Below are 214,317 nucleotides of genomic sequence, written 5' to 3' on the forward strand. Positions count from 1 at the left end.
GGCTATTTAGTTTGGAAAAACGAAGGCTATGGGGTGATCTTATGTTAATGTATAAATATATGAGGGGACAGTAAAAAGACCTTTCTGATTATCTTTTTACTCATAGACCTGAGACAGGGACAAGGGGGCATCCTCTATGTCTGGAGGAAAGAAGGTTTAAGACGCGGATTCTTTACTGTAAGAGCAGTGAGACTATGGAACTCTCTGCCGTATGATGTTGTAATGAGGGATTCATTACTTAATTTTAAGAGGGGACTGGATGCCTTTCTTGAAAAGTACCATATATACTCGAGTATAAGCTGAGATTTTCAGCCCATTTTTGGGGGCTGAAAGTCCCCCTCTCGGCTTATACTGCAGATCCCTGGCTCCCTGGCGCCCCAGCTTCTTCCTGTACTGAGCGGTCACATGGTACCGCTCATTACAGTATTATTATTATTATTTATTATTATAGCGCCATTTATTCCATGGCGCTTTACATGGGAGAAGGGGTAGACATAATAAAAACAGGTACAACAATCTTGAACAATACAAGTCACAACTGGTACAGGAGGAGAGAGGACCCTGCCCGCAAGGGCTCACAATCAACAAGGGATGGGTGAGGATACACTAGGTGAGGATAGAGCTAGTCATGCAGTGGTTTGGTCGATCAGTGGTTACTGCAGGTTGTAGGCTTGCAGGAAGAGGTGGGTCTTCAGGTTCTTTTTGAAGGTTTCGATGGTAGGTGAGAGTCTGATATGTTGTGGTAGAGAGTTCCAGAGTAGGGGTGATACGTGAGAGAAATCTTGTATGCGATTGTGGGAAGAGGAGATAAGAGGGGAGTAGAGAAGGAGATCTTGTGAGGTGGAGCCGCATATTCATTACTGTAATGAGCGGTAACGGTGACCGCTCAGTACAGGAAGAAGCAGCAGCGTTGGGGAAGCAGGGACTGCACCACGCCAGAAGAAGGTGAGTATAATGGGGAGGGGGAGCGCTGCACGGTATTCACCTGCTCCTCTTTCCGGCGCCGCTCCATCTTCAGCGTCTTCTACAGTGACGCTCAGGTCAGAGGGCGCAATGATGTGGATAGTGCACACCCTTTGCCTGAACGTCAGTGCAGAAGATGCTGAAGATGGAGCGGCGCTGGAACGAAGTCAGGTGAATATTGAAAGTACCGGGGGCCTGAGTGACGGAGAGGTGAGTATGTGTTAGGAGTCGAGTCTCCTCTGCTGCACAGGGGGAATCTCGATCCGTGTCTGCTGCGGTCTCCCATTCTCCATCGGCCGCAGTGGAGCCTGCTCAGCGGAGACGTCGGTCCCAGCGTCTCACTGAGCCTGATTCTGTGCAAAAGGTTACCGCTGCCTCTCCAGGCTCTGCTATTGTATCCTGAACTGATCTGCGGCGAGCAGGCTTTTCTGGGACTAAGTCCTGCTTTGCTCACACTGAGCATGCCCAGGGTAAGATCTCTCAGCGGAGATCAAGGGTCACATGCTCAGGTACTGCAGCCAAATCTATTGGTCCTTCTACGAAGGTCCTGTAGGTACGCAGGCTCTGTAGCAGTCTCTCATTGGTCCTTTTTAGGAAGGTCCTGTACGTGCTGCAGCTATTTAAGGCTCACATGGCCGCACGGCCATGCGCTAGTATCTTCCAAAGTTACGTGTTTTGCGCCACTGTGGTCATGTGCTTGAATGTGTTCAGGGACCTGGCTGAAATAAGCCCCTAGAATGCTGGCACCTCCGGCGAGGAGATTGTGTATGAGTGTATTCGGGGACCTGGCTGAAATAAGCCCCTAGAATGCTGGCACCTCCAGCGAGGAGTGTTGTGTGCATGCATGACCACTGACTGCTCTCATCTGGGTAGTTAGCCTGTGCCTCTGTGAGAGTCTAACAGGGCACAGAGCTTTGCTTTCTCGGCCGCTCTGTGAAGTTAACAGCTGGTTCATACCGCCATATTGTGAAAAAAGTTTTTTAAGAAGTGGGCACCATCCACAAATAATACTATTATATATTCTGGGTTCACTACCAAGCATGTAATATATATGCAATTTATGAAGTAAGAAAAAAGATACATGCAAAAAATGTTTGGAACTCCACAAATAAATTCTTTCAAAATTTATCAAATTTTATTTATGCACACAAGAAATACAACACACAGTTAAAAACATCTAAAAGGTTACTCTAAAAAGTAGAGAACTCCAATCTTCCATACTATAATATGTATAATCTGGCCGTAGATTATTATTTGCACCAAGTAGTGGAATACAAATGCTGCACATACATTTAACAAAGAAAATTTCACAAATAAATAGAACCCTTTATGGAGGCTCTGTTTGGATCTGAAAGTGAACCGCTCTATATATATATATATATGTAAGGTAAAGAAAGCCTGAAAAAATAGAAATAGAGAGAGAGCCTTCTTCATGTACTAGCACCCTTTCAATAATGAATGTAATCAGGATACATGGTAATCTAGATACAATAATCAGATTAACCTCCTAGTTTACCCAGAGGGATGCTCACACATAGATCAAATGACATGATAGACCAAGCATGTAGTTGACAAAAAGAGGCAATCAGCAACGGCTGAGTACTTTACCCTGACCGGTCCACTACAGTCACCCCCTGGTCCTTTAAAGCAGCGGTGCAGCCAGTGTATGGAAGAGCGCGAGACCCACGCGTTCCGACACGCACACGGTGTCTTTCTCAAGGTGAGTGCATTTCATGTGTGCGATAGCGGCTATTTAAACTATGTAAATTGGATTTACCTTAGCGGCAGGTGTGAGAGACATTTCGTTATTGTGGCGTCCATACTGCCGACAGAGGCCCGGAAATACGTCATGGGGGTCATGTTGTATCATGGCGCCTGCGCAATAGTCCCTTTCTCTATGCGCTTGCGCATTCTGAGGCCAACGACCCATATTTACATGCGCTTGCGCGTTGGTAAGCCGTATCATGTCATACAGAGATCAGCGCCTGCGCGCTGGAGGCACCCATTGTTTGCCGTCTTGCGCTTGCGCGGGGTCTACAAATGGCCATAATATTTAGGCATTGATTCCTTTATGCGCTTGCGCCCCACACAGCAGATTCCCCATATTTAGATGCGTTTACATTCTAGTAAGCTATGTCAATTAGTACAAATTTCAGTACCTGCGTATCAGGGGTACAGTTTCATATTGTCTTTTTACACCTGTGCAGAATGTATTCTGATCTAAATACATGGTCTAAATGGTAAAATCTCAATCCCTTGTGTCTACACCCTCAAAGGTGCTCAATTAACATTATCATATGTTCGTACATTGGAAATCCTGGACTCCATCTATTACCATAAGAAACTGAACCTCAGGATTAATACAGAACCATAACCACATCGTATCACCAAGGCTTAGGGGCATATAGAGGGAATGTAGTCTCCAGGGAATAGGCTACCCTTCATCAAAAGAATTACAACCTCCCCACGCCTATAGAAAAAAACATATTATAAAGATGTGTAAATCTCCTTCACACACAAAAAAGCCTTGTGTGTTGTATGGTCACCTGTTACATAAGGAGGTTTCTTGATGGCTGTAGCTATCCCCCAAATTGTAAACATATGATATAAGAGAGAAAAAAAAAAAAAAAAAAGAAAAACCTATTTTTAACGTCCGCTGTAAAGTATGTAGAAGGCTTGTATTGGTGACTCCCGACCTTCCAAAGGTCTTGTCTTCACATTTCATAGACATCGCTTCCTTAGTCGCCCCTAGAATGGTAAAACACATGAAAAAATTGGTGGAGAAAACACACACGCACACAAGGTGATGTAAAACATGTACTCAAATGGTGTGCGTCCAAGAGAAAAGGGGGCGAAAAGAAATTGATCGACGAATAAGGTTTGTTTATCATGGTTAACTAGGAGGTGACACTCAGGTTATTTCTTTTTATAGAAGCCTGAGTATAACAGCTCCTCGTTAAGACCATCTGGGGCAAGGCTGCCCAACTCATATATCCATCTTGCTTCTCGGCGCATAAGTTCCTCTACAACACTACCCCCCCTTATGTTGGTACTTACTCCCTCCAGGCCCATGACCCTGAGGGAGGCTCCCAGGCCTGCATGGGCCTCTAAAAAGTGTGATGCCACTGATGTGATCTGCTTCCCTTTTGATTTATCCGATTTGGCTGTAGCTATATTAGACAAATGTTGTTGGGTTCTACGTCTTATCTCCTGCGTTGTTTGTCCGACGTAGATTTTGTCACACCCACAGATCAACGCGTAAACCACATTGCGTGAACGGCAATTAAAGTACGCTTTAGATTGTATCTGTGTTGACAAATGTTTTACCATAATGCCCCTATCAGCAATCATTTTTGGGCAAATGGAGCAACCCCCACAGGGATAAGATCCTTTATTTGCGTGACCTGTCCTTAATTTTGTAGTGGGGCGTCTATAGTGGCTGTTCGACAAATGATCTTTTAGGTTTTTAGCCCTTCTTGCTATCACTTTGGGTCGTTCTCCAATCAGGGGTCTTAGTTTGGGTTCACTCCTCAGGATGTTCCAATTTGCGTTTAAAATGCGATATATATCACCCCACTGATTGTTAAACTTGGTGATTAAATTAATAGTGTTAGATTCTGATCTTACCCGGGGTTGTAGGGCTTCTTCCCTCGTTTTCTCTCTGGAAAGTTCAAACGCTCCCGAGATAACTCTCCCAGGGTATCCCCGTTCACGAAATCTGTTGGTCAGGTCACGAGACTCTTTGTAGAAATCCTCTGTGCGAGTACAGTTTCTTCTGAGTCTGAGGAATTGTCCTCTTGGAATACCTCTTTTTAGATGCTTTGGGTGAAAACTTTCAAAATGTAGAAGGTTATTAGTAGCTGTCCGTTTTCGGAACAGGGTGGTCATAATCCGGTTATGGTCAATCATCAATTTCAGATCTAAAAATTCAACCGAGATAGTAGAAAAATGAGATGTTAGCCTGATGTTCCAGTCATTGTTATTAAGCCCCTCAATGAAAGTCCGTAACCTTTCAGAAGTCCCTGACCATACTATGACAATGTCGTCAATGTATCTTAGCCATTTGACCACATGGGTGTAGAAGTCCTCCAGTTTTTGTACATGGGTCTCCTCCCACCACCCCATAAAGAGGTTAGCATATGAGGGCGCACATTTTGCCCCCATAGCTGTGCCTGAAATTTGTTTGTAGAAACTCCTATCGAACACGAAATAGTTCTTTTCCAATACAAATTTGAGTAGTTCCAAAACAAATGCATCATGGGCCCTGTCCCCTGTAGATTGTTTGTTTAGGAAATAAGATGTTGTTACCATACCCAAATCGTGTCCAATATTCGTATATAGGGCTTCCACATCTAAGGTTGCTAGAATTGCGTTGTTCGGGATTTCCAGGGTCTCACAAATTTCTATAAGGTGTGAGGAATCTCGCACATAGGAGTCCAGGGATTTCACCAGCGGCTGTAAAAAATAATCGACATATGAGCATGGTTTCTCGTAGAGCCCCCCCATCCCCGAGATTATAGGTCTACCTGGTGGCCTAACAATAGATTTGTGGACTTTTGGCACCAGGTAGAACGTCGGAACAATTGGATAAGCTGTTGTTAGGTAATCTCATTCCCTTTTATTTATAATACCCAGGGTGAAGGCCCTTGTAACCAATTTATCTAGCTGATTTTTAAAGATTGATGTTGGGTCTGTTGGCAATTTTTGATAATGTGAAATATTGTCCAATTGACGTTTTGCTTCCTGATGGTACATATCTTTGGGCCATAATACGATATTTCCTCCCTTGTCCGATTCTTTGATTTCTATTGAGTCATTATTTCTCAAAATCGATAGTGCCCTTCTTTCTTCCCTTGTAAGGTTGTTCTGGCCATGTTTATCTATATGGAGTTTTTTAATATCATTCCATGTCATTTCAAAGAAGATCTGTATAGCTGGAAACATGGAGAATTTGGGAGTTGCTTGGGACGGCAATCTGCCACTAAACCGTCTTCTACCCTGGTCACCATCATTTTCAATTAGTAGATCCAGTAAATCCCTAAAGGTCTGTCTATCTTGGTCTGGTAGATCATCTATTAGCGATGGTTGATGGTATAACATTTTAAACGTCAATTGTCGACAAAATAAATAGAGGTCTTTGGTCAATTCGAATTTGTCCAACCCACTCATAGGTGAGAAGGACAAACCCTTTGTAAGTAATTTGGTTTCCATTGGTGATAGCTGATATGTTGAAAGGTTAATGATACGAAATTCATTTGTATCATTACCCATATTGGCACTGGGGTGGTAGGTATTTAGAACCGTTTCCTGTTGTTGAAGCGCGTGATTCGCTTCGAGCTCGGGGACCAATGTCTCAGATTGCGGTTTCTTTTTGTGCGAGTATTTTGGTTTTCTTCGCCCCCTTCTATGCTGCTTTCTCGATCGCTCGTGTCTGTTGATAAAAAATCACTACTAAGGCTAGGTCCTGTTCCATTTTTGCTTAGTCCCACCCCTTTATCCGTTGGTTTGGTAAAGGTTCTCCCATTGCCTTGGTGTGTCCATCTGTACATCCTCTGTTTCTCTTTATCAAGTTTATCCCGCTGAAACTTAATTTTTTTCCCTCTGATAATGTCTTTTTCATATTTGTCAATTGTTTCTTTTAGTCGAACCTTAAAGGGATCTATTTGAGTTTTACTGTCAAAAACCTCGAGTTCTATTTCTCTCTTTTTTATATCCTCCTTTATTTTTGTCAATACCAATTTATCCTGGTCTATCAACATGTCTATGATGATGTATGAGCATCTCTGTAGACCACCCTCCCAGGTGGCCCTAAACTCCTGATCCACCTCCCAAGCCGGGAATATTTGAACCCTGAGGCCCCGTGGTACTAGTTCTAGTTTTTTATATTCAATCAGACTTGTCATATTCCACCATGTTTTGGTCAATTTTTTATGCAGATTGGTTAATTCTAAAGTTAAATTTTGAAATTCCTCATCCCCCGTGCCACTACTTGCGGCTGCCGCGCCATCCTCTGGCCCAAAAATATCTCTCATTTGATCCTGCCAGGCTGCTTCTCTGGCTTTTAAATCCATTATATATAATTATCCAATGTGCCTCCACTAAGAGAAATGACCCTTAAAAAAGGAATCAAAGCAACATATACAGAAAAAAGTTTTTTAAGAAGTGGGCACCATCCACAAATAATACTATTATATATTCTGGGTTCACTACCAAGCATGTAATATATATGCTATTTATGAAGTAAGAAAAAAGATACATGCAAAAAATGGTTGGAACTCCACAAATAAATTCTTTCAAAATTTATCAAATTTTATTTATGCACACAAGAAATACAACACACAGTTAAAAACATCTAAAAGGTTACTCTAAAAAGTAGAGAACTCCAATCTTCCATACTATAATATGTATAATCTGGCCGTAGATTATTATTTGCACCAAGTAGTGGAATACAAATGCTGCACATACATTTAACAAAGAAAATTTCACAAATAAATAGAACCCTTTATGGAGGCTCTGTTTGGATCTGAAAGTGTCGACAATTGACGTTTAAAATGTTATACCATCAACCATCGCTAATAGATGATCTACCAGACCAAGATAGACAGACCTTTAGGGATTTACTGGATCTACTAATTGAAAATGATGGTGACCAGGGTAGAAGACGGTTTAGTGGCAGATTGCCGTCCCAAGCAACTCCCAAATTCTCCATGTTTCCAGCTATACAGATCTTCTTTGAAATGACATGTAATGATATTAAAAAACTCCATATAGATAAACATGGCCAGAACAACCTTACAAGGGAAGAAAGAAGGGCACTATCGATTTTGAGAAATAATGACTCAATAGAAATCAAAGAATCGGACAAGGGAGGAAATATCGTATTATGGCCCAAAGATATGTACCATCAGGAAGCAAAACGTCAATTGGACAATATTTCACATTATCAAAAATTGCCAACAGACCCAACATCAATCTTTAAAAATCAGCTAGATAAATTGGTTACAAGGGCCTTCACCCTGGGTATTATAAATAAAAGGGAACGAGATTACCTAACAACAGCTTATCTAATTGTTCCGACGTTCTACCTGGTGCCAAAAGTCCACAAATCTATTGTTAGGCCACCAGGTAGACCTATAATCTCGGGGATGGGGGGGCTCTACGAGAAACCATGCTCATATGTCGATTATTTTTTACAGCCGCTGGTGAAATCCCTGGACTCCTATGTGCGAGATTCCTCACACCTTATAGAAATTTGTGAGACCCTGGAAATCCCGAACAACGCAATTCTAGCAACCTTAGATGTGGAAGCCCTATATACGAATATTGGACACGATTTGGGTATGGTAACAACATCTTATTTCCTAAACAAACAATCTACAGGGGACAGGGCCCATGATGCATTTGTTTTGGAACTACTCAAATTTGTATTGGAAAAGAACTATTTCGTGTTCGATAGGAGTTTCTACAAACAAATTTCAGGCACAGCTATGGGGGCAAAATGTGCGCCCTCATATGCTAACCTCTTTATGGGGTGGTGGGAGGAGACCCATGTACAAAAACTGGAGGACTTCTCCACCCATGTGGTCAAATGGCTAAGATACATTGACGACATTGTCATAGTATGGTCAGGGACTTCTGAAAGGTTACGGACTTTCATTGAGGGGCTTAATAACAATGACTGGAACATCAGGCTAACATCTCATTTTTCTACTATCTCGGTTGAATTTTTAGATCTGAAATTGATGATTGACCATAACCGGATTATGACCACCCTGTTCCGAAAACGGACAGCTACTAATAACCTTCTACATTTTGAAAGTTTCCACCCAAAGCATCTAAAAAGAGGTATTCCAAGAGGACAATTCCTCAGACTCAGAAGAAACTGTACTCGCACAGAGGATTTCTACAAAGAGTCTCGTGACCTGACCAACAGATTTCGTGAACGGGGATACCCTGGGAGAGTTATCTCGGGAGCGTTTGAACTTTCCAGAGAGAAAACAAGGGAAGAAGCCCTACAACCCCGGGTAAGATCAGAATCTAACACTATTAATTTAATCACCAAGTTTAACAATCAGTGGGGTGATATATATCACATTTTAAACGCAAATTGGAACATCCTGAGGAGTGAACCCAAACTAAGACCCCTGATTGGAGAACGACCCAAAGTGATAGCAAGAAGGGCTAAAAACCTAAAAGATCATTTGTCGAACAGCCACTATAGACGCCCCACTACAAAATTAAGGACAGGTCACGCAAATAAAGGATCTTATCCCTGTGGGGGTTGCTCCATTTGCCCAAAAATGATTGCTGATAGGGGCATTATGGTAAAACATTTGTCAACACAGATACAATCTAAAGCGTACTTTAATTGCCGTTCACGCAATGTGGTTTACGCGTTGATCTGTGGGTGTGACAAAATCTACGTCGGACAAACAACGCAGGAGATAAGACGTAGAACCCAACAACATTTGTCTAATATAGCTACAGCCAAATCGGATAAATCAAAAGGGAAGCAGATCACATCAGTGGCATCACACTTTTTAGAGGCCCATGCAGGCCTGGGAGCCTCCCTCAGGGTCATGGGCCTGGAGGGAGTAAGTACCAACATAAGGGGGGGTAGTGTTGTAGAGGAACTTATGCGCCGAGAAGCAAGATGGATATATGAGTTGGGCAGCCTTGCCCCAGATGGTCTTAACGAGGAGCTGTTATACTCAGGCTTCTATAAAAAGAAATAACCTGAGTGTCACCTCCTAGTTAACCATGATAAACAAACCTTATTCGTCGATCAATTTCTTTTCGCCCCCTTTTCTCTTGGACGCACACCATTTGAGTACATGTTTTACATCACCTTGTGTGCGTGTGTGTTTTCTCCACCAATTTTTTCATGTGTTTTACCATTCTAAGGGCGACTAAGGAAGCGATGTCTATGAAATGTGAAGACAAGACCTTTGGAAGGTCGGGAGTCACCAATACAAGCCTTCTACATACTTTACAGCGGACGTTAAAAATAGGTTTTTCTTTTTTTTTTTTTTTTTTTTTCTCTCTCTTATATCATATGTTTACAATTTGGGGGATAGCTACAGCCATCAAGAAACCTCCTTATGTAACAGGTGACCATACAACACACAAGGCTTTTTTGTGTGTGAAGGAGATTTACACATCTTTATAATATGTTTTTTTCTATAGGCGTGGGGAGGTTGTAATTCTTTTGATGAAGGGTAGCCTATTCCCTGGAGACTACATTCCCTCTATATGCCCCTAAGCCTTGGTGATACAATGTGGTTATGGTTCTGTATTAATCCTGAGGTTCAGTTTCTTATGGTAATAGATGGAGTCCAGGATTTCCAATGTACGAACATATGATAATGTTAATTGAGCACCTTTGAGGGTGTAGACACAAGGGATTGAGATTTTACCATTTAGACCATGTATTTAGATCAGAATACATTCTGCACAGGTGTAAAAAGACAATATGAAACTGTACCCCTGATACGCAGGTACTGAAATTTGTACTAATTGACATAGCTTACTAGAATGTAAACGCATCTAAATACGGGGAATCTGCTGTGTGGGGCGCAAGCGCATAAAGGAATCAATGCCTAAATATTATGGCCATTTGTAGACCCCGCGCAAGCGCAAGACGGCAAACAATGGGTGCCTTCAGCGCGCAGGCGCTGATCTCTGTATGACATGATACAGCTTACCAACGCGCAAGCGCATGTAAATATGGGTCGTTGGCCTCAGAATGCGCAAGCGCATAGAGAAAGGGACTATTGCGCAGGCACCATGATACAACATGACCCCCATGACGTATTTCCGGGCCTCTGTCGGCAGTATGGACGCCACAATAACGAAATGTCTCTCACACCTGCCGCTAAGGTAAATCCAATTTACATAGTTTAAATAGCCGCTATCGCACACATGAAATGCACTCACCTTGAGAAAGACACCGTGTGCGTGTCGGAACGCGTGGGTCTCGCGCTCTTCCATACACTGGCTGCACCGCTGCTTTAAAGGACCAGGGGGTGACTGTAGTGGACCGGTCAGGGTAAAGTACTCAGCCGTTGCTGATTGCCTCTTTTTGTCAACTACATGCTTGGTCTATCATGTCATTTGATCTATGTGTGAGCATCCCTCTGGGTAAACTAGGAGGTTAATCTGATTATTGTATCTAGATTACCATGTATCCTGATTACATTCATTATTGAAAGGGTGCTAGTACATGAAGAAGGCTCTCTCTCTATTTCTATTTTTTCAGGCTTTCTTTACCTTACATATATATATATATAGAGCGGTTCACTTTCAGATCCAAACAGAGCCTCCATAAAGGGTTCTATTTATTTGTGAAATTTTCTTTGTTAAATGTATGTGCAGCATTTGTATTCCACTACTTGGTGCAAATAATAATCTACGGCCAGATTATACATATTATAGTATGGAAGATTGGAGTTCTCTACTTTTTAGAGTAACCTTTTAGATGTTTTTAACTGTGTGTTGTATTTCTTGTGTGCATAAATAAAATTTGATAAATTTTGAAAGAATTTATTTGTGGAGTTCCAACCATTTTTTGCATGTATCTTTTTTCTTACTTCATAAATACCGCCATATTGTGCCGCCATTCACTTAGCAGCAGGATCTTTCCTGCACGGTGGATCCCGGGTTGCGAACACACCAATCCAATCAATAAATATATTCGGTGCGTTCCGCAAACCCTAACAGTATGTGATTTTTTTTTTTTTTATCGTAGCAACAGCAAATGGGGCAAGTGTCTGTATGGAGCATCTTATGGGGCAATAACATTTGTGCAGGATAATATGGGGCAAGTGTCTGTATGGGGCCATAATCAACATTTGTGCAGCACTATATGGGGCAAATGTCTGTATGGAGCATCTTATGGGGCAATAACGTCTTTGCAGCACTGTATGGGGCAAGTGTCTGTATGGAGCATCTATGGGGCCATAACATTTGTGCAGCATTATATGGGGCAAGTGTCAGTATGGGGCCATAATCAACGTTTGTGCAGCACTATATTGGGCAAGTGTCTGTATGGGGCATCTATGGGGCCATAACATTTGTGCAGTACTATATTGGGCAAGTGTCTGTATGGAGCATCTTATGGGGCCATAATCAAGGTTTGTGCAGCACTATATGGGGCAAATATCTTTATGGAGCATCTTATGGGGCCATAATCAACATTTGTGCCGAATTATATTGGGCAAATGTGTCTATGGAGCATCTTATGGAGCCATTATTAACCTTTATGCAGGATTATATGAGGCATATTTTAACATGGAGCATCTTATGGGGCCATCATAAACTTTATGGAGCATTATGTGGGGCTCCTGATTCAATATGGATATTCAAAAACACTTAACCTACTGATGTCTCAATTAATTTTACCTTTATTGGTATCTATTTTTACTTTTGACAATTACCGGTAGCTGCTGCATTCCCCACCCTAGGCTCATACTCGGGTCATTAAGTTTTCCCATTTTTTTGTGGCAAAATTAGGGGGGTCGGCTTATAATCTGGTCGGCTTATACTCGAGTATATACGGTATAATGTTACAGGGTATATATACTAGATTCCTTGATAGGGCGTTGATCCAGGGAACTAGTCTGATTGCCGTATGTGGAGTCGGGAAGGAATTTTTTTACCCAATGTGGAGCTTACTCTTTGCCACATGGGTTTTTTTTCCCTTCCTCTGGATCAATATGTTAGGGCATGTTAGTTTAGGCTATGGGTTGAACTAGATGGACTTAAAGTCTTCCTTCAACCTTAATAACTATGCTACTATGCTACTATGTGTCTGTGGATAGGTTCTTTGAGGCTTTATGACTGATTTTTGATGAACCAGACCGGATCAGGGTGGCAGAGGACAAGATCATGGGTCTCTCCCAGGGTGAACTAACTGCCAAATGGTATTGTTCAGAGTTTAGACGGTGGTCCACCAAAGTGTCCTGGAATGACTCTGCGCTAAGATGACAGTTCAGGAGCGGACTCTCAGATCAGCTTAAGGACGCTCTGAGTGACCATGTGCCACCAAGCTCCTTGGTGGAGGCCATGTCTCAGGCCATTCGTATGGATCAGAGGTTGCAGGAGAGAGGTGTAATTCAGCGAGAGGTTCCTTTATATCCTGCTAATTCTGATGTGATGCCATATGCAGAGCCTATGGAGGTTGGGGCCACTAACCTCAAGGAGAATGAGAGAAAGTGACAACGTGAAGGGAGATTATGTTTTTATTGTGGAAGTCCTGGACATTGGAAAAAGGGCTGCCCCTCTTGCCCACCATCTAACAAATTGCCGGGAATCGCTTAAGTCTGGGTAATTGCCAAGGAGGTGACCCAGACTCTCAATTACCTTTGTCCTCATTTCAAAAGATTTTGTTGGAGGTGGAACTTTGTTGTGGGGATGATTACACACCCACTTCAGCTTTCATGGAATGTGGGTCATCCATGAACTTCATTGTCTCAAGGTTGGTGTCCAAGAGTAAGATAGGAACAGTTAGGCTTGAAACCCCAATTCATATCATTGCCATTGATAAGACACCACTGGTTAAGAATATTGTAAAGCTTGTTTCAGAGGAGTTTCTCCTCAAGGAGGGTTCCTTGCATCTGGAGCGCATTTCATGCTATGTTCTGGATAATCTTTCAAAGGGACTGGTGTTGGGGTTCCTGTTGTGAATTCTGCTCTTGGGTTCCCTCCGGTGGTTGTTGGTAGTAATGCAGTTGTCCCTGGGTTGCAATCTTGGTCAGGTGTCTCTGCTGATTGCAGCTCTGACTGGGTTATTTAGGTGTGCAGGATTCATTAGTCCTTGCCAGTTGTCCATTGTTCTTGGAGGTTTTGCATCTCTGTCTGGTTCCTCCTGCCCTGCTGCCAAGTCAGCAAAGATAAGTGTCTGGTTTTTGTTTCTGCAGCACACATGCTGTGTGCTTTACTATTCCGTGCTATTCATTGTTTTTTCTTGTCCAGCTTAGACTGTGTTAGGATTTTTTCAGTCAAGTTGGATTCTCAGGAGATGCAGATATACATTCCATGTCTTTAGTTAGATGGTGGAATTTTTGTATTATCTGCTGTGGATATTTTTAGGGTTTTAATACTGACCGCTTAGTATTCTGTTCTATCCTTTCCTATTTAGCTAGAGTGGCCTCTTTTGCTAAATTCTGTTTTCTGCCTGCGTGTGTCTATCCTCTCCTACTCACAGTCAATATTTGTGGGGGGCTGCCTATCCTTTGGGGTTCTGCTCTGAGGCAAGATAGAATTCCCATTTCCATCTATAGGGGTATTTAGTCCTCCAGCTGTGTCGAGGTGTCTAGGATGTGTTAGGTACACCCCACGGCTACTTCTAGTTGCGGTGTCAGTTTAGGGGTTGCGGTCAGTACAGGTTCCACTTACTCCAGAGAATGTCTCATGCTGCTCCAAGGTCACCGGATCATAACAGGTTCCCCTGGTTACAATTGCATAATCCTGTTATTGACTGGGAATCTCGGGATATTGTGAAATGGGGTCCTAATTATTCAACTGGTTGTCTTTCTGCTGTTCTGGTGTCGTCTGTTAATCTGGAGGGTATTCCAGAGTACTTGAAAGATTTTAAGGATGTGTTTTCCGAAAAAGAGGCTGAGGTCTTGCCACCAAATCGCCCCTATGATTGTACTATTAATCTCATTCCGGGTGCTAAATTGCCCAAGGCCCGTTTGTACAATCATTCCGGCCTGCAATGTACCGCTATGAAAGATTATATCTCAGAAAGTTTACGTAAAGGTCACATCTGTCCCTCTGTCTCTCCTGTGGCTGCAGGCTTCTTTTTTGTAAAAAAAAAAAGATGGAGGTTTACACCCTTGCCTCGATTTTCGGGAGCTAAATTAACTTCTTGCTTATTCCTGATCTTTACAACCAATTATCTGGGGCTAAGTGGTTTTCCAAGTTGGACCACAGGGGAGCATATAATCTTATCCGTATTCGGGAGGGGGATGAGTGGAAAATGGCATTTCTCGCCTGTGAGGGTTTGTTTGAAAATTTGTTCATGCCCTTTGGTCTCTTGAAAGTGCCAGCGTTTTTTCAAAACTTAATAAATTATGTATTTTCTAACTTCATTGGGTGCTTTATGGTGGTATATCTTGATGACATTCTTGTAATTTCATCTGACAAAGAATCTCACATGGGTCATTTACGTGCAGTTCTTCAGAGGTTACGGGAGACCTCTCTGTTCGCTAAACCTGAGAAGTGTTCATTTTGTATCCAAGAGCTGTCCTTTCTGGGGTTCATCCTTTCTACCAAGGGGTTTCGTATGGACCCTGGAAAGATACAGGCCATTGTTGCAACCCAGAGACCTCAAGGGGCTTCAGTGTTTTTTGTGTTTTGCCAATTACTATCACAAATGTATTAAGGGTATTTCACAGGTGGTCAAGCCTCTCACTAATCTCACGCGTAAGGGGGCTGATCTTAGAAACTTGCTTGACTATTCTGCTGCCACCTAGGGGTAGCTTCAATGCAGTTATGCTGGTCTGCTCTAAACAGGATTTCACCCCTCTCTCCATCCTGCTGTCATCTAGTGGAGTTTGCATTTACCTGCAGAGCTGCAGCGTGACACCTGTGTCTGGCTTCCTTCCATGCGAGCTATAGAATCTTTATTCTGTTCTTGGCTGCAGTGGAGATGGCGTTTCTGGAGTCTCGCACTTGTCATCTTGAGATTGTTTCATGTGGTTTGTTGTGAATACCTCTTCCTTCCCCCTGTTAATGTTCCTTTGTGTTGCTTTTTTCTGCCCTGCTAGTGTGCATCCATCTTTCCTATGTATTTTATCCGCTGTGCGTGTCGTTTCATTGTTCCGCTGTCTGTCCTGCTGGTGTCACCCCTTATACACCTGCCCCTTCCCTCACTTCCCTCATAGCAGCACAGAGAGGTACAAAAACCAGGCATCTCCACCTTCAGGAGTAACCCCAGGGTTAGGGATAGACTAGGGCAGTGCTCCTCAACCTTTCTGATCTTGAGAGATACATTCAGTTCAGTGAGAAGGTGGCAAGCCACATACAGCTCCGAGAGTGGGTTGCGAACTACATCCAGCTCCTGCCCTCCTCACAGTAATGCAACCAAAGCCCTCATTATGGGAATAATGAATATAACCAAAGTTTGTCAACAGAAATCACCCCAAAGTAGTATACCAAGATCCAGGGGTTCACACAATACCCATGATCAGCACCCTCCCATCAAGCACTCCCAGCACGATGTCACATCCAGCTTCAAGCATCTCCTCTGACCGATAGGATCATCCTGTCTCCAGCATACTATATCTAAATTTTCTCTAAACCCTCAAGACCAGTATATGTGCATCCAGGTCTGCTCTTCTGTGCAGGGATACTCACAAAGCTCATCATTTTGAGATGTGCTCTTCATACCTGTGCTAGACCTGGAGCTAATGCACCAAGCTGGCAGACAGCCGTGAGCCACAATTGATGGCTACAGGTTGTCTAGGACTTCCCTAGATTAGGGACAGTGTAGGCTCCCTCTTACCCGACATTCCTACGGTCACAGTGACACTGGGACCTGCAGTCCTGTCCAGTCTGACAGTATGGGTGTGCATGCTCTCCAGCTGGAGTTATCATCTCCCTGCTCCAGCCAATTGGAGAGCACCACAGCCTTCTTAAGCTTCCAGTTTACTTTTGAAAACTGCTATAGTCTTGTGCTTCTCTGGTTTAGTCCTGTCTGTTTAGCTCCTTGTAGTACTATTGTTCCTTGTTCTGACCTATGCTAGTTCCTCTTGATTGACTGTTCAATACCATGTGATGTGATAGCTGTACATAGGGAGCTATGTGAGACTCATACTGTATATAAGAAGGTATTTGGGGCTCATACTGTATATAAGAGGCTATATGGTGCACATGCCATCTTTAAGAGGCTATGTGGGGCACATGATGTATGTAAGAGGCTATGTGGGGCACATGATGTATATAAGAGGCAATGTGGTGCACATGATGTATATAGGAAGCTATGTGGTGCACATAATGTCTTTAGGAGGCTATGTGGGGCACATGATGTATATAAGAGGCTATGTGGGGCACATGCAGTATATAAGAGGCTATGTGGTGCACATGCTGTATATAAGAGGCTATGTGGGGCACATGATGTATATAAGAGGCTATGTGGGGCACATGCTGTATACAGGAGGCTATGTGGGGCAGATAACCTATATCAAAGGCTATGTGGGGCACATGCTGTATATAAGAGGCTATGTGGGGCACATGCTGTATATAAGAGGCTATGTGGGGCACATGCTGTATATAAGAGGCTATGTGGGGCACATGCTGTATATAAGAGGCTATGTGGGGCACATGCTGTATATAGGAGGCTATGTGGGGCTCATGATCTATATCAAAGGCTATGTGGAGCTTATATTGTATGTAGGATGGCTATGATGTAGGGGTTCCTATATATAGGAGGCTGTGTGTGGGCTCTTACGGTATATAGGGGACTGTTTGCAAGATCATGCTGTATTTAGGGGATGTCAGTATACTTAATTCTGCTCAGTATTAAGTCATACAAGTAATATTAAGAACATAATTTTAATTAATATTTTAATATTAATATTGAGCCTAATGTAAGCCCGCAAGGACAGGGTCCTCGCCCCTCTGTATCAGTCTATAATTGTTAGTTTGCTTACTGTAAGTGATATCTGTAATTTGTATGTAACCCCTTCTCAAGTACAGCACCATGGAATCAATGGTGCTATATAAATAAGTAATAATAATAATAATTAATTTTATCTTATTGTTTCGGCACTCAACAACACTCACTGCCTCTCATGTGTCCCCACGGGAAAATTCATTGCCCGCCCCTGCCCTTAGAGGGTCACAAATGGTAAGCGGCCCACACCCATGTTACTCTAATCCACCCCAGACCCAATGTAATTCCAAATTTAGCGCCTTGTACTACATGTATAGCGCAGTACATCACTGCATCGCCTCCTAGTGGTGGAAGTAATTACTGCACACAACACAGCTGAGATGGATGATTTATTATTGTATAAGCAGATTATAATATTTGCTGCATCCGTCACCGTACATTATAATAATTCATTACTGTTAGTATTATCCTGGAAATGATAATCTCACTTCCAGATCTAATCAGATGTTTGCGTTAATCAATTTCACCCAATGAGTCATTATTGCAGATTTATAAAGAAAGAAAAGATGATTTATTATAAGATTCTTTTAAAGCAAATTTCTGTAAGTGACTATAGAAGACCCTCGGATTTCTGTGCGCGCTGTTTATTTCAGGTGACAACTTTCCTCCATTATCTTGGTCTCTTCCAGGAATCACAGTATCTCAGAATATTAGATGTAATTTATCGGCACAGAACCTGCGGGACAGAGAAGGGGTTAATGATATATAAGATATGCACAGACACAACTCATACATGTGCACAGTGACTTATTGTGATGCATTTGTTTAAACAACTAGACTTTATTTTTTTCTTCATCTATTCTTAGTTGTAACAACCATAACTTTTCCATGGAAGCCTCACTACTAAATTAAGTCTTATTCTTCTTTTTTCTGCCAGACAAGCTGCCATGTTCTAGGGGCCATTTTGTATATAACTAGCTAGTACATTTATAATTATTTTTAATTCACTTAATAAAAAGTGAAAAAAACATATAAACTGTTTACTGTATTACACACTTTGCCATAGTTTCCAACATACTAAATATGTCTGTTTTATTTATGGATTTGTGATGTTTATTTTTCAAAAGTATTTAAAAAAATGTGATTATTATATTTGATCTTCATTATTTGTGGGAAATATTTATTTTACTACTTGTACAATTAAATAGAGATTTACCATTATATGGAGATGAATCTTTATGTACCAGTACAACATGCCTGTTAAGACAAAGACTACTGCTTCGATCCTTAGGCTGCCGTCACACTATCAGTATTTGGTCAGTATTTTACTTCAGTATTTGTAAGCCAAAACCAGGAGTGGAACAATCAGAGGAAACGTATAATAGAAACATATGCACCACTTCTGCATTTATCACCCATTCCTGGTTTTGGCTGAGAAATACTGATGTAAAATACTGACCAAATACTGCTAGTGTGACAGCAGCCTTAGGCAGAGAAAAACCTTCTATCATTAGTTAAGCAGCCTGTGGATCACTATTAAAGTTTCTGCCTGCCGTGCTGCAGTAAATGTGTCTTAAGATAAAACTACAAACACGAGTTGATTGATTTATCATTGGTCATATCCTTCATGATGACTTTAAAATCAATAGATGGCAGCAGATCTCTACATGTGAAAGGGTATGAGCAGCCAGTAAAAAGGTCAGATGTGTGGGGAAGGAAGTGACAGAAAAAGCTAATTGTTACATGATAGTAAACCAGAGACAATCAACTTGTTGTATCTGAGCGAGCTATGGACGCTGTAGTTGATGATAATGTACAAGTATGTTATTTTTGGTTCCTTTAAATATTTTTCCATTACTTTGGGTTCTTAGAAAGCGCGGTTTACAGAGCAAGAGGAACAGAGTTATTACATTTTATATTTAATCTAGAAAGATAGGCAGTGTTTATAAAAACATGCAAACGATTTTACAAAAGGGACAAAACAATACAACATATACAATTATATAAATTAAAAAAGATTAACAAAAGAAACTTGCTAAATGCTGGTCACAAACATGGCTCAGATCTTAGCGAAGGGAAGCACTTCTATTGAGAAATGTCCAGTGAAATGTGGGTCAAGCCTACACAGCAATGTATCTTCCGGCATTGAACACAGTTAATAATTTTCCTTGGCTTTTTATCAGCACAAGTGACATTCACACTCTGGCCGATATCCTGTTGTTCATGAAACAACACTTTGCACTCTCCATTTCAGCACGTTTCTGACAATATGATGTTACGCCATCCCATACTTACCGTTCCGGCCGGTGCGCTCCCGACGCTCCTCCTCGCTCCTCTGTCCCTGCTTTCCTGGGTGCTCGTCCTTTTGCCGGTCCGCGCATGCGCAGACGGGCTTCTCTCACCGCACGGGCTTCTGGGAGTTCGTGACCCGATGGCTCCACCCCCAATATGGCGGCGCCCATCAGGTATTTCATTCCTGCATTTGCCCGGGTTAGACGCCTTTGCGTCTATCGTGTTTGCCGGTTCCTTGCCGGTATCCCCTTAGTTTCTTAGGCCCCACCAGTGTTAACTCTGTGTCGTACTCTGTCTCATTGTCTCCTTCCTCCATGCCAGTCCCGTGTTCCAGCCTCCGTGTTAGTCCTGTGTTCCAGCCTCCATGCCAGTCCTGTGTTCCTGCTTCCGTGCCAGTCCTGTGTTCCTGCTTCCGTGCCAGTCTTGTGTTCCTGCTTCCGTGTCAGTCCTGTGTTCCAGCCTCCTTGCCAGTCCCGTGATCCAGCCTCCGTGCCTGTCCTGTGTTCCAGCCTCCGTACCTGTCCTGTATTCCAGCCTCCGTGCCAGTCCTGTGCTTCCATCGCTCCCTATCTATCGTGGGTCTCCTTCATACTGGTTAGTACCTAACATTCTGGGCTAGGTCTCTTATCTGTGCGCCTCGGTGACACCACCTCTCCTGTATTCTCTGTCCCACCTCTGGCTCCCATATTAGTCGTCCCTTTGGTTCCGGCAGTCGTGGCCTCACCCCCCTTGGGCCTGTCCCAAACACTCCCTGTATAGGGGGTAGTTCCATCTGGTCCACTCGCCCTCGGGGGCTCTGTAGCCGTGACCCAGAGGGTCCACTTCTCGAGCCGTGATATATGACTTTCCAATCTATTATATCGATGAAGTTCATTAAAACCTCACTTCATAATTTCTATAAAGTACACAGAGAGATTTTATGCTTTATCTTTAGCTCTTATCTACCAGTCGTAAATCTGCCCTTCTCTACATTCTTGTGCATTGAAGCTGATTGGTCTGACATCTGTTAGCCATTAGGATTTTCCTTACTTAGGCTACGTTCACATTTGCGTTGTGCGCCGCAGCGTCGGCGCCGCAGCGCACAACGCAAACAAAAACGCGGCAAAACGCACGCTAAAACGCTGCGTTTTGCGCCGCATGCGTCGTTTTTGGCCGCAAGTTGGACGCAAAAAAAATGCAACTTGATGCGTTTCTTGCGTCCAACGCTTGCGGCCATGCGGCGCTAAACGCAGCACAACGCATGTCCATGCGCCCCCATGTTAAATATAGGGGCGCATGACGCATGCGGCGCCCGACGCTGCGGCGCTGACCGCAAATGTGAACGTAGCCTTAGGCTGGTTTCACACTTGCGTTTTTGTCTGCAGCGTTTTTTGCACAAAAAACGCATGCGTTTTTTTCCCCCTATATTTAACATTGAAAACGCATGCGTTTTTTTGCACATGCGTTTGGTCGCGTTTTCAAACGCATGCGTTTTTTGTCTGCATGCGTTCATTTTCAAAAATGCTACCTGCAGTATTTTCTTGCGCGTTTTTTTGCCGCGAAAAAACGCATGCGTTTTTTCGCGGCAAAAAAATGCATTGCTGTCTATGTAAACGCATGCGTTTTTAAGCACATGCGTTTGTTTGCGCTAAAAACGCATGCGTTTTTATAGAAAAAAACCAGAAAACACACTGAAAAGCCACCCACCACCATCAAGGTGATAAAGGGATCCAAACCCTAACCCTAACTCTACCCCTAACCTCACCCCTAACCGTTTAATGAACATTTTCTGACAGTCATATTGCCACGTATTTAAGTGCCACGTATCACGTATTTCAGTGCCACGTATGCCACGTGCCACGTATTTAAGTGCCACGTGCCACATATTTAAGTGCCACGTGCCACGTATTAAAGTGCCACGTGCCACATATTTAAGTGCCACGTATTTAAGTACCACATATTTAAGTGCCACGTGCCACGTATTTAAGTGCCACGTGCCACGTATTTAAGTGCCACGTATTTAAGTGCCACGTATTTAAGTGCCACGTGCCACGTATTTAAGTGCCACATGCCACGTATTCACGTGCCACGTATTTAAGTGCCACGTATTTAAGTACCACGTATTTCAGTTGCACGTATTTCAGTGCCACGTATTTCAGTCACGTTTAGGGTTAGGGTTAGGGGTAGGGTTAGGGTTAGGGTTTTCTTGTTTTTTCTTGTGTTTTCTTGTGTTTTCTTGTGTTTTTCTATAAAAACGCATGCGTCTAAAAAACGCATGCGTTTTACCGCGTTTACATGCGTTTTTCACACATGCGTTTTTTTTTAAAAACGCATGCAGATAAAAACGCAAGTGTGAAACCAGCCTTACCTGTTTCCAAAGGAGGAGATCAGCTACATAGAGGGGGTTATGTGAAGGTGACTGGTTAGAGTGTAAGCTCTTTTTCTCCCTTCTGTGAAGATGTCTAAGTATTTTAATTATTTCTTTATGACAAAGTCGAAAAAGCATAGATGTAAAATACTGAAGAATATGACATGCACACCTTTTGTACCCCAGTACCACTGACCCATAGACCACATACATTGAGTAACCATAAGTCAAGAGGCCAAAAGGTCTTCTACAGAGATGACCCAATAAATTTCAGTGGAATTGAATTTTACTTAATTTTTACAAAAATCCAATTTTGCTAAAATGCTGTCTGCTTGCCGACTTGTTTCAAAATCTTCACCATTCACCTCTCTCTGCTCGAGCCCCTCCACTCTTCTCCGTGATCTGTCATGTCCTTGTCACATATTCCAATCACCACTGCTTGCATTGAAGTACCTGGGCCTTTCACACTGGGCTGAGGCTTCCGGATTTGAGTGGGACAAGGAGATTTCTGAACATGTGCGTGCAAGGTCGTGGCACACACCTTGGGATTTGGATGCCATGATCTTTCACATGCTTGTGCAGAACCCTCCCAGGTGTAATTAAACCCAGTTGTCCTTGACTAGTGTAAAGGGACTGGGGATTTCATTTCAAGCAGTGGCAACCTGAAGATGAAGCAAGAACTAGAAGGGTGACAGTGAGGAGCAAAGAGGTGAGTGGTGAGGTGAGAATAAGAATTTTCATTAATTTTTACATATCATATTTATTATGCTCTCGGATCTGTAAAAAGACCTCAGAACATAACAATGGACATTCAATTCGAACTTCCTGAGAAATTCTGTGCGAACAAATTTTGCCAGATCCACTCATCTCTAGTTTTGTGGCATGTTGCATGGTGCTGGAGCTGAAGCCATCACCATAACTATATTTTTAACAGGAATATTCAGATTCCAGTTTCTGACTAAGTTCTGAAAACATAGACGTCAGTAATCCAAATTGGTCATAGCTTAGAGGGATTGTCCACCCTAAACACGATTTTGCCTTCAGAGCCCTTTTCTGACCAGTGTGAGAGTATGGAAGCGGCTCAAAGCCTAGTCCCCTCGGTACAGCAGAGGCTGGCTGTGTTATATTATGTGTTATAATATTATGTATTATATTATATATTATGTTATATATTATATTATATATTATGTTAACATTACAATATTATACTTTTGTAGACTTACTTGTTTACACTTCTCCTGGGATTCATTGTATGATCGCCTGTAGACAAATTCCTAAGAAAAAAAATTGTTCGATCCCTGTTATAAATAAGGATTATTACCAAATTTATAAAGCTTCTGCTGACAAGAATAATTTCATTATGTTAGTACAACCAATATTACAAGTGGTTTCAATATTTTGATTTTTCTATTTCCTGCATTTATTCTAGGGGTAGTTAATTTAAAGGGAACCTGTCACCATAAATAACGCTGCTAACCTGCAGATAGGCTGTCAATCTGCAGGTTAACAGCGTTATTATTCTGTCTGGCACCTGCATGCAGGCGAATGCAGCGGGGGAGGGGGAAATGTGACCGCTATCCAAATCATCCAAATTATCGTGGAACATTCTGGATTATCTTCACTTTGGACAGGTGAAAGATAAGGTTATTATTTTTCTTCTTTTACAGGGAACATGGGCATCAGTGAATTAGATGTAAGGTGTATCTTGGTTATTTATTATTTTCTAGATTTTGAGCCCTCGCAGGCAGGGTGTTCTTTCCTACTGTACCAGTCATGACTGGTATTGATTAAGATTATTGTACTTGTTTTTATTATGTATACCCCTCCTCACATGTAAAGCAACATGGAATAAATGGAGCTATAACAATAAATAATAATAATAATTTTCTTTTTCATTTACAGGTAACAAGGGCTTCAGTGGAGATGAGCATAACATTGTTTGTTATTTTTAAATTCATTTGTAAAAAAGGGTGTGTATTTTTATTTCAAATACAGGACTTTATTCTAAGTGTTTTTTACTTAAAATATGACTATGGGGTTAATAATAGATAGGTGACTTATTGAAGCCTCTCCATTACTAAACCCTGGACTTGATGTGATTAGACAATACAAAGGTGACTTCAACCCCAAAAATATGAACCGCACTTGCCACCACAAGTGGGAAGAGCCGGTCACAGCACCAGAATTGACGCATCTAATGGATGCACTTTTTCTGGGTGTCGGCAGTGGGGTGTTATTTTTAAGCTTGGGAGGGCCAATATATTTGGCCCTTTACCAACCTGAGAATACCAGCCCCCAGCTGCCTGCTTTAGCTTGGCTGGTTGTCAAAAATGAGGACAACCGCATGCCGATTTTTAAAATTATTTCTTTAAATAATGCTTAAAAATGGCGTGGGAACCCCTCTATTCTTGATAACCAGCCAGCATAAAGCTGACAACTGAGGGTTGCATCCCACAGCTGTCAGTTTTGTTTGAGCTGGGTATCAAAATAGAAAAGACTCAATGTCATTTTTTAATTTACTTATTTATAGCGCAGGTGCCAGCTGATGAATACTCCCATCAGCAGAGCCTGCTTACACTGTTATCAGTGACAGCAGGCATAGGCTAATGGGGGTAGTACTCTCTCATCAGCTGACACCTCTGTGACCAGCGGTAAACTTTCTATCGCCGGTCACAGCTGCTGGCTAACACTGTCATCTTACCACCGATCAGAGGCAGGGTTTCCAGTGCTGTCATGCAGATTTCAGCCTGGCAAACAATGGATGTTCGGGCACTCAATTCATCGGCATAAGGTCTGGATTTAGATTCGGGTACTGATCTGGTACACAAATCAAACTTTTTAAAATATTAAGTGGAACCCGAACATCAAGGGGTTTGCCCATCACTACTCATTGGCACCCTGCATCTTTGGCCTCTAGGTTCCAAAATAAGACATCACTGGTATAGATGAGCAAATGGAGTAGAATTAAATTCCACAAAAATCTGTTTTTGCCAAAATGCTATTTTTATAATTTATTTCTGCACAGATTTACCAAAGTGGCAGCAGCTGGCCACCATTTTGCTGAACCTTAGTGGGCCATCAAAAGCTTAAACATTGATCCTTATACTTACCAATCACCTCTCCGGACCCTCTGCTCCTCACCATCTACTCTCTGGTCTTCATCACATATTCTTATCATCGTTACTAGCACTATAATCCCGGGCTAGTCTGAGACTTCCCGCTGTGATAGATCCAAGGAGCAGAAGGGCCGGACAGGTGAGCAGTCAGGTGAGCATAAATAATTTTTTTCACTTTTGCGTATTTTGTTAATTACAGGTCCTTCTCAAAAAATTAGCATATAGTGTTAAATTTCATTATTTACCATAATGTAATGATTACAATTAAACTTTCATATATTATAGATTCATTATCCACCAACTGAAATTTGTCAGGTCTTTTATTGTTTTAATACTGATGATTTTGGCCTACAACTCCTGATAACACAAAAAACCTGTCTCAATAAATTAGCATATTTCACCCGTCCAATCAAATAAAAGTGTTTTTTAATAACAAACAAAAAAACCATCAAATAATAATGTTCAGTTATGCACTCAATACTTGGTCGGGAATCCTTTGGCAGAAATGACTGCTTCAATGCGGCGTGGCATGGAGGCAATCAGCCTGTGACACTGCTGAGATGTTATGGAGGCCCAGGATGCTTCAATAGCGGCCTTAAGCTCATCCAGAGTGTTGGGTCTTGCGTCTCTCAACTTTCTCTTCACAATATACCACAGATTCTCTATGGGGTTCAGGTCAGGAGAGTTGGCAGGCCAATTGAGCACAGTAATACCATGGTCAGTAAACCATTTACCAGTGGTTTTGGCACTGTGAGCAGATGCCAGGTCGTGCTGAAAAATGAAATCTTCATCTCCATAAAGCATTTCAGCCGATGGAAGCATGAAGTGCTCCAAAATCTCCTGATAGCTAGCTGCATTGACCCTGCCCTTGATGAAACACAGTGGACCAACACCAGCAGCTGACATGGCACCCCACACCATCACTGACTGTGGGTACTTGACACTGGACTTCAGGCATTTTGGCATTTCCTTCTCCCCAGTCTTCCTCCAGACTCTGGCACCTTGATTTCCGAATGACATGCAAAATTTGCTTTCATCAGAAAAAAGTACTTGGGACCACTTAGCAACAGTCCAGTGCTGCTTCTCTGTAGCCCAGGTCAGGCGCTTCTGCCGCTGTTTATGGTTCAAAAGTGGCTTTACCTGGGGAATGCGGCACCTGTAGCCCATTTCCTGCACACGCCTGTGCACGGTGGCTCTGGATGTTTCCACACCAGACTCAGTCCACTGCTTCCTCAGGTTCCCCAAGGTCTGGAATCGGTCCTTCTCCACAATCTTCCTCAGGGTCCGGTCACCTCTTCTCGTTGTACAGCGTTTTCTGCCACATTGTTTCCTTCCAACAGACTTACCATTGAGGTGCCTTGATACAGCACTCTGGGAACAGCCTATTTGTTGAGAAATTTCTTTCTGGGTCTTACCCTCTTGCTTGAGGGTGTCAATGATGGCCTTCTTGACATCTGTCAGGTCGCTAGTCTTACCCATGATGGGGGTTTTGAGTAATGAACCAGGCAGGGAGTTTTTAAAAGCCTCAGGTATCTTTTGCATGTGTTTAGAGTTAATTAGTTGATTCAGAAGATTAGGGTAATAGGTAGTTTAGAGAACCTTTTCTTGATATGCTAATTTATTGAGACAGGTTTTTTGGGTTATCAGGAGTTGTAGGCCAAAATCATCAGTATTAAAACAATAAAAGACCTGACAAATTTCAGTTGGTGGATAATGAATCTATAATATATGAAAGTTTAATTGTAATCATTACATTATGGTAAATAATGAAATTTAACACTATATGCTAATTTTTTGAGAAGGACCTGTATTTTCTGCAGTCTCTAAAGACCCCATATCATAATAATGGGTATTGAATTCACAGAGAATAACTTTCCACAAATCAAATTTCCTGGGAAAATCCACACAATCTGGTGAATTTAAATTTGACCAAATCCACTCATCGCTAATCTTTAATATTGTGTCATGCAAATGTTTCTCTCAGATATTGACATTGGCATTTTGAAAGTGCAGCAAATGGAGCAAGTTCACAAAGACATAAAAAGTCTGAGAAAAACAAATTAAACGCTAAAAATCTTATATAAGATAATCAAAACATCGTCCAAAAAAATATTAATTGGAAATGGCACTTCAAAGTACTTATCACCACAAAATGCCCCGCTGTGATTAGACAGTGGACATTAATGAAGAGAACCATAGAATACAATAAAAAGATAAACTTTTATTACTATTCATTAAAATACCAATACAGAGACATAACTTTGACACAAAAATACCCAAGGGGGTATCCGAACCTCATTTAAGACCCCCGGAAGAAGCTACGGGCAAGGCACCCCCCCGGAAGAAGCTACGGGCAAAACGCACATTGGGGCGCAGGGAAGCTATCAGACCTTTCTCCCTTCACTGATGACCTTCTGAAATCAGGTAGATATTGTTACTCAGCGATGCACATTGGGCTATACCTCTTATGCAGGGCCATTTATAATAAGGATTTTAGGTCTCTTGATTCTTTCAGATATTGTTTAGACCTTATATTTATACTGTTACCTATATTGATGGGATGCTGGTTCATGCATGAGAAAAACGCCACAATATAGGCATATGCATAACTATTAAATGTGTGATTAACTCCGGCAAGTTGGTCTTAAATACGGTTCGGATAATCCCTTGGGTATTTTTGTGTCAAAGTTATGTCTGTATTGGTATTTCAATAAATAGTAATAAAAGTTTATCTTTTTATTGTACTCTATGGTTCTCTTCGCTAATGTCCACTGTCTAGTCACAGCGGGGCATTTTGTGGTGCTAAAAATCTCATGTATGCAAAAGGCAAAATAAGTTTGTCCATGCACATGGAAAAATGCCTCAGTGTTAAACTGGTTAGGGACCTTTTACATGGGGTGGATGATCCTCTGTACAGAGGTTCCGTCTTAACCATTATCCAATATTCAATATTCATATTTGCAGCGATACAACGACAAACAAGAGCTGATTGGTTGTTATTGATTGTATCTCATGATGCCTTTAAAATCACCAGATCTCTATATGTAAGGAAGGGACGAGCTGCCGACAACAGTCAGATATGTGGGGGAGGGGAACAAAGAGGAAGATAATGGTTTCATGATAGAAACCAGAGACAATCAACTTGTTGTATCGGAGCTCGCTATGGACCAATTAGTTGGTGATAATTCATAAGTATTTTTCTTTTCACTTGTTACAAATATTTCTTGTTGTGTAGATGTGGAATTACCATTTGATCCGAGTAGTGAACACACAGGAGCTGGAAAGAAAAAGTCAAAAATAGTCAAAACAAGTCCAAAAGCCAGACACAATAGATGAGCTATACTGAAGAATATGGCATACACACCTTGTATTCCCGCTGCCACTGTCCCATACGCCATGTCCCCTGAGTACCCAATAGTTATGAGTCCGAAAGGTGCTATGAGATTTTGCATTGTGTTGGAACTGAAGCCTCCACCATAATTAATTTCTGATGAGACGTACTCAGAGTTAGGGATAGCCTTCCATTCTGCATTTTGTAGAGGTTTCCCATTAAAAAAGAATCCAGATACACTTGAGGCCTTCGCTGTAATAATGGCCAAATTATTGTCAAATCCCTTCTGCCCAATGAGTTTGTAATTATGGAAGAATGATTCAGTATCTGGGATTTTGGTCAGGAAAGATCCAAAGGGTTTGCCTTCAAAATTTCCACTAAAGCCATAAAGAAAAGCCTGAATATTCTCTGTGCTGTGGATGGATAAGGGTTTGGACGCAGAAACATTAAACTTCATCGGTTTTCTTGCTTCTAAGTTGGTCTTCTGCTTTTCTTCACCTGACTGGTACTCCAGATAAGTGGGTTTAGATGCCAAGACATAAACTTGGCTGTCACTAGATAAGAAGGACGGGACTGAGACATAGTAGGACTTTCCCCAAGTTTTTTCTGGCAGGAGCTGTTCATAAACAAGGCTGCAACCTCCAACACCAGGAACACATGAATGGCCAGATAGGACGGCCGCAGGATGTTGAGAGGTCACCGTGGTTCCGGAGAGGTCATCTGTACTCTGCATCTGCAGGAACTGGAATGGCTCCAGATCCACAGTCATGGTGTCACCCTTATTATAATTCTTCCCATTGTAATATACAGTTCCACTGAGGACCATGGTAATTGTAGTTAAAATGTCTGACTCCTGAGCAACAACAGAAAATTGTGCACGGTGTTTTGAAGGTCCATCAGTCGGGGTGAATATGGTGTATTTAGTTCCCCACTGGTCAACCGGGTAATGCAAAGCAACGTCTCCACTGGTTCCTCCAAAGTTACGGGACATCACGGTAATGTTAGCATTGGCTTTAATGATCATGCTACCGGAAGATATCCCTGATCCTATAATCTGCTGGGGATTTGGGTACTCGAATGTTGCTGGTTCTCCTTTCCAAACTGTGGCCGCCCTATTGTTATCAAAATGTATCGTGGATGTAGGAAACGAGTCGAAAAATGTACAAGGCCCCTCAGTATTGATTTCCCATACAGGAATATCTATTGCATTTGACTGAAACACCAGAACAAATTTTGTTCCTGCTGGATTGCATTCGTCTGCTCCTAAAATGAAACATTCAGTTAGATTTACAGTTGGGGTTCTTTTTTTAATAAAATAATATTGTCTTGAATTTAAATTGGTCAATAAAGCAAAGGTCTCACTCCATAGACTTCACTAATCCTCAAGGCCATACCTTAGAGGGAATGTCCACCCTGAACACCTTTATCTTTTCGACTCCTCCCCAACATGTGACATATAGCCAACATCTGACTACAAGTGGCGGGATCAAAGATGATGAATCTGAGCAAGACAGTCTGACCCTTTACAAACCATGGTGAAAGCTAAGCATGCAGTAGATTGAGGTCACCTATCTGCATGTTTCCCGCTCATGGCTAGTGATGGCCACAGACAGGGCTTTATAGGACAATGCAGACATTACAGAAGCATCGCAGTGTATTGTATGATTACAAGGCCCCTTATAGGATTTATCGATTAATAACTGGCCAACTATTTTTTTTTACTAGTGTTGAGCATTCCGATACTGCAAATATCGAGTATCGGCCGATATTCGCTGTATCAGAATTCTGATACCGAGTTCCGATATTTTTGTGATATCGGAAATCGGAATCGGAAGTTCCCAGTGTAAGGTTCCCAGGCTCTGGAGGAGAGGAAACTCTCCTTCAGGCCCTGGGATCCATATTCATGTAAAAAATAAAGAATAAAAATAAAAAATATGGATATACTCACCCCTCCGGCGGACCCTGGACCTTAGCGGTGTAACCGGCAGCCTCCGTTCCTAAGAATGCAGTGAGTGTACAGGACCTGCGATGACGTCGCGGTCTTGTGATTGGTCGCGTGACCGCTCATGTGACCGCTCACGTGACCGTGACGTCATCGAAGGTCCTTCACTCACTGCATTCTTAGGAGCGGAGGCTGCCGGTTGCACCGCTAAGGTCCAGGGTCCGCCGGAGGTGTGAGTATATCCATATTTTTTATTTTTATTCTTTATTTTTTTACATGAATATGGATCCCAGGGCCTGAAGGAGAGTTTCCTCTCCTTCAGACCCTGGGAACCATCCAGGATACCTTCCGATATTTGTGTCCTATTGACTTGTATTGGTATCGGGTATCGGGATCGGCGATATCCGATATTTTTTGGATATCGGCCGATCCAATCCGATACCGATACTTTTGAATATCGGAAGGTATCGCTCAACCCTATTTTTTACTTTTCTTTCTTCAGCTGAAGTAATTTTTTTTTCATTGACGGGGCTGCAAGTAGGACATTAACATCACGAAACTAAACTTGTGTCCACTTACCAATTGGTATCTGTCCTGCCGTTCCTTTGAATCCCACCAGTAGACCCGATCCTGGAGAATAAATATTACAAATTACTTCATCAAAATACAAATTTCACACACGATTATACAGGGTGGGCCATGTATATGGATACACCTAAATAAAATGGGAATGGTTGATGATACCAACTTCATTTTTGTGGCACATTAGTATATGGGAGGGGGAAAACTTTTCAAAATGGGTGGTGACCATGGCGGCCATTTTGAAGTCGGCCATTTTGGATCCAACTTTATTTTTTCCAATGGGAAGAGGGTCACACACACACATCAAACTTATTGACAATTTCACAAGAAAAACAATGGTGTGCTTGTTTTTATCATAACTTTATTCTTTCATGAGTTATTTACAAGTTTATGACCACTTATAAAATGTGTTCAAAGTGCTTCCCATTGTGTTGGATTGTCAATGCAACCCTTTTCTCGCACTCTTGACACACTGATAGCAACACCGCAGAAGAATTGCTAGCACAGGCTTCCAGTATCCGTTGTTTCAGATGCTGCACATCTCGTATCTTCACAGCATAGACAATAGCCTTCAGATGACCCCAAAGATAAAAGTCCAAGGAGGTCAGATCAGGAGACCTTGGTGGCCATTCAACTGGCCCACGACAAGCATCATGATGATGTGTTGCCCTCTTTATGCACTGAAGATGGCACTTTCCCTGAGTTTTTCCAGCAAGATGGTGCACCACCACATTATGGGTGTCAGGTCAGAGCATTCCTACATGAACAGTTTCCTGGAAAGTGGATTGGTCGTCATGGGCCATTTGAATGACCACCAAGGTCTCCCAATCTGATACCCTTAGACTTTTATCTTTGGGGTCCTCTGAAGGCAATTGTCTATGCTGTGCAGATACGAGATGTGCAGCATCTGAAACAACAGATACTGGAAGTCTGTGCTAGCATTCATTCTGTGGTGTTGCTATCAGAGTGTCAAGAGTGGGAGAAGAGGGTTGCATTGACAATCCAACACAATGGGCAGCACTTTGAGCACATTTTATAAGTGGTCATAAACTTGTAAATAACTCATGAAAAAATAAAGTTATGTTAAAACCAAGCACACCATTGTTTTTCTTGTGAAATTCTCAATAAGTTTGATGTGTTACATGACCCTCTATCCATTGGAAAAAATAAAGTTGGATCCAAATGGCCAACTTCAAAATGGCCACCATGGTCACAACCCATCTTGAAAAGCTTTCCCCCTCCCATATACTAATGTGCCACAAACAGGAAGTTGAATTATCCATATACTTGGCCCACCCTGTAGAATAAAAGATTTCTTTTAAGCAGGTTTAATATCTTGGACTCCGAAACAGATGGATGGAAAATAGATAGACATGAAAATATAGGTGAAAAATAGATGGAAAAATAACACAAATATTAATTACATTTTCTTTTCTTCTCTATATTTCGAACTCACAATGAAATACATTGAATGTTAGTTACCTGTATTTATGGTCACTCCAACATTACCTCCATCCAGCCACGGACAATTTTTGAGCTTTTATTTTCTTCTCCCCTAACATTTTTTATTTATCCGTCTCCATATCTGTGTGAGAACTTGTACATGACATTTCATAGTCTGGCAAAACCTTCGTATGAATGAGAGCAAATGCTTCTTAAGTTTTTTTTTTTGGCATTCGGCTCTGCTCCCACAGCTAACTTTCCATGTCAAGTATTCGTTTTTTTTCTGGTGCATACTTGTGTGTGTAAAAAATGCAGCATCTTACAGTTTTAGCAAAGTGTATGGCATTCTCTGAATCTCTCGCCCTCTGTTCTTTTTGTGCTGCGTAAGCTGTTCTGTGATGTGACTTTTGAGACCTAAAATATGTCAATTTCTCTTGCGGTATATATACACATTTTATTTGCAGATTTCCCAAACACATTTAAATAGGATGAGGAAAATTCACAGATAGAAAACACATCTGCAATTTTAGTGCATTTCAATAGCGGGGCATGCAGGAGGACTATTCACCAACTCAAAGGGCTGTTGGTTTTTTAATGCGATAAAGTGGTATTTCATCTGCTTGGATGATGGTTGTATACATGGCTGGGTAATGGATGTACACATGGGTGAATGATGTCTGGAGACATGGGTGGATGATGGCTGGAGACATGGGTGGATGATGGCTGGAGACACGGCTCGGTGATGGCTGTGGACATGTCTGGTTGATGGCTGTAGACAAGGCTGGGTGATGGCTGTAGACATGGTTCGGTGATGGCTATAGACATGGCTGGGTAATGACTGTAGACATGTCTGGGTGATGGCTGTAGACATGGCTGGGTGATGGCTATAGACATGGTTAAGTAATGGCTGTAGACATGGCTTGGCAATGGCTGTAAACATGGCTGGGTAATGGCTGTAGACAAAGGTGGATAATGACCGGAGACATGGCTGGTTGATGGCTGTAGACATGGCTGGGTAATAGCTGTAGGCATGGCTCGGTGATGGCTGTAGACATGTCTGGTTGATGGCTGTAGACAAGGCTGGGTGATAGCTGTAGACATGGTTGGGTGATGGCTATAAACATGGCTGGGTAATGACTGTAGACATTTCTGGGTGACGGCTGTAGACATGGCTGGGTGATGGCTGTAGACGTGCCTTGGTAATGGCTGTAAACATGGCTGGGTAATGGCTGTAGACATGGCTTGGTAATGGCTGTAAACATGGCTGGGTAATGGCTGTAGACATGGCTGGGTGATGGCTGTAGACATGGCTGGGTGATGGCTGTAGACATGTCTGGGTGATGGCTTTAGACATGACTGGGTAATGGCTGTAGACATGGCTGGGTGATGGCTGTAGACATGGCTGGGTGATGGCTGTAGACATGTCTGGGCGATAGCTTTAGACATGATTGGGTAATGGCTATACACATGGCTGGGTAATGGCTCTATACATGGCTGACTGATGGCTGTAGACATGGCTGGGTAATGGCTCTATACATCACTGAGTGATGGCTGTAGATATGGGTGGAAGATTGGACCTGGCTATAGGTAATGTTGTATTTCTCTCCTAATATGGGACAATTGACATCCACTTCATAGGAGATTTGATGTCCTTTTCATGAACAGTGTAGGGTGATATGTTGGATTTTAAGGACCTGTGTCTACACAGTAGAATTTTACAAGTTTCCAAATAGTGTCATGTAATACCCCTCCACACCACATGGTGCGCTGTTAATAAGAATATGACCAGTACACTGCACAGATCAGATGAAATTAGAATGTAAATTTAGTTAATAGAAAGTATTATCTATAATATCCTGGATAACTAGAGAGTTTGCTCAGTTTCATGTTAGGAATACAGCTGTGTAATTTATAGATAATTTATTAAATGCCATTTTAGGTCTTACCACAAAGTAATAGAGCCCACAGGTGAAATTTCATAAATGATAGAGACTCCATATCTAAAAAAGAAGAGAAAAAAGAAACAATATACAGATATTTCCTTCCTTTCGTTTGCTCTTGGCTCTATCACAACATGCGGTGCCTATATGTCCAGATGTCACCAATCAGTGGTCATGATCTGCACCTCAGGTTATCAGCGCCATTGCCCTGAACCCCAGGATTCTTAGCAAGCATCCTTACTGTGAACTGGGTACAAAAAAGAGTCATGACTTTAAGTGGATACAAAGGAGGTTCCACTACTGTGAACGGGCACTAAAGAGGCATCACTACTGTAGGAGGACAGTAAGAAGGCATTACTACTGTACGGGAGCACTGAGGAGGCTTCACTACTGTAATGGAGCACTAAGGAGGCATCACTACTGTAAAGGAGCACTGAGGAGGCATCACTACTGTATGGGAACACTAAGGAGGCATCACTATTGTACAGGAGCACTGAGGAGACATCACTACTGTACGGAAGCACTAAGGAGGCATCACTACTGTATGGGAGCACAAAGGAGACATCACTACTGTACGGAAGCACTAAGGAGGCATCACTACTGTACGGGAGCACTAAGGAGACATCACTACTGTACGGAAGCACTAAGGAGGCATCACTACTGTTCGGGAGCACTGAGACATCAGTATTGTAGAGAAGCACTAAGGAGGCAGGCATCACTACTGTACAGGAGCACTAAGGAGACATCACTACTGTTCGGGAGCACTAAGGAGGCATCACTACTGTACAGAACCACTAAGGAGGCATCACTACTGTACGGGAGCACTAAGGAGATATCACTACTGTTCGGGAGCACTAAGGAGACATCACTATTGTACGGAAGCACTAAGGAGGCATCACTACTGTACAGAAGCACTAAGGAGGCATCACTACTGTACGGGAGCACTAAGGAGACATCACTACTGTACGGGAGCACTAAGGACTCGGAGACATCACTATTGTACGGAAGCACTAAGGAGACATCACTACTGTACGGGAGCACTAAGGAGACATCACTACTGTTCGGGAGCACTAAGGAGACATCACTATTGTACGGAAGCACTAAGGCGACATCACTACTGTACGGGAGCACTAAGGAGACATCACTATTGTACGGAAGCACTAAGGAGACATCACTACTGTACGGGAGCACTAAGGCGACATCACTACTGTACGGGAGCACTAAGGCGACATCACTATTGTACGGAAGCACTAAAGAGGCATCACTACTGTACAGAAGCACTAAGGAGGCATCACTACTGTACGGGAGCACTAAGGCGACATCACTACTGTACGGGAGCACTAAGGAGACATCACTATTGTACGGAAGCACTAAGGAGACATCACTACTGTACGGGAGCACAAAGGAGACATCACTACTGTATGGGAGCACTAAGGCGACATCACTATTGTACGGAAGCACTAAAGAGGCATCACTACTGTACAGAAGCACTAAGGAGACATCACTACTGTACGGGAGCACTAAGGAGACATCACTACTGTACGGGAGCACTAAGGAAACATCACTATTGTACGGGAGCACTAAGGAGACATCACTACTGTACGGGAGCACTAAGGCGACATCACTATTGTATGGAAGCACTAAGGAGGCATCACTACTGTACAGAAGCACTAAGGAAACGTCACTACTGTACGGAAGCACTAAGGAGGAATCACTACTGTACAGTAGCACTAAGGAGACATCACTATTGTACGGAAGCACTAAGGAGGAATCACTACTGTACAGAAGCACTAAGGAGATATTACTACTGTATGGAAGCACTAAGGAGGAATCACTACTGTACGGGAGCGCTAAGGAGACATCATTACTATATGGAAGCACTAAGGAGGCATCACTATTGTATGGAAGCACTAAGGAGACATCACTACTGTATGGGAGCACAAAAGAGACATCACTATTGTACGGGAGCACTAAGGAGGCTTCACTACTATATGGGAGCACTAAGGAGGCATCATTATTGTACGGGAGCACTAAGGAGGCTTCACTACTATATGGGAGCACTAAGGAGGCATCACTACTGTACGGGAGCACTAAGGAGGCATCACTACTGAACAGAAGCACTAAGGAGACATCACTACTGTACGGAAGCACTAAGGAGACATCACTACTGTACGGGAGCACTAAGGAGACATCACTACTGTATGGGAGCACTAAGGAGACATCACTATTGTATGGGAGCACTAAGGAGATATCACTACTGTACGGAAGCACTAAGGAGACATCACTACTGTATGCGAGAACTAAGGAAACATCACTACTGTACGGAAGCACTAAGGAGACATCACTACTGTACGGGAGCACTAAGGAGACATCACTACTGTATGGAAGCACTAAGGAGACATCACTATTGTATGGGAGCACTAAGGAGATATCACTACTGTACGGAAGCACTAAGGAGACATCACTACTGTATGCGAGAACTAAGGAGGCATCACTACTGTACGGGAGCACTAAGGAGACATCACTACTGGATGGGAGCACTAAGGAGACATCACTACTGCACGGGAGCACTAAGGAGACATCACTACTGTATGGGAGCACTAAGGAGACATCACTACTGTATGGGAGCACTAAGGAGACATCACTGCTGTACGGGAGCACTAAGGAGACATCACTACTGTACGGGAGCACTAAGGAGACATCACTACTGTGCGGGAGCACTAAGGAGGCATCACTACTGTACGGGAGCACTAAGGAGACATCACTACTGTACGAGAGCACTAAGGAGATATCACTACTGTTCGAGAGCACTAAGGAGACTTCACTATTGTACAAGAGCACTAAGGAGGCATTTCCACTGTAAGGGAGCACTAATGAGGCATTACTACTGTACGGGAGAACAAAGGAGGCAATACTACTGTAAGGGAGCACTAAGGAGGCATCACTACTCTAGGAGGGTAGTAAGAAGCTATCACTACTGTAGCAGGGAAGAAATGAGGCATCACTACTGTAGGAGGGCAATTATGAAACATGGTTATGACTGCTCCTTCACTTATATTCTTACTTGCCCTCTGCTGTATATTTGAATATTATTGAGGATGAGTGGACCCGTGGATGTTTGGGTACTCGAAAGGTACCCGAACCCTGACCCCATGTCATCTGCGTGACAGCACAAGAAACGCAGGTTTTGATCAGTGATAACCACGTTACCACGGTCAGAGAGCTGGGATTCCCATACTTTCACTCAAATGCAGCTTTGACTGGTGGTAGAAAGGTTACTGCCAGTCAGGCATCAGCTGATGAGTACTACTCTCATCAAGTATGCGAGCTCTCATTGAAAGCAGAGAGAGCAGGTGACACTGATGAAAGTATTCACCAGCCAGCGCCTGTGTCTTATAATAATGATTTCAGTGAGATACAGAATCAATGTTTTGCATGTGTATTTTACTGTACAAATAATGAATGAATAATTTTTTTTTTTAAATGGAGTATGGTCCCCCTTATTTTTATTATTCATCTGGGGGAAAGCTGGCAACTGGGGGCTGGTGTTATTATTCTGGGAAGGGGATATTACCCATGGAGTTTCCTAGGCTATTATTATGAGCCCACAGCTGTTTGCATAGCATTTATAGGTTATTAAAATGGGGAGACCACAAAAAAAAATGACATGAAGTCCCCCATATATTTAACCCATTACTTGCCAAATTAAAATTTTTACAAGTACGGATTTTTCAGAAAAGGGCATCCCAATATTCAATTAAAAATGACAATGACATGATTTCCTATTTTGAAAACATTCATTTTACAAACACAACACAAAAGTTGGACCTAATTATAAAAATTATAAAATCTTAGTTGCTAGAAGCTAAAGATTAGGCATCCCCAAAAAAGGTAGATAATGGGTTAAAAAACAGCAAAGGCTAAACAGACTGCCTGGGAAGGGGGCCATGGATATTGTCCCACTCCCAAACTAAAACCCCCAGCCCTCATTCTCTCTAGAATTGGCGCATCCATTAGATGCACCATTTCTGGTGCTTAACCTCGTTCTTCCTACTTGCCCTGGTGCAGCGGCAAATGGGGTAATAATTTGGGGTTGATGTCAGCTTTGTAATGTCAGCTGACATTAAGCCCAGGGGTTAGTGATAGAGAGATGTCAATCAGACGCCCCCATTACTAACCCTGTAATCAAAAGTAATAAAGACACACACAGAAAAAAGTAATTTACTTGAAAACATCCCTCCACAACCCTCTTTAACCTTTCTATTAATGTAAAAATTAAAAAAATGGAAGGTATACTCACCTGTCCGCCAATAATCCATAATGCTCTCAACTCTGCTACATTTGATTGCATTGATGAGCGGTTACAAATGTTACCGCTCAGCCTGGCAACCAGATCAGATAAGCTGAGTGTGAGAACACGGCTGTGTGTTACCGGAGGTAATCTTAATGACGTCACCACCGGTCACACACAGCCACATTCTCATGCTCAGCTCAGTGTGATCTGGTTGCCAAGCTGAGTGGTAACATTTGTTACGGCTCATTAAATGCAATCAGATGTAGCAGTGTTTGGGCATTATGGATTCAGCGGGCAAGTGAGTATAACGTTGATTTTTTTATTTTTAATTTTATATTAATACATTTGTGAAAGAGGGTCGGGGTAGTGTTTTTTTCAACTCAAGCACTGTTTTCTGTCTTTATTACTTTTAATTGCGAGGTTAGTAGTGGGGTCATCTCATAGACGCCTCTCCATTTTTAACCCCTGGGCATGATGGCAGCTGACATTACAAAGCTGACATCAACCTCAATTTATTACCCTACTTGCCACTGCACAAGTCCCCAGTCCATTTTTTTTTAAATTATTTAAATATTGGACCCATCTATTCTTGATAACCAGCCAAGATAAAGCTGATAGCTGAGGGCTGCATGTCTTTTTTTTTTTTAATTTATTAATTTTAAACAGTGAATCGCCAGCCAATCGCAGCCATTCTGATACTTGACATGGCTGTGATGGGGTCGGAAGTGCTCACACTGTAAAAGCTTGTCGATTGTCTACGCTGCAGCCTTCTAACAAGCTTTGTTTGGGTGGCCAAACCCAAACATTAACACAGACTTACCAGGAAAAGTCTGTTTTCAGGGTCTATGTACAGACTCTAGGCATCGGGTAATGACCCCATACTTTAGTATTCAGGTTCGTCCACCTCGAAATATTACACAATATATCTCTTCCAGCTTCAAGTATCACTTTTTCCTTGTGCGACTCACCATTTAACCCTTTTTAACTTTTGTTATTGCTCTCAATTAAGAACATTTTGCAATTTTTTAGCTCTTAATGGTCCAAAACGGAACGTTCTCCAGCAACAAAGGAAAGTAGATAAAACGTAGCCTTTAATTATATAGGATATAAGAAATTGTCAGAATGTGCACATATTAAAAAAACATAGTGCTTATGCTTTGAAAGTAGAAAAACCCCTAAATCGTACATCCGATTAAAGGTTTGTCAATCGAAATGCGTTAGCACTATGCTTTTTTAAATATTTGCACATTCTGCCAATTTTTTAATCCTATAAAATTAAAATCTATGTTTTAATCTGTTTTCTTTGGTGCTGGAGAACATCCCCTTTGGACAATTTAAAGCAATTAGACCTTGAGGCCCGACCAGAGCACAATCCGTGCACCGCACCCAGACCGCAGACGGTCCACCTGGGAAGTTTCCGAGGATACTTTTCTCTAACACAGGGGTGATGAGCTGATTTGACTTTTTTTCTATTTTTTTTTTATTTTGCAACTTCATGTATAAGAGCGGGTCCCCCATTCTGGGCTTGTACATATTAAAGGAGTTTTCCCTTTTTAGAAAACTTTCTTCTATAATCTGTGGTAATCATAAGAAATCAATCGAGTATTATTCACCAACGTTACACAGGTCTTTGTTGATTGTTCGGAGTGCTGATATCACATGGACAATGCTGTAGGCAATCATCGATTTCATTGACCTTTGCCGTCTACATCGGAAGAGCCACTGAGCTCAGTGATTGGCTGCAGATCTGTCAACATGATATCAGCTCTAAACCCGAACAAAAAAGACCGGGGCAGCGGTGGTGACTCAGGGAAAGTGAGTAAGAAAATAATCCCTTTCATTAAGAACGTATTCACACCCTGAGTATCTAATTTAATATATTTTTATGGACATTAAATATAATTCTAATGTTATAATATTTTAAAAGATTTCCGTTATTGGAAAATTAAAAAATACAAGTATTTTTTTAGATCTAAATCTGTGTAGTGAGTGTGATGGGTAATGTGAAAGCTTACCTGCTCCTCTAGTGCTCCGGTCTGTGACTACCCTGGATGGGGCAATATTTATACCAGGTCCTGGACTCACTAATAACATGAATTTACATATATTACAAAAGCTACCTTGTCCAGCGAGCCTCCCTTCACAATTGTGCAAGACGCACATGTATTCAGCTCATTGTGGTGACCCTGGAGGAAAACCAAAATGTCAAATTGTAGCATCTTTGTAGGATTGTACACAGTGTCGGACTGGAGCACCTTGGGCCCACCAGAGAAAATCATTCTTGGGGCCCACTATGTAGCTACATAGAAATAGATACAAGACCACCAATTGTGCGGTAAAAAGCGCTAATATCAGGGTATAATATAAGGTAGTTCACGTCTTAATTATGTAGCAAGGGTTGGGGTAGCCCCCTCACAGAATATAATGTAGCCCCCTCATAAAATATAATGCCGTCCCCTCTCATAGAATATAATGCAGCACCCCACAAAATATAATGCAACCCCCTCAGGTATGATGCAGTCCCCACCATAGAATATAATGTAGCACCCCCATAGGGAATAATGCAGCCCCCCTCATATAGTATAGCAACCCACCACAGAATATAATGTAGTCCCGAGAGAATGCAGTTCCACCACAGAATATAATGCAGCCCCCCATAGAGTATACTGTAACCCCCTCATATAGTATGATGTAGCCCCCCATAATATAATGTAGTACCCTGAGTATAATGCAGTCCCCCCACAGAATATAATTTAGCCCCCCCAGGGCCGTATTTAGAGTTTCTGCTGCCCTAGGCACTTTTAGTGCTGCCTCCCCCTTTGGTGAGTATGACACTATTGGCGGTGACTTTGGCAAGAATCGCTGATGTGAAAGTCGCCTTTTGCAGCAGATCCGGCAGTTTTTCTGCATGTGCCGCGTAACGGATCACTTACAGCAACACTGCGTTCGGCCTCATTCATTCCCTATGGGATTTGCGGCACTTGCCATGATCTGGCAAATGTGGTACCATACCTCCCAACTTTTGAAGAAGGGAAGGAGGTATAAAGTTTGCAAATTTTAGGCCACGCCTCTGACCACACCCATTTCACAACTAGTCACACCCATATCCACGTCCCAACCACAGCCATTTAGCACTGCTGATCACACTGTTTTATAAACAAAAAAAATATGGCCACACAGTGCTCCATACTGTATAATGGCCACACATGATACTCAATACTGTATAACGGCCACCACACATGATGCTCCATACTGTATAATGGCCACACACAGTTCTCCATACTGTATAATGGCCACACATGATGCTCAATACTGTATAATGGCCACACATGATGCTCCATAGTGTATAATGGCCACACATGATGCTCCATACTATATAATGGCCACACAGTGCTCCATACTGTATAATGGCCACACATAGTGCTCCATACTGTATAACGGCCACACACAGCTCTCCATACTGTATAATGATCCCACATGATGCTCAATACTGTATAATGGCCACAAATGATGCTCCATACTGTATACCGGCCACACACAGTTCTCCATACTGTATAATGATCCCACATGATGCTCAATATTGTATAATGGCCACACATGATGCTCCATACTGTATAACGGCCACACATGATGCTCCATACTGTATAATGTCCATTGGCCACACATGATGCTCCATACTGTATAGTGGCCACACACAGTTCTCCATACTGTATAATGGCCACACACAGTACACCATACTGTATAATGATCCCACATGATGCTCAATACTGTATAATGGCCACAAATGATGCTCCATATTGTATACTGGCCACACACAGTTCTCCATACTGTATAATGATCCCACATGATGCTCAATACTGTATAATGGCCACACATGATGCTCCATACTGTATAACGGCCACACATGATGCTCCATACTGTATAATGTCCATTGGCCACACATGATGCTCCATACTGTATAGTGGCCACACACAGTTCTCCATACTGTATAATGGCCACACACAGTACACCATACTGTATAATGATCCCACATGATGCTCAATACTGTATAATGGCCACAAATGATGCTCCATATTGTATACCGGCCACACACAGTTCTCCATACTGTATAATGATCCCACATGATGCTCAATACTGTATAATGGCCACACATGATGCTCAATACTGTATAATGGCCACACAGTTCTCCATACTGTATAATGGCAACACACAGTTCTCCATACTGTATAATGATCCCACATGATGTTCAATACTGTATAATGGCCCCCTCCTGTATGCATTGCTCATCTCCCTCCTATCCCATATGCATGGCTTATATTCCCCCCTGTATGCATGGCTCATATTCCCCCCCTGTATGCATGGCTCATATTCCCCCCTGTATGCATGGCTCATATCCACCCCTGTATGCATGGCTCATATCCCCCCCTGTATGCATGGCTCATATTCCCTCCTGTATGCATGGCTCATATTCCCCCCCCCCATATGCACAGCTCATATCCCCCTCTGTATGCATGGTTCATATTCCCCCCCCCGTATGCATGGCTCATATTCCCTCCCCCCGTATGCATGGCTCATATTCCCCCCTGTATGCATGGCTCATATTCCCCTCCTCCTATATGCATGGCTCATATTCCCCCTGTATGCATGGCTCATATTCCCCCCCTGTATGCATGGCTCATATCCCCCCCCCGTATGCATGGCTCATATTCCCCCCTGTATGCATGGCTCACATCCCCCCCTGTATGCATGGCTCATATTCCCTCCTGTATACATGGCTCATATTCCCCCCTGTATGCATGGCTCATATTCCCCCCCCCCCATATGCATGGCTCATATTCTCCCCCTGTATGCATGGCTCATATTCCCTCCTGTATACATGGCTCATATTCCCCCCCTGTATGCATGGCTCATATCCCCCCTGTATGCATGGCTCATATTCCCTCCTGTATACATGGCTCATATCCCCCATGTATGCATGGCTCATATCACCCCCTGTATGCATGGCTCATATTCCCTCCTGTATACATGGCTCATATTCCCCCCCTGTATGCATTGCTCATATTCCCCCCCCCCTGTATGCATGGCTTATCTCTCCACCCCCCCCCCGCTCCCGCTCCTGCTCCCATCTTGCATGGCGTGCCGGCTTAAGTTCTCCTTCATCCCCCCGTCCCTCATACTCACCTGTCCCACACTGCATGGCCGTGCCGACATCCCTCTCGCTCTGTCGGACTCCCGGTGCACACCTTTTTCCTGCCTGAGAGGTCATGTGATACCGCTCATTAAGGTCATGAATATGCGCATATTCATGACCTTAATGAGCATTACCACATGACTGCTCATTCAGGACGAGCTGCAGTGCAGACGCCGAGACCAGGCATTGCTGGAGCAGGGTGAGTATCGTCTTCAAGGAGGGTGGGTGGGAGGCGGGCGGCTGGGGGGGGCCCTGGAGCAGTGGGGGCCCTAGGCAGCTGCTGGCCAGTATGTCAGCAGGTGTCAGTGCCAGGGCCCACCGGAGAATCCTCCGGTTCTCCGGTGGGCCAGTCCGAGCCTGATTGTACATCCGTTATCTACAATGGATATAAAAATATAAAACTAAAATAATGAAGTTGCATAAATCTGGTTAATACTTTGGTGAAGTCCCCTTTGAATTTCTGGCAGCATTCAGTCTTTCTGGATTGAAGACTTTCAGCGCCACACATCTAGAATTCTCGATCTTTTCCTGCTCTTAATTGCAGTAGCTCCACATGAAGATCATTGTCGCACTAAAAAGTGAAATTCCTCTTCATCTTCAGCTTTTTAGCCAAGGCTTGAAGGTTTTGATGCAAAATTGACTGATATTTCGAATATTGCATAATTCTTTCAAGCTTGACTAAAGTTCCAATTCTAGCTGCCGAAAAACATCTTCAAAGGACAATTCTGCTTCTAGTACCAAAGGAAAGTAGTTAAAACTTAGCCTTTAATTATATAGGATACAAAAATGTAGAATATGCATAAATTAAAAAATTAAACTCATAATGCTGATGCATTTCGGTTTAAAAAAACCTTATGGATTCAATCTGAAATGTGTGAGCATTATAGGTTTTCTTTTTTAATGAAGAAAAATATACCTGTTCCAGCTCCTTAAAAATTGAATAAGTCTCTATTAATCCATAAATTTAAAATTGGGCAGAAAAGTCCTTGCAAGCACTGGATGCCAACATGTGGAAACAGCAGATTAGAGTGATGCGTTTCGATCTATAATGATCTTACTCCTGGCCATGAGTAAGATCGTTATAGATCGAAACGCGTCGCTCTAATCTGTTTCCACATGTTGGCATCCAGTGCTTGCAAGGATTTTTCTGCCCAATTTTAAATTTATGGATTAATAAAGACTTATTCAATTTTTAAGGAGCTGGAACACGTATATTTGTTTCTTCATCTTCTGCTGGTGCACTTCTGGGTCAGGGCGAAGTTCCGTGCTCTGTTGGTCTGTCAGTGAGCTGCCTGCGGCTCGTGTAGCCATTCTATTTCTTCTTTATATTATGCTGTTTCTTTTTTAATGTCTGCACATTCTGCTAATTTTTTTAAAGTTTTGAACATCTTTCCTTTGATGTTGGAGAACATCCCCTTTTGGACCACTAACAGCTATTTGACCAGAAACCAGACTAGTACATACTCTGTGCACCCCACCCTGACCACAGACTCTCTACTTTTTTATTTTTGTATATATATCAGTTTCCACCATGCTTCACTGTGGGTATTGTGTTTTCTTAGGGGTAGTTTCCCCCAAGACAGTAGTGAGGCATGCAGTGTGCATCCCAGTTCTGGACGTCCAACCCCAAGGAACATCAAGGTGTCATCGCAAAAACATTAGCAGCAGTGTAAGTGGCATAAGCAATTTCTGTGAGTCGTTTTTTAGACCAGCCCATGTACGAGCAGAACAAAGTACAATTCTGACACATTGTGAACGACTGGAGAGGATGGTGCAGGAGGATCTAGAACTGAATATCAATGCCATTGGGGGGGTTGGTCCCTTTTACATTTTGGTCTTCAAAAATGGAAGAGTGGCCTGAGCTCGCCTGTCACGCCTTGGAGGTTTTGTCATGCCTGGAAGCCAGCGTTCTCTCAGAACGTGTCTTCAGTGCTGCTAGTGGTGTCCTGACGGATAAGCGCATCCAGCTGTAGCCTGAAAATGTAGACCACCTAACTTTCATTAAAATGAACAAGTCATGGATCTCTGATGACTTCTGCACCCCAGTTCCAGACTGGGCGATGGTGTTGTTTTTAACGTCATGTATTGATCTTGCCTTATTGCTGTCTACAACCTCTTTGTGGTGTTTTATGTGCCTGCTGTTGCTACTGCTGCTGATGTTACAAACAATTTTTTTAAATGTGGAAACTCCAAGTTGTGTCTCCATCTGGTGGGTTGCCTGTAGTGGAAGGTGTGTCTGAGGCCTATTATACTGTTTCTACTCTGTGGAAATTGATGCCACTTTTGTGCTGTGTGACAATTATTTTTTGAAATGTAGAGATTCCAAGTTGGGTCTCCATCTCATGGGTTTCCCGTGTAAGTAGGGCTCTCAGACAGACAGGGCTGCACTTACTTTCACTCAACTACCTGCGTTACTTTCCTTACATTTTTCTACCAATATTACTGTGTGAAACTGATGTTTGCCATTTGAGTGTGACTGAAATAAAAAAAAAAAAAAAAAATTGGAGATGTTGCATGAGGTATCAGGTCTCCCAGATAAAAAGGTTTAGATCAGGTTCTCATTGAAACTTCACTTCCAAGCTGTAAATGCTGGCACTGACACTGATACCTCATGCATGGCCCGTGGCTAACTGCTCCTGTGCCATTTGCAAATTTCTACTGTGGGTCAATTGATGCCACTTTTCATGGTGTCTGCCTCTAATTTTAGCTGCTTGAAAAGAATTTTATTACCCCTTAAGGTGTTGTCTATGCGTTTGGTTTGGCCTCCCATTAAATCTAATGGGATTCGGGTACGTTTATTGAACCGTTCGGTGAACATGTTTGGCGAACGTTTAAACATTCGGCAAATCGAACCAAACCTTGAAAGGTTCGCTCATCTCTAATAATTATCAGAGTGTGTTGATATTGTGTTGTATGACCTCTCTGGATTGTGTGTGTCACTTCTCTTCCCATAATCTTCCATGCTGTAATAATAAAAATATTGTTTATGTCACATGTAAAACAGTTCATTCTCGAGCAATATCTGAACTCTGCTTATTCTGCTGAAAGCCGAAATCTGGAACAGTTTATTGCACCTGAGTTTGTATTACACCAATCCTCAAATTAAGTAATTATGCAAATAGAGTAAAAATGCTTCTATGAGAACTCTAGAAAATGTGCTGGTAATATGAAGAGTATTATTTGCAGGCTACGCATTAAAGTTGATATGTGAGAATGTCTGGTGGTCTTTACGAATTTCCTACATGGTGATAATAATGTGATAGACAAGTATAATATCATTTGTTGTATTTCCTTTTGCCAGGATGGAATATAATGGATCTTTAGATGTATAAATGGCATATAAATTCCTAGTTAGACTAGAGACCTGCACAATACAAAGCCGATACTCAAGGACTTGGCTTCTACCCCAAATGTCATATTAAACTCAGTCATATTTCAGAACTAAATTAAAATGTCAGAACAGAGGCAATTATCAAAGTGGAGTCAATTCTGATCACATTGGGGGATTGTTTCTTCTATGTTAGGATTTCATTGTATAGGGACGGATTCACTCTTCTATTTACCAAGTAACAGATATAATTAAGCACAGAAGATAATGGAGGGTGTAGTCCACATCCATCTGGAATAATTGTTCATTTTTTAGGGAGTTTAGTGAACAATGGAATGGTGCTCATCCACGATTTTACTGTGGGCTTCACCATTGTCTGGTCTACAGAATTGGACCTACCTTGAATAAAGTGAGGCCAAAGGCTACATAAGGTAGAGAGGTTGGCATCGTAATATATTGAAAACATACTGACACTAGAGTTATTAAACTCTCATAGTCATGAAGCGTTTTGAATTATAACAAAAACCTTTATTAATACATAAAATACATAAAGTTAAAAAATGCCTCACAATCACAGATAGTATAAATATAGAGACCAGCGATTTCTTTTGCTTTATGCCAATCCAGGTACATCAAACATTTCCTTGCATAATATGCATAGTTGGTAAAAGTATGCGGCAAACAATTGTAAACAGCACAACAGAATTTTAAAGTGACAGTGCAAACTAAGTAGTTAATAAAGTACCATGGAAATGCATTGACACCTTGCTATGGTCAAGAACCTATAGCAGATAATAACCCTCCTTATGTATAATACATCAAGAACTCAGTATAATCTGGGTTGGCATCTACCGTGTTACTGGGTCTTATTGCCTACCATGGCACTAAATAATCACCTGCGCTTTTACTAAAACTTCATAAGAACAGGCAACCTTACCCAACCAAAAAATGAGGGATACAATCAAGCCGCACTTTCAGCCCAAACTCTTACCATACATACATACATAATAATATATACATCATACATATATATATATATATACCATACATCGTAATATATTGATCTGGAACCAAGGTGAAATTAGGAAACTCATGGCCACCGATACAGCTGGTACAAGACCACCATAAGGTAAAGCAAAGCTGATTATGTAAAATCTTCAAAATCTAATGACCTAAATTTTGAATGTTATCTTTATCACATAGCATACAACAAGGCTTTATTTCCTTAGCAAGATTCATCTGGTTCCAAAAGGTTTTCCAATTTGGTCAGTTTTGGGTCCCCAATAATGTGATCTTTTCAAGGGACCAGGAAGTATTATCAGAAACAGTCACTTTACATGAATTTTTGGGTCTTCCATTTGTTGCACAGTTGGGTTTTGTTCAGTCTTCTGACGACTCTCTTGAGACTCTTTGTAGTATCTCTTCCCGTTGGCTGATAAGATGGAGTAGTTGATGTATCAAGGAGGTAGTTCCTGCCTCCAAATGTTATGGTACCCACAGAAAGAGAGAAGAGGCAAAACCTTGGTTGTCTCATCTCCTTTCTTGTTGGTTGATGAGAACAGCTTAATGGGTCATGAAAATGTTGAAGGGCTCGATACAAAGTTCCATGTGCCTCTCTTCGGACAATGTAGATGATCCTGGGGATACAGATGAAGAATTTGCAGCTGACTGTCACTTACAGTTTCTCACACTCAGGATTCTTGACCCTTTGGCCAAATAAAAGTAAATCATAATTAGTGAAACAGATTGAGCTGTGCATCAAACTTTACTAAAAATTGCGCATAAGTCTATGAAATAAAGTAGAGAACTCCCAGGGGCCAATACTGACTTCCAGAGAAAACAAAAATAACTTATTAAAAGTTAATTAAATGTATAATTACAAAGGATATTGCACAGCCCAAAAACAGAAATGGAAAAAACCTAAAGAGGCTGCCCAAAAATGACGAGCATGCCAATATATTCTACTGCAGATTTGCTAAACACAAAGTGGTCCAATGTTACCTAGTCGCCTGTTAATGGCAGATTTAAAGTAGATGATTGTCCTCTCACGTATGTGTGGATATGACCATCAGGTAAAGGAAATTCTTATGAAGACTCCACCACACCAACACTTTTCTGTGTTTTTGTTGGTAGTGTAGCTTTTTATGTTATTATTTATTTTGCTTGCATTCATTCACTATTATCATCATCTCTGTCCCCATTAGGTCTCACAATCTAAATTCCTTGAAAATAAGTCTTTGGAGTGTCAAAGAAACCCGGAGAACCCAGAGGAAACCCACACAAACATGGGTAGAACATGCAAACTCCTTGAGAATAATATGTCGGCGTGGACCCTGATTTTTACAGCACGTGCATGGGCCCTCTTGGGCGCAGTCTCGGACTGGCCCACAGGAGAGGAGGAGGGCTTCCATGCAGGTATGGGCTCTCCACCTATATGAGAAGTAGTTGGCACCGCTCCTGGCACTTTAACCTCCTAAATGCTGCCATCGAACTTGCATTTTGGGACAGGTAGAGGGAAGACGTCCCCTCTGCCAGGGTCACCAGAGCTAAGAAAATAGCTTGATCATGCTCAGAGCATGATGTAGCAAGTTTGCGTGTCAGTGCAGCGCTAAAAGTTTGCATCCCCATGCTATACAAGCGATCAGCCTGCAAAAAAATGAAAGTCCCATAGTGGGACATAAAAAAGTTTAAAAAAAGTTTTTAAAAAGTTGCAAAAATATTAAACAAAAAATACAAAAATAATAATTGTTAGGGTTGGCAGATTGCGCTAAATAAAATAAATAATAAAGCGCAATCGCCACCCGGGGTCTACCGTGCAGAGATGGAAAACTGCTGCTAGTGAATAATGACAGAATACACTGCGAGAGATTACCCGTACACACTGGGTTGAATGCCACTGAGTGTGAATAGCACATGAACTGAACTTGCACACAGAAACAAAAGAGATGCTCTGCAACTGAGCTGTGTCACTTGCACACAGAAAGGAAAGAGCTGCTTTGCAACTGAGCAGTGTCACTCGCACACAGAAATGAAAGAGATGCTCTGCAACTGAGCTGTGTCACTCGCACACAAATAAAAGAGATGCTCAGCAACTAAACTGTGTCACTCGCACACAGAAACAAAATGGATACTCTGCAACTGAGCTGTGTCACTCGCACACCGAAACGAAACAGATGTTCTGCAGCTGAGCTGTGTCACTCCTACACAGAAATGAAACAGATGCTGAGCATAATACCCTGACTAGGGTTGAGCTTGCTCTGCAACTCTACTGTGCTAAACGCACACATATAGGTAACAGATGCTAAGCCAACGGCTAATTGCCTCCACTGACACTAGCTGCCTGCCTACATGTACAGTCCCAAAGCTAGACAGACACACAACACATGCAGAGTGGTAGAGTATCCACTCGCATAGCCACACATAAATGATACTAGCGTGCCCTCGGGCGCCGTTGGGGTTCTTTTATACAAAAGGCTCCACCCCAAACACTCACGCCCAGTCAGCCAAGACATCGCCCGCGGGCCAATCCGGAGCTGCCACATCACCAGAGCAGCTGACGTCCGTCCACCAATAGGAAGACGCCACATCACGGGCATGCTCAGTAAGGTGATCTCTGGACCTAGACTCCAGAGCGTCAGGTCGCCGTCACCTATCACTGGTTACCATAGACTTGGCTGGAGAGCCAGCAGTAACCAAGCAAACACCATGAGCCTGAGCAAGAAGCTGGGGCCCATGTCTATGCTGATCAGCACCCGCAGCAGCCGAACCTGGATGGGAGACCGCAGAGGCAGATAAGGCTTGGGATCTATTCCGTGCAGCGGGAGAATCCCGACACCTATCAATTGCATCGATAAATAAATATTTTTATGAAAAATAAATATATAAATAATAAAAATAGACATATTTCATATTGCCGCGTCTGGAAAGACCCAACCTCTAAAACTACCCTATTTGTTAACCCTTATAATGAAAACCATAAAAACATAAAACACAAGGCAAAAAAACAATGTTTTGTCATCATACCTCTGAACAAAAAGTGGAATAAAACGCAATAAAAAACATGAATATAAATAAACATAGTACCGCTGAAAATGTCATCTTGTCCGCAAAACACAAATCACCATACAGCTCCATCAGCGGGAAAATAAAAAATTATAGCTCTAAAAATAAAGCAATGCAAAAATAATTATTTTTTTCTATAAAATAGTTTTTATTGTATAAAAGTGCCAAAACATAAAAAATATAAATGAGGTTTCACTGTTATCGCACTGACCTGAAGAATAAAACTGTGGAACGACATGAAAAAAAAGTACTGAATTGTTGTTCTTTGTTTATTTTTAGTGATGAGCGAATACATTCGGCATTATTCGTTACTTATACGAATAGTATGGTATATGGGTTATTCGGTATTTGGCGAGTAATTAGGTATTCACCTCGGTATAATTGAGTGACCCGTCCAGCATGTTTGGCCCTTTATTTGCAGCCAATGAACATGCTGGGCTGGCTTGCCAATCACAGTAAGGCCGGCGCCACCTTTGGTTTGGCAATACTGTAATTGGCCGGCCTTCCAGCATCATAGGGACTATTTAAAGGCTACTGGCACTATCTTGCTCACATTGCAGCCGGAAACAGCGCAGGGAGAATGAAAGTAGTAGGGAGAGTGATAGGAGGTTATAGTGAGCATTATTTATTCCAAAAAGCTCTTTTAAGAGCTTAAGATTGTCAAGATTAGCTGTTTGTTAGGTGAGGATTTAAGTTGAGGGAGATTTAATAGGAGGGAGGGTGAAAGACAGGCGCCTGGGTGTTCTCATCATTGTAAGTACTGTACATGCTGCAGATCTCTGCTATTTTCTACTTAAAATACCTAATATTTGTCTAGCAGTTGTGCTTGAGGTGCAATCTGGGTACAGATAATCTTATGTGACAATTTAGCAGGGGCAATAATCTTCATTACTCCACTGTTGGAGTGTGTCAGTAAGGGAATCGATAGGGAGCACAAGTTTCACCATTGCATAATGTGCCAAGTTTTCACAAAATACAAAACATTAGCCACGCTGGGCATACATACATGACCACTAAGTACTTGCTGCTGGGTTTGGATGGTAAGGAATGTATGCAAATAGTCTCTTCAGAGAGGAAGAGGACTAGAACTCTAGTGCAATCCTAACAGTCAATGTCGGCACTTTAACGAGCCTTGTCACATAACTTAGGATAAAAGCCAAACCATAATCTCAATTTACAGACACTGTGTTTCGGGGTACTGCCCCTCATCAGTGCAAAGTTTGAGATCTGGTTTGGCTGTGTGAGAGGCGTCTGACCGTGATCCAAGTAGTAACGTTTCTCCTTGTGGAGAGTGACATGGTAACTTCCCAAACAAAACATTTGGGCTGCATTTATGGACAGCATTTATATTACGTTGCTAACATCTGTAGAGTTTACAAAGTTGCCGGAAATGCTGCCCTTGTTCAATTTTAGAAGTGTCAGCTTGTCTACATTTTCCATTGACAGCTGTGTGCGCTTATCCATTATGATTGCACCAGCCAAATTAAAAACTTGCTCAGACAACACACTCGCGGCAGGGCATGGCAGCACCTCCAAGGTGTAGAAGGAGAGGTCAGGTCAAATGTGGAGCTTGGACAACCAGTAGTTAAAGGGCACTGAAGAATAAGGAAAGACGCTGGTATGGTCACTTAAGTAGTCCTTCACCATCTTGGTCAACTTCTCCCTCCTCGTCATAGTTATACCCACAGATATCCCTTGCTGATGTGATGGTCTCATTAAAATGTGCCAGTTGGTGGACATTTCCCTCCCCCGAAGTTGCACCTGGTGTGCATGGACCTCCTCTGTAATCCTTGTGGGTGAAAAGAGGCAGTACCGCTGCCAGCAGCGTTGTCTGAGGGTAATCTTTTTAGCAAGTCTTCCACAACGGCCCTCTGGCATGCATGCACTGAAAATGGCACGTCTGCCTCTGACATGAGAGAAGCAAATTTCTCCTTGTACCAGTTTTTCTTGGGGAACAAAAGTCTTTCATGCAAGGGTCTTGGGGACAGGCATCTGGACTTGAACTCTGCCATGTGTGGCACACAACAAAGAGTCAAACATTCAGTGTTCTCCTCAAGAAGGAGAACACTAACCATCCTTTCCTCCTCACAATGCATAGCCTCTTCCTCCTCCTCTTCAGGCCACCCAGGCTGGACAGGCATTAAACTGGGATTGGGAGTCCCCTCTGTAGCGCAGAACAAAAACTCCTGTTCCTCCTCATCCTTCCCCTGTTCCTTGTCATCACCCAATGTGGCTTGAGAATATTATGTGAGACTGGGTTGTGTGGTATCAGCCACTGTAAAATCTTGCTCCATAGCCATTCAAACTTTCCTCTTTGAGATTCTGCAATGAACATTTTAACAGGCAGAACAGCGGGATGGTTATGCTGACAATAGTGTCATCAGCGCTCACTATCTTGGTGTAGTACTCAAAGTTTTGAAGATCTTCAGATGTCTTGAATAGAAATAAAATTATTATGATTTATTATTATTATAGTGCTTTGGAACAAAGCACTATACTGTTATTCCACCGTGGTAAACTTCTTCTTATTCTTATTATTCAGTCCGCACGTAATGCGGCCCGAACCGCTAAACTCACAGACTCCAGTGAGGTGTCATTTCGAAGCCAGCGTTCCTGAGAGGTGTGCTAAGTATTTTTCGTGTCGATCGGATTTGTAGTTTTTGCGCAATTTGTGTTTGAAAAAAGTCTTTCAATGCGTTTCAATGGAGAAATTTTCCTATACGTTTATAATGGGCTGGTTTCTGAGGCAATTTCTAAAAATAACTGCCACCTGGCTGATTAGCTCATTGATATGCGCAGTCAGACACAGTTACTATGCCAACTCCTATGAAATCTACATCAGCTCACCAGGTCACAAGTTTTGTCAGATAATATCAGCTCTTAAAGTGACAGTACAGCACAATTCCAAACCACTATCCGTAGTCTTATGATTATTAGACTGTGGCCCGATTCTAACTCATCGGGTATTCTAGAATATGCATGTCCACGTAGTATATTGCACAGCCACGCAGTATACAGTGCAGAGCCGTGCAGTACACAGCGCAGAGCCGCGCAGTACACAGCGCAGAGCCGCGCAGTACACAGCGCAGAGCCGCGCAGTATAAAGCGCAGAGCCGCGCAGTACACAGCGCAGAGCCGCGCAGTACACAGCGCAGAGCCGTGCAGTACACAGCGCAGAGCCGAGCAGTTTAAAGCGCAGAGCCGTGCAGTACACAGCGCAGAGCCGCGCAGTACACAGCGCAGAGCCGTGCAGTACACAGCGCAGAGCCGCGCAGTATAAAGCGCAGAGCCGTGCAGTACACAGCGCAGAGCCGCGCAGTACACAGCGCAGAGCCGCGCAGTACACAGCGCAGAGCCGCGCAGTATAAAGCGCAGAGCCGCGCAGTATAAAGCGCAGAGCCGCGCAGTACACAGCGCAGAGCCGCGCAGTACACAGCGCAGAGCCGTGCAGTACACAGCGCAGAGCCGCGCAGTATAAAGCGCAGAGCCGTGCAGTACACAGCGCAGAGCCGCGCAGTACACAGCGCAGAGCCGTGCAGTACACAGCGCAGAGCCGCACAGTATAAAGCGCAGAGCCGTGCAGTACACAGCGCAGAGCCGTGCAGTACACAGCGCAGAGCCGCGCAGTACACAGCGCAGAGCCATGCAGTACACAGCGCAAAGCCGCGCAGTATAAAGCGCAGAGCCGTGCAGTATAAAGCGGAGAGCCGCGCAGTACACAGCGCAGAGCCGAGCAGTACACAGCGCAGAGCCGCGCAGTAGACAGCGCAGAGCCGTGCAGTACAGAGCGCAGAGCCGCACAGTATAAAGCGCAGAGCCGCGCAGTATACCGCGCAGAGCCGTGCAGTACACAGCGCAGAGCCGTGCAGTACACAGCGCAGAGCCGCGCAGTACACAGCGCAGAGCCGCGCAGTACACAGCGCAGAGCCGAGCAGTACACAGCGCAGAGCCGCGCAGTACACAGCGCAGAGCCGAGCAGTACACAGCGCAGAGCCGCGCAGTACACAGCGCAGAGCCGCGCAGTACACAGCGCAGAGCCGCGCAGTACACAGCGCAGAGCCGCGCAGTATACAGCGCAGAGCTGCGCAGTACACAGCGCAGAGCCGCGCAGTACAGAGCCGCACAGTATAAAGCGCAGAGCCGCGCAGTACACAGCGCAGAGCCACGCAGTACACAGCGCAGAGCCGCGCAGTACACAGTGCAGAGCCGCACAGTACACAGCACAGAGCCGCGCAGTACACAGCGCAGAGCCACCCAGTATACAGCGCAGAGCCGCGCAGTACGCAGCGTAGAGCCACGCAGTATGCAGCGCAGAGCCGCGCAGTATACAGAGCTGAGCCGCGTAGTATACAGCGCAGAGCCCCGCAGTATACAGTGCAGAGCCCCGCAGTATACAGCGCAGACACGCGCAGTACACAGCACGGACACGCGCAGTACACAGCGCAGAGCCGCGCAGTACACAGCGCAGAGCCGCGTAGTATACAGCGAAGAGCCACGCAGTATATAGCGCAGAGCCGCGCAGTACAAAGCGCAGAGCTGCGCAGAGCTGCGCAGAGCTGCGCAGTATACAGCGCAGAACGCGCAGTACACAGTGCAGAGCCGCGCAGTACACAGCGCAGAGCCGTGCAGTACACAGCGCAGAGCCGTGCAGTACACAGCGCAGAGCCACGCAGTATACAGCGCAGAGCCGCGTAGTATACAGCGCAGAGCCGCGTAGTATACAGCGCAGAGCCACGCAGTATACAGCACAGAGCCACACAGTATACAGCGCAGAGCCACGTAGTTATACTGCCCAGTCACGTAGTATATTGTCCAGTCACATAGTATACTGCATATCCCTGTTAAAAAAAAAAAGAATTAAAATAAAAAAGTTACATACTCACCTCCTGGAGCGGCCGGTATCTGATGGTTGTTGCACCTCCTAAAGCGGCCGGTACACGATGCTTGTTGCACCTGGAGTGGCCGGTACCCGATGCTTGTTGCGCGCTCCGGTCCCAAGAGTGCATTGCGGTCTCACGAGATGATGACGTAGCGGTGTTGTGAGACAGAAAGACGGAAGTGCCCTTAGATAATTAGATAGTAGATTACCACGCTCACCAATTCGGAACCCGAGAGGCCCGGCCCACCAAATCGGACCCCGAGGGGCCCGGCCCACCAAATCGGACCCAGAGTGACCCCGCCCCCTAAATCAGACCCAGAGTGACCCCGCCCACCAAATCGGACCCAGAGTGGCTCCGCCCACCAAATCGGACCCAGAGTGACCCCTTCCACCAAATCAGACCCAGAGTGACCCCTTCCACCAAATCGGACCCAGAGTGACCCCTTCCACCAAATCGGGCCCAGAGTGACCCCGCCCACCAAATCGGACCCAGAGTGACCCCACCCACCAAATCGGACCCTGAGGTGCCCAGCCCACCAAATCAGACCCTGAGGTGCCCAGCCCACCAAATCGGACCGAGTGACCCCACCCACCAAATTGGTCCCTAAGGTGCCCCGCCCACCAAATCGGACCCAGAGTGGCTCCGCCCACCGAATCGGACCCAGAGTGGCCGCGCCCACAGAATCGGACCAAAAGTGACCCCGCCCACCGAATCGGACCTAGATTTACCCCGCCCACAAAATCAGACCCAGATTGACCCAACCCACCAAATCGGACCGCCTGAGGGGCACCCAAGTGTGAAAGTCTTGCAGGGGCAGCCCGGGCACCATTCCAAAGCACTATCTGTAGTTCCTTCAGGAAATACCCATCTAGTTCTTATTATTATTCAGTCCGCACGTAATGCGGCCCGAACCGCTTCACTCACAGACTCCAGTGAGGTGTCATTTCGAAGCCAGCGTCCCCAAGAGGTGTGCTAAGTATTTTTCGTGTCGATCGGATTTGTAGTTTTGGCGCAATTTGCGTTTGAAAATGTTTTTTCCCCTCATTGTAATGCTTTTCAATAGGGAAATTTTCACATAGGTTATAATGGCCGGGTTTCTGAGGCAATTTGAAATGTACCTGCCACCTGGCTGATTAGCTCATTGATATGCTCAGTCAGGCCCAGTTACTATGCCAACGCCTGCGAACTGTACATGACCCTAGCAGGACAGTTTTGGCAGATAATATCAGCTCTTAAAGTGATAGCACAGCACAATTTCAAAGCACTATCTATAGTCTTATTATAATTATTGCCCCGCTCACCAAATCGGACCCAGCCCACCAAATCGGACCCAGAGTGGCGCCGCCCGCCAAATCGAACCCAGAGTGGCGCCGCCCGCCAAATCGGACCCAGAGTGGCACCGCCCGCCAAATCGGACCCAGAGTGGCGCCGCCCGCCAAATCGGACCCAGGGTGGCGCCGCCCGCCAACTCGGACCCAGGGTGGCGCCGCCCGCCAACTCGGACCCAGAGTGGCGCCGCCCGCCAAGTCAGACCCAGAGTGGCGCCGCCCGCCAAGTCGGACCCAGAGTGGTGCCGCCCGCCAAGTCGGACCCAGAGTGGCGCCGCCCGCCAAGTCGGACCCAGAGTGGCGCCGCCCGCCAAGTCGGACCCAGAGTGGCGCCGCCCGCCAAGTCGGACCCAGAGTGGCGCCGCCCGCCAAGTCGGACCCAGAGTGGCGCCGCCCGCCAAGTCGGACCCAGAGTGGCGCCGCCCGCCAAGTCGGACCCAGAGTGGCGCCGCCCGCCAAGTCGGACCCAGAGTGTCGCCGCCCGCCAAATCGGACCCAGAGTGGCGCCGCCCGCCAAATCGGACCCAGAGTGGCGCCGCCCGCCAAATCGGACCCAGAGTGGCGCCGCCCGCCAAATCGGACCCAGAGTGGCGCCGCCCGCCAACTCGGACCCAGGGTGGCGCCGCCCGCCAAATCGGACCCAGGGTGGCGCCGCCCGCCAACTCGGACCCAGGGTGGCGCCGCCCGCCAACTCGGACCCAGAGTGGCGCCGCCCGCCAAGTCGGACCCAGAGTGGCGCCGCCCGCCAAGTCGGACCCAGAGTGGCGCCGCCCGCCAAGTCGGACCCAGAGTGGCGCCGCCCGCCAAGTCGGACCCAGAGTGGCGCCGCCCGCCAAGTCGGACCCAGAGTGGCGCCGCCCGCCAAGTCGGACCCAGAGTGGCGCCGCCCGCCAAATCGGACCCAGAGTGGCGCCGCCCGCCAAATCGGACCCAGAGTGGCGCCGCCCGCCAAATCGGACCCAGAGTGGCGCCGCCCGCCAAATCGGACCCAGAGTGGCGCCGCCCGCCAAATCGGACCCAGAGTGGCGCCGCCCGCCAAATCGGACCCAGAGTGGCGCCGCCCGCCAAATCGGACATAGAGTGGCGCCGCCCGCCAAATCGGACATAGAGTGGCGCCGCCCGCCAAATCGGACATAGAGTGGCGCCGCCAGCCAAATTGGACCCAGAGTGGCGCCGCCCGCCAAATTGGACCCAGAGTGGCGCCGCCCGCCAAAATCGGACCCAGAGTGGCGCCGCCCACCAAAATCGGACCCAGAGTGGCGCCGCCCGCCAAAATCGGACCCAGAGTGGCGCCGCCCGCCAAAATCAGACCCAGAGTGGCGCCGCCCGCCAAATCGGACCCAGAGTGGCGCCGCCCGCCAAATCGGACCCAGAGTGGCGCCGCTCGCCAAAATCGGACCCAGAGTGGCGCCGCCCGCCAACTCGGACCCAAAGTTTCTGAGGCAATTTGAAATGTACCCGCCACCTGGCTGATTAGCTCATTGATATGCTCAGTCAGGCCCAGTTACTATGCCAACGCCTGCGAACTGTACATGACCCTAGCAGGACAGTTTTGGCAGATAATATCAGCTCTTAAAGTGATAGCACAGCACAATTTCAAAGCACTATCTATAGTCTTATTATAATTATTGCCCCGCTCACCAAATCGGACCCAGCTCACCAAATCGAACCCAGAGTGGCGCCGCCCGCCAAATCGGACCCAGAGTGGCGCCGCCCGCCAAATCGGATCCAGAGTGGCGCCGCCCGCCAAATCGGACCCAGGGTGGCGCCGCCCGCCAACTCGGACCCAGGGTGGCGCCGCCCGCCAACTCGGACCCAGAGTGGCGCCGCCCGCCAAGTCGGACCCAGAGTGGCGCCGCCCGCCAAGTCGGACCCAGAGTGGCGCCGCCCGCCAAGTCGGACCCAGAGTGGCGCCGCCCGCCAAGTCGGACCCAGAGTGGCGCCGCCCGCCAAGTCGGACCCAGAGTGGCGCCGCCCGCCAAGTCGGACCCAGAGTGGCGCCGCCCGCCAAGTCGGACCCAGAGTGGCGCCGCCCGCCAAGTCGGACCCAGAGTGGCGCCGCCCGCCAAATCGGACCCAGAGTGGCGCCGCCCGCCAAATCGGACCCAGAGTGGCGCCGCCCGCCAAATCGGACCCAGAGTGGCGCCGCCCGCCAAATCGGACCCAGAGTGGCGCCGCCCGCCAAATCGGACCCAGAGTGGCGCCGCCCGCCAAATCGGACCCAGAGTGGCACCGCCCGCCAAATCGGACCCAGAGTGGCGCCGCCCGCCAAATCGGACATAGAGTGGCGCCGCCCGCCAAATCGGACATAGAGTGGCGCCGCCAGCCAAATTGGACCCAGAGTGGCGCCGCCCGCCAAATTGGACCCAGAGTGGCGCCGCCCGCCAAAATCGGACCCAGAGTGGCGCCGCCCACCAAAATCGGACCCAGAGTGGCGCCGCCCGCCAAAATCGGACCCAGAGTGGCGCCGCCCGCCAAAATCGGACCCAGAGTGGCGCCGCCCGCCAAATCGGACCCAGAGTGGCGCCGCCCGCCAAATCGGACCCAGAGTGGCGCCGCCCGCCAAAATCGGACCCAGAGTGGCGCCGCCCGCCAAAATCGGACCCAGAGTGGCGCCGCCCGCCAAAATCGGACCCAGAGTGGCGCCGCCCGCCAAAATCGGACCCAGAGTGGCGCCGCCCGCCAAAATCGGACCCAGAGTGGCGCCGCCCTCCAAAATCGGACCCAGAGTGGCGCCGCCCGCCAAATCGGACCCAGAGTGGCGCCGCCCGCCAAATCGGACCCAGAGTGGCGCCGCCCACCAAAATCGGACCCAGAGTGGCGCCGCCCGCCAAATCGGACCCAGAGTGGCGCCGCCCGCCAAAATCGGACCCAGAGTGGTGCCGCCCGCCAAAATCGGACCCAGAGTGGCGCCGCCCGCCAAATCTGACCCAGAGTGGCGCCGCCCGCCAAATCGGACCCAGAGTGGCCTCAACCCTGAGGGGCTACAACTACCAAACCAGCGCCTGAGGGGCACCCACGTGTGAAAGTCTTGCAGGGGCAGCCCGGGCACCATTCCAAAGCACTATCTGTAGTTCCTTCAGGAAATACCCATCTAGTTATTATTATTATTACTAAAGGTTGAATTATATCATGAGGGCAGGTCACAAATCAATTGATGAGGCAAATTAAAGTGCTGCTGCAGCAAAACTAGCCCGCCTAAAGCCTGAGATGACTTTCGCAAATGTGTGCTGACACGCTGTACCTTGGCAAGTAGGTTCGGCAAGTCAGTGTGTTTTTAAAAAATGCTGTACAACCAAGTTCAGCACGTGGGCCATGCATGGAGTGTGTTTACAAGTTTGCTGAGCTTTAAAGCCGCCACTAAGTTACACCCATTATTGCACACAACCGGACCTGGTTGGAGGTTCAGCTGATTGGTCTGTTCTTTTATCACATTTGACAGCTCAGCTGCGTTATGAGCTTTTTTACCTAAGATGAGCTTCAGCAGAGCTGCAGACCTTCCAGCTGGAGAGTGATGGGTAGGCTACTTTCGGTGAGGAGGAGAAGAGACAGGAACGGTAATATAAGTTGACTGAAACCCTGATGGAAGTTGGGACCGCTATTCTTGGTGTGGGTAAGATGCGTGATGTCCCAACCTCTGAATCCGTCCCAAACTCCACCAGGTTCAACCAGTGTGCCATAAGGGAAATAACACAAAAATTAAGCTTGGTTTAAGTTGGTATACATGCAGCACATAAATGCATGTTCACATTGGCCATAAAGCATACAAAACCTACAAGAAACAAAAAGAGCAAACCCCTGCTGTAACTAAACAAGTAAAAAGCAAAAGTGCATTTAAATAACACAGGGTTCTTAGTAATACTGTTTTTGAACAAAAATAACATAAAAGCCATCCCACCGCCATAAGGGAAATGTAGTGTCCCAGTTCACAAGAACTTGTCCACATGTCTGTGGTAAAGTAGACCTACCCTGTGACTGCATTGTCCACAGCGCGGTTGATATTGTGTAACACGTGCTTGCTTATGTAATGCGTTGATGGCACACTGTGAAAAATAGTGTTGGATGGAAATTGACTACCATGGTGCTGCCACCACCAAGAGGTCGCGAAAATACTCAATTCCCACAAGTCGAAAATGCAACATTTCTAGGGCTACCAATGTGGGTGTTTATAGTTTTTGCCTGTGGGTGGGTATTTCTCCTTTATGTTAAACGTCTGAGGCATTGACAAGTGAACGCTGCGCTGGGACAACAAACTGGAAGTGGTTGCTTACTGTTGTGTCTGTACAACTGCAGGTTATAGGCATCAGGGTATGCTTCATAGACAGCAGATTTGAAAGGCCGTAACACAAGGGAAAGGGACTAGTGGTTTCAGCATCAGACAAATATTTTGTACCCAGGTCCACCTACTCGGGTGCTTGGCTGCCATGTGATTTTGCATCCTGGTGCTGCTCAGGTTGCCTGTTCTTAGCTTTGTTTGGCAGATGATGAAAATTACAGTTGTTTTGTCTGAAGGAATTTCAGAAAAAAAAACTGCCATACAGGGGAACAACACACCCTTGGCCTGTTATCTAGCCGAGTGCGGGAAGCTCTGTGGAACAGTTGACAGAGTTCTCCCTCTGGTCAAACCACTAGCTCTGCTTGCCTGTTTTTGTGCTACGGATCCATCCCTGTCTGAAATGCCATGCTTGCTAGGCGTGCCACTGTGCCAGGTTGGATCAGTGGCATCATCGACCACGTCATCTTCCAATTCCTCAATCTGATCCTCCTTCTGAGTTGCAATGAATTTGAGGCTGACTTAATGGCAACTGAGCGTCATGATTGTCCCCCACCTCTTCAGACACCAATTGACCTTCCCCAATGTGGCTTTCTCCTGGTCGTGGGTGCTCAAATGTTTGGGCATCACTCCACTCCACCTCCTCATGACCCTCTTAATGGTGCACGTTGAGAGACCTGACAAATTGCTAGTGAACGTAAACAGTTCCGCAGAGTGGCCATTGTTAGGTTTATATGTCTTCTGGGACTCTTGATGGTCTCTTGATGGTGGGAGGAATGAGGACCAGGTTGAGGATTCAGAAGCCCAGCCTCTTGGCTACTGAGACTGGACCATGTGGAAGACTTTGTGGTGCTGCTTGTCAACACACTGGAACCTTTGTCTGCCATCCAACCCACAACATCCTGGCAATTGTCTGGGTTTGTCAGTGGTGTATCCCGCTGACCACATTTTGACAGGAAGCTAGAATGAGATCCAGTCACCTTCTGATCTGTAACACAGCCTTAGCTTCACCCGTTCTCATATTGAATGCTTTATGCTTATGAAAAAAACTATTTCCTGGCTTTATTTTTTACAAGTACCCTCACAGAGGTGTTATGTACAAATTCAATATGTCTAGCAATGTGTGGCAATTTTTTTTTTAAGATATCAGCTTTATTACACACGGCAATAGCAGACTCACGAAAATTAGAGCTAAATAGTCACATTTGCATATCTCTGCAGGCTTTGCACCAGTCACACAATTGCTAGATAAAAGATATGCTATTTATCAAACCAATAGAAAATGCGTAAGCTTGTGCAGACTGGTCAATGGCACTCCTGCCTCTTTCCCTTGAGGAGGCTGATTCCAAGTAAAATGAGACTTGTACATGTTCCTGACATGGGTTTCCGGCCTGACAGACTGACCACAATACAGGCCCTAGTTGGTTACACTGTTTTCAGAATTTAATTATAATGCTTTTGGTGTCTGATAGAATCCAATTTACTGACATTGATTATACAGCTCCCCCATATTCACCTTACAGCAGATTCACCCACCATGACAGTGGCTCCATTGGCATCCGGTGGCAAAAATGAATAATAATAATCACATAATCACATGGCGGTGGACATGGTGGTGGTGGCGGGCAAAGCCCAAAATTCAAATGGACATGTTTGAGCTGGCATTGTAAAGGGATGGGGAATATGTATTCCACTATCTAACTATTTTGCATGAGGGAGGGACCTCCAAAATGTAGGAGTGAGAGCCCTCAGAATCGTTAAAAGGAAAAATCAAGCCAAAACGCTCCATGTGAACAGATGCTAAAGGGGAGGTATAGTTATTTTTTTCTTGTTATTTTTATTTTGCATTATATACATGTAATTATGAAGGAGTAACTCTGATGTCTCATAACAGTGAATGGATCCCTCGGGGTTTCATATGAATCGCATCTCTCAGAGATTCAGATGGAAGCCCTGATGTAAGTGCTCAGCGTAGATCACCGGAGTATAAATGTGATCATAAATTCTATATAAATTGATCCCAATGAAAGCTTCAATTCAATCCACAAAAAAAGCAAGTCCCCACTCAGGTCTGTCATCTGTTAACGGATATATAGGGGCTTCCACATTACTGGTAGCACAAATGCTCTGGAAAGGCAAAATGGATCCTCACCCCCCAAAAGAAATTCAGCAAATTCTGCGCTCCCAAATCCAAGTGCCCCCTCCCTTCTGATCCCCAGTGTGCCTAAACCACATATAGCGTTCACATGTTTGGCATTTCTGAAGTGATGAGAGCTTGCCTAATTTACGTGTGCATGTTTAGGGCTAGCGGAACGCACCAAATAATTAGGAAGGTGGTATCAGGTGCGTACTGTGCAGAGATGGAACCTGCTGCTGAGTAATTACGGACTATATGGTGGTATAATGCGGCTACACACACGGGTTAGCTTCACCCGGTTTGAAGGAAGCAAACCCTGTTGCGTCACAGGGCCGCAGTACCGCACAAAGAGCGCAAGCAAGGAGTCACAGAACTCTATCTCACGACACAGGGAAAGAGTTCCTCTAGACCTCTTGCGCTCGACACCGCTACTGGGGTGTCAGAGTTTAACAGAAATAATTTAATGCACAAGAGTGCGTGCAGTGCTGCTCTGGCAGATGCCACTAACCACTCAGACTTGGGATAGGAAAGCACTCTAATAGCGCACGGCGCCGCACTGGCGGTCACAGCAATAAGACGCTGTATCGTGTGTTAAGTGCAGATTGCACTGTCGGGTGCTAGATAGCAAACATCCACCTTACACGAGCAGTCAACAACACTAGGAAGGTGATGATTAATGATCAACTTTCACACATCTGCACACACACGTTTTCTAGTATACACTAGCACAGTGTTCCCCAAGTTTGGTCCTCAAGAGCCACCAACAGGTCGTTTTCAGGATTTCCTTAGTAATGCTCAGGTGAGAACTCCATAATCTAGAAAGGCAACAATTCCATCACCTGGGCCATACTAAGGAAATCCTAAAAACACGACCTGTTGGTGGCTCTTGAGGACTGTAGTTGGGGAACACTGCACTAGCGCATGGCCGAGCGGCCGTGTGAACCTTTTATAGCAGCAGTGCTATGGGACCTTCCAGATGGTCCAATAGGAGCTGCAACAGGACCTGAGCATGTGACCCCCGAGCTCCAATGGGAGGTCGTGCCGTGGGTATGCTCAGTATGGGAAAAGCAGGACTTAGTCCCAGAAAGACCTGCTTGCTGCTGATCAGTGCTAGCAAGGGACTGACATCTATGCTAAGCAGCTCCTGCAGCAGCCGCACCTGAATGGGAGACCGCAAAGACAGATAACGCTTGGGATATACCCCAAACAGTGGGAGAATTCCCGCTGCCTAACAGTAGACATGTGGGAAATGTTACTTATTAACTATTTTGTCTGACATATTTCTCTGATTTAAGGGCATAAGAATTCAAAGTTAGAAAATTAGAAAATTTCCATTTTTTTCACAAATAAATGCAAGTTACATCGAAGAAATTTTACCACTATCATTAAGTACAATATGTGATGAAAAAACAATGTCAGAATCACCGGGATCCGTTGAAGCGTTCCAGAGCTATAACCTCATAAAGGGACAGTGGTCACAATTGTAAAAATTGGCCCAGTCATTAACGTGCAAACCACCCTTGGGGGTAAAGGGGTTAAAGTCTCCACTCACTATTAGGCTGTGTGTTGCTTCAGTGTGAGGGAGTGGGAGGGGAGCTGGGATGAGCGGTGAAGTCACTGCCGAGTGCTGATAGGCGGGTGTGCGTGTCTATATGCTCACCGCTGTGTGATGGTATTCATCGGCTTACCGCCGCCTGAGATTGCAGGGCGGCATCAGAGCAGTCTGTTAACCCGGAAATGGATTTACCGGCTGGGGTCAAAATGCCTCTATTGCCTGAGATGCAACTGGAGACATGTGCAGCACTGTTAATGAGGACACACAATAGACACAGTAGTATGGTATGTGTGGCTCTACCATTTGTTGTAAGATGGTCTCACTGGCTATATAAGGAGACCAGACCGACATGGACCCACTCCTGCAACCAGGCGTCATCTTATATCTATGATGTTCTGTGTGAACACTACAATACCATATGCCTCCTGAAGAACTCGTATCATGGGAGGGAAACGCGTTGAGGCTGATGCTCATTGACCAGTGACAGGAGCTATCTGAGCATGTTTGAGCTAAGTGCATTTTATAGCCATCTGATTGAGCATTTTTTGTGATTATGGTATAATGAAGTGGTGTTTTATATGGGCTATAAACTGGGGTATCAAGACCTCATTATTCATAGACTATGTTTTAAAGCCCTGAAATTCTTCTCACCACTGTCTTTGCTCTATTTAACATGCAATAATGTTGCTTTGGCTGACGTTATGCCAATCTAGCATTTTCTTAATAAGTGGTATCTTGAATTCCTTTATTTAATATCGTAGTGCTGATTTGTGTTGGGCACAGTGCAATAAAGCTATAATCTACCTAGACTGCTTTTTTTTTTTCCTTTACATAAGCTACATATTGCTATATATTGTCATTAATGATCATTCTAAATGCCTGTTGGCATGAGATTTTGGTGTCATAACTCATGCTCACAACTGTTATACAGGACATTTGGTGGCTCTAGGGGTTGGCCTACTAAGACCATTTTCTATAGACTTGTCTTTTTTCCCCCATTTTTTGTCTCTTTTTGTTTGCTATTTTTTAGGAGGCATATTATAGGGAAACTGAGGGTTAGCCTTCGTTGAGCCGGGGCACCATTTGCGTCTTGTGGTAGGATGCCAATCTCTGCAGTTAGGGAGGGACGTGGTAAATAGGGATTGTATAAGGTTTTTATAACCCCCTCTTGCTTTTCCACTATAATGCTTATTATTGTGTTTGGTATTTCTTTTTGTCAGATAACGTTGGTTTTGCTCTAGAAACTTGAGGTATTCTTCAGTTGTTTATTTATGGACCTTCCTGGCATGCTTTAATTGATTTTACAACGGTGGTTCTGGTCCCAAAAATATTGTTTGATGTTTCCCCCCATTCTAATTATCAGTGTATCTATTTGGCATATTTGAATACACCACCTGTAGATTTATTGGTGTGCATTATTCTAGGGGATTCCAAGGATATTAGGGTGAGCCGCCGTTGAGTGGGGGCGCCATTTGCGTTCAAGAGGGTGCCAACCTCCGCTGTCAGGAAGGGTTCAGTGAGGGTTTACTAGGGCTATATAGGCTGTAGATAAGCCCATGTTGTTATAAGTGACACAGATCAGCAACATTTTCTCTATGTTTCTTTTTTTTCACATGGTGTATTGTTGGGGTTTACTTTATCCCCTTTCTTTTAGATTTGATAAATAAAAGATACTTCTAGAGGTATTAGTCTTTTTCTGTTTATGAGCCGTAATTATAACTAATCCTATTCACATCAATTACAATATAATTTACGGTCATTAATGTGCAAACCACCCTGGGGGTAAAGGGGTTAATATTATTAAATGAAATCTCAAAACATAATCGCCAGGTATAATGAGAATATTAAATTTATTATTTCCATAGAAGCAGTGATTGCAGGCTTACAAAGAAAAATAAAGAACAAGTATACATTATTAATTGCAATAAGTAGATTTCAGTAAGTGAATATTTGTGAGACCCCTGAAATCACGCTGCCCATTTCAGGTGACAATATTCTTTCTGTATCCACATTTATATCAAGGATTTCAGTGAGCTGATGAATAGCCATTGTAGATAAAGGCACAGAACCTGCGGGACACAGAATGGGTAATATTACATTTATTAATTTATTTTTAAAAACTAAGTGATCGCGCTCTAAGACGAGTAAGATAAAAACTTTCCCGCATCCGCACATTCCTTAATCCAGAATCTGCAAAACAGCTAGTCCATGCCTCATCATTTCTTGCCTTGACTACTGCAACCTCCTGCTCTGTGGCCTCCCCTCGAACACTCTCGCACTCCTCCAACCTAATCTAAACTCTGCTGCCCGACTAATCCACCTGTCCCCCCGCTATTCCCCGGCCTCTCCCCTCTGTCAATCCCTTCACTGGCTCCCCATTGCCCAGAGACTCCAGTACAAAAGCCTAACCATGACATACAAAGCCATCCACAACCTGTCTCCTCCATACATCTGTGACCTCGTCTCCTGGTACTTTCCTGCACGCAACCTCCGATCCTCACAAGATCTCCTTCTCTACTATCCTCTTATCTCCTCTTCCCACAATCGTATACAAGATTTCTCTCGCGCATCCCCCCCCCTCTGGAACTCTCTACCACAACATATCAGACTCTCACTTACCATCGAAACCTTCAAAAAGAACCTGAAGACCCACCTCTTCCGACAAGCCTACAACCTGCAGTAACCACCGATCGACCAAACTGCTGCACGACCAGCTCTATCCTCACCTATTGTATTCTCACCCATCCCTTGTAGATTGTGAGCCCTCGCGGGCAGGGTCCTCTCTCCTCCTGTACCAGTTATGACTTGTATTGTTCAAGATTATTGTACCTGTTTTTATTATGTATACCCCTCCTCACATGTAAAGCGCCGTGGAATAAATGGCGCTATAACAATAAATAATAATAACTTGAATGAAGCTGCACTTTAGTGAGATTCAATAGATGATAGATCATGAATAAAAAGTTACATAGATTCAGACATGGAAATGATATGCATAAATACATAGATACTAAATAGATAGATAGATAGATAGATAGATAGATAGATAGATAGATAGATAGATAGATAGATAGATGATACATAATAGATAATGGACTATAGATAGATAATAGATAAATAGATAGATAATAGATAATGGATGATAGATAGATAGATAGATAGATAGATAGATAGATAGATAGATAGATAGATAGATAGATAGATAGATAGATACAGTAGTTATTACTATACTCACATTTTGTTCATCACCACTGTTGCTAATTCCTACTAATATTCTTCACCTCTTCCTAGAATAAAAAAAAGTGTGTTGATCTCATGGAACAATTTTTTCAAACTTTTCCTCTACTTTTTATTTGATGAACTTATGACTTAGGCAGACCATAAATGAATAATGTCCGAAACCAAAGCTACTGCCGCTTCTCCCAGATCATTGACAAATACCATAGAAAACAGAGTACACGTCCAAACCTTTGTTGTAAAAAGGATATAAAAATACTTTTTATTGAACACAATTCATATGTATGTAACAACAGAGTAACGAAAAAATAAATAACGATTCAATACAGGAAAAATTGGAAGCACTGAGAACGCAGTGATAGCCCAGAGGTACAGCTGCAATTATTTCATATGTAAAGTGCAAAGTAGTGCATCACAGACCCAAGGTAAGAGAGGAACAGCGGGTGCCTATCATAAACCCTGTAGTAGGGCCAACGTCAAGATAGCAAGCATGTATCGTGCACTAGATACCACCACCCACATCCTCCGATCTTACCCATCGTCAGGGCCCCCCTGACGAAGCCTAACGCGAAACGCGCGTTGGGGCGTGGACAGTGATCCCGGGTACTCTGCACGATGGGTAAGATCGGAGGATGTGGGTGGTGGTATCTAGTGCACGATACATGCTTACTATCTTGACGTTGGCCCTACTATAGGGTTTATGATAGGCACCCGCTGTTCCTCTCTTACCTTGGGTCTGTGATGCACTACTTTGCACTTTACATATGAAATAATTGCAGCTGTACCTCTGGGCTATCACTGCCTTCTCAGTGCTTCCAATTTTTCCTGTATTGAATCGTTATTTATTTTTTCGTTACTCTGTTGTTACATACATATGAATTGTGTTCAATAAAAAGTATTTTTATATCCTTTTTACAACAAAGGTTTAGACGTGTACTCTGTTTTCTATGGTATTTATCTATGTTTGCAGGAGTGTCCTTGTTATAGGTTGGTGATACGATCTCTGTTGTCTTTTATACGCTTTACACATTGCTATGAGCGTGTGGAGGAGATCGTATCCTTTTTTGTCCATACTGGGCTGTATATATTATATTCTCCCAGATCATTGCATGCCACGTTAAAGACACTGTAGGGTATAGCTGCAGCTGCATACCCCTCCTGCTCTGTCCTCTACTCCATTTCTTGTATTTATGGCTTTTGTGGTGACTGAGTATGTGTGGTCTAGGGGTTAACGTTTCTCTTCGGGAGAGTGACATACCGGCTCAGGCATACCAATGTAAGGAGGCTTATTGCTGTGCAATGCTCCTCTGGGAAATTTAGCATGCAAATTAGGTGCCTCTTCAGATCTTTGGCCAAATTAACCTTTTCTCATCTCTAAGTTTCGACTTTAAGAGAACCCTGAGATAGTTAACTGCCCACACAATGATAAGTCAGGACTCCCGCAATCTTACATGGTTTTACTTACTTGAATTTTTTTTGTTTCTTCCTCTATTCCAGTGATCTGAAATTGAAATTTGACATTTTGAGATAGTTAGAGTAACCAAATGTATGACATATAGAACATATCTATCATCACAGTGTCCCAAATAATAAACCCAGTCCTACTTCATGAAACAAACTTTGTCACATCAGGAACAAACTTTGATAAGTTCCATCCATGGCCACATTGGCTTTTTTCTCATCGTCGAAGTTTCGACTTGAGAGAATCCGGAACTATGTAACTGCCGACACAATGTACAGTCTATAGAAAACTCAAGAGCCCCGCCATAGTAGCTGCTTTATACTTACGATTTTTGCTTTTGTGTTTTTCTTCAGAACTGCTACTTCCTGAAACGGAAATTTTAGATTGTCTAAGTTTAGTATATCAGAATATAGGGAGTGAGAGGAGATGTTGGGTAGGACTTAAGGATGAGTTCATCAGTTCTAAACTAAATAATATTGGGCACCATTTTTGCTCTGGATGGGCTTAAAAAAATGAAAAATATCAAGTCCACCTAATCTGTCACCTGTCCCTGAGCTTGAAGCTCCCTGTAGGTTCTCCTCTGTCTTTCTTGACCAATCTCCTCCTCACTCTTTGCCAGTAAAGCCTCAAAGCATGGTCTGATGTCATGGCGGCTGCTGCCCCAGGTCATTGAGTAGGGCAACACACGTTCTGCTATCATGTAGTTCAAAGCAACAAAGAAGAGTAAAGACAAGACCAGCACCAAAGTGGAAGCCAATGGTGGACCGTTGGGAGCTGCGATGGTAGGGACAGGTCATGTGCTGAGTGAGAATGATTCTCTATTGGTTTCTAACCTCTTCCAAAAGTTGGGAGACCTCGGACCATAACAAACAATTTTTTTTTTACAGAAAAATTGAGGCTCATATCATGCGGATCAAATTTTCAAACTGAACTTGAACAGATCTCCCAAATTTGAATATTTTTCACCTGTCGTTTCTGCACCTCATATCTAAACATTGGAAGTCAGATGAACAAGCTGTTACTCAGCAAAGTATCCACGTGAGGGAACATTTCAACCTAATTCTAGACTCTTTGAATATACAATTTGCAAAATACTGTCTATTGCGAATTTAGACACAATCTCTACAGTTTTATATTATGTGCACAAAAAGAACGAAAAAAGAGACATCATTCAGGATTAATTAATTTCTCTATTTTTTACTATTTTCCAATTTGTTTTTACCCAAGCGTTAAAAGAGTTTTTCACTCTTTTGACAAGTGGACCCCAAACAATTCCAAAAATGTAAAATAACAAATACAGATAGTATTTACCCTAACTCTTAATTTTTGGAGATTCACGTAAAGCAAATCTCAAAGTGTTTAAATTTGATGGGACAACCAAATTTCTAAAAATTACCATATTTTTCGGACTATAAGATGCACTTTTTTCCTCCCAAAATATGGAGGAAAATGGGGGGTGCGTCTTATAGTCCGGATGTATGGGGTCTGGCTGTGGTGGGGGAGCGATATCAGAGGAGCAGCGGGTCACAGAGGCAGGAGCCGGCGGCTCTGGCTAACTCCTGTGCTAGAGAGAAATGAATATGCACTGCATTCCACGCCCATAGGCGTGGAGGATAATGAATATTCATTTTATCCTGGCATCCTGGTATGATTGATTGGCCCCATCCTGTTGCTGGTATGATTGGCCTGCATCCAGTTCCAAGTATAGATGGCCCCATCAGAAAAGATTTTAAAAAAAACAAAAAAACATTGCGCTCACCTACACGCGATGCTCCCTCGCAGCTTCCTGCTCCGGTGCCAGCAGCTGCTTAATGCTTGAAAGCAGCGCATGGCAGGGACGTCATTCAGCGCAGAGAGCGGTGAGTATCCATTCTTCTTCTTCAGTAGCGCGCACTGTCAGCCGCCTGCTTCCTGCTGCTGCGGCGGCCATGTGTGCCGATACTTAAGAGAAATTAATATTCTGAATATTCATTTCTCTTAAGTATCGGCACATGTGACTGCCGGCCCCAGCAGGAAGCAGGCGGCTGACAGTGCGCGCTACTGAAGAGGAATGGATACTCACCACTCTGCACTGAACGGTCCCGGTGAGTATTCCGACAGCTGGGCTTTGTTTGTGAGCAGCGCATGATGTCCCTGCCATGCGCTGCTTTCAAGCATTAAGCAGCTGCTGGCACCAGAGCAGGACGCTGCGAGGGAGCGGATGAAGGTAAGAGTAATGTTTTTTTTTTATCTTTTCTGATGGGGCCATGTATACCAGGAACTGGATGGGGGCCAATCATACCAGCAACGAAATGGGGGCCAATCAATCAATCATACCAGGAACTAGATGGGGGCCAATCAATTAATCATACCAGGAACTGGATGGGGGCCAATCAATTAATCATACCAGGAACTGGATGGGGGCCAATCAATCAATCATACCAGGAACTGGATGGGGCCAATCAATCAATCATACCAGGAACTGGATGGGGCCAATCAATCATACCAGGAACTGGATGGGGGCCAATCAATCAATCATACCAGGAACTGGATGGGGCCAATCAATCATACCAGGAACTGGATGGGGGCCAAACAATCAATCATACCAGGAACTGGATGGGGGCCAATTAATCATACCAGGAACTGGATGGGGGCCAATCAATCAATCATACCAGGAACTGGATGGGGGCCAATCATACATGAACTGGATGGGGGCCAATCAATCAATCATATCAGGAACTGGATGGGGCCAATCAATCAATCAATCATACCAGGAACTGGATGGGGGACAATCAATCAATCAATCATACCAGGAATTGGATGGGGGCCAATCAATCAATCATACCAGGAACTGGATGGGGGCCAATCAATCAATCATACCAGGAACTGGATGGGGGCCAATCAATCAATCATACCAGGAACTGGATGGGGGCCAATCAATCAATCATACCAGGAACTGGATGGGGGCCAATCAATCAATCAATCAATCAATCATACCAGGAACTGGATGGGGCCAATCAATCAATTATACCAGGAACTGGATGGGGCCAATCAATCATATCAGGAACTGGATGGGGGCCAAACAATCAATCATACCAGGAACTGGATGGGGGCCAAACAATCAATCATACCAGGAACTGGATGGGGGCCAATCAATCAATCATACCAGGAATTGGATGGGGGCCAATCAATCATACCAGGAACTGGATGGGGGCCAATCAATCAATCATATCAGGAACTGGATGGGGCCAATCAATCAATCATACCAGGAACTGGATGGGGGCCAATCAATCATACCAGGAATTGGATGGGGGCCAATCAATCAATCATACCAGGAACTGGATGGGGGCCAATCAATCAATCATACCAGGAACTGGATGGGGGCCAATCAATCAATCATACCAGGAACTGGATGGGGGCCAATCAATCAATCATACCAGGAACTGGATGGGGTCAATCAATCATACCAGGAACTGGATGGGGCCAATCAATCAATCATACCAGGAACTGGATGGGGTCAATCAATCATACCAGGAACTGGATGGGGGCCAAACAATCAATCATACCAGGAACTGGATGGGGGCCAATTAATCATACCAGGAACTGGATGGGGGCCAACCAATCAATCATACCAGGAACTGGATGGGGGCCAATCAATCATACCAGGAACTGGATGGGGGCCAATCAATCAATCATATCAGGAACTGGATGGGGCCAATCAATCAATCATACCAGAAATTGGATGGGGGCCAATCAATCAATCATACCAGGAACTGGATGGGGGCCAATCAATCAATCAATCAATCATACCAGGAACTGGATGGGGGCCAATCAATCATACCAGAAACTGGATGGGGTCCAATCAATCATACCAGAAACTGGATGGGGGCCAATCAATCAAACATACCAGGAACTGGATGGGAGCCAATCAATCAATCATACAAGGAATTGGATGGGGCCAATCAATCAATCATACCAGGAACTGGATGGGGGCCAATCAATCAATCATACCAGGAACTGGATGGGGGCCAATCAATCAATCAATCAATCAATCAATCAATCATACCAGGAACTGGATGGGGCCAATCAATCAATTATACCAGGAACTGGATGGGGCCAATCAATCATATCAGGAACTGGATGGGGGCCAAACAATCAATCATACCAGGAACTGGATGGGGGCCAAACAATCAATCATACCAGGAACTGGATGGGGGCCAATCAATCAATCATACCAGGAATTGGATGGGGGCCAATCAATCATACCAGGAACTGGATGGGGGCCAATCAATCAATCATATCAGGAACTGGATGGGGCCAATCAATCAATCATACCAGGAACTGGATGGGGGCCAATCAATCATACCAGGAATTGGATGGGGGCCAATCAATCAATCATACCAGGAACTGGATGGGGGCCAATCAATCAATCATACCAGGAACTGGATGGGGGCCAATCAATCAATCATACCAGGAACTGGATGGGGGCCAATCAATCAATCATACCAGGAACTGGATGGGGTCAATCAATCATACCAGGAACTGGATGGGGCCAATCAATCAATCATACCAGGAACTGGATGGGGTCAATCAATCATACCAGGAACTGGATGGGGGCCAAACAATCAATCATACCAGGAACTGGATGGGGGCCAATTAATCATACCAGGAACTGGATGGGGGCCAACCAATCAATCATACCAGGAACTGGATGGGGGCCAATCAATCATACCAGGAACTGGATGGGGGCCAATCAATCAATCATATCAGGAACTGGATGGGGCCAATCAATCAATCATACCAGAAATTGGATGGGGGCCAATCAATCAATCATACCAGGAACTGGATGGGGGCCAATCAATCAATCAATCAATCAATCATACCAGGAACTGGATGGGGGCCAATCAATCATACCAGAAACTGGATGGGGTCCAATCAATCATACCAGAAACTGGATGGGGGCCAATCAATCAAACATACCAGGAACTGGATGGGAGCCAATCAATCAATCATACAAGGAATTGGATGGGGCCAATCAATCATACCAGGAACTGGATGGGGGCCAATCAATCCATCATACCAGGAACATGATGGGACCAATCAATCATATCAGAATAAGAATGGGACCATGCATACCAGGACTGGGATGGGGCCATGCATACCAGAATAAGGATGGGGCCATGCATACCAGGATAGGGATGAAGGGACCATTGACCACATTTTTTGCTTCAGTTTTTTTCCCTACTTTCCTCCTCTAAAACCTAGATGCGTCTTATGGTCCGGTTCATCTTATAGTCCAAAAATACGGTAACTCCTTCTGTGGTAATGATACATCTACTACTACTGCCACCAGATACTCACTGGCCGAACCTCCTGATGTTTTTCTGCCACCTTTCAATATTCCACCTTAAAAAAAGGAGAAATAATCATATCTTCTATATGTGAATTATTATACTTAAATAATGTCTACAAACTCTCCTGCCCTTAATACTATGGAATATCAGTACCAGTTGTCGCTCTACACAACTGCAAGTTTTCAGCTACAAAAGAGTTTTCTGAAATATGACCACATGAAGCTCACACAAAACCTCAGCATTAATGTAGCACCGCACTGAGAAGCTATCATATCCGTAGTCTATCAGGACCAATGTCTTACAGATCAGTACTGGAGAGAGCTGGTCAGGAGCAGTAATACAGTCGTAGACATGAGACATCTCCCGCATGGGCCCAGAAGAGAACGGCAAAGAGGATGCCACATGCCAGAATGGAGGATATATACCAGAAAGGGGCCCAGGATGGAGGACATATATAACAGGATGGGAGACATATATACCAGGATGGGAGTCATATATACCAGGATGGAGGACATATATACCAGGATGGAGGACATATATACCAGGATGGGGGACATATATACCAGGATGGGGGACATATATATCAGGATGGGGGATATATATACCAGGATGGGGAACATATATAACATGATGGGAGATATATACTAGGATGGGGGACATATATACCAGGATGGGAGACATATATATCAGGATGGGGGAAATATATACCAGGATGGGGGACATATATAACAGGATGGGAGACATATATACCAGGATGGGGGACATATATACCAGGATGGGAGACATATATACCAGGATGGGAGACATATATACCAGGATGGGAGACATATATACCAGGATGGGAGACATATATAACAGGATGGGAGACATATATACTAGGATGGGAGACATATATACCAGGATGGGGGATATATATATCAGGATGGGGGACTTATATACCCGGATGGAGGACATATATACCAGGATGGGAGACATATATGCCAGGATGGGAGACATATATAAAAGAATGGGAGTCATATATACCAGGATGGGAGACATATATAACAGGATGGGAGACATATATACCAGGATGGGAGACATATATACCAGGATGGGGGATATATATATATATCAGGATGGGGACATATATACCCGGATGAAGGACATATATACCCGGATGGAGGACATATATACCAGGATTTGCGACATATATACCAGGATGGGGACATATATACAAGGATGGGAGACATATATGGATGGGGGATATATATACTAGGATGGGGGACATTAGTACAGGATGGGGGACATTACTACATAAAGAAAGAGTGGGTAAACAGGTTTGTTTTTATATGATTTAGAACACTACAAGGGCCCATACCTCTGACCAACAGGCACTAGGGGATATGTTCAAATTTTGCATCAGGGAACATTGGACTCTAGTTACGCCACTGGCTAATACTATACCAACCCCCATAACTACCAGGCTCTACTACAGCAGTCATTACTCCACTTTCATTACAACTACTACTGTGGTGATGTGATATTTATACTACTACTACTCACCAACCAGCCCTTCTGCCGTGTCTCCAACATCTTTCACTATTCCGCATTGAAAAAAAAAAAAGATAAATATAATCAAATCCTCTATCTGTGAATTATTACGTTTTTTAAAAATGTCTTCCAACTCTCCTGCACTTGATACTATGGAATATCAGTACCAGTTAGCTTCCTATGCAACTGCAAGCTTTCAGCTGCCAAAGATTTCTCTCAACTTCAACCACAGTATTAATGTAACACCGTACTGAGGACCAGACTTATCTGTAGTCAAACACGACCATTATCTGACTGATCAGTATCGGACAGAGCTAGTAAGGAGCAGTAATATGGTCATACACATGGGATATCATAAAGCGCTCAGTAAGTAAGCTTACCTGCAGAAGATAAGAGTTTTCCTCCAGCGTCTGAAAAATACAATTACATTTTCCTTAGAAACATTTTAAATATTCTTTATCAGGTGCTAAAAAATTACAATTTGGTGAATCATTGACTTTCGATCTACTGTAGATCCGGATGTTCTGGTTCTTAGTCGTTGGCACAGTTATTACTCTACATTTATGTCACACATTGTATCCTCTTATTCTGAGATTCTGTCTTCTCCATGATTACTCACTGAGGATTCCCGACAATAATCCTGGTTTTTTATGGGTCCTCCCACCTATTTAGAGAGAAGAATGCTATCATTAGTAAATGGCGCTTGTGGCAACCCAGTGACACATTGCTCCACATTATGCAACTCCCAAGTAGAGGAGCAAAAACCTGTGCAAACAAATTTAAAGACTATCCTTGTTTCTTCACATAAAACGTTAATTATTGTCATTTTATTTATATTTATTTTTAGACATATTATTTATAGGACAAATTTAAGAATAATATTTTTTGGGGACCATTTCTGGAATCTTAAAAATTGAAATATAAGATTAAAAAAATAAAATGTACTAAGTTCTTTAGTTAGATCACATCTATTATTACCAGCTACAATTACATATGTTGGACTATTGTTACTGGTCAACACTAACACTTTAACTAACCGTCTCACTATTGCTATTGCTATAATACCACCACCACAACTACCAGCCAAAACTATGGCAGCCACTACTCAAGGCCGACTTTGAGTAAAAATGCTCGGAAAACCGAATGTGCTACGTGCGTGCTGTATTTGAGATTGACTAAAGTTTTCTGAACAAATTTGCTCATCTCTACACGTGACCACCTTGTTTTTTTGGAGGGTGAAAACATTGACTATATTGTCATTCTTAGAGTTTAACATGGTTCGTGTTACATTAAAGTGGTATATAAAACGCTAAAAAAAAAAAAAAAAATTTGTTCCGAATTCAATTAGTCATCCATAGAGTTTAACATGCTTATTCTTACATTACGGTGGAATATAAAACTCATGAAAAATATTCAACATATTTTTCTGGTTTCAATTAGTCATCCATACAGTTTAACGTGGCTAGTGTTACATTACGGTGGTATATAAAACAAAAAAAAAACTTCACAAATTTTTCTGGATTCAATTAGTCATCCATACAGATTAATGTGTTAGTGTTATATCACGGTGGTATATAAAACTCCAAAGAAAGTAAAAAAAAAAATTTCTGGATTGAATTAGTCATCCATAGATATAAACACGGATAGTGCTACATTACGGTGGTATATAACACAAAAAAAAATCTTCAAAAAAATTTCTGGATTCAATTAGTCATCCATACTGTTTAACGTGGTTAGTGTTACATTATGGTGGTATATAAAACTAAAAAAAATGGTTAAAAAAATGTTTCTGGATTGAATTAGTCATCCATAGAGATTAACGTTGTGTTACATTACGGTGCGCTCATTACTACTGCTGTGGTGATGATACTTCTGCTACTACTGCCGCCAAACAGACACTCACCAGCCATATGTTCTGATGATGATGCTCCAGCAACTTTCAGTACTCCACCTTTAGAAAAAAAGAGATAAAAGTGATAATAACCTCTATGTGTGAATTACGACACATATCATATCTTCAAACTATGTTGTGGAATATCGGTACCAGTTGTCACTCTACTTCAAGTTTTCAGCTGCAAATGATTTTTCTGAACTATCAGCACATGAAGCTTGTACAAAACCACAGTATTAATATAACAGCATACTTAGGAATATACTTATCCATACTTTAACAAGACCAATGTCTGACAGACCAATACTAGATGGAGCAAGTAAGGACAGCAGTAATACGGTCATACACATGAGACCTCATTTACCGCTCATGATACAAGTTTACTTGCATTTCGGAAGATATTAACTCCAGCGTCTGAGAAAAATAATCTTAATGATCTTAAGTTAGCAATGTCTTTTCATAATATTACTAATAAAGGCTGAAAAATATGAAAAAACATACATAATAAACAGTGATGAGCGAACATGCTCGGTAATACTAGGGTGTCACTCAAGTATCTGGGTACTCAGATGTGCTCGGAACTCGACGATCATTGGCTAGTGCTCGGATTTGGAGATCGAATCGCCTCCCCGCATGTTTGACACCTGTTACACAGCCAATAAGCATGCGGGGATTGCCTGCTAGGCTGTGATTGGCTGGCCACATTACCTCATTAGAGGTTATAAAAGGACCTGAACAATGGAAACCCCCCAATTCTAACTCCAACCGTAACACAGTCCTAACCCTAATGCTAGCACGCCCCTAACCCTAATCCAAACCATACCATACCAAAACCCTAACCCCAACACCACAACCCTAACCCCAACACAACCCTAACCCCAAGAAAACCCTAACCCAAACACAACCGTAACCTCAACTCTAGCCCCAACCCTAACCCTAGCCCCAACCCTAACCCTAGCTCTAACCCTAGCCCCAACCCTAACTATAGCACAACCCTAACCCTAGCTCTAACCCTAGCCCTTACCCTAAACCTAGCCCCAACCATATTTCTAGCCCCAACCCTAACCCTACCCCTAGCCCCAACCCTAACCCTATCCCAACCCTTACCCTAGCTATAACCCCAAATATTACCCCAACCATAACCCTAACCTTAGTCCCAACTCTAACTCTAGCTATAACCCCAACTATAACCCCCCAAAATAACCCTAACCCCAGCCCTAATTCACAATTTTTTTCTGAATTCAATTAGTCATTGTCATGATCCATTCCAGGGTTTAGTTCTGTCTGCTCTTTTTCCAGGTGGATCATGTCAAGGGTTAACTTTGCTCTGCCTCATTCTGGGCTCAGGTTTGTTATATAGCTCCCATTCATCCTGCTGGTGGTGGCAGCTATAGTTCTGTCTTCAGCGTGTGAACTTGACTCTGGTAACTCTTGATTTGTCCTGCTGTGATCCCTGACTTGTCCCGTGTCTGTTTACTCCCTCTGCCCTTTTCCCATCGTTTCTCTGTTTATCTGCTTGATTCTCTGGTTCCTGACTTAGCTCGTATTTGGAATCGCTTCTGTTTTCTGACTTTGTCTTATCCGCTCCTGACCACTGCTGAACCTCCTGGCTTGTTTTCTGACCACGTTTACTGTTTATCCTTTTTGAGTACTCCTGCCTCTGATTGTATTTTGACTCGGCCTGTCGGACCACTCTCTCGCCACTTGGTGGCACTTGTGCTGCTGCTCTGTGGTGCTTCTGTGTACGCAGTCTCCCTTCCCTCTCAAGCTCCCTCTGGTGGAGGTTGCATTATACTGCACTGCAGCAGCATGACAGTCATCCATAGTGTGCTTATTGTTATACTAAGGTGGAATATAAAACAAAAAAAACTTCAAAAATGTTTCTGGACTCAATTAGTCATCCATACAGTTTAATGCAGTTAGTGTTACATTACAGTGGTAAATAAAACTCAAAAAAAGTTAAAAAAGCAAATTTCTGGATTGAATTAGTCATCCTCAGAGATTAAAATTGTTAGTGTTACAATACAGTACTCTCATTACAACTATTACTATGGTGACAATTTGCACTAGCAAATTGGGCCTCCTGGCTGAACCCCTATATTAGACCTAATTATTTTTAAGTAGAAATGTGGCACTACTAACACTGCCACCAAATAGAAACTCACCGGCCTGCCCTCCTGCCGCTTTTCCAACATCTTTCAGTACTCCACCTTTGAAAAAAAAAAAAAAAGATGGATCAATCATATCTTTTATATATGAATTATTACACATAAAATATGTCTTCAAACTCTCCTGCACTTAGTTCTGTGGAGTATCGGTACCAGTTGTCACTCTACTGCAAGTTCTCAGATGCAAAACATTTTTCTCAACCATCATCACATGGAGCTCTTACAAAAACACACTTAAAGGAGCTTCAAACTGAGAAACTGAACTATCTGTGGTCGAACACGACCAATGTCTGACAGATCAGTATCGGATACAGGGTGTAAGGTGCAGTAATACAGTCATATACATGAGACATCATATACCGCTCAGGATACAACTGCCAAGTAAATTTACCTGCATTTGATAAGAGATTTCCTCCAACATCTGAAAAAACACAATTTTAAATTAGTAACTTTTTAAAATTATTTATATCACAACCTAAAAAAATAGACATAACGTATGTTATTTACAACAAATTAAATCCTCATATCAATTGCATTTGAGCCTATATGTGGAAGCGTTGGTTCTTAGTCAATGACATAGTTACTATGTACTGTATTTAAAAAAGCACTCCCATCAAAGCTTTTATACTCTAAATAAAATGTAGTCATAATATTATACAGCATTGTATACTTACGATTCCTCATTTTTCCTTTTCACCCAGTTAATTTTTATCTTTTCCACTAGGTCTATGACATCACATGATTAATAACTGACCAGCAAAATCCTTCAAGGCTCTATGTAGAAACAGGAAGTCTCTTTTCCCTGCATGAGTCATCATTAGAATTACAATTCTATTTTAATGCAAACATCCTGGCAAGGCTGAAGAGGGAGCAGCTGGGACAAGAGGTGAAGAGGGGAGAAAAGAGAAGATTCGGCTGGGTAGAAGGGTAAAATGAGTAATTGTAAGTACACAGTGCTATATAATATGACAACCGCAATATATTAAGATTAAAGAAACTGGGAGTTCTTCTTTAACTCACACATTACATTCACCTATCATATGGAAGAGTCTTCCCCAAGACTACTCACTGAGTACTCCTGACACTAATCCTTGCACTGGCCCAGTAGCTGATGTGCTGACATCTGTTCCGAGAGAAAAATATCATTAGTAAATTGTCCAACTTTTCTGGATGGAAATCAGACTGATTTTTTTATACTGTCGTGTGACCCCGGCCTTAACTTTATTCTTCTTGTGATTGAAACAAAAGTATTAATAACCACTCACTTAATCCAATACTCGTCCCTCCTGCTGTTCCACCAACGCCAGACAGTATGTCACCTTCAAACACAAATAAAATGCAGAACATGATCCATTGTCTCTACCATGGTGGAAAGAGAACTTTTATGTGTAATTTTTACAGCCCTAAGAAAATTGACTTCATTGATTTTAAGGAAACTTTAATGTTTTGCAAAAGTTTATAAACTTTTGTGTAGGCGCAGAAAACTGATGAAAAAATGAAGGTGTATTGTCCTGCAGCTGATTCTTCTACCATGTAACATCATATTTACTGCTGAAGTCAATTTACCTGTATCTGATAAAAGTTTTCCTCCTGTATCTGTAAAAAATACAATTTTATGTTAGTAACTTTTTAAAATTATTTATAACATAAGCTAAAAAAATCAATATTTACAACGGAGTAAATCTTTATATTTGTTACATTTGGACCCAGACCTGGAAGCTTCAATTCTTAGTTGTTGGCATAGTTACTATGTATATAAGTCAAGCTTTACATCCTCTTATCATATGGAAGAGTCTTCCCCATGATTACTCACTGAGCACTCCCGACACTAATCCTTGTACTGGCCCAGTAGCTGATGTGCTGCCACCTATTCCGAGAGAAGAATATCATTAGTATATTGTTTCACTTTTCTGGATAGAAATCAGACTGATTTTTTTATACTGTCGTGTGACCCCGGCCTTAATTTCATTCTTTGATTCTAATTGTAACAAGATCTTTTTTATTTCTTGACTCCTTTACATTAACATTATGGACTGCGCTGTTCAGCACAGTTCAGACAAAGGCTCCACAGCATCTTAAAGAACGTCCGTATTTTTTCATAAAAAATGTTGAACGTTACTAGACATTGCTTGGGTGCAATTACCTGTTACTGATACTCCGCCACCACCGTCTGAAACAAAGGATAAAATATTTTAGTATACATAGCGGTCAAAGAAACCGTGGGACTTTCTAGGACTTCACTGCCCCTTCAATATTCTTTTAGAATAATGAGAAGCTTCCACTTGACTGTGCCGGTCAGCCCCATTCAAGGAAAAGTTGTGGAACTTGGGTTGATTAGCAAATCTCATGCAGACTGTGGTATAAATTGGACGAGTACAATCAGATAAAAAAATTGTACTCGGACCGATGTAATTCAGTGAGGCAGTGAGACCTAATCCGCCTTAGAAAAACAACCCAGCATGCTCGATTTTGCTTCGAATATTGGATGCCACAGTATAGCATCCGATTTTTAAGGATACATTACAATTCTGTAAAATAGGAACTTGTAAATGGTCCTGGAAATTATTAATAACTGCTGATGTAAAAAAAAGTGTTGCATACAGATGACAAGTGAGAATAAAATTGTCCCATTTTTCTAGATGGAAATCAGACCGATTTTTTTATACTGTCGTGTGACCCTGGCCTTAACTTTATTCTTGTTGTGTTTGTAACAAAAGTAGTAATGACCACTCACTTAATCCAATACTCGTCCCTCCTGCTGTTCCACCAATGCCAGACAGTAGACCACCTTCAAACACAAATAAAATGCAGGACATGATCCATTGTTCTCTACCATGGTGGAAAGAGAACTTTTATGTGGACTTTTTACAGCCCTAAGAAAATTAACTTTAAGGAAACTTTAACGTTTTGCAAAAGTTTATAAACTGTTTTCTAGGCAAACAAAACTGATGAAAAGATGAAGGTGTATTGTCCTGCAGCTGATTCTTCTACCATGTAACATCATATTCACTGCTGAAGTTAATTTACCTGTATCTGATAAAAGTTTTCCTCCTGCATCTGTAAAAAATACAATTTTGTGTTAGTAACTTTTTAAAATTATTTATAACATAAGCTAAAAAAATCAATATTTACAACGGAGTAAATCTTTATATTTGTTACATTTCGACCCAGATCTGGAAGCTTCGATTCTTAGTTGTTGGCATAGTTACTATGTATATAAGTCAAGCTTTAAGGTACCGTCACACTCAGCGACGCTGCAGCAATATAGACAACGAGCCGATCGCTGCAGCGTCGCTGTTTAGGTCGCTGGGGAGCTGTCACACAGACAGCTCTCTCCAGCGACCAACGATCAGGGGAACGACTTCGGCATCATTGAAACTGTCTTCCCTCATCATTGAAGTCCCCCTGCAGCACCCGGGTAACCAGGGTAAATATCGGGTTACTAAGCGCAAGGCCGCGCTTAGTAACCCGATATTTACCCTGGTTACCATTGTAAAAGTAAAAAAAAAAAAAACACTACATACTCACCTTCTGATGTCTGTCACGTCCCCCGGCGTCCACAGGGTTACTCGCTGCTGCTCAGAGCTTCCTGCACTGACTGTGTCAGCGCCGGCAGTAAAGTAGAGCACAGCAGTGACGTCACCACTGTGCTCTACTTTATGGCTGGCGCTGACACAGTCAGTGCAGGAAGCTCTGAGCAGCAGCGCGTAACCCTGTGGACGCCGGGGGACGTGACAGGCATCAGAATGTGGGTATGTACTGGTTTTTTTTTTTACTTTTACAATGGTAACCAGGGTAAATATCAGGTTACTAAGCGCGGCCCTGCACTTAGTAACCCGATGTTTACCCTGGTTACAAGTGAACACATCGCTGTATCGGCATCACACACGCCGATACAGCGATGACAGCGGGTGATCAAGCGACAAAATAAAGTTCTGGACTTCTTGCTCCGACCAGCGATATCACAGCGGGATCCAGATCGCTGCTGCGTGTCAAACACAAAGAGATCGCTATCCAGGACGCTGCAACGTCACAGATCGTTGTCGTTCTCGTTGCAAAGTCGCTTAGTGTGAAGGTACCTTTACATCCTCTTATCATATGGAAGAGTCTTCCCCATGATTACTCACTGAGCACTCCCGACACTAATCCTTGTACTGGCCCAGTAGCTGATGTGCTGCCACCTGTTCCGAGAGAAGAATATCATTAGTAAATAGTTTCACTTTGCTGGATAGAAATCAGACTGATTTTTTTATACTGTCGTGTGACCCCGGCCTTAACTTTATTCTTTGATTCTAATTGTAACAAGATCTTTTTTATTTCTTGACTCCTTTGCATTAACCCCCTCATGATGCAATATTTTGACCTTAATGACCTGGCCATTTTTCGTGACATATTGGGCTTCATGCTAGTAGTAAATTTAGGTCGATAATTTTTGCGTTTACTTGTAAAAAAAATAGAAATTTGGCAAAAATGTTAAAAATCTCACAATTTTCAAATTTAGAATTTTATTCTGTTAAACCAGAAAGTTATGTGACACAAAATAGTTAATAAATAACATTTCCCACATGTCTACTTTACATCAGCACAATTTTGGAAACAAAATTTTTTTTTGCTAGGAAGTTATAAGGGTTAAAATTTGACCAGCGATTTCTCAATTTTTCAACAAAATGTACAAAACCATATTTTTTAGGGACCACCTCACATTTGAAGTCAGTTTGATGGGTCTATATGGCTGAAAATACCCAAAAGTGACACCATTCTGAAAACTGCACCCCTCAAGGTGCTCAAAACTACATTCAAGAAGTTTATTAACCCTTTAGGTGTTTCACAGCAGCAGAAGCAACATGGAAGTAAAAAATGAACATTTAACTTTTTAGTCACAAAAAATGATCTTTTAGCAACCTTTCTTTTATTTTACCAAGGGTAAAAGGAGAAACTGGACCACGAAAGTTGTTATCCAATTTGTCCTGAGTACGCAGATACCCCATATGTGGGGGGGAACCACTGTTTGGGCGCACGACAGGGCTCGGAAGGGAAGGAGCGCCATTTGACTTTTTGAATGAAAAATTGGCTCCAATCTTTAGCGGATACCATGTCGCGTTTGGAGAGCCCCTGTGTGCCTAAAGATTGGAGCTCCCCCACAAATTACCCCATTTTGGAAACTAGACCCACTAAGGAATTTGTGTAGCTGCATAGTGGGCACTTTGAACCCCCAAGTGCTTCACAAATTGATCTGTAAAAATGAAAAAGTACTTTTTTTCACACAAAATTTCTTTTAGCCTCAATTTTTTCATTTTCACATGGGCTACAGGATAAAGTGGATCATAAAATTTGTTGGGCAATTTCTCCTGAATACACCTATACCTTATATGTGGGGGTAAACCACTGTTTGGGTGCATGGCAGGGCTCGGAAGGGAAGGAGAGCCATTTGTATTTTGAATTAAAAATTAGCTCCAATCATTAGCGGTCACCATGTCGCATTTGCAGAGCCCCTGTGTGCCTAAACATTGGAGTTCCCCCACATGTGACTCCATTTTGGAAACTAGACCCCTCAAGGAACTTATCTAGATGCATAGTGAGCACTTTGAACCCCCAGGTGCTTCACAAATTGATCCGTAAAAATGAAAAAGTACTTTTTTTCACAAAAAATTTCTTTTAGCCTCAATTTTTTTCATTTTCACATGGGCTACAGGATAAAATGGATCATAAAATGTGTTGGGAAATTTCTCCTGAGTACACTGATACCTCATATGTGGGGGTAAACCACTGTTTGGGCACACGGCAGGGCTCGGAAGGGAAGGAGCGCCATTTGACTTTTTGAATGAATAATTAGCTCCAATCATTAGCAGACACCATGTCGCATTTGGAGAGCCCCTGTTTGCCTAAACATTGGAGCTCCCACACAAGTGACCCCATTTTGGAAACTAGACCTCCCAATGAACTAAACTAGATGTGCGATGAGCACTTTGAACCCCCAAGTGCTTCACAGAAGTTTATAACGCAGAGCCTTGAAAATAAAAAAATCATTTTTCTTTCCTCAAAAATTATATTTAAGCCCGCAATTTTTTATTTTCACAAGGGTAACAGGAGAAATTGGACCCCAAAAGTTGTTGTCCAGTTTGTCCTGACTACGTTGATACCCCATATGTGGGGGTAAACCACTGTTTGGGCACACGTCGGGGCTCGGAAAGGAAGTAGCGATGTTTTGAAATGCAGACTTTGATGGAATGGTCTGCAGGCATCACGTTGCATTTGCAGAGCCCCTGATGTGCCTAAATAGAAGAAACCCCTCACAAGTGACCCCATTTTGGAAACTAGACCCCCCAAGGACCTTATCTAGATGTGTAATAAGTACTTTGAACTCCCAAGTTCTTCACCGAAGTTTATAACGCAGAACCGTGAAAATAAAAAATCATTTTTCTTTCTTCAAAAAAATTATTTTTAGCCCTCAATTTTTTATTTTTACAAGGGTAAAAGGACAAATTGGACCCCAATTGTTGTTTTCTAGTTTGTCCTGCGTATGCTGATACCTCATATGAGGGGGTAAACCACTGTTTGGGCACACGTCGGGGCTCAGAAGGGAAGTAGTGACATTTTGAAATGCAGACTTTGGTTGAATGGTCTTCGGGCGTCACGTTGCGTTTGCAGAGCCCCTGATGTGCCTAAACAGTAGAAACCCACCAGAAGTGACCCCATTTTGGAAACTAGACCCCCAAGGAACTTATCTAGATGTGTGGTGAGCACTTTGAATCCCTAAGTGCTTCACAGAAGTTTATAACAAAGAGCCGTGAAAATAAAAATCTTTTTTTTCCTCAAAAATGATTTTTTAGTCCACTATTTTTTATTTTCACAAGGGTAACAGGAGAAATTGGACCCCAAAATTTGTTGTCCAGTTTGTCCTGCGTATGCTGATACCCCATATGTGGGGGTAAACCACTTTTTGGGACACTTCGGGGCTCGGAAGGGAAGTAGTGATGTTTTGAAATGCAGACTTTGATGGAATGGTCTGCAGGCGTCACATTGCGGTTGCAGAGCCCCTGATGTGCCTAAACAGAAGAAAGCCCCCACGAGTGACCCTATTTTGGAAACTAGACCCCCAAGGAACTTATCTAGATGTGTGGTGAGCACTTTGAACCCCCAAGTGTTTCACAGAAGTTTATAATGTAGAGCCGTAAAAATAAAAAATATTTTGTTTTCCTCAAAAATTATTTTTTATTTTCACAAGGGTAACAGGAGAAATTAGACCCCAATTGCTGTTGTCCAGTTTGTCATGAGTACGCTGATACAACAATATGTGGGGGTAAACCACTGTTTAGGCGCACATCGGGGCTCAGAAGGGAGGGAGCACCATTTGACTTTTTGAACGCAAGATTGGCTGGAATCAGTGGTGGCGCCATGTCGCGTTTGGGACCCCCTGATGTGCCTAAACAGTGGAAACCCCTCAATTCTAACTCAACACTAACCCCAACACACCCCTAACCCTAATCCCAACCCTAACCATAACCCTAACCACAAGCCTAACCCTAACCCCAACACACCGCTAACCCTAATCTTATCCCTAATTCCAACTCCAACCCTAATCCCAACCATAACTCTAATTCCAACCCTAACCCTAAGGCTATGTGCTCACGTTGCGGATTCGTGTGCAGATTTTTCCGCACCATTTTAGAAAAATCCGCAGGTAAAACGCACTGCATCACTGCCTCCCCAAAATACATAAGGGGACAACTCCCCTTAAAGGAAGGCCCATAGTCTCAGGCAATAATAGTCTTACAGGGAGACTGGGTTTATATGTAGACAAAATACTCAAACCCTTTGTGAACGCCCTAAACTCTTATGTACGGGACACCACCGACCTCTTGGGCAAACTAGATGGTGTCTATCTTGAAAAGGACATGATACTAGCCAGCATTGACGTGGAAGCGTTATACTCTTCCATCCCACATGACAAAGGTCTGATGGCTGTGAACCATTACCTCAGCACTAGAGGCAGACAATATGACAGACACAATAAATTTGTGTTGGAGGCCTTGGAATTTTGCCTCACCAAAAACATGTTTCTATTCGATCAGAAATACTTCCACCAGCTCAGGGGTACTGCATTGGGCAGCCCTTGTGCGCCTTCGTATGCAAATTTGCCCCTGGGCTGGTGGGAGGAAACAGTCGTTTTTGGGGATACTACCCCGGGCTCAGATGAAAGGATAGTACTGTGGCTACGGTATATTGATGATGTGCTGGTCATCTGGAGAGGGAACACCGATGAATTTGGCAATTTTATAGATGGATTGAATATGAACAACATAGGCCTCCAGTTTACATATGAGGCCAGCCCAACAAAATTAGCATTCTTGGACATATGTATAGAAAGGGATGGAAATGGGACAATATCTACCAAGACCCATAGGAAAGTCACGGCCACTAACTCCCTTCTTCGATGGGAAAGTAATCATCCGGCCCCATTGAAAAGAGGGATTCCCAAGGGCCAATACTTGAGAATTCAGAGGAATTGCTCAAGTCAGAGTGCCTTTCAGGAGCAAGCAAATGATCTTCGGGGCAGGTTTCTGGAAAGAGGTTACCCCGAGGGAATATTGAAGAAGGCCTACAAAGAGACTGTAAGGAGAGAAAGAAAGGACTTACTAACACCAAAATTTAAACCAGAGAGTGATATGACCATTCGATTTATCACTAGATACTGTAATGGAGCAAATTACATCAGAAATATCTTTAAAAAACACTGGTCTGTCCTTTTGATGGACAAGGACATCAAGGGACATATCTCCCCTTCCCCACAGATCACTTACAGGAAGGGCAGATCCTTGGGTGACAGGTTGGTTCACAGCCATTACGATCCAAAGAGTAATTTCTGCCCAAACACTGGTCAAACGAAAGGTTGCTTTAAATGTGGTAACTGTAAAGCCTGTGCCTCTATTGTGACCACGAAGAAATTCTCAAGTAATGTGACTGGCACCTCCTATTCCATCCGACACTTCATCAATTGTCGCACAAAGGGCGTTATTTATAAGGCCAATTTTGAGTGTGGTTTGGAGTATGTGGGAAAAACCAAGAGGGAATTTCGTAAAAGGGTGGGCGAGCACCTCCGAGACATTGTGAATAAGAGGGAAACCCCAGTGGCAACCCACATTAATTCTTTCCACCAAGGTAATCCTAAAAAAATTTATTTTGTGGGGATAGACAGAATTTTGCCACATGTGAGAGGAGGTGATTGGGACAAACAAATTCTCCAAAAAGAAAGCAGATGGATATTTAATTTGAAAACGGTTCAACCACAGGGACTAAATGAATTACAGCCTTTCAGCTGCTTCTTGTAGTCCCATTTTGACTCATATAATTTTAATATCCTTTGTGCCATATCTCCCTCATCTCCCTCAATTCCCCCCCCCCTTTTTACATTTGCCTCAATTAAGGTAGTAGGGACAACTAGGGAGGGACAGTCTTCGAGGAGTGGGGGCGCCACTGGCGTAGGACTATAGGGTGCCAAACCCCGCGTCAGGCAGGGTTTCAGTTGTACAGATTGTACCTGTACCTAACATCTGTCTAGGAACATATACCCCCCTCATTATTTAATGATAATAATCAATGAAACCTCATTTATACTTCTCTCATTGGCTCCACATTGATTTTTTAGTATCTCTTCCCTATTCTTTCTATCCTAATATAGGGATAATAGGGACAGTCAGATAGGGACAGTCCTCGTTGAGTGGGGGCACCATATGAGCAGGTTATTTTAGAGTGCCAACCTCCACGTTAGGCTGGGACCAGGAGTGTAGCTGGTTCTGAGTAGGGCACAATAGGGCGCCTCTCTCTTTTTTCATTCATTTTTTTCAATGATTGAGGCCTTGGTGGTGTGCCGTACTCCCTTTATTATTAACATACACTCACCGGCCACTTTATTAGGTACACCTGTCCAACTTCTTGTTAACACTTAATTTCTAATCAGCCAATCACATGGCGGCAACTCAGTGCATTTAGGCATGTAGACATGGTCAAGACAATCTCCTGCAGTTCAAACCGAGCATCAGTATGGGGAAGAAAGGTGATTTGAGTGCCTTTGAACGTGGCATGGTTGTTGGTGCCAGAAGGGCTGGTCTGAGTATTTCAGAAACTGCTGATCTACTGGGATTTTCACGCACAACCATCTCTAGGGTTTACAGAGAATGGTCCGAAAAAGAAAAAAAATCCAGTGAGCGGCAGTTCTGTGGGCGGAAATGCCTTGTTGATGCCAGAGGTCAGAGGAGAATGGGCAGACTGGTTCGAGCTGATAGAAAGGCAACAGTGACTCAAATCGCCACCCGTTACAACCAAGGTAGGCCTAAGAGCATCTCTGAACGCACAGTGCGTCGAACTTTGAGGCAGATGGGCTACAGCAGCAGAAGACCACACCGGGTACCACTCCTTTCAGCTAAGAACAGGAAACTGAGGCTACAATTTGTACAAGCTCATCGAAATTGGACAGTAGAAGATTGGAAAAACGTTGCTTGGTCTGATGAGTCTCGATTTCTGCTGCGACATTCGGATGGTAGGGTCAGAATTTGGCGTAAACAACATGAAAGCATGGATCCATCCTGCCTTGTATGGAGCATCTTTGGGATGTGCAGCCGACAAATCTGCGGCAACTGTGTGATGCCATCATGTCAATATGGACCAAAATCTCTGAGGAATGCTTCCAGCACCTTGTTGAATCTATGCCACGAAGAATTGAGGCAGTTCTGAAGGCAAAAGGGGGTCCAACCCGTTACTAGCATGGTGTACCTAATAAAGTGGCCGGTGAGTGTATATACAGTTATCAACAAGGTATCCTTTAAAATACAAATTATAGTTTATCTCACTTATTTTTGTCCCCTCCTCCTTCTCAGCCAGTTTGCACTCCCTTAAAAGAATGGTCTCAGTCAGTTAATGAATTTATACTCTGATCTCGCATCTATGCCTCGGGGGACCATTTTTTGGTGTTCTTAAGAATGGTTTGAAAAACACTGAACCGTATCGCTGGGTGGACGTGACAGGGTTAAAAAATTATCTGTCTGTCCTTTGAAGTGCCGTGTCCAACAGTCATGTTTATTAGAAGCACTTATATATGTTCCAATTGAACGTAGCACCACATATGTTAGACTCCGAAGGGGTCTCATGTTTAGCAGGTAATAAGTTACCCTGAATCATCGGTATGGAGCTTGCATAGCTAGTGTTGCCGGGGCGGCGCTTGGTTGTGGGGTGGAGCGCTTGCGTTTCATCTCCATGGCACCCAGCGCTTCATGGTCTAGACAAGCGCTCCGTAATACCGGAAGTATGTTGTAAAGCACAGGAAGTGCGTCACACGCTAGGGGCGGAGCCTCGCGGGCGCGCCTCCGGGCCCAGCGTTCTTAAACCACAGAAGTTGGGAGACCTGTAAAGCGGCTACTAAAGGTTGTTATACTCCCCTGATGAGTCCTAGCGGATGAAACGCGTCGGGAGACGCCATATCTAATGGAGGCGCCATATCTAATGGAGGCTTTCATACCCTCGGGGGAATTAAGATGATTCTCTTCAACCTTGGGTGAGATCAACCCATAATTATGGGCTTCATATAAAATGCATATTTGCACTTGCTGACGCCTGATACAAATAGAGCTGGAAGCAAAATATAATGACCGCACTATAGTGATGAAAAGGGGATGCTCATGACAAAGGTTTATGGGGCAGCATGATCCCAGCTTCTCTATGTATAGATGTGCATTTATAGTCATGATTTGATTGAAAAGCCTCCTTTTTGCTGCTATTAATTATTGACAGTGGCAAATTAATAAAACATGCTGACTTAGTAATTTCTAAAGGGTTGTAATTATATGGTTTTGACATATTAACCAAGGAATATATCAATAGCCATTACAAGTGATCACGGTTACGTATGTGGAATAGATAAACCACGGCACAAAGTATCGGTTCAAATGGATCAATAACCATTACCAATGACCATTGTCACATATGTGGGATAGATGATCCACGGACCATGGGACAAAAAGACGATATACTGGGATATAGGTATAAATCACGTAAGAGTATTACACCAATCCCATATGGCTAATTGATGGTTATAGGCTTCTCTACATATTACAAAATTACCGGCTGCTACACCGATTACCTACATTGAAAATTTGGCATGTTTTGGGCATCTAGTATGGCATTTGCCACTAAAATGAGCCACTAGCTAAGCATATATGGTCATATTAACAGTGACCAACTAGCACTGTCAGTAACTTTTTGTATTCCTTCCTTCCCCTGTTTCTGTGTGGTTAAGGTTCACAATTGCACAAGGGTCCTCCCTTTCTTTCCCTTGTTTTTTTATGTGTTGTACGTGAGTTTATTTTTAGACATACCTAGTAAAGGTTAAGTTTTATATTTATATCCAATTGCTAACAGCACTTTACTCCTCTTGGATTAATTTACCCAGCTCTTTGCACAGTTCAGACAAAGGCTCCACAGCATCTTAAAGAATGTCCGTATTTTTTCATAAAAAATGTTGAACGTTACTAGACATTGCTTGGGTGCAATTACCTGTTACTGATACTCCGCCACCACCGTCTGAAACAAAGGATAAAATATTTTAGTATACATAGCGGTCAAAGAAACCGTGGGACTTTCTAGGACTTCACTGCCCCTTCAATGTTCTTTTAGAATAATGAGAAGCTTCCACTTGACTGTGCCGGTCAGCCCCATTCAAGGAAAAGTTGCGGAACTTGGGTTGATTACCAAATCTCATGCAGACTATGGTATAAATTGGACGAGTACAATCAGATAAAAAAATTGTACTCGGACCAGTGTAATTCAGTGAGGCAGTGAGACCTAACGCGCCTTAGAAAAACAACCCAGCATGCTCGATTTTGCTTCGAATATTGGATGCCACAGTATAGCATCCGATTTTTAAGGATACATTACAATTCTGTAAAATAGGAACTTGTAAATGGTCCTAGAAATTATTAATAACTGCTGATGTAAAAAAAAGTGTTGCATACAGATGACAAGTGAGAATAAAATTGTCCCATTTTTCTAGATGGAAATCAGACCGATTTTTTTATACTGTCGTGTGACCCTGGCCTTAACTTTATTCTTGTTGTGTTTGTAACAAAAGTATTAATGACCACTCACTTAATCCAATACTCGTCCCTCCTGCTGTTCCACCAATGCCAGACAGTAGATCACCTTGAAACACAAATAAAATGCAGGACATGATCCAATTGTTCTCTACCATGGTGGAAAGAGAACTTTTATGTGGAGTTTTTACAGCCCTAAGAAAATTAACTTTAAGGAAACTTTAACGTTTTGCAAAAGTTTTTAACTGTTTTCTAGGCCAACAAAACTGATGAAAAGATGAAGGTGTATTGTCCTGCAGCTGATTCTTCTACCATGTAACATCATATTCACTGCTGAAGTCAATTTACCTGCACCTGATAAAATATCTCCTCCTGTATCTGTAAAAAAAATTTTTTAAATTAGTAACTTTAGAAATGTATTTATACGACTAGCTAAAAAAGACATAACACAATTATATCAATTGGACTTGGTCCTATATCTGAAAGCTTTGGTTCTTAGTCATTGACATAGTTACTATGAATTTAAAGAAGCACTCCCATCCAAGTTTTTTTACTCTAAATATATTGCAGTCATCATATTATACAGCACTGTGTACTTACATTTGCTCATTTTACCCTTATACTGAGATAATTATTCTCTTTTCCATGTGGTCTATGAAATCATGTGATTAAAACTGACTAGCTGAATCCTTTGAAGCTCTATGTAAAAACAGGAAGTTTCTTTTCCCTGCATGTGTCATCATTAGAACTACAATTCTATATCACTGCTAGGTTCTTGGAAGGGGGGGGAGAGAGAGCAGGTGGATAAGAAGGTGAAGAGGGGAGAATAGAGAAGAATTATCTGGCCAGGAAAGTGAAATGAGCAATTGTAAGTACACAATGCTTTATCATATGACAACTGCAATATATTAAGATTATAAAAACTTTGATGGGAGTTCTTCTTTAACTCATGCATTACATCCCCCTATCGTATGGAAGAGTCTTCCCCATGATTACTCACTGAGTACTCCTGACACTAATCCTTGCACTGGCCCAGTAGCTGATGTGCTGCCGCCTGTTCCGAGAGAAGAATATCATTAGTAAATAGTTCTACTTTTCTACATGGAAATCAGACCGATTTTTTCATACTGTCGTGTGACCCCGGCCTTAACTTTATTCTTGTTGTGTTTGTAACAAAAGTAGTAATGACCACTCACTTAATCCAATACTCGTCCCTCCTGCTGTTCCACCAATGCCAGACAGTAGATCACCTTCAAACACAAATAAAATGCAGGACATGATCCATTGTTCTCTACCATGGTGGAAAGAGAACTTTTATGTGGACTTTTTACAGCCCTAAGAAAATTAACTTTAAGGAAACTTTAACGTTTTGCAAAAGTTTATACACTGTTTTCTAGGCAAACAAAACTGATAAAAAAATGAAGGTGTATTGTCCTGCAGCTGATTCTTCTACCATCTAACATTATATTCACTGCTGAAGTCAATTTACCTGTATTTGCTACAAGATTTCCTCCTGTATCTGTAAAAAAAATACAATTTTATGTTAGTAACTTTTTAAAATTATTTATAACATAAGCTAAAAACATTCAATATTTACAACTGAGTAAATCTTTATATTTGTTACATTTGGACCCAGATCTGGGAGCTTCAGTTCTTAGTTGTTGGCATAGTTACTATGTATATAAGCTAAGCATTGCATCCTCTTATCATATGGAAGAGTCTTCCCCATGATTACTCACTGAGTACTCCTGACACTAATGTTTTTACCGGCCCGGTAGATGATGACGTGCCACCTGTTCAGAGAGAAGAACGTAAATGGTGCTGGTAGACGCTTCGTTGTTTTAGCTCCACTTGTAAGAAACATTTCCAGATAAAACAGTTTAGAGTAACACAGAACTCTTTATTTTTCTTAAAGTTTTTCATATTTTTTTCCTGTTTAATAATTCTAATGTCTTCATTTTTCAATCTAATGGTCGGTTGAGATCATATAGTTATGCAAGCATACTTGTGATTTATTTTTGTAGCATGCCAGACACACAGAACGTCATGTCTACATGTGCTATCCATACTACTTGAGCAAGGAAGGGGTTAATGTGTTCATGGTTGCCAATCTTCACAATTAGGCTGAGGTTACAGGTTTTCACTCATCCAAGAATTACGTTAATCACACTCGGATCAGGCTTCGATCAGAGTGTAATAAAGGTGTGATCATAGTATGGTCCGATTTTCTTCGAATGTTGAGAAGATAGAAAAAGAAAATTTCCCCATCTTTAACTGTCATCTGAGTTGGGTCAGTTTTTTCTGACGGATCCAGTGACTCACCTGGCTGAGTGTGATCCGATAATTGGAGGCAAATCATACATGTTGCAATTTTTTACTCGGTAAAAAAAATCCAGCATGTGCTCCATGGAATAACGTCAGTTCCAGTGCAATCCAATGTTTTCTCAGATTACACTGGACCCACAAATATGGTCATCTGCCCCTGCCCTTAGGTGTAGTAGTCTTCAGGAGAATAAAGAACTGATGAATGGGGTAAGCTGGGTGGATACAAGGAGGGTCATTTACTTATTATGAAGTTTTGAATTCTCCAATTTGCTATCGGATAAGAAACACCTACATTTATTTATTGAGCATGTTTATTCATGATGGGTATAAATATACGAACACTCTGGTAAAGCCTAAGAGATTAATGAAAACACAAGCTTGAGTATTTTTCTGATATTCTGATCTCGCCGGCTGTTAACTTCTAAGTTGGAATGAGGACGACCATCATGCTATAACTACTTCTAAATTGTTTCTGCCAATGATTGACTCCCATTGTGACCAGACTTTTTATGTCTTTCGCTTCTTTACATTAGTCATTGTGAACTGCGCTTGTCATCTTCACTTCAGACAGGTGAAGGATATGGTTGTTTTTCATTTTTGTTTTTTTACAGGTGACCAGAGCTTCAATGGAATCGTCAGAAACAATTTAGAAGTAGTTATAGCGTGATGGTCGTCCTCATTCCAACTTAGAAGTTAACAGCCGGTGAGATCAGAAGATTATTCGTTAGGTGAGTATTATTGTTTTTTATTATGTTCTATTTTTGTAGAGGGGATAAGGGCTTCAATAAAATGGGTATAAGGAGAGTATAACTTAGTTTTTTATTTTTAAAGAAAAAGTAAAATGGTGTGCATTTTTATTTCACATAAAGGACTTTATTCTGGCTTTACTTACAATCGTACTATGGGGTTAGTAATGGGGGCATCTTATAGGCTCCTCTCCAATACTAACCTCTGGGTTTTATGTCAGCGGCCATAAAACAGCTGACATCAACCCCAAAACTATTACCCCACTTGCTACCGCACCAAGGCAAGTGAGAAGAGACAGGAAAAGTGCTAGAATCTGGGGTGACTGTGGGCTGCTATTTTTAGGCTCAGGGGGCAATATCCATGGCCCCTTATCAGGCTGAGAATACCAGCCACCAGCTGTCTGCTTTAGCTTGACTGGTTGCCTAAAATGGGGGGACCCCACACCATTTTTTAAATGATTTTTTTAATCAGACACTCACCAACCACCCTTCCTGTCGTTTCTCCAACATCTTTCAGTACTCCACCTTTAAAAAACAGAAGAGATTTCACTAATGATATCCTGTATATGTGGATTATTACACTTAAACCATTTCTCCAAACTCTGCTGCATTTAATTCTGTGGCCTATTGGTACCAGTTGTCTCTTCACTTCCAGTTTTCAGCTGCAAAAATGTTTCTAAACTATCACCACATGGAGCTCGTACAAAACCACAGTATTAACATTGCACTGTACTTGACTTATCTGTGGTCGAACACGACCAATGTCTGACAGATCAGTACTGGATAGAGCTTGTAAGGAGCAGTAATATGGTCATACACATCAGTCCTCATATATACCGCTCAGGATACAACAAGTTTACCTGCATTTCCTAAAAGATTTCCTCCAACATCTGAAAAAAATACAATCTTAAGTTAACATTAAGGGCTGAAAAAAGTTATACATAATAAGTTTACAATTAAGTAAATTCTTAACTTTCGATCTGTTGCCTTTGCATCTACCATATATCCGGATGTTTCGGTTCTTAGTCGTTGGCACAGTTATTACTCTACATTAATGTCGCACATTGTATCCTCTTATATGGAAAGGTCTACCACATGATTACTCACTGAGGATTCCTGACAATATTCCTGGTCTTTTCCCAGTCCCTGACACTGTGCCACCTATTCAGAGAGAAGATCATTATTAGTATATGGTGCGCGTAGATTTTCCGTGGTTGTATCTACACTTGTACAAAACATTAACAGATAAAAAAATTCTGTATAATGCAAATTTTTATAGATTTTTTTCATGTTGTTTTCCAAACTTGATACTTTTGATAGTCCTATTTTCCAGTCTAAGGGTCTCTTGATGTGATATTGCTGCGGAAGAATATTTGTGATACACATTTGAAGCACGTCAGCCATGTACAGCATCGTGCGCACGTGCTATTTGTAATTTATAAAGTTTTTGTAAAGTTTTATACATTTCTTAAAGTTGTTATTTCTGTTACATTAATCGACATTTCGAAATACTCTTTTCATTTTGGTTCAGGCAAAATTCTTCCAAAATAACTTGTCCCAATGTATTTTAACCCCTTACCGACGTCCGACGAACATGTATTGGTAGGAAGTGTAAGGAGTAGGCTCAAATTCAAAAATGCCCAAATTATGTTTTTTTGAGTCGTTAAAACACCACAAATAATGCTGTAATAAGAGATCTAAACTTCAAATCGATCCACGAGTGTCCTTATGTCCTCACATAAAATTATACTTTTTGTAATTTTTTTTTCATTTATTCTTAGACATATTATCTGTATAACAATTTTAATAATAATATTTACTTAATTTTTGAATCTTAATGAGTATTAAAATATAAGATTAAAAAGAACTTATAAAACAAAAAAAAGAAATGTGCTAAATTCTTTTAGTTGTATAACTGCTTTTATTACCAGCTACAACTTCCACATCTACTACTCTACTACTATTATTACTAGTTAACGCTAACGCTAATACTTTTACTAATCCCTTTGCTACAGCGGTTACTATGATACATAACTACCAGCCTTTACTACAGCAGTCACTACTCTGCTTTCAGTACAACTACGACTGTGGTGATGATACGACTACTACTGCTGCCACCAAACAGACACTCACCGGCCAACCCTCCTGTCACATCTCCGACACCTTTCAATATTCCACCTATAAAAACAAAGAGATAGAAATAATCAGATCCTCTGTATGTGAATTATTACAATTAGGGCTCGCTCATATTCGCATATAAAAAAAATAGGTTGATGTTGCTCCTGAAAAATAGGCACTTTTGATAACCAGCCAAGGTAAAGCAGGCAGCTGCAGGCTTATATTATCAGGCTGGGAAGCAACTTGGTTATTGGGTCCTTACCAGCCCTAAAATACCTAACTGCAGCCACCGCACAAGTGACACATCACAATAGATGCAACAATTCTGGCGCTGGTGCTATGGCAATCTGGGTAATGGTAGTTGGAGTTAATGACAGCTGTAATTTATCAAAAATCAACCCTTGGTGTTAATAATGGATAGGTGTCTGTCAAGCACCCCTATTACTAACCCAGTCAACAAAAATAAAAACACACAGAAATTTTTTTTTTATTTGAATAAAGACTTAGGGCTCACATTTGAGTATAAAAAATAGCTCACCTCTCCATTACTAACCCCAGGGCCTGATGGCAGCTGAGATTTTTGACAATTCACAGCTGTCATCAACCCCAACTACCATTAACCAAATTGCCACTGCACAAGGGCAATTGGAAGAGTCGGGCAAAGCACTAGAATTGGACCATCTATTGTGATGCTCTTCTTCTGGGGTGGCTGTGGGCTGGTATTTTTCGGATGGGAGGGCCAAATGACCGAAACGTGTCGGTTTATGGTCCTTATTGCAATCCGTACATACACTCCAGTCACGCAGGTCACCACGTGATTCACTACATCACGCAGGTCCTCCAGACGAGCCGCGTTCACTGTTCTCACACCACGTGGCGTCTGGTTACTATGACACAGGATCCCGCTGTTCACTGGACTCTACAGATGGAGGAGCTGCTACCATCCAGGGCAGCTCTCCGGTACTACTCTACAGACTCCTTCTGCTCTACTTATCCCGTCTAGGAGAATTTGGAAATCGCCGATCCGAATGTTTATCCTCCTGGTGGTAAGAAATCTATTGATCTTAAAGCAACTGAGACTGTTTGACTTTCACTGCATGTGTATAATATTGGATGTTGGAGATACCTGTGGGTCATACTCATTTTATATAACGGATCTCACAGGCTGACTATACCTATATATATAGTCGGGTGCTTTTTGTGGTCATATTTACCCTTCATTCTACTTGCTTTTTTCAGCGCGAATATATATTTTTCTATATTTGATAATATCAGCACCCAGCTGTCAGCTTTACCTTGGCTGGTTATCAAAAATAGGGAGGAACCCACATCATTTTTTAATTATTTATTTAACCGGTTAAATAAAGTTAAACAATCTTTAGTGCCTCATGAAAGGCAATAAAGAGTGCAAGTTTATTATATGTAAAGATTTTTTTTGAACCATCATCACATGATGCTCATACAAAAAAACAATATTAATGTTGCACCGTGCTGAGAGACAGAAATATCTGTGGTCGAACACGACCAATGTCTGACAGATCAGTATCAGATGGAGGTTGTAAGGAGCAGCAAAATGATCATACACTTGAGACATCATATACCGCTCGGGATACAATCACTAAGTACCTTTACCTGCATTTTCTAAGAGTTTTCCTCCAACATCTGAAAAATATAATTACATTTGCTTTAGGAACATTTTAAATATTTTTACTATTGGCTAACACAAGAAGGGAAATTCTAGCATAATAAATTATACAATTGCGTAAATCATTGACTTTCGATATGCTGTATCAACTGTCGATCTGGATGTTTTGATTCTTAGTTGTTGGCACTCTACATTTATGTCACTCATTATATCCTCGTATACTGAAGTGTCTTCCCCATGATTACTCACTGAGAATTCCCGACAGTAATCCAGGTCTTTCCTTGGTTGATGATGGTGAGATACCTATTCCAAGAGAAGATTATCGTTAGTAAATGGCGCTCGTAGGTTCTCAGCCATTGTGCCTACACTTGTAGAATACAGATCTCTACTATTTTCTTTGATAGATTAGGTTTCCTGTTAATATTTTTTGCGTCTTTATTTTGTAATTTTTGGCTGGGAAGGGAGAAATAAGCATGGACCTTCCCAGCCTGATAATATAAGCTCCCAGCTGTCTGCTTTACCTTGGCTGGTTATCAAAAATAGGGAGGAACCCACACATTATTTTTTTTTAATTATTCATTTATTTAGTAGGTTACATAACGTTAAACACCCTTTAGTGCCTCATGAAAGGCAGTAAAGAGTGCAATTTTGTTATATGTAGGCAGCGTGATATTAAATATCTACAGGATATCTATCTATCTCTCTATTCTGAGGGTTCTGGCTGTGAATTTACTCTACTTGGCTGATGAAATTTTGGGTTTCTATTGAGATTTGTGTGTAAAAATCAGGCATTTGTTTCCGTTTGCAGAAGATTTCTGCATATTGATATTTTCTTACGCAGATTTCCGTTACATGAAAAAAGCGACGTTAGAACAAAACTATTGATTAACATTGATCTGGTTTTTTTTTTCACGGACAATATTCTGACAGAAAATACAGCCATGTGAATGTAGTCTTAGTGTAATTTATTGTGCATAGATGTTTATATCATGTGGGTTATAAAGTATGAAATGTTATGTCTTTCCCTTCTAGATGTACCCTTATTTCCGTTTTAGCAAGTCGTTTTTTTTTTCTAGGACCCCTTTCCTCGATAATCATTATTTATTACACTTTTTAGTACATTTTAGGGCAAAGATATAGTATCCGGGCTAAATTTGTTTTAGAGTGCCCTTATCTCCTCACTTAAAATGTTTAACATTACTCGATATTATTGATAGTTCGCCACCAATGTGGAACCCTGACAGTCAGGAAATTTGTGCAGCTCCTGTCAACGAGCAGAAAGTACTGACCTGGACCGTGGACTAAGGTTGCACCAGACGATCCGCTAATCTCTAGTGCAGACTTTGTCTATTGTTGAGTTCATAATATTTTATACTTACTCCATTTAATTTCTGTGGGTTTAGTGTTCTTTTGAAATTGCCATGATCCTAAATATAAATAAAACATGAATATTCCTTAGTTAATAAAAACATTTTTAAAGAAGTACTCCTCCTCTTCCTCCTCCTCTTCCTCTTTGGTGGGAGGAGACGTGCTTCTTTAATGACCAAGTTACGGAAATTGTTAAGAATAATCATGTTACCTTTTATCCACTGAATTGTTAATCCTATAAATAAGAAATAAGTAGATTTATTAGGACTGTATACTTTGAAGGAAGTTTTCTGTGGCACCTCATGCAGGACCACAAGGAGAGCAGCATGACATGGGTCATCTTTATTTAGTAGCTTTTTAGACCTCTTTGTTATGCTTTACTTCTCGCATCCTGGACTAGGCACCTATCTAAGTCTACTAGACTTTCACTACAAAGAATATAATGGGTTAATACGTGATTTACCTTTAAAACATGGAGCCAAAGATCCATAGGCCATATTCAGGGTATATCCAATGCTTAAGAGTCCAAAGGGAATTTTAGGATGTTGAACCGTATGAGTGCTAAAGCCACTGCCATAGCTATATTCCACCCAGGAATATTCAGATCCTGGGAATTTATTCCAAACAAAATTATTGGAAGATTTGCCGTCAAACTGAATTTCAAGAGAATTTGAGGTCTTGGCTATGATAATGCCCAAATTTGTGTCAAAATCCTTTTCTCCAATTAGACTATAACCAAGGCCGAAAGAATCAGTGTCTCGAATGCGTGAAAGGAATGAGCCGAATGGTTTGTCTTTATATGTTCCTCCAAGACCAAGAAGCAGAACCTGGATGCCCTGGACACATTGGATGGAGAGTGGAGAAGATACAGTTAGGTTGACCTGAATGAGATCCCCGGCGGCCACATTTTTGGATTCATTGACTGTTCCAGACTGGTATGTAATAATAGTGCTTTGGGAAGCCATTATAAGCACAAGATCATATTTACTTTGGAAAGACAAGCCTGGAACTAAATATGAGGCTCCCCAGCTCCCAACGGGCTTGAGTTGTTCATAGACATGGCTACAGCCATTGTTATTCTCAGCACATGTGTGACCGGCCATGACGGCAATCGGATTGTCGGCAACCACTCTAGTACCAGAGAGGTCCTCCTTACTCTGAATCTGGAAAGCCTCGTAAGGTCTCAGTTTCAAGGTGAGCTTGTCTCCTTTGCCATAATTCTTGCCATTTACGGTGACAGATCCTTTTAAGTAGACTTCAACATTGGTTACAGTTTTATAGGCAAGTACAAAGAACTCTTTGAATTGATTTTCAGGTCCATTTGGAGGGGTGATGATGTAATATTCTAACCCTAATTGCCCTGCTGGGTAGATCAGAGCCATGTCACCACTGTTGCCTTTGTAATTTCTGGACATGACAGTGACATCTGCATCCGCCTCAACTATCACGGATTGGGTGCAGTTTTTTGTCCCTCTCAATTCAGTTTTGATGTCTATAGGAATGACTACAGTTTGTCCTTTCCTAACCGTCACGACCTTCTTAAAGTTAAAGTTGTTTAGAGAAACCGAAACTTTAGCAGATCCTGAAGCCGCTGTCACCAGGATCTGTCTGTCAGGCAGCCCTTCAGAGATGTTGTTCTGCATAAATGTGGTGATAAAGCTTTTTCCTGAGGATGTCACTTCTGTAATGCCTGTAGATAAATGAGTAGAATATTACACCTTATATATGTCATATAGTAGCATCAAAAACACAAATAAAGTTGCAACCGGGGTGGAAGGAAGGGAAAGGTAATCTCTGAACTTCCCCCTCCTATTGTACTGAATGCTCAGAGCTAATCAGATGTCTCTGTAGCTACATCTTTATCCTTTACCCCTCGTATCTAACAGAAAAAAATAGGTATTCACCTGCAGCTGCATCCCCCTACTCTCCATCCAAGAAGATTTATAAACATTTATAGAGAAACCACAAAGTTTTTTGTTTTGTTTTTAATTCAGAAAGATATTCTCTTATTTGCGACATTCATGAATTCCATTGTGCTGTAATAATGTTTAAGCGAGTATTTAAAAATTATAAAAACGTCATTATTGTCTTCTTCTTTCTGGTCACCAGTGCTGTCTTTATTGGGCCACCTTCAGTACCTTTTGACATCTTCGGAATAGGCCATGACATTATTTAGCAACATGACACATGTTATGATCTCAAGCCATGTCTTGATTGTGTGGCTTAGTCAGCACAGGAGATGCCAAAAGTCACCAGTGCCATGATGTACCGAAGATGAAGTAATTGGAGAGAAGAAGATAGGTAAGTGAAGGTATCAACTTTAATTTTTTGTAACCCCTTCCTGGCTCTTTTGAGTCCAGAAAAATAGTTTTATTTTTAGGAAGGGCTCATTCAGACGTCCGGTTTTCCTGTACGGTGGATTTTCACAGATAGGTCTCATACTTATGATAGTTTATGGGACCATTCATAAGTCCATGATTTTTCACAGAACGAATGGTTCGTGGAAAATCGAGGAGACATGCCCAATTGGATTGATGGTCAAAGTCAATGGGTCCGCTAAAAAATCTGACCGCATTTGGATAACATCCAAGTGTGGTCCAATTATCATGGACTATGAGAAAGGAGAAGGTGATGACATTTAAAAAAAAAATCCACATATGACATAATCGGAAAGGAGAAGGTGCAGAAATGTTTTTGCTTTTTTTTCGTGTATGAGAAAATCAGGTGACTCTCGAACCGCACTCAGATCAAACTTTGATCAAAGTTTGATCAGAATAATTGATCTATTTTTTTGGATGTCTGAATCAGCCATAAGGACGAGTGAATCAATTCTAAATAATTCAAATTTGCTTAGAATTTCCCAAAATTTACTATCTGGTCACCATTTCACTCAATTTGTTCAAATTGAATACAAAAATTTAAAGTCTTCACAATTTGATCAAATTTTAGGGGAAAATTCAGGACAACTTTGGTCTTGAAACAATTTGCTCATCTTTAGTGCACAGAAAAAAATTCAGCAACAGCCTATGGCTAAAACTAGAGCGGTTTCTGAAAAACACGGATAATCCTAGAGGGAAATAAATTCTAAAAAAAAGTTAAAAGTTATTTAAAAATATTCTTAAAGACGGTATATTTTTTTCTAAGAAATACATAGTATCCTTAAATATCGTCCTTATGTGACACTGCAACCATTTTAATTCGATCACAGGTTCTATTTTCAAAAAATTGGTTCAAGAACAAAAATGTTTAAAAAACATTTTTATCCCTTCCCAGTGAGTTTTTTAAATATAGAATTGTTACCATGATTGTAAAGTATTAAATCCGCAGTGTTTTTTTTTTATTTTCCAACATGCTGATTGCATGTTCATTGAAGTTTCATCCATATTTCAGGATGAGCACTGCACTTTGGTGCCATGTCCTACCTGTCTGCTGTTTATTCTGATTTAATCCCCCAGTTCCAGGCGTTCCAGGTTCCAATTCTGTAAGAAAGAGAACATTTTTTTATTATTATTATTTATTATTATGATTATTATTATTCATATTATTATTATTATTTTTTTATTATTATTTTAATGTGCCACTTTTTATTTCCAATATAGTGTCAGGTTTTGCTTTTTTTTGCAAGACTTCAAATGTCACAAATTATATATTAAATGTTCTCCGTGTTAAATTTACCAATTTTTAACTTTTTATCGAAAGTTACTTTTTATGCTAAAAACATTCCTCGCTTTGTTTTCCAGGTAAGACGACACGTCTCCTCTGATTTCTATCAATTGTCGTTCATTCTATTGTTTTTAGATCATGGACGTCCCCACGTTTTTCAACATTTGTTCCCAACTTTTAGAAAATAAATAACTTATGAATAAAGGAATGTAGTTTTTGTTTTGCTTTGCTTCAAAAAATTGTTTATAAATACTTGAAAGACTCATTTTATTCGTTTCTATTGTCAAACCTCTTTGCTGTTCAAATCTTCAGTCTTTTGAGTTGTTTTTTTCTTCCATTTTTGAAGAACACCTAGTGGAACTAAGGAAAGTGTGTGTGGCTTTGGGTAAGAGGCAGCAAAAAAACACTAGCAAAAAAATCTGTTCAAAAACTGCTTCCGAAAATGAAAGTCCTCCAAAAACGCTCCCAAAAAAGAAGCTGCTTCTGCTAAAAGAAAATTGTCGTTTTTGACTTTTGGCGTACATACCCGAATGTGCAAATATCCTCTTCAGGGAGGAAGCGGGCTTGAACGCTAACGCCAACTATGGAATGTAGCAATCCTAAGAGACAATATCGACCCTTTAACGAGCCTTAGGATAGAAGCCAAACCAGACGTTCCATTTGCAGACACATGTTTGGGGCATGTTTACCTCTCATCAGGGCAAAGCAAGAGATCTGATTTGGCTTTATGAGATCTTACAGGGAATCTAACAAGGATCGTTTCTCCTTGTAGAGATTTTCAAGCCAGCGTAAGGACACTTTAAGGCAAATCAGTTTTCTCCGATGAATTTCAGGAAGATGGAAGAAGATATAAGTCACTCTGTTTCTATCTTGGGTGCCCGGTTGGGACACCACTCCTTTCATCAATATAGAAAAGAATGTGGAACTCCCCAAAATAATGGAACTTAATTTGTGCTGCAATCCAAGCGTAACCTCTCAGTCTTAAAAATAAGACCTTCATCAGAATTTATTTAATGTATGAATTTCAACAAATTAGCTGAATTTGAATTTTGGTAAATTCACTCACTTTGTAATATTTAGAGATAAATATTTAGCATATATTTAGGGATGAAAATTTATATTAAGCAAATAAATTAATTATGTATAATATATAAAAATATGTAAAATATAAAAAAATATAAAGATACAGTGTGTATATATATATATATATATTTTTTAATATATCAGACTTTCTTGACTTTATATATAAAATATAAAAAACTAAAGCATATATATTGTATAAAGATGCAGTGTATATATATATATATATATATATATATATATATATATATATATATATATATATATATATATATAATTTATTTTTTACTTTGGTTACTTTGGCTAGCCATCTAATATGAATAGGAACTTATTCCCTACAGATGATGTTGGGGTGAGATGTATTGTGCATGTTGAATTTTGACTCTTGATCCTCTTGTTTCCAGGAGAGATAAATGAAAGCATTAAGTGCCAGACATATGGACGTTTAGTTGGGCTGAGCATGCAGGTGTATGTAGGGGTGTCAGGAAAGTTCCTTTAGGGCCAAACAGATACTGCATTTGCCATTTATTGGTAGGTTTAATTTTTTTTATATTCAATGGAAATGGATATTGCATAAATAATTAGATAAATCCATCAGGTCTCCAGTTCTTTTCACATATAAAAAAAACTTTACAAGTATAAAAAAGTTCCTCCGGCATGAACCAACCACTTTTTCAGTTGAATCATTTGCTGACAATCCAGTTTTGAGATGTAAAGATTGAAATGTATTTTACATCTATTATTTTGCAATCCTATTCCTACTTAAATCAAATTTAATTTTTGTTTTTAATGTATCAACTTAAAAGAAAATTGTTAGCCGTTGTTTCCATTTTTTTTTCTTACTAAGGTACTTACGCGTTACTTTCCATTGTGCACCAGATATTCCGGGTGATACATCTATATTTAGGAACAAAGGAATATTAATGTTTCACTTTCAAATTGGCATCCTGGATGATGTTATCAGTAGAGGCTGCTTTTTTCCTTGCTGCAGCTCGGTAGCGACGAGCCTGGCCGGATCTAGCAATCCTGCCAACTTCAGAGCAGCACTTGCAAGTTCTATAGCAAGCAACTTGTAAGCGCTGCGCTCTATGCCTAGGAAACGAGCCACCACTCATAGTCTGCAGAGGTGGCCGGTAACCTAAGCAAAGAATAGTTCATGTATTTCCACAATTTAGTATTGAAAATATTTTCTACAATTAATTTTCAATTTATTTTTTCTCTAGCTTCCTTTTTTAGTTTTTAGCTTTTTCCACTTTTAAAGTTTAACCCCTTACCAACATCAGCCGAATATGTACTGCGCAATTCATTAGCTGGTGTGCGGAGCAGGCTCACGGGTGAGCTTGCCCTATACCCAGCAGGGGATGGCGGTGTGCTACAGACAGGACCTGCCGAAACAATCAAGAGTAGCGCGAAGCACTGCCTTCGATTGTTAACTTGTTAAATGCCATTGTCTAACTATGACAGCAGCTTTTGACACCCGCCGGTATGGGTCATTCCATGCACCAATCAACGCGCCCGTGATGTGATCGCGGGTCGTCAATGGGTTGCTGATCAGAGGTGGTCAGACAGCGCATTGTTGCTGTGCACTAAGAAGAACAACAGTGACAGGAATCTAATGAGCATCCATTGGAATTGACAACTGGCGCATGCTCAGTAGAGTAGGGACTAGCCCAGCCCCTGAAACAAAGGTCAATGATGACACTTTGTTTCAGGGAGGGGAAGAGATTGGGCAAGTGACCACAGCCAGCCTCTGTGCCCTGATGACGCGTCATTTCAGTATCCCAGCATGTGCTGAGAAGAACAGTGACAGTAATTGACAACTGGTGTATGCTCAGTAAAGTAGGGACTAGCCCAGCCCCTGAAACAAAGGTCAATTATGACACTTTGTTTCAGGGAGGGGAAAGAGATTGGGCAAGTGACCACAGCTTCTGTGCCCTGATGATGCTTCATTTCAGTATCCCAGCATGCACTGAGAAGCGTCATCAAAGAGGAAGTAGTAAAAAAAATAATGTTACATAGCGTAGTGGGGGAAGATTGGGGAACTTTTAATTAAAGTATATCAGAAAAAAAGATTAGATTATAGCATTAATAGCATAGGCATTAAATGGTGTTTTTATGATGGAAATGTAATTTTGTTTCGCCAGGACCTGTTGAAGCGTGAAACAACCGACGTCCACAAAGAGTCACATTCTGAGTCGGCTGCTATGTTTTAACCTTTTCTAATAAAGGAAGATGTTAAAGGGACGGTGAGTGCCAGCTCTTTTTCTCACATTCCACAAACTGTCTTCTTTTTTTGATTGGCGCCCAAGATCCCTGTTATATGGTTTAATCTGGGATATGTCACGTGATACATCGGGTTCAAGGAAGCCCCACACTCTCTAAACTGGCTACTCTAATCCACCTCTGCACCTAAGATTTTTATACTCACTCATTCCTTTTAGATTCATTTCAAGTGAACCAGGAAGTCTGGGAAATTGAGGAAATCCACCTAGAATATTCAAAGACAGAAATATTGATATTCTTTTATAAATAGATTATTTTACACTCAAATTGTTACCTAAAGAGTAACTGTCATTTTATTCTGCTTTATATCATAAATCAACAGTACATGTAAAAATAAGAACCTTTGTAATGTATATTATTAGAAAAATCGGATTATTTCTCCTCCTGGACTGATCTTTCATTCTCGTAATTTGAAATTCACGACTAAAATTTGGATTTACTGTAGACAGATTTTCCCATTACTGAGATAGGATGTGACAGTTGGTGCTTATTAAATTCTATGGAGACAGATTTTCCCATTATTGAGACAGGAGATGATAGTTGATGCCTATTAAATTATATGGAGAATATGCAGATTTCTCTTATAAGATAAATTATAAAGTTGCCTGTTTTCATTTGTTCTATTGATTTAAATTCCTTTTACTCTTTAAATACAATTTTTATTTTTTGCTTGTTTTTCTCAAACAGGACATTGCCTTCATCCAAAAAAACTCTCACTTTATGGATTAAAAAATAACATTACCTTTATTTTATTATTTATTTATTTATTTTCAGAAAAAATGCAATTCCTACATTTTTTTTTTTGGGGGGGGGGGGTTGTTTTATGGCATTCATTGAAAGGAAAAAATGACTTGAAAATTTGATGCTTCAGATCAGTATTATTAACAAATTTGCATAGATTTAAAAAAAAAATTAAGTGATGTTTTGGAAGTAAACAAAATGTATTTGGTTTGTTATTATACAAGAGCCATAATGTTTTTATTTTTTTCCATTGCTGGTATCTGTATTGAACAGCAGAGGACAGAGCTAAGCTCTGATTGCTGCTGTTGACTAAATGCTCTGATTGCTGATGTTAATGCTATGCTCAGATTTCTGCTGTTAACCATAAACTCTGATTGCTGCTGTTAACTAAAAGCTCTGATTGCTGCTGTTAACCCTAAGCTCTGATTCCTGCTGTTGACTAAAAACTCTGATTGCTGCTGTTAACCATAAACTCTGATTGCTGCTGTTAACCATAAACTCTGATTGCTGCTGTTAACTAAAAGCTCTGATTGCTGTTAACCCTAAGCTCTGATTGCTGATGTTAACCTTAAGCTCTGATTGCTGCTGTTAACTAAAAGCTCTGATTGCTGGTGCTAATGCTAAGCTCTGATTGCTGATGTTAACGCTATGCTCTGATTGCTGATGTTAACGCTAAGCTCTGATTGCTGATGTTAACGCTAAGCTCTGATTACTGCTGTTAACTATAAGCTCTGATTGCTGCTGTTAACTATAAGCTCTGATTGCTGCTATCAACCATAAGCTCTGATTGCTGCTGTTAATGCTAATCTTTGATTGCTGCTGTCAACCGTAAGCTTTTATTGTTGCTGTTAACCCAAGCTCTGATTGCTGCTGTTAACGCTAATCTTTAATTGCTGCTGTCAACCTTAAGCTTTTATTGTTGCTGTTAACCCAAGCTCTGATTGCTGCTGTCAACCATAAACTCTGATTGCTGCTGTTAACCCTAAGCATTTATTGTTGCTGATAACCATAAACTCTGATTGCTGCTGTTAACGCTAAGTTCTGATTGCTGCTGTTAACCATAAGCCCTGATTGCTGCTGTTAACCACAAGCCCTGATTGCTGCTGTTAACCATAAGCCCTGATTGCTGCTGTTAACCATAAGTCCTGATTGCTGCTGTTAGCCATAAACTCTGATTGCTGCTGTTATCACTAAGCTCTGATTACTGCTGTTAACCATAAGCCCTGATTGCTGCTGTTAACCATAAGCCCTGATTGCTGCTGTTAACCATAAGCCCTGATTGCTGCTGTTAACCATAAGCCCTGATTGCTGCTGTTAACCATATACTCTGATTGCTGCTGTTATCACTAAGCTCTGATTGCTGCTGTTAACCATAAGCCCTGATTGCTGCTGTTAACCATAAGCCCTGATTGCTGCTGTTAACCATAAGCCCTGATTGCTGCTGGTAACCATAAGCCCTGATTGCTGCTGTTAACCATAAGCTCTGATTGCTGCTGTTAACCATAAGCCCTGATTGCTGCTGTTAACCTTAGAAATCCGAGAACGTTCGCTCATCATTACTCTGCTCTTTAGTCTTCTTCACACACGGGCACTCCTACAATGATGTACAGCTACTTGATATTGCGTTAAGTGGTTAAATAAAAAAAATTAAAGAATAAATAAATAAAAGGCACGATAAAACATTGTTTAAAATGTGATAAAAACATTATTTACCTTGAATTCCAGTAGCAGTGATATCTACAACAAAAGGGGAAAAAAATCACGGGTTATATACAGAGGATATCTGTTGCTAAAGAATGTATTTGTTCTGATCCCGTTTCCATTTAAAACGGAACCATAACTTTAACATCAAGGCAAAGCAAAAGGAATACAAAGAGTGCAGTTCCATCATGACAGATAATGGAAGCTCCAGAGAAGATCTTGGCACAATCGCACTGATACGTTTTGGTAACTTTTGGAAAAACGGAGTCAACGCTATCATAAACAGTTTGTATTTGCTATTTTGAAAATGTTCCTTTCACAGCCAAGATCTGCCACACCGGTCCTATTTCCCTATGCTTACAATGGCATGGTTTGGTATGTCCTTAACCCTTCACGCCGCGGCCAATTTCCGTTTTGTTTTTTCCTCCCCTTCTTCCAGAGCTCTAACTTTTTTTTATTTTTCCCTCCATATAGTCGTATGAGGTCTTGTTTTTTATACAGCACAATTTATACTTTTGAATGACATAATTTATTTTATCATGTGATGCCCTGGGAAGCAGGAAAAAAATCCAAGTGCGTTGAAATTGCAAAAAAAAGTGGAATTCCATAGTAGTTTTTTTAGTTTTTATTTGCCGTGTTCACCCTACAGTAAAAGTGACCTGGCAATATAATTACCAAGCATGAATAGATTTTTTTTTTTATCTAAGTGGTGAAAAAAAATTCTCAAATTTGTAAAAAAAAAAAAAAATTTTTCGAGACCCATAACGTTTTCAATTGTTAGTCGATGGAGCTGGGTGATGACTTATTTTTTGCGCACTAAGCTAATATTTTTATTCATACCATTTTGGGTTAGATATGATGTTTTGATTGTTTTCTTATTGCATTTTATTGCATTGTTGCACCTGCTGAAAAATCGTAATTCTGGCAGTACAATTTTTGTCTCTCAGCGCTTTACAATCAGATTAATTTATTTTAAATGTTGTTAGTTTGGGCTTTACCAAATATGTGTATTTTTAATTTTTTTTTATTTCTTTATTTTCAATGGGGGATAAAGGAGGTGATTTGAATTTGTGTGTTTTTTAAAAAAATTTCATATTTATAAAAAAAAAATCACTTTCCACTGTTCTTGTTAGTTTCCTTTGGGGACTTGGAGCTGAGTTTCACAGTAGTACCATCATAACAAGCACTAAGGTCTTCAACAGACCCCCGGCTGTCAAGACAACCCATCGGCATGCCGGTGGATGTATAGCATGGCGTGTCCCCCCTCCTGCCAGCATGCAGTGATTGACAGCAGCATTTAACAAGTTAACAGTCACGGGAAGAGCTCAGTTGTTAGTAGCAGATGATGCTTGAATAACTCAGCCATCATCTGCTGGAAATATGCAGGCTCAGCTTGCGAGCCTGCATCAAAGTCAGGGACCCAGCAAATGACATAACTGTATGTCATATGTCCGGAAAGGAGTAAAAAGCAAAATCTTTCAGTACAAGCATTTTCTAAATAAATTTGAAATATTCTTTCTTTTTTCATTCAGATTCTTGCACAGATTCTTGTAGAAATCTCCTTTAAATCAGTTTTTAGTTTTTATATTAGATCAATATGTCTTATCCATATTTCCTCTATTGTCGAGTTTCATGAAATGATATACTTACTCCATTGGATGCTAATAGGTAGAGTTTTAAAACGAATTCTCCAATATCCTAAATGTAACATGGATGAAAGATATGCCAATTAATAGAGAAGATGTACATTAAAAAAATATATAAATCGTGGCACTGATTTTAAGAGAAAAATCTACGTAAATGCTTTTATGCCCAGAAAAAGACAACAGCGTTCTAGAACTGATACATTTACTCACTAAGCAGAAAACTATATTCCCAAACTTTTGGATCACAGAATCAAGTTTCCAAAACAAGGGCTGAGACAAGAGCTCAACAGTAGAGTTGAGCGAATTTGTTCGGATTCGGTTCCGAATACGATCGGCATCGAATATTGCTTTGCCGTATTTGTCAAACACAGCCGAACGTCAACAGAGTCAACGGGAGTAGAAATGACCAAATATGTTCGGAACCGTTCATCAAACATTCAGCACGAATAGGGTTCGAATATGGCCCGAATATGGCAAATTCAGATTCGGCGACCAAATTCGAACAAATTCACTCAACTCTACTCAACAGTTAGTCGATGTTCCAACAAGACATTTGTTGAGTTAGGTGACGCACATAAAGATAAACCAAAACAATGAAAATTTTTTGTTAATACATGACTTAAGGGATCTGGAGTCAGTCTGGCTCCAAAATCCAAGTGTTAGACTTAGTCCTTTCGTCAAATATTGGAACATCCTTAAATTCCCAGATTTTATTTCTCTCTGGGGTTCTTAAATTGATTTATTGATCAAATGATTGATCACTTTAAGTCCCGGTCGATAAAATTGTTTTCCCAGGTGTGTCCACTTTATGTCTGTGTAGATTCATAATCATCTGTAGTTTTTTGTTTATTGTTTCACCAAATGCAGGCTCCTTCAGGGCATCTTGTGGATTTTATCATGTACACCACATTGGAGGTAGATGTCAGTGATTTTACAGTCCTGTTGTTTTTTGGGATAATCCGACTGTGTTTGTTGGTTTGTTGGTTATCAACACAAGTTGATAACATTTCTTCTCCAGTTTAGCCACGTACTGTAAATTGTTCATTTTGACATTGTTCATTTGGCTCTGTGGATCTGTTTGTCTATAACCATTGGAAGGTACACTATCCTTTATATAGGAATATATTCCTCAGTAGCAGCAGGGATAGAGGTACAGTCAAATAATCTTGTCTTTTTTGGCATAAAAGTATTTATATTAATTAATAAGAACATTATATAAAAGTAGATTTAATAACATTATGAAGAAAAATCTTATTACCTTTTATCAATTGAGTTAATGATCCTTAAAAAGAGGAAAAAAATAGATATGTTATTTATTTATATTATAAAATACTGTACTACATCTAGTGCAGGACGTAAAGGTGCCGAATATGACACCAAAATTCCCTGTTTGGTGGTTCTTTGCATCCCTGGGTTATACTTTACGCATTAGATCCGGTCCTGCATATAACACAATGTATCAGTTTTGTATCAGTATAAACTAGACTTTTCCTATGAAAAATATAATGGGATAATACGTGATTTACCTGTAAAACATGGAGCCAAAGATCCATAGGCCATATTCAGGGCATATCCAATGCTTAAGAGTCCAAAGGGAATTGTAGGATGTTGAACCGTATGAGTGCTAAAGCCACTTCCATAGCTATATTCCACCCAGGAATATTCGGATCCTGGGAATTTATTCCAAACAAAATTATTGGGAGATTTGCCGTCAAACTGAATTTCCAGAGAATTTGAGGTCTTGGCTATGATAATGCCCAAATTTGTGTCAAAATCCTTTTCTCCAATTAGACTATAACCAAGGCCGAATGAATCAGTGTCTCGAATGCGTGAAAGGAATGAGCTGAATGGTTTGTCTTTATATGTTCCTCCAAGACCAAGAAGCAGAACCTGGATGCCCTGGACACATTGGATGGAGAGTGGAGAAGATACAGTTAGGTTGACCTGAATGAGATCCCCGGCGGCCACATTTTTGGATTCATTGACTGTTCCAGACTGGTATGTAATAATAGTGCTTTGGGAAGCCATTATAAGCACCAGATCATATTTACTTTGGAAGGACAAGCCTGGAACTAAATATGAGGCTCCCCAGCTCCCAACGGGCTTGAGCTGTTCATAAACATGGCTACAGCCATTGTTATTCTCAGCACATGTGTGTCCGGCCATGACGGCAATCGGATTGTCGGCAACCACTCTGGTACCAGAGAGGTCCTCCTTACTCTGAATCTGGAAAGCCTCGTAAGGTGTCAGTTTCCAGGTGAGCTTGTCTCCTTTGGCATAATTCTTGCCATTTACGGTGACAGATCCTTTTAAGCAGATTTCAACATTTGTTGCGGTTTTATAGGCAAGTACGAAAAACTCTTTGAATTGATTTTCAGGTCCATTTGGAGGGGTGATGATGTAATATTCTAACCCTAATTGCCCTTCTGGGTAGATCAGAGCCATGTCACCACTGTTGCCTTTGTAATTTCTGGACATGACAGTGACGTCTGCATCCGCCTCAACTATCACGGATTTGGTGCAGTTTCTTGTCCCTCTCAATTCAGTTTTGATGTCTATAGGAATTACTACAGTTTGTCCTTTCCCAACCGTCACATCCTTCTTAAAGTTACATTTGTTTATAGAAACTGAAACTTTAGCAGATCCTGATGCCGCGGTCACCATGATCTGTCTGTCAGGGAGCCCTTCAGAGATGTCGTTCTGCATAAATGTTGTGATGAACTTTCTTCCTGTGGATGTCACTTCTATAATGCCTGTAAATAAGTAGAATATTAACACTTTATGTACATAGAAATGTATTTTTATCTCATTGTTATATTCCTTTGTTTCTGATATTGGGAAAAATGTGAATAAAAATAGAAAATAATTGTCTATTTTTCACTTTTGGATTTTTTATACTTTGTCAGGCAGATCCTATTTAAGTGATTTCTTGATTGAGATCAGACATGGCACTAATCAGGTCTAGATATGGATAGGGAATATGATCTCAGCATTCTAATAATGTGAACCATTGTTAATTTATGTTTAAGGTGGGGGCAATCACTTTTTCACACAGGGTTCTGTAGGTTTGGATTTCTTTTTTTCTTAACCAGTTTCTGACCTCGGATGGGATAGTACGTCCGAGGTCAGAAGCCCCGCTTTGATGCGGGCTCCGGCGGTGAACCCGCATCAAAGCCGGGACATGTCAGCTGTTTTGAACAGCTGACATGTACCCGCAATAGGCGCGGGCAGGATCGCGATCTGCCCATGCCTATTAACTAGTTAAATGCCGCTGTCAAACGCAGACAGCGGCATTTAACCGGCACTTACGGCTATTGAAGCATGGCAAAAGTTAAAAAAAAAGTAAAAAAAAAGTGAAAAAAATTAAAAAAAATAAAAGTTTAAATCACCCCCCTTTCGCCCCAATCAAAATAAATCAATTAAAAAAAAATCAAACCTACACATATTTGGTATCGTCGCGTTCAGAATCGCCCGATCTATCAATTAAAAAAAAGCATTAACCTGATCGCTAAACGGCGTAGCGAGAAAAAAATTTGAAACGCCAGAATTAAGTTTTTTTGGTCACCGCGACATTGCATTAAAATGCAATAACAGGCGATCAAAAGAACGTATCTGCATCGAAATGGTATCATTAAAAATGCCAGCTCGGCATGCAAAAAATAAGCCCTCAACCGACCCCAGATCATGAAAAATGGAGACGCTACGAGTATCGGAAAATGGTGCAATTTTTTTTTTTTTTAAAGCAAAATTTGGAATTTTTTTTCACCACTTAGATAAAAAATAACTTAGTCATGTTAGATGTCTATGAACTCGTACTGACCTTGAGAATCATAATGGCAGGTCAGTTTTAGCATTTAGTGAACCTCGCAAAAAAGCCAAACAGAAAACAAGTGTGGGACTGCACTTTTTTTGCAATTTCACCGCACTTGGAATTTTTTCCCGTTTTCTAGTACACGACATGGTAAAACCAATGATGTGGTTCAAAAGTACATCTCGTCCCGCAAAAAATAAGCCCTCACATGGCCAAATTGAAGGAAAAATTAAAAAAAAATATGGCTATGGGAAGGAGGGGAGTGAAAAACGAACACGGAAAAACGGAAAATCCCAAGGTCATGAAGGGGTTAATAAAAAAGGCCTTCATTTATAAACTGCATTTTGTGATTACTTTTGTTATCTTTGTCTAATATTTACATTTGTTTGGTGATCTGTAACATTTAAGTGTGACAAACATGCAAAAGAGTAGGAAATCAGGAAGGGGGCCAACACTTTTTCACACCATTGTATATAAGTATGAAATTCAGCGTCCTGTCTGCATAACAGAACTGACTGAGTTCATCTAATATCCAGCAGCTCCTGCTCTCTCTACAACCAATGATTAAATGATCATTGGGTCCATAAGAGAAAGTGCAGTCGGTGTTTCCTATTCTTTGTACTAAAGCGCTGATTCAGCACTATTTGTACAGCAATCGAGAAAGAAAACAGCAAAAAAAACCAGGTTTATCCTCTCTTGAGGGAGTCTGGCTGTGTCTGAAAGTCTGCTCCCTGCTTCTATAAATACACAATGTCATTCAAACTCTTTACTCTGCACTGACATTTTAGAATGTCAGTCTAGAGTAAAAAAGTGGACTGCATTTACATGCTGCTCCCAGTAATCTAGCTGTATGAATTAAAACATTGAAATTGTTGCTAAAGCCCCTTATACTTGGCATAACATTTTTTGTGACCTATATGTTATTGCCAAAGGCAGTCGTTCAATTCTCATCCTTGGTATTTTGGGTATTGTGTGAATTAATACATGAAAATTGTGTCCTTTACTCATCATGCATGAGACTGCATTACACTATTGTGTAACATATATTAATGTGTAAGATACTCAATTAATTATGCCTTAATTTTTCCTACTGTTCTCGGGATAGGAGGTATTCATCCATTATGAATTATAATAGTAATAATTTGGTTTTTTTTTCTATCATACATTGTATTAATTTTCTGTGTAACCTATATTTTGTTGTGCAAGATTCTCACTTAGTTGTTCCTTAATAATCTCCAGTGTTCCTGGTATGTCAAGGAAATCCAGGTGGAATCCATATTTGGTAAAAAAAAATAAAAAATGTAAAACAACACTCACTCAATTCTTCCTTAATCACATCACGGTATACCTGGTATCCCTGGCACTCCTGGTGTTCCTGGTATCCCTGGCACTCCTGGTATCCCTGGTATTCCTGGTATTCCTGGTATTCCTTGTGTTCCTGGTATTCCTGGTACTCCTGGTATCCCTGGTATTCCTGGTACTCCTGGTATTCCTGGTATTCCTGGTATTCCTGGTGTTCCTGGTATTCCTGGAATTCCTGGTACTCCTGGTATTCCTGGTATTCCTGGTACTCCTGGTATTCCTGGTATTCCTGGCACTCCTGGTATTCCTGGCACTCCTGGTACTCCTGGTACTCCTGGTATCCCTGGCACTCCTGGTATTCCTGGTATTTCTGGTATTCCTGGTACTCCTGGTATCCCTGGCACTCCTTGTATTCCTGGTACTTCTGGTATTCCTGGTATTCCTGGTGTTTCTGGTACTCCTGGCACTCCTGGTATCCCTGGTATTCCTGGTATTCCTGGTACTTCTGGCATTCCTGGTATTCCTGGTACTCCTGGTATTCCTGGTATTCCTGGTACTCCTGGTATTCCTGGTACTCCTGGTATTCCTGGTATTCCTGGTATCCCTGGTATCCCTGGTACTCCTGGTATTCCTGGTATTCCTGGTATTCCTGGTACCTCTGGTATCCCTGGTATTCCTGGTATTCCTGGTGTCTCTGGTACTCCTGGTATTCCTGGTATTTCTGGCAATTTATATAAACGGATTAAAACAAGAACATTAGCAATGTTATCAATATCCTTTCATTTAAATTTATACTCATTAATTCCAGTAAATGTTTTTCTTTTTATGTGTAACAGAAACTTTTGCTGACAGAACACTCACTCAGTTCTTCCATAATTGTCCCAGATATTCCTGGTGTCTCTGGTATTCCTGGTATCCCTGGTATTCCTGGTATCCCTGGTATCTCTGGTATTCCTGGTATCCCTGGTGTCTCTGGTATTCCTGGTATCCCTGGTATTCCAGGAACTCCTGGTAATCCTGGTACTCCTGGTATTCCTGGTACTCCTGGTATCCCTTCTACTCCTGGTATTCCTGGTATCCCTGGTGTCTCTGGTATTCCTGGTATCCCTGGTATTCCTGGTATTCCTGGAACTCCTGGTATTCCTGGTACTCCTGGTATCCCTTCTACTCCTGGTATTCCTGGTACTCCTGGTATTCCAGGTACTCCTGGTATCCCTTCTACTCCTGGTATTCCTGGAACTCCTGGTATTCCTGGTAGTCCTGGTATCCCTTCTACTCCTGGTATTCCTGGCACTCCTGGTATCCCTTCTACTCCTGGTATTCCTGGTATCCCTGGTATCTCTGGTATTCCTGGTATTCCTGGTGTCTCTGGTATTCCTGGTATCCCTGGTATTTCTGGTATTCCTGGCACCTCTGGTATTCCTGGTATTCCTGGTATCCCTGGTATTCCTGGTATCCCTGGTATCCCTGGTATTCCTGGTATCCCTGGTATCCCCGGTATTCCTGGAATTCCTGGTATCTCTGGTATTCCTGGTATCCCTGGTATTCCTGGTATTCCTGGTATCCCTGGTATTCCTGGTATTCCTGGTATCCCTGGTATTCCTGGTATCCCTGGTATTCCTGGTATCTCTGGTATTCCTGGTGTCTCTGGTATTCCTGTTATCCCTGGTATTCCTGGTTTTCCTGGTAATCCACCTTGCAAGGGTTAAAACAAGAAAAAAGGCAAATGTTTCAATGTCCGTCTATTTCAACTTATAGTCATTATTTCAAGTTAATTTTTTTTAATGTACAATATATTTTGTTTTTTGATTACTCACTCAGTTCTTCCTTAAACCCCTTAGTGACCACCAATACGTTTTTTTACTGACCTCACATATCAGACAATGGCATCCCCTGCTGGGTGAAAATGCATCAGCTGTTGACTGTACACTATGGCTTACACCTTGCTGTATCAGCCAACCATGGCTTTTTAGCCCCATAGATGCTGCTGTTAACAGTGACTACAGCATCTAAATGGTTAACAGAGTGTGGAGGCTCCCTCTTTAACCCTTTTACACTCTGAGATAATGATTGTGTGGTCCTGATGTTTGCCATGCCAATTCCCGGACAAATAATGGCCTTGCAGACTGCTGGCTATAGTGACTTGTTCAGAATTTAGCGACATTTAGGTGATAAAATTAACATTTTTCCTTCCTGTCATGCCATTTTGTATTCATTCCTGAAAAGCAGCCGAATGGTTAATGAACTACCTGACAGCGGTTTTGAATACGCTGAAGGGTGCTGTTTTTAAAATGGTCTCACATTTGGGGAATTTACCACATATAGGTCCACCAAAGTCACTTCAGAACTTAATAGGTCCCTAAAAAAGTAAGTTTTATACAGTAAATTACCTTGAAAAAATGAAAAATTACCACTACAGTTTTAAACCTCCTAAAATCTTATCAAAATAAAAGGATATTTCAAACATGGTGCTGATGTAAAGCAGACAAGAGGGAAATGTTATTTAATGACTATTTTATGTGGTATGACTGTCTGGATTAAAGGAGTAATCAATAAAAGTTTGAAAATTGCTAATTTGCGGATTTTTTTGACAAATCTCTGATATTTTATTAAATAAACACAGAAAATATCAATATAAATTTACTATTAACATAAACTACAATGTGTCACGGAAAAACTATCTCATAATCAATTAGATCTGTTGAAGCATTGCAGAGTTATTACCACATAAAGTGACAGTGGTCAGATTTGAAAAATGGGGTCCAGTCACTAAGGGATTAATTGACTTAGTTATCCCGGTGCTTCAGATATTTCTAGTAATTTATCTATATGGATTAATACAAGAACATTAGCAATTTTATCAATATCCCTCCATTTTAATTTATAGCCATTACTTAAAGTAAATGTTTAGCTTTTAAAATATAATATTTATTTTTGCTCACAGAACACTCACTCAGGTCTTCCTTAACTGTCCCTGGTGTCTCTGGTATTCCTGGTGTCTCTGGTATCCCTCGTATTCCAGGAATCTCTGGTATTCCTGGTATCCCTGGTATCCCTGGTATCTCTGGTATTCCTGGTATCTCTGGTATTCCTGGTATCCCTGGTATTCCTGGTCTTCCTGGTCTTCCCGGTCTTCCCGGTCTTCCTGGTCTTCCCGGTCTTCCTGGTCTTCCCGGTCTTCCTGGTATCCCTGGTATCTCTGGTATTTCTGGTACCTCTGGTATCGCTGGTATCTCTGGTACGTCTGGTATTCCTGGTATCCCTGGTCTTCCTGGTCTTCCTTGTCTTCCCGGTCTTCCTGGTATCCCTGGTATCCCTTGTATTCCTGGTATCTCTGGTATCCCTGGTATCTCTGGTATTCCTGGTATTCCTGGTGTCTCTGGTATTCCTGGTATCCCTGGTATCTCTGGTATTCCTGGCACCTCTGGTATTCCTGGTATTCCTGGTATCCCTGGTATTTCTGGTATCCCTGGTATTCCTGGTATCCCTGGTATTCCTGGTATTCCTGGTATCCCTGGTATTCCTGGTATCCCTGGTATTCCTGGTAATCCTGGTATCTCTGGTATTTGTGGTATTCCTGGTATCTCTGGTGTTCCTGGTGTCTTTGGTATTCCTGGTATCTCTGGTATTCCTGGTATCCCTGGTGTTCCTGGTGTCTCTGGTATTCCTGGTATCCCTGGTATTCCTGGTGTTCCAGGTGTTCCTGGTGTCTCTGGTATTCCTGGTATCTCTGGTATTCCTGGTGTTTCAGGTGTCTCTGGTGTTCCTGGCGTCTCTGGTATTCCTGGTAATCCACCTTGTAAGGATTAAAACAAGATTAATGGCAAATGTTTCAATGTCCATCTATTTTATCTTACAGTCATTACTACATGTTAATTGTTTTTTATGTAAAATATATTTTTATTTTTTGATTACTCACTCAGTTCTTCCTTAAACCCCTTAGTGACCACCAATACGTCTTTTTACTGACCTCACATATTAGAGAATGGCATCCCCTGCCGGGTGAAAATGCATCAGCTGTTGACAGTACACTATAGCTTAAACCTTGCTGTATCAGCCTCCATTGGTGTTGGCATCAACCATGGCTTTTTAACCCCTTAGACGCTGCTGTCAATAGTGACTACAGCATCTAAATGGTTAACAGAGTATAGGGGCTCCTTCTTTAACCCTTTGACACCCTGAGATAATGATTGTGTGCTCCTGATGTTTGCCATGCTAATTCCCAGACAAATAACAACCTTAGAGACTGCTATAGTGACCTGTTCAGAATTTAGCGACATTTAGGTGATAAAAATTACATTTTTCCTTCCTGTCATGCCATTTTGTATTAATTCCTGAAAAGCAGCCGAATGGTTAATAAACTACCTGACAACAGTTTTTAATACGTTGAAGGGTGCTGTTTTTATAATGGTCTCACATTTGGGGATTTTACGACATAGAGGTCCACCAAAGTCACATCAGAACTCAATAGGTCACTAAAAAAGTAAGTTTTGTAAATTTCCTTCAAAAAATGAAAAATTACTGCTACAGTTTTAAACCTCCTAAAATCTTAACATAATAAAAGGATATTGTAAAAATAGTGCTGATCAGGCCCAGATTTAGGGGGGGGGCCCAAGGGGCCACCCCCCAAGTGGGGGCCTCCCACCAATATAGGGATAAATATCCCAAAACATGTAAAATACACGTCTTTGTAACATTCATGGCCAACAAAGGCCATGGCGCTCAAGACATGTTCAATGCCTTGTTGGATTTTTTTAGGAGACATAACCTAGACCTGGGAAATTGCCGAGGTCAAAGTTATGACAATTTATCTACAATGAGTGGCAAATACAACGGCCTGCAAGTCAAAGTGAGAGAGAAGAACGATCTTGCATCTTGGATTCCTTGTACGGCACACTCTTTTTGCTAAAAATGCTGTACAAAGCTGCTCGAGTGCTGTACATTTTTTTGACTTCCTTGAAAAGCTGTTCTTCTTCTTGAGTTTCAACGCATCGGCATCAGCTCCTGACCGAGGCTTTGAAAAAATATTGACTCAGCGACAACATTGACTCTCAAACGTGTCACAACCACGCGTTGGTCCTGCAAAGCCGTCGCTACTAAGGTCCTTAAGCATGACTATCAGCAGATTAAAGATGTACTTAAACACATTGCTGATGACTTTGAAGAAAAAGCTGTCTACGGTGTGAAGCTGAAGGACTGTTAAGACTAATGAATCAGCTTGAAATTGGTACTAACACCACCTTCTGGAGTGATATCCTGCAAAGAACAGAAGCTGCTAGTAAAAATCTACAACACGGAAAACATCGATCTAAACACTGCTGTGGCAGCTTAAAAAACTATATCGCATCAAAGAGTGACTCCTTCAAAATTTATGAGAAGCAAGGCGAAGAGCTGTCTGGTTCATCTGAGAATGTTCAGACGATAACTCAAAACAGGCGCCGAAACGTGTCTCAATCCATTGGATTATGGCCATATGGAAGAAGTACAACTCAGCCCTTCTGAAAAATGCAGAACAGAAACTTTCTTGCCTATCATTGATCAGTTTATCGCTTCTCTTGACCAACGTCTTCAATCATATAAAGATATATCAAGCAACTTTAGCTTTTTTAGCCATCTGAAAGAACTGTCTTCAGACGAGCTTAAGGCCACCGCAGAGAAACTCGTCAGGTCTTATTCAGATGACTTGGACATTACATTTATCGATGAACTGTGTCAGTTTGTAACATTTGCCAATTTATTCACAGACGAGGAGCCAATAGATATCAGCACTGAACTTTTCATGTACAAGCTTATCGTGGAAAAGGCGTGCAGGACCCTTTCCCAAATCTTGAGATAGCTCTAAGGATATATCTAATTTTGATGGTAACAAACTGCAGTGGTGAGCGTTCCTTCTCAAAACTCAAATTAGTTGAAAACCGATTAAGGACATCCATGAAGCAGGAACGACTTGTAAATTTGGCTATCATGAGCATCGAGTCAGATCTACTGCGGGAATTGGACTTTAGTGACATTATTAGTGATTTTGCAGCACGAAAATCAAGGAAAGTGCCTGGATTGTAAAAAATGAATTATTTAACCTGAATTACTCTGCGTAAATGATTTCTGTAAACAAACTTGGGTTCGTTTCATTTTGTGTTTTTACATTACATATTGCAACACCTTGAAAAATGGGCCTCCCTCCAAGATGGGCCCCGGGCCACCCACCTCTTAAAACCAGCCCTCGTGCTGATGTAAAGCAGACATGAGGGTAATGTTATTTAATGACTGTGGTGTGATTGTCTGGATTAAAGGAATAATCATTTAAAGTTTGAAAATTGCTAGTTTGGGGATTTTTTTTTACAACTTTCTGATATTTTTATAAATAAACACAGGAAATATCAATATAAATTTACTATTAACATAAACTACAATGTGTCATGGAAAAACTATCTCATAATCAATTAGATCGGTTGAAGCATTGCAGTAATTTCCACATAAAGAGACAGTGGTCAGATTTGAAAAATGAAGTCCAGTCACTAAGGGGTTAATTCTCTTAGCATATCCCCAGTACTTCAGATATTCCAAGTAATTTATCTATATGGATTAATACAAGAACATTAGCAATTTTATCAATATCCCTCCAATTTAATTTATAGTCATGACTTCAAGTAAATGTTTTGTTTTTAAAATGTAATAGAACACTCACTCAGTTCTTCCTTACTTGGCCCTGGTGTCTCTGGTATTTCTGGTATCTCTGGTATTCCTGGTTTCCCTGGTATTCCTGGTACCTCTGGTATCCCTGGTATTCCTGGTATCCCTGGTATTCCTGGTATCCCTGGTATTCCTGGTCTTCCTGGTATTCCTGGTATCCCTGGTATCCCTGGTATTCCTGGTATTCCTGGTATCCCTGGTATTCCTGGTCTTCCTGGTATTCCTGGTATCCCTGGTATTCCTGGTATTCCTGGTCTTCCTGGTATCCCTGGTATCCCTGGTATTCCTGGTCTTCCTGGTCTTCCTGGTATCCCTGGTATTCCTGGAATTCCTGGTATTCCTGGTCTTCCTGGTATTCCTGGTATCCCTGGTCTTCCTGGTCTTCCTGGTATCCCTGGTATTCCTGGAATTCCTGGTATTCCTGGTATCCCTGGTATGCCTGGTATTCCTGGTATCCCTGGTATCCCTGGTCTTCCTGGTATTCCTGGTATCCCTGGAAGTCCTGGTCTTCCTGGTATTCCTGGTATTCCTGGTATCCCTGGTATTCCTGGTATTCCTGGTATCCCTGGAATTCCTGGTCTTCCTGGTATTCCTGGTCTTCCTGGTATTCCTGGTATCCCTGGTATTCCTGGTATCCCTGGTATTCCAGGTACCTCTGGTATTCCTGGTAGCGCTGGTCTTCCTGGTCTTCCTGGTCTTCCCGGTCTTCCCGGTCTTCCTGGTCTTCCTGGTATCCCTGGTATCTCTGGTATTCCTGGTATCTCTGGTATCCCTGGTATCTCGGGTATTCCTGGTACCTCTGGTATTCCTGGTAATTCACCTTGTAAGGATTAAAAGAAGATAAATGGCAAATGTTTTAATGTCCATCTTTTTCAACTTATAGTCATTACTTCAAGTTAACTGTTTTTTGTGTCAAATACTACAGATTCTGCCTTTAAAGTGGAGTGCTGCCTTATACTACAGTCTGCCTGTGTTGGGCGGTGCTGCCTTATACTACAGAGTCTGCCTGTGGTGGGTGCTGCCGCCATATACTACAATGTCTGCCTGTCTGGATGTGATACCTTACACTACAGAGTCTGCATGTGGGTGGGTACTGCCACATACTACAGAGTCTGCCTGTGGGGGTGCTGCCTTATACAAAAGAGTCTGCCTGTGTGGGGTGCTGCCTTACACTACAGAGTACAGCTTTGGAGGGGTGCTGCATTATACTAGTGTCTGCCTGTGAGGGGGTGCTGCTTTATTCTACAGAGTCTGCCTGTTGGGGGTGCTGCCTTATACTACAGAGTCTGCCTGTGGGGGGTGCTGCCTTATGCTGCAGAGTCTGACTGTGTGGGGGTGCTGCCTTATACTACAGAGTGTGCCTGTGTTGGGGGGTGCTGCCTTATACTACAGAGTCTGCCTTTAGAGGGTGCTGCCTTATACTACAGAGTATGCCTGTGGAAGTGCTGCCTTATACTAAACAGTCTGCCTGTTTTGGGGGTGTGCTGCCTTATACTACATAGTGTGCCTGTGGGGGGGTGCTGCCTTACACTACAGAGTCTGCCTGTGGGGGGTGCTGCCTTATACTACAGAGTCTGCCTGTGGGGGGGTGCTGACTTATACTACAGAGTCTGCCTCTAAAGTGGGTGCTGCCTTATACTAGAGTCTGCCTGTGTGGGGCTGCTGCCTTATACTACAGAGTCTGCCTGTGGGGGTGCTGCTGCCTTATACTACATAGTCTGCCTGTCTGGAGGTGCTGCCTTATACTGCAGAGTCTGCCTGTGGGGGATGCTGCCTTACACTACAGAGTATGCCTGTGGCTAAGTGCTGCCATATACTACAGAGACTGCCTGTGTGGGGTGCTGCCTTATACTACAGAGTTTGCCTTTGCAGGGGTGCTGCCTTATGCTACAGTGTCTGCCTGTGAGGGGGTGCTGCTTCATTCTACAGAGTCTGCCTGTGGGGTGGTGCTGCCTTATACTACAGAGTCTGCCTGTGGGGGGGTGCTGCTTTATACTGCTCAGTCTGCCTGTGTGGGGGGTGCTGCCTTATACTACAGAGTCTGCCTTTAAGGGGTGCTGTCTTATACTACAGAGTCTACCTGTGTGGGAGTGCTGCCGCCTTATACTACAGAGTGTGCTTGTGGGGGGATGCTGCCTTATACTACAGAGTCTGCTAGTGGGGGTTCTGCCTTATACTAAACAGTCTGCCTGTTTGGGGGATGTGCAGCCTTACACTACAGAGTCTGCCTGTTGGGGGTGCTGACACCTTATACTACAGAGTCTTCCTGTGTGGGGGTGCTGCATTATACTACAGTATCTGCCTGTGAGGGGTGCTGCCTTATACTACAGTCTATCTGTTGGGGGTGCTGCCTTAGACAACAGAGTCTGCCTGTCTGGGGGTGCTGCCTTATACTACAGAGTCTGCCTGTGGGGGTTGCTGCCTTGTACTACAGAGTCTGCCTGTGGTGGGTGCTGCCGCCTTATACTACAGAGTCTGCCTGTCTGTGGTGCTGCTTTATACTAAAGAGTCTGCCTGTGGGGGGAGATGCCTTAAAATACAGCAGAGTCTGGCTGGGGGGGTGCTACCTTATACTACAGAGTCTGCCTGTGGGGGTGCTGCCTTATGCTACAGAGTCTGCCTGTGTGGGGTGCAGCCTTGTACTACAGAGTCTGCCTTTGGGGGTGCTGCCTTATACAACAGAGTCTGCCTGTGGGGGGTGCTGCTATATACTACAGAGTCTGCCTGGTGGTGTTGCCTTATACTACAGAGTGTGCCTGTGTTGGGGTGCTGCCTTATATTACAGAGTCTGCCTGTGGGGGGTGCTGCCTTATACTACTGAGTCTGACTGTGCGGGAGTGCTGTCACCTTATACTACTGAGTGTGCCTATGGGGGGTGCTGCCTTATACTACAGTGTCTGCCTGTGGGCAAGTGCTGCCGCCTTACACTACAGAGTCTGACTGTAGGGGGTGCTGCCTTATACTACAAAGTCTGCCTGTGTGAGGGGCTGCACTGCCTTTTACTACAGTGTCTGCCTGTGGGCAAGTGCTGCTGCCTTACACTACAGAGGCTGCCTATGGCGGGGCGCTGCCTTATACTACAGAGTCTGCCTGTGTGAGGGGCTGTGCTGCCTTATACTACAGTGTCTGCCTGTGGGCGAGTGCTGCCACCTTACACTACAGAGTCTGACTGTGGTGGGATGCTGCCTTATACTACAGAGTCTACGTGTAGAGGGGTGCTGCTTTATACTACAGAGTCTGTCTGTGGGGGATGCTGCCTACTACTACAGAGTTTGCCTATGGGGAGGTGCTTCCTTTTACTACAGAGTCTGCCTGTGGGGGGGCGCTGACTTATACTACAGAGCCTGCCTTTGTGGGAGGTGCTGATTTATTCTACAGAGGCTGCTGGTGGGGGTGCTGCCTCAACTACAGAGTCTGCCTGTGTGAGGGGCTGCTGCTTTATACTACAGAGTCTGCCTCTGTATGGGTGCTGTCCTATACTACAGAGTCTGCCTGTGGGGCGTGCTGCCTTATACTACAGTGTCTGCCTGTGCAGGGGTTGCTGCTTTATTCTACAGAGGCTGCATGTGGGGGGTGCTTCCATATACCACAAAGTTTACGTGTTGGGGTGCTGACTTATACTACAGAGTCTGCCTGTGGGGATTCTGCCTTTTACTACAGAGTCTGCCTGTGTGGGGTGCAGCCTTGTACTACAGAGTCTGCCTTTGGGGGTGCTGCCTTATACTACAGAGTCTGCCTGCTGGGGGTGCTGCTATATACTACAGAGTCTGCCTGGAGGTGCTGCCTTATACTACAGAGTGTGCCTATGGGGGGTGCTGCCTTATACTACAGTGTCTGCCTGTGGACAAGTGCTGCCGCCTTACACTACAGAGTCTGACTGTAGGGGGTGCTGCCTTATACTACAAAGTCTGCCTGTGTGAGGGGCTGCACTGCCTTTTACTACAGTGTCTGACTGTGGGCAAGTGCTGCCGCCTTACACTACAGAGGCTGCCTATGGCGGGGTGCTGCCTTATACTACAGAGTCTGCCTGTGTGAGGGGCTGTGCTGCCTTATACTTCAGTGTCTGCCTGTGGGCGAGTGCTGCCACCTTACACTACAGAGTCTGACTGTGGTGGGGTGCTGCCTTATATGCCTTATACTACAGAGTCTACGTGTAGAGGGATGCTGCTGTATATTACAGAGTCTCCCTGTGGGGGACGCTGCCTACTACTACAGAGTTTGCCTGTGGGGAGGTGCTGCCTTTTACTACAGAGTCTGCCTGTGGGGGGGGTGCTGACTTATACTACAGAGTCTGCCTGTGTGGGAGTTGCTGATTTATTCTACAGAGGCTGCCAGACAGGGGTGCTGCCCTATGCTACAGAGTCTGCCTGTGTGAGGGGGGTGCTGCTTTATACTACAGAGTCTGCCTCTGTGGGGGTGCTGTCCTATACTATGGAGTCTGCCTGTGGGGCATGCTGCCTTATGCTACAGAGTCTGCCTGTGCAGGGGTTGCTGCTTTATTCAACAGAAGCTGCATGTGGGGGGTGTGCTTCCATATACCACAAAGTTTGCGTGTTGGGGGTGCTGACTTATACTACAGAGTCTGCCTGTGGGGATTCTGCCTTTTACTACAGAGTCTGCCTGTGTGGGGAGTTCTGCCTTATACTACAGAGTCTGCCTGTGGTGGGGTGATGCCTTAAAATGCACAGTCTGCCTGTGTGTGGGGTGTGCTGCCTTATACTACAGAGTGTGCCTGTGGGGGGGTGCTGCCTTATACTACAGAGTCTGCCTGTGGGGGATGCCGCCTAATACTACGGAGTTTGCCTGTGGGGAGGTGCTGCCTTATACTACAGAGTCTGCCTGTGGGGGATGCCGCCTAATACTACGGAGTTTGCCTGTGGGGAGGTGCTGCCTTATACTACAGAGTGTGCTTGTATGGGGTGCTGCCTTATACTACAGAGTTTGCCTGTGCAGGGGGTGCTGCTTTATTCTACAGAGGCTGCCTTTAGGGGGTGTGCTGCCTTTTACTACAGAGTTTGCCTGTGGGAGGGTGCTGCCTTATTCTATAGAGTCTGCCTGTGGTGGGGTGCTGCCGCCTTATACTACAGAGTCTGCCTGTTGAGGGGTGCTGCCTTGTACAACTACTTGTGGGAGTGCTGCTTTATACTACAGTGTCTGCCTGTGGGGGGTGCTGCCTAACACTACAGAGTTTCCCTGTGAGGAGGTGCTACCTTGTACTACAGTCTGCCTGTGAGGTGCTGCCTTATACTACAGAGTCTGCCTGTGGGGGCAGTGCTGCCGCCACATACTACAGAGTCTGCTGTGGGGGGGTGTTGCCTTATTCTACAGAGTCTACCTGTGGGGTGTGTGCTGCCTTATACTACAGAGTTTGCCTGTGGGGGTGCTGCCTTATACTGCAGAGTTTGTCTGTTGGGGGGTGCTGCCTGATACTACAGAGTCTGCCTGTGTGTGGGTGCTGCCGCCTTATTCTACAGAGTCTGCCTTTAGGGGGGTACTGCCTTAAGCTACGATTAAACTCTGATCTCTTCCCGGATTTCAGCACAACTAAGGAGGAAGAGAAAACATATATCCTGCTGTGGGAAGAATAGAGCACGGTGGAGATAGCAGTGCAGTATGTAAGCGCGTGCCATAGACTGCGAGAAAGACAGCCATGATATGCCATGGACTTCTTTACCCCCACCCTGCACCCCATCCATCGTTCCCACAGTCCCCATCCATCGTCCCTGCAGTCCCTACCCATTATCCCCACAGTCCCTACTCCGTATTCCCTACTGTACTTGTGCTTTGGCAAAAATGATGTTTATTTAGTCCTGCCAATGAAGCTTCTTTGAATTGAATTGATTTGAATTGAATTGAACTACACAGTCTGGCAGTGTAGGGAGTGTGATGCCTTATACTACAGAGTTTGCCTGTGGGGGTGCTGCCTTATACTACAGAGTCTGCCTGTGGGGGGTGCTGCCGCCTTATACTAGAGTCTGCCTGTGGGGGGTGCTGCCTTATACTACAGAGTCTGCCTGTGGGGGTGCTGCCACCTTATACTACAGAGTCTGCCTGTGGGGGGTGCTGCCTTATACTACAGAGTCTGCCTGTGGGGGGTGCTGCCACCTTATACTACAGAGTCTGCCTGTGGGGGGTGCTGCTGCCTTATACTACAGAGTCTGCCTGTGGGGGGTGCTGCCTAATACTACAGAGTCTACCTGTGGGGGGGAGCTACTTTAAACTGCAGAGTGTGCCTTTGGGGGGGGCTGCCTTAAACTACACAGTCTGCCTGTGGTGGGTGCTGCCTTATACTACAGAGTCTACATGTGGCGGGAGTGTTGCCGCCTCATACTACAGAGTCTGCTGTGGGGGGTGCTGCCTTATTCTACAGAGTCTACATGTGGGGGGTGCTGTCTTATACTACAGAGTTTGCCTGTGGGGGTGCTACCTTATACTACAGAGTCTGTCTGTGGGGGGGTGCTGCCTTATACTACAGAGTCTGCCTGTGGGGGGTGCTGTCTTATACTACAGTGTCTGCCTGTTTGGGGGTGCTGCCTTATACTACACAGTCTGCCTGTGTGGGGTGTGCTGCCTTATACTACAGCGTGTGCCTGTGGGGGGCTGCCTTACACTACAGAGTCTGCCTCTGGGGGGTGCTGCCTTATACTACAGAGTCTGCCTGTGTTAGGGTCTGCCTAATACTACAGGGTCTGCCTATGGGGTGGTGCTTTATACTACAGGTTCTGCCTATGGGTGCTGCCTTATACTACAGAGTCTGCCTATGGGGTGCTGTCTTATACTACAGGGTCTGCCTGTGTGGGGGTGTTGCCTTAAACTACACAGTCTGCCTGTGTGGGGGTGCTTCCTTATACTACAGAGTGTGCCTTTGGAGGGGTGCTGCCTTAAACTACACAGTCTGCCTGTGTAGGGGATGTGCTGCCTTATACTACAGAGTTTGCCTGTGGGGGGTGCTGCCTTATACTACAGAGTCTGCCTGTGGGGGGTTGCTGCCTTATACTACAGAGTCTACCTGTGGCAGGGTGCTGCCGCCTTATACTACAGAGTCTGCCTCTGGGGAGTGCTGCCTTATACTACAATTTGCCTCTGGGGGGTGCTGCCTAATACTACAATTTGCCAGTGGGGAGCTGCTGCCCTATACTAAAGAGTCTGCCTGTGGGGGAGTGCTGCCATCTTATAACACCGAGTCTGCCTGTGTGGGGGTGCTGCCTTATACTACAGAGTCTACCTGTTGGGGGGTGCTGATTTATACTACAGAGTCTGTCTGTGGGGGGTGCTGCCTTATACTACAGAGTCTACCTGTGGGAGAAGTTGCTTTATATTACAGAGTGTGTCTATGGGGGTGCTGCCTTAAACTGCACAGTCTGCCTGTGTAGGGGGTGTGCTGCCTTATACTACAAAGTTTGCCTGTGGGAGGTGCTGCCTTATACTACAGTCTGCCTGTGGGGGGTTGCTGCCTTATACTACAGAGTCTACCTGTGGCAGGGTGCTGCAGCCTTATACTACAGAGTCTGCCTCTGGGGGGTGCTGCCTTATACTACAATTTGCCTGTGGGGGGTGCTGCCTAATACTACAATTTGCCAGTGGGGAGCTGCTGCCCTATACTAAAGAGTCTGCCTGTGGGGGAGTACTGCCATCTTATAACACCGAGTCTGCCTGTGTGGGGGTGCTGCCTTATACTACAGAGTCTATCTGTTGGGGGGGTGCTGATTTATACTACAGAGTCTGTCTGTGGGGGGTGCTGCCTTATACTACAGAGTCTACCTCTGGGAGAAGTTGCTTTATATTACAGAGTGTGTCTATGGGGGTGCTGCCTTAAACTGCACAGTCTGCCTGTGTAGGGGGTGTGCTGCCTTATACTACAAAGTTTGCCTGTGGGGGGTGCTGCCTTATACTACAGAGTCTACCTGTGGTGGGATTCTGCCGCCTTATACTACAATGTCTGCCTGTGGGGGGTGCTGCCTTATACTACAGAGTCTACCTGTGGGGGGTGCTGCATTATACTACAGAGTCTGCCTGTGGGGGTGCTGCCTAATACTACAATTTGCCTGTGGGGGGTGCTGCCTAATACCACAATATGCCTGTGGGGATCTGCTGTCTTATACTACAGATTCTGCCTGTGGGGGAGTGCTGCCACATTATACTACAGAGTCTGCGTCTGCGGGGGTGCTACCTTATACTACAGTCTACCTTTAGGGGGGTGCTGCTTTATACTTCAGTGTCTGTCAGTGGGGTGTGATGCCTTATACTATAGAGTCTACCTGTGGGGGGGTGCTGCTTTATACTACAGAGTCTGCCTCTGGGGGGTGCTGCCTAATACTACAATTTGCCTGTAGGGAGGTGCTGCATTATACTACAGAGTCTGCCTGTGGGGGGGTGATGCCTTATACTACATAGTCTGCCTGTGCTGGGGGTGCTGCTTTATTCTACAGAGGCTGCCTGTGGGGGTGCTGCCTTATAATACAGAGTCTGCCTGTGTGGGGGTGCTGACTTATACTACAGAGTGTGCCTGTGTGGGGAACGCTGCCGCCTTATACTACAGAGTCTGTTTGTGGTGGGTGCTGCCTTATTCTACAGAGTGAAAAATGGCAAATGTTTCAATGTCCATCTATTTTATCTTACAGTCACTACTTTAAGTTAATTGTTTTTTTTATGTAAAATATATTTTTGTTTTTTGATTACTCACTCAGCTCTTCCTTAAACCCCTTAGTGACCACCAATACTTCTTTTTACTGACCTCACATATCAGACAATGGCATCCCCGGCCGGGTGAAAACCCCTTAGATGCTGTTGTCAATAGTGACTACAGCATCTAAGAGGTTAGCAGAGTATAGGGGCTCCCTCTTTAACACTTTGACACCCTGAGATAATGATTGTGTGGTTCTGATGTTTGCCATGCCAATTCCCAGGCAAATAACGCCTTAGAGACTGCGGGCTATAGTGATCTGTTCAGAACTTTGCAACATTTAGATGATAAAATTAACATTTTTCCTTCCTATCATGCCATTTTGTATTAATTCCTGAAAAGCAGCCAAATGGTTAATAAACTACCTGACAGCAGTTTTGAATGCATTGAAGGGTGCTGTTTTTAAAATGGTCTCACATTTGGGGATTTTAGACATATAGGTCCACCAAAGTCACATCAGAACTTAATAGGTCCTGAAGAAAGTAAGTTTTGTAAATTTCCTTGAAAAAATGAAAAATTACTGCTACAGTTTTAAACCTCCTAAAATCTAAACATAACAAAAGGATATTTTTAAAATGGTGCTGATGTAAAGCAGACATGAGGGTAATGTTATATAATAACTATTTTATGTGGTGTGACTGTCTGGATTAAAAGAATAATCATTTAAAATTAAAAAATTGTTAACTTGGGAATTTTTTGACAAATTTCTAATATTTTTATAAATAAATACAGAAAATATCAATATAAATTTACTATTAACATAAACTACAATATGTCACGAAAAAACAGTCTCATAATCAATTAGATCTGCTGAAGCGTTGCAGTTATTTCCACATAAAGTGATAGTGGTCAGATTTGAAAAATGAGGTCCAGTCACTAAGGGGTTAATTGACTTAGCTATCCCCGGTGCATCAGATATTCCTAATAATTTATCTATATGGATTAATACAAGAACATTAGCAATTTTATCAATATCCCTCCATTTTAATTTATAGTCATTACTTTAAGTAAATGTTTTGTATTTAAAATATAATAGATATTTTTGCTCACAGAACACTCACTCAGTTCTTCCTTAATTGGCCCTGGTGTCTCTGGTATTCCTGGTATCTCTGGTATTCCCGGTATCTCTGGTATTCCTGGTATCCCTGGTATTCCTGGTATCCCTGGTATTCCTGGTATCCCTGGTATTCCTGGTATTCCTGGTACCTCTGGTATTCCTGGTATCCCTGGTATTCCTGGTATTCCTGGTACCTCTGGTATTCCTGGTATTCCTGGGATCCCTGGTATTCCTGGTATCCCTGGTATTCCTGGCCTTCCTGGTATTCCTGGTATCCCTGGTATTCCTGGTATCCCTGGTATTCCTGGCCTTCCTGGTATTCCTGGCATTCCTGGTATTCCTGGTATTCCTGGTATCCCTGGGATTCCTGGTATTCCTGGTAATTCACCTTGTAAGGGTTAAAACAAGAAAAATGGGAAATGTTTCAATGTCCATCTATTTTATCTTACAGTCATTACTTCAAGTTAATTGTTTTTTGTGTAAAATATATTTTTGTTTTTTGATTACTCACTCAGTTCTTCCTTAAAACCCCTTAGTGACCACCAATACGTCTTTTTACTGACCTCACATATCAGAGAATGGCATCCCCTGCCGGACGAAAATACATCAGCTGTTGACTGTACACTATAGCTGACACCTTGCTGTATCAGTCTTCATTAGTGTTGGCACCAACCATGGCTTTTTAACCCCTTAGATGCTGCTGTCAATTGTGACTACAGCATCTAAATGGTTAACAGAGTATAGGGGCTCCCTCTTTCACCCTTTGACACCCTGAGATAATGATTGTGTGCTCCTAATGTTTGCCATGCCAATTCACGGACAAATAATGGCCTTAGAGACTGCCGGCTGTAGTGACCTGTTCAAAATTTCAAAACATTTAAGTGATAACATTAACATTTTTCCTTCCTATCATGCCATTTTGTATTAATTCCTAAAAAGCAGGAGAATGGTTAATAAACTACTTGACAGCAGTTTTGAATGCATTGAAGGGTGCTGTTTTTAAAATGGTCTCACATTTGGGGATTTTACGACATAGAGGTCCACCAAAGTCACATCAGAACTTAATAGGTCCTGAAGAAAGTAAGTTTTGTAAATTTCCTTGAAAAAATGAAAAATTACCGCTACAGTTTTAAACCTCCTAAAATCTAAACATAACAAAAGGATATTTTTAAAATGGTGCTGATGTAAAGCAGACATGAGGGTAATGTTATTTAATGACTATTTTATGTGGTATGACTGTCTGGATTAAAGGAATAATCATTTAAAATTTGAAAATTGTTCACTTGGGAATTTTTTGACAAATTTCTAATATTTTTATAAATAAACACAGAAGATATCAATGAAAATTTACTATTAACATAAACTACAATATGTCACAAAAAAACTGTCTCATAATCAATTAGGTCTGTTGAAGCGTTGCAGTAATTTCCACATAAAGTGACAGTGGTCAGATTTGAAAAATGTAGTCCAGTCACTAAGGGGTTAATTGACTTAGCTATCCCCGGTACTTCAGATATTCCTAGTAATTTATCTATATGGATAAATACAAGAACATTAGCAATTTTATCAATATCCCTCCAATTTAATTTATAGTCATTACTTTAAGTGAATGTTTTGTCCTTAAAATGTAATAGATATTTTTGCTCACACAACACTCACTCAGTTCTTCCTTAATTGGCCCTGGTGTCTCTGGTATTCCTGGTATCTCTGGTATTCCCGGTATCTCTGGTATTCCTGGTATCCCTGGTATTCCTGGTATCCCTGGTATTCCTGGTATTCCTGGTATCCCTGGTATTCCTGGTATTCCTGGTACCCCTGGTATCCCTGGTATTCCTGGTATCCCTGGTATCCCTGGTATTCCTGGTATTCCTGGTATCCCTGGTTTTCCTGGTATTCCAGGTATCTCTGGTATTCCTGGTATCTCTGGTATTCCTGGTATTCCTGGTATCCCTGGTATTCCTGGTACCTCTGGTGTCCCTGGTATTCCTGGTATTCCTGGTATCCCTGGTATTCCTGGTACCTCTGGTATTCCTGGTATCCCTGGTATCCCTGGTCTTCCTGGTATTCCAGGTATCTCTGGTATTCCTGGTATCCCTGGTATTCCTGGTACCTCTGGTATTCCTGGTATCTCTGGTATTCCAGGTATCTCTGGTATTCCTGGTATCCCTGGTATTCCTGGTACTTCTGGTATCCCTGGTATTCCTGGTATTCCTGGTATCTCTGGTATTCCTGGTATTCCAGGTATCTCTGGTATTCCTGGTATTCCTGGTACCTCTGGTATTCCTGGTATCCCTGGTATTCCTGGCCTTCCTGGTATTCCTGGTACCTCTGGTATCCCTGGTATTCCTGGTATTCCTGGGATCCCTGGTATTCCTGGTATTCCTGGTATCCCTGGTATTCCTGGCCTTCCTGGTATTCCTGGTATCCCTGGTATCCCTGGTATTCCTGGTATTCCAGGGATCCCTGGTATTCCTGGTATTCCTGGTATCCCTGGTATTCCTGGCCTTCCTGGTATTCCTGGTATCCCTGGTATTCCTGGTATTCCTGGTATTCCTGGTATCCCTGGTATTCCTGGTATTCCTGGTATCCCTGGTATCCCTGGTATTCCTGGTATTCCTGGTATCCCTGGTTTTCCTGGTATTCCAGGTATCTCTGGTATTCCTGGTATCTCTGGTATTCCTGGTATTCCTGGTATCCCTGGTATTCCTGGTACCTCTGGTATCCCTGGTATTCCTGGTACCTCTGGTATTCCTGGTATCCCTGGTATCCCTGGTATCCCTGGTCTTCCTGGTATTCCAGGTATCTCTGGTATTCCTGGTATCCCTGGTATTCCTGGTACCTCTGGTATTCCTGGTATCCCTGGTATTCCAGGTATCTCTGGTATTCCTGGTATCCCTGGTATTCCTGGTACTTCTGGTATCCCTGGTATTCCTGGTATTCCTGGTATCTCTGGTATTCCTGGTATTCCAGGTATCTCTGGTATTCCTGGTATTCCTGGTACCTCTGGTATTCCTGGTATCCCTGGTATTCCTGGCCTTCCTGGTATTCCTGGTACCTCTGGTATCCCTGGTATTCCTGGTATTCCTGGGATCCCTGGTATTCCTGGTATTCCTGGTATCCCTGGTATTCCTGGCCTTCCTGGTATTCCTGGTATCCCTGGTATTCCTGGTATCCCTGGTATTCCTGGCCTTCCTGGTATTCCTGGTATCCCTGGTATTCCTGGTATTCCTGGTATCCCTGGGATTCCTGGTATTCCTGGTATTCCTGGTAATTCACCTTGTAAGGGTTAAAACAAAAAAAAATGGCAAATGTTTCAATGTCCATCTATTTTATCTTACAGTCATTACTTCAAGTTAATTGTTTTTTATGTAAAATATATTTTTCTTTTTTGATTACTCACTCAGTTCTTCCTTAAAACCCCTTAGTGACCACCAATATGTCTTTTTACTGACCTCACATATCAGAGAATGGCATCCCCTGCCGGGCGAAAATACATCAGCTGTTGACTGTACACTATAGCTGACACCTTGCTGTATCAGTCTTCATTAGTGTTGGCACCAACCATGCCTTTTTAACTCCTTAGATGCTGCTGTCAATTGTGACTACAGCATCTAAATGGTTAACAGAGTGTGGAGGCTCCCTCTTTCACCCTTTGACACCCTGAGATAATGATTGTGTGCTCCTAATGTTTGCCATTCCAATTCCCGGACAAATAATGGCCTTAGAGACTGCCGGCTGTGGTGACCTGTTCAGAATTTCAAAACATTTAAGTGATAACATTAACATTTTTCCTTCCTATCATGCCATTTTGTATTAATTACTAGAAAGCAGGAGAATGGTTAATAAACTACTTGACAGCAGTTTTGAATGCATTGAAGGGTGCTGTTTTTAAAATGGTCTCACATTTGGGGATTTTACGACATAGAGGTCCACCAAAGTCACATCAGAACTTAATAAGTCCTGAAGAAAGTAAGTTTTGTAAATTTCCTTGAAAAAATGAAAAATTACCGCTACAGTTTTAAACCTCCTAAAATCTAAACATAACAAAAGGATATTTTTAAAATGGTGCTGATGTAAAGCAGACATGAGGGTAATGTTATTTAATGACTATTTTATGTGGTATGACTGTCTGGATTAAAGGAATAATCATTTAAAATTTGAAAATTGTTCACTTGGGAATTTTTTGACAAATTTCTAATATTTTTATAAATAAACACAGAAGATATCAATGTAAATTTACTATTAACATAAACTACAATATGTCACAAAAAAACTGTCTCATAATCAATTAGATCTGTTGAAGCGTTGCAGTAATTTCCACATAAAGTGACAGTGGTCAGATTTGAAAAATGTGGTCCAGTCACTAAGGGGTTAATTGACTTAGCTATCCCCGATACTTCAGATATTCCTAGTAATTTATCTATATGGATAAATACAAGAACATTAGCAATTTTATCAATATCCCTCCATTTTAATTTATAGTCATTACTTTAAGTAAATGTTTTGTCTTTAAAATGTAATAGATATTTTTGCTCACAGAACACTCACTCAGTTCTTCCTTAATTGGCCCTGGTGTCTCTGGTATTCCTGGTATCTCTGGTATTCCTGGTATCTCTGGTATTCCTGGTATCCCTGGTATTCCTGGTATCCCTGGTATTCCTGGTATCCCTGGTATCCCTGGTATTCCTGGTATTCCTGGTATCCCTGGTATTCCTGGTATTCCTGGTATTCCTGGTATCCCTGGTATCCCTGGTTTTCCTGGTATTCCAGGTATCTCTGGTATTCCTGGTATCTCTGGTATTCCTGGTATTCCTGGTATCCCTGGTATCCCTGGTATTCCTGGTACCTCTGGTATTCCTGGTATCCCTGGTATTCCAGGTATCTCTGGTATTCCTGGTATTCCTGGTACCTCTGGTATTCCTGGTATCCCTGGTATTCCTGGTATTCCTGGTATCCCTGGTATTCCTGGTATTCCTGGTATCCCTGGTATTCCTGGTATTCCTGGTATCCCTGGTTTTCCTGGTATCTCTGGTATTCCTGGTATCTCTGGTATTCCTGGTATTCCTGGTATCCCTGGTATTCCTGGTATCCCTGGTATTCCAGGTATCTCTGGAATTCCTGGTATTCCTGGTACCTCTGGTATTCCTGGTATCCCTGGTATTCCTGGCCTTCCTGGTATTCCAGGTATCTCTGGTATTCCTGGTATTCCTGGTATCCCTGGTATTCCTGGTATTCCTGGGATCCCTGGTATTCCTGGTATTCCTGGTATCCCTGGTATTCCTGGTATCCCTGGTATTCCTGGCCTTCCTGGTATTCCTGGTATCCCTGGTATTCCTGGTATCCCTGGTATTCCTGGCCATCCTGGTATTCCTGGTATCCCTGGTATTCCTGGTATTCCTGGTAATTCACCTTGTAAGGGTTAAAACAAGAAAAATGGGAAATGTTTCAATGTCCATCTATTTTATCTTACAGTCATTACTTCAAGTTAATTGTTTTTTATGTAAAATATATTTTTGTTTTTTGATTACTCACTCAGTTCTTCCTTAAAACCCCTTAGTGACCACCAATACGTCTTTTTACTGACCTCACATATCAGAGAATGGCATCCCCTGCCGGGCGAAAATACATCAGCTGTTGACTGTACACTATAGCTGACACCTTGCTGTATCAGTCTTCATTAGTGTTGGCACCAACCATGGCTTTTTAACCCCTTAGATGCTGCTGTCAATTGTGACTACAGCATCTAAATGGTTAACAGAGTGTGGAGGCTCCCTCTTTCACCCTTTGACACCCTGAGATAATGATTGTGTGCTCCTAATGTTTGCCATGCCAATTCCCGGACAAATAATGGCCTTAGAGACTGCCGGCTGTGGTGACCTGTTCAGAATTTCAAAACATTTAAGTGATAACATTAACATTTTTCCTTCCTATCATGCCATTTTGTATTAATTACTAGAAAGCAGGAGAATGGTTAATAAACTACTTGACAGCAGTTTTGAATGCATTGAAGGGTGCTGTTTTTAAAATGGTCTCACATTTGGGGATTTTACGACATAGAGGTCCACCAAAGTCACATCAGAATTAATAGATCCTGAAGAAAGTAAGTTTTGTAAATTTCCTTGAAAAAATGAAAAATTACCGCTACAGTTTTAAACCTCCTAAAATCTAAACATAACAAAAGGATATTTTTAAAATGGTGCTGATGTAAAGCAGACATGAGGGTAATGTTATTTAATGACTATTTTATGTGGTATGACTGTCTGGATTAAAGGAATAATCATTTAAAATTTGAAAATTGTTCACTTGGGAATTTTTTGACAAATTTCTAATATTTTTATAAATAAACACAGAAGATATCAATGTAAATTTACTATTAACATAAACTACAATATGTCACAAAAAAACTATCTCATAATCAATTAGATCTGTTGAAGCGTTGCAGTAATTTCCACATAAAGTGATAGTGGTCAGATTTGAAAAATGTGGTCCAGTCACTAAGGGGTTAATTGACTTAGCTATCCCCGATACTTCAGATATTCCTAGTAATTTATCTATATGGATAAATACAAGAACATTAGCAATTTTATCAATATCCCTCCATTTTAATTTATAGTCATTACTTTAAGTAAATGTTTTGTCTTTAAAATGTAATAGATATTTTTGCTCACAGAACACTCACTCAGTTCTTCCTTAATTGGCCCTGGTGTCTCTGGTATTCCTGGTATCTCTGGTATTCCTGGTATCTCTGGTATTCCTGGTATCCCTGGTATTCCTGGTATCCCTGGTATTCCTGGTATTCCTGGTATCCCTGGTATTCCTGGTATTCCTGGTATTCCTGGTATTCCTGGTATCCCTGGTATCCCTGGTTTTCCTGGTATTCCAGGTATCTCTGGTATTCCTGGTATCTCTGGTATTCCTGGTATTCCTGGTATCCCTGGTATCCCTGGTATTCCTGGTACCTCTGGTATTCCTGGTATCCCTGGTATTCCAGGTATCTCTGGTATTCCTGGTATTCCTGGTACCTCTGGTATTCCTGGTATCCCTGGTATTCCTGGTATTCCTGGTATCCCTGGTATTCCTGGTATTCCTGGTATCCCTGGTATTCCTGGTATCCCTGGTATTCCTGGTATCCCTGGTTTTCCTGGTATTCCAGGTATCTCTGGTATTCCTGGTATCTCTGGTATTCCTGGTATTCCTGGTATCTCTGGTATTCCTGGTATCCCTGGTATTCCAGGTATCTCTGGTATTCCTGGTATTCCTGGTACCTCTGGTATTCCTGGTATCCCTGGTATTCCTGGCCTTCCTGGTATTCCAGGTATCTCTGGTATTCCTGGTATTCCTGGTATCCCTGGTATTCCTGGTATTCCTGGGATCCCTGGTATTCCTGGTATCCCTGGTATTCCTGGTATCCCTGGTATTCCTGGCCTTCCTGGTATTCCTGGTATCCCTGGTATTCCTGGTATCCCTGGTATTCCTGGCCATCCTGGTATTCCTGGTATCCCTGGTATTCCTGGTACTCCTGGTAATTCACCTTGTAAGGGTTAAAACAAGAAAAATGGGAAATGTTTCAATGTCCATCTATTTTATCTTACAGTCATTACTTCAAGTTAATTGTTTTTTATGTAAAATATATTTTTGTTTTTTGATTACTCACTCAGTTCTTCCTTAAAACCCCTTAGTGACCACCAATACGTCTTTTTACTGACCTCACATATCAGAGAATGGCATCCCTTGCCGGGCGAAAATACATCAGCTGTTGACTGTACACTATAGCTGACACCTTGCTGTATCAGTCTTCATTAGTGTTGGCACCAACCATGGCTTTTTAACCCCTTAGATGCTGCTGTCAATTGTGACTACAGCATCTAAATGGTTAACAGAGTGTGGAGGCTCCCTCTTTCACCCTTTGACACCCTGAGATAATGATTGTGTGCTCCTAATGTTTGCCATGCCAATTCCCGGACAAATAATGGCCTTAGAGACTGCCGGCTGTGGTGACCTGTTCAGAATTTCAAAACATTTAAGTGATAACATTAACATTTTTCCTTCCTATCATGCCATTTTGTATTAATTACTAGAAAGCAGGAGAATGGTTAATAAACTACTTGACAGCAGTTTTGAATGCATTGAAGGGTGCTGTTTTTAAAATGGTCTCACATTTGGGGATTTTACGACATAGAGGTCCACCAAAGTCACATCAGAATTAATAGATCCTGAAGAAAGTAAGTTTTGTAAATTTCCTTGAAAAAATGAAAAATTACCGCTACAGTTTTAAACCTCCTAAAATCTAAACATAACAAAAGGATATTTTTAAAATGGTGCTGATGTAAAGCAGACATGAGGGTTATGTTATTTAATGACTATTTTATGTGGTATGACTGTCTGGATTAAAGGAATAATCATTTAAAATTTGAAAATTGTTCACTTGGGAATTTTTTGACAAATTTCTAATATTTTTATAAATAAACACAGAAGATATCAATGTAAATTTACTATTAACATAAACTACAATATGTCACAAAAAAACTATCTCATAATCAATTAGATCTGTTGAAGCGTTGCAGTAATTTCCACATAAAGTGATAGTGGTCAGATTTGAAAAATGTGGTCCAGTCACTAAGGGGTTAATTGACTTAGCTATCCCCGATACTTCAGATATTCCTAGTAATTTATCTATATGGATAAATACAAGAACATTAGCAATTTTATCAATATCCCTCCATTTTAATTTATAGTCATTACTTTAAGTAAATGTTTTGTCTTTAAAATGTAATAGATATTTTTGCTCACAGAACACTCACTCAGTTCTTCCTTAATTGGCCCTGGTGTCTCTGGTATTCCTGGTATCTCTGGTATTCCTGGTATCTCTGGTATTCCTGGTATCCCTGGTATTCCTGGTATCCCTGGTATTCCTGGTATTCCTGGTATCCCTGGTATTCCTGGTATTCCTGGTATTCCTGGTATCCCTGGTATCCCTGGTTTTCCTGGTATTCCAGGTATCTCTGGTATTCCTGGTATCTCTGGTATTCCTGGTATTCCTGGTATCCCTGGTATCCCTGGTATTCCTGGTACCTCTGGTATTCCTGGTATCCCTGGTATTCCAGGTATCTCTGGTATTCCTGGTATTCCTGGTACCTCTGGTATTCCTGGTATCCCTGGTATTCCTGGTATTCCTGGTATCCCTGGTATTCCTGGTATTCCTGGTATCCCTGGTATTCCTGGTATCCCTGGTATTCCTGGTATCCCTGGTTTTCCTGGTATTCCAGGTATCTCTGGTATTCCTGGTATCTCTGGTATTCCTGGTATTCCTGGTATCTCTGGTATTCCTGGTATCTCTGGTATTCCTGGTATTCCTGGTACCTCTGGTATTCCTGGTATCCCTGGTATTCCTGGCCTTCCTGGTATTCCAGGTATCTCTGGTATTCCTGGTATTCCTGGTATCCCTGGTATTCCTGGTATTCCTGGGATCCCTGGTATTCCTGGTATTCCTGGTATCCCTGGTATTCCTGGTATCCCTGGTATTCCTGGCCTTCCTGGTATTCCTGGTATCCCTGGTATTCCTGGTATCCCTGGTATTCCTGGCCATCCTGGTATTCCTGGTATCCCTGGTATTCCTGGTATTCCTGGTAATTCACCTTGTAAGGGTTAAAACAAGAAAAATGGGAAATGTTTCAATGTCCATCTATTTTATCTTACAGTCATTACTTCAAGTTAATTGTTTTTTATGTAAAATATATTTTTGTTTTTTGATTACTCACTCAGTTCTTCCTTAAAACCCCTTAGTGACCACCAATACGTCTTTTTACTGACCTCACATATCAGAGAATGGCATCCCCTGCCGGGCGAAAATACATCAGCTGTTGACTGTACACTATAGCTGACACCTTGCTGTATCAGTCTTCATTAGTGTTGGCACCAACCATGGCTTTTTAACCCCTTAGATGCTGCTGTCAATTGTGACTACAGCATCTAAATGGTTAACAGAGTGTGGAGGCTCCCTCTTTCACCCTTTGACACCCTGAGATAATGATTGTGTGCTCCTAATGTTTGCCATGCCAATTCCCGGACAAATAATGGCCTTAGAGACTGCCGGCTGTGGTGACCTGTTCAGAATTTCAAAACATTTAAGTGATAACATTAACATTTTTCCTTCCTATCATGCCATTTTGTATTAATTACTAGAAAGCAGGAGAATGGTTAATAAACTACTTGACAGCAGTTTTGAATGCATTGAAGGGTGCTGTTTTTAAAATGGTCTCACATTTGGGGATTTTACGACATAGAGGTCCACCAAAGTCACATCAGAATTAATAGATCCTGAAGAAAGTAAGTTTTGTAAATTTCCTTGAAAAAATGAAAAATTACCGCTACAGTTTTAAACCTCCTAAAATCTAAACATAACAAAAGGATATTTTTAAAATGGTGCTGATGTAAAGCAGACATGAGGGTAATGTTATTTAATGACTATTTTATGTGGTATGACTGTCTGGATTAAAGGAATAATCATTTAAAATTTGAAAATTGTTCACTTGGGAATTTTTTGACAAATTTCTAATATTTTTATAAATAAACACAGAAGATATCAATGTAAATTTACTATTAACATAAACTACAATATGTCACAAAAAAACTATCTCATAATCAATTAGATCTGTTGAAGCGTTGCAGTAATTTCCACATAAAATGATAGTGGTCAGATTTGAAAAATGTGGTCCAGTCACTAAGGGGTTAATTGACTTAGCTATCCCCGATACTTCAGATATTCCTAGTAATTTATCTATATGGATAAATACAAGAACATTAGCAATTTTATCAATATCCCTCCAATTTAATTTATAGTCATTACTTTAAGTAAATGTTTTGTCTTTAAAATGTAATAGATATTTTTGCTCACAGAACACTCACTCAGTTCTTCCTTAATTGGCCCTGGTGTCTCTGGTATTCCTGGTATCTCTGGTATTCCTGGTATCTCTGGTATTCCTGGTATCCCTGGTATTCCTGGTATCCCTGGTATTCCTGGTATTCCTGGTATCCCTGGTATTCCTGGTATTCCTGGTATTCCTGGTATTCCTGGTATCCCTGGTATCCCTGGTTTTCCTGGTATTCCAGGTATCTCTGGTATTCCTGGTATCTCTGGTATTCCTGGTATTCCTGGTATCCCTGGTATCCCTGGTATTCCTGGTACCTCTGGTATTCCTGGTATCCCTGGTATTCCAGGTATCTCTGGTATTCCTGGTATTCCTGGTACCTCTGGTATTCCTGGTATCCCTGGTATTCCTGGTATTCCTGGTATCCCTGGTATTCCTGGTATTCCTGGTATCCCTGGTATTCCTGGTATCCCTGGTATTCCTGGTATCCCTGGTTTTCCTGGTATTCCAGGTATCTCTGGTATTCCTGGTATCTCTGGTATTCCTGGTATTCCTGGTATCTCTGGTATTCCTGGTATCCCTGGTATTCCAGGTATCTCTGGTATTCCTGGTATTCCTGGTACCTCTGGTATTCCTGGTATCCCTGGTATTCCTGGCCTTCCTGGTATTCCAGGTATCTCTGGTATTCCTGGTATTCCTGGTATCCCTGGTATTCCTGGTATTCCTGGGATCCCTGGTATTCCTGGTATTCCTGGTATCCCTGGTATTCCTGGTATCCCTGGTATTCCTGGCCTTCCTGGTATTCCTGGTATCCCTGGTATTCCTGGTATCCCTGGTATTCCTGGCCATCCTGGTATTCCTGGTATCCCTGGTATTCCTGGTATTCCTGGTAATTCACCTTGCAAGGGTTAAAACAAGAAAAATGGGAAATGTTTCAATGTCCATCTATTTTATCTTACAGTCATTACTTCAAGTTAATTGTTTTTTATGTAAAATATATTTTTGTTTTTTGATTACTCACTCAGTTCTTCCTTAAAACCCCTTAGTGACCACCAATACGTCTTTTTACTGACCTCACATATCAGAGAATGGCATCCCTTGCCGGGCGAAAATACATCAGCTGTTGACTGTACACTATAGCTGACACCTTGCTGTATCAGTCTTCATTAGTGTTGGCACCAACCATGGCTTTTTAACCCCTTAGATGCTGCTGTCAATTGTGACTACAGCATCTAAATGGTTAACAGAGTGTGGAGGCTCCCTCTTTCACCCTTTGACACCCTGAGATAATGATTGTGTGCTCCTAATGTTTGCCATGCCAATTCCCGGACAAATAATGGCCTTAGAGACTGCCGGCTGTGGTGACCTGTTCAGAATTTCAAAACATTTAAGTGATAACATTAACATTTTTCCTTCCTATCATGCCATTTTGTATTAATTACTAGAAAGCAGGAGAATGGTTAATAAACTACTTGACAGCAGTTTTGAATGCATTGAAGGGTGCTGTTTTTAAAATGGTCTCACATTTGGGGATTTTACGACATAGAGGTCCACCAAAGTCACATCAGAATTAATAGATCCTGAAGAAAGTAAGTTTTGTAAATTTCCTTGAAAAAATGAAAAATTACCGCTACAGTTTTAAACCTCCTAAAATCTAAACATAACAAAAGGATATTTTTAAAATGGTGCTGATGTAAAGCAGACATGAGGGTTATGTTATTTAATGACTATTTTATGTGGTATGACTGTCTGGATTAAAGGAATAATCATTTAAAATTTGAAAATTGTTCACTTGGGAATTTTTTGACAAATTTCTAATATTTTTATAAATAAACACAGAAGATATCAATGTAAATTTACTATTAACATAAACTACAATATGTCACAAAAAAACTATCTCATAATCAATTAGATCTGTTGAAGCGTTGCAGTAATTTCCACATAAAGTGATAGTGGTCAGATTTGAAAAATGTGGTCCAGTCACTAAGGGGTTAATTGACTTAGCTATCCCCGATACTTCAGATATTCCTAGTAATTTATCTATATGGATAAATACAAGAACATTAGCAATTTTATCAATATCCCTCCATTTTAATTTATAGTCATTACTTTAAGTAAATGTTTTGTCTTTAAAATGTAATAGATATTTTTGCTCACAGAACACTCACTCAGTTCTTCCTTAATTGGCCCTGGTGTCTCTGGTATTCCTGGTATCTCTGGTATTCCTGGTATCTCTGGTATTCCTGGTATCCCTGGTATTCCTGGTATCCCTGGTATTCCTGGTATTCCTGGTATCCCTGGTATTCCTGGTATTCCTGGTATTCCTGGTATCCCTGGTATCCCTGGTTTTCCTGGTATTCCAGGTATCTCTGGTATTCCTGGTATCTCTGGTATTCCTGGTATTCCTGGTATCCCTGGTATCCCTGGTATTCCTGGTACCTCTGGTATTCCTGGTATCCCTGGTATTCCAGGTATCTCTGGTATTCCTGGTATTCCTGGTACCTCTGGTATTCCTGGTATCCCTGGTATTCCTGGTATTCCTGGTATCCCTGGTATTCCTGGTATTCCTGGTATCCCTGGTATTCCTGGTATCCCTGGTATTCCTGGTATCCCTGGTTTTCCTGGTATTCCAGGTATCTCTGGTATTCCTGGTATCTCTGGTATTCCTGGTATTCCTGGTATCTCTGGTATTCCTGGTATCTCTGGTATTCCTGGTATTCCTGGTACCTCTGGTATTCCTGGTATCCCTGGTATTCCTGGCCTTCCTGGTATTCCAGGTATCTCTGGTATTCCTGGTATTCCTGGTATCCCTGGTATTCCTGGTATTCCTGGGATCCCTGGTATTCCTGGTATTCCTGGTATCCCTGGTATTCCTGGTATCCCTGGTATTCCTGGCCTTCCTGGTATTCCTGGTATCCCTGGTATTCCTGGTATCCCTGGTATTCCTGGTATTCCTGGTATTCCTGGTATCTCTGGTATTCCTGGTATTCCTGGTATCTCTGGTATTCCTGGTATCCCTGGTATCCCTGGTATTCCTGGTACCTCTGGTATTCCTGGTATCCCTGGTATTCCTGGTATTCCTGGTACCTCTGGTATTCCTGGTATCCCTGGTATTCCTGGTATTCCTGGTATCCCTGGTATTCCTGGTATTCCTGGTATCCCTGGTATTCCTGGTATCCCTGGTATTCCTGGTATCCCTGGTTTTCCTGGTATTCCAGGTATCTCTGGTATTCCTGGTATCTCTGGTATTCCTGGTATTCCTGGTATCCCTGGTATTCCTGGTATCCCTGGTATTCCTGGTACCTCTGGTATTCCTGGTATCCCTGGTATTCCAGGTATCTCTGGTATTCCTGGTATTCCTGGTACCTCTGGTATTCCTGGTATCCCTGGTATTCCTGGCCTTCCTGGTATTCCAGGTATCTCTGGTATTCCTGGTATTCCTGGTACCTCTGGTATTCCTGGTATCCCTGGTATTCCTGGTATTCCTGGGATCCCTGGTATTCCTGGTATTCCTGGTATCCCTGGTATTCCTGGTATCCCTGGTATTCCTGGCCTTCCTGGTATTCCTGGTATCCCTGGTATTCCTGGTATCCCTGGTATTCCTGGCCTTCCTGGTATCCCTGGTATTCCTGGCCATCCTGGTATTCCTGGTATCCCTGGTATTCCTGGTATTCCTGGTAATTCACCTTGTAAGGGTTAAAACAAGAAAAATGGGAAATGTTTCAATGTCCATCTATTTTATCTTACAGTCATTACTTCAAGTTAATTGTTTTTTATGTAAAATATATTTTTGTTTTTTGATTACTCACTCAGTTCTTCCTTAAAACCCCTTAGTGACCACCAATACGTCTTTTTACTGACCTCACATATCAGAGAATGGCATCCCCTGCCGGGCGAAAATACATCAGCTGTTGACTGTACACTATAGCTGACACCTTGCTGTATCAGTCTTCATTAGTGTTGGCACCAACCATGGCTTTTTAACCCCTTAGATGCTGCTGTCAATTGTGACTACAGCATCTAAATGGTTAACAGAGTATAGGGGCTCCCTCTTTCACCCTTTGACACCCTGAGATAATGATTGTGTGCTCCTAATGTTTGCCATGCCAATTCCCGGACAAATAATGGCCTTAGAGACTGCCGGCTGTGGTGACCTGTTCAGAATTTCAAAACATTTAAGTGATAAAATTAACATTTTTCCTTCCTATCATGCCATTTTGTATTAATTCCTAAAAAGCAGGAGAATGGTTAATAAACTACTTGACAGCAGTTTTGAATGCATTGAAGGGTGCTGTTTTTAAAATGGTCTCACATTTGGGGACTTTACGACATAGAGGTCCACCAAAGTCACATCAGAATTAATAGGTCCTGAAGAAAGTAAGTTTTGTAAATTTCCTTGAAAAAATGAAAAATTACCGTTACAGTTTTAAACCTCCTAAAATCTAAACATAACAAAAGGATATTTTTAAAATGGTGCTGATGTAAAGCAGGCATGAGGGTAATGTTATTTAATGACTATTTTATGTGGTATGACTGTCTGGATTAAAGGAATAATCATTTAAAATTTGAAATTTGTTCACTTGGGAATTTTTTGACAAATTTCTAATATTTTTATAAATAAACACAGAAGATATCAATGTAAATTTACTATTAACATAAACTACAATATGTCACAAAAAAACTATCTCATAATCAATTAGATCTGTTGAAGCGTTGCAGTAATTTCCACATAAAATGACAGTGGTCAGATTTGAAAAATGTGGTCCAGTCACTAAGGGGTTAATTGACTTAGCTATCCCCGATACTTCAGATATTCCTAGTAATTTATCTATATGGATAAATACAAGAACATTAGCAATTTTATCAATATCCCTCCATTTTAATTTATAGTCATTACTTTAAGTAAATGTTTTGTCTTTAAAATGTAATAGATATTTTTGCTCACAGAACACTCACTCAGTTCTTCCTTAATTGGCCCTGGTGTCTCTGGTATTCCTGGTATCTCTGGTATTCCTGGTATCCCTGGTATTCCTGGTATCCCTGGTATTCCTGGTATTCCTGGTATCCCTGGTATTCCTGGTATTCCTGGTATCCCTGGTATTCCTGGTATTCCTGGTATTCCTGGTATCCCTGGTATCCCTGGTTTTCCTGGTATTCCAGGTATCTCTGGTATTCCTGGTATCTCTGGTATTCCTGGTATTCCTGGTATCCCTGGTATCCCTGGTATTCCTGGTACCTCTGGTATTCCTGGTATCCCTGGTATTCCAGGTATCTCTGGTATTCCTGGTATTCCTGGTACCTCTGGTATTCCTGGTATCCCTGGTATTCCTGGTATTCCTGGTATCCCTGGTATTCCTGGTATTCCTGGTATCCCTGGTATTCCTGGTATCCCTGGTATTCCTGGTATCCCTGGTTTTCCTGGTATTCCAGGTATCTCTGGTATTCCTGGTATCTCTGGTATTCCTGGTATCTCTGGTATTCCTGGTATCCCTGGTATTCCAGGTATCTCTGGTATTCCTGGTATTCCTGGTACCTCTGGTATTCCTGGTATCCCTGGTATTCCTGGCCTTCCTGGTATTCCAGGTATCTCTGGTATTCCTGGTATTCCTGGTATCCCTGGTATTCCTGGTATTCCTGGGATCCCTGGTATTCCTGGTATTCCTGGTATCCCTGGTATTCCTGGTATCCCTGGTATTCCTGGCCTTCCTGGTATTCCTGGTATCCCTGGTATTCCTGGTATCCCTGGTATTCCTGGCCATCCTGGTATTCCTGGTATCCCTGGTATTCCTGGTATTCCTGGTAATTCACCTTGTAAGGGTTAAAACAAGAAAAATGGGAAATGTTTCAATGTCCATCTATTTTATCTTACAGTCATTACTTCAAGTTAATTGTTTTTTATGTAAAATATATTTTTGTTTTTTGATTACTCACTCAGTTCTTCCTTAAAATCCCTTAGTGACCACCAATACGTCTTTTTACTGACCTCACATATCAGAGAATGGCATCCCCTGCCGGGCGAAAATACATCAGCTGTTGACTGTACACTATAGCTGACACCTTGCTGTATCAGTCTTCATTAGTGTTGGCACCAACCATGGCTTTTTAACCCCTTAGATGCTGCTGTCAATTGTGACTACAGCATCTAAATGGTTAACAGAGTGTGGAGGCTCCCTCTTTCACCCTTTGACACCCTGAGATAATGATTGTGTGCTCCTAATGTTTGCCATGCCAATTCCCGGACAAATAATGGCCTTAGAGACTGCCGGCTGTAGTGACCTGTTCAGAATTTCAAAACATTTAAGTGATAACATTAACATTTTTCCTTCCTATCATGCCATTTTGTATTAATTACTAGAAAGCAGGAGAATGGTTAATAAACTACTTGACAGCAGTTTTGAATGCATTGAAGGGTGCTGTTTTTAAAATGGTCTCACATTTGGGGATTTTACGACATAGAGGTCCACCAAAGTCACATCAGAATTAATAGATCCTGAAGAAAGTAAGTTTTGTAAATTTCCTTGAAAAAATGAAAAATTACCGCTACAGTTTTAAACCTCCTAAAATCTAAACATAACAAAAGGATATTTTTAAAATGGTGCTGATGTAAAGCAGACATGAGGGTAATGTTATTTAATGACTATTTTATGTGGTATGACTGTCTGGATTAAAGGAATAATCATTTAAAATTTGAAAATTGTTCACTTGGGAATTTTTTGACAAATTTCTAATATTTTTATAAATAAACACAGAAGATATCAATGTAAATTTACTATTAACATAAACTACAATATGTCACAAAAAAACGATCTCATAATCAATTAGATCTGTTGAAGCGTTGCAGTAATTTCCACATAAAATGACAGTGGTCAGATTTGAAAAATGTGGTCCAGTCACTAAGGGGTTAATTGACTTAGCTATCCCCGATACTTCAGATATTCCTAGTAATTTATCTATATGGATAAATACAAGAACATTAGCAATTTTATCAATATCCCTCCATTTTAATTTATAGTCATTACCTTCCCGACATCTGACGTTATAGTACGTCAGATGTCGGGTCCCCTGCTTTGATGTGCGCTCCGGCGGTGAGCGCACATCAAAGTCGCGACATGTCAGCTGTTTTTTACAGCTGACATGTGCGCGCAATAGCGGCGGGTGAAATCGCGATCACCCGCCGCTATTAACTAGTTAAATGCCGCTGTCAAACGCAGACAGCGGCATTTAACTACCGCATCCGGCCGTGCGGCCGGATATGAGCGCATCGCCGACCCCCGTCACATGATCGGGGGTCGGCGATGCTTGTGCATTGTAACCATAGAGGTCCTGGAGACCTCTATGGTTACTGATCGCCGGTGGCTGTGAGCGCCACCCTGTGGTCGGCGCTCACAGCACACCGGCATTTCTGCCGTGTAGCAGCGATCTTATGATCGCTGCTGCATAGCAGAGCCGATCGGGTTGTGCCTGCTTCTAGCCTCCCATGGAGGCTATAGAAGCATGGCAAAAGTAAAAAAAAAAAGTAAAAAAAAATGTGAAAAAAATAAAAAAAATATAAAAGTTTAAATCACCCCCCTTTCGCCCCAATCAAAATAAATCAATAAAAAAAAACCCCAACCTACACATATTTGGTATCGCCGCGTTCAGAATCGCCCGATCTATCAATAAAAAAAAAGCATTAACCTGATCGCTAAACGGCGTAATGAGAAAAAAAATCGAAACGCCAGATTTACGTTTTTTTGGTCGCCACGACATTGCATTAAAATGCAATAACGGGCGATCAAAAGAACGTATCTGCACCAAAATGCTATCATTAAAAATGCCAGCTCGGCATGCAAAAAATAAGCCCTCACCTGACCCCAGATCACGAAAAGTGGAGACGCTACGAGTATCGGAAAATGGCGCAATTTTGTTTTGTTTTCTTTTTTGCAAAGTTTGGAATTTTTTTTCACCACTTAGGTGAAAAATAACCTAGTCATGTTAGGTGTCTATGAACTCGTACTGACCTGGAGAATCATAATGGCAGGTCAGTTTTAGCATTTAGTGAACCTAGCAAAATAGGCAAGCAAAAAACTAGTGTGGGATTGCACTTTTTTTGCAATTTCACTGCACTTGGAATTTTTTTCCCGTTTTCTAGTACACGACATGGTAAAACCAATGATGTCGTTCAAAAGTACAACTCGTCCCGCAAAAAATAAGCCCTCACATGGCCAAATTGACGGAAAAATAAAAAAGTTATGGCTCTGGGAAGGAGGGGAGCAAAAAACGAAAACGGAAAAACGGAAAAAGCTCCGGGGGTGAAGGGGTTAAGTAAATGTTTTGTCTTTAACATGTAATAGATATTTTTGCTCACAGAACACTCACTCAGTTCTTCCTTAATTGGCCCTGGTGTCTCTGGTATTCCTGGTATCTCTGGTATTCCTGGTATCTCTGGTATTCCTGGTATCCCTGGTATTCCTGGTATCCCTGGTATCCCTGGTATTCCTGGTATTCCTGGTATTCCTGGTATCCCTGGAATTCCTGGTCTTCCTGGTATTCCTGGTATCCCCGGTATCCCTGGTTTTCCTGGTAGTCCAGGTATCTCTGGTATTCCTGGTATCTCGGGTATTCCTGGTATTCCTGGTACCTCTGGTATTCCTGGTATCCCTGGTATCCCTGGTATCCCTGGTCTTCCTGGTATTCCAGGTATCTCTGGTATTCCTGGTATCCCTGGTATTCCTGTTACCTCTGGTATTCCTGGTATTTCTGCTATCCCTGGTATTCCAGGTATCTCTGGTATTCCTGGTATCCCTGGTATTCCTGGTACTTCTGGTATCCCTGGTATTCCTGGTATCTCTGGTATTCCTGGTATTCCAGGTATCTCTGGTATTCCTGGTATTCCTGGTACCTCTGGTATTCCTGGTATCCCTGGTATTCCTGGCCTTCCTGGTATTCCAGGTATCTCTGGTATTCCTGGTATTCCTGGTACCTCTGGTATCCTTGGTATGCCTGGTATTCCTGGGATCCCTGGTATTCCTGGGATCCCTGGTATTCCTGGCCTTCCTGGTATTCCTGGTATCCCTGGTATTCCTGGTATCCCTGGTATTCCTGGCCTTCCTGGTATTCCTGGTATCCCTGGCATGTACGGACTGGGGATGAAATTCAGCCCTGGCATTTGAAATCACACAGGCTCATGGTGTCCCAGTCCCCAATAACCAGGTGGGATATATTACTAATATTACCCTGGATGGAGGAAAGTAAGATTTACTACAAGACCTATATTTCTAATTATACCCACGGCATGCTGAGGTGAGTGACCGGCTTTGTGCTCCGTCACAACTGTTAACTGTATGGGTGTCTTAAGAACATTGATTCTGTTAACAACGTAGCACACAAGGCAGCCCACAACCAGACTGGCCCTTCTGGCATTTGCCAGAATTGCCAAATGGCCAGTCCAGCCCTGATCCCTGGTATCCCTGGGATTCCTGGTATTCCTGGTATTCCTGGTAATTCACCTTGTAATGGTTAAAACAAGAAAAATGGCAAATGTTTCAATGTCCATCTATTTTATCTTACAGTCATTACTTCAAGTTAATTGTTTTTTATGTAAAATATATTTTTGTTTTTTGATTACTCACTCACTTCTTCCTTAAACCCTTCATGACCCAGCCTATTTTGGCCTTAATGACCTGGCCGTTTTTTGCAATTCTGACCAGTGTCCCTTTATGAGGTAATAACTCAGGAACGCTTCAACGGATCCTAGCGATTCTGAGATTGTTTTTTCGTGACATATTTGGCTTCATGTTAGTGGTAAATTTAGGTCGATAATTTCTGAGTTTGTTTGTGAAAAAAACGTAAATTTGGCGAAAATTTTGAAAATTTCGCAATTTTCACATTTTGAATTTTTATTCTGTTAAACCAGAGAGTTATGTGACACAAAATAGTTAATAAATAACATTTCCCACATGTCTACTTTACATCAGTACAATTTTAGAAACAATTTTTTTTTTTGCTAGGAAGTTATAAGGGTTAAAATTTGACCAGTGATTTCTAGTGTTGAGCGATACCGTCCGATACTTGAAAGTATCGGTATCGGAAAGTATCGGCCGATACGGCAAAGTATCTAATCTAATCCGATACCCATACCCGATACCAATACAAGTCAATGGGACTCAAGTATCGGACGGTATCCCTGATGGTTCCCAGGGTCTGAAGGAGAGGAAACTCTCCTTCAGGCCCTGGGATCCATATTAATGTGTAAAAGAAAGAATTAAAATAAAAAATATTGCTATACTCACCTCTCCGACGCAGCCTGGACCTCACCGAGGGAACCGGCAGCGTTTTTTGCTTAAAATGCGCGCGTTTACTTCCTTCCATGACGTCACAGCTTGTGCGACGCGACCAATCACAGCAAGCCGTGACGTAATTTTCAGGTCCTCAATGCCTAATTCTAGGCATTCAGGATTTTAAAATTACGTTCCGGCTTGTGATTGGTCGCGTTGCGGTCACATGGGCGACGCGACCAATCACAAGCCGTGACGTCACGGGAGGCAGGAGACGCGCGCATTTTAAAATTACGTCACGGCTTGTGATTGGTTGCGTGCCGCCCATGTGACCGCGACGCGACCAATCACAGCAAGCCGTGACGTAATTTTCAGGTCCTGAATGCAGAATTAGGCATTCAGGCAAGCCGTGACGTAATTTTCAGGTCCTGAATGCAGAATTAGGCATTCAGGACCTGAAATTACGCCACGGCTTGCTGTGATTGGTCGCGTCGCGGTCACATGGGCGGCACGCAACCAATCACAAGCCGTGACGTAATTTTAAAATGCGCGCGTCTCCTGCCTCCCGTGACGTCACGGCTTGTGATTGGTTGCGTCGCCCATGTGACCGCGACGCGACCAATCACAAGCCGGAACGTAATTTTAAAATCCTGAATGCCTAGAATTAGGCATTGAGGACCTGAAAATTACGTCACGGCTTGCTGTGATTGGTCGCGTCCCGGCCACATGGGCGGCACGCGACCAATCACAAGCCGTGACGTCACAGAAGGAAGTAAACGCGCGCATTTTAAGCAAAGAACGCTGCCGGGTCCCTCGGTGAGGTCCAGGCTGCGTCGGAGAGGTGAGTATAGCAATATTTTTTATTTTAATTCTTTCTTTTACACATTAATGTTGTTTCGATACCGATACCCGATACCACAAAAGTATCAGATCTCGGTATCGGCATTCCGATACCCGCAAGTATCGGCCGATACCCGATACTTGCGGTATCGGAATGCTCAACACTAGTGATTTCTCATTTTTACAACAAAATTTACAAAACCATTTTTTTTAGGGACCACCTCACATTTGAAGTAATTTTGAGGGTTCTATATGGCTGAAAATACCCAAAAGTGACACCATTCTACAAACTGCACCCCTCAAGGTGCTCAAAACCACATTCAAGAAGTTTATTAACCCTTCAGGTGTTTCACAGCAGCAGAAGCAACATGGAAGTAAAAAATGAATATTTAACTTTTTAGTCACAAAAATGATCTTTTAGCAACAATTTTTTTATTTTCCCAAGGGTAAAAGGAGAAACTGGACCACGATCTTTGTTTCCAATTTGTCCTGAGTACGCTGATATCTCATATGTGGGGGTAAACCACTGTTTGGGTGCACGGCAGGGCTCGGAAGGGAAGGAGCGCCATTTGACTTTTTGAATGAAAAATTGGCTCCAATCTTTAGCGGACACCGTGTCGCGTTTGGAGAGCCCCCGTGTGCCTAAACATTGGAGCTCCCCCACAAGTGACCCCATTTTGGAAACTAGACCCCCCAAGGAACTTATCTAGAAGCATAGTGAGCACTTTAAACCCCCAGGTGCTTCACAAACTGATCCGTAAAAATGAAAAAGTACTTTTTTTCACACAAAATTTCTTTTAGCCTCAATTTTTTTATTTTCACATGGGCATTAGGATAAAATAGATCCTAAAATTTGTTGGGCAATTTCTCCTGAGTATGCCGATACCTCATATGTGGGGGTAAACCACTGTTTGGGTGCACGGCAAGGCTCGGAAGGGAAGGCGCACCATTTGACTTTTTGAATGGAAAATTAGCTCCAATCGTTAGCGGACACCATGTCGCGTTTGGAGAGCCCCCGTGTGCCTAAACATTGGAGCTCTCCTACAAGTGACCACATTTTGGAAACTAGACCCCCCAAGGAACTTATCTAGATGCATAGTGAGCACTTAAAACCCCCAGGTGCTTCACAGAAGTTTATAACGCAGAGCAGTGAAAATAAAAAATAATTTTTCTTTCCTCAAAAATGATTTTTAGCCCGGAATTTTTTATTTTCCCAAGGGTAATAGGAGAAATTGGACCGCAAATGTTGTTGTCCAGTTTGTCATGCGTACGATGATACCCCATATGTGGGGGTAAACCACTGTTTGGGCGCACGGCAGGGCTCGGAAGCGAAGGCACGCTATTTGGCTTTTGGAATGGAAAATTAGCTCCAATCATTAGCGGACACCATGTCGCGTTTGGAGAGCCCCTGTGTGCCTAAACATTGGAGCTCCCCCACAAGAGACCCCATTTTGGAAACGAGACCTCCCAAGGAACTAATTTAGATGTGTGGTGAGCACTTTGAACCCCCAAGTGCGTCACAGAAGTTTATAACGCAGAGCCATGAAAATAAAAAATAATTTTTCTTTTCTCAAAAATTATTTTTTAGCCCACAATTTTTTATTTTCCCAAGGGTAACAGGAGAAATTGGACACCAAAAGTTGTTGTCCAGTTTCTCCTGAGTACGCTGATACCCGATATGTGGGGGTAAACCACTGTTTTGGCACACGTCGGGGTTCGGAATGGAAGTAATGACGTTTTGAAATGCAGACTTTGATGGAATGCTCTGCGGGCGTCACGTTGCGTTTGCAGAGCCCCTGATGTGCATAAACAGTAGGAACTCCCCACAAGTGACCCCATTTTGGAAACTAGACCCCCAAGGGAACTTTTCTCGATGTGTGGTGAGCACTTTGAACCCCCAAGTGCTTCACAGAAGTTTACAACGCAGAGCCGTGAAAATAAAAAATCATTTTTCTTTCCTCAAAAAAGATGTTTTAGCAAGCAATTTTTTATTTTCACAAGGGTAACAGGAGAAATTAGACCCCAATATTTGTTGCCCAGTTTGTTGTGAGTACGCTGATACCCCATATGTTGGGGTAAACCACTGTTTGGGCGCACGTCAGGGCTCGGAACGGAAGTAGTGACATTTGAAATGCAGACTTTGATGGAATGGTCTGCGGGTGTCACGTTGCATTTGCAGAGCCCCTGATGTGCCTAAACAGTAGAAACACCCCACAAGTGACCCCATTTTGGAAACTAGACCCCCCAAGGAACTTATCTAGATGAGTGGTGAGCTCTTTCAACCCCCAAGTGCTTCACAGGAGTTTATAACGCAGAGCCGTGAAAATAAAAATTTATTGTTCTTTCCTCAAAAATTATGTTTTAGCAAGTAATTTTTTATTTTTGCAAGGGTAACAGGAGAAATTGGACCCCAATTGTTGTTGCCCAGTTTGTCCTGAGTACGCTGGTACCCCACATGTGGGGGTAAACCACTGTTTGGGCGCACGTCAGGGCTCGGAACGGAAGTAGTGACATTTGAAATGCAGACTTTGATGGAATGGTCTGCGGGTGTCACGTTGCATTTGCAGAGCCCCTGATGTGCCTAAACAGTAGAAACACCCCACAAGTGACCCCATTTTGGAAACTAGACCCCCCAAGGAACTTATCTAGATGTGTGGTGAGCTCTTTCAACCCCCAAGTGCTTCACAGGAGTTTATAACGCAGAGCCGTGAAAATAAAAATGTATTGTTCTTTCCTCAAAAATTATGTTTTAGCAAGTAATTTTTTATTTTTGCAAGGGTAACAGGAGAAATTGGACCCCAATTGTTGTTGCCCAGTTTGTCCTGAGTACGCTGGTACCCCATATGTGGGGGTAAACCACTGTTTGGGCGCACGTCGGGGCTTGGAAGGGAGGGAGCAAGATTGGCTGGAATCAATGGTGGCGCCATGTTGCGTTTGGAGACCCCTGATGTGCCTAAACAGTGGAAACCCCTCAATTCTAACTTCAACACTAACCCCAACACACCCCTAACCCTAATCCCAACTGTAGCCATAACCCTAATCACCACCCTAACCCCAACACACCCCTAACCACAACCCTAACCCCAACACACCCGTAACCCTAATCCCAACCCTAACCCTAATCCTAACCCTAATCCCAACCCTAACCCTAATCCCAACCCTAACCACAACTGTAACCCCAACACACCCCTAACCCTATCTGTAACCCTAACCACAAGCCTAATCTTAACCCTATTTCCAACCCTAGCCCTAATTCCAACCGTAACTCTAATTCCAACCCTAATCCTAAGGCTATGTGCCCACGTTGCGGATTTGTGTGAGATTTTTCCGCATGATTTTTGAAAAATCTGCAGGTAAAAGGCACTGCATTTTACCTGCGGATTTACAGCGGATTTCCAGTGTTTTTTTGTGCGGATTTCACCTGCGGATTCCTATTGAGGAACAGGTGTAAAACGCTGCGGAATCCGCACAAAATTGACATGCTGCGGAAAAAACAACGCAGCGTTTCCGCACGGTATTTTCCGCACCATGGGCACAGCGGATTTGGTTTTCCATAGGTGTACATGGTACTGTAAACGTGATGGAAAACTGCTACGAATTTGCAGCGGCCAATCCGCTGCGGATCCGCGGCCAATCCGCTGCGGATCCGCAGCCAAATCCACACTGTATGCACATACCCTAACCCTAACCCTACCCCTAACCCTACCCCTAACCCTAACCCTAGCCCTAACCCTAGTTCTAACCCTAGTTCTAACCCTAACCCTAGTGGAAAAAGAAAAAAATATATTTTTATTTTTTTTATTATTGTCCCTACCTATGGGGGTGATAAAGGGGGGGGGGTCATTTACTATTTTTTTTATTTTGATCACTGTGATAGGTTATATCACAGTGATCAAAATATACCTGGAACGAATCTGCCGGCAGATTCGGCGGGCGCACTGCGCATGCGCCCGCCATTTTGGAAGATGGCGGCGCACATGGAGAAGACGGACGGACACCGGGAGGCCCGGTAAGTATGAGGGGGGGGGATCTGAGCATGGGGGGTGGATCGGAGGACGGGGGGTGGCATCGGAGCATGGGGGAGTGGGCAGGAGGACGGGGGAGCAGACAGGACGACGGAGGGGAGCGGAGCACCTGACGGAGGACCGGGGAGGAGATCGGTGGTGGTGGGGGGTACATAAGTGTTTCCAGCCATGGCCGATGATATTGCAGCATTGGCCATGGCTGGATTGTAATATTTCACCAGTTTTTTAGGTGAAATATTACAAATCACTCTGATTGGCTGTTTCACTTTCAACAGCCAATCAGAGCGATCGTAGCCACGGGGGGGTGAAGCCACCCCCCCTGGGCTGAAGTACCACTCCCCCTGTACCTGCAGATCGGGTGAAATTGGAGTTAACCCTTTCATCCGATCTGCAGGGACGCGATCATTCCATGACGCCACATAGGCGTCATGGGTCGGATTGGCACCGACTTTCATGACGCCTACGTGGCGTCATGGGTCGGGAAGGGGATAAAACCCCTTAGTGACCACCAATACGTCTTTTTACTGACCTCACATATCAGAGAATGGCATCCCCTGCCGGGCGAAAATACATCAGCTGTTGACTGTACACTATAGCTGACACCTTGCTGTATCAGTCTTCATTAGTGTTGGCACCAACCATGGCTTTTTAACCCCTTAGATGCTGCTGTCAATAGTGAACACAGCATCTAAATGGTTAACAGAGTATAGAAGCTCCCTCTTTAACCCTTTGACACCCTGAGATAATGATTGTGTGGTCCTGATGTTTGCCATGCCAATGCCCAGACACATAATGGCCTTAGAGACTGCCGGCTGTAGTGACCTGTTCAGAATTTCAAAACATTTAAGTGATAAAATTAACATTTTTCCTTCCTATCATGCCATTTTGTATTAATTCCTAAAAAGCAGGAGAATGGTTAATAAACTACTTGACAGCAGTTTTGAATGCATTGAAGGGTGCTGTTTTTAAAATGGTCTCACATTTGGGGATTTTACGACATAGAGGTCCACCAAAGTCACATCAGAACTTAATAGGTCCTGAAGAAAGTAAGTTTAGTAAATATCCTTGAAAAAATGAAAAATTACCGCTACAGTTTTAAACCTCCTAAAATCTAAACATAACAAAAGGATATTTTTAAAATGGTGCTGATGTAAAGCAGACATGAGGGTTATGTTATTTAATGACTATTTTATGTGGTATGACTGTCTGGATTAAAGGAATAATCATTTAAAATTTGAAAATTGTTAACTTGGGAATTTTTTGACAAATTTCTAATATTTTTATAAATAAACACAGAAGATATCAATGTAAATTTACTATTAACATAAACTACAATATGTCACAAAAAACTGTCTCATAATCAATTAGATCTGTTGAAGCGTTGCAGTAATTTCCACATAAAGTGACAGTGGTCAGATTTGAAAAATGTGGTCCAGTCACTAAGGGGTTAATTGGCTTAGCTATCCCCGGTACTTCAGATATTCCTAGTAATTTATCTATATGAATTAATACAAGAACATTAGCAATGTTATCAATATCCCTCCATTTTAATTTATAGTCATTACTTTAAGTAAATGTTTTGTCTTTAAAATGTAATAGATATTTTTGCTCACAGAACACTCACTCAGTTCTTCCTTAATTGTCTCTGGTATCTCTGGTATTCCTGGTATCCCTGGTATTCCTGGTATTCCTGGTACCTCTGGTATTCCTGGTATCCCTGGAATTCCTGGTATTCCTGGTACCTCTGGTATTCCTGGTATCCCTGGTATTCCTGGTATCCCTGGTATTCCTGGTATTCCTGGTATCCCTGGTATTCCTGGTATTCCTGGTATCCCTGGTATTCCTGGTATTCCTGGTATTCCTGGTATTCCTGGTATCTCTGGTATTCCTGGTATTCCTGGTTTTCCTGGTATCCCTGGTATTCCTGGTATTCCTGGTACCTCTGGTATTCCTGGTATCCCTGGTATTCCTGGTATTCCTGGTATTCCTGGCATCCCTGGTATTCCTGGTATCTCTGATATCCCTGGTATTCCTGGTACCTCTGGTATTCCTGGTAGCCCTGGTATTCCTGGTATCTCTGGTATTCCTGGTATTCCTGGCATCCCTGGTATTCCTGGTATCTCTAATATCCCTGGTATTCCTGGTACCTCTGGTATTCCTGGTATTCCTGGTATCCCTGGTAGTCCTGGTCTTCCTGGTATTCCTGGTCTTCCTGGTATTCCTGGTATCCCTGGTATTCCTGGTATCCCTGGTATCTCTGGTATCCCTGGTATTCCAGGTATTCCAGGTATCTCTGGTATCCCTGGTATTCCTGGTATTCCTGGTATTCCTGGTATCTCTGGTATCCCTGGTATTCCAGGTATCTCTGGTATCCCTGGTATTCCTGGTATTCCTGGTATCCCTGGTATTCCTGGTATTCCTGGTATCCCTGGTATCCCTGGTATTCCTGGTAATTCACCTTGTAAGGGTTAAAACAAGAAATATGGCAAATGTTATAATGTCCATCTATTTTATCTTACAGTCATTACTTCAAGTTAATTGTTTTTTATGTTAATTAATTGACTTAGTTATCCTTGGTGCTTAAGATATTCATAGTAATTTATCTATATGGATTAATACAAGAACATTACCAATTTTATCAATATCCTTCCATTTTAATTTATAGTCATTACTTCAAGTAAATGTTTTGTTTTTAATATGTAATAGATATTTTTGTTCACAGAACACTCACTCAGTTCTTCCTTAATTGTCCCTGGTGTCTCTGGTATTCCTGGTATCTCTGGTATTCCTGGTATTCCTGGTATTCCTGGTATCTCTGGTATTCCTGGTATTCCTGGTATCCCTGGCATTCCTGGTATCTCTGGTATCCCTGGTATTCCTGGTACCTCTGGTATTCCTGGTATTCCTGGTATCCCTGGTAGTCCTGGTATTCCTGGTATTCCTGGTATCCCTGGTATTCCTGGTTTTCCTGGTATTCCTGGTATTCCTGGTATCCCTGGTATTCCTGGTCTTCCTGGTATTCCTGGTACCTCTGGTATTCCTGGTATTACTGGGACCTCTGGTATTCCTGGTATTCCTGGTATTCCTGGTATACCTGGTATCCCTGGTATTCCTGGTATCCCTGGTATTCCTGGTATTCCTGGTATACCTGGTATCCCTGGTATTCCTGGTATCCCTGGTATCCCTGGTATTCCTGGTATCCCTGGTATCCCTGGTATCCCTGGTATTCCAGGTATTCCTGGTATTCCTGGTATCCCTGGTATTCCTGGTATCCATGGTATTCCTGGTCTTCCTGGTATCCCTGGTATTCCCGGTCTTCCTGGTATCCATGGTAATCTAACTGTAAATATTAAAACAAGAACAAAAACAATTTATCAGTGTCCATCTATGTGAATTTAGTCATTATTTGAGGGAATTTATTTTATTTTTTTATGCAAAAGATGCTTTTGTTTTCTGAACACACACTTTGTAATTTTGCATCATATTAAATATATATATATCAATTGAAAATGCGATTTAGCAGAAACAGATGACGAATTTTGGTGACGCGACAGGTATCGCAGCCAAAATAGTCGTGTAGCCCTAGGCTTTGTATAATTTTTTTTGAGGGAGTACTTTTTTATTTTTGAAATCTTGACTCCGCTTGGTCATTTGGCTTACATTTATAGAATTATTTTTTTCTGAAAAAAATCAAAGTTTAGTCCATGTGGTCATATTGGTTTTGTTGTTCCAGACACTCACTCAATTCTTCCTTAATCATTTCTGGTATTTAGGAGATCAGAGGTTTTCTGCCTTTTTATTAATTAAATTAAAACATGAATATTTATAAAATCTTTCATAATAAAGTTATTCAATGTTTTAACAAAAATGTACACTTTTTTAAGGACTAGGGCAACTTTACTTGCATTTTTTCCTGTTTTTGGAGTAAAAAATCAATTTTGCTTTTTTTAGCTTTGAAATTGTTGGTTTCAAGATGTATCACAGTGCAGGACATGGCAGACTGCAAAGTAATTATCAGCGAAGCTATCAAGGAGCTCTTCTCATAGCAAACTTTTTAACTCTTGTCTCTCTTCTACTGAACTCATTTAAACTGTCTTAAAATCGGTTCAACTGGCCAAGCGGGAACACAGGGAGGTAAGAAGCATCTGTTTTTTTCTATGGCTGCAACAAGATGAAAGACATATGTGCCCACGCCAAGGGACATAGCGGCCCAAAATGGGAGAGCATAGGGTCTCAGGATGTGAAATATAGGGATCCTAGATGGGGGACATAGGGACCCAGCAAAGAGGAGATAGTGTCCCAGGAAGTGGAACTTATAGGCACAGGATGGCGGACATAGGGACCTATAATGGGGAACATATGTGCCCAAGATGGGGGGACATAAGGAACTAGAATGGGGAACATATGTGCCCAAGATGTGGGGACATAGGGTCCCAGGATGGTGGACATTATTACAGGATGATGACATTAAATAAAAGGGTCAAGGATGGAAGACTTTTTGACAAGATGGGGGACATTATTACAGGAAAGGGCCAGAATGGGTGACAAAATTACTGTATAGGGGCCAGAATGACGAACAAACATGATTAGCTTATGATGGCAAGTGAGAGACATAATTACTGGAGGGGCCAATTAAGAGAGATTATTACTGATCACCGATGACATTATACACAGGAACTCTGTATGTAGTGTCAGTGTACAGGTAATACAGGAATTATTGGTGATATTGACACTATATACAGAGCCCCTATATATAACATCACCAATGATCCCTGTATTACTGGTACAGTGACACTATATACAGACCTCTGCGTATAGTGTACAGCTAATACAGGGATCACCAGAAACATTAAACACAGGAGCTCTGTATATAGTGTAGGTGTACAGGTAATACAGTGATGAACAGTGAAATTAGTGAAATTATACACTGGAGTTCAGTATATAGTATCAGTGTACAGGTAATATAGTGATCACTGGTGACATTATATACAGGAGCTCTGTATATAGTGTCAGTGTACAGGTAATACAGTGATCACTGGTGACATTATATACAGGAGCTCTGCATATAGTGTCAGTGACAGGTAATACAGTGATTGCCAGTGACATTAAACACCGGAGCTCTGTATATAATGTCAGTGTACATGTAATCCAGTGATCACCAGTGACAATATACACAGGAGCTCTGTATATAATGTACAGGTCATAGAGTGATCACTAGTGACATTATACACAGGACCTCCGTATATAGTGTATAGTGTACAAGTAATATAGGAATCACTGGTGACATTATACAGAGGAGCTTCGCATATAGTGGCAGTGCACAAGAATACGGGTAGTCACCAGTGCCATTATACACAGGAGCTCTGTATATAGTCAGTGTACAGGTAATATAGTGATGAATAGTGACATTATATACAGGTGCACTATATATAATGTATAGTGTAAATGTAACACAGTGATCACCAGTGACATTATACATAGAAGCTCTGTATATAGTGTTAGTGTACAGGCAAGACAGTGATCACCAGTGACTTTATACACAAGAGCTCTGAATATAGTGTCAGTGTACAGGTAATACAGTGATCACCAGTAACATTATACACAGCCGCTCTATATATAGTGCACAGGTAATGCAGTGATCACCAGTGCATTATACACAGGTGCTCTATATATAATGTATAGTGTACATGTAATACAGTGATTACCAGTGACATTATACACAAGAGCGCTGTATATAGTGTCAGTGTACAGGTAATACAGTGATCATCAGTGACATTATACACAGGAACTCTGTATATACTGTCAGTGTACAGGTAATACAGGGATCACCGGTGACATTATACACAGGAGCTCTCTATATAGTATATAGTGTGCAAGTAATACAGTAATGACCGGTGACATTAAATACAGGAGCTCTGTATATAGTGTATTTTGTACATGTAATATAGTAATCACTGGTGACATAATACACAGGAGGTCTGTATATAATGTCAGTGTACAGGTAAGACAGTGATTGCCAGTGATATTATACAGAGGAGTTCTGTATATAGTGTATAGTGTACAGATAACATAGTGATCACCAGTGACATTGTACACAGGAGCTCTGTATATAATGTACAGGTCATAGAGTGATCACCAGTGACATTATACACAGGAGTGTATATAGTGTATAGTGTACAAGTAATATAGGAATCACTGGTGACATTATACAGAGGAGCTTCGTATATAGTGGCAGTGTACAAGTAATACAGGTAGTCACCAGTGCCATTATTCACAGGAGCTCTGTATATAGTGTCAGTGTACAGGTAATATAGTGACGAATAGTGACATTATATACAGGCGCTCAATATATAATGTATAGTGTACATGTAATACAGTGATTACCAGTGACATTATACACAGGAGCTCTGTATATAGTGTCATTGTACAGGTAATACAGGGATCACCGGTGACATTATACACATGGAGCTCTGTATATAGTGTCAGTGTACAAGTAATACAGTGATCAAAATATAGTTTTGAACAAAGCTTTGTAGAATTGTTTGTTCAAGAAACTCATGCAATTCTTTCTCCATCATTATTCCTGCCTCCAGTATTTTACTTAATCTCTTTATTGAAATGTAACTAAACTTTGGAACATTTTTATATACTTTGTAAAATCCCTGCAGGAACTTCTAAACAGTCTTTTCAGTGATTGTTGGAGGTCTAAGGACCCTGACCGACGAAATATAAAAAATTCCCCATGGTGTAATTATGCTTTAAATGAAACAAGAAAAAATAGTAATCTCATCTAATCCATCAATTTTGGAATGAAACCTTTATTGTTACCGGATGTTTTTATTAAAGTAGCAGAAAATAAATATTTTTGTTAAATAAAACACTCACTCTTGTTTTCAGGAAACATCGAAGGCTTTTCAGGACATCCAACTATAAAAGTTAAAGATAATGAATTCATCAGCTTTCGGCTTTATCACAGATATATTGAGTCATTGAGCTCGCTGGGTCCCTGCACGGCAATACAAGCTGTAGCAGATGTCGGCATGCAAGTCACTGGCAGTCACTAGTGGTAGCAGCACATGGCAGTGACATCATGCTTTAAGCTGGAGTCAGCTATAGAAGAGAATGCTGCCCGTTGCGGGAGCGGATAAAGATGAGTTTATTTTTGTTATACATGAAAGAAAAACGGCAAATTGGAGACATACTGTATATACAAGGATGGGGGACATATATACCAGGATGGCAGACATATATACCAGGATGGGAGACATACAGCTCTGGCAAAATTTAAGAGACCACCACATCAAAACCCTGTCATGGGCAGCCCAATCTCCAGACCAGAACCCCATTGAAAACCTCTGGAATGTAATCAAGAGGATGATGGATAGTCACAATCCATCAAACAAAGAAGAACTGCTTACATTTTTGCGCCAGAAGCAGTATGAAAGAGTGGTGATTAAAAATCATGGTTATTCCACAAAATATTGATTTCTGAACTCTTCCTGAGTTAAAACATTAGTATTGTTGTTTCTAAATGATTATGAACTTTTGACCATTTTTCTTTGTCAGAAAAAAAATACAAAAATTAATGCCTGGAAATTCGGAGACATGTCAGTAGTTTATAGAATAAAATAAAAATTTACATTTTACTCCAAAATATACCTATACAGAGAAAAATCAGACAAACTGAACATTTTGCAGTGGTCTCTTAATTTTTGCCAGAGCTGTATATAACAGGATGGGAGATCTATATACCAGGATGGGAGACATATATAACAGGATGGGAGACATATTAACCAGGATGGGAGACATATATAACAGGATGGGGGACATATATAACAGGATGGGGCCAGGATGAGGGACATATATACTAGAATGGGGGACATATATAACAGGATTGGAGACATATATATAACAGGAAGGGAGACATATATAACAGGATGGGAGACATATATACCAGGATGGGAACATATGTACCAGAATGGAAGACATATATACCAGGATGGGAGACATATATATAACAGGATGGGAGACATATATACCAGGATGGGAAACATATATAACAGGATGGGAGTCATATATACCAGGATGGGAAACATATATAACAGGATGGGAGACATATATAACAGGATGGGAGACATATATAACAGGATGGGGGACATATATATCAGGATGGATCCAGGATGAGGGACATATATACCAGGATGTGAGATATATATAACAGTATGGGAGACATATATAACAGGATGGGAGACATATATACCAGGATGGGGGACATATATACCAGGATGGGGGATATATATACCAGGATGGGAAACATATATACCAGGATGAGAGCATATATACCAAGATGGGAGACATATATACCAGGATGGGAGACATATATAACAGGATGGGGGCATATATACAAGGATGGGAGACATAGATAACAGGATGGGAGACATATATACCAGGATGGGAGACATATATACACGGATGGGAGACATAGATAACAGGATGGGAGTCATACATACCAGGATGGGAGCTATATATAGCAGGATGAGGGACTTATATACCAGGATGAGGGACATATATACCAGGATGGGAGACAAATGTATCAGGAAGGGGCCTAGGATGTGGAACATTACTCCACAATGTTGGAGGTGGGGGAAACACATATGTACTTATAGTATTTAAAAGATACAAGAGCCAAAAAATCTAACAAACATGCAAGGTGGGGTAGGGGCTCAGGTCCAAATTTTGCACCAGGGCCCATCAGATTCTAGTTACAGCACTAGGGAGAGAATCTTGCAAATCAAAATTCTACCCCCCTCCAGAAAAAATAATCTACTATATGATTGTCTAAGGGTCACTTCTGTCTGTCTGTCTTTCTGTCAGTCATGGAAATCCCAAGTCGCTGATTGGTCACGGCAAAACAGCCACGACCAATCAGCGATGGGCACAGTCCGGCGGCAAAATGGCCGCTCCTTCCTCCCCGCAGTCAGTGCCCGCTCCATAATCCCCTCCAGTCAGCGCTCACACATGGTTAATGGCAGCGCTAATGGACCGCGTTATGCCGCGGTGTTACGCACTTCGCTAACGCTGCTATTAACCCTGTGTGACCAACTTTTTACTATTGATGCTGCCTATGCAGCATCAATAGTAAAAAGATCTAATGGTAAAAATAATAAAAAAATAAAAAATCATTATATACTCACTGTCCGTCGGCCCCTCGGATCCAGAACAGGCCTTCCCTGCTCCTCGAGACGCTGCGGTGACCGCTCCATACATTGAGATCTCGCGAGATGATGACGTAGCGGTCTCGCGAGACCGCTACGTCATCGTCTCGCAAGACCGCAATGCACTCTTGAGACCGGATCGCGCGAGGAGCGTCGGTATCTGCTTCGCCTGGATCCGGGGGCCAACGGAAGGTGAGTATATAACTATTTTTTATTTTAATTCTTTTTTTTTAACAGGGATATGATGCCTACATTGCTATATACTACGTGGGCTGTGCAATATACTACATGGGCTGTGCAATATACTACATGGCTGTGCAATATACTATGTGGACTGGGCAATATACTACGTGGGCTGTACAATATACCACGTGGGCTGTGCAATATACTACGTGGCTGTGCAATATACTACATGAGCTGTGCTATATACTACGTGGGCTGTGCGATATACTACGTGGGCTGGCAATATACTACGTGGGCTGTGCAATATACTACGTGGGCTGTGCAATATACTGCGTGGGCTGTGCAATATACTGCGTGGGCTGTGCAATATACTGCGTGGGCTGTTCAATATACTTCGTAGGCTGTGCTATATACTGCATGGGCTGTGCAATATACTGCTTGGGCTGTGCTATATACTGCGTGGGCTGTGCAATATACTGCGTGGGCTGTGCAACATACTATGTGGGCTGCGCAATATACTATGTGGGCTGTGCAATATACTACGTGGGCTGTGCAATGTACTACGTGGGCTGTGCAATGTACTAAGTGGGCTGTGCAATATACTATGTGGGCTGTGCAACGTACTACGTGGGCTGTGCAATGTACTACGTGGGCTGTGCAATGTACTACGTGGACTGTGCAATGTACTATGTGGGCTGTGCAATATACTGTGTGGGCTGTGCAATATACTACGTGGGCTGTGCAATATACTACATGGCTGTGCGATATATGTTATATGTGTTATACCATACATGAGCTGTGTTATACACTACGTGGCCTGTGTTATACACTACGTGGCATGTGTTATATACTGCGTGGCTGTGTTATATGCTATGTGGGCTGTTATACACTCCATTGGCTGTGCTATATACTACGTGGGCTGTGCAATATACTACGTGGGCTGGCAATATACTATGTGGGCTGTGCAATGTACTATGTGGCTGTGCTATATACTACGTGGGCTGTGCAATATACTACGTGGGCTGGCAATATACTATGTGGGCTGTGCAATATACTGCATGGCTGTGCTATATACTACGTGGGCTGTGTTATACAATACATGAGCTGTGTTATACACTACGTGGCCTGTGTTATACACTACGTGGCCTGTGTTATACTCTACGTGGCCTGTGTTATATACTGCGTGGCTGTGTTATATGCTATGTGGGCTGTTATACACTCCGTTGGCTGTGCTATATACTACGTGGCTGTGCTTTATACTCCGTGGGCTGTGTTATATACTACGTCGCTGTGCTATATACTCCATGGGCTGTGCTATATACTGAGTGGACTGTGCTATATACTCCATGGCTGTGCTGTATACTACATGGGCTGTTATATACTACGTGGCTGTGCTATATACTACGTGGCCGGCCGTGAATAATCAGCGACAGACGCAGGCCGGCCACGAATTGACGTAGGATTTGAACCACGCTTCGCTAATTGATCGTGGCCGGCCGAATCCTGTGTATTCAATGTATTATTCTAAAATCTTCATAAATAAACTACATATATATTCTAGAATACCCGATGCGTTAGAATCGGGGTACCATCTAGTAGCAAATAAAATTGTTATCAATATTGATATGGAATGAGTACATGATTATGAATCTTTCCTCTTTGTTAACTTTGTTAATGATTTTGTTTTTGTTTATTTTTTTGCTATTATTTTTTTTCTTTCATCACAGATCTCTGTCTTTCATGTGTAATATGTTGCTTACATTGACATTAGCAGGAATTCCTTCACACGTCATTAGTATTAAACTCAGATCATTGACATTGAAGAAGTCTAATACACATGAACTTACTCCATTCTCTCAGGATCCAGGTCGGTTTCTTCCTCAGTCCAAAAAAATCTCCTATTTTAGACAAAAATTAAAAGAACAAAATATAAATTTTTTAAGAAAAAAAAATATATAACAAACTTTTAAGTTTTGAAGAATTAAAAATTGTGAATTAAATCTCAAATGGCAGCACACTAACAGTGCATGGCAGAATTTCTTAGACTACGTTTATAGTATTTTACATTAATAATTTAATCTTAACTTTACAGAATAAGTTTTTTCCCCTCTGCAGGCTCTAGTGACTAGAGAGAGCCAAGGTTTCTTTTTACATTCTCTACGTTTCTTCTTTCAGACCAACTTTGTGTAGACTGCTAAAGTCACGTTTTACCTATTACTTGGACTGTTATTCCTCACTGCAGACAGAACTGTAGACAGATTTGAGCAGCTTTTTAAGAGTGAATGACCACAGTACAAGAGAAAAGGTGGAGGAAAAGGCTTTTTTTTACAGAAACAAGTATATCAAAGTTTGTTATGTTCAGTTCTACCGTTGATACATACTGTATAAAGCAAATTAAAAGTATAATTACTCTTTAAACTCACCTTTTAGTTCATTAAAGTTAATATCAAATCCTAGGAAAGTGACACATTTGCCTGAAACAAATCAAATAAGCAAATAAAATTATGTAAAAAAAATCCTGATCTTTGTATATAACTCAAGATCAGTACAGGATCAGTAATGCAATGTATACAGTGACTGCATCAGCAGAATAGTGAGTGCAGCTCTAGAGTATAATGCAGGATGTCACTCAGAATCAGTAATGTAATGTATGTACACATACACAGTGACTGCACCAGCAGAATAGTGAGTGCAGCTCTGGAGCATAATGTAGGAGGTAACTCAGGATTAGTAATGTAATGTATGTACATAGTGACTGCACCAGCAGAATAGTGAGTGCAGCTCTGGGGCATAATACAGGACGTAACTCAGGATCAGTAATATAATGTATGTACACAGTGACTGCACCAGCAGAATAGTAGTATAATACAGGATGTAACTCAGGATCAGTAAGGTAATGAATGTACACAGTGACTGCACCAGCAGAATAGTGAGTGCAGCTCTGGAATATAATACAGGAGGTAACTCAGGATCAGTAATGTAATGTATGTACACAGTGACTGCACCAGCAGAATAGTGAGTGCAGCTCTGGGATATAATACAGGAGGTAACTCAGGATCAGTAATGTAATGTATGTACACAATGACTGCACCAGCAGAATAGTGAGTGCAGCTCTGTAGTATAATACAGGATGTAACTCAGGATCAGTAATGTAATGTATGTACACAGTGACTGTACCAGCAGAATAGTGAGTGCAGCTCTGGAGTATAATTCAGGATGTAACTCAGGATCAGTAATGTATGTACACAGTGCGAGCACTAGCAGAATAGTGAGTGCAGCTCTGGAGTATAATACAGGATATAACTCAGGATCAGTAATGTAATGTATGTACACAGTGACCTTACCAGCAGAATAGTGAGTACAGCTCTGCAGTATAATACAGGATGTAACTCAGGATCAGTAATGTAAGATATGTACACAGTGACTGCACCAGCAGAATAGTGAGTGCAGCTCTGGAGGATAATACAGGATGTAACTTGGAGCTGTGTGAGGAGGAGAGGACTGAGGGGCTGCACTATGAAGCTGTGTGAGGAGAGGACTGAGGGGCTGCCCCATAGAGCCGTGTGAGTAGAGGACTGAGGGCCCACCATGGAGCCATGTGAGGAGATGACTGAGGGGCTGCACTATGGAACTGTGTGAGAAGAGGACTGAGGGGCCTACCATGGAGCTGAGTGAGGAGATGACTGAGGGGCTGCACTATGGAACTGTGTGAGAAGAGGACTGAGGGGCTGCACCATGGAGCTATGTGAGGAGAGGACTGAGGGGCCCATCATGGAGCTGTGTGAGGAGAGGACTGAGGGGCTGCACCATGGAGCCGTGTGAGGAGAGGACTGATGGGCCACACCATGGAGCTGTGTGAGGAGAGGACTGAGGGGCCCACCATGGAGCTGTGTGAGGAGAGGACTGAGGGGCCCACCATGGAGCTGTGTGAGAAGAGGACTGAGGGTCTGCACAATGGAGCCGTGTGAGGATAGGACTGAGGGGCTGCACTATGGAGCTGTGTGAGGAGAGGACTGAGGGGCTGCACCATGGAGCTGTGTGAGGAGAGGAAAAGGACTGAGGGGCTGCACCATGGAGCTGTGTGTGGAGAGGACTGAGGACCTCACATCACTAGTTGCTGAGCAGTGCAGACAGAGGCCGGCACCGGGTATAGAACAAAGCACTCAAAGCACAGCCGGCTCCATCACAGACTGAGACTGCGCACACAGCATGGGGCATCTAGAACGGAGATGATTTTGGAGGGAATGATGTCACTGGAAGGGGCGGGGCCTCCATCTGTCCAGTGAAGACCCGATAGCAGGAAGCAGTGGCAGTGCTGTATTTGCTCAGGCTGCTGGAGAGGAGAAGAGGGAAATGACAGGCTGTATCATGAAGCTGTGTGAGGAGGAGAGGACTGAGGGGCTGCACCATAGACCCATGTGACTAGAGGACTGAGGTGCTGCACCATGGAGCCATGTGAGGAGAACACTGAAGGGCCCACCATGGACCCATGTGAGGAGATGACTGAGGGGCTGCACTATGGAACTGTGTGAGAAGAGGACTGAGGGGCTCACCATGGAGCCATGTAAGGAGAGGACTGAGGGGCAGCACAATGAAGCCGTGTGAGGAGAGGACTGAGGTGCCCACCATGGAGCTGTGTGAGGAGAGGGCTGAGTGGCCCACCATGGAGCCATGTGAGGAGAGGACTGAGGGGACCACCATGGAGCTGTGTGAGGAGAGGACTGAGGGGCCACCAAGGAGCCATGTGAGGAGAGGACTGAGGGGTTGTACTATGGAGCTGTGTGAGGAGAGGACTGAGGGGCTGCACCATGGAGCTGTGTGAGGAGAGGACTGAGGGGCTGCACCATGGAGCCCTGTGAGAAAAGGACTGAGGGGCTGCACCATGGAGCTGTGTGAGGAGAGGACTCAGGGGCTGCACTATGGAGCTGTGTGAGGAGAGGACTGAGGGCCTGCACCGTGAAGCTGTGTGAGGAGAGGACTGAGGGGCTGCACCATGGAGCCCTGTGAGAAAAGGACTGAGGGGCTGCACCATGGAGCTGTGTGAGGAGAGGACTCAGGGGCTGCACTATGGAGCTGTGTGAGGAGAGGACTGAGGGCCTGCACCGTGAAGCTGTGTGAGGAGAGGACTGAGGGGCTGCACCATGAAGCTGTGTGAGGAGAGGACTGAAGGGCTGCCCCATGGAGCAGTGTGAGGAGAGGACTGAGGGACTGCACCATGGAGCTGTGTGTGGAGAGGACTGAGTACCTCACATCACTAGTTGCTTAGCAGTGCAGACGGAGGCCGGCACCCTGTATAGTACAAAGCACAGCCGGCTCCATCACAGACTTAGACTGCGCACACAGCATGGGGCATCTAGATCGGAGATGATTTTGGAGGGAATGATGTCACTGGAAGGGGCGGGGCCTCCATCAGTCCAGTGAAGACCCGATAGCAGGAAGCAGTGCTGTGTTCGCTCAGGCTGCTGGAGAGGAGAGGAGGGAAATGACAGGCTGTATCATGGAGCTGTGTGAGGAGGAGAGGACTGAGGGGATGCACCATGGAGCCATGTGAGAAGAGGACTGTGGTGCTGCACCATGGAGCCATGTGAGGAGAGGACTGAGGGGCCCACCATGGAGCCATGTGAGCAGTTGACTGAGAGGCTGCACTATGGAACTGTATGAGAAGAGGACTGAGGGGCCCACCATGGAGCCGTTTGAGGAGATGACTGAGGGGCTGCACTATGGAACTGTGTGAGAAGAGGACTGAGGGGCCCACCATGGAGCCATGTGAGGAGAGGACTGAGGGGCTGCACCATGGAGCCATGTGAGGAGAGGACTGAGGGGCCCACCATGGAGCTGTGTGAGGACAGGGCTGAGTGGCCACCATGGAGCCATGTGATGAGAGGACTGAGGGGCCCACCATGGAGCCATGTGAGGAGATGACTGAGGGGCTGCACTATGGAACTGTATGAGAAGAGGACTGGGGCCCACCATGGAGCCGTGTGAGGAGATGACTGAGGGGCTGCACTATGGAACTGTGTGAGAAGAGGACTGAGGGCCCCACCATGGAGCCATGTGAGGAGAGGACTGAGGGGCTGTACTATGGAGCTGTGTGAGGAGAGGACTGAGGGGCTGCACCATGGAGCTGTGTGAGGAGAGGTCTCAGGGGCTGCACTATGGAGCTGTGTGAGGAAAGGACTGAAGGCCTGCACCATGGAGCTGTGTAAGGAGAGGGCTGAGGGGCTGCACCATGAAGCTGTGTGAGGAGAGGACTGAGGGGCTGCCCCATGGAGCCATTTGAGGAGAGGACTGAGGGGCTGCACCATGGAGTTGTGTGAGGAGAGGACTGAGGGGCCCACCATGGAGCTGTGTGAGGAGAGGACTGAGGGGCTGCACCATGGAGCCATGTGAGGAGAGGACTGATGGGCCACACCAGGGAGCTTTGTGAGGAGAGGACTGAGGGGCCCACCATAGAGCTGTGTGAGAGGACTGAGGGGCCCACCATAGAGCCGTGTGAGAAGAAGACTGAGGGTCTGCACCATGGGGCCGTGTGAGGAGAGGACTGAGGGGCTGCACCATGGAGCTGTGTGAGGAGAGGACTGAGGAGCTGCACCATGGAGCTGTGTGAGGAGAGGACTGATGGGCTGCACCATGGAGCCGTGTGAGGAGAAGACTGAGGGGCTGCACCGTGGAGCTGTGCGAGGAGGGGACTGAGGGGCTGCACTATGGAGCTGTGTGAGGAGAGGACTGAAGAGCTGCACAATGGACCCTTGTACAGATGGGAATGAGGACTCAGGACTCAGTGTGTAAAATGTTTTTAAAAATATAAAAAAAACATAAAAGTTCAAATCCCCTTGAGGGGTGCATTATATTGTATGGAGGACCATGGGGGTGCATTTTATTTAATGGAGGACCATGGGGGATGCATTATATTGTATGGAGGACCATGGGGATGCATTATATTGTATGGAGGACCATGGGGGTGCACTATATTGTATGGAGGACCATGGGGGTGCATTATGTTGTATGGAGGACTATGGGGAGGGCATTATATTTTATGGAGGACCATGGGGATGCATTATATTATCTGGAGGACCATGGCATCTGCATTATAATGTATGGAGGACTATGGGAAGGGCATTATATTGTATGGGGAGAGAATTATATTGTATTGAGGACTATGGGGGGTGAATTATATTGTATGGAGGACTATATGGGGCCCATTATACTATATGGAAGGGTATGTGGGGCCATTATAATACTTCTAGGGCTATGTGGGGTCCATCATACTGTGTGGGGGCCATTTTACTTTTTGAAGGGCTATGTGGGGTCCATCATACTGTGTGGGGGGCCATTATACAATTTGAAGAGCTAGTGCAGGCCATTATACAGTGTGGGGCTATTATACTGTATGTAAGCCCATTATACTGCATGGGGGTATCATATGGTGTTTGGGGGCTCTTTCGTTGGTGTTGTACTTTATGAGGACAATGAAATAGGAATTTAGGGCTTCAGCAGGAGGAAAATTTCTATGTAAAGGCTGGAAAGTTGTGAGATCTGCTCTTCTGTGACCCCAACAATTTTTTTTTTTTTTTTTTTTTGGGGGGGGAGGGCAATTAGAACTTTGGCTATAGGGCCCCATGATTTCTGTGTATTGCCCCTGCTTAGTGGCTTACCTTTCTAGGATACTGCTGCTCAGCTCCTATGCGGTAGGGTGACTATGACATCTGGGGTCTGTAGAAGACCCCCATGCTTGTAATTACGGATTTCCCTAGTCACCCGAGCTTTGGAGGAGCCAGTAATTTTCACTACACTCAAGGATGCTGCGGCATTGCTATACATAGCACTAGCGGTCAGATGTTCGCAGCTCCAAGTCCCCTAAGGGGACTGAAATGAACAAAAAAAAAGTTTTAAAAAAGTCTTAAAAAATATGAAATAAATAAATAAATAAATAAAAATTCAAAATCACCCCTCTTTTTCCCGATTAAAAATAAAGATTTTTTAAAAATACACATCTGTGGTATTGCTGCATTCAGAAAAATCTCTTCTATAAAATTAATTAACCCAATCGGTAAAAACCGTAAACAAAAGAAAAAAAAAATTTTAAATGCAAAATTTACGTTTTTCTGATTGCTGCAAAAATAATGCTGTAAGAAGCGATGAAAATGTCATATCTGTTCGAAAACGGAAGTTGGTCGTGAAAGGGATAATTTTAAACCGCTCAGGACCAACTTTGCACAAGTGTATGCAATGCGAGTCACCTATAGAGGGCAGCATTGAGAAGTAAAAAAATATATCTATATATATAATTGTCTAAGGGGTACTTCCGTCTTTCTGTCGGCAACTTCCGTCACGGATATTCATTCGCTGATTGGTCTCGCCAGCTGCCTGTCATGGCTGCCGTGATTACCGATTAGTCCCTCCCTACTCCCCTGCAGTCACTGCCTGGCGCCCGCTCCATACTCCCCGCAGTCACGGCTCACACAGGGTTAATGCCAGCGGTAACGGACTGCGTTATGCCGCAGGTAAATCACTCCGTTACCGCCGCTATTAACTCTGTGTGACCATGCTTTTACTATTGAGGCTGCCTATGCAATATACTACGTGGCTGTGCAATATACTACGTGGCTGGGCAATATACTACGTGGCTGGGCAATATACTACGTCACTGGGCAATATACTACGTCACTGGGCAATATACTACGTGGCTGGGCAATATACTACGTAACTAGGCAATATACTACATCACTGGGCAATATACTACGTCACTGGGCAATATACTACGTAACTAGGCAATATACTACGTCACTGGGCAATATACTACATCACTGGGCAATATACTACGTCACTGGGCAATATACTACGTAACTAGGCAATATACTACGTCACTGGGCAATATACTACGTCACTGGGCAATATACTATGTGGCTGGGCAATATACTACGTCGCTGGGCAATATACTACGTCACTGGGCAATATACTACGTGGACATGCATATTCTAGAATACCCAATGCGTTAGAATCGGGCCACCATCTAGTATATATATATATATATATATATATATATATGTATATATATATATATGTATATATATATATATATATAATTGCATTAAATACTTACAGTAAGCATCCCTCCCTCTGCCGGGTCCTCTTTGTTTTCCTAAGCACAATATAAAAATTATTTGCATTACTTTGTGAAATTCAGCATTCTTGATCCTTAACCCATCCGCTCAAAAAAATAAGTGCACCCCTTCCCAATAGATCCTTTAGCTGTATGATGATGGTCATGTATTATGTATTGATCACATATTGTGCAAACTCTTTATTAATAATATTTTACACCCCTCACTGGTATCATTGTATAGATATGATTATTACATATTATCTACTTACTATACTATGGTAAGTGAGTTGCATGCAAATTTGATACATATAAGATTACAAATCCAACATAAAAGAAAAGTTACAAAATAACACAAACAGTGAGAAAACTTTAAAAATGTCCGCACTGATTCCTTGAGGTGTAATCCCTCTGCTGACCACTAGGTTGTGATATTTCTTGGATTTCCATGATATATTTATTATTATTATTTTTTTTTATATATATATCTTTACAAATAATCTCTGAATGTCAGGGGATTGAAAGAAAGAGTAAAACCAAATATGGACTACAAAAATGAGAAAAAAAAAAGATGATCATTTAAAACAATGGGATCAGGGAAAAAAATAAAGGTGCGCGTAAGAGTTTCTTTAAAGGGGGTTCTTTTTTATTTTTTAAATCTTGACCGCTTGGTCATTTGGCTTACATTTATAGCATTATTTTTTTCTGAAAAAAATCAAACTTTACTCCATGTTGTCATATTGGTTTTGTTGTTCCAGACACTCACTCAATTCTTCCTTAATCACTTCTGGTATTTAGGAGATCAGAGGTTTTCTGCCTTTTATTAATTAAATTAAAACATTAATATTTATAAAATCTTTTATAATAAAGTTATTAAATGTTTTAACAAAAATGTACATTTCTTTAATGACTAGGGCAACTTTACTTGCATTTTTTCCTGTTTTTGGAGTGAAAAATCAATTTTGCTTTCTTTAGCTTTGAAATTGTTGGTTTCAAAATGTATCACAGTGCAGAGCATGGCAGACTGCAAAATAATTATCAGTGAAGCTATCAAGGAGCTCTTCTCATAGCAAACTTTTTAACTCTTATCTCTCTTCTACTGAACTCATTTAAACTGTCTTAAAATCAGGGTTCGACTGGCCAAGCGGGAACACAGGGAGGTAAGAAGCATCTTTTTTTCTATGGCTGCAACAAGATGAAAGACATACGTGCCCACGCCAAGGGACATAGCGGCCCAAAATGGGAGAGCATAGGGTCTCAGGATGTGAAATATAAGGATCCTAGATGGGGGACATAGGGACCCAGCAAAGAGGAGATAGTGTCCCAGGATGTGGAACTTATAGGCACAGGATGGAGGACATAGGGACCTATAATGGGGAACATATGTGCCCAAGATGGAGGGACATAAGGACCTAGAATGGGGAACATATGTGCCCAAGATATGGAGACATAGGGTCCCAGGATGGTGGACATTTAATAATGATGACATTATTAAATAAAAGGGTCAAGGATGGAAGACATGTTTACAAAATTGGGAACATTATTACAGGAAAGGGTCAGAATGGGTGACAAAATTACTGTATAGGGGCCAGAATGACGAACAAACATGATTAGTTTATGATGGCAAGTGGGAGACATAATTACTGAAGGGGCCAATTAAGAGGTATTATTACTGATCACCGATGACATTATACACAGGAACTCTGTATGTAGTGTCAGTGTACAGGTAATACAGAATTCATTGGTGATATTGACACTAAATAAAGAGCCCCTATATATAACATCACCAATGATCTCTGTATTACCAGTACAGTGACACTATATACAGACCTCTGCGTATAGTGTACAGCTAATACAGGGATCACCAGAAACATTAAACACAGGAGCTCTGTATATAGTGTCAGTGTACAGGTAATACAGTGATCACCAGTAACATTATACACAGGAGCTCTGTATATAGTGTCAGTGTACAGGTAATATAGTGATCGCCAGTGACATTATACACAGTAGCTCTGTATATAATGTCAGTGTACAGGTAATACAGTGATCACCAGTGAAATTATACACAGGAGTTCTGTATATAGTATCAGTGTACAGCTAATATAGTGATCACTGGTGACATTATATACAGGAGCTCTGTATATAGTGTCAGTGTACAGGTAATACAGTGATCTCCAGTGTTATTATATACAGGAACTCTGTATATAGTGTATAGTGTCAGTGTTCAGGTAATACAGTGATCACCAGTGACATTATACACAGGAGCTCTGTATACAGTGTCAGTGTACAGGTAATATAGTGATCACCAGTGTTATTATATACAGGAACTCTGTATATAGTGTCAGTTTTCAGGTAATACAGTGGTAACCGATGACATTGTACACATGAGCTCTGTTTATAGTGTCAGTGTACAGGTAATACATGGATCACCGGTGACATTTTACACAGGAGCTCTCTATATAGTGTTCAAACAATACAGTGATCACCGGTGACATTAAACACAGGAGCTCTGCATATAATGTCAGTGTACAGGTAAGACAGTGATCGCCAGTGATATTATACAGAGGAGTTCTGTATATAGTGTATAGTGTACAGATAATATAGTGATCACCAGTGACATTATACACAGGATCTCTGTATATAGTGTCAGTGTACATGTAATCCAGTGATCACCAGTGACATTATACACAGAATCTCTGTATATAATGTACAGGTCATAGAGTGATCACCAGTGACATTATACACAGGAGCTCTGTATATAGTGTATAGTGTACAAGTAATATAGGAATCACTGGTGACATTATACAGAGGAGCTTCGTATATAGTGGCAGTGTACAAGTAATACGGGTAGTCACCAGTGCCATTATTCACAGGAGCTCTGTATATAGTCAGTGTACTGGTAATACAGTGATCACCAGTGACTTTATACACAAGAGCTATGTATATAGTGTCAGTGTACAGATAATACATTGATCACCAGTGGCATTATACACAGGAGCTATGTTCATAGTTTCAGTTTACAAGTAACACAGCAATTACCATTGGCATTATACACAGTAGCTCTGTATATAGTGTATAGTATACAGGTAACACAGTTATCCCTAGTTAAATTGTACACAGGAGCTCTGTAATATTATACACAGCAGCTCTTTATATAGTGTCAGTGTACAGATAATACAGCGATCACCAGTGACATTATACACAGGAGCTCTGTATATAGTGTACAGTGTACAGATAATACATTGATCACCAGTGGCATTATACACAGGAGCTATGTTCATAGTTTCAGTTTACAAGTAACACAGCAATTATCATTGACATTATACAAAGTAGCTCTGTATATAGTGTATAGCATACAGGTAACACAGTTATCCCTAGTTAAATTGTACACAGGAGCTCTGTAATATTATACACAGTAGCTCTTTATATAGTGTCAGTGTACAGATAATACAGTTATCACCAGTGACATTATACACAGGAGCTCTGTATATAGTGCATAGTGTACAGGTGATACAGTGATCACCAGTGACATTATACACAGCAGCTCTGTATATAGTGTATAGTGTACAGATAATACATTGATCTCCAGTGGCGTTATACACAGGAGCTCTGTGTATAGTGTACAGGTGATACAGTGATCACCAGTGACATTATACACAGGAGCTCTGTATACAGTGTCAGTGTACAGATAAGACAGTGATCACCAGTGACATTATACACAGGAGCTCTGTATATAGTGCATAGTGTACAGGTGATACAGTGATTACCAGTGACATTATACATAAGAGCTCTGTGTATAATGTACAGGTGATACAGTGATCACCAGTGACATTATACACAGGAGCTCTGTATATAGTGTAAGTGTACAGGTGATACAGTGATCACCAGTGACATTATACACAAGAGCTCTGTATAGAGTATCAGTGCACAGGTAATACAGTGATCACCAATAACATTATACACAGGAGCTCTGTATATAGTGTACAGGTAATACAGTGATCACCAGTGACGGTATACACATGCGCTCTGTATATAGTGTCAGTGTACAGGTAATACAGTGATCACTGGTGACATTATGCACAGGCGCTCTATATATAATGTATAGTGTACATGTAATACAGTGATCACCAGTGACATTATAAACAAGAACTCTGCATATAGCGTCAGTGTACAGGTAATACATGGATCACCAGTGACATTATACACAGGAGTTCTCTATATAGTGTACAAATACTACAGTAATGACCGGTGAAATTATATACAGGAGCTCTGTATACAGTGTATTTTGTACAGGTATTACAGTGATCATCGGTGACATTATGCAAAAGAGCTCTGTGATGAGAGATGACCAGTGATGGTATACAAATGCGCTCTGTATATAGTGTCAGTGTACAGGTATTACAGTGATCACTGGTGACATTATACACAGGCACTCTATAAATAATGTATAATGTACATGTAATACAGTGATCAACAGTGCCATTATAAACAGGAACTCTGCATATAGTGTCAGTGTTCAGATAATACATGGATCACCGGTGACATTATACACAGGCGCTCTATATATAATGTATAGTGTACATATACGCTCTATATATAATGTATAGTGTACATGTAAAACAGTGATAACCAGTGACATTATACACAAGAGCTCTGTATTTAGTGTATAGTGTACAGGTAATACAGTGATCACCAGTGACATTATACACAAGAGCTCTGTATATAGTGTCAGTGTACAGGTAATACAGTGATCACCAGTGACATTATACACAGGAGCTCTGTATATAGTGTCAGTGTACAGGTAATACAGTGATCACCAGTGACATTATACACAGGAGCTCTGTATATAGTGTCAATGTACAGGTAATACAGTTATCACCAGTGACATCGTACACAGGAGTTCTGTATATAGTGTCAGTGTACATGTAATACAGTGATCACCAGTGACATTATACACAGGAGCTCTGTACATAGTATGCAGTGTACAGGTAATACAGTGATCAGCAGTGACATTATACACAGGAGCTCTGTATATAGTGTCAGTGTACAGGTAATACAGTGATCACCACTGACAATATACACAGGAGCTCTGTAAATAGTGTCAGTGTACAGATAATCCATAATGTCCAAGATAATTTACCTGTAAGAAGAAAAACAAGATCATTGAAGGAATTGTCCTATCAATGGACAGGTGCAGGAGTTCACTTTGTCTTACAATAAAATGACTATAATTATCAAAATTTCATTTATTTTATTATTTTACAACAAAAAATATAGTTTTGAACAAAGCTTTGTAGATTTGTTTGTTCAAGAAACTCATGCAATTCTTTCTCCATTATTATTCCTGTCTCCAATATTTTACTTAATCTCTTTATTGAAATGTAACTAAACTTTGGAACATTTTTATGTACTTTGTAAAATCCCTGTAGGAAGTCTTTTCAGTGATTGTTGGAGGTCTAAGGTCCCAGACCCTGAGCGACAAAATATAAAAAATTCCCCATGGTGTAATTACACTTTAAATGAAACAAGAAAAAATATTAATCTCATCTAATCCATCAATTTTGGAATAAAACCTTTATTGTTACCGGATGTTTTTATTAAAGTAGCAGAAAATAAATATTTTTGTTAAATAAAACACTCACTCTTGTTTTCAGGAAACATCGAAGGCTTTTCAGGAAATCCAACTATAAAAGTTAATGAATTCATCAGCTTTTGGCTTTATCACAGATATATTGAGTCATTGGAGCTCGCTGGGTCCCTGCACGGCAATACGAGCTGTAGCAGATGTCGGCATGCAAGTCACTGGCAGTCACTAGTGGTAGCAGCACATGGCAGTGACATCATGCCCTGCCCGTTGCTTTAAGCTGAAGTCAGCTATAGAAGAGAATGCTGCCCGTTGCGGGAGCTGATAAAGATGAGTTTATTTTTGTTATACGTGAAAGAAAAGCAGCAAATTGGAGACATACTGTATATGCAAGGATGGGGGACATATATACCAGGATGGCAGACATATATACCAGGATGGCAGACATATATACCAGGATGGGAGACATATATACCAGGATGGGAGACATACAGCTCTGGCAAAATTTAAGAGACCACCACATCAAAACCCTGTCATGGGCAGCCCAATCTCCAGACCTGAACCCCATTGAAAACCTCTGGAATGTAATCAAGAGGATGATGGATAGTCACAATCCATCAAACAAAGAAGAACTGCTTACATTTTTGTGCCAGAAGCAGTGTGAAAGAGTGGTGATTAAAAATCATGGTTATTCCACAAAATATTGATTTCTGAACTCTTCCTGAGTTAAAACATTAGTATTGATGTTTCTAAATGATTATGAACTTTTTTTTTTGCAATATTTGAGGTCTGAAAGCACTGGGTTTTTTATTTAATTTTGACCATTTTTCTTTGTCAGAAAAAAAATAAAAAAATTATTGCTTGGAAATTCGGAGACATGTTGTCAGTAGTTTATAGAATAAAATAAAAATTTACATTTTACTCCAAAATATACCTATACAGAGAAAAATCAGACAAATTGAACATTTTGCAGTGGTCTCTTAGTTTTTGCCAGAGCTGTATATACCGGGATGGGGGCTATATATACCAAGAAGGGGACATATTAACCAGGATGGGAGAAATATATAACAGGATGGGAGACATATATAACAGGATGGGGCCAGGATGGGGGATATATATACCAGGATAGGAAACATATATACCAGGATGGGAGAAATATATACCAGGATGGGAGACATACATACCAGGATGGGAGTCATATATACCAGGATGAGGGACTTATATACCAGGATGAGCCAGGATGAGGGACATATATACCAGGATGGGAGACAAATGTATCAGGAAGGGGCCTAGGATGTGGAACATTACTCCACAATGTCAGAGGTGGGGGAAACACATATGTTCTTATAGGATTTAAAATGTTACAAGCGCCAAAAAATCTATGCAAGGTGGGGTAGAGGCTCAGGTAGAAATTTTGCACCAGGGCCCATCTGATTCTAGTTACAGCACTAGGGATAGATAGAATCTTACAAATCAATATTCGACCCCCCCTCCAGAGAAAATAATAGCAAATAAAATTGTTATCAATATTGATATGGAATGAGTACATGATTATGAATCTTTCCTCTTTGTTAACTTTGTTAATGATTTTGTTTTTGTTTCTTTTTTTATGCTATTATTTTTTTTCTTTCATCACAGATCTCTGTCTTTCATATGTAATATGTTGCTTACATTGACATTAGCAGGAATTCTTTCACACGTCATTAGTATTAAACTCAGATCATTGACATTAAAGAAGTCTAATACACATGAACTTACGCCATTCTCTCTGGATCCAGGTCGGTTTCTTCCTCAGTCCAAAAAAATCTCCTATTTTAGACAAAAATTAAAAGAAAAAAAATATTAATTTTTTTAGAAAAAAATATGTAACAACATTTTTAAGTTTTGAAGAATTAAAAATTGTGATTTAAATCTCAAATGGCAGCGCACTAACAGTACATGGCAGAATTTCTTAGATTACTTTTATAGTATTTTACATTAATAATTTAATCTTAACTTTACAGAATAAGTTTTTATTCCCTCTGCAGGCTCTAGTGACTAGAGAGAGCCAAACTTTATTTTTACATTCTCTACCTTTCTTCTTTCAGATCAACTTTGTGTAGACTGCTAAAGTCACGTTTTACCTATTACTTGGACTGTTATTCCTCACTGCAGACAGAACTGTAGACAGATTTGAGCAGCTTTTTAAAAGTGAATGACCACAGTACAAGAGAAAAGGTGGAGGAAAAGGCTTTTTTTTATGCAGAAACAAGTATATCAAAGTTTGTTATGTTCAGTTCTACCGTTGATACATATAAAGCAAATTAAAAGTATAATTACTCTCTTAAACTCACCTTTTAGATCATTAAAGTTTATATCAAATCCTTGGAAAGTGACACATTTGCCTGAAACAAATCAAATAAGCAAATAAAATTATGTAAAAAAAATCCTGATCTTTGTATATAAATCAAGATCAGTACAGGATCAGTAATGTAATGTATGTATACAGTGAATGCACCAGCAGAATAATGAGTGCAGCTCTGGAGTATAATACAGGAGATAACTCAGGATCAGTAATGTAATGTATGTACACAGTGACTGCACCAGCAGAATAGTGAGTGCAGTTCTGGCGTATAATACAGGATGTAACTCAGGATCAGTAATGTAATGTATGCACTCAGTGACTGCACCATGCAGAATAGTGAGTGCAGCTCTGGAGTATAATACAGGATGTAACTCAGGATCAGTAATGTAATGTATGTACACAGTGACTGCACCAGCAGAATAGTGAGTGCAGCTGTGGAGTATAATACAGGATGTAACTCAGGATCAGTAATGTAATGTATGTACACAGTGACAGCACCAGCAGAATAGTGAGTGCAGCTCTGGAGTATAATACAGGGTGTAACTCAGGATCAGTAATGTAATGTATGTACACAGTGACTGCACCAGCAGAATAGTGAGTGCAGCTGTGGAGTATAATACAGGAGGTAACTCAGGATCAGTAATGTAATGTATGTACACAGTGACAGCACCAGCAGAATAGTGAGTGCAGCTCTGGAGTATAATACAGGGTGTAACTCAGGATCAGTAATGTAATGTATGTACACAGTGACTGCACCAGCAGAATAGTGAGTGCAGCTGTGGAGTATAATACAGGAGGTAACTCAGGATCAGCAATGTAATGTATGTACACAGTGACTGCACCAGCAGAATAGTGAGTGCAGCTCTGGAGTATAATACAGGATGTAACTCAGGATCAGTAATGTAATGTATGTACACAGTGACTGCACCAGCAGAATAGTGAGTGCAGCTCTGGAGTATAATACAGGATGTAACTCAGGATCAGTAATGTATGTACACAGTGACTGCACCAGCAGAATAGTGAGTGCAGTTCTGGCGTATAATACAGGATGTAACTCAGGATCAGTAATGTAATGTATGCACTCAGTGACTGCACCATGCAGAATAGTGAGTGCAGCTCTGGAGTATAATACAGGATGTAACTCAGGATCAGTAATGTAATGTATGTACACAGTGACTGCACCAGCAGAATAGTGAGTGCAGCTGTGGAGTATAATACAGGATGTAACTCAGGATCAGTAATGTAATGTATGTACACAGTGACAGCACCAGCAGAATAGTGAGTGCAGCTCTGGAGTATAATACAGGGTGTAACTCAGGATCAGTAATGTAATGTATGTACACAGTGACTGCACCAGCAGAATAGTGAGTGCAGCTGTGGAGTATAATACAGGATGTAACTCAGGATCAGTAATGTAATGTATGTACACAGTGACAGCACCAGCAGAATAGTGAGTGCAGCTCTGGAGTATAATACAGGGTGTAACTCAGGATCAGTAATGTAATGTATGTACACAGTGACTGCACCAGCAGAATAGTGAGTGCAGCTGTGGAGTATAATACAGGAGGTAACTCAGGATCAGCAATGTAATGTATGTACACAGTGACTGCACCAGCAGAATAGTGAGTGCAGCTCTGGAGTATAATACAGGATGTAACTCAGGATCAGTAATGTAATGTATGTACACAGTGACTGCACCAGCAGAATAGTGAGTGCAGCTCTGGAGTATAATACAGGATGTAACTCAGGATCAGTAATGTATGTACACAGTGACTGCACCAGCAGAATAGTGAGTGCAGCTCTGGGGTATAATACAGGATGTAACTCAGGATCAGAAATGTAATTTATGTACACAGTGACTGCACCAGCAGTATAGTGAGTGCAACTCTGGAGTATAATACAGGATGTAACTTAGGATCAGTAATGTAATGTATGTACACAGTGACTGCACCAGCAGAATAGTGAGTGCAGCTCTGGAGTATAATACAGGATGTAACTCAGGATCAGTAATGTAAGGTGTGTACACAGTGACTGCTTCAGCAGAATAGTGAGTGTAGCCAGTGGCGTAACTACAAAGTTATGGGCCCCGGTGCGAACTTCCAAATGGGCCCCCCCCCCCCTACCCCCGTGACGCCCCCCCACCCCCTTCCCCTAGATACGCCTCGGACTGTTGCAGGAATCTCCTGCACTGCAACATGGTGTTGGGTGCCAGCACAGCCCGCACAGGCATATATAGAGCACAGCCCGCACAGTGGTATATCCAGCACAGCCCGCACAGTGGTATATCCAGCACAGCCTGCACAGTGGTATATCCAGCACAGCCCGCACAGTGGTATATCCAGCACAGCCCGCACAGTGGTATATCCAGCACAGCCCGCACAGTGGTATATCCAGCACAGCCCGCACAGTGGTATATCCAGCACAGCCCGCACAGTGGTATATCCAGCACAGCCCGCACAGTGGTATGTACAGCACAGCCCGCACAGTGGTATATACAGCAGAGCCCGCACAGTGGTACATACAGCACAGCCGGCACAGGGGTACATACAGCACAGCCGGCACAGGGGTATATACAGCACAGCCCGCACAGGGGTATATAGAGCACAGCCCGCACAGTGGTATGTACAGCACAGCCCGCACAGGGGTATATACAGCACAGCCAGCACAGGGGTATATAGAGCACAGCCCGCACAGGGGTATATACAGCACAGCCCGCACAGGGGTATATAGAGCACAGCCGGCACAGGGGTATATACAGCACAGCCCGCACAGGGGTATATACAGCAGAGCCCGCACAGGGGTATATACAGCAGAGCCCGCACAGGGGTATATACAGCACAGCCAGCACAGGGGTATATAGAGCACAGCCCGCACAGGGGTATATAGAGCACAGCCCGCACAGGGGTATATACAGCAGAGCCCGCACAGGGGTATATAGAGCACAGCCCGCACAGGGGTATATACAGCACAGCCCGCACAGGGGTATATACAGCAGAGCCCACACAGGGGTATATACAGCAGAGCCCGCACAGGGGTATATGCAGCACAGGGGTATATAGAGCACAGCCAGCACAGGGGTATATACAGCACAGCCCGCATCTCATCTCCCCCCCCCCCCCCCCCGATAATGGCCCCACAGTCCGGTGAAAAAGAAAAAAAAAAACTCTCCTCACCTTTCCTTTTGCCCGCGCTGCTCCTGGCGGCTGCAGTCTGCCCAGGACACTGCAGGTGCGCGATGATATGACGTCATCGCGCACCCGCAGTGTACTGTCAGAGGCAGAGCGGGGAATGATGGGAGAGGGGGCGTCAGGTGACGCTCTCCTCCATCATTGCATTGAACTATACCGGTGTCATAGACGCCGGTATAGTTAAATGCGGCGGCGGCGGCGGCGGCGGGGGGAGGAACAGTGCAGCGGCCCACTACTGGCATCGGCTCTTCTGGCATTTGCCAGAAGTGCCCGATGTCCAGCCCGGCCCTGCCCTGACCTGCCGGCCCGGGGCCCCTGACCTGCGGGGCCCGGTCGCAATGGCGACCGCTGCGACCGCGGTCGTTACGCCCCTGAGTGTAGCTCTGGAGGGTAATACAGAATGTAACTCAAGATCAATAATGTAATGTAACAAAGCACTCATTTATACTTCAGGCTTTTTCTCAGGATGATGGCAAAGCATAATATAGAGAACATCCTCATGATCATCATTCCTTCAGGCTCTGCATAATACAGCGTATCCAGGGTCGGACTGGCCCACCGGGAAACCGTAGAATCCTCTGATGGGCCCGCCCCCTGACCAGCACCACAACTCTTGCCTCCTACATTTGACTCTTCTGCCCTGTATTCTGATCATGTGCACCGAGCGGTGAGGGCGTTATTCTATCCCAATGCAGGTGGGTTGTCTACACTGCTCAGCAACTAGTGATATGAGGTGAGCGCTTTCTCATCACCTGCTGCTGCTTCTATTGATCTCAGTGCGCTCACCGCTCTCTCGGCTATGCAATGCTCACTGAGATCAATAGAAGCCACTGCAGCAGGTGATGATAAACTGCTCACCTCACATCACTAGTTGCTGAGCAGTGCAGACGGAGGCTGGCACCGGGTATAGAACAAAGCACTCAAAGCACAGCCGGCTCCATCACAGACTGAGACTGCGCACACAGCATGGGGCATCTAGATCGGAGATGATTTTGGAGGGAATTATGTCACTGGAAGGGGAGGGGCCTCCACCAGTCCAGTGAAGACCCGATAGCAGGAAGCAGTGCTGTGCTCGCTCAGGCTGCTGGAGAGGAGGGAAATGACAGGCTGTATCATGGAGCTGTGTGAGGAGGAGAGGACTGAGGGGCTGCACCATGGAGCCATGTGAGAAGAGGACTGAGGTGCTGCACCATGGAGCCATGTGAGGAGAGGACTGAGGGGCCCACCATGGAGCCATGTGAGGTGATGACTGAGGGGCTGCACTATGGAACTGTGTGAGAAGAGGACCGAGGGGCCCACCATGGAGCCATGTGAGAAGAGGACTGAGTGGCTGCACCATGGAGCCTTGTGAGAAGAGGACTGAGGTGCTGCACCATGGAGCCATGTGAGGAGAGGACTGAGGGGCCCACCATGGAGCTGTGTGAGGAGAGGACTGAGGGGCCCACCATGGAGTTGCAGCGCCCCAGAGTCCTGGTCTTTGCAGTACTGATGCTCCGCCGCTAAGGGGAGCTATGGTACTGAAGGAGTTCACCTGACCAGGTATCACAGACACCAATACACTTCACAGTCTGGCCTCCAGGGGGAGCTAAGGGTGCTATGTATTAGGCCACTCCTCACAATCTGGTAAAACTGGGGGTTAGATAGGAAGTTAGACAGAAGCTGACTGGGTTGGAACCAGGCAACATCCTGTGGCAGAGGGTGTTGCAGGGGAAGACGAGGCAACATCCTACTGAGGCGCGTAGCCGGTGGCCGGAAACGCCAAGGAAGTATTGAGCTCCAGGCCTTACTTCAAACCTACGGCAGGACAGTCAGTTATAGGCGGGCTGTCTCACTCAAATCACCTAAGAAAACATAGGGGGCAACATTTGGAGAGGGGCGACACTAGGGTCCCGGAAGAGCTCCGAGCCTACCCGTCATACGGGTGCGTCCTAGCCATATCATCTGGGGGGACGAAGAAGAACATCATAATCGAGTTGTGAGGGAACTTCAGAAACAGACACAACAGTTGTGGGGACTATCCCGTAAGCACAGCAAGGAAGGACCACAACACACAAGCGCTAGAAGGTAGGCACAGATTTCCACCTGCAAAGGGAACTCTGGAGGTGTCATCGGACCGGCCGGACTCAGGTAGCCCGGTTAACCGTATTCCGGACTGAGGATCCTGAAGCCTTCAGTAAAGAGGTAAAGAGACTGCAACCTGGTGTCCTCGTTATTCACCGCGACCTGCACCACACCACAACATCATCACGTTCTCAACTTTCACTGGACGCCCCTCAGCAGGGTCACGGACCGGGCCTAGCCACCGTGACAACCCCAGAACTGAGACAGAGGCCTGGTACCGGGTGCCCCTCGGCCCTGCGGCAGTGGGGGCGCTCCAACTTGGCGTCACGAACAGGATCTACTTAAGCCTGAAGAATCAGGTCATGTGTGCCTTGGAACTGTGATTTATTGTGCTTGGACTGTGACTTATTGTAAAGACTGTGTATTGCCTCTTGCCGCCAAAAGTTCCCGCCAAAAAAAAAAAAAAACGCCGCCATTTCAGCGCCACAGGGAGCGTATAGGAAGAAGAAGGGCGTGTCATGGGAGGAGACTACCAAAGCGGCGCCAAAAGTAGCGACCGCCCCCTCCGACTATTGCTGCGAGATGATGACCTGCCCAGAAGCAGAGGAGAACCACCCCCTGATTTGCAACGGCGGGAACGAGGTGAAGAGGGAGCTCGACCCTGGAAAAATGGCGGAGCCAGGTGCATGCGGTGCCGCCGAATGCCGGACAGCGAAGATGATCAGCAAGTGCCCGAGCGACAGCGAAGTGATCCCGGCTTGTCCTCACCAACCGGAGACGGATCCGAACCCACCGCAGCTGAAGGACTCGAACTCCTTGGAGCCGCTAGCGGAGAATCCGAGCCCGCCTATCCCGACTACGGAGCCATGGCGAGCGGAGCCACATCGGGAGGCCGCCTTGGAAGAGCGCGGTCCGGGCTGCAGCCGACTCCAGTGTCCTTGTTAACGGAACAGATCGACATCGGTGGAATCACATCAGGCGCAGGTATGGAAGGCGCCCCTACTCCGCCGGCCGATTCTGCTCCCCCGACCGATCCTGCTCCCCTGACCGGTCCTGCTCCCGCGACCGCTCCTCACCCCGACAGTGACCGGTTCCTCTCAGCGGAGCTGGTGGTGCTAACCCCCGACACGATGGGGAAGCTGGTGCCTCTGCTACCGATCAAGATGGGGGAACCCCTAGATTTGAGCTCAGAGGGGGTGATCTTCAAGTGGGATACCCCCCGGATTGGGCCAGATGGAGCTCGGGAGGAAGGCCTCACCCTTGCTGTGCTCACTTGGGAACAATATAAACAATGCCTGATCCTACATTGGAAAAACCGAAAAGAGACGGAACAAATTGACCCACCAAAAGTGCAACACCCAAAGCCTGCGCACGGCAGGAAAGACGCGGTAAAGCGGGGAACTGTGCTGGCCTTTCACCCAAAGCAGGGTTGGGGCTCCATACAGGAACCGGGACTACCGACTGACGTCTTCGTTACTAGTCACGAATCACAATGTGAAGACTCCTTTCCGCAACCGATACGGTGACCCATTATTGCAAAGGGGGGATCAGGTGACCTACACCCGCCACCGGAGTGCACAAGGATGGTGCGCTCGGAACGTCCAACGATGTGGGCCTGAGGGGGTGTTGCCTGTTGCCCCGACCATGACCGATCCGGACTTGACAGATCTTGTTACTATCGCCACCGTACGCCTTGTTGCAGCTACCGAGCTTGCAGCCAGGGTTAGCCTTCGAATCCAGACACCGGGTGACCTGACTGCACCCGAGAGACCAACCACCGATACTGTCATCGCATCAGCCGGAGACCAGGGACCGAAGCCGCCACAGTCAGGAGATGTCCACTACCGGCTGATGTCTTGTAACTTACTATGAAGCTCCAAAAATGCTTTACAAAATGTATATAGTTAACTGTCTGTCCTTTTTGTGTTTTCTCTGCTGCAACAACCCGACTAGGGTTAACTCTTAAAGGGATCCCTTAGTTTACCCGGGATCCCTATTTTTGCCTTTTTGCTTTTGTTTCTCGTTCATCATTGTTGAAAAGAACTGCTGAATCATGAATACTGCATGATTACAAACTTATTGTAAATAGTTTGCAACTTCTTAAAGGTGCCCTCTACTGGTTTTACAAAGAAAAGGACTCTTTGCGAAGAAACTGTTCTTGGAAACAGCATTGGAGTCCTTGCTGTATACGAACTTGCAGCTTGAGAAGTTGCACTACCTCCGAGAGACTTGGTCCCTTCTTAAAGGGGACGTTCACCAATAGCACTTAAAGTCGAATAATACTTACATGTCGAAGTTATATGTAGTTAGCTAGTTAATTGTAAGAAATGTTTAATAATGTGTTAGAGAATGAGGACAGGAAGTGAACCCGTATGGGGTTAGTCGGTGAGTCCTCCTAGGAGCCGTACAGAGATGGCTCAGCGATCCTAAACTGAGAGAAGGTTGATAAGTTCTATTCTGTGTATAGTAGCAGAAAGGCAGTAGGCCCAGACGAGAATGGGGCGGTCCTGCAACAGAGCGAGAGGCTGTAGGCCTGGGGCAGATAGACAGGCGGTCCTGCAGATGTAAAGGTGGAAAATGAAGAAAAGTTGATTAGCCTTATAGTGTTTTATAAGAAGGTCTTTAGTGGATTCAGCGTATACGTCCTTAAAGGCAATGTTAAATTATTGTTCAGAAATTGCACTAAGTAGAATACCCAGTTGGGTAAGAGAAGTTATTTATAGTACGTTATTTAAAATATTTAACCATGTTTGTAACGTTCAAGTGTCCTCACCTCCCATAAAGGGAAGCTCTGTTCAAACTTACTTGTTATTGCATTTCAAAAATGGTATGTCTTTTTGCTGACATGTATTGTTGTTTTCTTCCCAGTCCAGGAGTACTGGGTTTAACCGGGGGGGAGTGCAGCGCCCCAGAGTCCTGGTCGTTGCAGTACTGATGCTCCGCCGCTAAGGGGGGCTATGGTACGTCTGATGGCACTGAAGGAGTTCACCTGACCAGGTATCACAGACACCAATACACTTCACAGTCTGGCCTCCAGGGGGAGCTAAGGGTGCTATGTATTAGGCCACTCCTCACAATCTGGTAAAACTGGGGGTTAGATAGGAAGTTAGACAGAAGCTGACTGGGTTGGAACCAGGCAACATCCTGTGGCAGAGGGTGTTGCAGGGGAAGATTCAGGGGGGTCCCTGTCAGGGGTGGGATCCTGACAGAGGCCTAGCGAACAGAAAGAACGTTACGGGACTGCGCCTGCACTTCATTGCGGCGGTACCCCAAGAAAAGACAAGAAGCGAGGTTTATTGTGCTGAGTGAGAAACGAGATCAACGCAACAAGGAGAATCACCAGTAGGAGTCGTGCTGTAAGACGAGGCAACATCCTACTGAGGCGCGTAGCCGGTGGCCGGAAACGCCGAGGAAGTATTGAGCTCCAGGCCTTACTTCAAACCTACGGCAGGACAGTCAGTTATAGGCAGGCTGTCTCACTCAAATCACCTAAGAAAACATAGGGGGCAACATTTGGAGAGGGGCAACACTAGGGTCCCGGAAGAGCTCCGAGCCTACCCGTCATATGGGTGCGTCCTAGCCATATCATCTGGGGGGACGAAGAAGAACATCATAATCGAGTTGTGAGGGAACTTCAGAAGCAGACACAACAGTTGTGGGGACTATCCCGTAAGCACAGCAAGGAAGGACCACAACACACAAGCGCTAGAAGGTAGGCACAGATTTCCACCTGCAAAGGGAACTCTGGAGGTGTCATCGGACCGGCCGGACTCAGGTAGCCCGGTTAACCGTATTCCGGACTGAGGATCCTGAAGCCTTCAGTAAAGAGGTAAAGAGACTGCAACCTGGTGTCCTCGTTATTCACCGCGACCTGCACCACACCACAACATCATCACGTTCTCAACTTTCACTGGACGCCCCTCAGCAGGGTCACGGACCGGGCCTAGCCACCGTGACAACCCCAGAACTGAGACACAGAGGCCCAGTACCGGGTGGTCCTCGGCCCTGCAGCAGTGGGGGCGCTCCAGAGTCATGTGAGGAGATGACTGAGAGGCTGCATTATGGAACTGTGTGAGAAGAGGACTGAGGGGCTGCACCATGGAGCCATGTGAGGAGAGGACTGAGGGGCTGCACCATAGAGCCGTGTGAGGAGAGGACTGAGGGGCTGCACCATGGAGCCATGTGAGAAGAGGGCTGAGGTGCTGCACCATGGAGCCATGTGAGGAGAGGACTGAGGGGCCCACCATGGAGCAGTGTGAGGAGATGACTGAGGGGCTGCACTTTGGAACTGTGTGAGAAGAGGACTGAGGGGCTGCACCATGGAGCCATGTGAGGAGATGACTGAGGGGCTGCACCATGGAGCCTTGTGAGGAGAGGACTGAGGGGCCCACCATGGAGCTGTATGAGGACAGGACTGAGGGGGCCACCATGGAGCCATGTGAAGAGAGGACTGAGGGGACCACCATGGAGCTGTGTGAGGAGAGGACTGAGGGGCCCACCATGGAGCCGTGTGAGGAGGGAAATGAGAAGCTGCACTATGGAGCTGTGTGAGGAGAGGACTGAGGGGCTGCACCATGGAGCTGTGTGAGGAGAGGACTGAGAGGCTGCACTATGGAGCAATGTGAGAAGAGGACTGAGGGGCTGCACTATGGAACTGTGTGAGAAGAGGACTGAGGGGCTGCACCATGGAGCCATGTGAGGAGAGGACTGAGGGGTTGCACCATGGAGCCGTGTGAGGAGAGGACTGAGGGGCCCACCATGGAGCTGTGTGAGGACAGGACTGAGGGGCCCACCATGGTGCCATATGAGGAGAGGACTGAGGCCACCACCATGGAGCTGTGTGAGGAGAGGACTGAGGGGCCCACCATGGAGCCGTGTGAGGAGAGGACTCAGGAGCTGCACTATGGAGCTGTGAGAGGAGACGACTGAGGGGCTGCACCATGGAGCTGTGTGAGGAGAGAACTGAGAGGCTGCACCATGGAGCCCTGTGAGAAGAGGACTAAGGGGCTGCACCATGGAGCTGTGTTAGGAGAGGACTGACAGGCTGCACTATGAAGCTGTGTGAGGAGAGGACTGAGGGGCTACACCATGGATCCGTGTGAGGAGAGGACTGAGGGGCCACACCATGGAGCTGTTTGAGGAGAGGACTGAGGGGCCCACCATGGAGCTGTATGAGGACAGGACTGAGGGGGCCACCATGGAGCCATGTGAAGAGAGGACTGAGGGGACCACCATGGAGCTGTGTGAGGAGAGGACTGAGACGCTGCACCATGGAGCCCTGTGAGAAGAGGACTGAGGGGCTGCACCATGGAGCTGTGTGAGGAGAGGACTGAGGGGCCCACCATGGAGCTGTGTGAGGACAGGACTGAGGGGCCCACCATGGTGCCATGTGAGGAGAGGACTGAGGGCACCACCATGGAGCTGTGTGAGGAGAGGACTGAGGGGCCCACCATGGAGCCGTGTGAGGAGAGGACTGAGGAGCTGCACTATGGAGCTGTGTGAGGAGAGGACTGAGGGGCTGCACCATGGATTCGTGTGAGGAGAGGACTGAGGGGCCACACCATGGAGCTGTGTAAGGAGAGGACTGAGGGGCCCACCATGGAGCTGTGTGAGGAGAGGACTGAGGGGCCCACCAAGGAGTTGTGTGTGGAGAGGACTGAGGGGCTGCACCATGGAGCTGTGTGAGGAGAGGACTGAGGGGCCACACCATGGAGCTGTGTGAGGAGAGGACTGATGGGCTGCACCATGTATGGAGGACCATGGGGGTGTATTATATTGTATGGAATACTAAAGGAGGTGCATTATATTGTATGGAGGACCATGGGGAATACATTATATTGTATGTGCATCATCTTTCCCCCATCTCACGCGACCCCCCCAACGAACCTATCCATTACAGTAAATGGCTGCCCACTCTCCCCAGTCCCACAAGCTCGCTGCCTCGGGGTAATCCTTGTCGCTGATCTCTCCTTCAAACCACATATACAAGCCCTTCCCACTTCCTGCCGACTGCAACTCAAAAATATTTCACGAATCTGTACATTCCTCAACCAAGAATCTGCAAAAACCCTAGTCCATGCCCTCATCATCTCTCGCCTTGACTACTGCAACCTCCTGCTCTGTGGCCTCCCCTCTAACACTCTCGCACCCCTCCAATCTATTCTAAACTCTGCTGCCCGACTAATCCACCTGTCCCCCCTCTATTCCCCGGCCTCTCCCCACTGTCAATCCCTTCACTGGCTCCCCATTGCCCAGAGACTCCAGTACAAAACCCTAACCATGACGTACAAAGCCATCCACAACCTGTCTCCTCCTTACATCTGTGACCTCGTCTCCCGGTACTTTCCTACACGCAACCTCCAATCCTCACAAGATCTCCTTCTCTACTCCCCTCTTATCTCCTCTTTCCACAATCGTATACAAGATTTCTCTCGTGTATCACCCCTACTCTGGAACCCTCTACCACAACACATCAGACTCTCGCCTACCATCGAAACCTTCAAAAAGAGCCTGAAGACCCACCTCTTCCGACAAGCCTACAACCTGCAGTAACCACCGATCGACCAAACCGCTGCATGACCAGCTCTACCCTCGCCTACTGTATTCTCACCCATCCCTTGTAGATTGTGAGCCTTCGTGGGCAGGGTCCTCTCTCCTCCTGTACCAGCTATGACTTGTATTGTTTAAGATTATTGTACTTGTTTTTATTATGTATACCCCTCCTTACATGTAAAGCGCCATGGAATAAATGGCGCTATAACAATAAATAATAATAATAATAATAATGGAGGACCATGGGGGATGCATTATATTGTATGGAGTACCATGAGGGATGTATTATATTGTATGGAGGACCATGGGGGTGCATTATATTGTATGGAGGACAATGGGGGGTGCATTATATTGTAAGGAGGACCATGGGGGTGCATTATATTGTATGGAGGACCATGGGGGATGCATTATATTGGAGGGAGGACCATGGGGGATGCATTATATTGTAAGGAAGACCATGGGAGGTGCATTATATTGTATGGAAGACCATGGGGGATGCATTTTATTGTATGGAGGACCATAGGGGTGCATTATATTGTGAGGAGGACCATGGGGTGCATTATATTGTATGGAGGACCATGGGAGGGGCATAATATTGTATGGAGGACCATGGGGGATGCATTATATTGTATGGAAGACCATGGGGGTCCATTATATTGTATGGAGGGTGATGGGGGATGCATTATATTGTATGGAAGACCATGAAAGTGCATTATATTGTATGGAGGACCATGGGGGTGCATTATATTGTATGGAGGACCATGGGGGTGCATTATATTGTAAGGAGGACCATGGGGTGCATTATGTTGTATGGAGGACCATGGGGGGTACATTATCTTGTATGGAGGACCATGGGGGGTGCATAATATTGTATGGAGGACCATGGGGGGTGCATTATATTGTATGGAGGACCATGGGGGGTGCATAATATTGTATGAAGGACCATGGGGGTTCATTATATTGTAGGGGACTATGAGGGTCCATTATACTGTGTGGAGGACGATGGGGGATGTATTATATTGTATTGAAGACCATAGGGGTTGCATTATATTGTATGGAGTACTATGGCGGTGCATTATATTGTATGGAGGACCTTGGCGGGTGCATTATATTGTATGGAGGACCATGGGGGTCCATTACATGGTATTGAGGACCTTGGGGGGCCATTATACTGCATGGAAGACCATGGGGGGGCATCATATTGTATGGACGACCATGGGGGGTACATTATATTGTGTGGGGGACTATTAGGAGGGCACTATATTGTATGTAAGACCATGAGGGTTCACTATATTGTATGGAGGACTGTGGGGGGTGAATTATATTGCATGGAGGACCATGGGGGATGCATTATATTGTACGGAGGACCATGGGGGATGCACTATATTGTATGGAAGACCATGGGAGTAAATTATATTGTATGGAGGACCATGGGGGATGCATTATATTGTATGGAGGACCATGGGGGATGCATTATATTGTATGGAGGACCATGGAGGGTGCACTATATTGTATGGAGGACCATGGGGAGTGCAATATATTGTATGGAGGACTATGGGGAGGGCATTATATTGTATTGAGGACTATGGGGGTGCATAATATTGTGTGGAGGACTGTATGGGGCCCATTATACTATATGGAAGGGAATGTGGGGCCATTATATTCCAAGGGCTATGTGGGGTCCATCATACTGTGTGGGGGCCATTTTACTTTTTGAAGGGCTATGTGGGGTCCATCATACTGTGTGGGGGCCATTTTACTTTTTGAAGGGCTATGTGGGGTCCATCATACTGTGTGGGGGCCATTTTACTTTTTGAAGAGCAAGTGCAGGCCATTATACAGTGTGGGGCTATTATACTGTATCATGTAAGCCCATTATACTGCATGGGGTATCATACTATGTTTGGGGTCTCTTTGGTTGGTGTTGTACTTTATGAGGACAATGAAAAAGGAATTTAGGGCTTCAGCAGGAGGAAAATTGCTATGTAAAGGTTGGAAAGTTGTGAGATCTGCTCTTCTTTGACCCCAACAATTATTTATTTTTATTTTTTTTCGGGGGGGGTTGCCAATTAGAACTTTGGCTATGGGGCCCCATGATTTCTGTGTACGGCCCCTGCTTAGGGGCTTACCTTTCTCGGATACTGCTGCTCAGCTCCTATGCGGTAGGGCAGCTATGACATCTGGGGGTCTGTAGAAGACCCCCATGCTTGTAATTACGGATCTCCCTTGTCACCCGAGCTTTGGAGGAGCCAGTAATTTTCACTACACTCGGGGAAGCTGCGGCATTGCTGTATAAATATAGCAATAGCGGTCAGTCGTTCGCAGCTCCAAGTCCCCTAAGGGGACTGAAATGGACATTAAAAAGTTTTTAAAAAGTCTTAAAAAATATTAAAAAAAAAATATCAATTCAAAATCACCCCTCTTTTTCCAGATTAAAAATAAAGATAAAAAATACACATCTGTGTGTTCAGAAAAGTCTCATCTATGAAATTAATTAACCCGATATGTAAAAACCGTAAAAAAAAAAAAATGTAAATGCCAAATTTACGTTTTTCTGATTACGGCAAAAAAATGCTTTAAGAAGCAATGAAAATGTCATACCTGCCCCAAAATGGTATCAGTAACAAACATCGAAGAAAGGGAGGAAAAAAAACGAAAACGGAAGTTGGTCGTGAAGGGGTTAATTTTAAACCGCTCAGGACCAAGTTTGCACAAGTGTATGCAATGCGAGTTACCTGTAGAGGGCAGCACTGAGAAATAAAAAAAATATACATATATATAAATATATATATAATTGCATTAAATACTTACAGTAAGCATCCCTCCCTCTGCCGGGTCCTCTTTGTTTTCCTAAGCACAATATAAATATTATTTGCATTATATTGTAAAATTCAGCATTCTTGATCCTTAACCCATCCGCTCATAAAAATAAGTGCACCCCTTCCCAATAGATCCTTTAGTTGTATAATGATGGTCATGTAGTATGTATTGATCACATATTGCGCAAACTCTTTATTAATAATATTTTACACCCCTCTCTAGTATCATTGTATAGATATGATTGTTACATATTATCTACTTACTATACTATAGTAAGTGAGTTGCATGCAAATTTGATACATATTAGATTACAAATCCAACATAAAAGAAATGTTACAAAATAACACAAACAGTGAGAAAACTTTAAAACTGTCAGTACTGATTCCTTGAGGTGTAATCCCGCTGCTGACCACTAGGTTGTGATATTTCTTGGATTTCCAGGATATATTTATTATTATTATTATTATTATTTTTTTTTTTTATATATTTACAAATAATCTCCGAATGTCTAAAACTAGATATGGACTACAAAATTGAGAAATAGAGGATAATTTAAAACAATGGGATCGGGGAAGAAAATAAAGGTGCGCGTAAGAGTTTATTTATTATCTTTAAGTTTCTTTTAGATAGGGTTTACGTTGCATTTTTGCTCATGGTCATTTTTGACCTTCAGAGTTCGGAGTTAAGAAAAAGTAAAGAAATTATCACTTTATTGAGTTTTAGCTCTTACCATAGGCTTCCAAAGTGTAGGTCAATAATAGGAGGAACCCCAACCAGTCCATGATTTCTGTAGAGAGAACAGCAAATAATGTTTAGAGCGCCTTTACATGGGACAAAGAGGAAGTTAACCTCTGCCCTTAACCCTAAAAGGCATTACAAACAATAAAAATAGTGATAACAGAAAGCAAGAGAGGAATCGGAGCAGTCCAAAACACATCTTCAATTTCCATGAGTGCACCTCTCCCCCTATCCTGGCTTCCACCTTGCTGGGGAGTGATGCACTCCTGATGATTGACAGCTGGGATCAGTGGCATGGTTGCTACCCAATCAATCTCCCATGCTGTCAGCAGAGGTAGCTTATCCTCTGCAGCATTGGAGGAGGCACTGAAGAAAGGAGCTTACAAGCTCTTTAGCAAATAGTTTGTAAGCCTGTGTTCCTTGCCTAGGAAATTGCCCACCTTTGCAGTGGTACATTAACCTATAAATTTAAAAAAAAAAACTTCATACTTAAGAACGGAGAAGATTTTTTATAAGAGGCAAAATGCAAAGTTGCTTGTTTTTACAAACACCTTGCATTTATGTTAAGAGAATAATTTTAATTTCGGCATTGTTGGGTTTCATAGATCTATGAAAATAGAAAGATTTGGGGAGACTCACCTCATCAGGACTGTGGGTGCCGCCTCACCCTTCTGCTACTGAATTCCTTAATGTCTGTGTGCTATATCTCTGCTTGGATCTTTGGTCCTACCTCTGGAAGGAGTCCTCCTCCTCCACCCATTGGCTTTGCTTCTAGGTGTCCTCAGCCAGAGGAGAAGGATCAGCTGAGACCTCAGATATTTACCAAGATACATATTTACAAATATAATCATCATTTCATTATAATGTTATGTTTCTCATGGAATAATATCACATATGGACAGACATGAGACACTAATGGAGCTGTCAGCATGAAGCCTTCAACATCTCACCTTGGGGTGCCCTTCAGTAACAAAATCACTGTATCAGCCCCTTCTTACCAAGGACAATTTTTCATTTTTATGTTTTAGTTTATTATTCCAATCCAGAGCTTGTTTTTTGTAGAACAAGTTGTAGTTTTGAAGGGCGCCATTCACTTTACCAATAAAAGGGAAAAAAATGGGATGAAATGGTGGTAAAAATGCAATTCCGGCAATTGGATATTTTACATTTTGTTCTTACAGTATTCATTTTATAGTAACATGATCTGTCATGTCAGTACGATTAAAGATAGTAATACTAAACTTGTATTGTTTTTTTTTATTATTTAACCCCTTACAGCCAAAATCTGTTTTCGCCTTCCTGACCAGTCCAAATTTTTCAATTCTGACGAGCATCACTTTATCTGGTAATAACTGAGAAATTCTTCCACATATCCCAGTGATTCTGAGATAGTTTTTTTCGTGAGACAATGTACTTCACATAAGTGGTAAATTTAGGTCGATTTGATTTTCATTTATTTATGAAACTATTAGAAATTTGAAGAAAAATTTTAAAAATTTGCAATTTTTCATCTTTGAAATTTTACGCCCTTAAACAGATGGTCATACCACTAAAAATAATTAATAAATAATATATACCACATGTCTACTTTATATCAGCATCATTTTTGAAACTTTTTTTGTTAGAAATGTATAAGGGTTAAAAGTTTAGCAGCAATTTTTCATTATTCAACAAAATGTACAAAAAAATTTTTTATTAGAGACCACGTCACATTTGAAATGTAATATAGGGGCATATTGTCACGCTGCTGCTATGCAGGTACATGCAAGCTCTACTAGATGGCAATAGTGGCAGGAGGACTGTACACTGCCAGAACAGAACAGCAGTGCAGCAGCGAGGCTACCACCAGGTGGCAGCAGAATAGTCAAACAAGCCGGGTCGATATTATTCACTAGCACAGTACCAAAGGAATAAACAAACACCGAGTCAGAGACATGTCAAAAAGGTCAGTACCAATCAGGAGCAGAAATATCAAAGACAAGAGACAAAAGCAGGTCAGGGTCCAAGCCAAGTCAAACACCAGGGAATCCACACACGAAGGGGAAACACAGGAATGGGAAGAAGTGAATAAACAGATCCGGACACAGTCAGCAAAGGCAGCAGGACAAATCAGGGTCTAAGCAGAGTAAGCTACTCACGCTGTAGGCAGAAACTATAGCTGACACTGCCTGCAGAACGCAGTGGAGAGAAATAGCTGACCAGGCACTAGAACGAGGCAGAGACAAGTTAACCCCTGACATGACCAGACCAGGAAGGGGAGAACAGGACTCAAAACCTGGATCATGACACCTATATGTCAAAAAACAATCAATAGTCACCCCATTTAAAAAAAAAAATGCACCCTAGAAGGTATTCAGAAAACACATTTAGGAAGTTTGTTAACCCTTCAGGTGTTTCACAGGAATTAAAACAAAGAGGAAGCAAGAAATGTAAAAAATTTTATTTTCCACAAAAATGTTGCTTTAGCCCCAAATATTTAATTTTCACAAAGGTAACAGGAGAAAATGAATCATTTGTTGTGCAAATTCTTCTGAGCCCAACGATACCTCATATGTGGTCAGAAACTACTGTTTGGGTGCATAGCAGGGCTTGGAAGGGAAGGAGTGCGATTTGAATTTTGGAACAGAATTTTGGCTGGAATAGTTGGGGCTGTATGTGGGGCTCATTGTACTGTATAGAGCACAATGTGAGGCCATTATACTGTACAGAGCACTATGTGGGGTCCAATATATTACATGAAGCACTACATGGGGATCATTATATTGTAATGAAGACTATGTGAAGCCATTATACAGTATTCAAATCAATGCAGGGTCCATTGTACTGTATGGAGGACTATGTGGAGCCATTATACTATATGGAAGGCAATTCAGGACCCATTATAATGTATGGAGGCCTATATGAGGCCATTATGCTGTATGGAATACTATGTGGGGTTCATTATAATGTATGGAAGGCAATGCATGCCTCATTTTGCTGTATGAAGGACTATGTGGGGCCATTTTACTATATGGAAGGCAATTCAGGACCCATTATAATGTATGGAGGGCTATATGGGGCCATTATGCTGTATGGAATACTCTGTGGGGTTCATTATACTGTATGGACGGCAATGCATGCCTCATTTTGCTGTATGAAGGACTATGTGGGGCCATTTCGCTAAGTGGAAGGCAATTCAGGACCCATTATAATGTATGGAGGCCTATATGGGGCCATTATGCTGTATGGAATACTATGTTGAGTCCATTATACTGTATGGAAGGCAATGCATGCCTCATTATGCTGTATGAAGGACTATGTGGGGCCATTTTACTATATGGAAGGCAATTCAGGACCAATTATAATGTATGGAGGCCTATATGGGGCCTTTATACTGTATGGAAGACTATGTGGGATCCATTATATGTGTGGAGGGTTTTATTGGGTCATTATACTGTATAGAGCACTATGTGGGGCCATTATACTGTATGGAGCACTATGTGGGACCAATATACTGTAAAGAAGACTGTTGAGCCATTATACTGTATGGAGCACTATGTGGGGATATTACACTGTATGGAGCACTGTGTGGGGCCATTTTTCTGTATAGAGCACTATATTGGGCCATTGAACTGTATGGAGGACTATGTAGGTCCAATATACTGTATGGAAGACTCTGTTGAGCTATTATATTGAATGGAGCACTATGTGGGGATCTCATACTGTATGGAGCAGTGTGTGTGGGCCATTATTCTGTATAGAGCACTATGTTGGGCCATTGTACTGTATGGAGGACTATGTGGGTCCAATATACTGTATGGAAGACTCTGTTGAGCCATTATACTGTATTGAGCACTATGTGGGGATATTATACTGTATGGAGCAGTGTGTGGGGGCCATTATTCTGTATAGAGCACGTTGGGCCATTGTTTGGAGGGCTATGTGGGGTCCATTATACAGTGTGTGGATTACGGTTGGGGAATCATACTGTGATGGGGTCACCATACTTTGAGGGGGGTACAGTAGGGTCATCATGCTGTGTGTGTGGAGGGTCACAGCATTGTCCTCTCCCCAGCCCTCGATAGGCCTCTGCTGCACACTAATAGGCGCACACGATGAGAACCTCCTTCACTGACTACGTGAACACTTGATGGAGCCGGAGGACAGTGCTGCTCTGTATCACCTCTGGCTGTTTACTGCTTTCATTACTCTTCATTTACATATTTTCTCACTTTATTTGTCACTGTTGTTTTATTTTCCCACCAATTATAACTCTTTAGTTGTAAGCACAAATAAGCGATAAATCTTCTGTATTACATGACACTCCGCATGTTATTATTTATTCTTGTATTCACCTTTTTTTTTACCTTTTTCACTTCTTTTTTACTCTGTGAAATATATAAAAAAAACCTTTGTATGCCACAATCTTTTGTATTATTCTTTATCAGAAAAGCAAATGGGCTGTGCCACTAATTGTCATATTAAAATGTTTATATCTGCCCCATGGAAACCATCAGCAAGCTGCTTTTTGTAGATATTTGCGTGTGTCTTTGATAGTAGGTTCAATGCTGCATGTTTCATTGATTTGATGATTGTAACACAAGAACTTGTATGTTTTTGTTTCAATCATTGAAAACTTAACAAAAAAAAGAGAGAATTTATAGTCACCCGGGCTTCAAACTGAAAGTCTCCAGTAGGAAAATGATGCAGATGATGAGAGTTCTCAGCAGGAAACTGCATGATTGTGGCCTCTGATTACATGTTACTATGTTTAAGGGCATTTTGAGAAATTCAGGAAATGCTCAGAAAGGAAGATAGGAGAGGGTGCGAAACATCTGTGGGTGTCATCGCATAACTGGGTCTTGCTGGAAGACCCACCCAAGACCCATTTTTAATGTCCTGGAGGAGGGAAGGAGGTTGTCACTCAGGGTTTTATTGTACATGGCTCCATCCATTCTCCCATTGATGCGGTGAAGTAGTCCTGTGCCCTTAGCAGAGAAACACCCCCAAAACATAATGTTTCCACCTCCATGCTTGACAGTGAGGATGGTGTTCTTAGGGTCATAGGCAGCATTTCTCTTCCTCCAAACATGGCGAGTTGAGTTAATGCCAGATACTTCAATTTTTGTTTCATCTGACCACAGCACCTTCTCCCAATCACTCACAGAATCATCCTGGTGTTCATTGGTAAACTTCAGACTGGCCTGCACATGTGCCTTCTTGAGCAGGGGGACCTTGTGGCACTGCAGGATTGTAAACCTTTATGGCATAATGTGTTGCCAATGGTTTTCTTGGTGACTGTGCTCCCAGCTGCCTTGAGATCATTAACAAGTTCCCCCGTGCAGTTTTGGGCTGATCTCTCACCTTCCTCATGATTAAGGATACCCCATGAGGTGAGATTTTGCATGATGTCTCAGATCGATGTCGATTGACAGTCATTTTGTATTTCTTTCATTTTCTTACTATTACACCAACAGTTGTCTCCTTCTCACCTAGCTTCTTGCTTATGGTTTTGTAGCCCCTTCCAGCTTTGTGCAGGTCTATGAACTTGTCCCTGACATCCTTATAAAGCTCTTTGGTCTTGCCCATGTTGTAGAGGTTAGAGTCTGATTAATTGAGTCTGTGGACAGGAATCTTTTATAAAGGTGACTATGTAAGACAGCTGTCCTTAATGCAGGTAACGAGTGGATTAGGAGTCTAACTGGTCTGTAAGAGCCAGAACTCTTAATGGTTGGTAGGGGATCAAATACTTATTTCTCACTGCAAAATGCAAATAAATGTACATAATTTATACAATGTGATTTTCAGGATTTTATTTTTTATATTCTATCTCTCAATGTTAAAATTAACCTACCCTTAAAATTATAGACTGTTCATGTCTTTGTCAGTGGGCAAACTTACAAAATAAGCAAGGGATCAAATACTTATTTCCCCACGGTATCTATTAGCTATCTATTATCTATTATTGATCTATGTATGTATTCTGTATCTATTCACTCTCTCTCTCTCTCTTGATCACCTCTCTACTACTTATCCATTTCATGTAAATCTCTCATATCTATTTAATGCCAATCTATCTATGATCTCAGTTTGTTTTCAGGCCTCGGTGTGAAAAACAAGATAATCTTGTAGTTATGAGACCTTTTACTGGCTAACAAAAATAAAATAAATGATGTTACAAAGCAGCTTTTGGGACTTCTTAGGTCCCTTCCTCAGGCATCGTATAACAAAGTTTCTGAAGGAACACAAATATATGCACAAACAGCAACAAAAGAGAGGAAAAAGAGGGGCATGGTATAATAAATGATCCTTTGAATAAACAAACAAACTGAGCTCAGAGACTGAATCCTTAATTGGATTAGACTAGTTGGCCCCTGCAAAATTTTCATACATTGGTTATCGGGGGCACAGGCAATTTTAGGAAAATCAAGCTTGTCAAATGTTAATGCATTTAATGAGATGATGAACACAGAGAGGTATTTATATATGTAGATTGGTAATACAATAAATTGGTTTGATAAGTAGAAGCTAAAAAAATGTCTTGAGGTTGTGGTGCCACCTGCAGGTTATTGTTGTTTTCTGCAGGTCTCTGAAAATGAATGTTTAAACTGTATTTATTGAGCAAATCCTGAATGTGTGGTTTGTTTGTGTCTTTTCTTGCTGAAGGAGGCAAGTTTACCTTTCAAATGGTGTATTATTTGTGTTTGTGGTGTGAAGTAGTCACAGAAAAAGCAGTGCATGTTTACAAATGTGTTTGCATATGTGACTCACCATTTGTGTGTGTGGGGTGTAGTAATCTATGAAAAAGCAGTGCATGTTTACAAATGTGTTTGCATATGTGACTCACCTGCAGTGAAGTGTGCAATCCTCAAATTTGCCTGAAATAGGCTGGGCAAGCACTTCAGCAAGCTGGAAAGACCACAAGGCAAATGACACCTGCAGGTAATTTGTCCTTTGAAATGGTGTATCATTTGTGTGTGTCGGTGGAGTATAAATGGAGCAAGTGTGCAATTGAATAGGCAGTGCATGTTTACAAATGTGTTTGCATATGTGACTCACCTGCAGTGAAGTGTGCAATCCTCCAATGTGCCTAAAATCAGCTGGGCAAGGAGTTTGGCAAGCTGGAAAGCCCCCAAGGCAAATGTTAGGATTTGTTTGTGATGTCTGTAAGCAGCTTTGTGGTAGTGTACTTTGGGTTAGTGTGGTGCCACCTGCAGGTCATTTTTCATTACTGCAGGTTTATGAAAATTAATGTTTAAACTGTATTTTGTGATCACATTATGGATGTGTGTTTTGTTTGGCTACCTTCTTGCTGAAGTGGGCAAGTTTACCTTTCAAATGGTGTATCATTTGTGTGTGGGTGCAGTATGAACGGAAATACAAAGTAATCACCGAAAGAGTGTTTAGAAATAATATAGAAGGATTAGTGGTGTGAAAGTTTTATAGTCCCAACATCCAAGTAAGATCAGAGGCCTAGTGCCCACACTGTCTCTGGAGAAGAGGCTGGTGCCCTTGCTGTCTCTGGAGCAGAGGCCTGGTGCCCTCACTGTCTCTGGAGCAGATGCCTGGTGCCCTCATTATATCTGGAGTAGAGGCCTGGTGCCCGCATTGTCTATGGAGCAGAGGCCTGGTGTCCTCACTGTCTCTGAAGCAGAGGCCTGGTGTCCTCGCTGTCTCTGGAGCAAAGGCCTGGTGCCCTCGCTGTCTCTGGAGCAGAGGCCTTTTGCCTGCACTGTCTCTGGAGCAGGTTCCTGGTGTCCTTACTGTCTCTGGAGCAGAGGCCTGGTGTCCTCATTGTCTCTGGAGCAGATTCCTGGTGTCCTCTCTGTCTCTGGAGCAGATTCCTGGTGTCATCACTGTCTCTGGAGCAGAGGCCTGGTGTCCTCATTGTCTCTGGAGCAGATTCCTGGTGTCCTCACTGTCTCTGGAGCAGATTCCTGGTGTCCTCACTGTCTCTGGAGCAGAGGCCTGGTGTCCTCACTGTATCTGGAGCAGAGGCCTGGTGTCCTCACTGTCTCTGGAGCAGATTCCTGGTGCACTCACTGTCTCTGGAGCAGAGGCCTGGTGCCTGCACTGTCTCTGGAGCAGATTCCTGGTGTCCTCACTGTCTCTGGAGCAGGGACCTGGTGCTCTCACTGTCTCTGGAGCAGAGGCCTGGTGCCCTCACTGTCTCTGGAGCAGATTCCTGGTGCCGTCACCGTCTCTGTAGCAGGGGCCTTGTGCTCTCACTGTCTCTGGAGCAGGGGCCTGGTGCCCTCATTGTCTCTGGAGCAGATTCCTGGTGCCGTCACTGTCTCTGGAGCAGAGGCCTGATGCCTGCACTGTCTCTGGAGCAGATTCCTGGTGTCCTCACTCTCTCTGGGGCAGGTTCCTGATGCCCTCACTGTCTCTGGAGCAGAGGCCTGGTGCCCTCACTGTCTCCGGAGCAGATTCCTGGTGCCCTCACTGTCTCTGGAGCAGATTCCTGGTGCCCTCCCTGTCTCTGGAGCAGAGGCCTGGTGCCCTCACTCTCTCTGGAGCAGATTCCTGGTGCCCTCACTGTCTCTGGAGCAGACTCCTGGTGTCCTCACTGTCTCTGGAACAGATTCCTGGTGTCCTCACTGTCTCTGGAGCAGATTCCTGGTGTCCTCACTGTCTCTGGAGCAGATTCCTGATGTCCTCACTGTCTCTGGAGCAGATTCCTGGTGTCCTCACTGTCTCTGGAGTAGATTCCTGGTGTCCTCACTGTCTCTGGAGCAGATTTCTGGTGTCCTCACTGTCTCTGGAGCAGGGACCTGGTGCCCACACTGTCTCTGGAGCAGAGGCCTGGTGCCCTCACTGTCTCTGGAGCAGGTTCCTGATGCCCTCACTGTCTCTGGAGCAGAGGCCTGGTGTCCTCACTGTCTCTGGCACAGGTTCCTGGTGCCCTCACTGTCTCTGGAGCAGATTCCTGGTGCCCTCACTGTCTCTGGAGCAGGGGCTGGTGCCCTCACTATCTCTGGAGCAGAGGCCTGGTGCCCTCACTGTCTCTGGAGCAGATTCCTGGTGCCCTCACTGTCTCTGGCGCAGGTTCCTGGTGCCCTCACTGTCTCTGGCGCAGGTTCCTGGTGTCCTCACTGTCTCTGGCGCAGATTCCTGGTGCCCTCACTGTCTCTGGAGCAGATTCCTGGTGCCCTCACTGTCTCTGGAGCAGATTCCTGGTGTCCTCACTGTGTCTGGAGCAGGTTCCTGGTGCTCTCACTGTCTCTGGCGCAGGTTCCTGGTGCCCTCACTGTCTCTGGAGGAGATTCCTGGTGCCCTCACTGTCTCTGGTGCAGGTTCCTGGTGCCCTCACTGTCCCTGGCGCAGATTCCTGGTGTCCTCATTGTCTCTGGAGCAGATTCCTGGTGTCTTCATTGTCTCTGGTGCAGATTCCTGGTGCCCTCACTGTCTCTGGAGCAGAGGCCTGGTGCCCTCACTGTCTCTGGAGCAGGTTCCTGGTGCCCTCACTGTCTCTGGAGAAGGTTCCTCAGATTCTGTAGTCATAAAATCCTTCTGACAGATTTAGTCCTGTGTGGATGGAATCAAAGACTTTAATACGTTTTTATTCCCAAACCCTGGGACATTTTTGTGATTTAAAATTGCCTTTTAAGATGACAACTTTCATATTGTTTATGTTGTGTCTCGGCCTACAGATATGTTTGTCCACTGCTAAACGATTTTGTTTTTATCTGCAGTTGTGTGGAGAGGAGTCCTCATCCTTGCTCTCAGATTCTGTCCTGTTTCTCCCACATAGAGGCCCCCAATAGGACCTATAGTGCACAGAGTTAAGTACACCCCATTGAAAGAAGAACATGTGAATATCCTGGGAATCTTATTTTTGTTTTTCAAGGGTTCATTTATTATACCATGACCCTCTTTTTTTTGCTGTTTGTGTGCATATTTGTGTTCCTTCAGAAACTTTGTTATACCATGCCTGAGGAAGAGACCTAAGATGTCCCAAAAGCTGCTTTGTAATGTAAGGAGGTTGCTTTCCCTGCTCCTTGCCTGGAACCACTTAGCCAGACAGCTGGGTTGTTGGGGGGAAGACTTTCTGCCCTGGACAGAGGGGACAGGTTGACTGCTGGGAAAAGAGAGGGGAGTGGTCAGAAAAGTGCGGGAGAGAGAGCGCGCCAGAGAAGGGACAGCGTGCCAGAGAGAAAGCAGGCTGCAGCGCCGCGCTCCCCATGACAGAGTGCTCCCCGTGAGGGCACTGAGGCTGAGATACCCACGAGAGTGACGGCTGGATGTGAGGGTGTAGATTTGGAAGCCTCCAGAATCAGAGACAGTGACTGTGCAGCCCTGGTGACCGCAGTGACAAGCAAAGAATCCCTGGTGACCGCAGTGACAAGCAAAGAATCCCTGAGTGTGATAAGTAACTACCCAGAGTGTGTGTGACAGCGTTAATACAGGGAGACTGTCAGCCTGGTGCATAGAGGCTCTTGCAGAAGCGAGGAGACTGTGCTATTTCCTGGTTTCACTTTCACTTTGCGAAGAATAGATTGCAGAGAGACTTAACCCCGGACCTTCCAGGTGACACAGAAGAGACTTCAGGATCCCAAGCCCTGCTGGTGACTGTATCCACATTGGGAAAAGGACCCTCCAGTCAGGACCTCCCTGGGCTGATAAGTTACAAGAGCACTCGTTAACCCTTTGATTCCACTTGACTGTTTACTGTTTTACTTGACTATTAACCCCGTTTACTCCCTGCGAGGAGAATTTTACCCCTGTTAATAAATCCCCTTCAACAGTTGGTCTGTCTGTTCCGTGGTGACATACGCAACCCTGCACTCTATTACACTTGGCGTAGTCGGCAGGATGTCACACGGTAGCACGGAAGGGGCAGACCAAGCAGTTGAGGGAGGCCCCAGGTCTAGCATCTCCCTGGGAGCCATGTTAGCTAACCTACCAAAATTTTCAGGGAGTAATGTCATGTTGTGGGGTTGGACGGAGCGCATCCGAGGGATGATGCGGATACATCCTATGACACCGGCACTGCAGGTGGAAATAGCTGTGATGGCCCTAGAGGGGGATGCACGGGACTCTGTTATGCTAAGACCCCCCCAGGCGAGAGATACCCTGGACAAAGTATTACGTATACTTGAGGAGACGCATGGGGACCCCACTGACGTAGGGGAGCTGCGCATGCGACTGTTCCGCCGGGTACAAAGAGAGGGGGAGACCGTGACGCAATATATGAACGCACTGCAGGAGCTTCATACTGCCATTATACGGAAGGACGGCATAGGTGTGGGGTCAATTGACGTTGTACTGCGAGACCAACTGGTGACAGGCTTGCGAGATGTATTGATGAAACAGGCCCTGCGAGAGCGCATGCGTGTAAAGCTAGATATGACTTTCTCTGAGGTCGGGAGTGAGG

General features: G+C 43.0%; 5 protein-coding genes across 5 annotated transcripts; 1 reads left to right on the forward strand and 4 right to left on the reverse strand.

Annotated features, from left to right (window-relative positions):
- Positions 1–17,958: 17,958 nt before the first annotated feature.
- On the reverse strand, positions 17,959–40,962 carry LOC143767809 (IgGFc-binding protein-like). Its single transcript, XM_077256330.1, has 7 exons — positions 40,884–40,962; positions 34,581–34,634; positions 31,189–31,239; positions 28,701–29,930; positions 28,584–28,613; positions 23,444–23,494; positions 17,959–18,317 (listed from the first exon to the last, which is right to left on the reverse strand). The coding sequence occupies exons 1-6, from the start codon at positions 40,960–40,962 to the stop codon at positions 23,466–23,468; spliced, it is 1,473 nt and encodes a 490-aa protein (XP_077112445.1). The 3' UTR covers positions 17,959–18,317; positions 23,444–23,465.
- A 26,491-nt stretch (positions 40,963–67,453) lies between these two features.
- LOC143767810 (uncharacterized) lies at positions 67,454–143,003 on the reverse strand. Its single transcript, XM_077256331.1, has 51 exons — positions 142,997–143,003; positions 141,864–142,715; positions 139,733–140,593; positions 136,844–138,460; positions 135,189–135,572; positions 125,440–126,264; positions 121,708–122,550; positions 119,616–120,449; positions 118,801–119,475; positions 115,168–116,394; positions 114,900–114,923; positions 113,646–113,693; positions 112,008–112,031; positions 109,699–109,758; positions 108,126–108,167; positions 105,950–106,006; positions 102,991–104,217; positions 102,739–102,762; positions 102,539–102,586; positions 101,409–101,462; positions 101,147–101,176; positions 99,530–99,574; positions 98,504–98,557; positions 98,257–98,286; positions 97,877–97,921; positions 96,065–96,118; positions 95,815–95,844; positions 95,522–95,575; positions 95,326–95,379; positions 94,674–94,703; positions 94,381–94,434; positions 93,790–93,816; positions 85,371–85,424; positions 84,271–84,300; positions 83,978–84,031; positions 83,387–83,413; positions 83,057–83,110; positions 82,810–82,839; positions 82,509–82,562; positions 82,313–82,366; positions 81,635–81,664; positions 81,241–81,285; positions 79,088–79,135; positions 77,804–77,848; positions 77,565–77,594; positions 77,197–77,232; positions 75,662–75,706; positions 70,648–70,686; positions 70,325–70,360; positions 68,858–68,909; positions 67,454–67,691 (listed from the first exon to the last, which is right to left on the reverse strand). The coding sequence occupies exons 1-50, from the start codon at positions 143,001–143,003 to the stop codon at positions 68,890–68,892; spliced, it is 10,971 nt and encodes a 3,656-aa protein (XP_077112446.1). The 3' UTR covers positions 67,454–67,691; positions 68,858–68,889.
- Positions 143,004–143,812: 809 nt separating this feature from the next.
- Positions 143,813–155,607, reverse strand: LOC143767811 (uncharacterized). Its single transcript, XM_077256333.1, has 7 exons — positions 155,602–155,607; positions 155,468–155,540; positions 154,411–154,611; positions 151,009–151,860; positions 148,221–149,738; positions 146,090–146,950; positions 143,813–144,819 (listed from the first exon to the last, which is right to left on the reverse strand). The coding sequence occupies exons 1-7, from the start codon at positions 155,605–155,607 to the stop codon at positions 143,909–143,911; spliced, it is 4,422 nt and encodes a 1,473-aa protein (XP_077112448.1). The 3' UTR covers positions 143,813–143,908.
- Positions 155,608–162,143: 6,536 nt separating this feature from the next.
- On the forward strand, positions 162,144–163,645 carry LOC143767812 (uncharacterized). The gene is made up of 2 exons (XM_077256334.1): positions 162,144–162,219; positions 162,789–163,645. The coding sequence occupies exons 1-2, from the start codon at positions 162,144–162,146 to the stop codon at positions 163,643–163,645; spliced, it is 933 nt and encodes a 310-aa protein (XP_077112449.1).
- A 182-nt stretch (positions 163,646–163,827) lies between these two features.
- LOC143767813 (uncharacterized) lies at positions 163,828–203,640 on the reverse strand. The gene is made up of 11 exons (XM_077256335.1): positions 203,601–203,640; positions 202,954–203,010; positions 202,215–202,253; positions 187,592–187,642; positions 187,017–187,067; positions 185,317–185,358; positions 179,675–179,713; positions 172,995–173,045; positions 172,419–172,469; positions 168,059–168,100; positions 163,828–164,513 (listed from the first exon to the last, which is right to left on the reverse strand). The coding sequence occupies exons 2-11, from the start codon at positions 203,003–203,005 to the stop codon at positions 163,828–163,830; spliced, it is 1,104 nt and encodes a 367-aa protein (XP_077112450.1). The 5' UTR covers positions 203,006–203,010; positions 203,601–203,640.
- Between the last annotated feature and the right edge of the window lie 10,677 nt (positions 203,641–214,317).

This window comes from Ranitomeya variabilis, chromosome 4, assembly GCF_051348905.1.
Source record: "Ranitomeya variabilis isolate aRanVar5 chromosome 4, aRanVar5.hap1, whole genome shotgun sequence".
NCBI classification, from domain to species: Eukaryota; Metazoa; Chordata; class Amphibia; order Anura; family Dendrobatidae; genus Ranitomeya; species Ranitomeya variabilis.

Coding starts and splice junctions, on each gene's coding strand:
- LOC143767811 (XM_077256333.1), bottom strand. Junction 151,861..154,410: donor GCCAATTAAGGAAGAACTGA/GTGAGTGTTCTG, acceptor AACCCTTACAAG/GTGAATTACCAGGAATACCA. Junction 149,739..151,008: donor GCCAATTAAGGAAGAACTGA/GTGAGTGTTCTG, acceptor AACCCTTACAAG/GTGAATTACCAGGAATACCA.
- LOC143767812 (XM_077256334.1), top strand. CDS start 162,144: ATGGTCTCACATTTGGGGATTTTACGACATAGAGGTCCACCAAAGTCA. Junction 162,220..162,788: donor CTTAATAGGTCCTGAAGAAA/GTAAGTTTAGTA, acceptor TTTTGCTCACAG/AACACTCACTCAGTTCTTCC.
- LOC143767810 (XM_077256331.1), bottom strand. Junction 113,694..114,899: donor ATTAACTCAATTGATAAAAG/GTAATAAGATTT, acceptor TGTTACATTTAG/GATATTGGAGAATTCGTTTT. Junction 93,817..94,380: donor AGGGACGAGTATTGGATTAA/GTGAGTGGTCAT, acceptor CCTTTGTTTCAG/ACGGTGGTGGCGGAGTATCA.
- LOC143767809 (XM_077256330.1), bottom strand. CDS start 40,962: ATGTTATTAGTGAGTCCAGGACCTGGTATAAATATTGCCCCATCCAGG. Junction 29,931..31,188: donor GGCAGGACAGATACCAATTG/GTAAGTGGACAC, acceptor GTTTCATTTTAG/GAGCAGACGAATGCAATCCA. Junction 28,614..28,700: donor AGTGGCAGCGGGAATACAAG/GTGTGTATGCCA, acceptor TTTTCTTTCCAG/CTCCTGTGTGTTCACTACTC.
- LOC143767813 (XM_077256335.1), bottom strand. CDS start 203,005: ATGGACTGGTTGGGGTTCCTCCTATTATTGACCTACACTTTGGAAGCC. Junction 187,068..187,591: donor AAACTTTAATGATCTAAAAG/GTGAGTTTAAGA, acceptor TGTCTAAAATAG/GAGATTTTTTTGGACTGAGG. Junction 173,046..179,674: donor CAGAGGGAGGGATGCTTACT/GTAAGTATTTAA, acceptor GATTTGTTTCAG/GCAAATGTGTCACTTTCCTA.